The sequence below is a fragment of the Strix uralensis genome, chromosome 10 (assembly GCF_047716275.1).
Source record: "Strix uralensis isolate ZFMK-TIS-50842 chromosome 10, bStrUra1, whole genome shotgun sequence".
In the NCBI taxonomy this organism is placed as follows: domain Eukaryota; kingdom Metazoa; phylum Chordata; class Aves; order Strigiformes; family Strigidae; genus Strix; species Strix uralensis.
In genome coordinates, this window is record NC_133981.1 from 1015567 (window position 1) to 1272415 (window position 256849).

The following is a 256849-nucleotide window of genomic DNA, read 5'->3' on the forward strand; positions in this document are numbered from 1 at the left end:
ATAATGCAGTGCACCAAATAGCAGCTCGGTGGTAGCCACATTTCTGTGCTCAGCTCCCTTCCTGATACCACCTGGCAATAAAGGACTCGATCAAACACGCTCCCATCAGAGCTAAAGGGCTGAATTTTGCTCCCACTGAGGTTACAGACAGTGTAAGCCAATAGTAAATTTGCCCTGGCAAAACCCTGCCAGAGTCGGAAAGGCAGGAGTTCGCCCTCTGCATCAGGAATGAACAAACTGTTTATACCTGGATCACGTAAGGTAATGAGGTTTCCAGGGCAAAGAAGATGATGTTTTCCTGTGTGGAATCTTTCCTGTGGCCTTTACTCCCGTGAATGGAGACAGTGAAGTTGATGGGAACTAATCCTGTAAGATCAAGGTTCAGCGCTAAGTTTTCAGTATCGTTTGCACAGTTAGATTTTTTTTTTTGTTAGAAAAAAAGAAAAAATAGATAAATTACTTGCTCTAAGTGACACTGTTTTGCCTGAAAACAAGCAAATAAAAACCCCAGAAAAATAATCAAATACTTACACAGACCCCCCTCTTACACAATGGCTTTGTCAGTCCTGCCACAAGCAAACTTCATTTATTGATTGGGGCCAGTGCTGCACTTACTCTCTAACGAAGTCAGGACTGTTCCCGAGCAAAGGCTTCATTGTTTAAAGCCAACGTCATAGTTGTGAGGAATTGCACGTACTGTTTTGAACGTATAAAACATTGATACTTCACAATACAGAAGAACTTCAAACAGAATCACGTTTGCTGCTCAGCATGTATTCAATACACTGATTTTCTAAACACCGGGAAGGGCTTCCATTTATTAGAAGCTGCTGTCAAAATATAGGAAAAGCAACTACTTTCAGTTTGGGGAACAGTTCAAGCCATCATCAAAAAATAGCACAAAAAGCTTCCAGAGAACCAGCGATCAAAAATAATGTTTTCAGTGTATTAAAGAATCTGCCCATATCTAACAGCCCCGGTGCCACACACGCACGCAGCCTCTCCCGTAGATTCTTCACTTGAATTCACGGCTGTCGCGCCGTTTGAGAGCCCCCGCTGCAGGGACAAGCCATACATTCTGCTGAAATCACAAGCCCCGAAAACATAGCGATGGAAAACACTGAAGCTAGATTATAGCAGCCGTTACTCAGCCTCAGATTATGGTTGGAGGTAAAAGCTGCACCAGCAACCCGAGCAAGAGCTAATATGGAGTAATAATTAAAAAATATCAAAGTCAACAAATCAGAGCAGCAGAATGCCAGCCGCAGCTTCAAGCTGAGAGCCAGGAGGAGGATTCCTCTGTGTCGGGTGAGAATTACGAGTGTGGCTGTCCGCAAAACGAACGGCAGGAAAGGTGCAGTAAAGTGCATTTAAGATGAACAGAAAATTGTGGAAGTGAGGAGCAGCGCTCGTTTGTAACCATTTGCTGCTCCTCGCCTCGCCCAGCGTCGGCTCTGACGGCAAACTCACCGGGGCAAGCAGCTCGCCCTTGTACTTGCCTGCAAAGTTCAGAGCTGGGCTCTGATACTACTGACATCGGAGTAACAAATCCACGTGGGACCTAAAAGGTTTTTGTTTTGCTTTGTTTTTTAAAGGATCTTGTTAACAGGCAAAGAGAGTGTTGAAAAAAGTAATAACCGTGGGCTTTTAATACTGAATGTGCACGTACTGAAAACAGGAGAGTCAAAAGTGCTGAAATAACAACTAAGGGACAATCCATCATGTAATCTACCCATAGCTATATCTTGAAACAAAGATCTAAGCAGAACGTGATATATCATCTTGGGTTTCATACGCACCCACACACAAATGAAAAGCGACTTTCGCAGGAGCTCATATGTTCCATGTACACCTTCACCGGGATGTTCTTCGGGAGGTGTTTCTGTGCAAGAACTCGAGATTGTTTCTAGGTGTTTGGTGTTTTGGCTTTGGGGGTTTTTTTGGTATTTTTATTTTTTAAATTAGGGGGAAAGTTATCTAGGAAACCATGCCAGAAGCCTCCCCACTACACATCTGCAATTATCCGCACCCAAAGGGAAAAAACCAAAACCACCCCCCCACACACCCTCCTTACTGCAGCGGTCTGTTACCATGAAGGTGACCGACAAGCGGGACTTGGATTCTCTGCGAGGGGGAAAAGGGGTTTGGAGCAGCAAAACCTGTGAGCGCGTCCCCGGCGGCGGCGCGCTGCCCGCAGAGCCCTGCCCGCTCCCTGCCCGCAGAGCCCTGCCCGCTCCCTGCCCGCAGAGCCCTGCCCGCTCCCTGCCCGCAGAGCCCTGCCTGCTCCCTGCCCGCCCGCCCGCTGCCCGCTCCCTGCCCGCGCAGGCAGCGCGAGCGGCAGGAGGCTGCTGCCCTCTATCGGCGCCGGCAGCTGCCGCCTCCCTCCCCCTGCCCGCTCAGGGAGGAGGCCCCGGGCTGGCAAATCCCGCCGGGAACGGCCGATCCCGCCTCTTGGGTCCCACGCACCCCCCGAGCGCGAAGGACGCCCGAACACTCCGCCCGAGGAGAAATGCCCAAGTTCTGGCCCGTGTGTTGGCCCACCCGGCTAAAGCAGCGTGCGCAGGGCGAGCACAGCTCTGCTCACAGCATCGCCTGCCCCGAACAGCGCCGGGAAACTTTCGCTATCGGAACTGTTAAACAAAACTCCGGGCTTTATCACGGGCCCTTTGTGCTTTATCTCACTACTTTATGTGCTACAAAATGATCCCCAAAACGGATCGAGACAATCCGGGAGGAGAAGAGGGAGCACAGGAGTCCCACAAAGGCAGCTAACCAGATAATATTAAAAAAAAAAAAAAAATAATAGATGGGATTTGTGATGACCAAAGTGGTGGAAGAAAGAGCTTAGCAAGAGAAAAGGCACAAAAATGGAGCTGTAAAAGCACCGTGCTTCACCGGCGCTGGGGCCGAAAGCCGCGCGCTCACCCGGCCCCGCACAGCGGCGAACACACGAGGGTGTCTGCTCGAACGCTCACCTCCAAGGAGCACAAATGTTCCTCTCGATCCTGTCCTTGCTTCCACTGGTGATGAAAATCTGGAGAAAAGCCACAAAATTAAGTTAAACCAGCGTGAGTTTAGTCAGATTTCCAAATATAGTCATTTTAAAGGGTGAACTGTTGCTCCTCCTAGTAATGCATAAAATGTTGGGGTCAGTTCTGTTTCCACTGAAGCCCTCAAATACACATATACAGATTGGTGTCTAAATAAAAGAGAATTATATGTGTGTGTGTACATCCAGACTGTATTGAAGATAATAATATGCACGTTCTCTGCACAAACATGCGTATTGGGGTAAGGGCTGAAGCACACAAGCAAATATATTTATTTTTCAGGCATTTAAAGTAGCTGATGAGACACTGTAAACTTACAGGGAAAAATTTAAGATTATAATTTAAAGCAACTAAGGTTGGACTGATCTTTTCAGAAAAGAAGTCAGACATCAGCTCCCAGATGTCAACATATCCTGTTGCTCAGGTAATAGCTGAGAAAAATATACCAAACTGGTATATTTTTGGTGATACAAGTACTGCTATATTGGTACCAATCTGAACATGTGTGTGTGTGCTTTTCTGGCGGGGGCAGGTAACTGCCACGGTCTTAGGATAGATTAATGCTTCAGGATGAACTGTGTGGCTGGTCGGTGCTGAACAGCCACCCTCCACCTAACACTGTATTTCATAAAAACCAAACCAAGTTAATCCCTTCCTGAAGGTCTTTCAGCCTTACCTGCACCCATCTGCTAGCTCGTAACAGCTTCAAGAGTAAAGGCTGCTCTTAATTTCTGCGTCTGGTGTGAGGCAGAGGACAGAGCTGGTTTTAAAAAGCCAACTGTGGTGAGAGTGTGTGGTGTGATGAAAGCTGAACAGGGTCAGGGACGCTTCATGCTACGCTCTGCAAACTTCATCCCACCTTTTTGCCCTGTTGCTTTTAGAAACAGATTAGCTTGCAGAGAAAGTAGGCAGCAGTGGGAGGCTTGCCTAGATGGCACGGTGAAATTTCTTATGAAGTCATCCTAGTAAAGATTTCTGTCGCAGGGAGGTCAGCTTTGGTGTAAAGACACTACGTGAGCAGTTACCAGGTCCTGCGGGTCGTGTTTTATCTCCATAAACGAATGTGTCTCTACAGTAACTGTGCATTTGTCTGCCTGTATGGAGCTCATTAACAGCTGGGTCATACTTGAAATCCTAGAGTTTACGGCATATGCAGGGGAAATTATTTTTCAGATGATCTCTGGTCCTACTTCTCTGCAGCCGTTCAGAGCCACCCACATAGCTCACACCCCGCACAATGCCTATCGACCGGTGGTTTTAAACTCGCGCCTATAAGCAGCTTTCCATGAAGCAACAGGACAGTTTTTAGTCTTCACCAACCTTAAAGGGATACCAGCAACACATCTGAAGTGCATTTGTCCTTTTTTTTTTTTTCCTCCTCTGAAACAAAGCGAGGAAGAGACGCACCTCCTTTCAGAAAAAAGAAAACCAAAAACACATCCTAAACAGCAGCCTGTTAGCTGTTAACTGACTGCACGGTTCCACACCAGTTACCCAAACCTGCTCTCCAAAATATGTCCCCACCACATCTATTAATTACGCTGAAAACTCCTTCAATTATTTGAAACCTCGATTATCCAAAATTCTCCCCTTCTCCCCCATTATGTTCAGATAATTGAGGTTGTATGGAGCACACTCACAGCCAGTTAGAAGAGCAAGCATTATCTTTCAGCTGATACAACTATCAATAGCAAGTGTACAGCACATACTACAAAGGCTTTATTGTGCATATGTAGGGAGATAGAGATGAGATACGGTTCCGGGAGGCAGTTTGTCTAGTGGTTACAGTACAGAGTTGGGTGTCATGAGACCGAAGTTTTAATTACTACCTCTGCTACCGACTCTGTTACTCAGATAAACTGCTCGCTGTCTCTGCATGCCAGCATCCCACCCTGCAAGAAAAGGGCACGGTGAGAATTACCCACCTTTGTCAAGCACTTTGATATCCTTAGATAAACAGCTTTTTATGCGTAACTGCTGAGTATTACTGTCCATTTAATTGCATTTTTAAAACTCTTTGGAAAGAAAGGACTGAAAAAAATAGCCCAAAACCTTTGAGAGCCAGAACTTTGGCTGGCAGAGCCTGGCACGGAGTTCAGCAGAGTGGTGCTGATTTAAGGCAGGCCTGGCCCTTTAAGCACAGTTTGCCAACTGTAACGTGAGCGGCAGAACACGCTGTACCTGTGCTAGGTAGGAACTACCCAGTGCACATCCACACTTATTGCTGCAAAATCTTTGTGCCTTACCACAAACCCCTAGCAGTACTTGTTATCTGAACAAGAATAATATAGATTTCACTGAAATAATAATCTGTCTGTGCTCAGTATGCTTTGACCAAAGTCATTTTGTGCAGAGAGCCCCAAAACTTTCCCTATAGAAGAACTGGCACCAGCGTGCATCCTCCTCCCGGGCGAGGCCGAGCGCTGCACAGCACGCTGCACCGGGAAGGGAGCCAGAGGCAAAAAAGCACATCTTAAAACGTGGTGCCATTAATGCTCGCACCACATAAAATGCACAAAGATAATAGAAAATAAAGGTCTTTGAATAACGATAAGCCTCCTGATTGCAGGTGATGGACTACACAAGCTTGCTACAGAAAGCTGTAACTGCACGTCCAATACACCCGGATACAGTGCAGACATCTCTGTAATCGCCATCCCCAAACTCCTTAGGAGCAGGCAGAACACGACCCTGCAAGGTAAGGAGATGGCACCTGCCGCTCTGCTATCTTTCTGCTTTGTCTTATAAGTATCTGAAATTCTGTTTTAAGGCTTTTCCGTGCGGTGATTTCTGTAAATCACCCTTCTCGGCTGGAGTGCTGAGGTGAGGGGGGAAAAAAATCCTGCACTCACTTAAAGCCTTTTATTTCTCTTGTAACATGGACATCTTGGAGAGCAGATTAGCCAAAGGAGAAAAAAAATAAAAAGCAAACGGTATTACTGGTGACCTAATCCTTCCTCTCAGAAAAAGAAAGGGGAGAGAAAGCCTCTTGTGATCTCCAAGGAGGAACTTGCCTTGTAAATTGGTCTCCTGTTTGAAACGGAAACAAGAATGTGAATCCTGATACGGAGAGGCTACCAAAGGCAGGGAACAGCTTAACAGAGCAGAGATTTTCCCTTTCAGTGCAACGCAGGGTATTACACAGGCCCTGCCTACGTTAGAAAAACAGGCAGCAAAAACTTAGCAGGTTATAAGATCCTTTGGCCACAAAGGCATCCAAATGCGGTTATTTTTATACACTAGGCAGGAGCGTAATCTGTGTCCAAGTTTATAAACTGTGGGCTTGTAGTTCATTAAAAGGATTCTGTTACTGGCTCCTCTCTCTTAGGTTATTGTATCCAACCCCTGCGCTATGCATTTACAGCCCTTTCAAACCTGCCCCTCTATAAAACCAGGAATGCTGCCCCTGCCTGCTCCTCCCCTTAGGGAATGGGGGCAATCAGTGTTAGATTAACTAAATATTTGAAGAAGGGACCCATTTTTACTGGCAAACATTATTTGGAATAAAAGTTTGAACTTCCTCAAGTGCTTAGATAAAAGACCACGAGGGCAAGCATGCTGGCGGGCACTGTCCTCCTCTTTTCAGGTAAGAAAATGGAGGTCTGGGGTAAGTCCATGGCAAAATTGAGAACAACCCCCCAAACCTCTTGATTTCAAGCCCACCCGGCGCCCTTTGCTGCACCAGGGCAAACAATCGGCCCATTGAGCCCTGTCCCCCCTCCAGCTTCAACCAGCTAAATCACTCCTCATAGCCAATTTACCAGATGAATTTAACTCCCCTCCTTGCATGCAGATACCCATGACCAGCCTGCTGCTCCCTCCACTTTTCATTGTCCAGAAATCCCCAGAGAGGTGAAGGTTTTTGCACTTTCTCTGAACTTCTCGCTCTGTTCGAGGAGCACTGTGGATGTGCTCAGAGCGCCGCCGAGGCATCACACTTCTGTTCCCTTCGAGCAGAGGATCTGAGCGTCGCTGGCCCCGACACGTGGACACAACTGTCATGAAAAGCTTCCAGGAATACTCATGTGTTTACGTGCTTTTTTTTTTTTTTTTTTTTTTTTACTCTCCAGGAGCACAGACACCAATGGAAACCTGAATGTCAAGGAATATATGCACACAGAATGTCATCATGGCAACAGCTAATCCATTTTTTCACTCCAGGTAGTGTCTTCAGACTTCTTTTTTGGCATCATTCCCCAGCTCCTATCCAAGTATCCAATGTCAATGGCTTCCTAAAACATGGTGGCAGATGCCATTCTGATAGGAAACCAGAAATTCCTTCCTGACCCAGCAGATTACGTCATGCCTCTGAAATGCAAGATCAAATCCAATCCAGCTACCTGCCCATCTCCAGACTCCCTATCAATTATCATTAGACACTAATTTGATTAAATCAGTATGTTGAAATTTTATTTGATTCCACCTAAGGAGTATAATTCCCACTGCGTGTTCTCTGTAACCCACTAATTTTCCAATGGAATGGGAAACACAGGTTGGGATTTGGAGGCTATTTCTTCTACTTGTTAACATGTGAGCTTAAAACCGCAGTAAAAAATAAATCCATGCAACTTGGTAGAATGAGACTTGCCAGTTTAAGAGAAAACGGCTTTTTACAGAATAACCCAGATGGAAAAAAAAAAGTATACATTTAACTCTGAAACCTGAAGTGTTCTTTGAGGGAAAACGAATACATTTTAGCCTTAAAGGGATCACAGACTGCAATTATATAATTCTTGTCAACTGATGTTAAAGATAGGCTGGAAAGAATGTATGCTGAGGCCCTGCAATAAAACGAGCTCCTTTACTCCTTTCAAATGTTTGCAAGCCTTGGAGGTTATCCAAAGGTCGAATACAGGAAAAGTCTTGGTGAACAGAAAACATAATCATGAGCTTTTTTAATATGGGCTCTTTTTGTAATAAAATAAAATTATGGTAAGGGAAGGGAGGGCGGGCTCTGTCTCCTCAGATCTAGGGCCAGGGGGGCTGAGTTTTAATCAGACGCTGCTGTTCTCCCCTCCTCTCTCCTCCCCAGCCTGTCACTACCCAGAGAGAGAAGCCAGCGGAGGTGCACCGGGTGCGCGGCCGAGGTGCAGAGACCCAAACCTGGCACCAAGACCCTGTGACTTTGCTTCAATACAAGGATGCCTTCCCCAAGAGGATCCAGAGAGATCTTCATCACCAGCCAGCAGGGCGCAGGGCAGCAGCAGACCCCCAACGCCCTCCCCTCCTGGTGTATTGGGGTCTGTCCCAGCAGAGCCCATTTCACACAGAGAACTGCTCCACACGATGCCGTAGCTGTTACAACGTGCTGCCGCTTCTGGGGTGCACCAGAACAAATGCTGTTTCCCACAGAAACACCACTGGAAGCTGGAAGTCAGGTATACGGAGAATATCACATCCAGCTGCAGCTACACAGGAGTTTAGGGATGGGTTGTCGATACTCGTACTGATTTTGGGGCAGAATCCAGGGCTGCAATCTTTACTCTTTCCAAAAGTGCTGTGGCTTCGCCCCGTGGCACTACCTAGACACCCAACCTGGGCTGCAGCAACAAATCACACACAGGCACTCCCGCTACCACCTGCGTTTGGTTCAGAAAGTTTCTATCCAACTATGGGTTTGACCCCGTCTCCCCAGGCTGCTAAACATAAGCCTGGAGCAGCAAACCATGAAGTATTTGGAAGGAATTAATGAAGCAGATATTTGCTGAAGGCATCAGGCACTTCCGAGTTGTGATCATCCTTCACAGGAAAACCTGGGAGACATACACCAAGACCGGCTTTATTCTAATCTGTAACACTTCACCACCATTTACCTCTCATGGTGGCTGCCCCATCACCCAACTCTTACTACAACACAGACTTACCTATACCTCACAGACTAGGAAAACAATCTTACAACAAACTTACAAGTTTTGTCCTCTCAAAAATCAGAAGCCTGTTTTAAGGATCCATCTGCACTGCCCAGGGAATGTCATTCATGCTGACAAGTCCACCACTGTTCTCAAGATGTTCTTTCCCACTTCTTGAATTTCTTCTGGACTTCTTCTATCCTGCATTTCATCATTATCAATCTGGATGGAGAGACCTTTCCCATTCCCTGCTCCAGATGAATAAGCAGAATTAAAAAAAATCAACAAATTAAACAGAAAAAAGATTATACCTACCATTCCCATCTAGGCATAAACCCCACACTTCGGAGCTGGAGCAAGCTGCATAAACTGTCAAATGCACCTGCTCTGCTAGGATGTGAAACTAATTCACATTAGCTGTGCTCCCATGGACCATCTCTTGGCCTACAGGCATGAAAACATCACCCCATATTTAGAGTAATTCTTTTTTTATATAATTTCATGTCAGTAGCATTTTTTTCTAACATGAACAGCACACTTTGCTCTCCTTCATCTTTGAGCAGGAGGTGCAGAGCTGCCATTTCACAAAACCAGGACACAAGGGCCTTCAAAAGACCATGAACACTACTGTGTGCAGAATATGGCATATCTTTATTTTTAATAGTATGGGCAGACACAAAAGAGGTGCAATTGGCAGCCCTGTTGCATTCCAGGAGTGGTCACAGCGTCAGGATACCAGCCCCCCGTTAGGTATGACCCAGAACATCACCTCTCCTTCATTTCATTTCATTTCACCTTTCCCTCTTTCACCCGATCCTCCTCCTCCTGCTGAGTGGCATTCCTTGGCTTTAGCCACGTGCTCCTCCTCTTCTCTTTGAGCTGAAAAGTCAAGAGAATAAATACATGAGCACTGGAAAGTAAGCTGCTGATATTTAAAAATAAAGGTCCCTATTCACAGGCTGGATTTAGAGAATTGTTTTGGCATGTGCCTAAATCCAGCTGATCTCCCCAAGACATATAACACGCTGAAACTCAAACAGACATTGAAGAAGCCCTTCCTGAGTGAAGCTACTTGCCCAAACCAGGGGCTAAGCTAAAACAAGATATCCTGCAGAAATGCCATGTACTTAGGACAGCTCTGGGGCCCAGGAAACAGTGATAGCAGCAAGCTGACCCTACAAACCAAAATGAAATTAGAGCCTGGGGAGATGAGATCCAGATTTTCCTGAAAGCAGAGGTGGATGCTGCAGGCAGGCAGCTTTTCAAACGAGCTCCACACATGGGAACAAATATGTCCAAGGGCCTCACACCCAACGGGGAGCTGCTGGGTGCTGAACACATCTGAAAATCTGGCGCTCGGAGCGGGCACTGAGCCCTGGCAAACCCGACTCCCAGCCCTGCTGAAAATCTGTCACCACATCGTCAATGTTAAAAGACGGGTTTTTCAAATGGGAAAAGTGTGTTTATCACCCTCAGCAAACTCACGAACAACAAAAGGCATAATTGCTCAAATGTCAAATAAAAATTCTCGTCTGAGTAAACACCATGCGTGGACCTTTTTTGATCCCCAAATATGAATGCTTTCGAACAGGATGAGCATGTGGCCAGCGGGGCTGTAATGGAGAGTGCTTTGTATCCTTCACTATACCAGGCGTGATAAAGTGCCCGCTATCATGAAAAAAAGCTCATCTGAAAGACAGAGGGAAACCAGATGGGAAAAGAGCACAAACTCTCAGCAGGAATTTCAGGGATTTTTTTGATTGTTTTCAATTTTTCCAAAATAAAGATCTCTCCCCATAGCTCGAGGCTAAGCAGAAAGACGGTCCCATCCACCTGAGGCACCCAGAAGACAAGGCTGAAGGGCCGGGTTTGGGCTGGAGCTGCAGCCTCCCAGGCCATCGGGGAGCCGTGGGCCCAGCCCAGGGGTGCAGGCACCCGCAGCCCCCTCACCCCAGTGGAGCCCCAGGCTGCCGGGGTCTCTACCTCAGCTATGGCTGATTGCAACACCTTGGCTACTTCTGCCATTGCGATCCTTTCTGCTGCCCGGGCCAACGCTTCAGTAACTCTTTCTGCCTCTGGGTTTTCTGCTGCTTCCACCGCTGTGGCTGTTCCTTTAGGAGCGAGCACCCTTCCACCCGGACCTGCTCCCTCTCGGCTTTCCACCTTCCCTGCTGCCGCTGCTTTTCCTGCTCGGTCCCCCTTGGCTGGCGATGCTGCCGCGTGCTGCTCTGCCGCGGTGACAGCCAGCGGTTCCACGTCCCCTGCGAGGTCACCAGCGCCCGGTGTGGCAGGAGACAGCACAGGCCCACAGGGTCGGGGAGCTGGCCTGGATCCTGTGGGTAGAAACGGAGAGCGTGAAGCAGCACAACTATAAACAAGTGCATTTCCCAGCATCGTTGCAAGCGGACTGGTGACAGGTCCCGGAGCTGGCAGGAGCTGCTTTTCAACAGCCTGTCTTCTGTAGAGATGCAGAACAAGAGGCTGGGGGCCCGAGCAGCCATGCAGTAGCACAGCTTTGACTCTCGCACCCCAGCCCCATGTTCTCCTGTGGGTGGCAGCCGCTTTCGCAGCCTGAACTGAGGCCAAGCACACAACCGTGTACCAAAACAACTTCAGTGCCTCAAATCAGGTGGTTTGTGTAGCAGAGACAAAGGGGAGAATAAAAGGAAGGCTGGCTCTTTCCCAAGATCTGTTTGCTTAATATCCCAGGAGAAAAAAAATAGATGTTTTCTCTACAGAGAAAACAGCATGAATTCCAGGGAACAGACAAGTCAAATGTGGGTTTTTTGAACTGTCATACCCTGGTGAACCTTCTACAAAAAGAATCCAAGGGACATCCCCACGGGCAGGGAACAGGCTCGAGTCAGACAGACACAGTGTGTCTTCTCCCAGTGTTTCTGCCAACGCATCTCACTCCTGACCTGCACCATCCTCCCTGCTGCGGTCTGTGCTCGCCACACACACCTGGGCCGTTGGGCTTCAAAAATCTCTGCTGTCACACTAAGTTTTCAATTGTCTTGTTCCTCCCACTACCATGGGAGGACCAGCAGCTCGGGTGAAATTTTGACAATCAAATTATCATTTCTGGTAAATACGTGAAGGACATTGTTAGAGGAGATCCATAACTGCCTGATGTATATATTAATCAATTTTTGTATTAGAAAGATCCCCTGTCGAATGTAGCTCTGCTGTCAGGTCAAAACATAGGTTGCAGTGAATGAGTAGTTCCCATAAACTTTGAGAGAAGTCATACCATAGATGCTGCTCCTCCTTAGTAATCCCTACTCCAGCCTAGAAGTCAGAACAAGTCTGAGACGTGATACTGGATGGAGTAAATTATGTGAATTCAGAGCATGAGTTCAGGAGTCAGAAAAAGCAATTGGGTCTGCCTATACCTACTGGTTTGGGGAAAAAATAAATAAATAAAAAAAGAAATCACAATTTGATTAATTCCCCTGTGTTTTGCCCCATCTCTCCCATGGAGACCAGCGCAGGCACCGGATTAACATACAACTAACTTTTGGGCATACGACTACACAGCAATACAAAGGGATTCCTGTAGCATGGAGACATCCTCACGCTCGCTGTAACCCTGCCAGCACAACACCAGGGTTTGGCACAGCTCAGCAACCCCCTGCACACCTCCACGGGCAGTCCCAAGAAAAGGACAAGTAACACTTGTCAGATGTGCTGGAGCAACTGCGATCAGTGGGGGACCCTGCTGCAAGCACACGGAGGAGACTGGCTGTTACCAGTTCACACATGCTCCACAAACCACCAGCAGGGAACTGGGGCAGGCCTGATGAAATAGTGATGACACCAACTGTTCAATGCCATTTAGCATCAGTAATTGAAAAAGAGGAGGAAAAAATAAGGTGGGAAGCTATGAAAGGATGGGATGAAATAAACAAGAGGTGCTGGGGTGGGAAAACGGGGAAAATGGTAAAGAAAAAGGGGAAAAGGAGAGCTGAGAAGGTAGAGAGGAAAATCTGAAGAAGAGGAAGGCAGGCTGCAGATCATCACTGCTAAGAGAAGGAGAGTTGTGCCCAACTACACTTCAAGAGAAGACCAGGGGTCAAAAGCCACTGAAGCACCCCGCCACGCACACCTCCATCCTCGTGGACAGAAGGCAGTCACTCGCTCACGCCACTGAACAAGCTGCCTGCATATCTGCTTCATTAAATAGTAACCCTGTAGGTCTGCTGACAAGAACATACTTCTCTCTCCTTTGGTAATTAGCCCTGAAGGCTGGTCACGCTCACTGGCCATGAAACGCTGCAACAAGCAGCCTTTTCATGCCCCAAGCTTTACCTTTGTCCCTGTCTGTTCCCTCAGCCCGGGAACAACAGGCACGATGCCTGACACCGGCGCTCCTTGGCCCATTCGCGCTCTCCCCCTGCCGAGACAGGCACAGGTGTCTCTCAACAGGGCAGATATGAGCTCACTGGGACAGTTGGCCAGTGACCGCAGAAACCGGGAACTTTCAAGCCTTTTCCTTCTGTTTGGGAGAAAACAAGGGCAGGTTCAAGAGTGGCACTTTGCTGGCAGTCAGCTTGAGACAGCAATTCGATATGCTGGGAAGGGGAAGGGTCTTACGAGGCTCCGGAGATAGAGGAGAGGCAGCGCAGGGTTTTGTGTAAGGAGCTGGACAGGAGCTGAAGGCTCAGCCCTTCTGCAGGAGGCTGGGCACACTGTTTGCTCAGCAAACCTCACCCCAGGGTTGAGCACCTTGCTCTCGCTTCTGCCACCGAGGACAGGACTTCTCTACCCACTGCACATGCCAGTCATGACAAAACTCTGGCCCCAGTTAGTGATACAGTCATAAAAGCGATAAAAGACCCAAATCTATTTTAACAAACATAAAACGCCTCCCAAAGTTCCTGCAATGTGGGCTGAGTTAAGCTAAAGCTGACATGAACTCAGTGTAAGGGATTAAAATGCTTTTTTTTTTTTTTTAAAATTACTCTCCTTGTCAAAAAACAAAGGAGGCAAGTTAGTAACACTTACCCCTTTCAAAGATGTTAGGAGCCTGAAAAGCAGCATGCATAGCCCAAAGCTCCAGCTTTATGATCACATTTCCCCTCCAAAATGTTTTGGAGATAAATTCCAGGCACCTCAGCAAGGAGAGCAGCGCAAAGATTAAAAACAAACATATTCCCAGTAATTCTGGGCAGTCTGTTCCAGCGGTGAGACCACGGACCGTGGAATGAACCTTCAGCTGTGCTCTGACTTGAGATAAGACCTTGAGTAAGTCCCATCTGCCTCTCTGCCCTGCAGTCCCTCAACTGTAATACTCTGCAGTGGTGATGACTGAGAATTAGCAAAAGGTTATTCCTTATTTTACGGTGTCTGAGGTCTGGTCACTGCAAGTACGATTTTCCAAGCAGCTTGCTGCCTGCACAGCTTTTTGTATATGTACGTATCAGCATTTTGACCTACATTTGCATGGGGGCCAATTTAACATCATAACCTCCAGTTTAACCTCATAAATTGCCTCTAAACCACCAGAATATTACCCTTGCTGTCCCCAGGACAGCAGGCTGACGGGCTTTGGACCGAGCCACCACTCGGCTGCACCCCATTGCCGAAGTCCACCACCTCCCTGCCCAGCTGACTCCAGTGCCAGGCCTGCACACCAAGAGCACTCCCAACCTCACCTGCTTTTTCTGAGCACCCGCATACCTTGCTTAAGACTCTGCAGTTTAGGTGCCTCCCACTTGCTGTGCCAGCCCTGCTTCCCTCCAGCAGAGCCCAGGCTGAGGTCTGTTTTCTGCTCTGCAGTCATTTCATTCATTCAGGGAAGTGGTTTGCAAAGCCCCTTGTTAAAAGCTCTCCCACCACTTGGCAGTCATGTCGTTTGCCCCCAGCCCATTTGTTTATGTCTGACTAATGTTCATTGCTTCAAAATGAGTTTGAAGCTAATGCTGTGTCTCCCAATTAAATGTTTGATGGAATGACATAAAAACCAAAACAGACAGAAAAAATTATTTCCCTTTGATAGGCTGACCACATTGTACAAAACTCACTATTATAAGACTTCAGTTGCTTAGAATTTTGCCAGACTTTAATCTTTTGAATTAAAGCTTTCCATGCTGGATGTCTGCCCCAGCTAGAATTCAGGGTGAAAATTTCAGCTAATGCAGTTCATCCACTACAGGAAAATTTTTTACCCAAGTTAAAAACAAACAACTGATATGTCTTGCAAGCGTTTGGTTGAACAGTCTCAGTGCTATAGTCGGGAGCACTGCTTTAAAATTTGGCAGGAAGGTCACAATGGTGCCAGGGACTGATTTTTTCGCAGCGACAGTAACGCACCTTCAGCCAAGCTATGAGCCCCTGAAAAATCAGTTTGCACATGCTCGGTAGTGATTTCTGATAGTTTGGCAGTGAAAATATTTTTCAAAGTCGTGACTTCACAATCTGAATATTCTTTCTGTGCAGTTTTGGTTTTCTTTAATGTAATCTATAAAAATAGCCAGTGACCTTTAGTGACATCTGAACAGGCTCCGGGTTTCCTTCCATGGTCTGAAGACTCAAACAATAGCCCCAAAGAAATGACTCAATACTGCACACACATGCACTTGATTCCTGGGAAATTGCTGGTTGTTGGTCAGCAGGAACAAGAAGGAGACTCACACAGCTCCAATGTGTGGTGGGTTCAGGCAGTTTGGAGGATTGAGGCACGAAAGGCCAGAGATGCCACAAGCCACCTTCCACCCAGCGACTGCTCCACACACCACGCAGAGGGAGGATGCCCACAAGTTTTGGGTGAAAGACAACATGGGGGAAAAACTATTCTGGCTTGCCAGGGCACCTGGTAGCTCCCCTCACCGAGCTGTCAGCGTAACGCTTTCCACACACTGAGCCTCCCAACTTCTTCACACAGGCTGCTAAAATCTTTCAGCGTAGCAGAGTGGAGGATTTGTGCTCCCGAACCAGCATATTCCTCTAGGTAGGGCAGGAGCATTAAATTACCCTCTTTCTTAAAGGAGGAGGAAAATTTCAGAATCCTATTAGGCAAAGTTCACCTGACACCAGCTTTCAACATGTGTCCGTAACCTCAGCCAGAAAGAAACCTTCAACAGCTCAGCTGGTGGAACTGTTGCCTTTAGACCACAAGCAACGTGTTTGAAACCTGAGAGAAGAAATATGCAGCTTTCTGAATAAATCAGGATTCTGGAAGTGGGGTCAACCTCCTGGCTGGCAGTCACAACATGATCACCACCAGTGTCCAAGGAAAGCGGACAGCTTGTGAGTGAGTTATGTTGTCACTCTGAACCCCCTTGTCTCCTAAGAACTTCTTTTTCTATATTCCTGCCAAAGCTGCTATTTACCCAACACAGCCACAGCACTTGGGTCATTAAACAATACTGATGGTAATGCCCGGAGAACTCCAAGCACCTATTGTAGTATCACTGAATTCCTCCTTTGATCACCATGGTCAGAAATATCTGATTTTTATCACTCTTTAATAGCTCCCAATCAACTTTAAGAAGTTACCACAATGCTCATGGTAGAACCTTTGTCAGGCCAAGGTAATCATTGACAAAACCAGCATGGCAGATCTCACTAGCTCAGCATTGTCAGTCCTATGTGACCTTCTCCATGGGCTCTCTACCCCAGGGACAGGGTTTCAGCTTCCATCTCGAAGACTACTCTGCCTATATCAGAGCAGAAACGGCTGTAAATGTAAAAGCCACTTTCCAAGCTTCCTGCAAAAGCCTGCCGAGATTAAAACAGAGAAAATCTGAAGCACATCTGAGTAATTTCTGGAGGACACACTCCTAAGCATAAAACAGGATCTTTCACCTTCACATGTTGCTATTAGATCGATCATTCAGGAGAAACACATATTTCCCACACCTAAGACACAGAAAGACTCTTCCTCGTAAAATTCTGGCACCCTTCATCTGTGTCCCAGATGATGCTTACAAATAATCTAGTAATAATTTTTAGTCGCTGTCATGACCTAGAGATACCCATAGTCACTACATCCCCTCCGCGCTGAGATGGTCTAATTGACACGTATCTGACTAAACCCCAGGCAGCTGCTCACTCAGCACGCGCTTCGCATCAAAAACTGTTTCACTCTTGAAGGGCTCACATGCCTCAAAGTTTGCCTAAGCTCTCCAGCCATACTAGTCTGTCTAATAAAAGACATTATCTCTACCTACAAGCCTTGTCCAGCAGTAATCAGAGAGATGTATCTTGTCTGATTCCAAAATCTGCAGTTGAAAGGAAATGAAAACCCAGTGCTCTGATGAATGCTTCTGAAAACAAAATGATTGAAAGAAAATAATCTCAAATTAATTTTATAAAACCCAAGAAATTATAGAAATTTGTAAAATAAATGTAACTTCTGTTTTCTATATGCTGATATGTTGCTCTCAAGAGGCTTTCTTATTCTTGAAAACTAAGAAACTCTCAAGAACCAAAAACATTGGAAGCAAGCTTTAGGACCAAGACTTCTTTAGGTGAGGGAGACACACATCAACACCCATGACAGCTTTTCTCAGTGAAAACAAAGAAAAGGTTATCTTTGGGTTTGGATGCATTCTGTAAAGCCAGTGATGGTTATAATTCAGTTGCAACATATTTAAGGAATCACAGTGAGCAGCTGACAGGTCACTTCAGCAGAGGAAAGAGCAAATTTGAAGAGGGAGCATTTTTAGGTAATCATAAGTTACATAATTACATGATTAATGCCCTAGTTTGTAGGTAGTCAAAACCTAGTAATAATACATATAATAACCCATATAATCCAATTCTTTAATGTGTAGTTATAACTCCATGTGCAGAGAAGAATTTCTCTCTCTATTACCTAACTGGTGATACACACTCTGGGAGTTTTTGGACTGGCACCAAAGCCCCAGGCATTACCTAGAGGCAATACTCGAGAATTTGAGGGGCAGCTGTACAGTGTATTGGCTAACTTAGGTGACTTTCTAAATAATTGGAATTTACAAAGACTTGCATGCTCCTGAGGGGTGAGAAAAAGGGAAAAAATCACATGCCTCTAAATGAAGCACTCACGAGGAGGCAGGTTGGTATAAGCAACCTAGGAAAGATGAAGCAAAACCCAAACTGCATATTCACTTCACCTCAGATAGCAGCTGTGTGTTCTGGTGAAGTGTTGGCTTCCTACCTCTAACACGTGCACATATTTATGTCCCTCAGTTACAGATCACAGACCTATTAGTCCAGTTACTTTATCTTGTACAGTTTATAAAATCATAAGGACTTTGATTCTCTGGTGCATTTTTGGAATTTTTCAGACTTTCAGTGCTCCTACTCCAGTCAGGCACACAACCAGATGATTAAGCTAAATTCCCTTAAAAGAATATCTTTATTTAATACTTAAACAAAAACATTGAGCTCTAAAGCATTAAAGTGTTATTTAATGACCATTGTGGCAGTATGAGAGCCAGATGCAAGCTGCTCTGATCTGTCCAAGCTCAGCTTCCCTGAGTAATGCTCTGCAGGACATAAACCCTCCCAGCCACAGGTCTGACAGCACCGAGTAGCTCCACAACATTTGTCTGTTCACTGAAGGGTGAGTCCTCGGCCCAACGTACAGCCAGAGAGAACATCCATCTCCTCTTGCTCTGACTGGGACAGAGGGATGGAAATTCCCCTTCATTAACTCCTTAACAAAAGCACCTTAAGTTACACCAGCCACCAAATTGCATCAAACTGCTGTGGCTCTGAGAGCTGCTTCTGGGCTCTGTGTCTTCCCAGGGAAGCCACTGGGCATCTTGCTAAGCAGCAAATGGGAAAACGCCTTGGACCATCCACACGCTGCATGGCAGCAAAGTCCATACAGAGTATGCACAAAGAAAGAATAACTAAACCTTTTCCAGAAAACAGCTGTCTCGGGGTTAGAAAACAATGTCTGTTTTTTAGTTAGCCAATAAAATAATTCAGGAGTAATAAAGAATGAACACCCATTCTCTCAGGAAAACCTTTATGAATCAATAATATATATGGGTGTACCAAGCTTTTCATTCAGTGAGCTCTAATTACTGAAAAACCCACAGAAGCAAGTAGCCACACTGCTCTCAGACTCTCAGAGGGACACCTGAAAAGCTCTCCTCTAATCACCACACTGCATCAGAGAAGCAGAGTTAGAAAAATTCAAGCGAATCCCTATTGGATTCTTAAAGGAAGCTCTAATCCACTCCTACCGTCCACCGAGAAGTTAGGTTTTTGAAGGAAAAGGATCTGTCTCCCATCACAGAAACTTCCTCCAGCATCTGAGCTGAGCCAAGTGCACGTGAAACCTTGAACCTATGCCCAGCATGATCATGAAGAACTGAAACTTTTGAATTAGGACAATATAAAAGATGCCAATAAAAAATTCTTTACTGCAAGCCCTGTTCTGATGCATAAACCTTGCCCCACTTCCCTTCCAGCCCAGCTAAAAACCTGGGCTATGCCAAACCCCCAGGGAGACCCCACTCACAGTATTTCTGACACAAGCCAGGGAGCAGTTGAAATTACAAAAGACAGTTCTCATGAGAATCTCAGATCAAAGAAACCCACCTCCATTTGCATGAACTTTTATCTAAACACCCAAAAAAAGTTTAAAGTTCACGGAGGGACTGACCCCCTTCTGCAGCCACCCTCACACAAACCCTGTATTTGCCATTTGTCTTTATGGGTGGTAAGGTCCTTAGGGCAGGCACCAGCTCTTCCCATGCATTAGTAAAATGCCAGTACCATCAGCCTCTGGTTCCAACTGGAGCCTGTCTGTCCTGCCACTGTATAAATAAAATTTGTAACCTGCCCAGCTCTAACATAGAACTTCATGATGACACTCCCCTCATCTATCCATGCTGCTCTAGGTTACTGAGGTCAGATTTAGTGAGGTTTAACATGTGAAATTGTTACATACACGGTACATCTAAATGATCAGAGAGACTGGGAAATGAGACAGGTGATCAGGTCATATCAGAACAAAAGTGAAAAAATTATAACAGAACTCATGTAGCTAGCTCTCACTCCTCCTTTGCTTTAACCACCATGTTCTCCATTCTACTACCTGTTACCTTCTCTGAGATTTAAATGAGACTCGAGCCATGCCCAGAGGCATGATTCCAGTGCAGAAAGGTTGTAGGAGAAATATACTTTTGTATTGACATTCTATGTGTGGTAAAAGATATAAAAAGAACTAAAAATCCTGTGATGACAAGCTAGGTTTGGGCACCCTAACTAGGAGCTCAAAATCTCACTCCTTCCCCTGTATTAAAGTGAGCAGCTTCACAAAGACTCAAGCCATAGATTATCTTCAGGGTTACTGTGATGTGACTATGGAGCACTCTCGTCAGACTGCCAGTGGGGGGAAAAAAAAATAAAAGCTTTCTGAATCAGGCCCTTATCATTTATACCACATTACAATTCAAAATGAAAAATGACTTGCTCCAGATTTGATAGAATAAAGCATCTTGAGATGCCATAGAAGTACCCAATTTTCAATAAAGACATTAAACCTAAGCTTCAAAAAAAAGGAATAATTACATCGTTTTTTGCTTTGAGTTCTAATGTTAAAAGTGTCAATTTATAAAACTAGGTGAACATCCACAATTCCTAAGCAGACTGCAGCTAATTAGACCCCTTTTGATCTTTTATTTTGCCTAGAAGCTTATTTAACAACTTTACACAAAACTCAGGGTTTTGACACACTAGTGGACTGGGGGAGGGGGGGGAAGACTGCAGAAAAGAAACATTTTTTCTGCTGCTTGCTAAGGGTAGAAGGCTTGTCCCTTGCCCAGGCATACATGTTGTCAGCAAACCTGGGAAACTCCTTCTTGTGATGAGAGCGACTGCCTCTTATTTGAGCTGTCTGGATGGAGTCATGATAGAAAACAAAATATTAAAAACTAAATCAAAGCACAAATAGAATTGTTACTAATGCTCCAGCTTTACATACACAATTTGCGTGCGTGAATTATTGTTTCAGGTGAAGGATGACAACACAGAAGACTAAACAGCATGTCTCCAGAGCAATGGGATGGGCTGCCTTTAACTGCCGCTGCAAATAAACCGGGTGCTGCCTTTGTCGCATTCTCCAGAAGGACTGCACGGTGCAGAGGGAAGAGGCCACTGCAGCTTCCTACCTGAGCAGCGTCCACGCGCATGGCAGAGGGTTGTCCACAGGGTCTGCTGGGAGTGGGACAGGCAGAGATGGTCAGAGAAGTAGAGCCCATACTCTGCTCTGCTGAACCAAAACAAATCTGAGTGAGTTGACTCCATCTTGGGGCAGTGCAAGGGACTAGACAATTTCTCCAGGTCCCTTCCAGCCCTCCTTCCCACAAAGGACTGACATAAAAATAACGGTGAGGGACAGATGACAGAGCAACCACTAGGCCTTTGATGCTGGTCATTTCTATGACCACATCAAAACATCCCTCTCTTTCTTGCAATAGGAGAGACAGACCTCCACATCTCCCAGGAACTCACCACAGCAGTGAAGTCAGGACTGTTAAGGGCAAAAAGCTCCTTGTCCTGTCTTGAAATGAAACAATATTATTAGACCTGAAGGACCCAGGTTGTTGGGCTTGTGCACGCAGACCCTGAGGACCAGGGAGACAGACTGATCCAAGAATGACTAAGCACAGCCTAGGAAAGCAGTGATTTATTTCTGGACCTGGAAGATTATTTTTGTCCTATATCATTGCTTCATCCCTTGTAATAAAACATAGGGGACGTTATCAACTTTATCAACTGCTGTGCAGCAAAGAGAAGGGGGTTGTTTCGTGCAATCTGAACGGGAATGCTGCCTTTGGAATTCCTGCAACTGTGGATGGGCAGGAACAGCATGGGGTTGGGCCCTGCCCCAGCCAGTGGGAAACATCTAGAAGCTCTGGGTAAACTGGCTTTTAGATGGTTTGGCAAAGGCAGCAGTACTGTCGGATCCAGGGTTGTGGCCCATTACACTAAATAACATCTAGGGTCAAGCATAATTATGTGAAGGTCAGATGTGTGCTGCTAGATGGTTGCCTGGCCCATGGGAGACCTCGGTCTGTGTGTGAAGGCCCGTCGCCTTCCACTGGGAAGCAGCAGGAAGACTGGCACACAGGAATTTCTAAAGCTCTTAGAGCTCCTGGGACAAAGTTGTTTAGAGACAGCAGTGATGCTCTGCAGGGGCTGAAAAAGAGCCAACAGCAAACAGGAACAGCCAAGAGGCAAGTCAACCCCCTGCCTTTCTTTTTTCCAGAGCAAGAAAGCTGGTACCAACATCATCCCCCTGCAACAGGAGACCATTCCCACTGTGGATAATCCCCACCTTGCCTGGGCATCCCGGTGGGTGTCTCTGCCACTTTTGGCAGAGGATGGCAGCTTCCAGCACCCACCTATGTTGCAGTGTCCCTCCCACTCCCCTGGGGCAAGGGATGACTCTGAAAGCAGGAAGCCAGTCTAGGAAGCAGAGCGTGGAGAAGGAGGAGTGACAGAAGGAGGGGACAGGGGATGAAGGGAATGAGCTGCTTCAAACGGCATAGCTGCATCTGCCTCTGTCTGCAAGCAGTTCCCATCAAACAGGGAGCTGGTTAGATCTGAAACCACCATAATCATCTGGATTTACCGATTTAGCTGTATTAATCCCTCTAACAGTAACAAACCCGGGCCCTGGTCTAAACCTCAGTCCAATGCTAGTAACAGCCCCCCAGCCCTACCCTGTCACCACTTATTCTTAACTATCTTCAGTCTTGAGATGGGAAAGTCTGAGTTTTCCTGATAACTGAGCTTATCTAAGATTCCTTGTTCAAGCAGGAATAAACACGCTGATGACAGCTCTCAGCCCCCACTGAACTGTTACAGCCTCCCCATGTCTCTTCCAGACAACCATGTACCCACCCGGAGGACCCCAACCACAGCCCTCGGCTGTGCTCTGACTGCCCCTGCCCCCAGACTCACAACCACTAAGAAAGCTTAAACCACTGCCTTCAATTTCTTGAAAAATTGGTCTTCCTCACCCAGTTCAGAGGCCATTCTGGCTTGCGACTTCACTTCCTTTTCTTCTCGCTCTCCTCCAGGTGCATCAGCTGAACGGGGCTTCAACCGAGGAGAGGAAGGAGGAAGTGATCACAGACAGTACCTACACCACAGCAGCAGAGCTATTTCACCCTCATGCTGCGCACTGCAATATTAATGATTTCAAAGAAAACCATTTGCAAAGCTAAAAGCTTAATGTAGCAACAAAAATCAATACTGTGCTCAAGAAGATCCCCTGATGCTGGAGACCTTAAAGCATCATTCAGGTAGCACTGGGGCATTCCCTCTGGTAACGGTGGCCTGGCAGACCATTGGAGAGGGGAGACTGCTTTAATTTCTTCTCTTTGTCATTCTAATATAATCTTCCCTTTTCAAATGGTGTTCATATCTTTATGCTGCAATCTGGGTTCACAAATAGGAACAAGTCCTAAAATCTAGAATCAATGTATCCCACATTGCCTTTCAGATGGGAGGCAGAGCGAGCACAGCAAACAGAAGAGGGCCAAATGTCCTGCTGGAATAAATAGCAAGCTCCTTGACACTGCAGTTCTATCATTTAAAATATGAGTACAGTTATGGACTCAAAATTAGTTAACTAAATGAAAAAAAAAAGATTAGTCACCCTTGCATCCCCAGAGCAGCTCTCTACAAATAAATTCAAGCCTTTTCCAAATGTTAGTAATTTATCACGTATCATTACTAATAATACTGGTAAACAGTACTGCTGGGATGCAGAAACTGAGCAGGGAGGCTGAGCTACTCAAGGTGACAAGACAGAGAGAGGAGCCAGCTCACCTGCCTACTGCCCACGTTGCCTTTAGCACAGCAGCATCCCTCCTCCTTTCCCAACGCTCCATGTTTTCCAAACACCTGAGAATCGTAAGGAATTTACCTGGAACTATCCACAGGGCAAACAGCAATCATAAAGGCTCCTTTTGCCGGCAAATGCTGTTTTAAGGTACAAAAGCAGTTCTGTGAATCCATGGAAATGCTGATCCCTGGTTTCAGAAGAAAACTTCAAATGCTGTGAGTCTGGTCTGTCTCTCTTTAAGAAAGGATTATTCCCAAGGTTTACTTGGTTGTTTTTGTATGCCAGCCTCCTGCCCTCTGAGCAGAGGTGGAACATAGGAAGGCATTTCCCTGCCTTGGCCACAGCGGGCTTGAAAATATTTCTAAAGGAAGCAATAATAAACAACAGCAAACAGTCCAAGAGGCCTCCTCCTTGGCTCCCAATAAACACGGAGCAGAAGGAAGTGGATCAAAAAAGCCACCACCCTAAAAAAAATACTGAAGGGAAGATTTTGAAAAAGCAACCTGTTGGTGTTTCATTTTTCTCCTATATGTCAACAAAATTTGAAAGAATTTGCATTTTGTGGGGAAATTCCAGAATGAAAACTAGTCCATGCATGCAAATCTTGTGCAACTTTAACAGTTGAACAAGAACTAGCTATAGACAGTTTATAGACACCGGAATGATGTTCAGGTACAAAAGATGATCTCCAAGAGTTGCAAGGACAAGTGGCAGGTTAGTGCACAGGGTTATGAAGCGCATGGGCCACCCCTGGGTACTCTGAGGTGTCCCTGTACCCCAGGATCATTCATGCACCCTTAGAGTGCAGCAGGCACAGAAACTTGTCTATAATTTGTTTTTTTCTGATCTAATTGATACGGATTTCTCAAGTTAACATTGTCCTAAGGGACAGAGATACTCTCTGCTTCCATGACATACACTTGCCAGACCCACATAGTTCTATTCTGCAAGAAAGAAATCCCCAAGGATTCCAATTGTTTTAAATAAAAAGCCTAAGGAAATGAAAAACAAACCCTCTCCTGCCACCTACTCACCAAGTACGTGCAACCCTACCAAAACACAGTGCCTCATGCTTTGCAGCAACACTTGCTCAACACCAAACAAAAGCACATATAAGTCACCAAGTCAGTTGGTAAAATCAGATCTAATATGTCAAAATATTTCAGTTTCACCCAAACACTCTTAGTTAGTTAGTGCTAAATATTCGCTCCATCTCTTAGTCCTTCTGCCAGACAAGTCAGATTTCCTGCTAGAAAACAAAGTAAAGTAACATGTCAAAGATCACAGAGGAACGTTGCCTGAACCGAAATAATAACGAACATCTCATCCCTCAGTCTGTCCTCCTCCACTCCTTCCACTTCAGTACATTTCACCTTGGCTCTTATCCACTGCTTATTCCTCTTATTTCCTCTCTCCTAGAATCCAAATAAATCTGCGTGGTGCTAACTGAGCTCCTACAAAGCCAATGTGGGAGGAAAGGCATCTCATCCCCTTATTCACTGCAGAGCTCGGGCAGCCTAGGCCAGTGTGCTGCCATGTGTCCCCCCTGGGGCCACACACAGCTCTCTGGGTGACTTGCTGGGGGGAGCACCCCCTGTTTCCCCAGGGAAGCCCCGTTCTGCAGCTCACTTGCTCTCCTGGATACTTCAGAGAGCAGCTGGTTCAGCGCTGGGGCTGGAGCCTTCAATTCTGGCTCGCTGCACTTGTCTCCTGGGCTGGATCCAGGCCCTCAACCCTTCCACTCGCTCTTTGGAGCCGAGACACACCGAGGAGCATCAGGACACGTTTACAAAGCAATGCCTGAGAGTTTGTCCAGAAAGCTCTATGAGCACAAGTGCTTTTGTTTTTACAAGAGAAACATCTACAGGGCTGCGTTTAGGAAAAGGGCGAAGAAACATCTGTGTACACACAACAGCAGCACAGGCACAAGCTGCAGCTGCAAAGCCCCTCTAACTCGGCTGGTGCTGTCTGCTAACTGCTGGCGTAAATATAGTAACAGTGTTGCACATATGGCAGGCTGTTTAATTTTAGAAATCAAAACTATCAAGTGATTAAGTTAGTCATCCTTCCTCAATTTGGGACCAATACAACAGTACCAGAGGCAGTGGTCATAACCACTGTGGTTTGCGAGAGAGAAAGAGCGCGCATGCGCCTGCTCCCGCGGTGGCAGGGAACACCAGAAACCCCGTCCTGCTCTGCTCAGCCTTGTTTTTCAAGGCAGGATTGGACAAAAGGGAAAATAATAACTTAAAACAGCCTTCAAATGAAAAGCGGGTGCCTGCGGATCTGCACGCATGTACACGCACAGCCTGCAACACGCTCTGGACGCGGTGTAGCAGAACCGTTGCCCTGAACACACACTTCCAAGGGAGATGAAAATAATCTCGTGCCAATTGGCTTCTGGCCGCTGGAAGCGGAACACATTCAAATCACAGTCGGGGATTTGAATTTCCCTGGGGAAGCTAACGAAGAGGGAAATGGGAGTCCAGTTCAGCCAGCACAGCCGCCGCGGCGCGAACACGTCTGGGTCAGAGCAGGAGCGCGCCGCGCGCTCGGACATCGCCCAGATCCTCACCGCCAGCTGACCAAGTCCTGCTGCGCTCGGCAGCCCGGCCCGTGCCAACGCTCACACACCCTCCCCTGGCCAGGAGAGGCCTCGACGCGCCGCAGAAGCAGCCGCTTCCTTCGCAGAGCCCCACGGCTTATCCTCAGATGCAGCACCACTCGCGTCAGGAGGCGGCAACCCTGCAAAACCCACCGGTATCTTCCCTTCCCAGTGAAAAGCAACGAACGAAGAAAGCAAACAAGTCATGGAGGGATTTTCTGTTTCTCTAGACAAACACGCTAAGAGCAGTTCAAAAGAGGCTAATTAAATTCCAAAATCCCTGTGCAAATACATTAATAATGATTTTGAAACGAGCAGTTAACCAAGGAAGTTTTCAAGGTGGGAAGTGTTTGATACAGAAGAGCGCGTGAGGAAGAGCCGCTCAGCCTACCTTAGAGACAATCTCTCTGGCCAGCACACGTGTCTGGGGGAGTGGGCAAAAGCAAACGCTCCTGGGCCCGGAACAGCAGTGTCCCCAGGCTGCAGGGGACAGGGCAGGCAATCCCCTTCCTTCCTAAGCACTGGGAAGCCAAGCAAACACTAAATGACATGGCCGTGAGCCTGAACAATCGCTGCGTAGCCAGCCCCACTGAAGAGCTCTTCTCACCTATTTCCAGGATGGAGGAAAAGACATTTCTTCTCTCCTGCTGTCACTACAGGAAATTTCCAAACACCAGATAAATCTTTTTCCTCTTCCCACACAATCCCAGTCAAATCAAAGAGAAAAAAAAAAAAAATCAGGTGCCTGTAACAGAAGTGTAACAGTTATTTGTGAGGAAAGGGTTATCCCAACAGTCACAAAGACCTTTTGCTTTATTTTTCTTGTTTCTGCAGCTTGTGTCAATAACTGCACCAATGGAAAATGTGTATGAAATGCTACTATTCTAATAGGAACCAGCGTCTGCCCTGCTTGTGCATTAAGCATGAAATGATGAGAAATAGATAATTTCTTATAATTGCCTATATGGCAGGGTGGAAACATCTGATGTTGTTACATGGTCTCCACTCCCACAGTTTGTGGAACCTCTCAATTTTAAATGCCATCATTCCCACAAGCAAGAAGGGCAATAGTACTGTTCTTCATTTCACCACAGAAAAGTGATGTGCCCTTATGAAGTCCTTGGCAGAGCAAGGAATTTACCCCACTGGCCGAGGCCCTGAAAACCAGGGAACCCCATCTTAGTCCAATCTCCAGCCATAGTCACAAGAGTACCCCTCCTGTACTTCTCCCCCATTCCCTTTCCCTTACTCTCTGCATGTCCTTGCTCAGTCAAATACAATTACATTTTTTTCAGGCGAGATCTCATGACATACTGATTCATATGCTTGTTAAAATCCAGATCCATTATACCTCTCTTTTTGCTTTCATTCACTAATTTTATTGTCCTATAAAATAGAAGATTTTCTGATGAGATATATTCACCATGCCACCACTACTGCCAAAGGCATACTGCTGCCATCATCTTCCGGAAACATGTTTGTTTAGTTCATAAATCCTCATTTCAATATTTTGCCATATACAAAAATTATGTATACAGGATAATAAATTCCAGGATCATTCTTCCTTTGGATTTGACAAACAGAACTGCAGTTATTTACCCAGCCCTGACGTACCTCTTTTAAAGAGCAGTCAGCAGTCTGATAACTTTAGATAAACCATTTAATTTCCAGAAGGGGGCTTGTCTGTATACACATACAAGTTATAGTCCGCTGGGTGTTCTTCTGTTCTCACCGATTGCTCCCTGTTGAGCAGCAGAGGTTTTGGGTGAGTGTGTAACTGGCAGTCTCTGCTTTCTGCATCACAAAGTTGCCTCATTCAAAATTTAAGAATCACTTTCATGAGCCATAAGAAACTGTATTTGTTATTTACCTCAGCAGCAATCTGAGTATGCTGCTCTGCAGTTTCAACAGCTAGAAGAGGCCCAACAATTGTTTAACCACTGCATTATTTGTAGGAAACTAAGAGACAAAGTGGGAAGTAATGATAGAATAAAAAATGACCAAGAACTGTGAGGAACTGATTTAGGAGGGAAAACAATGGAAGTGGAAAAGCTATGCAGCTTTGACTCATGTTTAAATAGTCCAAGAAAGGAGAATTACTTAGAGGTAAATCCAACTGGTAGAACCAGAAGAGAAGGAAGAAAGTTAACTGCAAAATTCAACTAGACCATGAGGAAAAGCCTCCAAGCAGTTCAATTTGTTATGCTGTAGTGAATCCTGACTAGGAAAGGGATAGAAATCACATTTAAAAGCAGCTCAGATAGAACAAATCAGAGGTGTGCTTACCACAGGTGAGCACACATAAGTTACCTTTAATCTAGCTAAAACTTGCACGCTGGTAGCAACAAAGACATAGAATGTGTCGGTGTGAGCTGCTCATCTACATCTCTGTGGCTTCAGAGGGCCCTTGCCGATACATTTCTGTGAGAGCTCTGGGTAACAAAATGCATGAAAGACTTGAGATGCCCAGAGAGGGCAGGACTCCAGGATGTCAAAATTTATCTCCTTGTAACCACCTAATTCCCTTCCAAGCTTGCCCCAGGGCTGAGGCAGCAGAGCATGTGAATGAGCACTGCCCAGGGCACATGGGACAGCCATTCCCACCCCGACCACTCGCGTTCCCTTCTGAAATTCCACACGGTAAATCAGCCTTTTCACACAACTGCTGCAGCACGTGTGTGTCCCGCTGCTGTGGAGCTGCTGATCACAGTGGCCCCCTGCCCTGCCAGCCCAGGGCTCAGAGATCCTCCGCAGACAGCAGCCCTGGCTGCTGAGCACAGCCACTCACTGCCAGCTATGTGGGGTGGGCAGCAGAGCTTCAGAGGGCATGAATCTGCCTTCATGGCAGAGGGATGTTCTGCCCGTGCGAATGCTTCCTTTTGTCCACCTAAAGCTCTCTAGAAACAGTCAGTAGCAACAAGTGCAGAGTAAGACTCCATAAAACCTCCCCTCTTGAATCCAGGGACTGCTCCAAGAACACAAGTGCTCTTGCACAAAAACTTTGTTAGATTTTTTTTTTTGTCTGTACTTTTTTTATGCATCCTGGGGTAAGGATTTTGCCACACTGTTCCCATTGCAACTAACAGTACTGAGCTCACAAGGCAGAGTGGTCACAGACTGAGGACCCTGACTGCAGAGATTTTACAGTCTTTTTCAAATCAATGACTGCAGACATGCCAGGCTAATCCTGATTAGTAACAAACACCTTCACTGTGATTATATTGATAATAACCACTTAAGGCTTTTTATGTCAGGCGGACCTCATTTCATTTCCACAGCTGTGTCTGATATTTCAGCCACTTCCCCACCCTTTTTCTCTCCTGTCCACTCTTCGACATACTGGTACAATTGAGAAAAGAAGGAAAAAAGCTAGGATCTATCACCAAAACTGTAGACACCAACCACCACTATTTCTCCCTCTGAGGACTGCATTCCTGTTGACTCTCCCTTTTCCTAGCTGAGCTTGGAAGTGCTAAGACACCTTCAAAATCCTCCTTGTTAGCACAATTGTCTGGGATACAACAAGGTAAAAAAAACAAAAGCCAAGGCTGGGTTGCTTGGAGAAAGGTGCTACATAAAGATTTCAGGTACCTGCACCGCACAAGTATTTGAACACCTTATGGGCTGCTGTTAGAGACAACCACCCCTGGCTCAGAGGAACTACACAAGTGGTGAGATGACAGCCAGCCAGGATGATCTGACAGTATGGCAAGTATGTGTGTTCTCAGATAAATGTTGTGGGACAGCAATGGAAAGAGCTGGCACATGCAGAGCATCAGTTATTGGGGAACAGAGACACCTCCTTGGCTGTACTAAAGCATGCCATACCTTAGCCCGTTTCCAAGGTAGATTTCGTCATAAGCAAAACAGCAACGTCAAATCCCAAGAAACGTTTTGTTCATCTGCAACACCCTGTAATGTGAAAGAACACAGAGGTTACTTGCACCAGCCACTGAGCATAAATGAGTATCGGCTTTAACCAGCTGTCCCGTTTGTCAGAAGAGGTACAACGTCAGAGCTCAGAGGTTTGAAGGTCAGCCAAGTTGGTCAATGGGCCAGAGCAGGGCATCCTGGCTCCTATCCCCCACTCAGAAGGGTGTTGTCTGATAGTCAAAAGCAGGGGAACCAGGATCAAGGTTTTGTTCCTTGTTCAACGCTGACTGACTACATAACCTTGAACAAGATGCTGCACCACACCCTCTCCACATGGAAATGGTAGAATTCACCCATTTCCCTGTGCTTGTGTGCATGGTGCAATTGGTGCCTGTAAGGTACTTTCAGGTCACTGACTCAAGGGTGCCAGACAGGAGCAGAGCCTGACTGCTGTGATGTCCTGGGCTTATTCTACACGGCGTTAAGAGCCTGGGTCAATGCACGTGAGTTTTTTTCAGCACTCTGTGAATTCTTCTGTATAGCAAAGTTAAAGCAAGCGAGAGAAAGAGAGACATTCCCGTTTGATTGGCTGTGACTAGCTGCAATTAAAAACTATAATTTATTACCCTGGATTACGAGTATAATTTCAATGCAGAGAATTAAGGTTTTCTTCTGAGATGGAAATAAAGATTAATTTTTAATTTCCTTTCTCACTGCACATTTAAGAGCAATGGACTCCATAGAAAACTACAGGTCAAAACAGTTTTATGGAGGAATGACAATGTTCCGTTGGCGAATAATTTAATGCTCCTGCTGCCTTTTTAATATTTGACTGCAGCTCCCTCATGCGAAACAACGGCAGCAGATGCTGTACACGTTTGCTGCAGCACTCAGGTCAATGTGACTTTGAAACAACAAAGTTTCACTGCTCAGGACTCGGGCAGCTCTTGGAGTTCCCTGACGCAGGCAGCTGCAGGCAGGGCAGAGGCAGCCTTTCCATCAGGGCAGGCAGCTGGTCTGGGGTGGGAAGAGCAAGAATGAAATGAAAGCCTGGGGGAAGCAGCGGGCACCAGGATGGCCGGGCACCTGGGGCAAGAGGTGCATCCTTCCTCGGGCACGGACGGGTATATTCAGGTAAAGCAGGAGAAGCATTTCCACCTGGGAAATCTGCTGTAGGACAGAGGGATTTAGTGGTTTTGCTTGCAGGCAGGTGTTATTCCAGTTTCCACAGCACATCATCAGAACACGGGGAAAAACTGTGAAGCACAAGGTCACGAATTGACTTGGTCCCTGCCATCACCACTAGGTCACCGCTTGCCAAAACTGCTCCCAGCCCCTGGAGCAAGCCTGGGAAAAGCTGGGAAATCCACACCATTACACAGCACTTCTGAGTGGCCTCTAAAGGAGAATCCAAGACAACATGAGAGACATCTGTGTGCATCCGTTCCTCCCAGAAAGAACAGCTCTCAGTACAGGATTTTCTGTTGCTGTTCACAGCAGGATGGCACCAACACATGCCTTAGGCCCAAGATTTGACCCTGGGCAACTGGCAGCGAATGGAAATGTCATCGAAATTCAGAAATGCTTTAGATCACTGCTCTGGTAGTAGCAATTAACAAAAAAAACCCCCTGCCATACTAATGACGTGGATCCCAGTTAATTGAATAACGCTGTGCTGACAGACCTACATCCTAGATGGCCTAATAATAAGCTTTTCCACTGTAGGGTCTTTAAAATTTATTGGCATCTTATAACTGGTATCTTGGGTTATAAATGGGATTAGATGCCTAAGTGATGCAACTGCTGCTGACATCAGGGTTAAGCTGAGCCCTGTGCAGGGTCACAAGGAGGAACATCCCCCAGGGACACAGTGGTGACAGCACTTTCAATGGGGACCAAATCCTCTGAGTGCTGAAGAGCCCCAGCCCTCTTGGCAGCGTTTAGTTGAAATCTGTTTGAGGAGGGGAAAGAAGGTTTTTCTGTTAAATCCCTTCACACAGGGATCTCAGGAGGTTCAGACCAAACAATGAAGCCAGTTCTCAATGTTTCAGCAGTCCCTCTCCCTCCAGGACTCCTAAGAGGAATCTAAAGTACATCCGTTATCAGTGTAGAACGACAGCAAAATTAGGCACCCTGTTTAGGACAAGCCAACACCAGTCTGCTACTGTTAACCTGGTGTATGAACTGACCCTGTGTGAGACCATATTATTGTCATTCTGAAAAACAAAACCATCAAGAAGTCCCTCCCACAAAAGTCAAATGATGCCACTTTCTCCCTACAGTTCCTCCCTTCCAATATTGACATATTTTCTCATCTCCTCCAAGGTTAACTGGATCAGCCTCCCATTAGGCTGAGCACAGAGATGCAGACTAATACCATGAGTTATAAAATGGAGCTTCTATGGGGATAAGGGACCACAGAAGGTCACTCACGGTGGGTAGCACCCAGTGAGGATATGCTTCATCCCAGGCCAGGAGAACAAGACAAGCATTTTTCAGATTGCCACTGTTCAACCTGAGAATCATCCCCTTGCCGAGGAATTGAGTCTTTTCTGGGGTGTGAAGGTTTGTTAGATGTATTTACTTCCCTTGCCGGCCAGGAGAAGGCAAAAGATTGATTGTTTCTTGCCAGACTGGGAGATGCCAGAAATCATACAAGCAAAATGTATTCAGATGTATTGCAATGCCTCTGAAAGCCGCAGGTCTCTACACAAACACTATCTCAGCTGAAAACAGAAAAGATAAGAGCCCCAGACACAGCTTCCCATAACCCACGCTGCCCAGACAGCAGGACCGCTCCGAGTCTGCGTCTCTTGCTGAAGCAGGGACAGCTGTAACCATCTGATGTGCATCTGCCCATGGCAACTCCGGCAAAGACTTCTCAGAGCTCACGGGTACAAGCAAGCAGAGGAGTTATTTGGGAGCCCCCTACAGAAAGCATAGAAGCTGAAAAAATGAGGGCAACTGAACAGGCAGTGCTTCTTCCTTCTAGCCAGGACTGGTCCCCAAAGCAAATCTCTCACTTTGCATAAGATTTTAGAAACAAACTCCAGCCAACCGCTGTTACAAGATCTGCCCCCACACTTCTTGCAGCAGGGGTGCTAAGTAACACTGATTTCTACCTCAGGCATTTATCACGTCCTGACACCTTACGAAATTCTCTGCAGATTTCCAGTTGCCTACGTTATTTTCCTGCACTGTCTGTCCTAAACAATTGTGTCCAGACATTGTTCGCATTAATCAATCACGTTTCTATTCCCTTGTGGCTGCCTTTCAGCAGTGACTGAAGCACCTGCTAACTACAGGTTTTCTACTGATGGCTGAGGACTTGCAAATCCTGCGAAGGGGATACACATTGCTCTGGATGCAACCGGAGTGTGGTTGGGCCCAGCTTTGTTCAGCCCAAAGCATGCAGAATTTTGGCGAGTTTTCCAGAAGTACTTCCCCCTCTACTGCTGGGATGCTTGTGGCCACCTCTGCCAAATACCCCAGATCCTTGGACCACTTGGAAAGTCTGGACTCTGGTTTTGGAGCTCCGGGGAAGCAATGGAGACATGGAGCCACCAGCTACAGTGGAGCATCCTTCTCACAGGCATTCAACATCAGTCCTGGCTCTAGTAGCCCGCCCCTGGTATAACCATTGCCTGAGTGCAAAGACTGGTATGTGTCTCCGGAAATGGAGTTTAGATGTTTGTCTTATCTGAACAAGTTCAGTGACTGAACATGCTGCACAAAAGAGCGTGAGCAACCCTGACAAAGCAACTGCTGCCTCCTTATCACAGTCTCCAAAAGGACTGAAAAGAATCAAGCATCAGAGACTTATCTCTTGAGAGATGTTCAGCGCCCATGCCTGGCTTACCGATCAGCTCTAACTCCCCTTTTCACTAGAGTTTTTCTGCCTTGTTTTTGGCCACACAGTACAGCCTTGCCACTTCCTGAGTGTGGAGGAGTTGCGAGGGGAAGGGGGGTGTGGAGGATGGGCCCTCTTTGCCTACACTATTGTCTTATATTTCTGGACAATGGGATGTTTTTATCATTGTGATAACCGTAACAAATGGCCATCCCGGTATCACAGGAAGGTTCTGAAGTTTTGGGTGACAACAATGAAACGGAGGCTGAGGACAGGTTTCCCTGAAGCCACGTTAACCCGGGGTCCCTCTGTGTAGCCTTCCCACGCACTCAAAGCTCAGTTTGGGGTCCTGCTGTGTCAGTGAGAAGTACTCACCCCGAGACGGGAGAGGGCTCTTGGTTGTGGCCTTCTGCCAGTTCCAGAAAACACAGACCTGGCACATGTCCTGTGCATTGCCATGATTGTTCCAGTTCCTGTAGGGCTGGTGCAGCTTTAAGACTTGTAGGAACGAGTACTCAATGAAAGGGATGTTGCAGTGTTAAGAGAAGAATCAACGTATTCTGAAGGGTTAAAAGGAGTCAGGGGAATATTATAGACCAGGCAGAAGGAAACACATCAGCTCCTTTCAGGAACAAATGCTCCCATATATCCCCACTGACTCCTCCACCTCTCCCAGTCGCGATGGGCTGTGTCGCCCCTACACCTGCCACAACACTCCTAAGCAAGGTAACCCACCACATTACAGAAAAATTGCCTTTTGTGACAGTTTTCTCCATAGGCCTCCAAAATACTGCTTCTGCCATGAAACGTGCCAGGTCCCTTCCCCACCTGCTCAGTCAGCTGGCATGGGATTCCCAACAGCACCAAGCCCTGCTCTAACAGCTCCCAGTGAAGTCTGTGGAAAACCACCTTTTAGTTTCAGTAAGAGCAGAATTTGGCCAATCCTGAATGCTATTGGAAATCCTTCACTAAAGGACAAAAAGAACAAACACAGAGATACTTGATTCTGGGACATAAGAGATCAGGCCAGAGGCACCAGTGAGTAAGAAGGATGACAGCAATAGCTTAGGCAGGACAAGGCACGCAAAGCAAATCACACTTTACTCCAAGAATAGCCTCTGGAAACTAGTGTGAACCTTTTGGGTTATAGTGTTACTCACCAAGAACAGAAGCATCACAAGCGTCACTCCATGACAGTGGGACACACCTGTCAATTGGCATTTCTACATTTTTGGTGTCTGGAAATATTGGCTTCGCTCTCTAGATCGGAACCTGTCTGCAAGAAACAGGTTGGGGTTGGTCCCACAGCAGCCCCATCTGGGATGCAGTTATGATGGCTATATCCTTCAGCTGATCTCCTGAAGTTTCCCATGTTCAAGATGGTAGAAATTCAAATGCACAAAACATCAGCTCCAGTGAAGGAGGATTCTGATTCTCACTCACACCCAAATCCTCAACCAAAGTATCCTAAAACAGGTCAGAACAGCTTGTGTCTCCACTTACAATTGTATTTGATCTCCTTTCGTTGCCTCATCCCAAGATTTCTAATGCAGAGAAGCAAATATATTGATTTATGCAGACATATAAACTAATATACACGTTTCTGAGACCACTCTTTGAATGTTGATATTACTTAAACAACAAGAACTTTTTCCTTATTGTCTCTGGCACTTCAAATGCAGAAAAAGTGTAAAATTACCATCATGCTTTATTCTCGAGAAAACCAGCACCTCTCCCCTCAGAAGCTCAGGCCTTAGGGCCAGACATATCACAAGAAGGACAGTAAAAACACCACAGAGGGAGTTATAGCAATATCACTGTTTGCTTACGCAGCTACTCTTCTTTGTCATTTGCTCACATAAGTCCAGCTTTGCTCCTGCCTTCCTGCGCACAGCCCTGGGCAGGTCGCCTCACCCCTTGGGCTTGCTCTCCCTCTGCCCAACTGCCTGTCCTGCCTAGGACTGTCTCAGGTTATTTGTAGCAAGGCCTATCTCCCCATGGCATATTCTGTACTCTGCTCAGTGAAGCCCTACTATAATCTAAGGTCTCTAGGCACTGCCATAATACGTATATTCAATAATAATACGAAATGGATGCTAACCGGTTGTGCAAATATCTCCATTTCCATATTTAAAAATCCCTCCTCCAGAAAACACACGTAATCACCACAAATGTCTGTCTGTAAGCATGCAAGGCTGAATTAACAACAGATGATGTTTACAGAGAAGTCTCACCCATGGAGCTTTGCACAGCTGAAGTTCTTTTATCAGACATTCCCCAAACAGCCCCCTCTCGCGCTGTGCTCCGCTTAACAGGTACAACAGGGGTTGAAGGGGAGGTTTCAGCTGCTCAAATACTTGAAACCCTTTCCCATGCCGCAGAGTTTGGAGGTCTGGCACGCTGGTCACCACGAGCTCCGCTTAGCTCAGGGGTTCACCTCAGTTGTGTAGGCACGGGACAGAGCGGAGCTCCACAACAGTTGTTCAAATCCCTCTGGAAACAGCACCAGAGCCTGAGCTATAATAAAAAGCTTCTCAACTATTTTCATTAGGCTTTTTCTGTGGGAGGACATGGACACTAGGTGAGGCGGTGCTCCTCGCCATTGCTGCCTGTTAGGACTGCCAGTTTAAATCAGTCTGCCATTTCTCCCTCACCCCAAGAATCTGTGCCACAGGGCACGCTTCAACAAAACCAGACTATACAGCAGCCTCTGCTGCATGGCCCTGAAGTACTGTTTTGAGACTGGGGGTAACTGAGAACTCCTACCAAAAAAGGAAGGGTTCAGCAGAGCCTGTAAGTAGCCCTGGCCGGGCACTGCCCATGGGGCACCCATGTTCCTTGGCAGTCAACACGAGAAGAAACTTCATTGCAGCTCAGGCCTACTGAACAGAGCTCTGAAAAAAAAGGACATTTTGTTTTCAAATATTTTCCTCTTACAGGCATTGAATGAAGAGAGGAAAAAGAGACAACAAAAAACCCAAGTTCTGATGAGAAAGATAAATTCTCAAAAACAGCGACAGACGCCCAGAGCAGATACCAGAGGAAAAACGCCACCAAGATCCGATTAGCCCAGTGAATCAGCGCTGTGGACACTATCTCTAAACCAAAGAACTCTTCCCTTTTCCCCTCCCACACTCTTCTTCCCATCATTGCAAAGCTCTCCCAGCCCACAGCTCCTCTGCCCACCGCTCGCGCACACGAACCCTGACCAGAGGCCTGATGCTGCCACTGTTGGCTCACGCAACACCCTCCGTTGATGCTGGTGAAGTCAGCGCTGGTGTAGGCACGAGGCCCTCAGCTTTGGACAGCTTCCCTCACCACAAGCACAGTTTCTGAGCCCTGCTTCCAACGTTACTGTTATCCTTTCACCACTCCTGCATTTGGGACAATTTCTGGGCTCATGCGATTGAAAGGGACTAGGTTGGCAGGTAAGGGAAAAAAAATAATTTTTTTGTGAAAGAGGAGAAATGTCTCCTTTTTATCAAAGGAGGACACACAGTTGTCAGATGGGTGATACTCTCATGCATTTGCAGCCCTGATGCACTGTCTATACCAACACAACTGGTTTCTTCCAGGGGCCCTTTGAAGTGCCTTAAGGAGGAGGAAATAGACCTTCTAGAAGGCTTCTTGGCTTCATGATCACAGGGTCTGCAGGCTTGAGTGAAGTGTCCCATTCCCACTGCACTGATCTGGCCCTGCGCGCCGGTCAGTGACTGCAGCTCAAAAGTTCACCAAGGTACCTCTACACCATCCCATCTAGCACGGGCTGGGGACAAACACACAGTTGCTAGTTGGACAAGGAACCTGCAGCGAGCTCCGTGAAGCCAGAAGCACGCAGATTGCCTCAGGAAAAATGACATAGTTCAGGCACAGCTAGGCAGAGGTACCTCAGGTGCCTTCCATCAGTCGCAGCCAGAGAGGACAGCAGCATCCTAGCCAAGCAGCCTGGATGGGATGCCTCTGCTCTCAAAGCCAGCGTCCCTGGGGCCTTTCCCTTGGAAAAGGAAAAACTACACAAAGGATGTGAAGGGGACCGAAGGGATACAGCTCTTCCACAGCACTGAGTTATTCATTGCCTACAGAAAAAGGAGCAACAGCCACAGAGTTTCACAGTAGCAACTGGAACAGCAGCCACGAGGAAAAATTATCTCCAGAATAACTGATTGTGGTCAAAGAGTGAAGAGGCAGGAAGAGGAGTGGCAGGAGGATCCTGTCCTGAGTTGACAGAGGAATTCAGTCAGGTTTTAGCTATTTACAATCCCCCTGCTAATTAACTAGCAGACCTTTCAGTGACTCTTCCCAGCAGTGAGACTGTTCCCATACGACTGACTGTAAGCAGCGTCATATCACTCCCGTGCTGGCCAGATCGAGTCATAGTTTCCAGACCAAAGGGGTACCATTTTGGTCTCTCCAAGCTCAAGAGGCAAACCCAGTAACAAAGCCTGGAGCGGATGACTACTGCAGCCTTGCCAAACCACTGGCAGCAGCTTTACCATGCAAGCATAAAGCCAGGCTCTCTGTGCCAAGCTGCGAGGGGGCCGCACGAGCCCCCGGCCGCAGAGCCAGGCGAGCGCCACTGAGCACAGCAGCTCTCCCAGGCCTCTTTCTTCTCTGTTCTGGGGCCAGGATCAGCAATATCTCTATGGAAATAAGCTTTAATAGTTGCTCTGGATCCAGCAGGAGGAGCTGGCTAAACACACATTTTTGTCTTAATGTAGGGCCTAAATAAACAGTCAAATAAGAACTCAATTTAAAAAATCCTGTAGTTTAAAGGATTCCCTCAATTCTCAGTATTCCTTTTATTCCCATGGCAACTGATATGAGTCTAATCTGCAGCCCAAGTATTTTCTCCTGCCTACTTTTCTAGTGTAACTGGAAACATATACATATAAAAAAATACATTCAAATTTGCTGTTGGCCTGGACATTTTTTGCAAATACTGTAATGCCTCTATCCTAAGTAATTGGTGAAAACACACTGCATTCTTTAAACACACACATCAACCCCACTGATATGCAGGCAGAACATCTCCACAGCTGAGGGATCCAGAGCCACCCCAGGTTTGCTCCCCAGAGCCAGTGCCTGCAGGGCAGGGGCTCAGTTAACTCTTCGCTTCCAGCCGTGGCACAGCCCATTCACGCAGACATCCCTGCACAGATCAGCCTGCTGGTTGCCCACACTGACCCAGCAGTAGCCCAGCTACTTCTACACACCGACTGCAAAGTCAGCAGAGTTCAGCCAAATGTCCCTGACACCAGCTTTCCCAATAACCACCCTCTTTTAAGGCCTTGCTGCTACAGCCGTGTCATTTGGTGGAAACATCAGCTTCTGTTTATCCACAAATTGGGTTCTGGTCCTGTGGCTAATGAAAGCCAGGTTGAACCACAATTCACTTGCCACTTAGGAGCTGGAAACAAATGGAAAGAGCCTCACTTTATTTGATTTAAACAGAGATGCATAAAACCATCATCTCAGTCTTTGGGTCTCCACTTATGATTTTGTCATCTGCCAGCAAAACTGCCACGCTGAGCCCTCCTGAATTCCTACCTTGTGGTAACAAGGAGCTTGCAGGACTAGCTCTTTATTTGACACACCTTCTGACTTGTTTAGCAGAGATTGGATCACTTTTCAAAGGGCCCATAGCCCTGTCACTAAAATATACATTTCCTGAGACTGTTTAAAAACTTTGTAAAATATTTTGCACCTCAGCACCTCCAGCCCTTGTGCGAGTTCCACATCCATTAAATAACAATAAACCAGCTTGCTCCTGAGTTGTGAGCGTGCTTTTTCAGAGACTAGAAGGCAAGCAGCAAGGACTTTGCAAAATTGTCAGATGTATGCACCTGCTTATGAGTGAATATTTTGTCCCATATTTTTGTAGTAGGAAAAGAAACCTGAGGTTTTACCTGACAGCTTCTTACAATCCGGCCAGTGTAAGGTATAATACAGTCTTTTTTTTCCCCTTGCTTCTCAGATCTCAGGAGTGTGTGCCAAAAGACTGTCAACTTGTTAAAAGTACATTAATGCAAATTCCAGAGCTTTCAGTTATGTTTATGCTAATAGAAAGCCTCCCGCTCTGTGACAGGCCCAAGTGAAGAGTCAGTAACAGGAAAATTAATTCCAGCTGTTGAAATTGATTTAAAACTAGCTTATTCATAATAATAATAATAAGAAAGAAAAAGAATTCCTGAAATAAAAATAAAAAAGGGAAATACAGAAAGCACAAAATCATGTTTACTGCATGAAAGCAGAAAGGGTTCTCCTGTTGGGAAGAAATCTTCCAAATTTAATCAAGCCTAGTTAGAAGAAAGCTCTAGCTTGTTATCGGGTTGTAAGTGTAGATTAACATGAAAAGAATTAGCTATGTGCACAGCCTGATTTTGCAAAGGAAACACAAGGGTTTTGTGCATGTATTTTGTTTTATATTCCTTATGTCTAATCCACAGGCAAGGAGACCAAATCCAGGCTGCAATGGGACAGGTAGTATTTTAGATGATAATGGTTGTGTACTGAGAATACCAGAGCTCCTGGGTGGGAAGACCAGCTACCCATGACTGCTGCATTTATTCAGTGCCTGTACATACATTTTTGCTGACTTGAGTTCTGAGTGATTTTCATGTTTAGACAACCCCAGTCTTGGGATCATATACCCCAACTTTGCTGGGGTTTCAGAGTTCAAATCAAGATCTAGTTGTGAAATTGCTGGCTGGCCTGCCATTTCTAAAGTGATCTCAAATGTTCATACCCTTGATCTAAATATCCAATTTTTAGGTTTTTTTTAAGTTCCCCAGAGTAATCCTCCTGAAGTCCTTGACCGAGTATGTGCAGCCCTCAAAGCTGAAGGAACATAACACCTTGCAAACTTCAGTTTTGAAATGGAAGGGGAAGCAGTCTTTAAAGTTTGTTCAGAAATAGACTTTCAAGCATTCAACACCTACAACTGGAAACAGATTTGAAAATACATGGTGTTCTCATTTAACCAAACAAAGGAGCCGAGTTTCCAAAGCACACAACATCCTCTGGCCTCTGCTGTAACACCCCGGAGTATAGAGTCTGCCCCTTTCCTAATGAGCACTTCTGAAATACCTGGAGTCTTATTTAGGGTCCTGCATAGATGCTAAGCCCAGTTTTTAGCCCCATAGTATCCAGCTGCCAGTAAATGAGTAATTAGCCACAACTGTATCATCTGCTCAGGACCATACTGCTTGCTGCTTTTGAAGGGACTGACCCAGAGTTCACTGAAATCAGGACAAATCTCTCCACTGACTTTAGCAGACTCCACATCCAGCTTTGAGGGACAGTCTTGCATTTCACTATTGAAAAGCCTTCACATGCTTCCAGACTATGTCTTTGCTGCCCTCATCTCTTTGTTACGTATTGCCAGGGCTCCCCACCCTGTATATATTTGCATTTGCCTCCGTTTACAACACCGTACATTTTTCAGAGGGGTAGGTGAAGGGGCAAAGAGGGAGAGATGCCATGACTTATGTGAATCTTAACCAGCTTATGACACTGAGGAATTCATGTGTGGGGGTGGACGCGAGGATAAAGCGTTGGACCAATTTCAGCAAGAACCTTGAGAGAAGCCAAGTCAAACCCACGGTTACGCAGGAAGCTAATAAAGGACGCCAGCTCTAACCCTGTAAGAAAGAAGCAGGCTGGTGAGTTTGCAGGAGGTTGCTTCCTTTTGAGGGGGAAAAGGGGGAAGGAAGTTTCTCTAGAAATCCCACTAGAATTTCAGAAATTTGCCCCTTTGTTGTCAACTACACAGAATCAAGATAAACCTTACAGCATGCCACAGCTCAGTCAGACAATGAAATGGGCAGACTAACCGCCGAAATGGAGACACTGGCGCTTCAGAGACTGAAGCACCCCTGACTCACACCATCAGAGGAAGGAAAGAACAACAATAAAGAAAGCAGGGGCTCTTTCTCAGAGCACACCCCATGACTTCTGCTAGCACATGCCAGGAAAGAAGGACACTGCACATTTTTAACAGGAATGTGCAGCGAGACCCATCGTTTGAACTTAAAAGGGCCATTCACAGCTCTACCTACCAACTACAGTCAATTCATGTGGAGAAACCAAGCACTGCAAATTAAATGAGAAGCCGAGCAGTGAAGGAGGAGGAGGGGATATCACCCTTTGCAGGACTGATACTTCTCTCCTGAAAAATGAGTCTTTATGGGTGGAAGCAGAAGGATTTTCTCTACAGGCTGGTGTTTCCCTCCGTGGCACTCTCTGTCCTTGCTCACCTCGTTTCGCAGCCGCTCGCCCACCAGGCCTAACAGGCTCAGGCCGTTCTCAAGCAAACTGCCAGGTTCCTGCTTCTGATCTAATGCAAGTCAGGCTTCTACCTGCCTTCAGTTCCCTTGGCCCTAAATCAGCAATGCGAGCCCAGGAATTCAAATACCATCAGTTTGGGGAGGAGGTGGCAGTGTTTGTTTTTAATAACAATCAGCTTTGGATTATTTTTCTCTGCCTTCTGGATCCTAAGTCTTTCAGGCATAACCAAGTCACACTTTCAAATTACATGGGGGGGTGGAATTCATACAAACATAAGGACTAGAAACATGCCTTTGAAATGAGGCTGAAATTCTCAAGCAGTTATTTAATTCCCAAAGACGGGGTACTAAACAACCAAAAAATATCACTGTCCTCACCAGGAAACGCTGGTGCTGCAAATCCCCTCCTCCTACATATCTTATTCACATAAAGGAAGTTTGACTTGAGAGCTGAGTAAAGACAATCAGGATTTAGCCCTACAACTTACAAAAACTGTTACTATCCAAAATCTATTATAGAGAGCAAAATCATGAATCTGTTTTTCCCAAATAAACAGGGTTTGCTCGAAGCAGACAGGAATCACAGGCTGTAAAAGAAAAATCAGGATAAAGTCTGGACCAAAGTCCAGAAGGAATACGCACATAGGCAAGGTTAGGAGGACCCCTCTGCTGTGCTTTTGAGCCTACCACTCCAGTCAGAATGTTGGCAAAACACAGGGGTTTGAGAATGGAGGAAAAAAGTAACCATCACCTCAGCAGTTTCCTGGTTGGACTAGTCTGAAGCGATTCCTGCGCCTGCAGGGAAGATGAGAATACGCAGGATCCCACGCGCACAGGGCCGAGGTCAGATTCTCCATGTGCTGCCCTGTTCCAATCCTCCTGCAGAAGGCTGGGCTGGCCAAAAAAGCCAGAACATTTCAGAAAACCGTATCGCTGTCCAAGGCTAATCAGATGTTTCCTAAAAGGCTCTTTAAGCTGTGCAGCACACATACACCTCCTGCTGGATCCGGCCTTTATTTCGAAAAGCTGCAGCTATGGAAGAGAGGAGCCGAACTCTTTTACAAGGCATTAAGTTTCATTTGCAATTACTTTGGATTTTATTGCACTACTGAATAGAACAGGTTCATTAACTGGGCCAGCAACATTGTATCCATATGCCTCTTTAATAGAGCTTTTCTGTTATTGTTTCCTTATTGGTCTTTTCCCTTTTGCTACATGCAACTGGATTTTACTGGAGTCGAGCTTTTGCAATAGGTCCCAGGTGGCTCCTCCAAGAACCCGATTTGTTAATTTGATGGCTGAATTGGTGTATGAGGAATGCAAAATACTTGATGAAATGCCCAAGACACTACTTCACAGCAGCGGCAACAACCCAGCAAATGTTCCCCAGAGTAAACCCGCTGGGTGAAGCGGTACCTCCCCCAGTTCATCCCTGGAAGCAAGATACTCTTTGTTAACACACCTACTCTTCTCTGCAGCCAACCACGACTCCAGTAGGATGGAGGAAAACCATTACAAATCACCCGAGAGCCAGCGTGCTGTGCAGGGATGGAGCCACAGGGACAGAAGACAAGGCTCCTGCAAATATAAACTTCAGAGCACCTGCAAGACTTAAGTGTGCCTGGAAGACAGTCAACAAGTGAAAGAATTAGGCCCTGAATATGACAAGCCAGAGTTTCCATAGGAAACATCATTTTTTCAGGGCAAAGCCTCAAAAAAATCTGGTTCAGTCCAACAGTTTCCACTAGGAATGTGACGACCAGGTTTTCAAAACAACTGAGCACCCACCAGCATCCACTCTACTAAGGGCTTTCAAGAACTTGAGCTCCTTTGAAAACCGGGTTCCCCAAACAAGATACCACCAGCTGATGGTTAAATGTGGGGGCACACACTGTTCTCTTGCTCCTGCCTTGTTAAATAATGCATGTTTTTCCTATAGTGCATAAGCACCAAAAAGCCTCCTTGGCTGATGGTGAAGAAGGGAGTTCCACTCACAGAATTCCAAGTCAAGATATTTTTTCATGAAAAATATCCCACCCCCCATCAGCAGTGCCAATCACCACAAGGAAAACGTTCTGTGTAAGAAAGGGCTGATTCTGACAGATATTCCTGACTTGGGGGAAAATGGGGAAAAGGCTTCAGTTTTTTTTGCCATGACCGTTCACTTCAACGTTCTGTTTAATTTACACTTAGACAAGACTTGAAAATAAAAATAGTGAAAATTGAGAAGAGGTGTTTCAATTGGTCAGATCATATGTCGCCTGGGGTTTTGGTTGGTTTTGGGGTGGGGAGGGCTATTCTGTTTTAAGATTTTTAAGAGGAGACATCACTATCCTGATTTAGGAGATTACTTGATTTTAGCTATTTTTCTTGTCCTAAGAAATTCTCCTGAGATGGGAAATCATGGTGAGCTCTGTTCTAGACCCAAGTACAAGGAACAATATCAAAAGGCATCACCACCCGAGACTATTTCCTTTTGCTGAAATAGAATCCCAAAACATTTGCTTTGCCAAGAATAAGAGAAAGAATAGAAACAGGATGCTCTTGCTGGGGTTACAAACCACCATTAACAAATGCAACCTCCTCATCTCCCAAAAGAGAGCATCTCATGCCGGCTTATTGACTGCGGACCGAGTTGAGCAGAAGATGCAACCCTGACAAACCACAGCACAGATGAGAAACTTCTCCCCAGCACTTCCCCCACCTCTTACCTCCTCAAACTTTCCCTTACTTCATGTCACAGATAACAGTGAAGCACAGAAAAGGTTTGATGCAAGGAAGCCCTGCTCTGAGATATCCCTTTAGCCCTCCCCACAAAACCCCTTTGTGTAATTCCTCGCACCTCTCCCCCTTCCCAAAGCCCGGTGGAGCCCTGTCAGCAGCGTCCCCACTGGTGCTGCACTGGTACCCCGGACACTTGGAGCGCTGCAGGTATCTCCACGCGAAATTCGGCACCAACTCTGAACCCTTCAGTGCCTTCTGGAACACCCAGAGCTATCTTCAGAATCCCAAACAAATACATTAATTGCTTTCAATTTATCAGCCTCAAATCATTCTGTCTAATTACCATTCATCTAGAGTTTGTGTTTTTAATGGTTTATGGGTATTGTTGGTAATCTTTTAATTTCTCATTAAAAACAATATCTTGTACGCACTATGTGTGAAAAGCCCTAATCCGATAAATCAAGCAAGAGTAACACAGTTAAAAGGAAATCAGCGGAACAATATTTGGGTTTATATATTTCTGCCAGTCAATTTGTAATTAAAAGTTGCTACTTTAAAAAACACAGTTGTTGCTGTGAAAGCCATTATCAGTCGGCATTTTCATATGAATACTGCTTTAATTAATTAGCAAAAGTAAATACATTATATATCAAAAACCGCTTTCCCACTGAACCCATGCGTTCCAGAACAAAAGGCTTAATAAACCATACAAAAGAGGGACAAATTAGCTGATCCCACCCTCCCTTTTCAGGTTTAGAGTCTTTTAAAGTTCTCCAAGGTTTTTCCCCCCCCCACATTTGCTTTTTTTTTTAAAATACATTGTTTGTTTTTCTTTAGAAGTGTGAATGGGGGAGAAGATGCTACACAAACACAAAACATGCCATTCAAACTAAATGATTTGGAAATCAGTTTTGCTGGTTCTTAGAAGACAGGAGTGTTTATGATTATTAAAAACCAAATGTAATTACGATCACATACAACACAGTCCCTTTGGAACAAATTATTTGCTGAACATTAAGGGGTTAGAGTTTGATTCACAAAAGGAAATGATGTGTCTGAAAAATTCTTTTGTCTAGGGGCTTTCCAGAGACTGGAGACAGCAGAAGAAAATTCTCCGATTTCATCAATAAGCTGGAGAGAAAGTGTGGATGAACAGTGTCATTTCAGACTAAGGCCTACGATAAGAACACCTTGAAACATCAACAGCATCTCTTATCTCATGTGCCTTTAACAAGAAACAAGGGTCCTGCCATCTCACTAGCAAACAAATCACTCACCTCATCCTGGCTTTCTCCTGCTGAAGCGCTGCAAGCAGGATCCACCCCTGGGTGAGGAGCAGAGAGGAGGGAGCACCTCAGCTGACCGACAGCTGTGGCCAGGGCTGGGCTCCTGTAAGACAACAGGCTGCGAAAGGCAACCCAGTGGTGGGACCACACAGACAGATGCAGAACCTGACCTAAACAAAGAAACCCAGCTGAATAAGGCTCTGTCTGTTGGATAAGACAGACTAGTTCCCCCAATTTCATGAGGCTTACCTAGAGAGATGGAATTCACCGCACAGTGATGAACAGCAACCTCAGAAGGCTGAGCCTCACCACCTTTTCAACAGCGTCAACAAGTATTGGTCAACAGGTGAGGCCAAGGAGTGTGAATACCAGACTGAAAGAAGGACAGGACTCAGTGCAAAAAAGGAATTGCCCAAGGGATAATGTTTTGCATATCCTTTCCGTGACAGTACTGTAGGTTTTCTACCAAAGGATACCTCCAAAAATAAAGATCAGCACAGGGAAGATGACGATATTGGACTGGCTAATTGTATGGCTACTAACAAGCCATGCAGGCATCTGAAACTTCACTAACAGAGGGAACCCAAGGGTGCCCTCAGCCACAGGCAGTTTGCAGTCACCAACTCCAACACTCCAGCAGATTTCCCTTCTCCCCAGATACTTCATTTTCCACTCAGTCCTGACTCCTCGCCACCTTCCCACTTGCACCAGATACTCCGTGTGCTTCCTCGCAAAGTACATGGCAAGCAAGCTTCCTTCTTGAAGGAACTACTGAATCCTTCTCCTCTATTCTTGGATGCATACAAAGATCATCCCAATCCCATATGTTCTGCCTTTCTTATGCTTTCTCTTCCCTTTTCCACCTAGACTGCACTGCCTTTGGAGAAGGGACAGAGTTTCTTGCTCTAACTCATAGCTGTGCAGTGCCATGCACATCAACAGGGCTCTAAGTGATCAGAATTAATACTTCAGGATGACTTAAGAACTCAGATGCTTTTGAAGCTGTCCCCCTGCTCACTCAGTTCGTTTGCACCATCACACTGCAACAGCAAATTTCTTCAGTCTTTTCAGACAGGAAATGTTCTTCTCTACACCTTGCTTTTCATCCAAGGGCTTCCATGCAACCCGTTTGATACCCTGTGTCCCAACCTTGATCCCTCACACCAATTCAGTCTGAGCCACAAGTTGACAAGACACATCTGCTTCTTTGGAGTCCCAGCATGACCTGGACATCAGAACACTGCAGCCTTTCTGGGGAGACAAAAGTTGTACTGCCGAGCAGTTGTTGGCTTCTTGCACGGGCTGAGAGACCAGCCCTGCCAGAATCTCCCTAGAGCCGAATGACATCTCAGTGCATTTGGGTAACGACTCTCCTGTCCAGGTTTTTAGTAGGATAAGGTATTTACTCCTCACTTACTCCGTAGTTAGTGCGGAGTCTTATTAGGTAGGTACCATTAAATCCAGCCAGGACCCCTACAGCGAAGGGCACAATTCGGCAGACATGGAGCAGGTGTCTGTGCAGTGCACGGGGATGAAGCAAGGCGGGGTGGGATGCCACGAGCAGCACCGTGCTGAGGGACGTTTCAGCACAGAGGAGTGTGCGCCTCGCACAGCCCTTCAGCACAGGCATTCTTTTCCCTTCACATAACTGCATTGATTTTTATCATTGTTATATTTGGTTCAGCCGCCCATCTGGAAAGTTCTTGCCTCCCCCGGCCCCCATAAATAACCAAACCCAGCTCTAACCAAAGGCAGTTGACAGAATCAGCCCCGTTGCCCTTTGGCAGTTCTTCCAGGAATTTTTAGGGTTTTTACCAGTCAGGAAAAAGCTTTGATGCTTTGGAATCAGGATTTTATGAAGATCATTTTGTAGGGTTCAGCCAACTCATGAAGTGTCAAATGGGGGGCACTCTTTCATCTCATCGCTGGATGGGGAAAAGATCCTCCCTCTTGCCGGAATGAGGACTGGAGAGGGGGGAAACAGAGATGAAGGTTCATCCATAGAGGGGAGGGTTTCCTTTCTCTTGGTAGAGTCCACCCACCACATTCCCATCATACTGACTGCTGCAGTCCTATCTGTCTGCTCTCCAGGCTACATCAGATAAGAGGAGAAGTGCCTGTTTGCTCCGGTCCTGATCCTGCGCTGCAGGGGCCTCCCAGTCGCAGAGCCCGGCTCTTCTTCGCTCTCCTTCTCCAGCTGCCTTTTCCAACAACTGCTGCGTTGGTAGGGATGCTGCAGGAAACCCACCACGTGCAAGGAACGAGACAGTAATCGAGACCAGTCTAAAGAAATTTCATCTTCCACTTTGCACTTATAAACACCCGCTGCAAAAGAGAGCAAGGAAATCCCTGTGCTTTCTCAAAATTTACATGCAAATTCCTATCCAACCGTGCCCGGGCTGTTGAGGGCTTGGTTGCCATTTCCCCCTGAACTAGTGCCACTGTGATGGCATTCACACACACCGATGGTCTGTTTCTGAAATCGCCACCTCCGTTGCCTCAACAGCTGCAGATATCACTTGTTCAGAAGCTGCAGACACCAACTAACGTCTGTTTGGCAGAATTCAGACAGGCTTCTGCAGGGCTGTGAGCTACACAGCCCACCTTCATCCAGCAGCTGATATCATTCCGCCTGGTTCAGAGCAGCTGAGTTGCACAGCGATTGCTTCCGTGTCCTCTCATGGGTGGGCACAGCTGCCTTGTCCCAGTTCACCTCAGTGCAAAGACCAACTCCTTTGTCAGGGTACTTTGCTTGGGTCAGACTTCTAACAAACCGTTATTTTGCTGCCTGTCCTGTTTGCTGTGACCTGTCACTCGCAGTCTTTGTGCGCAGCAGGTCCACAATCACGCATGTTAGGTTTGCAAATGCCAATCTCTCTGACACCAAACCCACTGAAGACCATTTTGACCAGGAAAAACACAGATCTCCATCATTATTCTCAGATTCAGTTCACAAAATTGTTGCTCCAACTCAGACAGCCCAGATTAATCCGGAGTATCTAATAACGCCAGCAGCCAACAAAGATGTTTGTGGGAGAAAGCCTGAGCAAGACAAAAATCCAAGTTATCTTGCTGGCATACCCACCAGTGTAAGCTACCTCCCAGTCTAGTATGTTAGTATGTACAGACACCTCTTCCTGTACCCACAGGGACTATGATGATATATTAGGCAAAATACTTAAGTTGCTTTTGATTTCTTACAGAAGAGAAAGCAGTAACACCACAGTGCTCTGGCAGACGTGCAGACACATCCTACAAGAGGAGTGAAAACAGCAAGCAGGACACATCCACAGCCTCCACTCCTCTTCTGAGAAGTAGAAGCCAAAGGCAATAACAGCAGCAGTCCCAAGGAGAATCACAGCAAAAAGGCTGAGCCTGACGATGTCCTTCAACCTGCTTCTTTCATGTTCTTGCCACAGCCAAACACAAATGGAGGCCAGTCCAGGTTCATCAAAATCACGATCCACCCCGAGGCAGGCAGACAGCACGAACACACCCACACTGCTGGCACAGGAGGCTTCTGCTCTACCTGCACGGCATTGCTGAGGCTTAAGTGGGGAGACGTGGCAGGAAATGGTTTAAGACGGCCACATGCCTCCAGCACATTGCTTTCCAGGGGCGCAGCCTCCACCACACCTGAGAACATGAAACAGCTACTGAAAACAGCCAGTCTCAGCCCTTTCCCAGCTAACCAAACACCAGCGAGTTCCACTGTGAAATTGCCCCTTGGTGCTGTTACATCAAATACATTTCCACGTTATGTCTTCCAGGCCTGCTGCTAAAGGTGGAAGACTCAGGTACTTGTAGTGCTGGAGATCCGCCTCCAATTTCCAGCTCTGTCTGTATGACCTTGAAAAAGTCATTCAACTCTTCACTGGCTGAGCTGTTTAACTGCAAAACAAGGCTCTTCCAGCTTTTGGCTGTCTTGTCTGTTAGGACTGTAAGTTCTTCAGGGCAGGGACAGTCTCATATTAAACAATCATAACTCTCACTTAATTAGGGTCTTCTACCCATCCAGGACCCTCACAAAAATGTCATAAACCAAAGGCTTTCTAACAAATTCTGGGGAATTCCAGATTCTGATCCAAAATTGCTCAGTGGTTTTCCTTGCTGAATATGGTGCCGAATCCCTTGTTAGAGTGTGTGTGTGAGGGGGGAGGAGGGAGACTCCTTATAATTTAAAGAGATTGCATAAAAGACAGTTTAAGTCCTTGTGGCTGTATATTTCTTTTAATTAGTTTATGCACAGTGCATTTGCATGGGAAGACGCACAGCGTGTGGATGGACTTAATTAGGAGAACAATACGTTCCCTCTTAAGATAATGACTTGAGGATTATGAAAATTATTATTCCAGATCCATTCATGGGTCATTCGAGGTTCAGTATCAAGCGAACTTTTAAAATGCATTGAGGTCAGCAGTTTGGATACTGTCAGTAAAGTCACTTGATTTTACTGTTGCTTAAATGATTAATTACGAACAGCGGCTGTAGGCATCCCCCAAATTACACAATAGCCTGAGGACTTGCTGCATTTCGCATATGCCATCAGCTACTCTGGTGAGACAGATGCGCTAAATGGGGCTGTAAGATCCACCCTAGTCATTTGCCAGCAAAGTCTCCTTTGAGCTCTCTCCCCCCCACCGCCCTTTCACCAGTCCTTTGCCTTTTTCTTCCTGGCAGAAATTTCCATCTCTGCTAATGAATCCGTGGCTGGTCCCAGCACCTCCCTGCGTGTGGCCACCCCTGCAGGGCTCTGCTTGGGATTCCCGTCAGGACTGGCTTTCCAGAGGGGAACACGGACACTTCCATTCTAAATTGCTCAGGTATCTGCCAAGCAAAGTTACTGAAAAACAGAGGCTTTGTTGCAAAGAGCAACAAAAGGGCTCTCAGGAGCTTGTGAGAATTTTCCCTCTTTAGAAGAAAACACCTAAACCCACAGACATTCAGGTCCCTTTCTGCAATAATGTTCCTTTACAGCAAACCAGAAGCACCAGCGTGCCCAGGGACTGAGCTTGTGCTGAGGACAGCCTGCGAGGAACCGAAAGGCCAGGCCAGCAGTCTGCTGGCCTCCTCTCAGATGCAAACACTCCTCATGCTTCTGCTTGATATCGTTGCCGTTTTAAGGCTTCCCGAGGCCACAGAGGGTGCCCAAGGCCAAGCACGGATAGCGAGTACCACAGATGAGCCACAGCAGCTGAGGCTGCTCCTGTGGCAGGACCCAAGGCTGGGCAGAGCAGAGGGGCAGGGCCTGAGCAATGTCCACAGCACAGAGCCCCGGGCAACAGCAGATCCATCCCACCACCCCTACGATCAGAGAGTCCAGCAAAGCCCAGTTACTATGGAGATGAGGAGCAGGGGGAAGAAATATTAATTATAGGATGAGGAGAGAACAGTCCCTCAACTCTTCACGGTCAATAGACGCAGTTTGTGAGCACCGCTCGTTACTCAACCTCTGTTGTTGATAACATGGCACCCAAAGCATGCTAAGCACTGTACAGGGCAAACAAAGATGTCCCTGCCCCACAGAGATTACAATCTAATTCTGATTTTACAGTCATATTTCAAAAGCACAGTGAGATCAAAGCCCTGCTCTCCTCCCCCGGGCACTCATTCTCTCTGGTGGAATATATCTCGATTCATAAATCAGGGAAGCAGCACGTCTCAGTGAATACAGCCATTTAGGACACAAAAGAGAATACAGAGATGCCAAAGGTAGTCCTGACATCATGTTAGTGCTCAGGAGAGTAATCCTGGGGTGCAAGAGAAGGAGAAACATACAGTGATGATTATTTTTCCATTCCCAAAGCAGAGTTTTGTCTGGTGGCAGTACAGCCAGCACTAGCATCATGTGACAATAATCCATGACACTCTAGAACAGAAAATTTTAAGAGAGAAGCTCATTCTAGACATTAAATGAAAATTCAGTAGACATTAGGTGAGATGGTCTGAAAATACCTTAAAAATTGGGACAAACGTCAGAACAGAGTAGCACTCATTTGGGAGAGGATGCCCTGAATTAGATTATCAATCCCAAAGGCCAATCCCAGTGTTCACGGATTCATTCACAGAGAGCACCAGGGCACACCTAAGCACACAGCAGCACAGACAGCTGTCTCTCAAGCACTATCCCCACTGCAACATCTAAGGGTTTTCCCCCCCAGAAAAATCTGCAATTCAAACATTAAATTTGCCCCTGAACTGCTTAATCTGCAAGCTCCAGCGATCTCCCTGCGACGGGATGCACAGGCAGCAGATGTTCAGAAACCAAGCTGGCAGTTTGCACCACCTGAACGTGTGACTGGGAGCAAGACAGAAAGGATGCACATTGCCTGGGAACATCTGATAATGCCGTGCCCTTCAGAGTCTGCACGGCACTGATGGGGCAGGAGCAAGGCTTAGAAATCACCAGAAGCTTTCTTGTTCTTCCATGAGTCACTCCTGCTTCAAGGAGCTGCAGCTTTGATTATTAACTGGGCTAGTCAGCTAGATATTTAAATGATTCCCAAAAGTCATTAAGAGCCCAATCAGATATGCAGTGCTTGACTCTAGCACAGGAATGCAGAGAGGGAATTATTTGCATAAACTATGCTTTAGAGAAAACCTCCATGTATTTTATATTTCAGGGTACAGGGGAATCTGATTTAACTGAGTTAAAGAGAAGAAAAAGAAGGTTAAGCAATTTAAGAGACCACATTAAACATGGAAGAGAGTACAAAAATAAATAAAAACATCAGCTACCAGAAGGATTAGGGATAACAAAATGTAATGTCAAAGTGCTCTTCCTCTCTATTCTCTAAGCCACAGGCAGCTCCTTTAGATTTCCTCTGACTTTTCAGAGGGAAAATTCAGCCTTAAAATCAAAGCACTGCCAGAAGATGTATGCCTGATCAGAAGATCTCATAACCCTTCTGTCCCAGTTTGAGATCACAGGGGTGAGCTAATGCAAGAAGCGAAGGGGTAGGCAGACACAGACAGCCTACGTTTACCTAAAGGTAGCTTTACCTTCACCTGGCCTCCACTCCAGAGCCACCACACAGACTCTCCCCCATCAAAAACTCAGAAGTAAATCTTCTGTGGAATTGTTTTTATGGGAAATACGGGGTGGCAAGAAACCCACAGGGTTTGGTACATCTGAAGACAACACTAGAACAGAAAGTAATACCAGACTAGGGGCCATTTTCAAGGATAGGCAGAGGGTTACCTAACTTGGCTGCAGCTTTCCTGGGGGTTGTTACCCACCTCACAGCTGCATTACACCCAACCCAGCAGGTAGCTCCTGCCCCATCCTGAGCGGCCTGAGCTGGAACCCAGCCTTTAGGGGTTAGCTCCTGGGATGCAGGACACTGCGCCGGGGCTCATTCAGAGGAATCATACCCAGGACATTGCATCCTTCCCACTCCAGGTTAAAATCAGAGCCACAGCAAGAAAATCTCTCCTATATCTGAAAAAAAAACCCAACAAAACCAACCAAAACAAACTACCAGATTCAGGGTGACTGGAAAGCCGGACTAAGCCTAGAATTTGTAACAAAACAAAAAGGGAGGTGAAAGTGGTTCTTACGAGGCTCTGTGGGGGACTATCTCTTTAGAAGGAAAAATCAATCAGCAACTCACCCTAACTTCCTAGCCCTGCTTTATCAGGCAGAAAACTAAGTGTTCTCATATGAAATCAGTAACCAGAGTAACCTGGGCTGGTCACTGAAACTCTTTACCTGTCAGTCCCCCCATCTGTACAACGGGAGTGAAAAGATTTTACTTTCTTCTTTCCATCAAGGGATGGGAACTGACAGATTAAATGCACTCGTGCCTACAAAGCCTTCCTCAAAAAGAAACTGCCATAAGGAGGGCAAAACCAGTATTGTTATTGTGATTAGAAACCAGAGTCTTCCCATGCAGTTATTTAATTAAACCATAAATACAAACGGATAAGTGTCTAATGAGCCAGCTCTACACAGTGTATTTATATTCCTCTGAAAAAGAACAATGCTTAAACTAGTTGCAAATAATAGTCCTCTCTCCCAGCCTGGTTTTCTCTGCAATCAGGAATCAGGCCGCACAGTAGTTTGCTGACAAATTGGTTCATGTTATGAAGATAATGAAGGCATCAAATTACTTTGCACTCCTTCCCCCTGGAAGCAGTGAGGCTCTTGCAGAAAGAGATTGCCAGGGTTTTATTTGTGCGTGCATGTGTGTGTCATTTGTGAAAAGACAAGCCCCAGAGGCCTGTCAGCCAAGGCAGGATGGCTCGAACCACTGCTTCCTGGCAAACTCACACTGTTGCACTGACCTTCTGGCTGTGCACTTCTCAGTGCTGCGAGGGGGGCGAATATGGCAAAAATCCGCAGCTCCTGAAAGGTGTTTTCTTCCTCCAGTACCCACAGAGATGCCCTGGGTTGTTCTATGAGAGCTTGCCTGGGTACCAGAAACCATCTAGCCGTGTTAGGTCAGCTTTTCTTTAGGTCTAATAGACCTGCTTTCCAGCAGCAAATCCTAAAGCAGCAGATCCAGCAAAGCATTTAACCGAGGAGTTGAGTGAGGTCATCTTCAGAGCTCAAATACCTGGCTAGATCGCAGCCTTTCTGGACAATGGCTCTGGGAGTTTTTCTGCTTCTCTTTCACTTTCTGCCTAGTCAAAGGAGGTTTAACTCCTCCTTTGGCGGTGGTTCCTGAAACTCAGGGGTAGAAAGACAGTAGAGAGAAAAAATATTCCCACCCTGAGCTGTTATTAATAAATAATGTATTCTGAACAGGTCAGATTTCAGTAAACTGGATCCAAACAGCTTTTTAAAGCCCCTCCAGCCACTATGAGCATCAACAAGCCCAGCAAAGCTCTTTAGTGATCATAACAAATGTGTCAGGCTTTACCCTGTGATTGATTCACTTTCGGGAACATAAGTTAAGCTTTAAATCTATATTTCATATATAATCAAGCAGCCAAAACGGCCTTTTGATATAGAACCCAGACCAGCCGCTGTGTCTTTATCTCAGAAAGCAGGAGGGCCAACAAAGCTACAGCCAGGGAAGTGACAGTTCTTTATTATCCTCCCTGATCGTGCCCATCTTCTCATCTCCCCTATCAAATTTCTGGGCCATTTTGATAAAAAATAATTTAAGAGCGCGCTCCGCAGGAAGTGCACGAAGGTTACAGATTGAGCAATGCCTGGGAACCCCTCTTTAAAAGGTGCAACCGTAAAAAGGGCCTGTGGCAGGAGCAGGACAGTCCTGCACGCAGCCCCTCTAGCGGCACGGCAGAGGATGCCGGGTCGGACAGTACGGGAAAGCTCCTGGTGGTCACCGACATCCCTGCTGCTGCTAAAACCCCGAGGAGGAGGGAGGATTTTTAAACATCACTGACTGTGCACTTGATGCTGCTTGTTTTCTCCCCTTTCTTCCCCTTCTGCTTTGCAAGCCTCCTGAAACAGTCCCTCTCTCCATTGTGGGGTCAGGCACAGGAACACCGCTCCTGAGCTGGTTTTTGTGAAAAAGGACTTCGTTTGGGGGTTTTTGTTTTATTTTTTGAAGTACTCTCTCCATCAAAGCAGCTTTCCCTGTTAGTTTTTCTCCCTTTTTTTCTTTAAGCTGCTCGTTCTCACACGTGTTCTCTCCTCCTTTGCTGGGGTTAGGGTTTCACATTACAAATTCGGCAGCAATACCAGCTTTGGGGATTCCCTCTGCCCTGCAGTGTGCCATCCCCTCGGCGTGCTGCTGCGGCAGTGCGTGACATCAGCCTGACCGGGGAACCGATCCGCTCTGACAAGAAATACGGGACACAAAACTAGGATTTTTCCTTTCCTTCTGCAGCTGGATCAGTTCCCTGCAATGTTTCACTGCACAATCTCACAACGCTGCCTGGTCAGCAGTGTGGGGATGGCTGCTGCGGGGTGGGAACGTCTCCAGGCCGTGATGCCAAGGAGCAGTTTTGCAGATGAAAGCACAACTTGCCCTGGCTGGCTCATGCCTCGCTTCGTTCTTCTGCAAGTGAACTGCAGTGTAATGTCTTTGGGTCAGTAATTACGTCAAATCATAAAGAGCTTATAAAACACAGCCATTTTGATGAACTTAAGTTTTTACTTTAGCCCCTTGTGGGACATCTCAGATATAAGCTTCCCACAGGGATCAAGGAAATTTGAGGATTTGGTTTAGATGCATTTCATAGCCAGCGACAGGAGTGACTGAAAGTATTCCACCCATCTATGAAAGGTAAAATGGATTTACGTTCCATTCACTGTTCAGCCCTCTGTGAATGCTCCACAAATCAACGTGTTTTTCACTTGCACGAATATCCCACAAATCAACATGCAACAGGAAATTTAAAGTTGAGGCTGGCACCTCCATCCATAATTCTTGCCGTCAAGAGGGAAGAATAGGAGGAAAAGACCGAAAGGGCATATTTTGTGTATCTGGAAAAAAATGGACAGAAGGTTCTGCCAGTCATCCACAACCTTATCCCACACGGACCACGTCTCCGTTACAGACCAACACGCTACAGCACTCATATTCAATGGGCTGCATTCACAAATGCCAGTCCCTGAAAGCTAGATCAGCAGAAAGACAAGGATTCCTGAGCTTATCTATCACTTCTTGTGCCAATTTCCCACCACTGTAATTTGCTTCCAGGCCAGCACTTTGTTACTTTACAAACTTCTAACCTTAGAATAGCGACGCAGCGCTGGAGTTGGCACCTTGCCTTGAAATACCAGGTGGCAACACCATAATGCCCTTCACCTGTGCTGCAGTATCCCACCACAAAGACAATAGAAAAAAAGCAGTTTTTCCTCTGTGAGAAAAAGGGATTTAACTCCAGATAATTATGTTGCAAAGGAACTACGTTACAGTTTGAGCTTTGCCAAATTCAGCTTGAATTCTTTAGTTAAACTGTTTCTCAAGACGTGACAATTTCAGCACTTCCTATGCCCCGAGCAAAACTTCCTAACCTGATATTCACGAAAGGGTGGAGATTGCTTGGCTGTTGGAGGTTTTAGTAGGTTTTGGGGTTTGCTTTTTTTAAAGCATATTTTTAAGTTTTGCCTTGAAGTACCTTTGAAATGGGTAACCTGGCTGATGGCTAACCCCTGCGAGATGGGGTGGTGGTTCTGAGATTTTTCCAGTTCAATCTGAATCAGTTCCTAAAAGATATAAGCCATGGTCATCACAAATGTATGGAGCCAATTAGCAAGGGACAGTTTTCAGAAGTGAGCTGGGATTTGGGGAACCTCCATTTTTAGGTTACTAACTTCAAACACTTTAAAATAACCTCAGCAATTTAGAAAGGTCTATTTTATACCACCCTCTGAAAGGCACCCCATGCCGAGGACCGGGAGACAGAGTATCCAAAATCCCTCGGAGTTGCTTAGAACCTCAAAGCAATTACAGGGGAGAGTTTGTTTTCCTCTTTAAATAGTACTACTATGGCCCATGTATTTTTGTATTTCCTATGATTCTACACACTCAATGTACCTTGATCCTGTTCCTGCAGGATATTTCACTTTCCCAGCCCCATCTCACTGCACCAGCCCTGTGTCAGGTCAGGTATATTCATACAAAAGTCTGCCAAGTTCTTGGGAGCACCATGCTGAGGAGTTTTCACAACGTGCCCAATAGGGTCTATTAGCACACAAGACTATGAAATTCACTTCAGCTGAAATGGAACAAGAAAAGTTTAACCCTGAGGCTTCTGACAGTAAAACAGGCAGGGGGGGAAAAAAAAAAAACCAAAACAAAACACAAAACTAAAAGCAAAAAATACTTGCTTGGTCTTGCTGTTTACATATAACCAGCACAGGACTGCTCTGTTCACGCTTTATCCAAGACTTTCTGAAAGAGTTGAGCACTCAGGATCATTATATATTGCATTTGGTCCAGCATTAATTCCTCTCCTATGCAGATGATTAAAAGGTACAAAGGCCATTTAATTAGCACCTCAAGTCACGCATTGTAACTTGTAGTCATCATCTGGTAGCAACCAGAGGCACAAACGTGCACACACAGAGGCACACCATCGCCCCCACCACGTTCCTCCTATGCAATTATAGCTGGGTGCCCCCTAATTCTGATCTCTTGAGCATTTAATGCTTTTGCTCTGGGGTCTACACAATCCTGCTCTAATTTTGCCAGGGGCCTTTGTATCAAAGGCCTGAGCTGTGTGAAAGGTGATTTAGCAGAGATGGTGTCGGTGATTATTTTCAAAGGAACTGCTGCAGCCCCACCACGAGGGACACTGCAGCCTCCAGATAGGGGGCCCTTATCATATTTTCTATTCTCAGATAAGATTATGTTTCCTTTTTTCATCCTCCTTCCTGAATCTTCTTGATAACAATTGGGGGCCAGTTTAATCACGGAGGTTGAAATAACCAAAAGGGTTCCTAGGGTAGTGGTGGGGAGGGCAGGGAACAGGGCCAGGTGGGTGGGGAGGAGGGAGAAGCCTTACTGGTCGGAAAAGTTGGGTAAGAGCAACTAAGAAATAAAGCCAGCAGAAACAGGGTTATTTCAAAGGGAACAGCTGTTAAACTGCAACCAAACGAAAAGCACATGCAACCAATGTTCTTGTGGTTGCCCGTCAAAAACAAAAACAAAACAAGTTGTTCACGCGCCCATTCTGCGGTCTAAACAAATTAGAGTGAAAACAGGACCAGGACAGGGAGATGGATGACCTCAAAACAATAGGGACAGGCCCTTTGTGAAACAGCCTTTTCTGCTGCTGGTGGGGGGTTTCTAAACACTAATAATATCTTTGCGATAAGATGAATCACTTAGGCATGATGTGAATTGGTTCCAGGGAGCCGACCCCGACCCCTGGGGTTTGAATCTACTTGGACTGAGCATCAGAAACAGAAAGGAGCAGTGAGTGCCCTCTGTTACTGCCCCAAAAAAAAGATTCAGACCTGGAGTTGGAGGCATGCGGGGGACTCCGTAGCTCTAGCAAGGCTGCCTGTTCCAGGACAACATGGCAATGTTACAGCATGGTGAATACCCTGGCATACATTCAGGGTGGGGGTAAAAGCCCAGTTAGTACTTGAATGAGATTTTCTAAGAAATGAGATGTTTCCAAGAAACACCAGGCTGAGCTAGTCTGCAGCGACCATTCTGAACCAGGACGCTAAATGCTGTGCCAGAAGGTTCCAGGCTTTAAGAGTGGCAGTTGAGGGGCAGGAGGTGGGGTGGGAAGATAACACGTTTCAGAGGGGTAGTAAATCAGAACTGTTCATCGCCTGTTGTTAAGCACCCCCCTCCCATCTTTCTCCGCTGCAAAAACCCCTGAAAAATCCCATTCTGCTTTGGCAGCATTACCTCCAAACAACCCCTCAGTCACCACTGTGTCTGCTGTGTCAGTACCAACATTCCCACATTCCAAACCACAAGGGACTGTTGATCCATCTTTGTGTAAAGGAAATCCTTCCATCCTTCAGGACTGTTTGCAGCAAGAGGCAAAGTGTATCTAAGACACCAAAGCAACTCTAGAGGCACGTCCTGATTTTCTGAACTTGAAAACTTTCCCTAGGGGCAGCCTGGTGAAGAAGAAACCTTTGAGACATTTCAGCCCCAATAGGACTGGGCCAGCAAGAGCCATCCTGGCCGTGGTCCCCACTCAGACTTAGCAAAAAGGTCTGTGTTTCCCACTGTAACATCTGGAGACACCTAGACCTGCCTCGGGACCAGGTCACGCACGAGGCTCCCAAACACCAGCTCGGTTCACGACGTCCCTCCTGAAGTCACATGCAGCTGGGCTGCAGGTGCCCATCAGCTGGCTTTTGGCCACTCACGGTCAAAGCTCTGTTTTCTCCTGAGCCTGGCCTTTGAGGCTGGAACCAAACCAAGGACCCACCTCCTTCCAGCGACAGCCAGTCCCACCCGAGCTGCCAGAGCAGAGCACTTGTCCTCGAAGATACTCGCATGCGGAGTTCAAAGCCAGGCCTGTCTGACTGCAAGGCATCGGATGGCAGCTTACCACAGAGTTCCTGGTAATAAAGTCTATTTGAAGACTCTCAGTGAAAAGTGTGTTCCTAATAAAGGATAACATTTCATGGTCATTATGCGATACACTTAACTTTAAAAGGGACAAAAATGCTGAGAAAGTCATTTTCTGAAAAGGGCTCTCGGATTTCATTACTATGGGTCAAGTGCCTGGGGAGAAGAATTAAAGAAAAACACGAACTTGTGCACAAATTAATTAAAGATATTTCCACTAATAAATTGTCCCCGTATCCCAAGGCAGAGCCTTCAGTTTGCAAAATGTGGTAATATTCAAGTTGTGGTTTTCTCCACCAGGCAAGCAGTTCAGCAACATTTAAAATCAAATGGACAGAGTTGGGGATGGGGAGTTTGGGAGTAGAGGGGGTCGCTTCCTTCTTCAGCCCATAGAAAATTTCCGGTATTTTAAAGCATTTCTAAGAAAAAGAAAAAATGCCTTGTTACCCCGCAAGAGACCAAAACGGTGATGACCTTTATTTTTCCTTGATGCAGCCAATTTCTCCAAACAAGGTCCCCTCCTCCACATTCTTCCACCAAAATTGTGAAGGACTCTGTTCCTTTTGATGCAAAGACAGTGCCAGTTGCTGTAATATGAGGAAATTGCACCGCAAGGGGAAAGAAAACAAAACAAAAATCCCAGAAGGAAAGACAGAATTCACTGTCAGCAGCTTTCCGAGTAGTGGGCCTGACACAGCCCGATGGTAATGACCCCCTTCCAACCACAGGAGCAGCTACCACGAGAGGGGCTAAGAGCAACGCTGGGATGGCAGCTGAGGGCCCTGGGTCTAAGCTGTTTTCAATACATGGCTGAAGTTTTCTAGTCCTCTTGAGAGGCTTCATAGTCTACAGGTCCGCTGCCAGGGCAAGGCACCTCCAGCTCCCAGGCCCTGGGTTGTGTTGAAGCCACCATGCATCGCTGCATGAAAACTGTTGCTTTGTAAGGTGGTTTGCCCAAGGGGTAACGGCTGCATGCTCAGGCCTGTCCTCTCATTGTTTCCTGCTACCACCAAAGAAAACTGAAGCTGAACTTAATTTTCTTTTACTGCTTGGATATTCCCCCATTTTATTGTCTGCCTGCTTGCAGGCATTGGAAAGCACTCGTGGTGTTTTTCATTTGAAGGAAAGGGAGGTGGGAAGATCTGCAATCCTTTCGCAGCCCATCTTTGCAAAGACCCCCATGGTCTTAGGATCACTATTGATCTACTCACAGATGGAAAGAATTCACTCGCCAAAGGAGGTAACCAACAAATCAAAACAATGAACCTCCCAGAGACACAAATACAGCTAAATAGTCCTGTCCTAAGAGCTAGGATAGTTTGTTTGGTTTGTATTGACCTGATCCCATTTGAACATCCCTGTTCTCACACTGATCAGGGGCTGAAACGGAAGGAAACTGCTTCAAGCTTCTCTTTTCCTTTATTTTTTTTCCCCTCTCCCCCCCTACCACTTAAATTTCACAGGCACCTGAATCTGATCACAACTTCCTCTGTCCAGTGTAAAGTTTAGTCTGAGAGCGCACACATACCACAATACGTTGGGATAATATTAATGTATAGTATTTGAAGCCCCAGGGCCTGTATGTTTCATTAATTTCCTCCCCATTAAAGTAAAATGAGGATATCCTGTAGAGAATTGCAGTGAACCATTCGGACTGTGAAACTCGTCCTGACCCTGCTAAGAAAAACAGACACAAGAGGAAAGAGCAGCTGATCGCAATATACAGCCACCCAAACGAAACACAGGGGTTCCTTGCTCAGCCCCCTTTGCACTACTACCGTGCAAATATTTAGCTTAACAGGATGTGAAGAGCTGGTCAGCAAGCATTAAAAAAATACGCACTGATTTTTATTTGTTTAAAATGCGAAACATTTCCCGTACATTCTTTGCAGTGCATTAACCTCAGGCGCAATTTCCACTCTGGGATTGAGCAAGCCAGGGACCTGGGTTGCACACGAATAATTCAGATTACTGCATCTGTTTGTGTGTGGTTGGGGCACACATACCAATCCCTGCTCCTTAACTCAGCGCATCCAAGCTCTGCCAAACCCTCGAGGGCTGGCATCCAAAAGAAACCAGCTCTTCCAACACAACTGGCCCTTGTGGCAGTCAATGCCAGCCCATGGATGGCTCTGTCAGGCTTAGGACAGATCCAGCAGAGCCCAAGGCCTTTGAAAGCACAACGATAAATCCCTTCCTCTCTGTCCGAGCATCTTGCCTTTGGTTTTGCTCCTCACCTAGACCCCTCTGACCTCCTCTTTCCAGTGACCCTGGTACTCACACCCCGTCACAGCTCACTTTTCCCCTTGACTCACTCGGGAATGACTAGAGGAGGAAATTTTCCACTTTGGGCTTGACAGCACAGGTGGAAGCACAAGGATTTGACCAGCAGGAATGGTTTCTTTGTGGAGGATGAGGGCAGCCATTCGGCCAAGGTTCAGGTTCCACCAGTTCCCCCGTTTCGGCTGTTTCAACCAGCTCTGCCCAAATGCCGGAGCTCCGCTGCTCCGTGGCAGCTGCTGTGACAGGCCGGGTGGGAGGCAGAGGTGTAACCCCTCTGAATATCACCAAGAAGCTCAAACGGAGCTTGCTTCCTTAGTTTTTTTGGCAGGCACCTACCTTGCTTTGCAGGTTTTCCCATTTGTCCCACAATCTTCAATTCGTGCCTGAAGCGACCCCCAGGAAGGCAGGGTGACACACGGGGAGCCGGGGGACCAGTCCTGCTCAGGAAACCTGCCCCAGACTGCACAGCTAAGGTAACATGCACATAAACTTGCAGTTGTTCTGGGAAATCCTGCACCCAGATTGGCCTAAATTACCTTCTGCTGACACGAGACATGCTTCAAAAACACAGCTGGGAAATGAATTTCCTCTTCTATAGCCCCCTCCAACACCAACCCTTTGAAGACCTAATTTCATTCCCAAGTAATGGCTCTGCCCTGGTCTCAAGACTGCAGGTTAAAAAGCACATTTTGGAGGCAGTGGGTCGCCTGCCCCGGCGGGGGGCGGGGGGAAGAGGCAGTTTGAATGACCCTGCAGCAGCCCCTCTGGATTGTTAACAGACCTGCAGAGGATGACCTGCCCACACCTGGGAGCACAGGGGCTTTGTGATGCAAGGTACGGGGTGAAACCAGGTAAGGGCAAATCTCAGCAGGACAGGGAAGGTGTCCCCTGTCCTCCATACAAAGGATGAGAAAAAATCCTCCCTGTGCTCCTTCCCCGACTGCTGCCTTTGCGCTGTGGTACAGCCCCAGAGAACTTGACCTCTGTATGACTGTTGCAAATGGTGGTGGGAGTCAGAAGCAGAGAGATGGCAGAACTGCAGGGTAACATCTCCCTCCAAGACAACAGCCAGCCAAAATAATCCCCAGCACGCAACACACACCCCACCCTAAGATAAAAATCAAGAGACTCACCTGGACCAGATGACTAGAGAATTTGGTTAACTACCCCCCAAAATCTTTAGCTCAGCCCCTCATACCCTACCCACAAAGTCCTAACTCTAATTCACCGTCTTCACTTTCAACACCCATTGCCAGTGCACCTCCCATTACCGAGGTTCGTAAGAAATATCCATTTGTATTTGCCTGAACTTTAAAAGTAAAGCTCATTCCAGATAATGCCTCATTCCCCTGTTTTCCAAGCTCCATGTCAGTAGCTGCCATTTACTTCTCTCCTCAGCTTCCTACCAGCTCCTTCCAACAAACCCCAGCATGTTCTTCTCCCACTTCACGTTTCCCCTTTGCCAGCAACTTTCTTCCTCCTCCTACCTTAGAAGCACCTTCTCTTACCCATTTCCCATCACACACCTCTAATGCTTCCTTAAATGAGAGGTGGGTCTGAATAAAGAAGGTTAAATCCAGATTTTGCAACGTTTCTGTGGTGTTTGGCTCTTTGGCAGTCATTTGGGCCTGTCTCTGCTTCCAATGCCCTAAATTGCATGAAGAATTCGGCCTCTGGGCATTACAGGAATGCATATAATAATTAATCACAAAAGGCTCCAAGCACTATATATATGCCAGTGATCACATTTGCACCATTTAGATTTGAAACAAGGACTTTTATGCTTGTATTTTCTTGTAAAGTGCCAAGCCCCCATGTGAGACCACGCACATATCGTTTTCCCATTCTGCACAGACCCACGCCTTCAGCCAGCTCTCAGCAGGGGGGGAGCAGGGGGGAGGACATACTCATGATATAATATGCAACAGCCTGATGATTACTAATATTTCTTAATAAAAAAACATATATAAAAAACGCTAAAAAAACCCACAGCCCCCAGCTCATTATTTGAATAAGGGGGAGGGAAAAAGGTGTGGGGGGGAAATTGTCTTAATTAAAATTCTCCCTTTCATCCTGGTAATTACATTCAAACAGGCGACAGCAGCAGCATCGCTGCTTGTCACCGTGCCAAAAAAAGAAATTGATTTGATCACCGGGACATCGTGTTGCATTAAATAAAATTCTTAAAAATCTGCCAACATTTTTTTTTAAACTGTAATTACTTCTAGAACAGTGCAAAGAAGGGTGAAAACAGAGAGAAAAGAGAAGAGGAGGAGGAGGAAGAAGGAGACCCAGTGGCAGATAATACGCCAGTAATGATGGAAACACCTGTAAGCCAGTGGAGATCTAGCAGCTATCAGCTCTGGCTGCAGTCCATATCCATTAGCTACAAGAGGCTGCTTGGGCTCCAGGAAAGGAGGGTGTTAGCTCTGACAACTGGTGAAAAGCTGATGAAAACGTACCAAAGGGGCAGTCACGGCGCTGCCATTCGATAAAGAGAAAAAAAAAAAAATAAAAGAGAGAGGGGAAAGGGAGAAGGGAAAAAAAAAGCCAGGAGTAAATCAGTCTAATTAATGGCTTTGCTCATTTATCGGGGGCAAATGCTAATTATTCTTTTTAATCACTTTTCTGCCGCAGTTGCTCATTCTTTTTTTTTTTTTTTTTTCCCTGCCAGCTCTGCTTAGTGAGAGAGGCTGGTAGAAAAGCAATCCAAACCTCAGGCTTACAAATAAGGAAAGCACAAGAGAAAAATGAAAGAAAGGATGAAATCATTCCATGAAATCCTAGCAGGCTTCTCTCCATGTACAAACTCCCAGCACCCTTGCTGGTGTCCCACCTCCCTTCATGACCTACAGGCTAAAAAACAAAATGAAGAGCAGCCCTTGACAGAGAGGCTGAAATATCCTGCAAGACAGCTTTCAAAACCATCCCTTCAAACTTGGAACTGCTGCTCCCACAAACCATGTTTCTGTCCCTTATTATTCACCAACACTTGCCTGAATGGCTTTTGTTCATGCCAGTCTATGGGAAACCACTCTCTGCTGGTAAACCAAGAGCTCCTGTGTGTGAATACCAGCGTTTAACTTTCCTGTCTGTTGTTTTATTCACAGTGTGCAGGGCAGGAGCATCAAAAGCAGCCAGCAATGTTGGTTGCCCATCTCCAACACCTCAAGAGCTTGGCTTTGAGAAGGCAGCGAATGCATCACTTTCTCAAGCCTCTTCAAGCTGGTTACCCAAAAAAGCCACTAATTACCACCATAAATCTTGTTCTCATTCATCAAGTGGTGAGCAGAAACTTGGGTTTTGGTGACCAAAGAGACCATAAACACAGGGACTAAATCTGCAAACAAACCCACAGATTCAAAACAATTCAACAAAACCACCCAGCAAATCGTCAAAAAAAGCAAAACCAAAAACCTACATGCAGAAGCAAAAGCCAGTTTGCAAACAAATTTCAACAGAAAAAGGCTCCACCGGAGTAAGACATGTGATGAGCATCAGCAAGCAAAGATGAAACCTGACTGCCACACCAGACAGTATTTGGGAGCTTATGTGAGCAGAGGTGCTCCACCAACACAGCCAAGACCCCAGATCCTGGTTTTCCTTACCTTGAAGTTGCAGCAGGAAACCAGTCACTCATCCCCGTGAACCAGGAGGATCCACGTATCCTCCTCTCCCTCAGGAACAACACTACCCCGGCAGCAGATCCAGGAGGACACAGGCAAGCTGTTAGAGGAAACTCCAGCTGCAGAGCAGCTTTCTTTGGTCACAGTTTAAAGGTCTCCAATAACAATTTAATTCAACAATCCAGTTACTGCATAGTAATCCCCTGAGTACTAGATGTGTGTCTTGATAGCTGCTAAACCTCAGTAAACAAGTCTTTAATCATCCATTGGTAATTAATTAGCAAACAAGAACTAATTGCAACTAGATAGCTTCTTAAATTCAAGACAGTTGTTTTACCTTAATTAAACATAGAGGTCCATGAGTTACACAAATACATTCTAACCAACGTACACGCAGGTTTCTAAAAGGCATTTGGTTCCTAATGGCATACCAGGGAAAACTGTTCAAGGGAAACTAATTTCAGGGTGGTGCAAATACTGGCACCCGTGACAGGTGCTCACAAGCACCGATACACTCACAGCCAGCTAAGAGCAGAAACACCACCAGTGTGACCGCAACCAGGGATGGGCAAGCTCAGGAAGTCGGAGCGAAGAGCCCGACACTCAGCGAAAAGTTGAAATAAACTTAAATGGTGACTATGAGAGGAGTTTGTACTCTGCTACATTTGTAGTCTGTTCCATGAAAAATTACTCCTTGAAAAATTATTTGTCTGGCTTTGACGCCAGTCCTAATGGCGTTAAGTCAGACTTCTGCCACCAGTTTTGAAAAGAACCAACGCTTTTGCTCCATGAGGCTCATTTTCAGAGCTGACTTATAACCTCTTAAAAAACAAGCGAAACCACAAACCAAGCTGAAGAGATCTTATTACAGTAAGAGAAATCCAAGCCCTAATTTGGTATAGCCACACTAAAGATTTGGTGAAATCAAATGAAAATTTGTGTCTCTTCCTCTCCCAGGTTGATCTGAATTATGGTTTTTTTTAGGCCCACTAATCCTTTTGTCTGTCTCCAAAGCTCCTGGAACCTTCCCCTCCCAGCTGTGCCATTCACTTGCCAAGCAACATTTACCAGCACTTAAACACGATGCTCTAGCAGCAATTTACAGTAATGTTTTGTAAGATCTGGTAAGATGCTGGGGGGACGCCAGTGCATCCTGAGAGGAAGAGATCATTTTGAGTCCAGGCGGGTTACAGACAAAACAAACAGCTTGGACACTTGCAGAGGTTGCAATTCTATAAGTACAGGACCAGGTCCCATCAGTCTTCCAGACTATATGGATTTGGGCCTAATTAATGACTAGCTTTCCACTGGCTTTTCTTTCTCTATGATGGAAATTACTGATTGCAGCCTCTTAGGTCATTGTTTGGGTGATGGGAACAGCAGATATTGCCTCTGACACCATAGCCCAGCCCTTCGTGCAGTTCCCTGTACTATGTTCACCAGGGTGGATGTGTATGCATGCATACCCACCCACAGCTGAATGTTCTTTGCCTTTCTAGAGCCGCACCTCCTCCCTCACCTCTCACCCCCACTCTACACATCACCACTAAATCCACCAGGCTTTCTCTTATGCCTTGCCCTAAAGCTCAATGGCAAACTTGCCTCCCTGCCTGGAAGCTCAGGTGAACTTTGCACGTCACCACAGAGTTGTCCTGCAGTATTACAGGTCCCCCCTCTGCTTTCTTCCCTAGATTAGCATTGCAGCATGATGAGGCTTCATCTTCCTTCCTCCATCTCCCTATCCTTTCTGCTGGCATAGCTCAGATGGCTGGGGCTGCAGCATAGGAGTTCATAGGCAGGGAGAGAAAAGAAAGGAAAGATGACTCCTCACTGAAGAGGTATAAAAGAGAGGGAGAAGGCTGGGTAGATAAAATTCAACAGTTGTGATTTACATACACAACTGAAACACAGCAACCAAATGGTCCGTGATCCAAGCCACAGATGCTGCAGCTCTTCACTGCAAGGAGGCTACATCCCTTTGGCATGGCCTTCCCAGACACTGTACTACGCACGGTTGCGAGATAATTCCATCCAAATGTACAAATATGCAAAACAGACCATACAATGGGCTTGAGCTGAAATGCATTAATGACTACGACATTCCAAACTCCCCCTGTGCAGCTCAACCAACAGAACTTTGCTGCCCAAACTCCTCCAAGGGGCCAGCACGCAACTCCTTTTCCATGACAGAGGAGGGGGAGGCAAAATCTATGCTACACTGCAACCTCTTATCTGCTCACATTTACCCACCTGACAATAGCTGGACTTGAACGGAAGCGGAGGGAGAGAGGGTGAGATTTTTCATCTCAACTGGCAGGCAGCAGCAGATTTCATCTCACTCAGCTGCCTCTTACACAAGTAACACTCCTTGTAGGCCCCCACGTCCCCCCCAAAACACATGCACTGAGTGTGTGTTTACAAACACAACATTTATATATGCATGTCAAGCACTCACACACAGATAGCATGCAAGGAGATTTAAAAGAAAAATATGTCTTTCTCCATATACTGTACGTTCCCCTAGTCTTTCCATTTCATTCTGCTTTATCTATCAAAAATATATTAACCCAAAAGCCTGTTTCCATCAAAGTCTCGATTCCACGAACATTTAAAGATAAGCCTTATCTTATTACCAGTGCATTAACAACAGAAATCTAAAGGGCTACTGTCAATCATCTCCTTTTCTCTGTTTCTTTTTCCCCTCTTCTCAAAACAGCTTTGCAGAGAGCACGACTGGGACCTCGCAGGGCCCCTCGCGGACACAAACGTGCACAAACACCAACAAGCACAAAAACGTCCCCCCAACCCCGGTGAGAAGTACCATGGAAAGATCTGAGGTTTGGCCAGGGCCAAGCACGCACCCACAGAAAAGGAAAAAGAGCAGCATCAAGCAGCACCCACTCGAACCAGGAAGGAGCCTGTATGAATTTCTACAAATATCTACCTTCTCCCCTATAGCGCAGAGCCCGCCAGCAGAAGATCTCAAAGCAATTTTCGAGAAGTTTGCACAGGGGAAACAAACCACTTGAAAAACCCAGAGTCATAGAGGTCATCTGCATTTCTATTTCCATTGCGTCTATTTTTTATTACAAGCTTTCCCTTGCCATCCTTAACTACTACTTTCTCCTGGTATCTCAGCCTCCCCACATCATGTGTGTAAATTTTAAATGGTTCTTATTAGCACATTTGCATCAACTGAGGCAACATCCAAGTATCCTGGCAGAGATGCTTCTTTGAGGTTTTAGAATGAAAAGGTTCTAGGTTACTTATGGAAAGCAGTGTTCATTTTCAGCAGTGATCTTCAGGGGCAGAGCAGACTCCGCAATGGACCTGAACTCCACGCTTCTGAGGCAATTAAAATATCCACCTTAATTTTGCAGCAATGTGTTTTCCTTCTCTTGCATGGTTTTTTTTTTGCTTTCTAATTAGAAGTTTTAATCCTGCAATGAGTGTCACTAAAAGCCCAAGCCAAAAATAACACAGCCTGTTCCAAAGGCTCTTTGAAAAGCTTTTATTTTTAAAAGCCAGAACAAGACAGACGATCCAAGAGTGATAAATCTAAGGTTTCTGAAAAGAGCTGAGGATAGCAGGAGGGCAAAGAGACAGCTAGGGATGAACAGCACGCACAATGTGGCTTGTAGTAAAAACAAACGTCTTCTCACAGACAAAACTGTCAACTGCACATGTAAGTCTCTACCAGAGATTCTACCAAGCCTTTCTACATGTTAAAATGGTTGTCACCAAGGACCTTCAGGCTCAAAGCCTGACACCCTCTAACATCAGCAGCCCCTGAACTGGGCTTGCCATGTATTTTCCAAGACGTAAGAGAAAGCACAAACTTTGAAGGTCTTTGCAATAACGTCTGTCCCTTGAGTAATATGGGAAAGCACGTACCCTTTTGTTGTGAAAGAGAGTGCTCCTCTGGAAACACGACTCTGGGATGCTCTGTCACACCCCTCCACCAAGATTGGACAAGCGCAGCAAAACCACCACGTATGGTCAGGAACTTCCAGCCGTGGAAGCTGCGGAACCAGACCACAGATACTCCAAGTGACGCCTCTAGAAGAGTTCCACTGCACCTTTCGGATATGTGTTTTCCAACAATTTATCTGTTAGTCTTCCCTCAGTTCCTGAAAACATCTGGTCTTCAGGTCAAAAATCTTACTGCAGGAGCCTACCCCAGAGAAGCTGGCAATGAAAAGGACGGTGCTAGATCACACTTTTGGCCTTCCACATTAGTGCAGTGCACACACCTATTATTTATGCCCATGTAATCTTTTTCCCCAAGGACTTCACATTTGTTCTTTTCCAGAGCCTGAGAGTTGCACAGTTGGATCCCCATCACAGGGAATCAGCTTCCAAACACCCCTAACAAGAGGTGTGATGTGTTGGGAAGGTCATCACACTTCAGCTGTTCTTTGGCAGAATAAGAGACCAACTCCAAAACTGAAGAGCTCCCAGGGGACAAACTGGCAGCTGCTGCCACTTTTGTTTTAGGCTACAGGAATTTCAGCATGAACACACCTGATCTGAGCTGTGCCTGCACATAATCTAACACAGATTCATGGAACCACTGAGATTGGAAAAGAGATTGAGAGACCACCTAGCACCAACCTCTGCTGAAAGCAACGTTAGTTCAGACTGAGTTGCTCAGGGCTTTATCCAGTTGGGTCCTGGAAAACTTGCAAGAATAGAGAATCTAAAATTTGAAGTGATAGCCTAGTCCTACCTACGTGGCTTTCTAGACTGAAACACTGTCTTTTACCTCACATGTATTGAGGGGGAGAGACAAGGTTAAATTGTGTCAAATGGTTTAACAGGTCACTGCAAGAAAGAGAAAAGCATTCAAATATTTCCCTGAAGTACTGTTTGTTGTATCACATAAACTTGCATTCAGGTAAACTTGTCTACATCAGAAGTCAAGTCACAGCCAGCAGCTCAAAGCAGAATTAAAACCAGGTTACAACTTAAGGATGGTGGGAAAATGGAAGAATAAACTGTAGGTCTCAAAAAAGTACAGCACAGAGACACAAAATTTTAACCAGAAAAACACATCAGATGTTTATGCATGTTAGGTGTTTATTTTTCATCAAGTACACGTGCCCAGATCGTGACAGGATGTTTGAACTCTGCACATCAGGTCTTTTACCCACTGTTTATATGAATGTCATTCACTATCAGGCCTCTGTGAAAGATAAACAGATGGAAGAGAGATGGAGACATATCAGAGTTTTGCATTGCTTCCGCCTCTGACTCTGCTCTTGGTGCTGTAAGAAACGAAACCTCTTGACCAGAAGAATGTCAGAAAAAACAGGGAAGGGAGAAAAAGAATTGGTCACAAACCAGGAGGCAGAGAACAGTGCAACCAAAGGCATCTACCAAAATGCTTAGAGATGGGCATTCTTGAGACCATGAGACACCCAGGGCAATTTTTCTGAAGATGACAGACATGAAGCAGCTGAAACCAAGACAAAAAGACATGCTCCGCTTCCCTAGCAGGCCATAGTCAACATGTTTGCCAGAGACTTGCTGGGGGGCTGCGGGACTGCCAGATCCTTGCTGACATTCAGGTTATTTGGCTTCTTTCATGCTCCAACAGCTCCAAAGTCTCAGAAGACATGAAGCCAAGCAGTAGGTTTGGACCTACACACAGTGTAGGAAGAGGGGCTTAAAAGCTAATCAAAGCTAATCAACCAGAAGTGCCTATATAGTTTTGCTGCCCCCCATTCCTACCACCCTCTTCACCACAAACCTTCACACCAATTTGAGAAACACCTACGAAAAGACCTTAAGCAGCCACTGCTATCTCAGGCTAGCTGGAACGCCCAGGAAAGACTCTGAAATCTTCAAGACTTCTGTGTTAAGTGATACATATCATTAAAGCAGATCCACAGATCCCTTCCAGCAAGATCCTGTACTGCTTCATTCAACACGCAACTGCTTCGGATTATTCCTTGATACAGTACACCATGGTCAAATTGACAGAAAACATGGGCACAACCTCTAAGCCAGAAGTATTTTTTTGTGGAGCCATCCTTACCCTGTTTTTGCAGTGGGTTATCCTTTCACGCAGTTATAACTAAAAGACAATATCCAAAAGCATTCAGTGGTCTGTGCTCATGTGTCACCTCCCCCAGATGTCTTCCCTTCTTTTTCCTTCTCTGCAGGGATCCCAGAGTTTACTGTGATGTGAGGAGAGGTTTAGAGACTATCATACAGGCGTTAGAGTATGTCCTATAAATAGGAAGTTAAATCCCTGTAATTTGGGGAAAAAAATGCCCTAATTCTGCTAGAGATCACCAAGGTCACTGGTGCAGCCGTACCGTGGAGCGGTTTGCTCTGGGCCCTCCGCTGCAGTCTGTGGGCACACCCATCCCACTGAAGTTAGCCACGGGCTGTTAGAAGAGTAGGTTTAGGGCTACTGCTTCTGACAATGCCATTCATGCGATGCCATCTTTCCCTTCCAAAGGTACTTAGAATAATGGTTCAACCTATGTACCCAGCACAGAGTGGAAAACTAAGAGCAAAAGGGTATTTGCAGTGTTCATTTCTATGTTCAAGCTTTTAGAGCACAAACTACTATCTGGATTTTTATCGAAAGGTCACTCACACCAACTAGAGATTAAGATGAACAAAAGGCAGCTGGTTAGGGGAACTCTCCCTTTACACACTCTGTTACACTGTCTGATTGAAATAACTATTAAAAGGACAGCAGGATTATGCACAAAACCCCAACAACCCCAAAACTCCAGTGTTACTACCAAATAGCTCACATACCCAAACTCCAAAAGAAAGTGGCAAGTGACAAAACAACAGCATTTAGTAACAAAACATGGCCTTTAAGCCTATGAGAAACAGCAACTCGCTGGCTGTACCAAAGAGCTCTGTTAATGAAAACAGTAAGTGGAACAAAGGGAGAGAGAAGCAGCAAGGATGGGGTAAAGGTACAGTCCTCTGCAGAGGACAGCTGATAAATTTACCATTCAAGTATCTGCAGACTCAGAGTGGAAAGGCCCCTTCCCATGCATTCGGAGCACTATCATGCATTTCCCTTGAGGCCACGATACCATCAAAGCCCAGTGTGCTTCCTGTGTGGCACACTGTCCCTTGGCTGAAGTGTTGTCTTTTAAAAAGACAAAACCATGCAATTCACGTATTTTCATGTGAATCATCCCGAACCCCATGTGTTTGAGGTGCAATGTAATACTGTTGCACCATGGGGACACAGGCACACACACCCCTACTTTGTGAGCAGCCAGAGCATCAAGGCATCAACTGAGCAGTCACGTTTTCTGCACAATAAAGCTCTAGGACAGCATAGGTTTGAGCTTCCTTGGGGTGGGGGTGAGAGGGTGGTTAACTGTTGCTTAAAGCATTAATCCATGGGAACAGCCGAAAGAGTGGACACTATAACAGATTATTGTCCCCATTGTCTTTGTGAGTGGTAATTTACCCAGGCAGTCCCTGAGGTTTTAGAATGAAGATTTTTCAGATGTGCACACCGCTGGTCAGTCTCTGGGGCCCACACCAGCACCATGGATTATTCCCCATTCCTACCAGCACCCCCAGATGAGCCCCAATCCTCACTTAATGTGTTGCACTCAGTGTATTTCCCACATGGCCCTGAAAGGCAACCTTGTGCTGCTACTCCTTGGTACAACAGCTGCAGGGCAGGAGTAGCGAGTCCTAGTTTCAAGCTTTTTGTTTGAGTCTCATCATTTCCCATCACGAGCTGGGTGGGGGGAGATAAAGCCGTCAGTCTGTCTGCAGAACAGGCTGGCTCTGTTTGCCCCGTGCCCCAGCGAACAGAGGTTGTCGACTTTTAATGGAGCACTCAGGTTTCCACCGATGCCAGCTGCAGATAGAACGGCCCAGTGGCAAACAAATTCAGGTCCCCGGGGGCTGCTCAGATTCTCCTCTTATTTGTTAGTTTACCTGTAAAATACAGTTGGGCTAATTCCTGCTTGCGTGGTTGCAAAGATACGTTCCCCTCCTCTTTTGAGTTAGCAGGGGAGAAAAACGAGCAAGTGCAGCAAGGCTCGTGGAGTAAGAGAGCATTTCCCATGGCTTAGGCAATAGCAAACGTTTTCTGCTGGGGATTGTTTGCCTAACACCCTGAACAGAGGTGAAGTTGTGCAGCACTTTATAATAACTAAGACCCTTTCGTTACACACAAAGGTGCAGGAGGCGTCCTAATATCTACATGTTCAGATGGGCTTAAATCCAACAGCTCCTCACAACATCAGCTGTTGAATTTATTATATGCTTCTTACAAGGCCAAGAAAGGAGAAGGAATTATCAGCAAATGTCTTATTTGATTTTTAAATATTAACAAAGGCATTTTAATCACACCTGAAAGCATTGTGTTACTGAAATGGACCTGCAATACTCACCTGCAATTCAAATCTCCACTTATTTCACACATGAAAAGGAGCCTGCATGTCTCTTCAGAATCTTTCTAGGATTCACCCTTGTCAAGAAACTGTTTAGCTGCAAAATTTGCTGCTTCTTAGCCCCGAAAGACATACATGCTGGGATTTAGACACGAGCCACAGGAGAGAAATGCTGCAGTGCTGAAACAGGATTCAGTCGGGGTTTGGATGCGTGGCACCTGAGCGTTTGATGACAGCTCGTACTCAGGGCTGTGACTACAGCATACTTTGACAAGAAAGCCAAGGCTGTGAAGACAGAGTCTTGCAGGTCAAGATTAAAATGCACCTACAGAACCAGGAAAACTTGCATTCACCTGCGTACAGCATATTTTACAAAGTAGTCCACGTTCCTGAGCTTCCTCTCGCACATTAAAGAAATCTGACTTTGCTCAGAAAAATGAATCCTAGTAAAAACCAAAAACAAACACCTGCCTTGTGGACAGCAGGCTCCACACGGGTCCAGTTTTGCAGCTGAAGCCAAATGAAAGCAGAGTGAAAAAGTCATAAAAAAGTTACCTAGAACAGAGGTGTACATAGCTTGATTTAGAAAAAACTTTAGACAGTTTTCTGTGTAGGTACAGAATGGAAAATGAAAGCCCATATAACAGACCTATAAGTGGCATCGTGATACTCAGCTCCAACATTAAACTTAAGGCAATAAACTCCTGATTCCACAAAGCGCGCAGACGGGGAAGAATAAAATTAGGAAGATAAGTGGCCTGAGACACACACAAAGTTAAAATCCTGCTTTATTCAGTCAGTACTCGTGAGGCCTTAGAGAACTGCCTACTGGAGACAAATGCACTTAAGGAAAAACACTGACCGTTTGGAGAAACTCAGGAAGACAGAAACAACTCCAGATTTAGGAAACAGCCCCCAAGGGGGAGAGACTGTACAAACTAAGAACATTTAGTCCACAGGAAAGAAGACTGAGCATGGATGTGATCATTCTTCAAGCACATAAAAGAGCACTGCAAGGAGAAAAGGAATATTCTTGTTCTCTGCGCCACAGTGGATTGAAAAAAAAAAAAAAGGCTTACACTGTAACACAAAAGATTCCAATAAGAAACTGGGAAGAAAGAACCTGTTCCCTCTCTCTCCCAAACAACCCTAATGATAGTGAAGTCCTGTGACAGCTAGTGACAAAAATCTCTAAAAACAAGTCAGCTGGACACCTGAAAACAATATACAGACAGCTGATCCTTCCTTTGGGTAGGGAGAGGGACAAGATGACCTTAGGATTCCCTTCGAGAAGCAACAGCCCCTGTCATTCTATATACATCTAACATATGACAACTCCTTACTGAAAAGGCACAGAGATGCTTATCAGTGACAGATTCAGAAGAGAACTTGCTAACGGATAGGACAAAAGAGGGTTTGCTTTCTTAGTATCTTTATATTGATCCTAAACTGGACACGGTTGCTCCAAGACTCACTGAGAAGTTCGAAAACAACAAGCGCTTCTCTTCTGAACACGGCTGCTAAATTCATGTGACAAAGCAAGCCAGAGGGTTCCGATGAGAAAAGAGATGTCAGGAACAGACTGGAAGCTCAATAAACACTACTTTCCATCTGAGCTGGTGCAATCTTAGAGTGAGACACTACCACATCATGCATGTAACAGAGCTCCTTCTCTTAACACACAAACACCAGAAGCTGGAACACGGCACTGCTGCACTCTAACTTGTGCTGCTGCTGACCACCCCTCCAAGAAAGGTTAAGTGAGGTCCTCCTGCCTCATACAGTGCACAGTCACCTACCTGGATTCAGTATTTTGAGCTCAGAGTGACAGAAGCTCTGGTACTGCAGGCACAAACAGCTAGATTAGCCACAGAGAAAGACATGTAATTTGCAAGCCAGGAGCCACAGGCTGTTTACACCAGAACATCCCAGCCATAAACATTTAATTAAATCAGCCTTTTTTTCAATCATGGCATATTTTCTACATCACTGCTCATTTCTGACTTGTTGCAAAGCCTCTCCTGATGTTCCTTTTTTAAGGCAATGAAATGCCAGACTTGGCCGTTACTGCAACGGGCAGAAGCCAGGAGCAGCCAAGTGCAGAATGGTAACGCTGGCTTTGCTCAGCCACTCCACGAGGGCTGCCTGGGTCAGGACACACCATACCTGCAAAAGTCCTTCCAGCAAACACTCATTCCACAGCGCTTTCTGACAGTGCTGGCTTAAAGTTCAGATGAATAATGAAAACTTCAGTTTTACTAATTTAAAACAGAAGCTGCTTTCACAATCAGGTAAAGAACACAAGAACTTGTGTTGATGCCCAAGCCAATTTTGTGACCAACTTTGAACTAGAACTGCTCAGCAAAAAGAGGAGCAGCTCGATAGCATTCAGTAATTATCAACTGTTGATTCAGGTTATTCTACTACTATATGGCAAAAAAACCCCAAACCAACCAGGAAAGTGCTTCTGAACTACATTAAGTACATTAAGACTCTTTCTTCTTTAGCTTTTTTTTTTTTTAGAGTAGCCAGGGTACCCTTACTCATTTCTATTGACTGGCATAAAAACTGCCAAGTCTACCAAGTAAGTGAACAATCAGCAGAAAATCACCGTTAAAACACTTTGCTGCACTACTGACATCATTATTCACACACTAACAGAAATACACATCCTAACTGCAGTCAATTACCAATGTTAACACTTTCTTTAAAACAGAAGTTAAAAATTCTCCTGGGAATTACAGACCAGTGTGAATGTACTTCAGTGCCAGGTAAAACCACAAGGCAACCATCAACACCAGGCTGCCTCATCATCCTGATAAATGTGATTTATTAAGCACCAAAAAAGCAAAGGAAAATTGGACATCTCCACTATACTGTAATTATCCACACACATTCATAAACCATTTGCTTATCAAAGACCTTCTGGAAAAAAAGCAAAGAAAGAAAAGGACAGAAGTAAAGTAAGAGTCTGGCTTTAACTGAATGAAAGATTAAGAGAGCGCTAAAAAACTCCATACTAACGTCAGTGTTGCTTAACTTTAATGACCTTCCAGAAAGGGAAGAACTGTAACTGGGTGAGATTTGCAAACAGTCCAAAGTTAATTTAGCTGGCAGGAAGAGGAGGAGGAACTTAAGTACCACCAAAGCTAGGCTGAAATTGAGTATTGACAAGTGAAAGGCAACCACAAAGAATGTATAAATTGAACTACACTGATACATTAACAGAAGCCTCCAAGATAAAAAGATTTGGGCATCACTGTGAACAGCTCAATAGAACACGGACCCTGCACAGCAGGGCTCTGGGGGATAGATGCTTAAGAAAGGGACAGATTACCGAAATTATTAAAATGCCACTGATCAATCTTCATTTTGAAGACCATATTGATTTAATAAAACCATCAGAAGCATGGATAGTTTTCTACACCAGCAGAGGTTGCAAAGATTTGCACTTCCAAAGACAGATGACATCTGATAAAGGTAAACTAACAGCAAGAGTGAAGGGGAATCATGACTTCTGTTCCAACAGAACATGAAATCAACTGAGAACAGCAAATTAAAACTGCAGTCTCATAATTAGCTTGTGGGTTAGAGCGCCACAAGATATCTTGGAAAATGCGTTTCAGCGATTTTTAAATGATTGGGTATTTGTCTGGAGAACAGAAAAACCCACACTTACACTAGACAGAACAAAAATACGAATCTTCAGGCTCAAAGGACACAAGATACCCACCAAGTGTGAGGAGTCTGGGGAAACAGCTCCTCTACAAGTAGGTTATTCCATAATTATCCATGGCAGAAGTTTTTGTACTTTCCAAGAGTGTGATGCTGGAAACATTAAATGTTAATGTTTTAGAATCTAGCCCTATCTTCCCACGGATCTGCTTTAAAGTAGGAGAGAAGAAAAATGAGGTAAGGAGCTTGAGCAACCAAAAATACATCAGCCCGCAAGGCTCCCTCACACCCAGCAACATGGTGTGTTACAGACAGCTGACATCAGCAGATCAAAGATGGTGGAAACTCTTCAGGCAGCTCTCTTCTACATTACTAGGCAGGACTGAAAATTGGAGCTGCAGAAGTGCCAACAGTAACTGATCTCCAAAGATAGGGACAGGGAATCCTCCCTGCACTGGCAGCATCACAACGGGAGCAAGCAGACAAAGGGGCAAGGCTGATCCAACGCCGTGGTGAAATAGTCCAACAATTCACCTGTTTGTTATGCAGGTTTGAGACTTTGTCTCTTCACATGATTATGACCAGTTAATCTGTCGATCTCCCCTAAACTCAGGTCCCTCGAACAGACAAGCTCTGATCAGAAAGGCGAATGCTACCTTGAAGAACATTTTCTGATGATCCAACTCAAGAAGCAAAATACACCTGCAGGCAGAAGGGTGCGAGCTAATCCCTGTCGTGCTACAGCCCTACAGAGACAGCTGATCCTTCTGCAATTCCAAACTGCCAGTCAAAGCTTTAACATCTTAATACACAGCATGCTCTAATTAAAATTTCTAATTAAGGGGGGAAAAAACCACTAACCAGCAAAACTAATGTTGCAAATTAGCAAGCCTTATGTACAAATTGAAGGTGGTCTTTGTTGCTCTTCCATAAATCACATTAATGTTAGTATTTAAGCAAATAATTCTGGACAAAGTTACCATGAGTTCACGCGTGCTCATTTGAGTAGTGGGAGACAAATAACATTTCCCAGACAAGCCTCCTTTGTTAAGCTGCATGGCACACAACAGACAATCCATCTTCTCGTCTACCTTTGGAAGACAGAACAAATCAAAACCCTTCAAGGAACAAATAGACAAATTCTGTCTGCATTGCCTCAGTGAAAGGTAAAGTTCTCTCGGACTTTCTCTTACTTTTGTCCCAGGAAAGAAAGGAAGTGTTCTGAGGAGTCTGGACTACCTACCCTCAAGGCTAGTACCAGCAGCCTCAGCAGTGGCCTTCACAGGGCAGGCGAGTGAAATGTGGGAAGCCAAGCAGCAGGAGCTACAGTCTGAAGATTCAGCTCCACCCCTGCAACACTCCACACGTGACAGTGGACAACTCAAACATCCTTCCAATTCTGTACCCATCAACCAGGCATGGATTTACTGCAACAAACACATCAGTGAGAGTGAATTGTACATAACGCTTTTGAAATACATCATACACTGAGGGCAAGAATTGTCAAATACTGTCAGCGCTTTGAACCAATAAATCACGGTGCTTTGCAGAGAGCTTTCCTCAACACTGATCTTACAACAACTTCAACTTTAAAAGAAGTTATGTTAAAAAACTGTGATGCTTAAACCTTTATACACCTGTTCCAACAGAATTAAATTACTAAATAAACGTGCACTCAGATACTGTTATTACAGCAGTTCTAGGCCTCTACAAATACATCTCAGCCTAAACCCACGCCTCTTGTCCAGTTGCATTTTCCCGACAGCTCTATTTTCATTCCAAACTGGCAAACATCTTCACTTTTCCACTGTTCTAAACCCAGATGACCCCCTGAAACTGCCCAGCCATGTCATGCTTTGCCAGATGGCAAACAAGATCTACAACTCAGAATGGATGGAGACAAAATTGTCCGCTTAGTGGGGCTGTAAGCACAGATCAGTCTTTGGAGTTAAAAACAAAACAGAACACCCCACGCTGAGGTATAAAGGGATTTGTATTTCTCTCCAAACAAAACGCTTCTCTTCCAAGAGCTCCCCAACTATGTTTTTAAGAAGGTAAGATGACATAACATCATTCCTTCCTTTTCCCTTCTACATTAACAATTGAAACCTACCTTAGTGCATCTAAAAACCAAAACACATCTCATGCACTCTCACACTCGAGCTACGCGACTTTCTGCCCTCACGCCAAAACGCCCCGTTTATGCCATCCCACCTTTCCCTTCAGCTCCAACAGGGTACATTCGGCAAGGAAATCAGCCAACAGCCTGACACCTCTCACCCTTCTTGTATCTTAAGATGCAAAATAAAGAAAAAAAGCTTCCCAGTGAGACCTCCCGATTAGGCCAACATTGCAAATCTTTTCCATAGGTATGATACTCTACAATAATCTTTGCCAAGAAGCACCTGAGGAGGAGACTTAACACAGGTTTTGATACACTGAGCAACACTCAATGGAACTCAATTACGATCTCACTCTTAAAACGATGTCATACACAGAACATCGATGCTCTCTCCAGATCCCAAGGTATGAAGAAAATCAGTTGAAGAAAACAGAATCATGCTTGCTTACCCTCCTGCATGAGCTGCATTCTGCTTTCGGTGCACGTGCACTCCCTGTGCAAAAACCACTTCTGAAGGTAAGTCTCCTCCTAAGCCATGCGTACACTACAGGACACTCGAGCACCCTCTCCCTCCTTGCCCAATACCTCAGCCCAAGGGTTTAAACGCACAGACAGGACCAACCCTCAGCTTCTTACACTACAAAGAACACACAAGTCACTCTACATGGCAGGGAATTCCAGAAGGACCAGACAAAACCAAGTCAGTGGGTAACAGAGCCAAACAAGCTTCAAAATAAATACAAATTAGTGCATGTCGTCAAAAGTTACATGACGCTAAGCTTAGAATTGGCAGTTACAACTCAGGAAAGAGATTCTGGAGTAATCACTCGATTCTCTATGATTATTGGCTCAGCATGTGGCGACAACAAAGAAGTCAATCACCAGAAAGGACATTGTTGGCAAGACAGAAATCATCCCTATGCTACAATATAAAAATGGATACTTCATATGTTCTGCAGCAATAAGAAAGGATGGGAAATTACGGAATACATGCAGGCAACAAAAACATCTTGGATGCCTAATTTTTTTGAGGGAGTAATTTTGGTTATTTCCGATTCCTGCACAGTAAGCAACTTTTCTTTCTTTCACCTATTATCTCTAGATGCCCTGTTTCCATTTCTAATGTCCTCACAGACAGTGTAACCCACATTCTGCAGAAAAGAATCACATACACATTAATGCAGGCAGGCACCAATGTAGATATTTCAGTAACTTGACAGTGTCCAGAAGAGCTTCTGAAAGACCTTTATCTTTCCAGGTAATAAAACAGTATTCTCACAGAGGGTGCAGAGTTCAACACAGCTTTGGTTGAAGTGAAGCTTAAGAAAACTAGACGATGGATTGCTTACTTTAGCAAAACCGAAGAAATTTGGGCAAAACCACTGTGTGAGGTCTAAGTTTCAGCTTGTCCTTATGGAATGCTGTTTGGGGAATGAATTCACCATGAGGGCATGGATTACTCCTAACTGTCAGACTGAAGTTATAGGCACTAAAATATCAGTTTTCACAGAAAATAGTATAAAAGAACTGGTTCCTACACGTCTGAATAGGGGCCATATACAGCCTAATAAAAGTAATTTTGCGGTCCAAGAAGGATGGAGTCTCTCTGATTGACATGACTGAGGCCCTTGAGAAATCTAAGCGCATGATCAACCAAAACACAAAAAGACTGCATGACTTCCAATCAAAGGAGAAGAAACTGATCTAAACAGAACCTTCTAGAGCTAATGAACAGCCTAGATTTCTTACAGGATCATAAGTAATCAGATCAGTTTAGCCAAAATGCCAACAGAGTGGTGCTAGCAGGCACCTCAGTCACTACCAGGGTTGTCAGTTTAGCAGCTCTTAATCCAGGCCTCAGATTACCTTTCGGTTAAGAAACGTGAACTAGCCCAGGCAGGAGTGGCAAGGACTCAACAGTCACGAGACATCAGGTGTTAGGAATGAGTATTGTAGGGGAGGGTAGGCCTGAGATTTACCAAAGATCTTGCAGGGTGTTTCTGTTTGATGAGTTCCTTTCACAGCCGATCTTGTGCATGAGCTCTAAAAAGAAAATAATTAGACAGGATTCCCTCTCCTGTCATTTATTAGGAAAAGCATGCAAATGCGTATCAGAACCGTGTGGCTCTGAGACAAAGAGGTGCCTCAGAGCATTCACCTCTGACAAACAACAGTCACCTTGAAGGGGGGGAAAAGAAGATATGAGTCTTGCAGACTGATTATACCATCTAGGAAAAGCACGCATATCAGACACAAATAGAAATAAAGAACTGTAATACTTACTGAGGAATGGAAAACCTATTCTATCCTAAACTCTTAAGTCCACTAACAACTGGACCTAAAGAGAGTGCTGCACGCACAGCAACAGATGTGGGAAAGCCTCTATATTCAAGCATTGACAACGGGAAATAATCAGACTCCACTGTACTTTCTCCTCTTACATATTGTCTGCAGTGGAGCTCCAACTGTATCGAATGATATTTTTAACCTATTTTTACACAGAATTTGTGGGGAATCCCAGAAGACTACTCCCCTTTCTCCAATATCTTGCTTAAACACAACCTCCCCTAGCCCTTGAATTCCTTCTGGATGCCCATCATCCAGCAAGACTGGCCTCACCACAGACTGAAGTCATACAGTTCTCTCCCTTCTCCCAGGCTTGGCAGGTTAGGTCCCTTTGCTAGGCTCTATCTTAGAATTATTCTATTTATATCCTCCGTAGGTTCATGTGTTTGTAAATAAAGAGCTTTCCAGCTCACTGCAGATATTAAACTAAAAGGAAAACACAAAGAGTTTTTGAAACTGCTAATAAGGTAGCATTCCTCTGCTGTCTTTCATCCTTCATTTCCCAAGATCCCAGAGCACTTTACACATGTAACTACAGAGCTGCTCTGCCAGCAGCGTGACACAGACAGTCCTGAGTGGAACATGGCTGCTCTAGGCCATGACTGCATCTTTCCAACTCCTCAGCGCGCTGGGCTCTCACTTTTGCTCTGCCACCCTGTGGCTGTTCACCTGCAGAGCTCCAACATGCCAGTGAAGTGCCTACTGCCCAGAAAGAGACGTCTTGTACATGCCAAGAACCCCGCCAGGGAGGATGGCTCATTTTCCCACAGTCAGGTACTTGCAACCAATTAACACAATTGGTAGGATTTGAGGAAAAGAGCTATTTTCAACTGAGCCAGAAACCCACCCAGAAAGGACACTGGTACTTCAGGGTTTGGTCAAGAGATCGGAGTTAGCAGTTCTGCCCCAGTCATGAAACGCACTGCAGCTTTTAACAGAGACTATTCTTTAGGAGATGGGTCACAAGCCTGATTCAAAATCTTCATGACCAATGCCAGAGCACACCCCATTTTTAGGTGGGGAGATTTAGTTCTGATTCCAAGCAAAGGTTGCCACCTACTGAATCCCTGCTACCATGACTGCATGCTCTGACCCCCACAGCTCACGACCTCTGGCAGGATCACAAGCCAGGCTGGAGTCCCAAAATAAGTTCCAAGGAAAAGCAGAAAACAGGCTTGTAAAAACAAAGCTTTTCTCACTGCTACTCTCCCCACAACCCAAAGATGTATTACTCACTGAACATCTGCACAGCCATAGTAATTTCTAGTTTTGCAACACTGACAACCTTAGAAGTATTAAAAGAATCTCCTTACATCTTTATTCCACTTTGGATTCATTATAATACAGCCTGACAATATATGCTAGTACGGTACATTCTGCAACATTTAACCCCTGTTCCCAGTTGCCATTCTTAACTTCACGGCTTAATGACACGGAGTCAGTAGATCACAATATGACCCTGTTAATATTTTTTTAATGCCATTTTTACAAATTACAGCATAATGCACTGATTACGAGGATGAAAGGAAAGTCTCTACGTCTGTCTGGAAACCAAATAAAAGAATGTTTGAACATCTGTTCATCCTACAAATGTCTTTAAAAGCTTTGATTTTCCCATAATCATTTTGTTCCACCATTTCACCCTTTTTCAAATGTGTATCCAACAGCCTCAGGACAGCAGCCAGAGATCTGCGGTAATAGCACATTATAATCAAAGTTCTTGGGCACACTTCAGTTCTCCTTTTGGAATTAAAAATGGGGAAAAACAAAAAACCAAACCCCAGTCTTCAGCAGATACCTCTCCAGCTGCCTGTCCTACACAAACCTCTGCTAGGGGAGCAAAATGCAAGGATGAGGCTCTGCGACAGGGGCTTTCCACAGACGATTACAAAGGATGAGGACAGGGTACAGTGGTAGGTGAAGGGACTTGCCCGGAGCACAGCACACGTACCTCTGCACAGCCTGCTCCTCCGGGCCCAGGAGTAGCTGTCCAGAGACTCTGCCCAAGTCAGAGCCTCAGTGCCTGAAGGCAGGCAGTTCCTCCCCACACACAGGAGCTGGTGTAAGCTGCAGGACAAGAGCCCTCCCCACCACGCTGGGCTCCCCACACCTGGCCAGCACCCACATTTACATCTCCTCCTCGAGAGGCAAGAGCAGAGTCAGAAGGAGAAACAATGAGCAAAGATGGGAAACAGGAGCACTGAGGAGGGTAGGTTTTGGGACTGAGAGGGTGGAAGAAAGGTGCTGAGTTAGTATGTTAGTCTGGAAATGAGACAGAAGATGGGTGGGAAAGATTTTAAGAAGTGTATTACAGGAAACTGGATGAGAAAGAGATGGGGGTCCAACTCTGGAAGCTGTTGCTGCTCCCTCCCTTGGAGTACACCCCAAGCAAATAAACTGTGGGACCCTCAGCACTAGAAGACCTTTCAGCCAAGCGGAGGGCTGCACAACTAAGTATTCCGGACTAATGACTTCAAATGGATCAAGTCCAGTCCCATAACAACTGACTCGCTGATCCTGCTATGGGCAATCCATAGCGTAGAGGGGAAAACATTAATCATAGTGCTTTGTAAAAATACATACCACCATTTACACCGACAGCCTCCTCTCCAGAGCTATTCAAAAATGCCTTAGAAATGAGAAAGAGAAAAACCTCTAAGTGCAAGGCTGACAACTCTGGAAGAGCCAACAACATCCTGCAGCAGGACATCTCTCCTGATGACCACCCTCTTCTTTCCAAAACTCCAAGCACAGTCAGCAGAATTTAGTCACCCATTTAAAATCTGGCAAAGACATTAGAACTATACAAAGAAAAATGTAAGTTCCTTAATAATTCACTTCTGGTTTTTTGTGTGGGTTTTTTTGGTTTGTTTTTTTTTTTTTTTTTTTAATACCAATAATTGTTAGACTAACCTGGGATGGTAATAACAGCATGCCTTCTATGTCATCTGTTTCTCTAGTTTCCATCGCAGCAGTATCTTAAGCAGAGGTAACAGTGAAGGGTACAAAACAGGATTTGATAAAGGCTTAAAAGAAAGATAACATCATAAATATTCCTTGCAAAGACTGCCTTTGGGGGTGTCTGGGAAGAGGAAAGAAATGGGGAAGGAGAGGTGACAGGGGTGTGAAATGCATTTTTTTTCATTATAGAAGGATACAATTTCCAGCAAGGCTGGCAGCACAAGTCACATTAAGCCACAGCTGAAGTTGCCTGCCTAATTCCTCTGGGATCACACTGAAAGCATACCCCATAATCTTAAGGGATGTGCTAAAGCTTTGCTGGGACTCACTCAGCAGAAACTGTTTGGGATTATTCCACAAAGCACTAATTCTGTTCTGATTTAAAGGGGCACCATCAACCTGGTTTAAACACCAGACTTAGCCTGTCTCACAACTGTCCAGCTGTAAATAACCTCTCAGTAGCTGGTATTTTTGCCATCTGTATCCACTTTGGTTACCTGGAAATTAAGAGGAAAAGACAGACTGAAAAAGCCAGGATCATGTTAGCATGATGGACTCAAGCCCATCAATGGGTATTTGATTAGTAACACTGAGTGTTATTAATAATATAATTATGATTAATAAGAATGAGTGTAGCAATCTATTACAGTTATTTGCTTTCACACGCAACTAATGCACTTACATGTGGCCATCTTCTATGGCTGGCTTCTGCAAACATGTCGTTGGCTGCTATTTAACATCAACAAGCAGAAGTACTCTTTTTGTTCAAAAGGCAGCAACTAACACTTTCCATCCCGCCAAGCCTGAGTTCAATTTCTGTTCCAGACTGCAGCTTTCGTACCTATAGAATTATTGTTAGTTTTCATGCTAAGGTGTCCTATGCTTTGTAAATAACAAAGAAAGGATATTACCAGGGCTTTCCTTTTTATGAACCTAGGACATGAAACAGAGGAAGAACTAAAGCAGCCATGAAATCCCTATTAAACAACTAATGGTTTCTAAAGCATCTTGGAGATATTCATTTTACAAGGCTTATGCTGCAATCTTCTATCATTATTTTAATGAAATAAAGCCCTTGACTATTTCCAGAGGCAACTTTTTCTTTCACACACAAAGACATTTTGGTTACCAAAAAAGAAAATAATTCTGCAGTAGGATTCACCACAAGAGGCAGGAAATTCAGAAAAGCTATATAAAATGTCACTGACAATAGGTTCTGAACCTTTGGAACAGCAAACAGAACAATTAAGACTCTCAGTTACACGCATCATTATGTTTAATATGAAAAACATTTCTAGATATAAATCCTATTTATAAAAAAGATCCATACCATCTCTCAGATAGCATCTTACATGGTTGCAGCTGAAGGAATGTGAAACATCCATTTTAGGTTTCACCTATTATATGCTGTGCTTTCTGTCCCCCGCTTTGCTCGGGGAGGTAAACCTAGACTAATCAGCTTCACTTTGTGGGTCACATGAAATTCACATCTTGACTAGATTTAGATTAATATTGGTGGCAAACTTCTAGATCAAGAGAAACTTCAAAACAATTCTTCAGAAAAACACTGCTATTAGAATGCACACCCGAATGTGCTCATCTGGCAGGTGACGCTCTCTGAGAGGCTGTAATGATTCACACCACAAAGATGACAAAATAAGCAGATTCTAACAGAACGAAACCAGATTGCAGAGATTTTTGGAAGGGGGCACAGAGTCAGCAGGAGCTTCCAGGCTTTGTTTGTGAGGAAGGAACAGGTCTAATGTGTTCAGACAAGAAACACATTCCACTCAAATTCATTTCAGAGTCTGGTTTTCAGGTGAGATCAGAGGCCTCTCTTGCTTTCTCAGGATTGAATCATTTTCTTCTGCATGTCAAAGACATATCTTTTAAAGAGAAGAGAGATGGTAACAGGTTGGGCTGAATCATTCTTGCTGCTTTCGTCCTCTTTGGCTGTATCCCCCTTCCCTGCCTTAGATTTCTTCTTGGAGGCAACATTAAGAAGCATCTTGGTATCTGGCTTCAGCCCATCTGTAAAAAACAAGAACATGGTGTGACAAACACCCTCAACATCACATTTCAGTGTAACTGGAAAAAACAAACGGGCAAGTTTACTTCTGAAAACAACCAAAGAAAATCAGAAAGTAACTCAGATGAATTAGGAAAGTCACATTTCTGCATCACACTTCTGGAATATGGCAACTCACCTGAAAAAATAAGAGAAGCCTTCAAACACAGTTCACAAAAGTGATACCCCAAATCCAGTGCAGTATCCTGGCTGTATCCTTCTACAGCTTTTACGGTATTAGATACAGGCAAAAATCTAAACAAGTCAGACCAACTTGCTAGGTCTAAGCCTTTTAGCTCAGCAGACCTATTATTTACACACATCTCCCAAAGTTTTTTTTTTCATCATTAGGACTATTTATTAACATATAAGTCATGAATCAAAACCAACAACTGGTAAAATAGTAAAATTATAGTCCTAAGGGCAGAAGATTCTTGAACATCTTTAGTCTATTTCCCAGACCTGACAGAAGCACACTGCTTAGGTTTTAACAAATTATACAGCTCTCTGTGTGTTTGGGTTTTTTTTGGCTAAAACACAGTATTTGTTAAGGGTTTCCACTGTCACTTTTTAGGGGAACTAGAATTAACCTGTATAGGATTCTGGGGATCTAACTTAAGTCTTTCTCCAGACATTTGTGCCCAACAAAAATATTTGTCCTGTTCTTCCTAAATGGCTAGGGTTTATTACACTTTTATATTTTCTTTTAACTCGACACATTGGTGACATTGTAGATAAGAAATGCAAGATAGCAAAGTCCAGAGAAACGCTGTAAAACAAGAGAGATGCGGCTCCTAAGAGACCACTCCTGAAGAATTGCTTTCTTAAAGCAGAAGACAGCAAAATCCTTAGAAGCTTATTCTGCACCACCCGAATACACTGCAATGTGGTTCTTGGGCACGTGGCCAAATTCAGTTCAGGTATTTTTAACCTGTGGTGTCACATAACCTTATCTCAAACACTTAATCAGCTTCTCTCCACTCATATTGAAATTCAGATGTGGATTCTCATATCACAGCCTGACAAAAAGATTGAGATGCTTATGATTTCCTGGAGACAGGAGGTCTACAGGCACAGGTGATCTGCTCCGGCACAGACACACCGAGAGGCACTCACAGCTGATTGCGGGGACACGGCCACGGCACCGGAGCCGCCTCCCCATCTCGCTGGGGCAGGTAGTGAAGGGCTCCGCAGAGGGCAGGGAGGAAACGAGGAAGTGCTGAAGCAAGACCAGGAAACTGCCCATTTGCCATTTCATACAAGAGGTTGTAAACTGGCCCTAACACCCCACAGCGCAGCCATGAGACAGAGGGGTCTTGCTTTTTTAAAAAAATGCAAGAGCACAAGAAAAAGAGAAAAACAACACGTTATGTTTATAACTGCAGAACCTACAAATTACACTGAGGCTGCAGAAGTCCAGCATCAAGCAGGATCAACTTTGCATAGTTCTGCAAGATCTTGTATTTCTCAGCTGAGGCTGCAGCCATTTTCTCTTTTCAGATGGCAGAATACAAAAACAAAGTCACGATTATTTCATTGTGAAAATAATTGAGAGTGTTTTTCCTTGACGGGTGAGAAGTCTGATAATGACTATCTTCGCATGTATAAGGTTCAATTAATCAAACTACATACTATGGTGTGGCCTGACCACATATTTATTACATGGTTTTATTACATTGTATAGTCATGTTCGATGCAGCTGTTTCAATTTAATTGGATGCTTTCATATAAATCCCATTAATGTCATTAGCCTTACAATCACTCCATCTTCACTACAAAAAATAATTTATCATTACATGAAAAGCAACTTATTTCCTACTTGGAAAGCTCTGAGAGCATCTTGGGTGTTGCTAGAAAAAAAAAAAATAGCCAACAATCAAAAAAGAGGAAAACAAAATAAAACCAGCAAAAAGAGTGATCTCATGCAGTCCCACTCTCTACCTTTGCAGGATTTATTTTACATTGTATGTTTTCTACTGTTTTGACCAACCTAATTGTAAGTGTCCCTGAACAGGGTTTCCTACACTTTTCTGGGAAGACCATTTATTTTTTGGACAAAGAAACATTTCGTTTTGCTTTCTAGCTGGTTTCCCTTTCTGGGTCTTATCACTATTACTAATGTTGCTGTTACTGGCACATTACTGTTTAAGAAAGATGTTTAACTAAATCCCGTCAGAAAGACACACTTTAAATTAATTAAAGCAAACAAATCCTAAAACACTTCTATTTATGTTAGCAGGCTTCGCAAGACTCTAATTTCCAAAAAATGCTAATTGGCAGAGAGAGTAACGGAGAAGATGTGGAATTAAAACTGCAGCCAAGATTTCCCCTCATATGAGAAGCAAGGCACCGGGGCTGCTACCGATGCCCCCCGGGCAGGTCAGCCCCCCGCCCCGCAGCAACGCACAGCCCCAGCCGCAAGCGGGGGAACTCCCAGGCACGAGGGCGAAACAACCGCCTTGGATAAACTGAGCTTCAGACACTGCCAGTGACATCAGCGAGCGCCCAACACATCTGAAACCTGGCACAGCAGTTCAGGTGTTCAAACAAAGAATCTCATGTTTGAAAAATTTCACAAAAAAAGGCTACGTTGTATGTGGGACTGTACTGGAGAAAATGTATTTAAAACTGAGCAGTGTCACCTCCTCCACCCTATCGCTCACTTCCCTGTATGGAGGAGTAAAGATATACCTCACCTGCAGCCCTTAACACCTATTTGGACTCAAATAAGCTATTACAGGTAAGAAGTTTACAGAAGAAATGGAAGAACGTGGTAGTTCTTACCAGTGAAGTGACGGGCTGACAGCCAAAGGCAGCTCAGGTATTATTAAATTCACAAGGTATCTAAATTACCTAATCGGATCCCATGGCCCTCATTCTGCAAACAGATTAGGTGGCTGGCATCGTACCCTAACAAATGGCATTTTCTGTTTTTCTGCTCTGGTGCCAGGAGGTCTAAGGGCTGAAGAGGCTCTGTGATAGGGAGCAGCACAAAGGAGCAGGCAGGGAGAGACAGGCGGGGAGGCACAATCGGGGTTTCATCTACCTCCACGGATTTCTCGCGTTACACACAATGCATACTTTACATTTTACAAAACCAAGGAAATGAAGGGAAATATATCTGTCACCGAAGAAGACATCAGACCTTTAATAGCTGAAATGACGGATATTTTTAGATGGAGGTCTAGTTTAACTTACTTACATTAAGGGTCTAATCTCTCCTGAACAATAGCTATGTTAGCTTGAATACATAGTGAGAAATCTGTTCCATTAATTAAGTGCTGCCTGTACTACTCGGATTTGTAGCAAATGTTAATAGATTTTTTTTTTTCTTCCTCTGTTGGACAATTACTTTATTTTGCCAAGTTGCTAATGGATTAAATTGAAAAGGTCCGTGTGTTAAAAAAAGACTTTAGCTTCAAAGTTCTAAGAAATGGCTTGCATACAACAGTGGAAAATACCTATATATTAATATTATTAATGGGCAGTCCTCAGAGGCACATAAGATATCTGAAAGCTTAGTAAATTCATTCCCACCCATCATAACCACGTCTGTAACAAGTGCCCAGACAGGTCTTATGTAAAATGTACTTGTAGCATCAACTAACCCAGGTTAGATATAAAAATCTACTTGTAAAATAGTCTAATCCATTCTTTTAGTTTCAACTACTGTTAATAATCAACAAATAAGAATACAGACTCTGAATAGAACATCCTTTGTCTCAGCATGGCCTCAAGGATTTAGTCCAAACTGAGTCATTTATAAATGCAAAAAAATAACAGTGAATTTTCAAATTCAAATGAAAAGGGACCTCATTGGGAAATGTATTTTCAAGTCTAAGAGCATTTTCACATGCACAAAATAATGGATAAATGTAATATTTTACACAGTTTTCACGAATAAAAACTAGTGTCTTAGTGATTTGCAGTATCTTACATAGTTAAATGCATTGCAGCCTCGAGTTTTACAATTACCCATGCAAGAAATTTGCATAGAAACACACCGATTTCAATAACTTCATATGGAAATTTCACACTACAGAATTCTGAACCCCTTCTTGTGTATAAATATAGGGAATAGATCTTGCTCCCCCCTCGCAAAGATACGTCTCCACAGGAGTTGTAGGGTGTCTCCAGCACTCGGTGTGACAGAGGCTGCCCGCAGCAGGGCCAAACCCCACAGCCAGCCCCAGGGACAGGCCCCACGCCGGGCTGCGGGGAGCGCGGCCACTGCCCAAACCCCAACGGCCACGTACAGCACAGCGATGTCCACACCAGCAGGGTTTACTTTTGCTTTGCTTTCACTACTACTTCTTCAGCTGGAAGGAGGACGAAAGCTGATAGAGTATCTCCTCTGCTAATTCCTCTTGCTAATCCAGTGGCAGGGTGAGGGAGCACTGCTAGGCTTTTCCCCCATACATGTTTTTATTTCAGCTGTTACCTGTAAGCTTGGATCCTACTTTACCTCTTACATAACTTCCCCACTTCACATCCTCCTTCCCTTAATACTGTCGTTCCTTATCACCATCCTCTGTCATCTTTGTTGTCTTTTTTTTTTTCTTATTAGTCTTCTGCTCCTTGAAAAGGTCCCCAAAGATGGTCTCTGCTCTCCCTCCTAAAGTCCAGTTCCTTCTTCCTTGACTCCCAGTTCTACTCACTATTCTGCCCTTTGGGAGTTTTATCTCTCTCTTTCCTTTTCCAACTTTATTTTTCAGATTTCCCATCTCTACATTTCTATTTCTTATTTCCACAAATCTCTTCAATACTTAGGAACAGACCTGCCTTCTTCAAAGCTAATGAAACACTGTGTTTGAATGGAAGATTTTAAAGACTGAATGCTAGACACATTGTAGATGAGAAGCAAGATAATACAGTATCTCCTTGTAGCCCAGCCAGAGACAGGAGTAATTTTTAAGCAACTGATAAAACACATCATTGAAAACAGGTGTAATAATACAGGTGCACAGCCAAGAGTAATTTATTTTGCTGAACTACAATTCCTTTCTCATATGCACACTTGTAAAAAAAGCCTACTGCTAGTTATCCTCGCCAGCACTGATGAACATGAAGGTATTAGCATGGATGATTACACGGTTTTCTTATGACACTGAAAATCATATCGGGGAAAAAAGAAAAATTATATTAAAAGACTTCAAGTCTCCTCATTCATCAGAACTTGGCTTTCAGGTCAAAATTGCAAGTTCATTCTACCAACTGAAAAATCAGCAAACATTACACCAGCTACCTGCAATGGTACTTGCCACAGTTTGCTGGGAAAGTGCTGACTCAGGATTCTTACCACTGCATTAAGAAAAAGCACATTGAGGCTACCCTGGTAGCTACCACAGGAATAGAAAATATTCCTTTTTGTTCTCAATATTTAGAAATTCCTAGACTATTCTTGACCTGCTGATATTATCTCCAAACCTCCTATTCCATTCAGGAATTTGTGAGCAGAGTTTCAGCGGGAAACTGAACTTAGTTTTTGCATTCTGTACACAAAATACCCTATTCACTTCCTTTGAACACTGCAGGTAGAAGACTCAACCACATGCAATTTCTTGTTTCCTGTCAACCTTCAAATGTTAAAAATTGACTGAACATCAGAGAACAAGTTAACATAGCACGTTTGGTGTCAGAAACAATTTTTAGTGGAGGCAAACATAACCTTTTAATGACAGGCAGACATTTTTCTTTCTTCCTGAGGCAAGGAAAAAAAAGAGCAAAACTTGAGAGAGGCAAAGGGTTGGGGATAATCCTCACTCACAATGGATTATTCGTAACAGCTGGTTTTCACAATTTCAGGATTTCCTTAAATTGAACCCTCAGAGCCTGAACCCTAATTACACAGTTAAGGAGTGTTGTGCCTACATCAACTCTCCTGCTAACAGTACAAAAGCCCGTTGACCTGAAAATCAGAAATAATTAAGAGCCCTGGATGGAGACATCCATGCCACAGTCTGATGCAGAGGGGCCGCACCTGAGGGTGCATGAAGACTGGTCTCTCCCCCTGCTTACTGCAGTGACAGACCATTGAAAGGAAATAGAAACTTCTTTGCCAGTACTGTGGGACTCGAGAATCCAGTAATTCAGCACAACACAATTATAAATTAATTTGTTGGGGTTTTTTTTCCTCTTGCAACAACTGTGTATATTCATCCAAGACTTAAAAACTGTGTTTACCTATGTTCAAAAAGGGGCACAAGGTTCAAATACAGCACTCTTATCTGTTTCAGATTCTGATCAACTTTAGAACAAGTAGTATAAATCTATTGCTGGTTTCCAGCAAAATTAAGAGAAATACCAGTGGTACAAGTGTTGGCTCTCAGAGTCCCACAATACACTAGCCAGCACACACTTGTTCTCCACCTAGTCCCAAAACATGTCAGCCATTCTATGAAAAAGTTATCATTAATTTCTGTCTGAAAAACATGAAAAGCTCATGCAATTATCCCTAAAGTTTTGATTCAAACAAAAACCAGAAGCATCCCAAAATCAGGTGAATTTGCCCAACGCCTCGTGTTACAGTCATCTCTACAGTCAGACAGAAAGGACAAGAACAACAGAAAATGCAGCACCCTGTTGCTTGAACTCTTTACATTAAGCTATTAGATAGCAACTCTGCTTCTCATCTCCTCTGCTAAAGATACCCAAAATCCTGCCTTTTGATTTTATTCAAGCTAAGGTGGCAGTTTTTCTCCTTCAATATCCCAGCAAAAAAACCCCTGAACTGATCAAGAAAAAAAAGACATTTTTGTAAGCCTTCCAAGAACAAAAGTGCTATGGTACTGTAAGAGTACATACATACACTGTAAGAGGAACATCAGATACACCACACCACATCCTGCAGGTTCTATCTAACTTGGCATCACATCTGCCTCTCATTAATACATGGTGCTCCAGAGAGAGCAGGGATGGAAACTGTGTCCTGAGCTAACCAGAGCCCGGGATCAGGCAGGAATTCTCTACCTGACATCAGGGTCAGTATGTCGACACCTACGAACCCTTCTAGCCAAAAGATTTAAGTACAGTGCTCCTACAGGAGCCAGTCTACTCTGCTCCGACATGTTCAGCACCACGATAACAAGCGTAATATGATTACCCAGGCAATTTCAATGTAATAGTTGACCAGAGACTCACTCAAGAAACAAGGGATACTCCTTTCCTTGCTACCCTCAGGAGCTCAGGATTTGAGCTTCAATTACTTTCACAGATCAGGCAATGAATTTTACTTATGTAAATCCCTTGACAATTCTCCAGTAATTCTATTTTGAATTCACACCACCGTTTCCCACATCTCTTGTCAGTTCTCTCAAATATTCTGCTAGAGTTTCAAACTCCAGAGTAGATTCAGTTTTCTCTTCTGGCTGGTACAAGACCTGCTATTATCACCTGGCCTAGTTTGTGACTATTAATAGGGCTACAGGGTGAAGGTGGCCAGGGAGAGCAATCAACCTCCAAGGAGACCAGAAGGTAGACTCCTTCCTTCCAAACGGGAATTACCCTAATGCCTCAGGGTGGTACTCGGGATCTGTGCAGAATATCCATAATTCATTGTTTGATGACAGAGACAAGAAAAAAAAAACATCTTACAGCCAACTTTGAGCAGAAGTAGACTGCCCCATGTCCTGACCAAACACTGTTGTGACAGCCAGCCTGCATCAGCAGAGCTATTCCCACAGTCTCAGCTTGGTAGACTGTTTGGAAATCCTTAACTAAAACATTTTCCCATAAATTTGGGAACAGCTGCCCTGTACCACATCAGAGAAGGCTGCTGTTCAGTGGTGAACTGAATTGAGTCTTGTGTATCAATTTAAGTTTATACAGGCTTTTGGGCTGAAGGACATTATTATAAAAGGTGGTACTACTGGAAATAACATGGATTTCATTATGGGCTCCTACATAGCAGGGAAAGAGCTAATCTTCCTTAATGAGGAAGACAGAAGCTGTTTTAATTCAAGGGCTGACCTAGGTGAAGTTCAGGCCGAAGCTGTATTTGGAACACTCTCACATCAGGCTGGACACAATCCTTTCAAGCCCAGTGCCAATTCTACACAATGGCTTGAACTGCACTCTCCGGCAGTCCTTAAAGGCACATTTTGTATCTTGGCTTTTGCTGCAAGCAATCAAGAAAGAATGCAAGAAAACAAAACTGTTTCCCAAGCACTGTTTGCTGGTGCCATAATTAATATAATCAAACAATTCCACAAATTGCTTCCAATTGCTGGCGTCACTTTCATGTGCAGAGCCAGACTTTCAAAGAAGGGCCCTTCTTGTCCTACATCCTTACGCTGGTAACCCTCACTTCACACAATAGTAAACAAGACCTCACTAAATAGTATAGGGTAATTTGTACTGTAATAGGTCCCCAAGGCACCATGGACACAATTTGAAATGCCATCTAATTTTTCTTTTTAATTAAAAAAGCAGTTACTATATTTAAACAACAACACAAAAAAGTTCAGAGGGGACAGACTGGAGTTTCCCACAGCTCTCTGGGAGTTTTCTCAAGGTCAGGAAGAGTTTTATAGGCTCAATTGGTACACATTTTTTTTCTTTAATTAGTCTACCATACCCTCTGCATGAAGTCAGCGTCTTGATTTTCAGCCTGATATTTTTCATATTGCTAAATGGAGCACAGACTCCAGTACCACACCATATCTATCAGCTGCTGAACGGTTATTGATGCCATACTTCCCTACACATTGCCTGCCCCTCCCCTCTCCTCTCTTGGTCCTAGACTTGTCATCTACACTGAGGACACCCAGCACACCACAATGCATCAAGAGGTTTTTTTCATTCATGGTTTTATACTTCTCAATTTCCAGCAAGGTGATCAGGGTGTATTACCCTATTTCTCAAATTACCATAACCACATTTTAACATTTTGGGGTTTTTTTCTGGCAAAAATAAAGTGTAATAATCAGTGACCAGATACAAATGGACATATCTCATTCCAAAACACCCCCTAACCCAACACACCTTCCAGCACCAAATAACAGCTGTGAAATGACCTACTTGAGATCATCATTCCTTGGCTAGTTGGCCACACTCCAGCATGGATAGGTTGGGAGTACCAAGCCTGACCTCGTCTTATACGCCAACACATATTTCAGCTGCCATTATGTTGCATGACACAACCATTTGTTGGCCAATTCTCCTAAAGAGAAGATGATTTTATACTTTGCACCCCTGAAACCTAACTGTGATTTGCATGCTCTACACAATTTTTTGTTCCTGCATGCCAAAGACCAGCTTTAATACAAGTTACATGGGAGACTCCAGTGCACCATGATTACTAGGTCTAGGCTACACAAATTAAGTGTACACACGATACAACGGATGGATTTGCAGAGCTACAACACAACCACTGCGGTAATCTTTTTGGCCTCGAATCCAACAGTGTCCCACTAGCCTAAAATAAAGGATTTTCAAATTAATTTCTGCACGGGCTATATACGAGCTTTCAGTACATTAACAAGGTTGCAGTTATGCCAGCTGGTATCATACCAGCAATTATTTGTAAACTCTGTTTGCAGTTGATGGCCACTCGAGGTCCATGCAGTCACTGAGATGATGTTTTTACGCATTCTCCCAGCACACCTACAGGGAAAGGCAACTCTCATACTGACACTGTGCTTTTAGTCTGCATGTTCTTCAGGTTCCCTGAAGCAAAAACAGTGCATGGAAAATGTCCAGTGCACAACAGGAGCAACTGTGAAAAAATAATGGAATGAATAAGGACATCAAATTATTAATACAAATATATGCAGTGTAGTTGGAAGCCTGGAAATGTAGACAGGCTCTTGTTACAATTCAACAATAGAAGAGTTACAGGCAGGTCAGCATGAAATATCCAAGACCATTCAGAACAAAGACAGAACAGTGTCTTAAAATCACACTTATTGTCACTGGACCTCTCAGTAGTACTCTCCCAGGAAGGGAGAGAAAGAAAGAAACATGCAGACATCAACATGATGAGTAAAATTTGGGAGAGTCTGCGACAACTGTTGTACAGGACAGATTTTCACAGGTTTTATTGTTGAGGTGGTCCTTGCTGATTAAATCCTCAAATCAAGAGGTACAACAGCACAAGAACGTCCCAAAGAGAACAGTTAGGTATGTAAAAATACATCAAGGAACCATTAACCGTAGGAGCTTTCATAATTTTAAAACCCATAGAGTATCTCATTGGGACTAAATGAATAGCCAGTGAGGGAGTTCTCTGCCCAGAGCCACTCAGCAGTGGGACAGAAGATATTTGATTGCGTTTTTGTCAGCACCCTAGTACCTGTAAAATAGTAAATAAACAAAACACCAACAATGCTCACGCTCTGTGCCCTGAGGTGAGCAGAAACAACTGAAAATGTTCTGAATTCAACACAAGGGACTAAAATTTCACCAGCCTAGTGAAAAGGCAGCAACCACAAAACCAGTACCAGTACACCACCTCTCCCACAGCAGCCCTTCAGAAACACATACAGTGCGGAAAAAGTTCAGGTTAGCAGATCTGACAGAGAATCAAAGGCAATTCATTACAAAGCAGCTTCAAATCAAAGTGCTAGATCCGCAGGCCTGTCTGTAATCCTCCCATCTTGCCTGCAACTCTTGATGTGCAGTAGACACCACAGAAGCCAGTTAAGCTGGACCAACTCCGCTGACGTGTCCCAGGCATCTGCTGCTCAGCGCTGGTCCAGAGTTTAAGTTTGGCGATATTCATCTTCCCCTGGGCTGCCTTTATAAAGCAATCCTGAACAATGGGACTTCAGAATAAAGAATAAAACATTTAAATTTTTTTTAAATTTCTAGGCAAGGGCCTTTAATGCGATTAGAAGGGGAGGGGGATTGGATAGCAGCTTTTTCTTTTTTATGTTATGTATATTGTGTGTAAACAAATATGCAATTTGCTTTAAAAAGATAAGGTGATTAAATTTTTATCGGGCTTGTACTCTGTTGTCACCACAACAAAGAGAATTAGGAGGAGGAAAGAAAGGCCTTTTTATTTGAATTATGCTCTTACCAGAGGTTCTCTACAGCACAGCTGTAAAGCCACTCAATGTTCTCCAAACAGGCCCTTTGATTGCATTTTATTCAACTTGTTTGCATTTGGAGCAATCGAAAGGAAAGGAACGCTCCACATTTTGATGTCTTAATGTTCCTTAATACCTTCTTTAATTTATATTAAGCTTCTTAACTAGGGTGATGAATTCTTCAAAAACAATAAAGACCTACTGCAGAAATCTTTCACACACCATGAAAATTGAAATTATAATGTATTCATTGCGCTTTGTTATGAAAAAAATTATTTAGAAGAAAGATTTAAAGCATATAAAAAAATCCTGAAGTTGTATGAAAATTACTTGATCCACAGAAATAGATGAAAGTTCAAACTAATTATTACAAGGGAAATAAAATGTTGTTGGAGGAAGAGGAGAATAAACAGTATGAGAATTGGGCTACTATGAAGTTTTCAGTCTTTTCATAACCTTTAAATTCCTTCTATATGGCTTTCTACAAAAAAGGATGCTGGAAATTTGTATAATTTTGTTTACCAAGACAAATTCAAATGTTTTCAGTTCTTCCTCCTTTATTATTCATGTCCTTCTTTCCTAAAGTGGGTCTTCAGGTTCGTGGTTCCTCAGTGTATTGCCCTCCCAACATCTCTCAGTCTGCTACGACCAACAGCACAGGCTGAAATCGGTGAAGACCGTAAGGGAGCACCCCCCCTCCCCGACGCAGCAGCTCGGTGGGCACGTGTTCCTGGGCGAGGCTCCCCGATCGAAACCCCGCTCAGCGGAGGATAGCAGTCAAACGGGAGGCAGGCAAGGGTCATGTCATGAAAAGTACAGAAGAGGCCACCCAAGGGACAAGACTGGATGGGTTTGTTTTTGCAGGCACTGCATGTTTTCCAGTTATAGTTACAGGATGCTCAGTCTGGTTGAGCTTCAAACACTAATTATCTGGCCCACATGACAAAATGCACTCTCAACTACTGCAGTGTTCTTAAAAATCCCCTCTGCAAAAAACCAACACAGCTTTCAGTGAAAGTCCAATTAAGGTACAATTCAGCCTTAGCAAGGAACATCCAAAAGAGCATATTCTTGCTTTGCTTCCCAATTTGTCTGCTATTTTACTTTTTTTTTTTAAACTTAGTAATTTTACATTTCAATGCAACTTCTTGCAACATGTGTATGTGTATAGCTACAAACACATCACCTTGCTCTACCTCTGCCCCTGCAAAGCAACTCCAGAGAAGATACAAGCAGCCACGGCTGGCACAGCTGTCCTGAACCCCGACACAGTGCCCAGAGCTGTGCTGCAGCGCCCAGGTGCGGTGGAGAAATGAGCTTCCTAAACGAATCCTCCACTACATCAAATCGTTTGAAATATCCTTGAAATAATGCACTTGAAGAAGAATGTACATTTTCATCTGGAATGACTGTTATTTCTTGTTGACACCCACTGACTGCTTACCTACCTTCCCGAGTCACATCTTCAAGAAAATTGCAGGAAAGCTCAGATTAAAACCTCATGATAAAGCCTGCCACATTTACAAAATGCTTGTGAAAAAAGCTCGCTTAGCTGTACCAGCAATCAACTGGCCACAATAATTAAAACAATTAAAAAAATTCACATGCTGCATTTACCATAGAGTAAAACAATGCTGATCTTAATCTAATACGCATGCAGCCTGGGTGAAGTGACACCTCCCCCTCCTGACCAGGGTCACACCATACAAACACAGAAGCATCAAAAGCTGAAGAGTTTAACAGCGTGTATGGATCACTACAGGAAAACTGAAAAAAAAAAAATCTCTCAAGCACCAAGAAATTGCAGACTGTGGTCAAAGGCAGCACAAAACAGTTTTACAAACCATGTTGTCACCCTCTGCCACGTTATCATCATCTTTTCCTCACATCTGTCCTACAAACTCATCACTGCTTTTGCTAGAGAGAGTGCAGAGAGACAGAGCAATGCTAAAAGGGACAGTTATTCAAAAGCATCATAATTATCTTATAACAGGTAATGCCTACTGTATCCCACCTATTAAAACTTTCATCTGCATTTTAAGGGAGCATGTACAAAATTTACATATCCAGAACAGTATTTATGTATGTAACCACTTAGAAGTCTTAACTGTTGTATCTACGAAAGCTTGTGCCTTTAAGCAGAAATGATTCAAGAATTTTAATTTGTTTTAAATGTTGAAAAATTCCATCCAAGTAAATTGAGTCAACAAGCCAGCAAAGTATGAAGACATGTATCTGTTTTTTATTTAAAAAATAAAAACCTCAAGTCTATACACTTCTTAGTCACCCACAAATCCTCTAGTAGTGAAAAAATACTTTGCAATAACTAAGTTTCCTGCATTTCTTTTAATTAAGACACTATGCTTTTCCCCATTCAGCACATGCTGGTTGAGCACTGCTGAGCCTTAACTGATTCTCTTTGTATTATTTAACTAACTACTATTTTAAAGTGTTCTTATAGAAATAAATTAGCCAGTGATTTTGGAAACTGGGAAAGGGAGCAAAGATTTGCAGAATGGGACTCTTCCTCTAAGCTGCTTCAATATCATTAATTTCAAAAATGCAAAGTCATCAGCCCACCCTCCAAATAAAAACAAATATAACCATTATTTTTAAAGGCATAAATTATATTCCACTTCTGAATACCAAGACTTTCACTTCAATCTTCTCACGGTTTTTCTCAGTAATCACAAAGACCAGAAATAAACCTTTGAGTCCAAAGTTAATGTTTTCTAATAATTACTTTACAGCACTTGGGCTCCAAATAAACAGCAACACTGACAAAGTCAAACACAGTCAAACAGTGATATGTTTACAAAGGGGCTGGCACACTAGGTCAGACTTTAAATGAGATAGCATGAGTTGCAGAGATACAGCAGCACAGACCTAGCACATATTAATAACTTAATACCTCTATCCATGCCACAGCAGTACTTCCATTTTTCCAGGCAAGCACCCAAGGGCTGGGTTTCCTTCCTCACTACACTATTCCTGGGGCACAGACTGTTCTAAAACCTCGTCAAGTAAAATATTGGAAAATACAGGAACAGCCTCTGTCCAGTCCATGCAAAGCAGATCGTATTTAAGGCTGAGGGAGATTAGCTTTCCTGAGCCATCCCCCAAAAACCCCACCTTTCTGAAATTTCCAGGTGCTGATACTGTTTAGAAAGGAGATGTAGGCAATTCACAAGGCTCAGATGCAGAAATCAGTAACAAGTGTCCCGATGCCAGGTGGCTGGCTGGAAGTGAACAAATTCCAGCAACCTAATTTACAAGATTCCCACTACCCCTGCCAATCTGTTTGAGTGTCTGGGTCCAAACCCAGCAGTGCGAGGGAAAAGGTTCACAGCTTGTGTTTCAGGGTGTTACAACAGGCAGCCAAGCTCTGTGGACTGATGACCTGCATTGAAGAGTCACTGCACATTTCCAACACACCAACTCACTCTGCCTTGCACTGCAAAAAATCCAACCCCCACAAACAAATTCGGTGTTTCTAGGGAGCGCAGTAAGAGGCAGCATTGAAGGAGAGGAAAATTAGATTACAGAAGATGTAATATGACCAGCCAAAACACACAAGTTAAAAATCAATTAGCCCCATTACCAAAACCACAAAGGCAGCATCTTGTGTGATGACTTGATTTCATTAAGCTTGGGTTCTAGTACAGTCCATTTCAGGAGCAGGAGTTCTCACATCTCAAGATTTATTTTTCTTGACAAATAATTGTTAAACATTTGCCTTGTACTAACATCTCAAGGTTTATACCCTAACTTACTCAAAGACAACACAGGAACATAGTTTAGCCTACCAACATAAATGACTTGTGAGTGACCCTACCAAAGCCCAGAGTATCTTTTGCCCACTGAGTTTTGCTAGAATACTGGATTTTGGGGGATGAGGAAAGAAAAGATAAGACAAATTCACAGTCAAATTAAATTTTCTCTGAAACCTCTTCTACATCTTCCTCCTAGCTCCCATTATGACACTGCTCCAGTCAACTCTGCACTTCACAGCATCTAAAAAGACATCCAATAAAAGGAAAGAGAGTGTCCCTTCTAATACCTATCTGTGCCTGTGTTCCCTATTTAGAGCCCTGCCTCAGGGTTTTCATTCCCTCCACCCTTACTCTCTAGTTAGCATCAGTGGTCCTGATGTCTCCACTTACTGCTCAGGGCAGAGCTGATCAACTGCAGGTTCTGTGACGGCAACCAAGAAGCCATTTACAATTCCAACAGCTGTTGCTGATTTTGCAGCAGAATCATGGCAAATCTGCAGTTCAAACCCTCCCTCCTTACAAGAAGGAGAAAACAAGAACAATCAAAAACAACCCAAGAAAAGGGAAGGACTGGGAAAGTGTCATGGATAAAGGCACAGCCCCAGCTGATAACGTGGTGTAACAGTCTCTACACTGCTGCCCTTGCACAGGCAAAATGGTTAAGTCAACCGTGAGGTCCTACCTTAGCAGGTTCTTTCCTCACCAGCAGACACCGGAGGAAGTCTGCAGCACACCACAACATTACACATTGTCCTTTTAAAGAGACACGTGCCTGCAGCCAGCAGCACGAGGCAGAGCTCTCTCGGGTACCGCAGGAGGAAGCAGTGCCGAGGAAGCCCACCTCAGCACAGGTGAACATGCCAAACCCACCCCTCCGCTTCACTAAGCTACTTCAGCCTTCACGGATCAAAACGGAAGCAGCAGCATTCCCTCATCCTGCATGCTGATGATGAGGGGACTCATAAAGGTGCTTGTTTCACAGGCAGTTCATCCAGACTCTGCATCTACAGTTAAGTTTGCATTAATACTTACACTGCTAAAATTCAAGTTCTAGTAAAAGCTCTGAGGAGAAAGAAAAATTTGAGTCTTTACAAAATATACCAGGTGCACATCCTTCCAAATAGGTTTAAACAATAAATCCTAACAAGATTTTCCTCAGGACAGCTATCCTTTTATCTTTTGGAAGAAATACGGGATACTGTGGGGGAGATAACAACCTAACTTTTTGGAAGGAAAGCAGGTAGTTTGCACAAGAGCCCATGCAGGTGGTTAGAACGAAGCAGCATCTTCCAACTCCCTCCCTCTCAAACCAGATCAGCCTCCATGTCTTAAATGCACATACTTAAGACAACCTGTGTGGTACCTGAGTTCTGCCCCAGGTGCAAGAAAAAAATCATCAGTTCGCAGACAGGAATGACCCAGTCTTATTTCCTGTATTAGCCAAAAAGATACTGAGCAAGGAGTTCACCAAGATAATTTCTGCAGCAGGTCAGAACTGAGAGGTATGTAGCAATTTGGGTTTTGTTTCATGTTTACATGCATCAACTTTGACCTAACAACTTTTTAGTAAAAGAAGAAGCAGAAATAAAACACTCAGATGCCACCTGCTCAACTTGCAACTCTAAAGTATACTTTTAGTGAATTTCATTGAACAACAACAATAAAAAAACCTACAACAAAAAAATCACCCCAAAAGTCTCAACATTAGAAGAACCTCTCAGTCGGTTATGCTGACTTCTAACGAAGGTTAGTTTGTGCTCTGCAATCTAAAATTATAATGGACAGGCCACTCTATTCCCACCTTTTATTCAGTTCTATTTTACTACTCCCAAATATGTACTACCTAAATTTGTATACTCTTTAGCAGTAGTTAATCTTCAATTAAAATACCTAGAGCAGAAACGAAGATAACTGGTTTAAAAGGTAGAAGCTTATTGACAAAAACGTATGCTTCATATTGCCTTTTTTTAATTCTGCATATTAAAAATGTCATTTTTATGACTTGAAAAAAATCTTCAGGAATAATGAAGGCTAACAAAAGACTGAAGAGCAGTAATTTAAAAAGCTCCATATGTAGCATCCTGATTACTGTATCAGTCCCATTTCCATAACGAAGGGAGAAGTCACCAAACTGCTGCCTGTCCTTTCTGGTGACAAGGAAAGGGCAAAGAGGACAGCGTGTTTTCAAGGCATCATCCTTCAGGCTCCAAGGGAAGAACAAGAAGTCTCCTGCAGCACAATATGTGGGTGTCAGTGTCCGGCACTCTTCTGGAATACGGTAACCCCAGCTTTGGTGGTCCCTGCACATGTACTTAATTTGGAAGCAGCTGGGTTCAAAAGTTTATCCTCGCTTTTTGACCTGCAAAGGTTTAATGTGTGGGCGTGCACATGAGTGTGTACATCGTACCACACAAGCTGAAGATGTGCAGCCACAATAGACACTGTCTGAGTGTTTACGTGTACGGTTCTGCATGCAGAACACACTGCGTATTTTTAAATACCAGAATCTTCTCCAGTATACACTGGAGTGACTTGCACTGCGTGCGTGTTCAGCCTTCCCGAGCCAAACATGGCCAGTCAGCATTTCAAAATTCAGTAAGCTTCTGCAATTTTGGGGCATAATTTCAAAAAGGACAGATTAACAAAGTAATTTCTTAATTGCAATACTACCTATTTAGATAGATTCAACATGCTTCATAGAAAGTACAACCGCCCAATCTGCAAGCTCGGCCAGATTAACGTCTCTAACATGCCTACCACAGGTACGCCTAAGTAACGGATTCAACAGCCAGAGAATTATCTTCACGTTTATAGTGTTTTTCATGAGAGACGCAGCGAGCTAAAAATGTAAGTGAAGCAGGGGTTAAGTAAGAGAGGCAGGAAGACTAGAAAGCACGAGGAGGCTGGGAACCTCTGAGCACAGTAAGTTTATGAGTATCAGCGACAAAAGTATAGTCACAGTCTGGTGGAATAGTCACAGCTCAGAAGAACTAATGTATTCTCCAGCCAAAATCTGAATATTTTCTTGAATTGCTCTAAAGCACTCTACAATTGCAGGCAGAAATCCCCAACATTGGCACAAAGGATATATTTTTCAACCATTTGTCATTTTACAGCTCAGACACAGAAGCAAGTTAGTGCCTATCAGCTGAGCTTCGGTAACTGCAAATATGCTCCTCAGCACATCATATGCATGACAGAACATCTTCACTGGGATTTAAAGAGAGATCTAAGGTTATGAATTTATAGCACATTTGTGATGGGATTTGAGCATTCAGACAGTCACTATCACCGAGATAACAAACAGCAACTCATTAATCCACAGAAATGTGACAGTATAGTTGAGTGCAATAGTTTTCTCAGCACTTGTGTTATTTTGAAATCTTGAATCAATTGTTTACAGAAGCTCTTCACTTGTGTTCACAGCAGTAAGTGCTCTACATACCAGCAAATCTTTAATAATTCCTAATGTGCAGCATGTATGAAATAGAGGTTTGTTTTATTTGAACGATAAAACCCAGCACACATAATGGATAAATAGTTCATGATGAGTGGAAAACACCAATTTTCAAATGGAACAAGCACTTTGTGTTTGTTGATAAAGTTGTAGCTTTCAGTCAGAATTATACAACAGTAACTCTATTACAAACCAGTTCCAAACACAACAGGGGGAAAACACTTTGTATGCAACACAAATCAAGTAAAGTATGTAGGCATAATGGCATAGAAAATAGAAGTTATTTAACAGAAGAGCCCATACATCAGCAACTGAAACTGCGAATTAAAACATAAGATGGTGCCCCAGGGGGAACACTCAGCACAAAGACACTACAGACAGCAAGTCTATGAAGACCAGACTACTTGACCAATGCCAAGAAATGCAAGTCTCTCTTCAAAAGTTCCAGGGACATAAAATGAAAAGTTAATGTTCAGAGCCATTGTGCATTTCAAACTTTCTTGTGACCTAAAAACCTATCCAGCTTTCCAGGGAAATTTCCAGTTTTCAATGAAAATGTTTTATACATTGCTTTAGCATCAAATTGGATCCCCTAAAAGGTGAAAAATAAGGGTGAAAACCCTCCAAGAAAACAAAAATTGTAATTCCATTGTTATACAGTAATCATGACATCTAGTGCAACAGTCAAAGCAAATGCTTCCTATTTTTGTTTCAGCACATTAGTACCCAGCTACTTAAAAAAACCACAACAAAATAATAAATAACTACAATGTATTACTAAAGCAGACAAATAATACAAAACTCACTGAGCAATAAAAGGCAGAAGAATAGGCTCTCCGATGCCATGCAAACCCCCAGGCTGACAGGGATACCAGCGCTGGCTGCTGCGTGTAGCAGGGCCAACACTTTTATTCTCTCATAAGAAAACTGGATTCTACCTGTTTTGTAAGTATAAATTGGGAATAACTCTAGACATTCAATGGTTGAAATGAGAATACAATTGAAACAATAACTGTGGCTCATACCAAGGAAAACAGAGGAGTAAGTACTGCCTCACAGAAGCCCAGAACTCTAATACAACTTGTTTTCAAGTTATTACAGCTCTAATGGATAGACATTGCTTTGGAAGTTAAGAAATCCAGCCCTAGGCAGCTTTGCTTGTTTGGCTTCTGTCAGTTCACAGTATTATTTCATCTCTGTCATCACTTAAAAAACAGGGTTAATAATGCTACAATTCTTTACACAATACCTTGAAATACACAGCCCTTTTTTAATCTGAAGAAAAGCTACACATTAAGTTTACAAAGCGTCGTCATTGATGAAACAGCCTGTTCCTTTAAATTTCATGTTTAAACAACTCCACTGAGGTTTGAAGATCTTGATTTATTTCTGATTTTACAAATTTTAAAAAAGACTTTTCGTGGAGATGCAATTCATGAGTTTAACATTTCATCAAATATGCTTTTGTTAAGTGCAGTTGAGCAGGCACATTACTCATGGTCATAAACTTTAAGTCAAATCACAGGCAACTAAGCAGTTCCTGTCCTTTTTCTATGGTCTCCGTGCCTACCAGAGGCTAATTATTTTACAACAAAACTTGAGAAGTGTATTTTTTCCCCTAAAGCTATATTTGTTCATTGTTTCACTAGTTCTGCTTTCAGAGCATGATTTCATGTCTGCAGTTCATATTTTCCCAGCAGAACCACAGTGCTTGATCCATCCATACACCAGCAAGAACAATCATGTTGAAGGTAAATTACATCCTTAAGCAGCATTAACTTTTGATTGATGTGAAATTCAAACCACACAAAAGACAGAGATACAGAGTTCAGAAGTCAAATAAGAATGAGAAGTATCTCTCAGCTTGCCTAGGCTGTGGGTCTTCCAAGGCTGCTAGTAAAAGAAAAAAGCTCTCTAAATTCTTTGTGCTTTCTAGAAAATTAAGAACAATGTCTACTACCAATTTCTGTACCTGCACCCTCACTACAGCTATTTATTGGCCCACAGTATACTGAGAAAGTAATTAATAGCTATCTGTACCCATTTCTTCTATAATGTAGATTGAGAGTAAAATTTTCTAGCCTTTGTCTGTTATTTTGGGAAAGAGTCTGTAAGAATCTCTGGAATATGTATATTCACTATTTGATATTTTCTCTAAAATTGTTCACAAGGAGAATAAAATCTTGCCACTAGCTTTTCTTCTTCCTTTCAACTTTAACTGAAAAAAAGGATTAATATAAAATGGCACATGACATGAGCCAACAGCTACTACTGCCATTGCGTTAAAAGTTATAAAGACAGGACATCCTCTACAGAGTATCTTCCCTTGTACAGTTCTGTAAGGTACCTTCACCTTACACAGCCACACATCAACTGTCACTAAGGCCAGTGGAGAACAGCTTGTGGAGCTTTGCCAGTTACATTATCTCACTGTGGCAGGAACACTGATGTGTATCAAGTGCCTTGAAATGGGGAAAGTCTTGTCACAACGTGATGTTCAGAAGGTACCAGAAGGAGAGAAAAAAGAAAAGATGTATTTGCTAAAGACTCAATCTTTTTCTGTCCTTACAACTATAAGATGCTAGAAATTAAGAATTATTTGATCATCCAGGGAACATCTCAATCCGAGGTATTTCATGAAAGTATATTTTCAGTTACCTTTCCAAACTGTGTTAGAAGTCTTAGAAATCAGGTAACCACACCTTTCTTCTGAAGATTAATCCCCATTCGAGAATGAATGCAATGGACCAAAACACACCATGATGAGCAGCAATTAAAAAAAAAAGTTATCAACAGTCAATAACAACAGGCTACTGGCTGACAGGGTAACTAACCCCAAACCAACCACACTGCAAAAGCTCCAGGAGATGGTCTTATTCCAGTGGTAAACAAAACCACTACAGTCCTCTTCACTGCACTGCCATAAACATGGTGGCAATTTATTTAATCTTTCTAGATCTCTGCTGCATGTCTTTGGAACAGGTGATACCCTCCTTCACTGGGGTAGAAAAAGATGAACTCCATCTGCCTGTGAAGCAGGAGGACTACCCCTAGAAAGTGTCAGGGAAAAGGACTTGAAACGGTTGCCATCCATTACACCCGTATTTACATCATAAATACAGCAATAAAATTCACGTATGAATGTACAAAAATTCAAGCTGTCCAACTTTGCCCAGAATCATGCCAGACAAGAACTCTGCCTGTAATGTGTACCTTGCCAGAGCTCAACAGTGTTCTGCAAACCCCAGGCCTTAACCTCTGTGCCTTGTACTGAGCGAGGCAGATTGCGGGCAGTTACTTGAGCATCTAAGCTGTTTGAATTCATTCTTACATTGAATATATTACTTTTGTCACTCTGTATTTTTTTTCTTTAATTATCAGCGTAACATTTGCAGAAAAACAGTCCTACAAAAGCACAGAGTTTCCTCATCTAAGCAACAAATCAGACAGTTATGAGGAGTGAGGATCTAGATGTCCAGAAAGCCATGACTATTGCATCAGCTCCATTTTTAGGAGTCCCAAGATGTGCTGACATAAAAAACAGAAGTCATGGAAATAGCGAAACAAAAGTCTCAGAGCATTGTTTTGTACCAAAATAGATAGTTCTATTTTTAGGAAAAGACAAACAAACCAGCAAATGTATTGCTGAACTGTCACTGGTCTGGAAAAGGGAGTTCCCTGACTCTATAGGATTTGTCAGCCTCACCCAAAATAAAGCAAGTAGGGTTGGTTGTTTTCAAGATCTGTTCAGAGCAGGTGACCCTGTTAAGGGAATTAGAGTTTATTCTAGTCTCTTCTGTTGTCCTGAAGCTCCTATTTTATCTTAGTCACTTCTACAGTCTAGACTTTCACAAGAACCACTGCATCCAACCTTTAAGTCGTTTCCTACCCCACGCTCTTTCCTGAGTATGTCTGAGGGACCAGCACTCAACACATACTGGAAAAGGGGTTCCTGCACTGCGCAGAAAAAGCCTCACCGCCCCCGAAACACTTGGGATGAGACAAAGGATGCCATATACAGTCCCACAGGTCAGAAGTTGGCTCTTCAGGAAATCAGTGATTGAAAGTAGGGTCATAATATACAGCTGAGCACATGGAAAAAAAAAAAAAGAAATAGTGCACTTTCCTTCTAGCTATTAACAACTGTGTCTGATGAGAAAAGAGGGGAGATCAGCAACTGCACTGGGGTACAAAGAGCCAGTAACACAGTGTAGTGTTCCAGGTGTGAGAAACATTCACTTTTCAGGACCTGGACCAGGCAGGGGTCATGCACAGCACACCCCAGGGCAGCCAAAACACACACGTTGTCTTGGGTCAGTGCTGAGCAAAAGCCCACGCTGAAATTCATGAAACCTCTTTGGACAGCACACAGTGAGATCGAAAGGCACGGATGTTCAGACTGCAGCTCCATCTCCCTCCAAGCGCTACATACAGCATTCCTTTGTACAGCCTTGGCTGCAAGCCCACTGGTTTTACCACGGAACGCTGTGATGCACTGTAAAGCTTTTATATTTGTGGACGCACATTGAGAAAGTGCCTGAAAAGTGCCAGTACGCGTCTGAAATGCCACCAGCCTGTACCATCTTAAAATCACATGCAGCATTAAGAGAGAGATCGACAATTAACACACAAATAAAACAGGTCTAAGAAACCCAATTTAATAAAGAAAATAAATTTATAACTACTGCAATCTTTCTCCTTTCATGATGACCAAATACGGTACACTGGATCAGCTTTCAGCTCTCAGCAAGGCTGGGGGAAGGGGAAAGACTCGTTTAACAGTTGGTCCCATTTAGTCATACAAAGCTGGAAGGAGGCAAAAGGGTAATAATTTAGCAATGAAGAAACTCCAAAGACCTAGAAAAGCATGGCAGCCTCCAGAGATGGGGCTTGCCAAAAAGCTATTTTGGGGACGGATAGGGCTACAAAGCTCCTATTAAGCTTCAATCCTTAAAATAAGCCCATAAACTCAGAAAATATTTATCTGGAAGGGTGGCAGCCCAATAAAAGTTTTATGAATGTTTTAAAACTGCCCTGTCAAGGGGCTAGCCGCTCAGTCACCTCCCTCCCTCCTAAAGAACAACACATGCAAGAAAGCGGGCCCATGTGTCAGGTTCCCAAGCAGGAATGACAGAGCAGCCTGAAAAATGGCTCCGTGGCTCCCGCACCCCCCCACGAAGCCAGCAGAGCACACAGCCCTCCCCAGCTCTCCCGCTGCCGCCGGGGAACGGGGCCCTGTCGCAGCCTTCCCTCTGCTACTGCAGGAGTCGGGCATTTCTAAGCCATCACCTGCCTCTGTTTTCTACAAGATCTTTTTCTCCTCCCTGTCATCTATCACCTGTTAGGGAAGGGAAAAAAAAAGCCAAACAAACAGTATATACAAATAAGGGATACCATGAGGAAATACAAAACCAAGCTGGTTTTAAAGTTATTTCTAAAAGCTTCTCTGATCCAGAGGCTGTAAGAACGTATGGTTCATGCTCCTCAAATGAGCCAGTCGCTGCTTATTTGGCAGTGGCTTACAGAGAAGGACAGCAGGCCGAGTGCAAGGGGACAAGTAAAGTCCACGTTGGACTTCCAGGCGTCCCATTTTTGTTAACACTTAAGAGGAAAATCAAGCTGAAGCAAAGCAAAGACAGTGAATTTAAGTAAAAGAATAAGAATTCCTTTATGAAACTGTGCGAAGCCTGGAAATGCCAGACAGAAGAGGGATGCTGCTTTTCCCTTCTGCCACACAGCTTTTCCTTTCCTATCTCCCCACCATCACCAAATCTAAAACTCCACCCAAAGCGCAGCCAAAGGAAGCTTGGCACCTTTCTCAACATCGAAGGTTCAAAGGGGGGGGTGGGGGGGGGGGAGATAATCGCAGGCAGAAAAATCAAAATGGGATGGAAGGTAAGAGTCACTGACCAACAAAAAACTGTTTGCAGGCAACCAGGCTCTCACAGCTCACATGTGGAATTGTCTCCACCGTAATCAGGTCCAATTATTAAGATCAACTTTCAGAAAAACAAACTTCAGTTTGTTCACAGTCATTCCACTCTTCCTAGGCAGCGCCATCCTCCATGGCTTCTTTAATTTCTTTTCCAAGTAAAATGTATATAGACTTAAAAGCAACACAACACCCCCCAGCCTCTTGGCAGAACAGAGCCACGCACCCTCCCGTGGGCAGGGGAGGCCGCGTGACTGCCCAGGCGGGTGGTGGAGAGGGGAGCCTGCAGCCCGTCCAGGGACCGTGGGCTAGGCAGATGTTTCCTGTCACCAGCATCATGTTTGCGCTGTCACAGATTTTTTTTTTTTTTTTTAAATGTATTGTGTTACTCCATCTATCTTTGTGAATTGTCCATCTTGTAAAAGTCTTTTAATTGTGTTATTTTCTTCTTGTTATCTGCATTATCTAAAAATTATTTATACTATTATAACCTTGGTTTCAAACATGGCCTATAAACATTGTTGCAACAGTTATTAGATAGGCATTCGTACATACACACACACACAGAGATTAATAATTTACTTTACAACTGCTCTGAAATGCTGTAACACGATTTTGTTTCCCCACACTTCTCTACCAAAAAGGAAAAAGAAGACTAGAGCAACAAGATCCAATCTGCCTTCCCCTGGGATCTCAAAGCAGCAGTCTTCCTGAAGATGGCACAACACTGTCCTGTATTTGAAGCCTCGTTGGACACCTCTGGGGGAGCAGAGCAGTTGCTGAGCCAGAGTTTGGCAGGAGTAAGTGCTCTGTTAGATTAAGTTTCAGCATAATGTTCTCGATAGGAATCGGAGCACCATCCCTAAAGTGCAACGGGAGGGTAAAACGCCAGCCATCAAGATGGATGGTTTGTTTTTATTTTTATAGAGATTTTCTAAACCTCAACTTTCACCTCATAGCCCCCTCCCCCTCCTGTTCTCAGTCACCTCCAATGGCCCATCTGTCTGCTTCATTTAATAGAAACCTATATTTCCCAGCTAATGGATGCATTTGGCTAAGGAGATAATCTCTTTGTGTTCGCTTCAGTTATCACGTTCCTGTTATCATATTCATACTGATTAAATACGAAACCCAACATTTAAGTCAGACCCCCCACATTATTTAAAAGCGACAAGATGTTCATATTTTGGCACTCTGAAACCCCAGCCAGCATGGAAGTGGCCTCCCCCTCCCATTCTGAACACCTCACCTTTCAGCTGGGATGCCACCCATATGGATTTTTACAAGGACAGGATTCTTTAACAGCACCATCCTATCTGAGACCGCCGGACAAAGTTCAGGTTTCCTGAAAAGCTCCAGGACTGGTACAAACCTATCTCAAGGAAACAATGACACTGCAGGTCAAGGAGCATGGTGCTGGGGGTTACAAAACCAGAAGGGTCAGTACAGATTTTAGCTCTCAGAAGCGTCCAGTGGCAATTCACAACCCACATTTGTGCCTCAGTTTCCCCCGTCTGTATGCAAGGACATTTCACAAGCTGTGACTGTAGGTGTGCAGCTAGTTTATTAACGTCTGTTTGGGTCTGCATGGCTACAGACTGGAGGTGCTGCAGAAAAATGAAGTATGAATCACCAGACATCAAATCAGCAAAAACTAATTCAACAAATTCTGGGATTTAAGCCAACTTCATAACATGTCACATTTTAAAAGCAGCCAGTCATACGCGTGATAAAGCACACTTTTAACCCTGAGCAAAATCGTCCTCAAATTCCAGAACAACTCCACTCATTGGAGCTGTATTGCAACAAGACCCAGATGAGTTTGCACCATTCCTTTCTCACTTCTCATGCAACCATCACCAGCCTCTGTGGAGGAGGAAGGCTGCGATATGACAGCCATGGAAACGAACCTCAGGAGACACACGCTTTAACTCACCCTATTGTTCAACACGTAATCATCACTAACTTTTTATTTAAAAGTTATTAATATGGCTACTTATTTATGCAGGGTTTATCCTATTCAATTTAATGGACTACCCCTGGCAAGTCAATACAAGCACAAATTAGTAAGACTTAACCTCAAAGTTCTGGTGAAATTAGTCATGTATGTCACTGATTTTTCAAAACTGCAATTCAGTAAGAGCCTAAGTTATATGTTCTAGTTATCTTTGTGTGCAAATATCAAATCTGAGAATGGAAGCACAGTAGTCACATACACTACACGTGCAAATTATTTATGAGTTACTGAAGACAGACTCAGTGCTCCAACCACTCTGATTACATCCACCTTTCCTAGAGACCAGGTACGAGCTGCAGACACCCCACTTGGCCGGTACCTCTCCTAAAAAGGGATGCGACACCTCCTGAGCAACTTTGGAGCAGATGAGGTTATACCATGGTCAGGAAAGCTCCCCTGGGATGTCAAGAAGGCTAACCTAACCTTCTGAGATCCGTATAAACAAACAACCGAACATGGAGAGCCTTGAACCGAGGGACTGCTGTTTACCTAACCCCTGAACTGCACAAGACATCAATCCCTGCCTTATTAAAGAAATGCATACGCTAGCCAGGCATGCCTGCTTGATCAGCTCTCTCCTGTTCACAGCTTCTCCGGGGTCGGAGGAAGTTCTAACAGGCCCCATTCCATAAATAAAATCCTTCTGGCTGGCGATAACTAAATTGTATTAAGACTGGCTCAGACAGCTTCAATTAGAAATAATCAGCAGGGGTGGACTGAAATACCCTCCATCAATTTGCTTACAGCTGGTCTTTTCCTCCTTTTCAATCCCAAACCAATTCTAACTACCTGGTTCAATGAAAGTAGCAGGGAATCCATAACACGCTTCCTCCTATTATATGCATAATCCATGTGTATGTGTGTCTGAAATCAAAACACATCTAATAAGGGTAAAAGCTTTAAGTACAGAGAGAATCAACAGGTCTTTAAGAGGAGATTCCCAACCACCAGCAAGCAAAACCTGCAAACTTCTGATAAAAATAAATATATAAATAAATATAAGCTTTGAATAAAAATAAAGAAGACCCTTCCCCCAAGTTTACAGGATTTCTCTCTCCTTAACCATCCTAAAAGCAACCATTTGCATATGTTACAAATCCATCGTTTCTTTATGAAAATTAGCAAAAGTAAGGTTATTCAACCAAACTTATACACAAAAGTCTACAGCAGTCTCCTTACAAGTATCAGTATTTTTTCTGTAAGATTTTGAGCTTTAGTAAAGACATTTAAAATCTGTTGTTAATCTACCTATAATTTTTCCCAAATGCCAAATAATTTTTTTTGTGTGTTTATAAGAAACAAGTTCTGAATGAGAATCACTCATACTTTTGCTCCAACACACATTTACTCTGAAACCTAATCATATATTTAAGAGAAAACACTAGTGAAATGCACGATAATCAACTGGACAGAAATAGTCAAGTTACTCTATTTTCACAGGTGTAAGAAATTAATTTTCCATAGGAATAAATTGGCAAATAATAAGATATACATATTTTAGGATTTTCTCCAAAAGTTTTCATTTTCTATTTGGCCTTCATATGGCTTAGTCAATACAACAAGGAAAATATGAAGAAAAAACAGGGGAAAAAAAGTCAGGGATTGGGGAATTGGGCATCAATTTCCACATGAACTCCAGGGGGACTATAATCTTCGTACATCTTCTGAGGAGGTACTTGTGAGAACAGTCGACTGTAATGAGCCATGAAAAGAAAATCCTCAGTTCATGATATACAGCCTGCTCCTGTCAGCAGGAACTTGCATTCTTTAGCACATTTTCAGTCCTTGAAAACATCTTTTTTCGCTCATGCCTGTAGTGTTACCTGGCACATGCTGCTTGGCACAGCCCATGTTACCATTGTGCTAGCTTGAAAAGATAATTCATTGCAATCATAAAGAAAACAAACGCATATTCTTCATGTTGTATTCATATTATAATACCAGTTCTGATAAGCTGATACTTTAGGTAACATGCAGGCAAACAGTCCCTTGCCTAACACATCCACACGTTAACTGGTCAAATTAGAAAGAGGGAATTTCTTTCACAGATGGAAAACTGAGAAGGTAAACAAATGCATTCAGAAGTAAATACGTACCTGGCAGCAAAACCATGTACTGAATTAGAAATCCTCAGGTGCACAGCAAAGGCTGTACCATACAAACGATGTTCTTCATTTAGATACAAAGAGACACTTTAGGATGAACAACAAAGTAATTGAAGGGATGGCACAGGTCCATTTTCTTGGTTCAGGGTTCTGCAGCTGTCAATATATTTACTTTATAAAAAAAAAAAAAGCAGCTGAGGCTGCTCAGGGTTGCATGGGCAAGGATGGTTGGCAGAGGAAGGAGTTGTAGGAGTAAGAAAAGGTAAATGGCCAAAAAGAAAGGAAAATGAGTGGGGAGAGAAGAGTAGAGAGAGGCTGGGGTAAGACATTAGAGAAATGAAACTGGGTAGCTCATCAGTTGTAACAGGGTAGAACAGGTTCTCCTAATTAGGAAATCAAGACAATTTGGTAATCTGGAACAGCTGGAGGGGGTGGTATGAGGGGGAAAGGGCTGGGGGCAATTGAGGGCTCAGAGGTTTAAAAAAGTTTCATGATAAAACCCACAGCATAAAAAGCACACAATATGGAATTTTTGTGATTGAAGTTACAACCTCAAACATAAGACGAAAGACTTCTCTATGCAGGATGATAGTTTTCTGTACTTTACCTATAACTTTTATTCCAGGTATTAAGCACTTCTAAAGTATATTCTGCAGCTTTTTTTAAAAAAATGCAATAATACTGTAGTTACAGGCAGGAAATGCTTTTGTTGCTTATGTGTAATATTGTACAAAATCATGTTACAGCAGGCTCCCTCTATCAAAACAGGTCTATTGAAGCTCCAGTTATTTCCTATTCTTTATTAAACACTGAAATCCCTTTGTGAAAACACAAACCAAAGACTGCTTTACACAGACTTCCTTGAAATCAATGCACACTATTAAGAACGACTATTTTTTTGTCCCCAGACTCAAAACATGGATCAGCCTCTCAAGGTTAACGTCCTCGTCACACGACAGTTCTCATCCCCTAAGCACTGGCCACTGTTGCGAGTCAATACTTCAAATAGCCTACAATTTGCAAACCACAAAGCTCTATGCCTCCAGGAAGCCCCCATAGTGTATGTTTTTACTCAGACTTCAAAAAGATATCAGAACAAACACTGGTGGAAAGGGAAGGTGAAAGGCCCAAGGGATGGACGATCAAAATCAAGTAAATAAGCACAGTTTACAGAAAAGGAGAGAAATTTCATTGCAAGAGGGCAATCTGAATGCTTGTGGAGACATTTAGTAAGATCAAAGATAAAAGAAGGCTTGGAACATAAGTATTTTCCACCCAAATATTGCAAAGCCATGAGTGAGGACTAACATCCAAAGACAGTAGGACCCCATTTTGTGCACAAGAAGAAATAAAGATGAAGGAAATAATTCCTTCTCTGGTCTTGTATAAACTGCAGACCCGAGAACACAATCTAGAGCTCATGGCTTCCACCTCCTTGTTCTACATAAACAAGAGGGCTCTTGGAGAAGCTGCCCACTAGAAGGACAGAGCGAGCTCCTCGTGAACTGCTCACCTGAAAGGCCACGCTCCACCTCTGCAAGGATGCCGTCAGGCATCTCTCACCGAAACAAGTAATGCTTCAAAATAAAATTCCACCTTGAACATCTAAAGAGTCAATTATAAAACAAGCAAGTCCTCAGCACATTTTTTTGGAGCATTTCACCATCTCTTTAAAAAAGTACCATTTTTTGGCAGTTCAGTCCCATAACTGAATCCACAGGGATCCTCCGAATCCCTCACATTTAGCTGTACTGACATCAACTAAGTCCTTAGCAAGAAAAAGGGCCTTTCCCTCCAAGCAGCACAACACTCAACTGAGCAGCAGTGAACTGATGCAAATTTTTGTCAGACATATGTATTTTGTTACTCTTCAAAAAAAAAACCAAAAAGAACAACTGTACTTTGTCCCTTCAGTATTTTTTCACAGCACGCTCTGAAGCATCCCAAACCTGTAGAGGAAAGTGTAAGGATTCTTATGTTGAACTAGATGAGAATTAAATTAAAAAAATGGATATTCCCATTTGCTCTAAGAGATATAAGGTATTACAAGATTATTATTTTTTTTTTGGTGCTCTAAGGCTGCTCAGCCAAACTGTATAGACACATAATAAAAAACAGTTAGCTATATTCTTTCTCAAGAAAAAAAATGTTTTCACACTTGGAATTACAGCAAGAGGGTATTGAATTTGCAAAATGAAACACCTAAAAAGGACAACAACAACAACAAAAAAAATCAAACAGAAGGTAGCACATGCATCCTGCTCTTGTGTGCAGGATGTGTAGTACACTAAATTCTGTAGTATTTCATGAAAGTAAGAGTGATCGTGCTGTTCCGTGCCATGTTCTAATCCAAATTGTTTGCAATTTCAGCAGCATAAACCCAATGAAGTCAAAATTAAATGCAGAATTTGGTCTGTAAGAAACAGGATATTTGGTCTGTAGTGACTATAGCAAGGCATCTCCACTTAAAGCGAAAAATATTCAAAATGACAATGCAGCAAAAATTATAAAGCTTGAATATAGTTCTGTTCTGCAGTTGCATCTTAACAGAACTTTGTAACTATCACATATGCGAAACAGGGTGAGATTACTTTTGTTGGGGAAATAAGCTTGTTCATTTCCTCATTTTGAATATTTAATTTTGCCCCCACCGACATGGTTCTTTTTCCCCCTCCTTTTTCCTTTAAAGAGGTAACCTTCGGTAAAAGAACCCCATTTAACACAGGATTTCCTAAGCGCATTAGGCCAGGCTCATGAAGGCCAGTTTACACAACAGCAGTACAAAGTCAAAAGGTATCTGATAAGTTGGAAAAAGTCACTAGGTAAGTTAGTGGGGACGTGATGGTAAATATGAGCTCAGAACACAGCAGCCTGCTCAGCTGCATCAGTTATAGACCTGTCCTGCTGGCGATTCCAACCGTGCAAAGGGTCAAGTAGCTTACAGTTGCTGTGCTAATTACTCAAAATTCTGCAAAGTAGCAGCCCCAACTATGAAAGATACTTCTTTTCTCCCAGGGAATGCAACTTTCCACAATAACTACATTCCCCCAAAATAACAAAGCCTGGATTAACTGGAAAGACTTATGACCACAAATGAGCCTGCACAGAAGTATGGCTGTAATACACAGCAGCACGACCAGCTCTCAGTTTTACCACAAATCTCAAGATAAGTGCAATTCTTTTGAAATCCTAGATTCTAAAAACATACAACTAAGTGCAAATCTCAGTTTTTTAATTCACATATCTAGCTCTTGTGGCTTAGGAGAGAATCTTACATATATGACCTGAATTTATCTAAGAAAAGAAACAATCTTTACAGATTTTTTTTTTTTAAGTAGAAGAAAAACCATTCTTTGGGACTTACCATTGTGCGTACTTTGGACAGCTGACTACCAACATCACTGCCAACTGAAATACTTGTGAAAACCCACGGTTGTCTCCCAAGCTCTCCCCACACTATCAGATCCACATTTTACTCTCAAATCAAGATAAACAAATTCTAACTACAGCATGTTTCTATTTTGCAAGAGGGATTTGAAACTTAACTTTAAGATACTAGTAGAGCAATTGCTGTTCTTGGAGGCAAAAAGGAAAACTTAGAGTGCACTTGGAAAAGACTATCTTGGCAGCTAAATTCTCAACAGCCTCCATCTACAGAGGGCAATCTTGAGCACAGAGCTACACTGGACTTACCCTTCAGCTCTTCCTTTCAAGAGCTCACAATATAACACCACCAGAGCATCCACAGGTCAGAAACAAATCCCCTCTACCCTGCACACCCCTACAGCAGCCTGAAACTGCTGGCAGAAATATTTGAGGGCAAAATAAACTGTTACTAGCGTAAGACTTCAGAGACCAAGAATGATGGGCAAGGGGGACAGCAGCAGACTGGAATAAGGAACAGAAGCAAATGAGAGAGAGATAAGAGCATTAGCAAAAGCTAGTCAAAGTGAAGGGGGGAAATTGGAAGCTACTATTAAAAGAAAATGTGATTGTCAGGTGGGGATTTTTTTTTGGTTGTGGGGTTTCATTGGTTTTTTTCCTTTCCCAAGTGGTAGAGGTTCTGTAAAAGTAAAGATACCCAATGCTATGGTCAAACAAATCCCATCTGTTGCAATTATTTTTCTTTTCTTAATAGGATTTTTTTTCCTTAAATTGCACAAATAATTAATTTCATATTTACAGCGGGACTCCAGTGAAGTGTAAAAAAATAAAGGAGTTGATTACTCACTGAGGAGAAAAAACACAGTACAGGTCAATAGCTCAATTACAAAGCATCACTCCAAACCAGCAATGTTCTCCTGTGTGTGTCAGCGTGGGGAGTGCAACCACCTCACTGGACCTGGTATCAGAACGCATCTCACACTGGAGAGCTAATTAAGATACTTTTTTTCTTTTTAAGCATTCTGAAGTTTTACATTCTTAACTTCACCACCTTAATACTCCTGTCTTTTAAAAGTAATTTTCTTTACATTGAGGTACCATCCACATCTTTACTGCTTTCAAAATACAAACAAAAACATGTCCTGCAGAGTAGTAATAGAAATAAAAACCTAAGCATGAACACAAAAGCCAGCAAAGCCTGGAGTTAAAGCTGGGTTTGTTCTGAGGCTAAGCTCACACCAGTGCAAGCATAAGATGCTTTGCCATTCAGGGAAGGGAAAAGGGTTCAGTACACTTTGCTCTTTACCACCACTGAGCGATTGTTCAGAGAGCGATAGGAACGGCTTTTCCCTGAAGACCACCCATAGCCCTAGCTGCAAGGGGAGTGCAACAGTCACTGGTGTTTGTGATGAGCAGGGAAGAAACACTGAGATTACACCATACATTGTAAAAGGAAAAAATGGTCCTTCCACTGTGTTAATGACACTTTCCTGCATCTCCCCTCTTGCACAGAAATAAAAAGGGTGTGTGGGTGGGAGATAAAAAAAGGCTCCATCTCATTCTTTTCAACTACCCAGAAGACCACTGTGTAGCCTATACTGCACCCAACACAAGGGCTTACACAGGAGCTGGACCTTTTTCTTCCACAGCAGCACTCAAACACTGCTAACATCACCTGGTAATTCTATAATCCATCTCTGCTTGAGCCCAGAAGAGCAACCTCCTGAACAGACACTCCAACAAACAACTTGAAATCCAAAGAAGTGTCTTAACCTCCTCTTGGGCACAGCATCTACTCTAGTGTGCAATGACCGGCTGTCTCTGAAACCAATCTTACCATCAACACATCACCCTTCAAAGCTTTAAGCTTAGAGACTTAGTCCTGCAATTCTGTCATTACAGGCAAGACCAGATTCTACTCATACTAACATGAACAAGACCGCCAGCCACTTAATAAGTTAACCCTTCCTTGACTTCTGTTTTCATTCAGAAGGCACATGCACAAATCTTAACTTTGCTTCCTCAAAAAAACCACACTAAGGTCAATAAATCTGGATATTCAGCTCCAAAGGTCAATATAGGCTTATAGGATGTCACCACTTAAAAGGTAGGCTTGATTCCTTCAGGCCAACCTTGTGGTATAAATGCAGTACAAACTCCTAGTTCCTATGTGGTCACTAGGACTTGCACATCGCTTCAGCTTAATCCGCTCAAGAGGGGATCATCCAGGGAAGCAATGCTTCTCTGGCAACAATCCTCTCCCAGCCTCTGTCCATGCTGCACTAGCCAACTTGCACAAAAAGGAGAGAAGGAGATTTATGCTTGAAGTACCCCTTAAGGATTTTAGGTTTTGTTTGTTTTAGAGGGTAGGGGAAGAGAGACTGTGAAAGAACAAGCAGAGCTAATCTCCAGCTTTTAAATAAAACGCAGCTACACAGATTTCTTTGCCCTTGGGCTTTTGTTTTTCCTCTTGACTGAAATCCTGCTCAGCCTCACCTGATACCGACAGGGATGGCAACCCACCAGACCCTTGCAGCCAACCATTTTTTATTTTCTTTTATTAAAAGAGAAGCCAGGCTGGGCAAACATGGACATTAAATGTGCCTAAATTTCATTTGGCCTAAGAGAAGATTATCCTATTTTAATGCAACACAAGCAAAGAATTCCAAGTGTCAAGATCTCCCGCGAAAAAAGTATGCTGCTTAGTGACAGGATGTTTAATTATTCTCAGTGCTACGAAAAGGTTTAGACTGCCCCATTCCTGCTGATGTCAGGAAGGAATGCCCTCCAAATTACAGAATTGGGAATGTCACATTTATCTACAGTCAACTATTTAAAGCTTGTCTCCTACAGTTGTTTAAAAAACCCCTGTAACTAATATTCCACAAATGCCAGCTACGTTGGTGTGCTGAGAACTACCTGAAGAAAGTGAGACACTCCTTGAATAATTTAAAGAAATATTTTAAAAAGAACACAAGATATTACTGAAGGGGGAATTTCTAGAAAATAATGTGAGACACAAACTATTTTACTGTTGCATTTTTCCATCTTTGCATAACTAATTTCACTCATACAACTTAACCTCTATTTGACTTCCTTGCTTAAGCAGAGTGCTAAAAAATAACTGATTTGAATCCCACTTTTAAACCCAAAATTTTTAACTGGAATTAAAATTACGCAGAGTAAACCTACAGCTTCTTATACCAAAGCTTTCCCACTATGTCATTAACCACTCTCCAAGCCAGTGTGGGATCCCATCCAATGAAAAAATTACGTGTCAAAATATGAAAACACCAAAGACACACCATCTCCACGATACACTAAGGTGGGAACACATATTCAGCATTTCTACCCTTAATTCCACACATAAGAATACAGGGGATTCTCAAAAATAAGGCACATTTGTTAATTCTTACCACTTTGTGTCATCTTACACCAACACTGTAGGATCCCAGAGGCACTGTGTCCCCTGAACTAGGGAACACATCCCTGCTATTACTTTAGAACAGACTTTTATGGCACATTCAACCCCTCCACTATGACAAGCAGTGGAAACAGTGAGAACAGACTTGCTCTCTCATATGCAAGAAACACAAATGCAAGGCAAAAAGTTACTGACAACAAAAGACAAGGTCACAAACAGGTTTGTCTTCACCTGTTGTAAGAAACTTAAAACTACTGTTATCCTGTATAGGTAAAAAGAACAGCAAAGTAAAAAAGCTTGTATTCTAATATTCTCATTTGTGTCTCTTCTTATGAAAAGAGTGCTTTTTATTAAATTTACCCAATTCAGAAATGTGTTCAGCTGTTATGAGGGTTACATATGCACTGCTTTTGCATTAAGAAATAAGGTAGCTTTTAACTCATCTCACATACAGTGATTTTTACTGTATCAAGTCAAAAAGAAGAACGGAATTGCAGTCAAACACACAGTGGTGCCTCAGAAAGGACCAACACTTTTCTAGCAACTAGACAGCAAAGACAGACAGAAAGGTAAGTGAACTGTGCCTGAGGTATCACATATGCTCCAATTAGATTTAATAAGTTACTACATTTTACAGTAATTAAGCACAAGACAAATGCAACATGCCAAAACCTATGAAATAGGCATATCTAAAGGCAATCTTTTAAAAGATGTCATGAGACACATCAACAGATCATGATTTTGCAAACCAAGCAGAGTTTTACAGGGTCAATTCTTGGGTGAGAGACAGTTAAACAAAATCCACAATTAGCACTAAGTTATTCAAACGATTCACTGAACTTTCCTCTGAATTTCTTATCAACTGGCATGACATTCCTAGGTGCAACGTATGTTGAAATAAGCATTTTCCAGAGACAGTTGTTGTTAGCTTTTGTCTTCTTTAGAATGAGACACTTAAATATACAGTTGCTGCCTCCCCAAACTTGTTCTTGATTTCAAAGGCGAACAATACTTTTCACTCATTTACCTTGACTACATAAAGCAGTGTTCCCATTTCCAACTGAAACAGCTGCCACATATCACCCACCTCAGCAAGAAGCACTTCATCAGTAGCTCGCTCCCTCATACACACACACACGCGCGCAGCTTACAAAGCACTGTAGTTTAAATTGCCTTTCAAATCCTGTTTGTTTTTTAAGCAGCTTGTTAAACTAAGCAAAACTCTCCTGTGAGTTTAGAGATTATGTCCCCCTTTTTATGTACTTGATCATATAACCAGTCTGGAAAGTAAGCGTCATCCTGTCAGTTAACATGCCTTGAAACTTTTTCCTCAGTTCAAACAGAAACAGCTCCACAACCTAGCCCTACAGAACAGCAGATCTGACAGCAAGTACTTTTAAATTTTTTTTTAAACTAGATGCTGCTGCAAACAGTCTAGAAAGTAGGTTATACCTTATCATTCAAGCAATAAAAGCATGCCTGAACACAGAAACAGAAATGCGATGAAAAATACATTGGCCGCCTACTTCCCACCGCCCTGTTGTCCATTTTACCCTGACACTGGCACTAGCCATCATCCAGACAAACTACACAAGTATTCTCAAAATGGAACTACATCTTCTTCCTCTGCAAAGATGATCTGGCAGCGCAAGAAATCTCTGCTAAATAACATCTCTCAATAGTCAAGTTACACTTCACTTTATTTCATGTTATTAGCTTTGCTTCTACCTCCTTGGACCACCCTGAGGGATTCTTCTCCATTATGTTCTTCAAATACTTGCAGATAATCATATCTCCCACTTAGACATCATTTAGCCAACTTTCATGCATTTCTTTTCATCTTCTTTCCCTCATAAATCAATCCCTTCAGCCTCTCCAGCATTCTTGCTGCTCTTCCCTGAATTTCTTCCAAACTGCTGACATCTTTCAGCGACTGAGGAACTTCCAATTGCATGCTGTACTCTAGATGTGTTTTTTGTACTCTAAAGAAAGATAATTAAGCCTTTTCAAGAAATATTAATGCTCCAAGCCTGGAATAAATCTAAATCAGAGATGATTTTTTTTTTATTTCCCCTTTCCAGAATGGATAGTAATTACCCCCATTTCACAGAGCAGAACTGCAGAGAGAAGTATCTGACTTATTGCTGCACACAAGCAGCGCCAGAATAAGAAACAGATCTGTGTTCTGCCATTCCCAGCCCTGAGGTCTGCCAAGTTTCAGCCCACAGACGACGTAAGACAACGTTCCCAGGCTGTGATCTGCAGGCAAACACAAGCCATTTCCAAGTGACTACAGAACCACTCTTGGGGAACCCAAGACTTGCCCACAGGAGCGGCCATGGTGCTGGAGGCCGCTGGCACCAGTGGGGCCAATAACCACCCTACAACAGGCCATGGTCTGCTATTACCTTCACTACTCAGGGCACAAGTCTCTGATCCATCTACCCGATTTTTATTGCTATAGAGAGGTTTGTTTCTAAAACCTGTCCCCAGCTATCATCAGGTTAACTACCTGAACAAGATATTCAATTCCAGACGTAAAAACTGTTTTTAAATGAGAGGACTGACTGCCAGGCTGAGGCAGTCCAAGGCCATTTTCAATTTGCATGTTTCCTTCCGTTCCCTCCCACTCCCTGAAACTTTTGTGATGGAATCACTGTGAAATAACTTTAGAAAAATTAAAAAGAGCTCTTCACAAAAGAAAACTGTAAGACAGGCTATATGAGGGGAGGCAAGGCTGAAGAATGGGGGGTGGGGGAAAAGTCTGATCAGTTAAATTTAATAAAAAAACCCCACAAACAGGATGCAGACACATTAAAAAAGCAACACTGACCTAACAAAGGAATGTGAACTGCAGTTGACTTAAACAGCATCACAGCAATAGCCCTCCCCCTACACACAAATCTCTGCAACTCTTAAAGACACAGGTTTTTAGGCCCTTCTAAACTCTGTGGTTCTTTCCCCTGCTAGCCACACATTTGATACTCTTAGCTTGAGCTAATTTAGCTTATTGCCGCCTCTTTCCAGACAACAAGAATACCCGAGGTTTGACTCAGGCTAAAGCAAAGCAAACCGAGTTGTATTACTCTGCCTACCTTAGATAGATATTAAATTTTAGTATTCTGCTACATATTCTTCTCATTGAAAGAACAAACTATAAAGGGTCCTCCGTTTCATGGACTGATGTTAAATATCATAAGAGTATAACCAAGATTAGATAATGAACACCTTGGTGAAATATATTGTTTCTTCCCACTAACTCAATATACAGAGCAAAAAGCAATTTTCTAAATCTGTGTACAATTTTCTTAATGTGACTGCTGGTTCACAATTATAGTTCCTGCTTACATCCACAACGGTGACGAAGACTCTTTACCAGGCTTCTCCCCATCCCATGAAGAACCCTTTCCTCCATCCAAAATGTGGAAATGGCAACATGAATGTCATCCTCCTGTTGTTGGTCTCCATCATATTTTTTGCCTCCAGGAGACAGAAGCTACTCAAACCACTACATTTTTAAGCAAGATATTATCTTGATTTTCAGTCTGAACCCTTTCCATCATTAAGGTCATTTACACATCATTTCACCGCCTACAGAAAGGTAGCTATCTCAGTGAACGCTTAAAAGCTTTTCTATACTAGCAAATGCAAAGCATTCATACATCTTGTGCAACTTCTTTCTTTAAATACGCACTGTGCTTGCTAATTAGGCTTTCAGACCTATTTGCAAAGTCTAGCATTTGGTGACAACACTGGAATCACAGCTAGAATAGAATATGGGAGGTTTTTTGTCTAGTCCTAAATTCCTATCTTGTGATAGGAAGAAGAAAAAAGAAAATTTGCTGAGGGTCAAAATTAGTGCAGTTGCATCAAGCCTTAAATTAAGTGGAAAGCAGTCCATCTTCAGCAAGAAATCAGGAAACTTCAGTGTTCTCTGTAGATCAATTGCTACGTGATTGTTTGCTGTCACAGAATTTCTTTTCGCCCCTTGTACAACAGAAATAATCTCACTCATCTCCCTAAAGAGGGCAGAGGATTACCTAGTGACAAATGGGCTGAAGACACTACAGAAATACAAAAGTACTCCGGTATTGTTAAAATCTTATCCCACAATCTGAGTTAAATGCAGCACCTATTATTGCCTCTTCAAAAGGCTCAGACAACTTTCCTACCTTAAAAGAAGGAGGAAAAAAAACCCTAGTAATGACACTTATAAACTCTAGCACCTATCATTCCCCGTGCTCTAACCTAAGGAGGCATAAATCCTTGCTGTAATTCACCAAGGATGAAAAATACAGTGGTAATATATAATATCATAAAACCAGGAGACACAAGCATTAAAAAACATTCTCAAGATCTCCAAAAACTCATTTATCAAGCAGTTTTTGCTTGAAGGCAAGTCAGGTAATAACATGCAGAATAGAGCCAGTTTAAGGAATTTGCATCCACTATACTATATTTAATAAGTAGCTAGGTAAAAATGATTGCAGGTTTGCTTTCCTTTATTTGTGCAGAAGGGCTCTGGCACAAGTCGTATGTGTATTAACAGAGGAGAGATTTCCAAACCTTTCTGCGCAGAGCATCATTCCTGCATTACTGACACTTAACAAGAATTCATTTGGAGACCTGAGTCTGTTGACACAGGAGAGGTGGCTTCAGGCCATTCAGTCTTACAACGTATGTCAGTCACCATCATTTAATTACAACCCACCACACGGTCAGCAGTCCAACTGGGTATGAGCTGATTTCAGAACTTCAGGAGACTACTGGTAACGTTCAGACGTGCAGTGTGGAAGGATCCTCTACGTTTGACATAGATTAGTATTTGTTAGCTGAAAAGCACCTACCTGGAATTCGGATTTTAAATTTGCCACTTTGTCCAAAACCTCCATCTATTATCCCATCTTCTCCCGTAGATAGTTTGACTTTTAGACCCACGAAGATCTGGATGTTTGTTTCCTTTTTAAACAACGAACGACCAATCACACTGTAATCATCCATCACCTGCAAAAGAAATAGGGCTTCATGAGTTCACAACCTAAAGTGACAAGAAAAATTATATCTATGATACACACTAAGTACAGTGACTTCTATCACCCTGCCCTTGGAAGACTACTTACCCCCAAATGAACAAAACTCTGAGTCATCCAAAGTGCTGAGTTTAAGGCAATTTGTGTCTAAAACCTTAGAAGACTTTGTGAACGAATATATTTCTGCCTTCACGTCTTTTCTTACAATAGAGAAAGAACAAAACCTGCATCAGAACATGCTGTAAAGATCAGTTAATTAAAATCTCCCTTCTGCTTTGAAACCTTTCCATGCAAGTCACTTAAGTACCTATACTCACAAAAAGTTTTTACTTATCCTACAGCTAAGTACATTATCACTTACATAAATATCCTCTGTCTCTTTGCTCCAGACCTGCACTCCAGCAGCTACACTTCCAAAGAAATGACAGAATGACTCAGAGTTTCTAGATAGAGCCATTTAAATATTCAACTTTACATAGACATTGATTTGTTAAACTAAAAGCCTTATGACTATTGTATCCAATTTTAATTTCAAGGTTTGTAACCCAGTGGGAAGAACCATTCCAAGTTGAATTCTTAATTAAGCTATCAGGAACAAGAGGCAGCAAGGTTGGTGGGTACGGTGAGATAAACAACCCTCCCTTAGGCATTACGAAGTATAAGGTGCAGTCAAGTGAGCCTAATCCTGTAGGTGTGAATATCCTTGTACACCTAATGCCTGGAGTTACTCTACCTCGTAGCCGTGAAAAGAACATTTATTTACTTATCAGAAGAAATAAGGGGATATTACTTAAATCTTTCCAAGATCTATTTCTTTTTGTGGCAATCATATCTTCATATCTTAGGAGCAATTTTTAGATAAACCTAAGGATTTCAAAGACCAAAGTGACTTAGAACAGTAAAGATTTATAATCGATTTTGAACATTCCCCTTTATTCAGTTTAAATGCTAACTCAAAGTATTGCTGGTTTATTAAGCCATTCTCCTTACCTGAAGCCTCCTCCATAAACAGTAGTGCATATACCAACTCAAATCCCTAGCACTGTTATTATTTATTACATATATATACTATTTTGATATCAATCTCAGTATGGCAGTAAATCTAACATCAGAAATTTCATTTTTGTTTTATTTTAAATGGGGTTTACTTGCTCAGCTATAAACAGCCTCGAAAAGGCTGTGCAATATTAGAGCACTGGCAGGACCTCACCCTGTCCCAGAGCACTGGCAGGATGACAAATGTCTACAGCTCTTCTCCCCTCTTTCCCGTGCAGATGACAACGGCACAGGCAGCTCCGCTCCCAGCTGGGTGCAGAGTCAAGGCTGTAGGCAGAAGCATTCGGATGTCTCAACATTTGCTGCCTGAACATCCACCCCTCACCATTTCCCAAAAGGTCATGTTTCTGGGGTTTTTTTGGTGTGTCTGTCCTCTCTCATTCCCTCCCCTCAACAAGCACCGCTTCAAAACAGCTTGTGAACCATTAATGGTCGTATCACTGCTTGGCAACCTTTGGCTTAAATTTAAAACTGAATAATGTCTTTTCTAGAGCCACTGATAACAGGTGGTGGTAGAGGGGGGAAGATAAGCTTTCAGGCACACTTGCTTTTCTTCAGGTCTGAAATAGAAGACTAGCAGAAAAAGCAGCTGTTAATTCCAACCTGAAGAAGCTCATACATTCTCAAAACCTTCTTCATTTTTCCAGTTGCTTTAGCTGGTGCAATAAAAATATTACTTCTTCCTATAAGTCTTTTATTTCTAAAACAAGAATTTCAAAACGGAACATCCCTCTCCTCCACCACTGGCTACGTGCTTCTTCCCCTGTGTTTGAAATACAGTCTCTTACACTCCAGTGAGGATCTTCCATATAGCTATTATTTTTGTAGTTATTCCCCCAAAACAGCACAGGAAGACAACTTTAAAGACAATGTAAACATCTTTTATTTTCCCAAGAGCACTTCAAAGTTATCTTTAACTTAATTAAAAATGGAATTAGAGGGTAAGCAATCACAGTAGGCCAGCACGGTTCAGTTCAGAGCCTCCCTGGCAAGGCTGTCAGAAAAAACTCAGAATAATTGCTGTGAACAAGTGTTACAGCTATCATGTACCTGAGTAAAGTGGTAATGATAATCTACAACTGATGATTATAAAGCAATAAAACCTATCACCATTTCAGGTATGCCATACTCACATAGTATCTTTTGATTTTAAAACCCCTCATCTTTTATCAGTAAATGTGCTTTTTAGGATCTTGCTCTTGTACACACGGTTTAGGAAAGTAACTGAGGGCTCCAGCCACACTGTTCCTTTCATTCCAGTGGTCAGCTTGTTAAAAGAAATCCCTCCTTTAGCTGATGGATATGTTCTGTCCACATCACCATTATTCCTTGGGCATCTCCACAGGCCATTAGAAAAACAACTGCTTTAGCAGTGCTGAGATAATAAGCAATAGGTGACTTACCCGAGTGGCTGTTTGGAATAAAACCCTTATGACCCAGTGTCGAAGTCTCATGCATGAAATACTATACATCCCAACCTGCGTTGCCTGTTCCCCCTAGCCTATCACCAATTTATCCCTGAAGACGACTAAATAATAAGAGAATGCCTGACATAACAAGAACTAAAATAACTGATCAGTCCTTGCAGTAAAACAAATGGGTGATAATTGCTACAAAGGAAACCTCATTTTCTCAACTTTAAAACCATGTTAGAAAAATTAATTTTTTGTTTTAGTCTGGCTTTGTGAAAAGGCACAGAAATGCATGTTGTTCTCTCCAACTGAAACTCAACACTTCCAATTACTTTACCAGCAATTTACCTCCAATCGCTGGATTTTAAGTTAATCCCCTTTGAGTTCTCAGAACATCTACAATGGCAATCACTTTGCCTATTAGCTGAACAGCCTTTTGGGAGATCTTTCTGATTTTCTCTCAAACACTCTTTTTTTTTTGGTTATAAAATATTATTAACTTAAAAAGCCAAATGCCACAAAGACAGTAAGGGATACGCAGTCTGCTCTGAAGCAGCAGCAAGGGGCCTAGCAATGAGGGCAGACTAATTTTATTAACTTCAGGGAAACTTCAAAAAGCTTTAGGGCTTTAATGCCAGACAGAGACGACCCCAAAAGTCAGTTTAAGTGCTGCATAAACAAAGGATTAGGGTAAGAAAAAGCTGAAGGCTCCTTGCATTTCTTGTTTATATTGTCATATGACCTAGTAGGAGTGGGAGAGGGCTGCCTCTCTGACTTTAATCCCCCATGGTGTACAGTGGCGTTTCAGTTCACTGACCTACATTACGATAATATTTTTTTAAATTTATGGGCAGAGGTGCAGCATCAAACTCACTTAAGGACTTTAAAAAAAGAAGGGGGGGGGGGGGGCAAGGGGGAGAAATAGCCAGAAGAGAAAAATTTTCTGGCTGGAATAGTCTCCCCCTCTCACTTAGGTTAGATCAGCAGCTTAGAAAGGGATTTCAAGTTCAAAGGGAACATCTCTGTTACTCTTGTTTTATGGCTTAGACCAGAGGACACAATAGCACTGAGTTTATGAAATATCCCTTCCCAATTGGCTTTTGTGCTTGCAGGAAAAAATTAAACAGCACTTCATAGCCATAGGTGAAGTATGTGCATCTCTGGCGCATAACGCTTTTGCTAATACCAAGAAGTTCACAGATAAAATGAACCACCTCACACTCCCCCATCTAAGCAGTACTTATGCTACCGTGTATTGTTTGCAAAATCACAGTTAATGTTGCATGTGTTGGCATTCAGTGCAAACCACAGTGTAACTCCAAGGAGAAACAACTCTGCAGTTTCCCTTTGAGCAGGGATAGCAAGCTATACTGTCCAGCCGGTTAAACCACCCTCATTTTTAAGGTAACAGAAATTACTGTCATCTGAAAACCCTCTCAAACAATCCATCACACACATTTTGAGAGCAAATAACTCAGTGTCTTAACATATCTGCAGAAAAAAAATAAGGGGATCAGAACAGAAACACACAGAAGGAAACAAAGCAGTGCCAGAATGAGATGGGAAATAAGAAAAGGTTTGATACAGAAAGTAAAAGCACTGAATATTAAATACTAGAGACACAGAAAGAATAACATTTTCTGATTTAATCTAAAATTATATGGTTTTAAACAGAAGTAAAACAATTTTTTAAAAAAGGATAAAAACAGCTCTGAGGATTATTCTCAGCAAACTGATAAATGGCCCATTGAAACCAAAGCAGAAAACAGCAAGGGGAGAAAAAAGAACAAAAAGAACCCATGACTAACACCGAAAATACAAAGTATTTTTATTACATTTTTGTACTTTAGAAAAAGTACACTTGAGACACCTTCATCACCATCAGTGACAGCTCATTTCTAGAAAACAGTTGCGAGCACTTCCCATTTCTGTATCAGAAATGGGAATAATTTGGAGGCTGCAAATTCCTGTTCTTTTTTAAAACATGGCTTCATGCACTGAGAATATGACAGTACATGAGGCCGCAAAAAGGGTGGAGAACAGAACCGAAAGGATTCCACTGACGATTGGGTTTGCAGCTTTTCTGATTCTCCAAAGATTGTTCCAGCTTATAGTTTGTTACTGAGAACTAGAACGACTTGGTACAAAGAAAGAACAACTTGGTCAGCCACACTGTTTCCTCAAGAACTTGTATCAGCATAAAAGTATAAAAGGCTTTTGTTCTGCAGTTCCCTCCAGCACTAGAAGCTTTTGGTTGTGCGCTGGGCTCTGAAGACCTTTCTCACCATCCTCCAAGCAAACTAAACATCTGCCTTTGAACACCTATCCCAGAGAAAGGAGCAGATGAACAGTTCATCTTCTTCAGTACTTCATGTCTCATTACTGCTGTCGTAATAGAGCAAGAAGCCATCACAGACATTTCTGCATATCCACTAACATTGGTTTTCGGATGTTTGTCCCATCTCTTCCCTGCCTACATTTCTTGTATCCAAGAAACATCTTCCTTTCTCTGCCCTTCTCTTCCTTTCTCAATACAGGGACAATTGCATTTGAGAATATCTTTCTTTGTTGAGCATTTTGCCATCACTATAGCCTAGTTAAAACCAGTAGTGTAGTAGAAAAGAGATCTTGAGTATTGAGTCAGAACAGGGAGTAAGAACTGCATAACCAGAGTAGTTTCGATTTTAAAAGTTCTACAGATATCAGCTGGCATTCTCCAGGCACACACAGGGCACTAACTTCATTATGCACCTTTATGCTGCAAGTTTCCTTCACCTCTATTTAAAGTTTAGACGGGCCAAATCCCAAAAAACCACAGGCACTGAATTCCTGACACAGCCTAGTTAAGAACACATTTATTTTACCAAGTGAGAAGAAACTGTTTGATGTCATGTTTTTATTAATCTTTACACCAAACTATGCCGTGTTCCCTTTCTGTAAGAAAAACAACATCAGAGAGGGAAAAGAGGCGGCTACAGACTGTTCCTACATACTCTACTGCTCAGGACCTCCATCTCCAGACCTGTCAGTCCTGGCTTGAAATGCTAGAAAGATTAAAAACCCTGTACTGCTTACTATCCAAGCACAAATCAAGAAAGAGGCTGTTCTGTAAAGTAGATCTGTAGATGCAGAGTCCTGACCTGGCCTTGCAAGAAGGATGCACAGAGGATTGCCGAGCTCAAGACAGCTCCTCCCAGGCTGTGGTTCTGAGCAGCCAGCAGCACTCTGGTGGTATCTCCATGACTTAAGAACACTCAGGCACTTTTAAAAAGTGTTTTAACTGTGGCAATCTCAGGTTCTGAGATCTTAAACATCTGAAAGAAAACATCAGTGAGACCTGGCAAGTTTCATTTGGAACAGCACACAGATCTGGCACATAGCAGTAGGTCAGGTATAGTGTCAGTAAGTTAGTTTGTGTCTAAAAGGAAACTACCCACAAATAGCTTGGGAAGATGTCATGGTCACAGAGAGGAATGAAGAACAGATACTTATAAAATCCTCACTGGAAATTAAGCAGGCAATGAGGACAGGCCTGCAAAGAGCTGCCTGAAGCAACTGATGCTGAGGGAGAGGAGAGAGCTGGCTCTTGCACAGACCTGCAGCCCCTTCTGAAGGCACCACGTGGCCATACAGCCATCCCAGGTCTGTCCCCTTCCCTAACAATCTCAAACTCCAGCGTGTGGATCCTCTGCCCAAAGCCATCTCTCCACCAACTCTCTTGGGTAAGAGTTTCCTTCTGCCCTTTGGTTAACAGCGTCCGTGGTATCAAGCAATACAGCTCTATACTACACTGCTGAGTAAACTCAAATCCTAGTGCACAGTCCAGGTGTACAGTAACTCAACCCCTAGTGAAGGTGTACAGTAGAGGGATGCTTACAGTTCAATAATACACAGGTTTAGTTTTACTTTACCTTTTTACTTTAAAAATGCCTAGGAAATTACATTTATATAAAACTTATTTAAGTTGCAGAATTGGGCACTTAAGAAGTGCCAGATGTCCATACAACCTTATTCCTGTCCCTCTTTGATATGCCCCATGATACAGTCTTTACATGACCACATCCAAAAATATTTCTCAGGAACCCTGCCTTATTAAGTGCATAGGGTAGAGGCACAGGGGAACAGAATTAATGTTGCATAGGCAACTGTAAATCTGGTATTTCCTAACTTTCAAGTACTTGATTTTGCAACCTAAGTAACATTCTTAATTTATTTTTGTATCCAATAAATAAAATGCTGTATTGGTTGCCTTGCTGACAAACCGATTCCCCCACAGGTGACTCTTGCACAACCTCAGAAAAATCAAGACCAGCTGTCCATACACTTGTAAGACCCAAAAGCATGTCTGCATTTTCAATTTAATAATATAAATAATAACCATAGGTGTTACTCAGACCTTGCAAAATTCTACTACCCAGTCATGTGGAGCAAGCCATTCTTTTGTTGGGGAGCGAACAAAATACCAATATTTTCATATGAGTAAGCAAGCAGATTCTGTGACTTCGCTGGCGCTTTCATGACAAATTTATTCTACTGTGTTAATCCATATATTATGTCAGTCAGTAAACATCACCATTCTTTTCTCAGTACTGTTTAAGAGAAATGGTATTTCTGTTTAATGAGCATACAGCCCTCCCTTCCCCTTCCCCCACTAAGCTTCTCAAACCCTTTTACTCAAAAACTAAACAAAAGCCAGTAAATAAATGCATCTTTTATATTCCTATTTTACAGTGCATTTTAACTAGTGAATGTGCTGTGCACTTTTATTCACCTGATTGCCTTCATCTCTGTATTATTACTGTATTTAGCATACCATCAGCAGCCAAGCAGAACCAAACAAACTCCTGTTCAGACTTCAAAGCAGGAAAAATATTAATTGTGGCGTCTGCATGTTTACAGTAGATGGAGTGACATCCACCACTTCTCCAGCCAGAGCCACAGAAGGTTCTGCAGGCAGCCCAGGTCACTGCCTGTGCCCATAGGCAGCCCTCAATCAGTTTTTACTGTACAGTTTGGCCTTGTTAGTCACTTTGTGCCCGTATTAGTCTGCACACCATATCAGTCACCCCGAAAGTCTCATTGCCTGGCTGATGCAGTGTTTTTCTTGCTATCCTGCTGGAACTACAGTGCCACTGTAAGAAAATAGCAGATGAAACATTAGCCCTAGTAAGCCAGTGAAACATCCTTTAGAAGTAAGTTAGATGGAAGAATCTAAATGAGCAGGTAAAATCTACTTCTCTTCATTCCTAGCAGCACTGCAACCATGCAACAGAAAATTCAAGGAACAGTACTTTCTGTGACAAATATTTTAAGTACAGCACACAGGCACAACTCTGAAAAATTCTGGTATTACTGATATCTGGAAAGGATTCAGTGAAAAAAGTACCAGTGTTACTCACACATGGTACTCTTCCCCACTACTCAGGAATCTTTCCAGACAGGAATACTCTGGCACTCCCATATTAACTTACTGCCTCCCCAGTCAAAGCCAACCTCCCAGAAGGCTGGTCTCACCCCCTAAGTGAACCACACCAATTATTCCCATTCACTGGTAGGTGAGTTAATTTCTCCTCCTTCAGCAGTTTGGTTAAGTGTATGACTGAGGTACTATAAACTTGACATAAACTCTGTAAACTAAATGCTGTTTTCACCCATAAAAAGACATAAGGAATTGGAAGACAAAATATGGCTGATAACTGTTAAAACACACCATTTCCACAGCCACTGCTTTTCAAAACATCTAGCTCCTTAAAGGGTAGTCTGGGTCATTGCTGGTCATCAACAAATTTCACTACTATTTTCTCAAACTTCCTGCAGTTGCTTACTACTACTCATCTCCACAATATCTCATCCTTCTTCTGAAGGGACAGAAAGATCTGCTAAGGAATGGTGACAAAGACCTTCCATTTGACCACTCAGCCAGCGCACTTGCTCTGACACGGCTCTTGTTACCATACCCTAAGACGACAGAAAACCCAACACTTAAAAGATGCTGAAAGCTAAGCTTTTTCCTCTTCCATTCAGGCTTCAAAAGAGATGTTCTGATAAAAATCTTGATAGCTTACCTTGCTTTCACATCTTGCTCCTGCAGCAATACTTTTCTCCTTGGGGACACTTAGATCACACCAATATTCAAACAATTAGTATCATGTTGTTATTAAGCAGTAAATTATTCTTCCATGCACCAGAATCTAAGCATGCTAGCTACACGATGGCCTCGGTCCCTATGACAACGAGTTCAATAAGAAAACTCAATATCCAGCAACCCACCAAACTTGGGAGCAGAGTGACTACGGATACTGGGACATCCGGTAGCTGTGACACATGAAAGGAAAGAAGAGGTGCAACATGATTGCCATCAAATAAGTGAAGCCTAAGAGCAAGGCAAGTAATGAGAAAAATACATTAAAAGACTTTGAAATACACAGAGAATTAACTCTTTTTAATGTCAGAGGAACACAGAGAAAGCATCTGTAGGAAGGACAAGCCCATTCTCATAGGAAAACATTCTGCTATGCTTAAAATGGGAAACAATCGCAGCCGAGACAGGCATATATTTTGCACTACACAAGCTTGAAAGTGCAGAAGGTGCAGCTTGTGCTATACAAGGCAGAGACTTTTCCTTCTTTTGTTTCTGCCACAGAGCTACTGATTTACGAGCATCCTCGACAACAGGACCCTGTGGCACCCATCCTAAGATAAATCCTGCTTGTGCAAACACTTTCAAAACAGGGAGAATATCTGAGTCATGCAGGAAAGCATGATACACCGCTACAGTTCACCTTCCAGCTGAAACTCTCTGCACTCAACCTGTGCGACCATGGAAGCTAAAGAGCAAATAATGTGACAAATATAAAGGATTTATCCCAGGAACTGAGTAACTACTTCATGAGTCAGACTGGAATTAATCTGCAGTGCTGCACAGAGGTAAAATTCAGAGAGGAAGATATTTCAGAGATGGCATTAGGATTAATGCAATTCTCAGAGCCCAGAGAACTGCGAGGAGCTGACTGGTAAGCAGCCTGTCTCCAGAAGTACAAGACCAAGGACAACAGTTGCTGTTTATCTTCATCATTTGCTTGTCTCCAATTCCAGGGGCTGCTGACCTGCTATGGTTTAGCAAGCCCACATTCACAGCCACCACCTATGCAAATTCAGAGGAAAGAACTTTCTCCACAGCATCTCATTTGCCCTTTTTTCACCAAGATTCCCACGTCACTCTCCTTAAAGCAACACTGGTGTTCACAATAGCACTCTCAGCCTTGCTTTTACTTTTTTATCAGTACAAGCCACTTGTGGCCAGCCTAGCTCTTTTTTCTATGAAAAGTACATTTGTCAGGCAGCCAAGGTTTTGCAAAAATAAAGTGTCCAGAGGGTGACAGTCTCTGCCTCCACATAACCACACCAGAAAGATGCTCTTGACAGAAACTTCCTTCCACTGAACTTCTCCCCTCTCTCAAGTCCTCTTTGCAAGAGAAAGTTGGACTAGTATTCGCATCATGGTAAAGTCATCAAGATAAGCAAACACAAACCTTTGCCAGTGCCCTCTTAGGTCTGAGGGAATGGCAGGTTTTGATTTTCCTTAAAGCTAACTCCTAAAGACTTACTGTAAACCCAAAATAAATCTGGTCTAAAGCAAAACAGGAGCATTCACACACTTCTACAACAGTTCAAAACCATCAGATATAAATCATAACGGCAGTTTGAAGCATGCAACTTTTTCATGACCAGGATGCAATCCCAAAATGGTTAGAAGCAAATTTCCTGCACTATCCTGCATCTCAGACAACACTAACTTAACCAAAAAGGCAGATGATAAATGTTTTGCAGCCAAATTTCCTCAGATGCCACAGTAATACATACATACCTAAAAAAATTTAAGTAAATTAACAGATAAATAAGCAAGGATGTACAAAAAAAAGAGACTCAAGGATAAGCTGCAGACAGGTAAATTCAAAGATCCCGGCGAAGAGCAGCAGTCAGGCTTTGATTCTTTCTCTGCCAGTGCTCCATTCAGTCTTAGCATTAAAGAGGCAAAATACCAAAAGGAAACAGGGAGCAGTACAAAGAAAAGTGCAAGGGCACTCGAATTTTTGTAGAACATTTACTACCACTTAAGCAGATGAGAAAAACCGGGAAGCTTAGGCACAAATTTTCACTAAAATGCACTAATTCAAGACCATTTGCTAGTTTAGGTATGATTTTTTTACTTTTTAAAAATATAGTGTTTACCCAGTTCATGGATCTGATTTCTGTGTGAAACAGCAGAAGTGTCCCACTTGCTCTTAGAGAGACAAAAAAAATATCGTTGAGAATAAATGTTGTTCTTTTATTAAAAACAACTTAAAATCCAGGAGGGTGCCATGCACAAGGGGCACAAAAGTACTGTGATACTGAAACTTAATGAATTTACAATTCTTACTATTCCATCAGTGCTCTGAAATTAATCAGAACAAGAACAAAAAGCCAAACTATAAATGCCTGATTTCTCCTGGGTAAACTGGTAGTTAAACTGCAGGGAATTTATTTTAATTCTAGCAACAAAAGCCAGGATGGAGAGCTTGGGAGAGCCCACATCAGATTAACAGCAACGTTTTACAAATGGGCACTACAGAACTGCACCACAACCCACTTGTGGGAGCTGCCTCCACCCCATGCTGAACCCAGGAAGGTGGCCATCACATGCCCCTGCCTCCCTCTCTCCCAGCCTTTCAGGAAGCTATGAAACTAATTTTCCCCAGTAGTATACTCTGGAGGAAAAGTTCACTTCTCGTGAAGGTAACATGTATTTTTTAATTATTATTATTTTTTATGCCTCCCCAGGGAAGGTGAATAGGGGGGAGCTTCCTTGCTCAGAGAAAGAAATTTTCCTGTATCAGCGCCAAGAATAGACACCCTAAATTCAGCGATCCTAATCTCCAGCCATCCATCAGCAGCAGGGTGGGACCAGCTGATTCAGATTTTCTATTAGCTAGTGACTTTGTGTACTAAAATAAGTCACTGTACCACCCAATTGTTCCTGCTGCTCTCTGCTCTGCAAAGCACAGACTTAATAGTAGCTACCCCAACTACAGCTCTGAGTACTTCCCCAGCAGGCTCTTTGTAACTGGCACAACCCTCTTCCCACCAACTCTCCCAAGTCCCTGCGTGCCCCCGTGACTTTGTACCCTGAGTGTTTATCACATTTGCTCCACTATCCTTTTGGCAAGCATCAGGGAAAATGCCAACTCTGAGTACCTACAGTACCACAGCACGCAGAATCCAAGAACAAACCTAACCTGCAGACAGACTATTCGATGGCAACTCTTCATTTATAGGGCTAATTAGTATTCATACAGACAGTGATCAAGGCCCACATATAGGGCACAGTGTGTGACAGATGAAGACAGGATAAAATAATAAAAACCCCAGCTCTATATTTTCAAAGGCATGGGAGGATGTCAAAACAGTTCACTAATATATCAGCCTAATAAATTATGTTGTTGGTCAAATATTAAATAATCCACATTCACTAGTTATTTTCTGGACCAGAAAATAAAATATGCGTAATTTGATTAATGTTATTCCATTATTTACACTGTAAAAGCAACAGCAGAATACATAAACTGGCAAATGATTTGAAAACAACACTAAACAATTAAAAATGCATGAGCAAGGCTACAAGCAAACTCCATTAACCCAGTCAGACAACCCACACAGTTGCTACTCTGCAAGTTTTCAACTCCCATGGACTAGTGCCATGCATTGGGAGCAAAAATGAAGAATCTGAGACCAGTTCATTTCAGTTAAACAAAATGCAAGCAGCATGGGTCTCCACGGGTCACACAAACTTCTGTTCTCATTCATATTCCTACAGCCACAGAGAAACAAAAGGAGCTGGTTAAGCCAGGTCTCGCTGGATATGAGCAGCATGGGACACGCACAAGTGAGTGAATTTTTAGCAGAGATAAAGGCAAATGTTTCAGGAGTTCAGACAGCTCTAGAGCATCAGAAGGAATGGTATCCAGACAGACACATCTGGCCTAGATCTCCTCTGCACTTAGGGGACAGAATACTTTGGACCCGTTGTTCTAGTTCAACATCACCATCAGCCAAAGAGGAAGGTAGCCAGCCATTTCAGACAAAGGAAACAATATACCTGCTACCAAAATTTTGCAGAACGACTGCTGATTTGGAGTGTCCCATATAACCCATATTGAGAGAGACAAAATTTTCAGAGAACTACAGATATCCTCTCCTCCTAACTACCCTCCTTCCTAGTGACAAAATCATCATCCAAAAAACCAACACCACACCACAGGTCTGTAGTTCCTTTGAAAAGAATGGCCTCCAAAATCAGTAATGGAAATTCAAAGGCAAATTTCTTTTTCTTTTTTTTTAAAAGCTAAACCAGCAACACAGAAACCTCAGAGAAAAGGGGGAAACACAAATTGCCTGTTTGATCAACTCCTGTAGTGAGGTGTTTAGAAAAGAACATCACTAACTCAAAATCATGCCCTGACAGAGATCGTGGCTTATTTTTTACTATTATTTTGCTTTACTAAGCAAACCAACAAAAAAGTATTCAAGAAGTCTGCATTATAAGTTGTAGCCATGGTAAGGTATGCTAAGCGTTTAGTCTCCGATAGTAAAACTTTAGAGGAGACACTGTGCAGTACTCGACACAGCTTTATGGAATTCTGAAAAGAAATAAGGACTCTAGATGTTTTGTTCAAGCAAACAGGTTTGGCATTAGGAAAATAAAAATTAACAGTTCTTTACCCAAAAGTTAATAAAATACTTACCACACTAATACACCAAGCAAGCATTTGCTGAAGTTTACATCAGTTCTGCTCGTTTAGGGGTAAGCAATTAAATTATTTATATATTGCACATCTCCACCTAAACTATTCATCATGAAACATTCCACTATGGGATGTATAAACAAATGGTTCTGCCCTGATGACTGAAAGGTACCCACCACGAAGATCAAACTTATGACAGCAACATAGGAACACCAACCGCCACAGACAGTGCATCTATCCATACTGAAGGGACAGTAAAAAAAATCCCAACTGATTTTTACTGTAGATGCCAACTCCTCCAGAAAGCACCTCTATTTTCTGCCACAGTGAGGAGGGGTCAGGTATATATGCTGTAGCAGATTCACGCTGTGCAACACGGAAACAACGTGCATTAATCAAGGCTCCAAGTTCTCCATGTCACAAGCTTGATCCCAACTTTAGCATGCTATAGCTCTGTAAGGCATCTTGTGGGAGATTTTTTGCCTACTGAAATAAATGTTAATAATTGAGGTTCTTATTTAATAAAACGTGAAAATGCATCTAAAAATTAGTGGTGTTCTTTGTGTTAATATAACGCTACTTTCTATTTCTTTTACACTGTCTTTACATTTTCAATGTACTGCAGAATAACTGTGTAAAATATGTCAATGGAAAGCTGGAAGTTTTGTCAACTTGGAAGAGACCAGATGAGCCACTTAAGAAGGTACACAAACAAAGCAGGTTTGCAGTAACAACAGAGGGGCTAGACATCAAAAGGATCAGTGAAAAACCAGCATCAAATTACTCAATACTGCATTGAACTGAATAAACTAGGCACTTTTAAGCAGCGGTTTCTGTCTGTTTGCAAGCAGCCAAGATGTAATACACTAGGCATACAAACATAAGCAAAATGTGTATAAAGACTCTGGAACACAACAGTGAAAAATTCTGTAGCCCACCAATATCTGTACTTACACAGAACAAATATTTCCCCTTCCCATGTATGGCTTTAAAGAGACAGCTCACCCTTTCCACTTGTCCTTCTTTGTGCTTCAGTTTGTACACTTTCAGCTTTGGAAGGAAAGTCTCCATGTAGTTCTTGTCTTCCATGCCTTGGAGCAGCACCCCATGGAACGCCAACCTGCAGGTATTTGCATGAATATCTGTGTCCAGCTTGGAGCCAATCACAAGGCACAGTTTAGGACAAGTGACTGGTTTTTCAAATTCTAGCAAAGCCCACTGTTGTCTTGGGAGCTGGACTTCTGCCTGGTCATTTTCTTTGTTCTCCTCTGAAGAATTTGAGTCCTTGGACAAATATTCCTCTTGATAAAGATAATCTTTTTCAAAATCAAAAACATTTTCTTCAATTTCTTCAGTGAAGTCAGCAGGAGCTGGACTGAAAAACATCACTCTTCCCATAACTGTTTCATGACCAACTGTGATATGGAACTTGGCCTTGGTCTGAAGAGGTCCTCGAAAATACTGGATTTTCTTCAGGGAAATTATTGCAGCATGGATGGTGTGAAGTGATTCTGGGGTGCAAATTAGCCCTCGTTCCAGCAGTTTGGGATCAAACTGGGTTACACAGATACCTACTCTGTCACCCTGCATAGCGTAAGTGACAGGAGTATGGAACATCTGCATGGACTTGACTTTCTTTGTCACCTGTTGATGGAAAAGCAAGAAAAAAAAAATCAAGCAATTAATTGCACATGGGTGCATCACAAGAACAAAGGCACATATCATATCCCACTCTCTTGTAAAATGACCTGAAGATTCCACGTTTCAAAAGTAGCAAGGGAACAGACTGAGAACATACCCCATCATTTCAAATTACCACAGGTTTGAACCTCTTAGCTTATTCTACCTCTGCTCATGAGCCTGTAAGAGTATCATGGCCACAATTATGTTGATATTTGCATCATCTGTTCTGCAACAGCTACATACTATCTGCAAATCAACAGATAAACCCACACCATGGAACAGCTTAACGTACTCCCCCCTAAAGACCTGCAGCATCAAATGCACAGCACTGCAGACTCATTCACGCACTTGTGTGACTGTTCTCCCACCCTTCTTTGACTTGAATTCAATTGTAAAATGTTCAGAACATAAAACCTTTCCTTATAATGTATTTGTACAACACCAAGTGCAATGAATCTTGTAAACCATCACTGCAAAGTAATTAATACAAAAATCTACCATCTCCTAGTCTATGACATTCCATATATTAAAAAAAGGTCCTTAAAGCTTTGTTGCAAAGATTTGAATGTTCATAAATATATGGCTGGCATCACTGTCACTAAAATGTGGGGTTCCACCTGTTAGGATTATCACGGGAAAAGTGCAGCACTGGACACCACTTAGAATTTATTTAGCTCTTCCGAGATGCTATAAAAGTTTAACCTTAATGAGCTCGCTATTGTATTACTTATTTCAAGGAGTTCTCAAGGAGAAGAGTGAAATAAGCTTTTAAAAATCAGTCTAGGCTCAGCTTGATCAGACTAAAACAGTTTAGTTTAACAAGGCTTGATTTTGGCTTTTCTTTTAGTTCTGCAAACCATCCTTCAATAAGATTCCCCCCTCCCCAGTTTGCATGTAACCAAATGTTTTTTCTGATACGTTTACGTTGCCGCCTGTTGCATTCACACTAATGCTGGATGCTTCGATAGGTCACCACTTTGCTTGAAGTCCCCATATTAGATAGCTTCTAATACTGAAATTATACTTTTGGCAATTAAAAAAATCTCCTAAATAAATATTAAATACTTGAACAAGTGTCCTTAGCACAGAAAAGTTATAAACAACATACTTCTGAAGGGCTGAAACCTCAAAATTCAGACCCAAGAACGGAACTCTCCATGGGAATGCTCCATACCAGAGATCATTTCTTTAGTATGTCTTTATCAATAGACAATAGATTATCCTGTGAATGTGTACAGAACAACACTGCTAGAATAGATCTCAATTCTCAGTATAATTTCTTCTCCTCTCTCCCTTTTCTTAGTACCAATTCTACAGCTATCAAAAAGGTTCATGTCAAATGCTACTGTGCAATTCTCAGCATTTAAGCCAATAGATCTCTCTTATTCAGCCGGAACTGTTCCCAAACCAATCTCCAACCACTGCATGTCCGTCAGTAGCCCATCTTCTAATCCTGGCCCACCCCATTTATCTTCAGCTCCTGAAAGTAAGAAACCAAAATACGCAAACACCGATGAGGTGAATCCCAAACCAAAGGGCTGGACTCAGCAGATCTGGGCCGCATCCTCAGCACGTCACACAGCTTAGAGAACATCATTTAGGTTAGACAGCTCAGAACAGTCTAGAGAAGTTAACCTTAATAATTTTAATCACAGAATTGTTTACTCATAAGATAATACTGAAGATACCAGCTTTTTCTTCTGCATCTTGGATGCAACGCTTAAGTGGAAAGAAAACTAATGTGTTTCACCTTTTCCACAAAGCCTGCTGCCCTATATGAAGGGCATAGTACTTGGCTTCAGATGAATCTTTGCCTATTCCCAACGTCAAACTAAGCAATACTACAAGAAGACTGTAGGGGGAAAAAAAAAAAAAAAAAAAGGAAGAAACACTCAGGGGAACAAATTGCAGAAACTTAGATCAAAATAGAGGAGTAAATGAAAAGTCTCTTGGCTGAACTAAAACCTTCAGTAACTGGAATATAAAGAGCTCTCCAAATAAATCAGCAAAAAATGGTCACAGGCAATGTACAGAAAGATGATATAAAAAGAGAAAAAAAAATCTAGCAGCTACATGGCTTCTGGAAAACACAAAAATCCTGTATTCGTTCTAAAATCGTAATTACACAAGTAACAATGGCCATGAGCTTCACCACCACAAATATTGTTTGGGTTCCCTGTATCTCTGGCTGCTAACCAAAACCAAAAGAAACACCCTTTTACAGATTATAATGTTATTACTGCAACATTTTTCAAATCAAATGCCACATCAACGCCTGTGGATTCTTGGAGAATCCATAGAATATTGTGGGAAAGGAGATCAAGAGGTATGTTCATGTAAGAGAAAAACCCCTGAAGTAAAAAGTCTGGACCAAAATAGTTTGGTATGATCTTAACTAATGTCAGAACAGACTGTAAAGGCCATTCTAAATACTCAGTGGGATTTCAGTTTCAAGAATTTTTGTGCTCCAATATATATTTGTTATCCTGTTAGCCAAACCTCCTAGACAGTACTACCTTTTTAGATGAATTGGAGAGAAACAACTTAGCATTTACCTCCACCCCTCTATTTACTTCCAAGATTGTACTTTTGAAAACTAGAAGTACAGGGGCTTGAACCAAACCCTTCCCTCTTTCATTCACTATAACATACCCCTCTCTCCCCAGTTTCAGTCATTGTGACAGTTGCAACACTGGTGATACAAGCAATGTTTAAGGACTTAAAAAATACTATAGAAGGTTTTCTAAACATATGTTTCAAAGAAATAAACAAGCACTCCAAGATTGAAATTGCCATATGAAAAGTACCAGCCCAAGCTATTTAGAAGACTTCTGTGATTTCATATGCGACCATACTGGCAGTAAATCCTTCATCTTCTACAACCATAGACAAGGTGAATAAACTCACAAGAACTAAGGGATCTTCCAGCACTGTCATGCCTCAGCACAGAACTGGAACAGGAAGATGCACAGGAGCTCTATGCAGTTTTCCATCCTAAACAGAGCCACAGTACTGATTTTCTTCATTTTATTATTAATATTCTAGTTTATAACACTACTTTTTAGAAACTACCCACCTAAACAATTGAGTGAAACTATTACAGAAAATACTTGTCTCTAAAATAGTCTACATCTATTAATTCCAAATGTCTTTCACAGAAGTCAGATAACATTAAAGACTAAAAATTGTGTTTAAAAATACTTATTCTTGTGTGCATATACTCAGAATACATCTTAGCATTTAATTAGGCATCCATGGAACATTCCTCAAAAGCATTATGTGTACTCTCTCCCCTTAAATTTACTCAAATGAATAGGCTTGATGCATCTGACATACAGCCCATAAGCGACAATCAGGAGAATTAACAAGTACTTTTAAAATATTCACTTCACATGATTAAAGTTTTTCAGAGAGATTTGCAGTTCTCAAACGTGGCATATGGGACTGATTTGTATCAGAATACTAGCCGTGTTCTTCCACATTTCTCAGTATCAAACTATATTAAAAAGAGTAAACAATTATGAAGTGTTACTTTCCATAACAAAAAGCTTGCTGTAATTCCTACGTGTACGAGAAATTTGCAGTGTGGTACTGATAGATGAGTACGTCCAGTGTTGTGTGAGGCTTTAACAGGATGGCTCCTGTTAATATATTTGCCGATGGTCCTCACAGTCTCCAACCCAAGTTCAAGAAAAATTCTGGATCCCGACTAATTCTCTTTCAGGCTGCTCTTTCTGAAAACAGTTTCAGTGGTTTTTTAATCAGGACCATTTGCACAATCGTGTAAAGTCTTTTCCCCCAAGCAAAGCATATTATCTACGCTGCCCCCAGCTCTCTCACAGGAGAGAAGTCCCCCCACATCCTGGCTGTGCTCACCCAGAGCTTTAAGAGTCACCTGATTTCTTTGTAGCTGGGTCTGGCTTTCAGGCAGGTCTGCCTGTCCTCAGACACGTGAGGGAAAGATACTGCACTACTCAACCCACCGAAAATCCGCACTTCATGCTGGCCTAGTACCTTGAAGATGATTTAATCACAGCCCACCTATATTTGTTCTAAATGTAAACAATTTTTCCACTTATATTCATGGTATCTATTCTTGTATCTGAAGTTCCCAGACATATCAGAGGACAGAAGTAAATAAGAAGATCACATTCAAGCCAATTCCTTTTTTTTCCCTACACATTCCCAGTACCAGAATCATCTGTCAAAGAATTACACAGCACAGTATCCTAACTGACCATAAACTCTGTTCCAAGAGCATAACGTACGTGGGAATTGGAATCTGACCAGAACAACGCTGCAGCGCACTTAGGTGATCGGGGCAGCGGGTGGATTAGATCACACAAGAACTGAGTTGGAATTGCATCTCCTTCAAAAGGTCAGACGTGGGACCAGCAGAGAAGTGAATCAGCGAGTTGATCTGCACCCACTGGATCAAATAACAAGAGCCAGAGCAGCTTTAAATCACCAACTTCCTGTTTTCTGAGCAGACCATGAACATCAGTACAGTATTTCATTCCATTTCACTCTGACCCCAACTGACAGAGACATTAGTCCGTGGTTTAAAATACTCCAAATGTAGGGTTTTCCTTCAAGAGATTGAAGTACATAACTAAAATTCATCTTAGTTTTGTCTGGCCTTTAAAATACAAACCTGGAAGCACTGAAAAGGATGCAACTGGCCCTCAGTATTAATTTGTTTCTCTTATGCATATCTAGTTTCCCTATGTAAGGGATCCCCACAAGTTATAGCAGAGTTTTAAACTTTCACTTATTTTCTTTAGCTTTACAGCAATAGAAATTTCAAGTAGGGATTTGGGGCTGGATCACTCAGTCCACCCATCTACCAACAGAATGACATTAAACACTTCAGAGCGTTCTGTCCTGAGCAACAGGAATTCATAACTGAGAGCAGCTGTGACCAGTATCTTTGGCATTTCTTTGCATTTATTTCAAGCACCCAATTTTTGTCCTCAAAATGCTGCCTGTAAAACAATCTCTCATCGTGCCCATGAAAATAGCACAAGGCCCATTTTAGCAATCCTCAGAGACGTATTTTACTCTTCTGTTGGGGAATTAGACATTCAGACACAGGAAGTGAATGACATTGAGTGCATTTTTAAAGAGACAGACTGTGTTGTATGCAAACAATGTAGGTAAACATGAAAAACTTGGATATTGTTATAAAACCTTCTACAAACTTTCCTAAGAAATTCACCCACGTTTTGCTTTCTAATAATGGTACAAGGGAATTGATTACATCTCATCATATAAATCAAGAGCCACACGTTGAAATCTTACATCATTTGCAAAGGCATTTGCTTCACTTTTTAAATTTTATTTGTGTAATTACATTAATGTTGCTAAAGCATTATGTGAAGGTCTATAAAAAGGGTGAGAAAGAAGAAGTTTGTGCATTCAAATGCAGATTAAAAAAATGCAAAACAGAAATCAAAAGCATCCAAACAGTTCAGCCCTTGAGATAAACAAATGTATTTAATATAAGAGAACCCGTTATTTGAAGACCAAAGGAAAAGCCCACTAAGATTTTCAAAGCAGTTTAGAACAGACTAATAGAAAACAGGATACAGAAAAAGTCCACTAATGACTTTCCCCCCGATATGTCAGAACTTCTTTTCCTTTATTTATCCAACTTCCATTAAGTTATCAACCATATGCCATTGCTCATAGCTTCTTTAGATAAGAACCTAGCCATCCTGCTGCCTCCCAATGCTGAGTGCAACTTTCTGCTATGTAAAACTGATGAGAAACTGCAGAGTTAAAATAATTAGTCTCAATAATCTATTGGAGAAAATACTGATTATAAATGCAATATTTATAAAAAGAGTATTACATATGTATTACAAAGAGAGACCTCACTTCAAATGCAGAGGACTCCAACTAGTTTAAAATAAAGATCACATCTCAGAGCCCAACTGCTAAGATCTGCACCTTTAAACTTACATCCAAAAAGGAAGAGGAACTGATCAATGAAGAAAGCACCATTTCAGCCCTGAGGTTTAGAAACACACCGAGAGCAAGCCTGCCTGCATCAGCACCCAAACAAGAAAAACAACCCTTGAGAAGCATAAAGTGACCATGGATTGCAACAAAGTGCCAAATACAGCACAAAACACCTTAACATCATCCAGTAGAAGTGTCTCCTTACAGCTGAAAAGCAGCAAACTAAGGCCCAACTGCACAACCAAAATGCATCTCGTATCTGCTGCTTTTGAAAGCAAGGTCTGCCTTCTTCCCTATTGCTCTACACCAAATCCAAACAAAGAGGCATCTCATCTTCCTGCTTCTGGTATCATCTCTTGGTGGTCAGAGGGTATCAAGCTACACTATCAAAAAAATGCAGCCACTTGTCTGAAAGGCTATCACAATTTTTAGTTTTCAGTCAACCCTTGTCTAAGCAGATATACTGAAACTAAGCAAAGCTCTAATTCAGACATAAGACTGTTCTTACATGTAAGCAGATATTTTCATAAATTCTCTTCTAAACATGAAGAATGCTGAATTCTTTGCTTTATGAGGGATGACCATTCACAAGCAAAGCTAAGTCCTATACACAACACCACGTTTAGCTAATGCAGCAAACCACTCCTGCTTGAAAGCGTCAAAAGGACACTCGGGCTATGAAAGCACGAGACAGCAACGAGCATTCAGAAATCATGAGTCAAGGCCTCTGCCTTACTCCATCCACATCCTCCGCTCAAATAAACAAGAAAAATTTTAAAAATTAAGATATAGAATATTTTCTTAATTCTCTGAGATGCCTTTGCCATTCATGTCACATCTCAAGGAACTTTGAGAAACATTAGTTCCAAATCTTCAACCAAGATTTCAGAACAGCATAAAAGGGAGATAAAACAGGAGCTGTTACGAGTACATTGTTGAACAGCAATCACACAGTGTCAACTTTGCCCACTGCTCAGGCTGTGGAAAGCCATCTCTTCTGAGTCAACATAACAGCAGCTAGGACCAACTACAGAGAGTAGAAACCTCAAGAAGTCAGAAATAATTCAAAGTTTGCAGATGCCACCAAGATGATGTGATGTGTAGTAACAATTTTCTGAAAGATCTTGAATATTTGTAGAACCCATTATTCATCCATGGCCTCGCTGTGCCTCCAGATGGGAAAGGCATATAGCATCTGGACGAAAAACTATTTCACATAGACTGATTCTTTTAACTTAATTTTTTAAAGTGAAGTTTATAAGGGCTTTCACCATATGACCACTGTGGTGCTTATGTAATGCCACACACATGCTATTGGATTTTATTTAATATATGCCTCCCCCTGATAAAATAACACCATAGCCTGAAGAGCCTGCACTGCAACTCTGGAATAAAGCAATATAAAAGGGAATACTAAAATCCCTTTAGCTTATTTCCTTTCACAGCATCTAAAATATGGCTATGCACCCAGTAAATAAAGCAGCAGGTCAACGACCTTATTCTCATGCTGCTCTGCTTTAATACAGTAATTTTAATTACACATATGCTATACTCATGCACAAAATCACAAATCAAAAATTAGCAAGTATTAAGATTTTGCACATAAAGTTAAGTGACCTCCTATGCCCATGCATTTTCCTTTAGTCTTTAAGTATGTAATCTCAAATTTTTTCAACAGAAATTAATCCATCCCATGCACAGGCTGGACCAAGCTCACTGAATAGGAAAACTATCCTCTGTTTATTTTCTTCTTGTGACTGAACTGCCCTGAACTCATTATTTACTGTAAACTATCAAATTCACACTGTATTGCATGTATGCTATCTTACTAGAGTATTTATTTGGTCAACTTGAGTAATCTTTTCACCCTTATAATATAACATGGCATTACACCTCACTGCAGATAGGAAACTCAACTGCATAATTTGTCACAATCCAAATTCTTAAGAAAAACCCAATATCCAGTTTTTCAAAGCAAAAGGCTGATTTTTCAGAATATTTATCACTTCACAGCAAAGCTTCCAGCAGCCTCAACCACTTCAACCAATTTTCAACTCACACTGAAACCCCAAAATCCAACTTCCACGTAAGAATGCTGTGAGAGATGTTACCCAAGGGGAACACCAAGAAGCCCCACCACACCTTTATTTTCTCTCTGCATTTCCTCTTCTAGATTTGGGTGAATCTATTCACATAGGGGAGGACCACATCCTCTTTTAGTCCAAAAGCACCTGACAGCCATACACGTGGAACACCTGGGGCTGCGGGTAGGGAAGAGATCCCCACACTCGGAGGATGTGTGGAAGGAGCAGAAGCCAGACACCTACTATATATCCTTTCGCCTCCAAATGACTGAAATCTCTCATCTTTTTTTGTAATCAAAAAAGGAATCCTAAGATGGCGAGTATCCTTATTAAGCAGTACTGCTTGTGCCATCTATCACTACAGATGGTAAAAATGCATTTTAAAAGCATAATATAATGCCAATGAGCTTAGCCAGCAAGTATCTGGACAGAGAATGTCAGACCCATAGTAAAACTATGACACAGAATAAGCTTAACATTTACATACCAATTAAAATTTCTGTAACTTATCAAAAAATATTTCTATAAAACATTTTTCAAAGAAAAAAAATCCAAAAAAGTCAAAACCAATGCAAAAGTGATAGGTTAAAGAAAGGCTCTCTGGAACTTTCTTCTTCCAACAGAACGAACCGAATTCTTTTTTCCAAATAGATTTAGGTTTAGAACAATAATAATACCTTTATCTGAAGACTTCAAAGTCACATGCAAAAGAATATATCACAGTAAACACAGGGTTGAAGGTTTTATAGAAGAACTTCTACTGGGATTTTTTTCTTCTTTAAAAGAAATTTGTTTACTACCAGTCTTTGAAAAGCATAAAAGGGAGGAAGCTGTAGGGTAAAGAAGTAAAACTTTTACGTGTAAGGAACATTTGGAGCTTTGTGAGAAGGCTGGTTTTGGTAGAATGTGCGACATGTAGCCCAATGTGAGTAATATTATATCTCAAATAAAAATCAGCCCATGAATATACATAATCCAAAAGGTAATTCTCCCAATCTCTGAAATGTAATGGAGCCACTCTAGATCACTGAGGCATGAATATTTACCGTATTCAGGCTTTACTGCTCTCGATCTGGGTTCAATTTTGCAAATTAAAATGAAGGCTCTGTGGATAGAGAGATTAAAGAAGAGCATCCCAAAGCCTGCCTGTTTCCTTGGTGTGGTAGCAGTGATCTGGCTACCCTTCTGTTAGGTTATTTCTTTTTACTTAATGGAGTAGGTCAAAAGCAATTGAGAGTGGAAAGAGGAGGTCATTATTGGGTCACAACCTTGGAGTTAAAGGCTCACTAAGGAAAACAAACACAGAGTGAACATAGAACTGCATTTAAAAATAAAACCTGTAATGAAAAATAATATTTTCAGCTCTTTTCACTTCTATTTTGACAGGTTAAGGGGAAAAATAAGAACAAAGTTCTTTTGCTCATTTCTTTCTCATGAACAAAATTCTCCTGTTCCTTCTCTAAAATAAGCTCGTTAACAGAAGCCATGATTTATACAAAATGAAACAAAGGTGATGAATAATTACGGAGAGATCTGGTAGGCTTCATTAGCTGTGGCAAACGTTAACATTAATCGTGATGATTTGTACATTTTCTAGGAAATACTTGGAATATAAACACAACAGCACTAGTGCAATGCAGCAAGCAAGCAAACACAAGTATGCACATCGGTACAAATCAAATGATACGGTACTACTCCTAGTGAATTCCTTGTACTAATTACAATCAAAACAAAGGCTACCTCTGCTATGAGAGGAGAAGAAAAAAGGAATTAATTGCTATCAGACAAGTATTTTTCGCAATACTACTTTTTAGTTTATGAAATAAACAACTGGTAAACAAAATCTTTATAGCTTTTCCTTGAGGTAGGATTTTTTTAGTGGCATATTTTAAAGAATTCAACTGGTAAACAATTTCCAATACAAGTCAGTAACAGTGATTAAGATTAGATGAGTTAATTTACATCCTCTGCATTGTATGATATTTTCAAAATCTAAGCAGTTAAGTCTAGGGTAAAGAACAACTGGATTTATCCTTACCACCTTGGCACATCATACTAAGCCATTAAAGGAACAAAGCAGTATGGTGCAAAGTTTGATACAGCAAAAGCAAATTCTAATGCATGGATACATGGTAAAAAAAGTTCCAGGTTTACAGTATTCTGATTAATCCATTCACATGCAGCTGGGGGAAAAAAGGGGGTGGAAGGGCAGAAAAGCAGAGGAGAAAAATTGGGGAAAGAACGAAGAGACTGCATCTTATGTAACTGGAAATAAAGCCAAAATGTAGTGGTCATCAGCTAGCAAAACCAGCATTTACCATATAGAGGTGCCATGTGATATCCTATGAAATAAGAAATTCACACTTTTTTGCTCTGAGCTACATCCTGGTACCAAAGGGTTACTGTGCTTTGAAACCTTCACCAACGGCCTTACTAAACATTTAATATTTTTCTTTCTGCTTTCTTAAAGGCCCCAGATGTGTTCTTGCAGATCAAAAGAGACCAACTTATAAAGTTAAACGAAATCAAGGGCTTTTGTTCCGAGGCATCGTTGCTGAACTAATTATTCCTGGATGTTGTTTAATGAAATAGCGGTGCCATATATTAAAACAGTTAACAGGATGAGTTGTGTGAGTTATAGGAAAGGTCTGATCCAGGATTATAAATTTAAGGTTTTCTTCAAAGGAGATGAAACAAACTGCTCAGAACTCCCCAGTCCTTTCTGTCACTCGAAGACTGAAATAAAGGAACCCAAAAATGTATGAAAGCTGAAATATCATTCTACATATTTACCCTTCCCTGAATGATAGAGAACTAAAGATGGGGGAGTTCAAAAAACTCCCGAGACACTTTGAGATGGGGAAATGAAGATCTAAGTTATCCTGTCTATTCCCTGAATGCTACAAAGCACAAGTTAAAAAACATATTGGTAAAGTCTTAGGAGAAGCTTCATTTTAGATGTACATACACCAAACAAGGACTCCATCTTAACCCACTGCAAATAGTTACCAGAACATGCGGGGCAGGGGGGGAAGGTAGGCAGAAGAGCTATTCCAACATCACATTACTAGCAGAATTGGAGCTTTTACATTATTCTGCAGCCTCCAACCCCACCAATATTGTGGCTAAAAAGCTTATTTAACTATACATTTACCTTAAGGAGAGAAACAAAAGACTCTTGAGATCCCTAAGGATCTCAGAGGAGGAAGGCAACTTTTCAGAACCAACAGCTCTTATACATTCAGACAATAAACACTTCACTTCCCTACTGATAGTCTCTTCTGTGTTTGTATTTTACAGCCTGACACCGGCCATCGCAACACTTGACACCTAATTAACAGACCTAGGAGCTGGAGGTCCATATATTGATCACACTAAATGGGATTAGTGTGAAATAAAAAGTTCAAAGGGTCTTGACCAAACTTCACCACAGCCCAGCTGTGACAGCTGCTACGAATTTGTGTATTCAGTGCCCCAGATTTTTATTAAGAGGGGTCTGGCGCGCTGGAGTATGCAGTAGCCTATGAGATCACAAAGGTTCACCTAACAATGTCAGGCTCTGTAACTGTAGTGACTGAGGAAAAAAAATCCTCTTGCTTGTTTGCATAGGTCTTTTTGATTAACTCATGAAAAGGGTCCCTCACCTCTGATACAACAAGCATTTACAATAGGCATAGAGTTGTGACTTCTTTGCCTCTCAAGGATTTGTTAACTTGCTGTGGAAGAGCTGTCCAATTTGAAAAAACCCTAGGTTTGATTATAAAAGAAATAATTCCCGATACATGCTGCAAGCATACCTAGTATATTCTGACAATGACAGCCAGGAGCTGTATTCAAATGATAGAACTCGAAACTATTATCTTCTAGAGACACTTTCTATTTGCTTAAACCTCTCAGCTATCATCAGGTGAATAAATATTTCTACATTTTTACACACACCCTTTTTAGAGGCAGTCCTACTGACGTGATTTTTTTAAACCTTCATCAAGATCCAAAGACATTACAACTCTCACCAACATATTTCAGTATTTCTGAGTACCTGTGCAGATTCTTTTCTTATTTAAAACAAGTCACCTCATTTTCCAATATCAACTCTCACAGACACCTGTAACAGAAATGTAGGAAACCTACAACAACCCAGGGAAGGGAACAAGCTCATCACACAGAGATGTCCAAGTGCCACTGAGGCACAGTGAATGCTCCACAGCATTCTCTTGGCTAATCTGATGTTTACCAGAATATTTGAGGTAAACTGTGAACAAAATGCAATTTTGTTTTCATTGGTGCTTTTATTTATTGATTTTTTTTTTTTTTTTTAGGATTTACTCTGTCAGAATATTTTCAAAACAATTTGAGGATGATCTGCTCTGGGAGTTTATGTATCAGCGATAAGGAAGTGGTCATCAGTCAGGAGGAAGAGACGGAAAACAGCTGTCAATTTATAAATCACTTTTAATCCAATATGGATCTTTTAAGAGGAAGCTAAATGTGGCCCATGAAGGAACCTTAGAAATAGGCTCACTGGGGTTGCAACGCACACGGGTAACAGACACGACGGCACTAGAGCCATCACACAAACAACCCAACAGCAGATCACCAGCAATGGAAGCTTGGTAAAAGTAAGGAGAGGCAACCTGAAGCCTAGGAAAGAGTGGACTGTTAATGCTGGCACGTAAGGGTATTTCATATAGCAAAAAATAATCTTTGAATACTTTATACAGTCTTGCAGCACACCAAAACCAGCTTTTCTTGCCTTTCATTTTGCTTTCTTTCTATCTATGTATATCTCTTCTGCTAGATTTCTTTCCTCGCAGTATCTTCCCCTTCCCATCCTTTGAGCCTCACAGCTGTTGCATGCCCAGTCACACCTGCTGTCACGACCTTCACTGAAATGGCCAATGACATTTCGAAGTACCACAATTAGACTTCAAAATTAACATTCCAAGGCTGGAAGAAGATTTCACGTGTCTGTGCTCTGTCTGCAGTCAGGACAGGAAAACTGCAACTGTCACTCCTTCAGTCTTGAAAGCTAGAACCTTTTCTTTTTAAATTAAAGTTGAAATTACTTGTAATCCAAAGTGCGCAGGCTACAAGAAATTCTGAGATGACTGGATCCAGTCCAAAGGAAGCTTATCTAGCCTATCCACCAATGCAAAATTTTCTCTTATTCATTATATTATTTAGGATTTTTTTTTTTGCCAGTGTAGTTTTAAAAGTCCCATCGGATTTTGCAGAAGTACTTCATGACCATGTTTCCTCATCTGCAGATTTTTCACAGTAGTCACTAGCTCTCACAGCTCCCTTCCCCCCAAAATATTGGGGGATTATACACTTCCTCAATAGCGCGAAACTGCATCATGACTTTTTCTCTTGATAAACTATACATGTTGTAATTGTATGCACCTTCTTGATTTAAGATTAAGAAATGCCCAAGGACAACCCACACACACTACAGAAGGTAAACATCTCTGGAAAAAAACCACACAAAATTAAGAACCACCCAGTTAGGTTTGCTCATTACTAAAATCTCGGAGAGGTACCAAGTATCAGAAGAGCATTTTAAAGGGAGACAAAGACAACAAAACTTGTAATTGAAAACTGTGATACCAGGAAGTTACCACTGCTTTTTGTGCAGTGTCTCTGCTAAGGAGACCCCACCGCACCGGTCACCACATCTACTGACTGTTCTTCATTAGCCAAAACGTTCTTCTCTCAAAACCCAAAACAGCATTTTTTCCTCATCTTTAAGAGTAACGTTACACAGAGACTATCAGCATTTACCTCAGTGCACACTGATGCTGAACTTGGACTGTATATCCAGAAGCCTCTTAAATGTAGCAATAAGCACTGTGTCTTCTTATGTTACAAGCTTATATTCTCTTTATTCTAAAAGTGGCATTAATATTCTTCTACAGTAAATATAAATAGAGAAGATACTCATCACAGTGAGACTGCAAGATTTGGTTACTTGCAATTTTAGGAGAGTGGACTCAGATAGAATTCAGGATGCACCCTCCAGTTCTGTATTTTATGAGTTTTGTGGCACAATTCAAATGGCTTGCAAAGGAAATATGATTTTATTCGAAGAGACTGGGTACCTTTATTTAGGAAGAAAAATATCTAACTAGAAAAGCCTACAGTAAGTCAGGAGTGAAGCTGAAACCAAGAACTGATCATATCGTTCGAAAGAAAAATGTCAATGTTAGAAACTCTTGCTACTACAGCCAGTGTCAATTAGAGGAAATTAAGTTAGCAAGCTGGTACAACTGGTTGAAGTTTTATCACTGTCTTTCAACAGAAGGAGTGGGGGAAAAATAATTTAAACACAGATGAGGCCAAAGATAAACAGAAAAACAAGAAAAGCTTTTAACTTGGCCAGTAAGACAAGTTTCCAGAGTCACTCTAAGTAGATGCTTGCTTCAAACTGAAGAGACCTAGCTTCAAGATTCAATAAAATGAGAAAAAAAAAATACATGCAATACTTCCTCATACATTTATATACCACTTACTCTATATTCTATGTGTAGCATATGTACATTTCATAATCCTTCAGAAGATTAGATTTAGGGGAGAAAGCATTTTAAAAATGAAGTTTAATAGTCAGACAAAACGGCTGCTGTTAGTCACTCAACATTTTCATTTGTCTGTCTTTACTAAAAGGCAAAACAATACTGTACTACTAGAATATTCTCTGTTCTGTCAGCATCATTTCTTGCATCCCCTTTTATACATTTTACAACTGTGACAGTTTTTTCTCCCTCTTCCTGCAAAAGGTAGGTACCACTTATTGCCTTTTTTATTTTATTAAAATGGGATAAATTGCACAGTTTGGAAAACATTCTACCCCCTTATTTTTCTAAAGATATTATTTTAAATCCCAAAAGGATGTTAATATTTAACAAAAGCACAGGGTTAGCCTATTAGAATACCAAGTCTGACATGTTATTTAAGGCAAAGGCTTATTTCAGTTGCTTCAGAAGAAAAACATGAAACCCCACTACCTTACCAACTGTGCAATAATGAAAATGAGGTTGTAATGAATTCCAATCTAACCCTCAATAGTGGATTCCAATTACTGTGCTCATAGGAGAAGTAAAAACATTGACAAAATATAACACCATTTTTTCTGAGAAAGTGGTGAACAATGCTGCAAAAAACCATCCACAGATGTAAATCTACAAAGAAAATCAAATTTCCACTCAAACTTCACTCTTTTTAGCCTTGTTACACTCCCCAGTATATGAAGGGGTGAGCTCTCACTCTGCACAGAGACAAGGGAATGAAAAGGGATGTATGAGGTTTAGCAGCAAATAAATAGCTTTGCTGTTATAAATTTCAGTAGAAACACCACTAGTTAAACTTAGTGGGCTTTGTGGTTTAATATACATTCAGCACAAGTAATTTTTCTACAAGCCTTTGGCTCCATCTGCTGACTTTTAATATTAAAAATAATTGATGAGGCTGAAAACATTCATGCTTTTGGAACACTTAAGTCTTCTACATTTTTGTAAGTGTGGTTCAAAAGATATAACTAAATACCCCAGGTGTGTGGTCTAGTGATTTTGTCAGTTAAAATTATCTCAAAGCAACAATATATCACCTCTGAGGAGAAAGTACCTGAGTGAGCCTGGGATGTGCCAGGGGTAAACAAATCTTACTTGGAAGACTGGCTGGAATCAAATTTAAGCAACAGGTATACATCTGGATGTTTATATCACAGAATCACCCAGCAATTAAGTTCAAATCTGAGAAGTGAGATTCTGACCAGACTAATAAAAAGAATTGAAAATCTATAACACACCCCTTGTGAGAGCTCATTGGAGACATTTGCTCAACACCTGCCTGTACTGGTTTCAGCTTCTCCCACATTCACCGAGATGTCTGCTTCACAGAAACTAAAGCTTGTTGCATTTATGAACAATAACGTGATAAAAAAATGACTCTGAAGGCTCAAAAGCCCCAATATTTGCCTGTTCCAGCTCTGATTTGTTTTTCATTACTGCAGAATTCTGATCATCATCAGTGCTATAATCTCAAACTAGATAGAATTTCCACACAAAAATATTGCATGTGAGAAACGCATCTAATACGATCTTTAAATATAGCAAGTGAAAGTCTCAGACCCAAAAATAAAAAACAGTTACAGTACTTCATTGACCATTTTTTACAGTTAACAATGAAATCCATCATTAAATAAAAGCAGCCTGATTTACCTGGAACACTGAGCTCTCATTGCTGCAAATTATCTGAGTGGTAACTGGGATAATCAGCATCTGACAATCTGTTTTCCTTTATAACTCTAATTTTCAGTACTCTATTAGAAAAAACTAACAAAACCACTCACAGACAAAAAACCCAACACACTCAGCTTTCAAACGTCTTTGTGCCATCTCCATGTCCCCCGAAAAAGTACTTTTCTCTTATGATCAGTGTAGGAGACATGGTCAGCCTCGCAAACCCAGTCCCACTTTTTACAGTTGTTATGTATGGGGAGGATTTGTTTTAACATGCCATTCATAGCTTCTCTATCAACCTACCAAGTCTTAATATTTGACTTAAAACACAGGTAAAAACAACAATAGATGGAATCAATTATTTTTGCGAGGGGATTTAAACACAGAATGTCTCAACTGTGTTAAAGCTAAGATTAAACAAAAGCTGAACCAGATCCTAAAGATCACTCTATCACAAGGATGTAAAAAAGCTCATCTTCATAGCTTTAGAGGGAAAAAAAATCTTTTCTGAAATGAAAATATAAGAAACCCTCTTACATACAGCACACACCACAGACACTGTACTTTCCAAAAAGCTTCTTTTAAAGCTATTAAATGTTTCTAATGCCTCTTTCAGAGGTGAGACTGAAGCTAAGGAATCCATTACTTTCAAAAACTGAAAACAAAACGTGTCAAATTCTGAACAGATTTCCAAGAAATTTTAATAGTATATGAAGAAGATGCAAGACTCATTTCTACATGGTCATGCTCAGATATAGGTACAGGTCCAGTAGGTTCAAAACTATACTTATGCAAGAGTTCACATCTGGGAAGATTATCTGCACACAATTTGAGATTTAGAGACATATTGAGGAAAACTTAAAAATATAACAACATTTAAACATAAATCTGAAAATTCGATTTTCCATATACAGGAAAACAGCAAGAAAACAAGCATGCATATTGTAAAGCACTGTGCATAATTATAAACATGTTAATCACAGCAACATATTCTCTCTGTCAAAGTCTATCTAAATCCTGACTCAAGTAGAAGCCCGGGTTGGTGTCAATGCAGCTAGATGACACTGAACAAACGAAAGGCAGGATTAAAACTTCACTTCTGAGCTGATCAGAAGGAACCTTGTCCATCAGGGACAGTAATGTAACGTAAAGCAAAAAGCAATAAATACAGCGTTTGATTTGTGGAGTTACACTCACTGTGCCAGAAAACTTTAGCATTATGGATTCAAAATAACATTAACTCAGCCCACTACACATTGTGGGTATCTAATGGTATGTTTTTACAACTGTTTGTAATGTACATGTCAGATGGCCTAAGTCTTTCTTGTGAGTCACACCATAACCACAAAACTATGCCTAAATGTTAACTTTTCTTTCTCCCCCACTCAAGTCTGACGTAAGGATTTCTTTGCCCATCTCCCTTCCCATACACATGAACCTTCAAAACAGCTTGCCAATATTAACTTCATGCTACCCTCAGACAAGAATTAGAATCACCCTTATTAAAAAAAAAAGACCCCAAACAAGAAACAACCCACAAACATAAGTTTATCATGCTTTTGCTTCTCACCAAAATTGAAACAGAAAGCTTGTGTAAAAAAAAAAAAGAGACCAAAAAAGCCCCCAAACTTTTTAAAAAAGTGAATAGAACCCTTACCTTCGCATTCTCATTTGTGTGTTTTTACTAGAAAATTAGTGTCATTTTAAAGAAATACTGCTTAGCTTCCTGCCAAAAACATCCCTTTAAAAAGAAAAGAAAGAAAACATCCACAATATTCCTGGTAATCCACCAAATCAGTTCAGCATATACATGTCTTAAAGAGACAGAGGCTACTAAAGCCACAATTACCTTCCCTAAACATGTTCTTGTTACTCTTATTACCTCTATTATCTCTATTCCTAACACCTGAAATTTACAAAGAATTTTTTTCCCCCCATAAATTTTAAAATCTTTAAGTGGCTCTCTAAAAGCAGGGATAGAGCCCGTGATCTCAGAGACCATTTATGTGCTGTCTGCATGACATCTGGAAAGCGGATCTAAAAACGGGAGTTCAACAACGTGCACAGATACGATGGGTGGGTGGTAAAAGTGAAGATGAAAAAGGACACAAGGAAGTACTTGAAAAAATGTTGAACTTTTTCTACTACAAAAACTGTTTGACTATGAATGTATCTTAAAACTTTTGACTAATCTGTTCGCATTTGCTGCAAGAAGGAAAAGCAGACACATCACGATTTGTACCAACTTGGAGATTTCCACCATTTTCACGCTATTTTGGGAACTGCATGCCTGAGAAATACTAACACATCAGCATAAATTATGTTGAACTTCAATCTTATGTAGCATCTCAGGCTCACGGGAGGGCTCAGAGCAAGTTAGGACCCCACCCTGTATCACCGATCTGGAGAACTTCCTCCACCCATAAAAGATTAAAGTCCTACCCTGGGGCAAACATACTTAATAACCTCCTCTAAAGCCCAAGCAGTCAAGTAGCCTTTGACACGACTAGAACAAAACATTAATTTGAGTGCACTTGCCACCTTAATACATTTTGTACAAATAACTGTTTCTCCCCAAACAAAAGCATCATGTCAACAACAGAAAAGAAACATCTGAAATAGAAACACTTCTCATACAAAACTTTATTTTTATTCAATGATCACCTGACTCCAATTCTCTCCTAAAACTTGATGCAAAATAGTCCAGGAGGGGATTTTGCTTTTTATTTTATATTTATAAAAATTTGTACACTTCTTTGCATTTAGACTAAACTAACTGGTGTTGCTTTGTGTTGACTCCAGGCCAAACTGGGCACGTATTTTAGTCTTACTGGGCATTTACTTCAGTCCTTTACTAAAAATCGTATTTTCAAGTTTCCCCTTATAATCCCCTCTTCTGTGGTTTTGAGTGTTTGTGGTATACCTGCATATTCCTCACTCCCCGAAGACTTCAAATTATTGTCAACTAATCTCCACAAGCAGGATCAATGTCTTCAACCAGGCAAAAAAAATACCACATGAATAATACCCGTATTTCATATTATAATAGCACTTTTTTTTCCTAAGCCACCACTTAACTTGTTGCAGTCCTACGTACCAGGTGTTGCACATCAGACAAAAGCCTCTTCTAGGGATGGTTAGCCTAGAAGTCTATTGAAATTCATTATGAGTATTAAGTAAAAGCAACAACACAGTAACCAAAATGAAGAAAATAAAACCAAAATGGTTAGATGAACACTGAGAGGGCAGAAAAACTTCAAGAGGTTCTGAAACCTCTCACAAAACTTAAGTGACAAACTTCTGAATCATTTTCAGTACCTCCATCTCTTTTCTGTTGAAGAAAAAAAATTGTATCTGTATATATAAACAGGGTCATTGCTTCCAATTAGTTATTCTGTTCTCACGGCTGATTTCTGCCACCTAAACTGAAGAGGTAGTAAGGCCATCTCTGCCGTTCTTTGCAGACTCTATTACACACCCTACATAGTATGTATCTTATGAACAGATTGCCTAGACAGAAGACAGGTCAACTACTAAAGCTTTCACAAAGGTCCAATAGTTTTTAAGTCTACAATTTAAGCATGTATTAGCTACAGTGACTCTTTAAAAAGGCTATTTGACCTTTCCTTTTTATTTCTAAAGTTATTCTTGATTATTTATTCATTAGAGGAGAAAGAAAGAGAAGCCAACTGCATTTTATGGCATATTCTTTCAAGCTAATCTTTACAGCTGTGAAGAGCTAGGGAGTTTGTAGCTTTCATTTCAGAGAGTTGCAAATGAAAATCTGTGTCCAGGCATTCATATCATGTTCATCACAGCACTATCTGGGCAGCTTACATAATTTTATTATTCCAGCTGATACTGTAAATATTGGTTTTCCTTAGTATTACTTTTTCTTTCATTTCAAACTGCAACAGCTATATAAAGTTGTAGGAATACTCTCATGAAGAGATGTCTCTTACATTTAGTTTCAACAATACATGTTACCGCCACAGGCATATGACAACAGATTCAGGTGATGAGCTGAACAAACATTTAAAGAGAAAAGTCAATTCTTCTGTAATTTTCATAGTAGCAACAAAGAATAAAATTGAGAGTTTTATAAATGGTGTCACCTCAGGAACAGACAGTACAAGGCATGAAATTCAGACAACTTTCTATAGTGTTACAGTAATACTTCAAGAAAATACTCTGCTAACAGATTAATCATAGATTCCTGGGCATTTATGCACTACTCTATTTTCTTCTGACTTTCGTTCAAATTTAGAAGTGTATCTTGAACAGTCCTGGTTAAATAACATTTTCAATATTCAGATCCTTTTTTGCCAATGCCCAGATCTGAGCAGAGCTTTATAATATACAGACCATGGCTTCGTTAATGCAGTGCTTGCTGACTTGTTCTGTGCTCTTAAAAGCCTGATCGAATGAGGAATTGTGCTGTATATGGATGACCAAGGAAGAACAAAAAGTGACATTCCCTTCCTTCATTCTGGTTACTGAAATTTTGCCAAAGCCTCTAGCACTTGAACTTAAATATTTAAAACATGATAGTCACTCACTGCTCTAACTAAGCCTACTCATACTAAAGTTACATTCACAGCAGGAATGCAATGTGAAAGCTCTGTTTACCATGGAGGAGGCTACCTTTCCAATTACCATTCAAGCGTTCCACTAAGATTCCTGCTCAAACGGTATGTGTACGTGCATGTGGGTCTGTTTTCAATTGATTTGAGAACAATTCTACCTGATAAATTAAAAGAAATAAAAATAAAGTTAATGACCTGGCAGCAGCAATGCTTAAGCAAACAAGTTATGCAAACACAAACCAGCCATCCTTTGCTTTAAAAAGTTACCATAAAGCTTAAACAAAAAGGCATTTGGATGAAATTTTGTGATTACTATAGCAATGCCTGTTAACTTAAGTTGCAAACTAATCTTGAACCCCAGGGTACACAAACCCCAAACCACAACACTCGATCACTGAAGCAGTAACTGTTCAACAGGACAGTTACCTGCTAAGTCCCAGGATAACATGCGCGGTTTTGTTCAGTTGCATCCCAGTCTTGGCTCAAGTCATCTCAAAATCTTTCTCCTCCTGTATGCAGCTTACAGGACCATTGCTTAGAGTACCCACTCTAGATGGCTTCAGGACTCATTTTCAAACTATAGGTGCGAGAAATTTAGCCCTAGGAAAACAATAGCTGGCAAATCCTGTAGAGGAGGTATCGGAACCTGCTTACTCATCTTCAGAAGCTGACTGGGGTGGCTTAGTCCCTGCCAGGGTCTGAGACCACACAGCCACTGCCCCTCCCCCACAAAGGGAGTGAAACACAAAGCCCCGGGCTGAGATAAGGACAGGTTTAATACAGCAGTGCAACAGCAACACAACAAACAAACAAACAAACAACAACAGTAATAACAATGAACAGAGCATAATATATACTGATACAGCAGTGAGAGGAGCGGTTGCACAAACCCCACGCGCTCACCGATTCTTCCCGCGCTAAAGCGCCCAGATGTGACGTCAGCATGGTATCTGAATAACCCGGCTAGAGCACCCCCCCACTGCTGGGGAAACTTAACCCTGTCCTGGCTAAACCAGGACAAAAGAAGTATCCACAACTGCCTTGTGACTCAAGATTGCAACAGCAGCTGAGAAACAGGAGGGAGCAAAAAGTTTCTTCAATCCATGGTGTGAGTGGAAAACCTCAGTCACTTTGAAGAGCAAACTTTGAGAGTGGAAAAGAAGCTAGAGATGGAGAAATATGGAAATAGGCAGGAGAAAAAGTAGAACAAGCAGATAAGGGAAGTTAAAGCAAGGAGAAATACATCTAAATGTCAGCTGTCATCTTAATAGCTTTATTAGATGTCTGGTTTTCAACTTCATTTTGTTGCAAAACTACATGTTTATTTATCCTTAAATATGTTGCCACACTGAAGCCAAATTACTCACTAACATAACATACAAGAATATACTCCATTTCTCCAACTGTGGCACTCTTTTGTACTGTGGCACTGAGCTCGTCCATCAGATCCAGCAACCCAGTACACTGGTAAGTCCCAAAGAGCCACAGAATACCGAGCATCATAGACTATGCATGGAAGTTACATCTGCCAGCAGTCTACATTAGCCAGGAGAGCACACGAAGGTGGCACACTAGCGGGGAGACCACCCATGTACCTGAGAGGGTGCACAAAGTGTCTAGAGAAACCATTACATTTCAGGGCCAAGATCAACCTCAGAATTATACAAGTAGAGTCATTTTCTTGTTAGTCCACTGGTTCTCTCTTCTTCAGCTCAGTTTCTTTCCCACTTTGTATTTCTGTAACAACTTTCTTCAGTTTTTCTAACAGTTCTCATGAGACAAATGATTTACTGAAGTCTGGACAGAAAAAATGTAATTTGATTTATCTAAGAAAATCAGTCATTGTATCAAAAATATGATGTTCACCTCAGTATTTTCACCTGCTCAGAGTTGAGATGATCCTATATTTCTTTTTCATTTTGAACCCCATTAAACAGCGTACCAATTCTTAGGCAATAATAACGCTGCACTTCCTAACTATCAAGGCAAAATTATCTGCATGGCAATGGCACAAAATACACACTTTAAATTATCTCATGCATTAACCACCACCAGCCAGCACTGCAGATAACTCTGAACAAGCAATCAGTATCACAGAAATACTGCAGAAGTTAAAGTCTACCTTGGAGAACAGTACTGGTCCCAGCAATGCTGCACTTCCACGTGGAGCCTGGATCCCAAACAGCCATTTGAAGGTGGTTTAAGTGGATAGAAGCAATGCAGGAATGACACACAAATCTCTTCCTTTTCAGATCCACTGTAGGTAATTACTTTGGTAATGTTTCTAATCCATTAGAAGGTAATCTGTATCCAACTGTCTCTAGCTGGCAGGGAGCACAGGGTACATCTAGACCTCCAAGAAAAGCTGCAGATGAATTTTAGTATTTGAAGAGTTAATTGGCCAGCACTGACTAGGCCACTTTTCTGCCTACAGAGATCACATTAGACACACAAGCTCCAAAAATACAGTGTATGGTTTGGATTAGCACTGCTCAGGCTGGCTGCTCTCCCCTGGCTTTCTTCCCTTCTGCTCTGACCAAGTAGAAAAAAAAAAAATTAAAAAACCCACGATATATATCCAGCTCCCTTTCTACTATGTCTTATCCCTGGTCCTGAATAAAACAAACCTTAACACAAAGTCCTTGATCTTGCTCCCTCTTTTTACTATCCCTGCATGATACTTAATAAATTGCAAGCAATATTAACTAAGCCACTGTGCTTCAGTAACAGGTAGTGAAAGAATAGCAACATACAAATCTCACTTTTATTCCTGAGCCTTTTTAAAGTCTAAAGTTAACTAGATTTTTTTTTTTTTAAAATACAAAATTAAAGTGGATTCTGTTCTTTGGGGTCTTGAGGTTTGGGTTTGTTTGGAGGTGGGGGGCAGGTTTGAAGGCTTGGTGTTGGTTTGTTTTTTTAAAGTGTGAACTAAAACAGAAAAAACAAAACCAAAAAACCACACACAGTAAAGAGTTACAAAACCATACATTGAAAATGGGGGAACGGATCTTTAGAAAGAGTTCAGCATCTGCTACTCTTATTCTCTCAAGAGATCAAGCCAAAAAGATTTGAGAAGTTTTTATTGCCAGATCTAAATTTCATTCCACAGGCACTGGATCAAGTCTTTAATCCTTTACTTAACCACAAAGAACTGTGCTGAGGAGTTTAATTCTTCCAAAACAACTGATAACATCCTAAATGTTGAAAGCAGAGCACTTTCCAGTATAAGCCAAATCCTGCATGTTTTGCTTTTAAGTAAATGCCACAGCAGATGCAAAACCAGTAGGATTCACACTGATGTTTTCTAGGAAAGGAGAAAATCTCCAAAAAACACAACCCATGCTTTAGAAGTGGCAGACAATTAAAGAAACAGTTTAATACTTGTACTGAACTAAACCGCATGTATAACATTATTGTGTATATGTTTAATTTATTGATTTAGGATTTAAGATTCTTGTATTTTATCATCCACGTATTTTAATATGTACTATGAACTGCTTTTTCACAATTTTATCAGTCACATTCACTTGATTGTCCCTCCAACCCAATTTTCTGAACTGCCCTTCACAGCATTTCAATGGTAAGAAAGTGTTCAAGGTGAGCTGGACTTCTTCCCCAGCAGATGAACTGTAGCATTTTAAAGGCTGTTTGTATCAGCACTGGACAAGAAAAATCCAAGAAGCACTGGAAAAAACAGATGTAGAAAGAGCATTCAGATGTACTCTTAGAAAATTTAGCAAGGGTTCTATCTATTTACAGTTCAAAAAACAGTCAAGATACCTTGAAATTTGGAAAGGATATATTATGAGGTCCAAAGGACTTGAAATGGTAGTGGTAAAAACTTATTTAAGATTTCACCACGGAAGTCCACATACAAGTGTCTTCATGATCCTATTCAGTGGGATTTCATGCAACTTCACTTTCTGAGATTTAAATAGTCTCTGACAAGACTTAGCTGTGCAACTCTGATCGTGCAAAAAGTCCCTAAATACACTAAAATCAGTTCTTACTACATTTATATACAAAAGCTCACTAGTCAGAGCTCTTGGGACATCAGATACACTGAAGTCCTCATGTGGGCAAAAGCAGATATATCTGTTAGGATTTCAACAGCTACAGCGGTTTGAAGGAAATAGTCTCGCAAATGCTATTTGGGTTATTGTATCAGACACTGGAGAATTTTTTTGTTGGATGAGGCATAAAAACTACAGAATGTTTGCCAAAAAACAGACCAAGGTTATCTAGCCAACAAAGCTTTAAAAAAAAAAAAATAATCTTTTCATATGCTGGAAGTACATGAAGCTTCTCAGTATCACACTTACAAAATGATGTTTCTTAAAAGTTCATAAAGTCAATATAATTTGACAGCAAATAGTCCCTTGCCAAGGCAGAATCCACTACTGATTTAAACTGACACTCATTTACTAGAAGACTTGACTAGATAACAGAAGCAAGTTTCTCACATTTTTCATATTTGATGTCCCAGGTGACCTCTTGAAAATATATCAGAGTACTGAAACACCTGGATGACTACTCTCCAACTACAAGAGAAGCATTTCATAAACACGCTTGTAACTTTTGAGATTGAAATGCTCAACATTGATAAACAGTAATTGTCTACTGCAAACCTCAGGGATCGTGAAGGCTGGACCCGGTATGAATATTCATCATCATCTTCTCCTTTAATGATAACAGCTCAACCACACCTAGCAGATCAAAAATCTGACAATATCAAAGGAGGCACCTCCCAAGGTCAGTCCAATGATTGGGTGTCCACGTGATTTATTACATAAGAAATAACTTCACACTGTATTACACCAGATACATTATTCAGCTTCAGGACACAAAAATCCCCACATGATCCCCTACCAAAAAACATCAGCATAACCATTTACCAGTAACAGCTACTCAGCCTTCAAGGTCCTCCTGAACTTCTGACAAAATGCCATACAAAATGGCAGCGTACTGCACTTTTGCCTAGGCTCAATGAGGCTGTTAACCTCCACCAGCCGTTCAGCTTGAGTCAACTTGCTCTAACATTTGTCAGTAATTACATTAAACAGAACAGATCGGAACTCGAATAGGAAGCAGGAAGAAAAGTTTCTACTTCTTACAAGTCCTGAAAAAAACAGTAGTGGTCTTCGTACTTGGCTGCCACGTACATGCTTTGGGGCTGCTATATACCTGTGGCACTGGGTCACAGGTGAGTCAGTGCTGAGTCAACACTTTCAGGATGAGCAGATTTATACCCATTAACTGTGTACATCTATTTCTGCCTCCTCACTCAATTCAGATTTGACCTCTTCTATGATCTTTCACAACTGTTCAGACAGAGAAAGTGATTTTTATTAATCAACCTGGAACATCTGCTGTATCCTAAAACATCTTTAAAGGAATATTAACGTATTATCATCTGTTTTAACCAATCTTCCAGTATTTCTAATGTGCTTACAGCTGTGCAATCCAAAACTAGAATCACTAACACTGGCCAGAAGGAAGACCACATACTATATATTTTGCATTACTTTTCACACAAGGATTATGGTTTTTGTTTTGAGACAATGATAAGAAACAAAAGTCCTGGTTCATGCCTGGTTTTCTGTCTTCTAAGTAGCTGCTGTTTTTAAGCTACTATGATTTTTTTTTCACCTGGATAAGGAAAGCAAAGATACTTCTCCCCATTAAAAAAACCACTTTCTCAGTGAAAGCATGCTATAAAAAGACACAGCAGCACTAGAATTTGACATTCATGCTCACTTAAACTAAATTCACTAAACAAAATATACTTAGATAAATATTTTGAAGTTATTATAGCCAAACCTATCAGTAAAATAAAATGAATCTATACTGAAAAACTCCTTACTATTCAAACTCCAAGAACTTTTATAAAGCAGAAATAAAAATGTCACAAGTTGTTACAATTTATAAACTGGAAGACTATAGAGATTGAAAGACCACTGAAATAATCTTAAAGGACATTCAGAATTCTGCCAACACTACATTTTTGCTGCAGAAATCCTAGGTTCATGCTCTTCAAGGTGGATTTCAAGTGCTAGTGAGCAAACAGTACTAACTCAATTGGATGGTGAACTGTTTGCTGTGTCAAAGCTTTTTGCCAAACACATATAATTTTTCTTTTCGCTATATGGATAATCAACCCCAGATGGCAATTTACATAGGCAACAGCATAAAGGAATCCATGCACTGCTGGTGCTCTCAGCCTCAATCAGAGCAAGCACAGGCGTTTGAGAATGTCACTGTTTATTTTTAATTGCTGTGTCCCTCCTTTGTGCAGGTTCAAGCGGTCAAAGATGTCGAAGTCCATTAGTAGAACTGGAAGGTGATGCCACTTCATTTGGTGAGAGGGTTCTTCAAATCCAAAAAGCAGCTGGTTTGTAATGTCCCTAAATGCCCAGTGGGCACCAGCTGTCAATCTCAGTTACCATAGGGTCAGGGCAAAAAAAGGTCAGAGAGAGTCATAAACCGCAATGTGTTGTGAAATGTGCTTCCTCCATTACCTTGTAGGCCTGAGAAAGGTTTGACCTTTTATAGGTATCCTAACCCGACTCTGCACGATGCTAGCAGGGGTAAGTACAACACACAACTCAAACGTACAAAAGTTGCTTCCTTTTACTGTGCCTTGGTTTCCATACCTGGACAATACAAACATGAATACGCATAAGCTGCTAGCGGCAAAAAACAAAACACAAAACACATCTGCCCACCACTACTACCGCTCAGAGGTAAGGACACACCTTCTATTTCACATAAGGCAGTGGAAGGATTAATTCATTAACAGCAACTGAAAATAACTAAAACCTAGAGGAAAGATGTTAATGCCATAAAAGCCAAGTGATCTGGCTTCTCTTTGTCAATGACCTATTTGTCTGTTAACCTGCCTTTCACTTAACTGCTCCCCCTGTCACTTGGGAAGGAATTATCTTTTAAAGTCCCACTTAAAGCCCTTCCTATTGAACCTTTTAAAAACCCATTTGCAACAGACAAGTTATTCGCTATATTTTTGCCATTTTTCCCTTCATAAGGATTCTCAAAGAACAGACTAACTCCTAAACATCCTTCTCCAAAACATTCTTCGACTATACATGAAGAGCTAAACGGTCATTTCCAGATATAATCTAGTTATGCATTCTTTCTTTGCAAGAAACAATTACTCTGCTCCATCTCAACCCCATCTCCCAGAGCACAAAGCAACAGGAAGTTCTGCCAGTGCTGTGCCAAAAGAAAAGTAGCTAACAAGCTGTGCCAGGCCTCTGCTGTGCAGGAGCCATTGCTCAGCAGCCTCGGACTCCCAACTACTTATCTTTCCTTGGAGCCCTTCTACAGGCAGGCCCAGGACAGCGAGCCAGACACAAGAGAAAAGGGAAGGAACACCGGCAGGAGAAAGCAGGAGAGGCTGAAACCAGAGCTACAACCCCAGCAAAGCATATTCCCTGCCGGAATTACAAGCATGGCTCCCAGAATGGGCTGCATGCCACAAACAAGAATATGTAACTCCACTGGGAAAACAGACATGATTGGGTACATATGCAAATCACTTTTATGCAAAGGACAATATGATATAAGCTAGATGGCCACAGGCATCACAGAAGACACTGAACAAAAATTAGTTGTCAGCTATCAGCAAAATATTTCAGGTGAAATCAGAATGCCTCACTTAGTCCTTCACTTGCCCACAAAGTACTGGCAAAGATAAGAATGCAGAATGTTCAACTCCATGAAAGAGTAAGGTCCTTATAGTAATACAACTTGAGGATAATAGAGCACCAAAAGGGTCCTATCCAGGCTTGCTCAGCCAAAAGCTGCCTACTCTCAGAATGTAGCCAGCTGGGTCCACTTTAAGTGGCAGCTGCAAAATGCTCCACAACCTTGACTCATTTTGGGCAATTAATAAAAAGGGAAAGCCAGAACAGTCCAAATCAGTGTCTGTGAAATAGGCTTCACCTGTTCCAAGTGTAAAGTCACCTTGTTTTCTTTTAAAGGATAATATAAAAATATATTTTTATTATATAATAATATAAATATAAAAATATATTTTAAGGAAATTAAATAGTAACAACAGTTAAGCAGTTCAAAGGCCACTGAAAGACCTCTTGACTTTCTACAGGCTCAGATGCCCAAGAGCAGCAAGCCACCTCTGCATGCCAGCTGTGGGTGCTCCCAGAACATGCTGACATCAGTTAAAGCCCCGGCAAAGACAATGTGCATCAAGCATTTCAATGCCCTCTTCTTGTCATTTCCTTCACTTCAACACTTCAGAAGCCTACATGCTCAGATTCTTTTGCAAGCCTTCTCATTGCAGCATGTCTCAAATGAAAGTAACCTCACTCAAGCCTTGTTCAGTCCTTGTGCACATCCTATCTTGGAAACATGCCCACCTTGCTTTTCTGAATTTAAAAGTCTAACATACTAATCTAGGTCAGTCTTCTCTCCTCTTTATTCAGCTGAAATTCATCAGGTAACTTTACTGGCTTATTTAAAAATCTCTACATCTCTTCCTACTATAAACTGGCTTATGGTAGTGTACTAAAAAAAAAGACATTGAAAATAATTGAATAATTTCAGATTGGAAGAGAACACTCTCTTCTTTGTTGAGTGTCTCCTTCTATCAGGAAAAGTGGGGGGAGTGAAAACGAGAGACTCACCTTCAGGGCAGGAATCTCCACATTGTCACCAAGGCTAACAGAACCAGAAAGAATAGTGCCTGTCATCACCGTGCCTTGACCCTTGATAGAGAAACAGTGGTCGACTGCCATAAGGAAGTGTCCTGAGGGGTCTCTTGATGGCAGGTAAACCTGAGACTTGAGGACCTGGAAAAAAAAAAAAAGAAAGATAAAAGCAGCACCATGCCTGGGTGAAAAGTCATGACAGCCATACAGCAAAAGGAAGGCAAGCGGATGATTGATTGAACAAGCTTGCAGTTTTACTGATTTCAGGCATCTCCCAATGAGCTTAGAATGCACCAATGTCAAATTAACTGTGTGGGCCATAGAGGAGACACACACTTAACAGCAGGAACAGTTCGATTTTCTGCCTTAGAAAGATTTGGTGCTGCACATTTAGCTTGGTTAGCAAAACTGCACCGGCGATAAAGTTGCTGCCAAACTCAATATAAACACTGCAGCAAAGCAAAGAGAAAAAAACCTGTACGTGTTCCCCCACCCCCTTTTTTTCCTCTCTCAAAAGTACAATTTTACAGTGCGTTTTGCTACTTCAGCTTTTTTGGATTTTGTGAAAATGAACTTATATACAGATATTAGTGCTCCACAAAGCCCATCCCTGCCTCCCTCCCAGGAAAACTATTATACTGGGTTAAGTTTTCAAAGACAACTTCCCCTTCAGATATCTGTTAACACTTCTTGGAGGATCAAACCACTAAGAAAAATAGCTACCTAAGTACCATTTTCTAGAGAAATTCTCCAAGTTCAGGATTTCTGTCTTGCTGACAAATACTCTGTTTCTTAAAATGTATCACTGTGTACAGAAGACCTTAATTATAGAAACGCAGCCATGGACCCAACAGTGCTTCAGAGGAACTGGTTCACTCCTGTTTCAAATCACTTTTGATCTCTGCCTCTGTTAGAACATCAGCATATAAACTTGGCACTGCCTCTAATGTCTGCTTTTAAGGTCAGAAACGGCAGGTTAAGCCTGCAGTTGTAATGGCAGAACAATGGAGAGGGTCTCTTATCAAGGACAGAAAGGATAAACCCTTGAAGCTCAGTGCAGGGCTCACACAGCACGTGCCAGCTCTTCTAATCTTCAGTCTCAGAGTTGACAGAAACAGCTGCAACATGGGTATTTCCTTCAAAGTTTTTAACCCTGTGGAACATCCCAGTAAATCTGCCCAGAACCAGATGAAGGCAGAGCTAAGGACTTGCCTATCTCCACCTCTCTAGACACTGCAGTGGGCATCCTGGTTCTTGCCAAGTCTCTTCTGAGGCCACACCACATCACACGTCCATCTCGGGCCACACATGCCCGGGGAGGTGGTAGGACACTCAGTGCTCAGCAGCTACCTTGAACATCCTGCCTTTGTACGGGCCAGACACCCCTAGATTTTTGATGACTGGTGCTGCACCCTAACTTCAGCAATTTACAAGTATTTTAAACCTGGCGGCATCCAAAGCATCCAAATCAGACCTTGACAAGTCTACAAGGAGTGCTGCCTTTATTTTAGGACTACTTTCTGCCGTCTGCAAGTAACAGTGGCACCCCTCCAGAGCAAAGGTGCTACTTTTCCCTAAAGTTTATTCACAGAACAGGTGACAAGTCTACTACAAGCTACAAACTGCTTTCAAACAGCTATTTTAAGTATCCTGCCCTTCACAGTATAAGCTTCATGCCATATAACTTATCATATAACACAGTTTCTTGAAAACCTGAGAATTTTTTCTCTCTCTCTCTTCCCCCCCCCCCCCCCCCAAAAAAAAAAAACCAACCACCAAACCAAAAGAACCCAAAACAAACCAACAGCAATGAACACAACCCACATTGCTGGGACTAAGGATACCTGTGAAGCATCAGTTTGCTTAAGGTCTTCTCTTGTTCATATGTGTCTGACAATGTTAGTTATACAATCATATAGTTTTTTCAAGGTCCTACCTCATTCAGGGCACAGGGTAAATCCAGGCCATGCTCTTCTTTTGCAGATGCATAAGGCATGCAGTAAGCAAGGCATAGTATCACAGAGAAAGATGGTTTCATCATGAAGGCAGGTGCTGCTCCTCTAGAGAATAGATCCTACACTTGCTTATGCCAGAAATCCCACGTATTCCCATTCTCTTAAAAATGAAACTTTCCGCAGGTAATCACTGACTATACACCTCAGACTGTCCAAACAGAAACCCCAAAGCCTAACAGAAGTGCTAAGCACTCACAATTGCAATCAAAATTCGCAGGTACTATGATCAGAACACAAGCATGTCCCAAAAGAGTTCCTAGTTTCCTTCAATTTGGCAACCAAAATTAGTAAACTCAATGGACTTAACTCCTTTGTGCCTCAGCTTCCCAATCTAAATGTGGATTAAAGTCACCTCTACACTTCCTATAGGTCTTTTGGAAGTAAATGTTTGCCAAGTGCTCAAACCACAGTCATGTGTGCCAAAGAAAAGTCCAGGAGGAAATTAATCATTCTGAATAAAGAGCAGTATTTGAATGGAGTCATGAGGCCACACAGAGAATAATGAGAATTAAAACAAAATACGGACTACCTGCTCACCAGTTAAGCACTGCCTATCCTGTGCAAGGAATGAGGTAAGGGTTGTTTAAAATAAAGAATCATGCACTTAAACACTGGATCATAATACACACAGTAAGGAAGGAGGCAATTCCCAACATGTCACTTTTGAGTGCCTGACTTCACTTTACTATTTTCTTAACTGTGATACAATTATAAAACAACACCTACCAAGGATTTAGCAGAATTTTAAAACTCTTTTTATTCATTACATCTCATAACATAACTCTTTACAACTTTAAAACCAATTTCACCACACGTATGATAGCTATTTCTTAAGGCACAGCTATTCAAAGGCATTGAAGCCTAGTAGTTGAAAAAGGAGATTCACTTTTGGGGCATGCAACCTCGACTTCTCTGTTCACTGGAAGGAATCCCTAAAGAATCAGGTTCCTTAAAACTGACATTAGTGCAGGAGTTCCTCAGCTCTAAATACTAATACAGCGTACTCCAAAAGACTTAAAGAAAAGTTTGAGCATATTTTATGTTATTATTACGTTCTTCAGCAGGTACCTCAATTAATTCAGAAACACCTATCGGGTTCTCAGACTCTGGGGCTTCCGGTCCACCAGGCTTTGCTGCAACAGCAACAATAGGGCACCCACAGAACCTGAAAGAGAGAAAGACTCCCACCATTAGACCACAGATCTCCTACACATGTCAGTGTAAAGTAGTTGCAGGCTCAGCTGACAATGAAGGCAAAGAAACTTCCTCAAATTCCGATTTATCTGCTAATATCTTTATTAGTGAATAACTGACAAGTTTTCCCTGAATTACTAGCACCTGTGCTACTAGACTTCACTATGAAATCCTCAGTCCCATTAGCATTGATCTACTGATTCAGCTCTGCAGCGGTCAAAAGCAAAACTTCAGTTTATTTCAGAAGCAGAGGTCTGTTACCCGGTCTTACTGCAGTGGCTTTTCATTCAAGCTCTTTACCTGGAGACTAGCACTGTTTTCATTAAAACAATTACAACCCTTGCTGCAGAATCATAACCTTCAAAACAGGAGCCAAATACAAGATGGCACATGATGTCTAACCCCGAGTCTGTAGGCAGACTGCAGGATCTGCCAACAACAGAAAGATCTAAATTTGTTGAAATCAAAGTTCATGAAACTCACAAATCTCAAACATGCAAAGGCTCAGAGAAAAGCACCACTTCCACAGTTGACCTCATTTTAGCTTTTCTCTTACAATGAATTTTACTCTTCAAATCCTTAATAATCAGCAGCTTTTTTTTACAAATTCAGTCAGCAGACTTAACTTTTGCTCCCTAAAACACAACTTGGTGTTTGAATCATCTGATAGCTTGTTTTACCTACATTTTGGAAAGTGAAGTTAGACTGTAAGTCAAATTATTACTGTATTTTTCAAAAGTCAGGATTAACCATATAAAAATATATATTAAAGCAATGGAATAATAATCAGCAATAATACAAAAAATGATTGGTTCTCAAATACTTGATTCTTATGCAACAGATTCAGACCAAAACCAATTGTTATGGTCATCCTTTTGGCACCCACTCCCCATAGATTTTATCTCAAAAAGGGAGTGAACTGGAGGAAAAAGACAGTGCCTTGATAAAGAAAAAAATGTTAAGCTCTACAGAGGGAGCGCATTTAGTGACCAAACTGTAATCAAGCATATAAGGTATTTTCTTTGTTTATATGCCATAAATCTGAGGCATGTAAGGACAAAGGGTAATAAAAATGCGCACTGAAAATTCCTGTGATAAATTTTTGAAGTTTATCTTCCTACAAATACAAGGGCATTGTATTGCAATAAATAGAAATTTATGCTGAATCAGGTGCTTTACTCCTTTTCCTGCATATCAGAACAAACTCGAGTAATTATACACTGCCTTTGGAAGCACTTCCAAAAATGATTCAACCCTACTAAAACTCTTACTCCATCACACTGATCTATTGACAGCAGAGTTTAGACCCTGCTGGACAAAGATAAACCTGGCATGTGCAAAAAACTATGACAAAATAGAAATTCCATTCATGGGGACAGTTTGCTTTTACTTCTGGTATCACTCCATGGAACAAGCAAGTTTTGGTTAGGTTAAGTTTTACAAGTGTCAAACTATTCAAATGTACAAGTTACTTTCCTCTGCCCGCTTTTTTTTTTACCTCCCACGGAATCTCCTGACAACACCAGAGTAACTTCCCCAGCATCAAGGGCAACACCTACTCTACAGCTGCAACAGCCTTCACATTTGATTATTGCTATGGAATTGTGTGTGCATGCCTCTGTGTGTAGAACAATAATAATCAATGAGTAAACCATTCCTAGAAAAACAATCATTGCCAAGGGTTTGGGGTCAGAGGCAACTGTCAAATGGTCTCAGCCTACGTCCTGCTAATAAGAGTAGTTCAGAAGTACAAAATTAGTTAAAAGCCATGCATTTGGAAATTCAAAGTGGGAAAGAGGCTATTGAGAAACACCACATGCCTGAGATACAACAGGACAAGCACTTTACAATCAAGCCCAGGTCAGCAGTGCTTTCAAAGCACCATAAAGCACAGACTGCACATGCAAAAATGAATTTTTGTTATGAGAACAATACACAGACACATCCAATAAAACAGCATTTCTAGGATCCAGAGTTCCAATGAGTAATTAAAACATTATGATGGGATCATTTCTCTCCAGGTGGAATCACAGCTGTTGTGATCAGCTGATACACATCCTTGTATTAAAAGGGCACCAGAGGTAAGGACCTCACAGCTAGCATGTCAACTGTTTCATAAACTCACTTCCCCTTCAAGTTTGACAGTCTGCTAATTTTCAAGACATGCTGTAAAGGCCCATCTGTACTCCAGGATATAAAGAGAAGATTTAATTCAAACAATGTACATAAGAAGTGTTTCTGAACACCAGTTTCCTTACAAAGAATTGTCTTCCTTTTATGAATGTGACTAGAAAGGTCTTTTTTTCCAATCACTTGCAATATGATCTTGAACTAAACCAAGAATGAAGTACCACCTGCAGCAGCAATTACTGCCATTCAAGAAGAATAAACAAATTTTAAAAGAAGGACAAAACAGAACTGAGCAGTATAGTAGGATAAACTCTCTTAAAAAAAATCATTAAACTTCTTCGCATAGACGGGAAACAGATAAAAAAGTAACTATTAATCATAATACTGATTAATTCACATTCTTATATATCAATCTTTCAAACCACCAAATAAAATCTTAAGTCATTAGATAATAATCTCTAAAGTTCTCCTAACTTTATTATCTCAATGCTCTCCCCACTGGGATTACCTGAGAATCCGATCAACAAACTCACAGCTATAAAAAACTGTTGATCCCAAATGCTTTGATATATTGCAGGTGTCTCCTTTCTCTACCTCCCCCTAAAATAAGAGGCAGCAACCTACAGAGAAAGCCAACCCACTCTGCTACCAGAGAGAATTGAAAGCTGTAGGATTCTAAGTTCACGAGAGAGAATATGACTTTCTTGGTGACCTCCGTACCGTTCCCAGCACAATGAACGGACCCAAGAACACCACAGGAGCTGGAAAGGCACCAAGATCTTCACAGTCACTATTGTGACAGTTGCATAGTTGAAAAGGGACGCTGCCCTGCCATCACAAACACACTGAACAGGAGCAACCATATCCAACCAAGCTGTGCTTTTTTCATCCTGGTGAAGTTCACTCCTCTGTACGCTGAAACATGTTTCTTTGGTTCTTCAAACCAAAATGTGACCTAACAGCTATAAACGTGGAGTCAATGTCCCCTTACAACCCTGGGCAAAGCAAGCTGTGCTTCAGTTTGTGTAACCACTACATAAATATTGTGCCTGTATTGTTATTTTCCCACTCATCTCACTGCACTTCACTCATTCTGTACCTCAATTAATTTACCTAAACAGGACTGACAAACATCACCCCAGCCAGAGCCACATTACGTTGTATAAGCTTCCATCATTCTGTTCTCCCTAGTTGGGGCAATCACATCTTTCATCCTCAGTTAAGCAAAAGCGCCAACATTTTCTTTTCTTTGGAGTAAAAAAGACCTGCAGATCACAACAAAAGTTGCAAGCCCATAAGCTGAAAAAAACCAAACACCCAAAACATGAAACAAACACATATCCAACAGTTCTTCACCTGGATATTCTGGCTTTTTTTAATCCAATCTGACCTCCACACAGCCCTTTAAACTGAAAAGCTTCATTATAGGAAAATATTTCTGTACACATGACACTTGCAGATGCAAATTCAGGACTGCACTTGAGTTTCTGGTTATCTTTCCACTCTCATCATCTTTGCTAGATATATCAGCATGTTCAGAAGCATGTTGGAAGGGAAATGCAGGTGAAGTATTTTTGTTAAACCTTTTGTTACTAGTTAGCTGTTAATATTACTGTTAACTTACTTAGTATTTTCCAAAGTCTTCTGCATTTTCTTAGTCATCTTCTCAATGGCACTTTGTCTCTTCCCTTCTGGAAGGAGATCTATTTTGTTCAGAACTACCACCATCTTCTGGCAGGCAATTTGCCCAATTACCAAGCACTCTGCTGACTGCGTCTGCATCCCTTTTGTCACATCTATTACAAGCATCATCAGATCAATAATCTGGGCACCTGGAGGAGAATTCAGAGTCAGTATTGCAGCAGCATGAAAAGATTAAGGATCATTTTCTCAAATAGTTTCCATAAAAACTGTACAAATATATGTACAAACGCCCAGAAATATGAACAAATCACAAGTCAAAGTAAGCATTGAATGCATACCTGTGTTTGAAAATAAGACCCCAGGAGCTTAAGATATTTCGTGCTACCATTGCATCATAAAAAATATGGAAGCATGTGACAGTTTACATATTCCTCCATATTAACAGTTCAAGTTTAAGGATGTTACCACTGTATTTAAAAAAAAAAAAAGAGAATTACCCTTGCAGCAACACAAGTATGACATTTGCCTCAATTAAAAGAGATAATCTAAGAAGCTAAGCAAGAATATGATACAGCCAAAGAAACACAACAACATTGCAGACAGTTGTACACTCAGAGGAGCCCCAGTAAGAGTCAACTACGTGCCCCATAACTATGTTTGCAATCCTCAGTCCCTACCTGCTTCCCACCATTTCTTTCAGAGTCCAAAATTTGGTAAAAGTGAAAACAAAGTGACCACCAGAAGCAGGTTTACCCCAAGTATAAATCAATTCCTACAATCCCTCAAATGGGAGGAAGAGATGATTTAAACCCTGTAATATATTGTCATTCACTCTCAATTCAGATCTACAGAACTTGAACATGCACTTCATACACAGCCACAAACAGATCCAATTCTTAGATCTCTTCAAGAAAACGTTCCTAAATTTTAGGCTGAAGTTACCCATCATGCTGCTGGATTATTTTTATTTTATTTTTCAAAGTATTGTTGGCATGAACCCTTAAAGCCTTTGATTGAAGCAACATGAATTTCATGGATTTAAATTTTCAAGGAAGCTTTTGATGAATGTTGGGCCTTCCACTAATTACATTCAGAATTTTCCTGTCTCATTCCAGGTAACTGAAATACTCTGAATACCAAAAAAGTGAAGTGCAGACCTTAATGTTGAGAAAATTTAAACGTAAAAAACTAGAACAAAAATCTAAAGCTGAACTACCAGGAAATGATATGTCAAAAAACACATTTTGAAAGAAGATAAAAGCTAGAAGTCATGCAAAATTGCAGCATTCTGAATTTAAGCACTTTTAATATTTGCCTTAAGCTTTTGATCAGAAGAACAAGAAATCAATACAACTGTTCCTTGTTCCTTCGCCTTCCCCAGCATTCCCCTCCCCACTTTTTTGGGGTTTTTTAAGCTTTTACAATGGCAATGACAACAGCTAGCCTTGTTCATAATTCCCATGAACTCAGGCTAGGAAATCATTCTGAGGTTGAAGTGCATGGGTGAATGAGTGGGTGGGAGCTACAACAAGGAAAAAAAAATGGTTACAAATGACTATTTTCAACCTACCAAAGCTTTCATCTTGTAATAATGAATGCTAAACCCTTCAGAGCACTAGTTGGATAATTATGACATTTCCAAAGCTCCTGCAGAATTTTCACCAATCCTTTCAAATATCTCTCCTTGACAAGTTGAGGACAGAATTTATACCTTCAGAAGTATTTTTAATTTTTATTGTTTCGAGAATTGTATTCATTTAGAACTTGCTTGAATCATAACACAAGCATCACCAAGGCTGTACAAAAGGCTCAGAAGAGCATAAAGAAGAGCAGATCTGAAGGACGAGAAGCAAGGGGACTGAACAGCATGGAAATAGTTTAAGTGGGACAAAACACCTAACAATCAGAACGCATGCACTCTTGTGAGTAGAGAGCGGGGGGGGTTTAAACTTAATACAATACCCATATTTTATATTAAACTATACTGCACAGTAATTCTTACTACACAGGTGACATCCTTAAAATGAATGGGCATTAATAATTAAAAACAACCCACCAAGCCAAATTCTTTATTAATACTATAAAAAGTGCATCTAGTAAAATAACAATGCTGCAGCTTAAGGTTTAGCTAACGCTGTTATGACTACTAGAGCACGGCAATCCTTATGCTCCAGAATTAAGCCAAAGTAACCAGATCCAAATCAGGCCTTGAAAAGGTGGGCTGATAAGATGCATTATATATGGTGTAGTATCTCTTCCCTCCAACAGGAGACAAAATCTGCACTGAAACTGTTATATGCAGTTTCAGTACAAGAGCCACTTTATCTTGAAACACTAAATCAACTGCTTTGAATACATTTGTTATAAAGCAAATACTTGTAATTGCTGTATTTATGAATTTATTAGCAACACTCTAAAAGAGCCATAAAAATCATCAGCCCAGTTGCTAGAAGGTCAAGAATGTCTACCTCAGGGCATTTCATAGCAAAGAGAAGATGAACAAAGGAAAAACAACTCTACAGTCCACGGAAAAACTCCAGTAGCACCAGAAACTATATCACAACGCTCCAGACAAAAGTACATTACAAGTCAAGGAAACAGCAGCGTACTCAAGTCTGCAAATATGCGCCTCAGTACAACTATTGTGCCTCCTCCAAAGTCTTAACGTGCTAACTGGCCACAGTTGGTGAGTGATGTTGCAAGATGGAACAGAAAGCCTGGCAGGGGGAGAGCTGGCACCCAAGCAGGGTGGGAAGCTGCTGCCCTTCAGAGTCATGGAACCAAGGGGAAGATCAGGACAGCACTGACAGAAATACTTTAACTGCATTTTTCCCGAGGCATGAAGATGCTTTGTACATGTCTACTCATGCATATCAAGACACGAATGCTCAAGTTTACAGGACCCTTGGGTAACAAGGCAAAAAAATAAGGCTGAGATTTAGTTCAACTTTCCTCTTTGAGCTGTTTAATAAACCATTTCTGACAACTCACCTTCTTCCCAACCCCTCAAATCTTCTCCTAGACAGTTTTACATGTTGATTATTCTAGAATCCATTGCCTTAGTTGCCCTTCATACATGCATAATAGTTCATCAAATACTAAAATGAGATAATCTAATCTAGAGAAGTCAAAATGAAGTGCACAGGGATTCACAAATGTAACATCTCTAATCAGGAAAGCTGGCAGGTCACTTGTAACAAGGTGACAAAACTATAATCCCCTCCCACTACTGAATATGGAACGTCTCATTCAGTACACTTTTGTCTCGTAGCATGTAAATAGAAATAGCAGACTTACAATATGTTTAACTTCATATTCACTATTTAAATAATCTTTATCACACTAGTAATCGATCAACTTGCTACCATGTTGGATCTCAGTCAACAAAAGGAACAACATTCCTGAAAAATTTTCTACAGTAGAGCAAGATTTAACTAGGAAAGTTGAAGTGAGGATGGATTGTAAGAGTATTCTCATGTATATCATCTGACTTGGAAACACCTTTTAATTGAGGCATAAAAATATTACGGCCATACCAAACAAACTCCAAAAACAACAAGAACAAAACAAAGTGGCAATATCACTCAACAAACCTGCACTATCTGACCACAGAATGACTGCCATGGGCTCTTGTGTGAAATAGCACAAAAAAGAACTAAAACACTTTGCTTTAGCTTAAAAAAGGAGACAGGATATGGTCCCACACAGTTAAGAAGAGTGATATAGAAGAAATAAGTGTTCCTCAAGCCCTCAAAGCAGGCAAGTGGCTTCAAATTACTCTGCACAAGGCAGAGACACATGCAAAGGACGGGTCTGCATATAGGGAAACACAGCAGTCAATAAGAATATTTTATCTGTATTGAAGCAGGTCATATAGAATCAATGATAAAGTTAAACTAAGGTATTCAAACGATTTCCTCTACAGAAAACACAGGGGTGTAACCTTTTATTTGCTGTCTCATCCAGGAAAGAGGTGTTCAAGAACATTCAGAAAGATAAAGAGTCCTCCTGACATGTGATTTCTCACTTAGCTTGAAAATGAAAGATCAGCTATCAGAGTATCCTTCATGTGATGACATACAGCTCAGATGTAGCCCTGTAAAAAGCAAATGAAACAAACCAGTTGTCATCAGAAAACACAAGGGGGTAGGGAAAGATGGGAATTATATTGCAAGATAAGCAGCTAAACCACAGCAAAAACACAAAGTAAAGTAGATAGTCTGAGTGAAGAAAAACAAACAAGGAAGATAACACGTGAACAGAGAGAATCTGGATGACAGCCAGATACAGGAAAAACGCAACAAGGCCAGCATCACAGAGAAAAGACTGCAAGGAACACCAGCTAAACCTGGAGGCAGCAGCACTCATTTGTACACAAAAGCAACAGGGAACACAGAATTCTTAGATATTATGAAAAATAACTTCACAAAGAAAGAAAAAGTCTAGCTCCTGCTTTGAACAATCACATCCAACCCACTCTTGCTTCTGAATTTTGGGGAGTATCTGATTATGAACAGTCATCAGGGAAGTAATTTATTACTCTTTACTCATGGGACTAATTAAATCAGAGATGTCATAGATTATGGCAAGTTTCAGAAATGCAGAAGGCAGCAACTCTGTTTCCCTGAACTGGCCATCGGCTCAGTTTCTTTAAGGGAAGAGCAAAACGCTACCACTGGCATGACATCACTCATAGCTGGCTCTCACTGCCGATCCTGAAAGAACTTGCCAGCTGCTGACTACACTGAAAAAGGCAAATGACCCAGAAGAATAGTATGCATTAAAAAGGGTATGTATTGATGAACTTTTAATCTTTAGGAGAAAATTCACTGCATTCTCTGCATTTATGTTATTTAGTATATTACATATTCAAACCTTTACTGAAATGGGAAGAAAGGCCAACCCAGAGACCTAAGCCACAAGGCTGCAGATCTTCGTCCCCTGCATTAGATGCATTTCTCATCAGTTTCTTTAACATCACACCTACCTTTGATTTGAACCGTAAAGCACACTTGATTCTGCTCACTGAAGCTAAAGCAGACAAACTCTGCCATGTTTACACACTGCTGTCTCACATCCTTACGCAAAAGCATACAATTAGCAAACCCAGATCTGTTATACTGGCATTCGCAGGGAAACACCATGTGGGTACCAACCTACAGGCTGCATTTTTAAAAACTGTAAAGTGCTATAATTGCCGTGTTTATTTTGGAACAGAGCATTATGTGTTAAATGACAAATCTCCTTCAGCCTGGATCACAGAAGCTGTTGCAGTTCTGCATGTACATGAATGCAAAACACCTTCTGTTTGTGCAGCCTGTCACATGCTTGTAAATTATAAACCCAAACTCCCCGACTGAGCTGGGTGTAGATGGAGCCAGAGAGCAAAGCGCAGCATTTAAAGTTAGAGGGCATTATTAGGTCTAGGGGAAAAAACCCCAAAACATTTCAGCCTCTCATATTACTTTATCAGTGCCAAAAGCCTATTACTGTTTTGTGGCCACTTTCAGAACCATTCAGTTTTACGCTCCAAGCACTAGACTAGCTAGCAATTTCATCCTTACTGAAAAGGAGAATGAAAAGGTGTTTTCAATGAACAGGCAGAATCTTAATTGTTTTCTCTTCAACAGATGTAGACCAAGAATACAGAGCATTTACAAGTAGTACTATTTTGGCAAGCGTAAGTTTAGTATCGCATTAGATCCCCCCATAATACATCAAAATAAAGCTCACTTGGCTCCAAACAGTAAAACCTGGGCTAGTGGAGGGAAGAAGAGGGGGTCAAGCCCCTGTGTGAATGAGGAGGTTTTGCATGCCACGCGAGCACACAACATTTGGTGCAGATTCTCACTCGTGGCTTCTTTAAGCTACCATGTCCTGTCCTGTTTGTGGTAATCTTTTTAGCTGACTTTGCACAAACAGCACCACTCCTGCTCACAGGCACCAAAAGGAAGCAGAAAGTGGAATCTGAAATGTAGAAATAAAATAATTATGGGCCATGGGCTATAATTTGATTTCATGCTTTACAAGGAAATGAAAGAAGACTTCCTTAAACATACTTTTTTTTTTTCTAAATATGCTTTTTACCATGTTAGGATTTCCTCTAGTGCAGAAGAGAAAATAGGATTGTAGAAAATGTACCGTTCTCAAGTATCATTGCTACTCAGGGGCAAAGCTCTGTTTTAATGTGCACTTCCCATTCTGGGGAAGAGGAAATTCTTCAATTAATAAACCGGGTGGACTGAGGCGAGTTTTTAAGGTTTAATCAATTTCATCTGCACATCGGATAAAAAGACCAACTATTCTACCATTTTTGCCTCCCCTATTCCCCTTTCAAAAAAATAATAAAATCAATGTTTTATTTTAAATTCTTTGAGGTTAGTATCTCCTGTCTCAGGAAATATTGTCTATATCATGCAGTGAGTATGAAACTTCCCCCTTCCCAGCCGCCCCCTTTTTTTTTTGTTAAGAATCTTTATTCGGGAACAACTGAATTATTCTCTGCTTTCATATACAGTAACACCTTGGGAGATGCTACAAGTCCCAGAGGATTTTGCTAGCTACCATAGGGGAGGCGTTGTGATGAATAAGGAAGATGTTTTACATGATAAGAAATCTCCCAAAATTTAAACAGAAATAGGAGGTACGAGGGGGGAAGAGAGACGTGGACACAACTGGAGCGCATGAATTACACATGAAGAAACCCTCTGTAAAGCAATGCAAATCATGGATCAAAACTGATACCACAACTTTCGTTAGGAAACACTTTGAAAAGAACAGGAACTCGTGGAGTTCAAGCATGCCACCACTGTTTCCCAGGCATGCCATTCCTAAAGATTTCAAGCAGCTGTAAGCACGAACAGGGAGCTGTGCAGATTCAAACTCTGGATAGCTTGGAATATGTCCGATAGCGAGGGTCAGACAGACAACCCACAAGACTTCTTTCTGGATGCACAGTAAAGCTTAGAATTATAAGCATTATATTTGATTTCTGAACAATAAAGAAACCACTCGTTGCACAAATTCCCTTTAAATGAAAACCAGCCTCTAAGGTCTTTCCTAAACCAAGAGTTACAAAGAGAAAGCAGGATGACCATAAGGGCAGACTTCGAAGAAGTCCATTTTTTATATATCAAATAACCTTTTATAGTTATTTATTTGTACCCCTGAGTGCAACTCTAACTAAAATAGGGGGTGATGGAAAGAGATAATTGCTAATAAGGAATAAAAAAGTTCTTTTGCAGAAGACCTCAAACAATCCACTTGGAATATACTTTATACTTCACCTTCCAGATGAAACAGTGTGCAATATTGGCCTGAAGAGGATAAAGGCAGTGAAGGCCTCTACCTTCTCCTTTGGCAAATCATCCAAGGATCTTGTTTGATTATGTTCCATCCACGTGTCAGAAATAAGTCTGTGTTCTTCAAAGGGAGGAAATGCCTATAATGATTACAAGTATGTCAATAAGCTTGATTGGCCATGCTGAGGCAGCACAAACAAGACCGATAAGGCCTCCATGAAGGTCATGCTAAGAAAGACTGAGGCATATCTTCCAATAATTTATTATTATATGTTGATCTGGCCACTACAATATTGCACATGGGAATAAGCTTAAACTGATGACTTACTGAGAAAAAAACCCAAACCAACCTTAAAGTGAAAACTCTCTCAAAAAAAGCGTTGTAACACAGGAAGGTTGGTCATCAAGAGACCTTTTGCAAGACTTTACAGAATGTAAGGAGTCCTGTGTTGCCTTTATCCTCTTCAGAGAAGTGTTATATACTGGGCCATCCATGAAGCCCTAAATGATCTTGGGAAACTTGATCTAGCTTAAAAGGTGGCCCATTTAGAGATGGCTGGCCCACCTTTAAGGGGTAAAACCAGATGACTTCCAGAGGCTGCTTCCAACCTGAACTATTTCATGAGGAGACAAGGCTGTAAGAGGGAAAACACTTTAAAAAAAAAAAGTAAGAATGTAGAATGAGACTTGCCCATATGCATCTTCTAGGGACACCTGGAGATCCCTGGCCTAAGTAATTTATTATGGGAAGGTAAGCTTCAGGCAGAACAACTATGCACGTAGACCGATTATTTTAAAGTCTATTTTTCCCCCCCTTTCCAAGTGTTTTATTCTTACTACAAAGTATATAATACTTTGAATAGGTTTTCTCACTGCATTATTTCAGTTACAGTCTCTGAAATGTGTGAACTCTGACAGATTTCTGAGTCAGGAGCTTCAGTGCAAGGGGAGCAGCGGGGCATTCCAGCCCACAACAGGCAAGCGCAGGAAGCCTGGGAGTTGAGGTGGGGTATTCTGAAAACGAGAGAAAAAAGGATACGCTTGACCTTGCGACACAGACAGAAATTTAGCACTGAGCTGTTGACTTGACATCTCTCAAGGTATTATTTTCCAATGACTCCCCGATTTACTGTTTTGAAGAACAGTAAGGGCTTGCACTGCTCAGTCAGCAGCAGTGGTTACAGAGAAGATGTCTTCTGAGGTCTTTACTCTTCTTTGGCTGAGAAATGTCTGAACACCTCTAGAGTTTCCAGCACTGCAGAAGGAGGGACCATTCCAAAACAAGGCAAGAACAGGAAGCCCTCGTTACAATCTGACTAAATTCACTGATAAAACACATTAAAGTTACATGTAGTTTTGTAAAAAATACACACAATAAACAAAATCCTTCCTCCAAAGTGTCTCCCAAGCAGAAATCACTACCAAAAAGAGATTGCTATGAATCTTTTTAATTTAGGTAACAGAATAGTTTCCTACTCTTTTCCTCCCCTCTCCCCAACAGAAACAGAAGTGAAGCACACCTAACCTTCTCTCACCCTGCATGTAGGCAAGAGCAGCACAAGTAAGAGCCACAGCTAACGATACTGCTTCTACAGACAAGGCAAGGCTCAACTGCACTTTAAACATACTTTTAGAAGCACAAGAGTAGATTTTTTTACTTCACTTCCATTGTAAAGATAAAACATGCAAATCAAAATGGCATTTCTACCCATGTAGTTTGAAGCCAGGGCAGTCACACACTTCACTTTGTTACTGCATTAATCTACACAGCTATTTGTATATAGTCAGCTACCTAGAAGCAGTCACCAGCGGAGTGGAGGCGTTCACTCTGCACACCCTGGGTGATGGAGGCTGCAGCTCTGGGAGCTGGAAGTTCTGCTCCCAGCCACGCTTCCCCTGCACCATGCTTATTCAGGTCCCCCACAGCTCACAGAGGGTCCGATGAAGGGCAAAGCTGAAGCTCAGCCCAGTCAGTTCAACTCAGCAGCACCAGGCAGCTCTCCTCTGGATTAGCGAGGTACCTGGCCAGCACAGGGCTCCAGGGAGAGCCAGAGTCGGCCCAAGGGAGGCAGCTGGACCAAACAGCCAGGAGCTGCCAAGGGGAGAAAAGGAAAGAGCAAAGCAAACCTCTGCCTTCGAGGGACAGGATGCTGCTGCGGGCCAAGATGTATATGAAACACCAGCCTGATGAATTTCAGAGAAACTTAAAGCTGAGTAAGTGGTCAATGTATTGTCAGGAAGTGTTGGAAGAAACTTACTAAGTACACATGTATTTACACAAAACTAGTGCTATTACTTTATAAAACTACGAAAGAGACAGTCATTATATGCTGTTCTATGCAAAATTGTTTTATGTTTAGAAGGAGTCAAAAAAGGTAAAGTATTAGACTGCATATGCAATGTAATATTGAAATAAAATAACTGCATTTAGATCTAATCACTTTCTGAAAAAGGAACCTGAAAGATAAAGTGACTTCAAAAAAAGAAAACGAGACAAATGCAGTTAAGTTCTTCACATACAACTTCATTTACAAAGAAAAATCCATGTTAACAGCATGCAATGACAAAGCACATGAAGCTGAGCAAGAGAAGGGAAACAAAACACCTCTAAAAGAGCACAATCAATTATATAATAGTAAATCACACAAGAGTCCCCAAATCAGTACTGCTAGATACATCTGACTTCAGACAAGTGAAAATACAGATTTGATATTTACACAACTAATATTTTCAAAGTTACATCCAAGCTGGAAGAAGTTTCATTGTTTACAAAACATTTATGTTTTTATCCTGTGTAAGATACATCAGGATGAAACTTTAAGCAAGGGACACTTCATTCCATCACTGACTTCTTGCTTTGACCCTCTGAAACATTCACTTTCACTGTTTCCAAAGAAAATGTAGCAAATTAGATCTAGGGTCTGGCATTTCAATTCCTGTTCTTCAAAATATTTCTGAAGAAAACCAGAAAATCCCCACAAATAAGAACGTTCTCCCCTCATTGTCTATAGGAAAGTAAACAACCCTTGCCTTGTAACAAGAAATGCCATGTAATACATAGCATGTGTAAAAATGGAGGTAAAGCACCATATGAGAGAAGACATCATCCTTCTTACAAAAGAAGCAATTGCCTATTACTAAATCTGAATTTCTATATTGACAAGGCACAAAGTGGACAGAGTCCAAAAGAGACCTCTCCTTATTTTAAGGCTGAAAATACTAACTGTGGTAGGTTTTTAAAAAGCCCATGTATCTTGAAAAAACAACAATCATTCTGAGTAGACACAGATGACTGCTACAAAAAAAGTTAGCATTTGCTGAATTACACAACACCATGGTATTTCAGCTGCATTAATTTCTTTCTTGGCTTGAATCTGAAAGTGCATAAATCGTGAATTAGTTAGCAAACATTAACTTTTTAAAGTGTCATTCATATATATATGTATATGCAAATACAGATATCAGTAAAGCTAGAAAGTAAAACGTTTAGGATACTGCATAAAACTAGAGTAAAAGTTACCTAACGTTTTAGACTGAACATCATTATACAGCTCATCATTCTTGGAGTACAATCCATGACATATAGTAAGAAAAATGGTTATTTCATACACTTCAAAGCAAAACAAAACATGGAAGAAAACAACTGGGTTGTTACCATTTGGGCTGTAACCTCTTTTTTTTGTGCTACATGCCTGTGTTATACCTAGCACAAAAAGCTTCAGTTCCATAATCTGGCATCCAGACTATAAAACCTCAACAAGAAAAAAGTCACATCAAACTTCTGGGTTCCCCGATGACACACAAAAATGGCACCTATAATTCCATTGATTCGTATCAGACTCAAAGAGTTTCGCAGTGAAGAGCCCTGTTCCTTCCACCTAGAGTTGCTGAGTTCATAAAACAAGGTTTCTGGAATAACGTGGCAATAAATTGCACAGTAAATCAACACTATATGTTCATTCTTCAGGAAAATAAAGGTGCAAGGTAAAAAAATGGGTACTTGTAGAACTCCACTTTGACTTCCTCAGACCACACTGTGCACTCAAGATCCTAGTAAGCTTTCCTAAGGGCTGATGAGTGATTAGTTCAAGTTTTAGACTTCTTATTCAGAGGTATTTTGCTTTGGTATCAAGGTCACATGCATTTTTGCACTGCTCTGAAGAACTAAACATAATGTAATGTTACACTTGGGCCTTACATAGTGACCATAAATGGTCCCTGAAGGTCCATAAAGTCTTTACAGTGAACACTGTAAACACTGAAAAGCAAACCAGCTAGAGGAAACAAGATATAAAAAAAATAAAAATAGAAAATACCCTTTTTATAGTCTTGAATGGTATCAGCTTTACATTTGCTCTCTACAAGATCTCCCACCAAGTTTCAAAGAAAAAGAAATATATTTGCATATGATAATGCTAAATATGTTGCAAAAAATATGACTACAAGGTATGACCATTCTGCCCACTCTATCTCTCAAAGAGTACAGTCAGTCATAGTCTTTGAAGCTATCTCCAAGACCAGAAAGAGAAAATAGTGGCTAACAGTGTACAGGCATCAAGCATCCAGAAGAATTATGAAGGCACTGAACCTGCATGAATGAGGACATGAGCCCATTCCCAGCTCTGCAAGACTTCCACACATCTGGAGTCTTCTGCTCCATCTCTAACAACTGACCCAGTTCACACCAGACAGACTGACTACTGCCAGCTTCAGGAATGTCTACAAAATGAAAACCCAGTTTCCATGTAAAGCTGGAAATAAATTAATGGGATACTACTCTTAAAGCATTTCAAGTCCTAAGCTACCTTGTCTCCATCTTTGAAATAAAGTAACCAAAGGTCATGGACCCCACAACAAGGAGCTTGGTTTGTACTAAAATCCAGTACTGTTACGCTTTTTTCAACACTGCACGCAACACACTGGCCCAACAGAAGAGTTATGATAAGCTATGGGAAGATTCATGCACAGCTCTCAGATATCTTCCATCTGAGGATGCTGAACAAGATTTTTTTCTAAAGAAAATAAATTAAGAATTTATTTTTTAATATTTTTTTTTGAGGGGTGGAGGGAAAAGAAAAAAAGAAGAGACTGTTGGGGCAAAGAAAAAAGTGTTGTTTAATTTTCTCTTCACCCTCCACAATACTGAAATAACATCAGTCAAGGTTATAAACATCTGTAATTGCCAGGGGAATGTACAATACATTCAGAAACTCCAGGCCCACATATCCTGTAGCTCTGCACTTCACAAACAAAAGGTTGGGGAAAGAAAGAGGGGGTGGGGTACAGGGAATAAAGGCTTAAAGATTAAAGTCACAGGCAGAGACAGACGGCTCCGTTTTTTAATAACTGAAAACACGAGTTGTGCCTGAATGTGCTCATTGTTTTATGGTGGGGGGGAGAGTCTACACATACTGGACTGGCTGGCGACAGAACTGCCTTTGCATCAAAAATAAGATTTACAAAAAAGGAAAGGGGAAAAAAAAAGACACTAAACCCATGCCCTAATTTCCCCTCTTGTAAAGGTTAATGATGCATTCAGGTAGAAAGCAAAAAATTATCCCACCTTGTCTTTAATAAATTGGGGAAAAATTCATGTCTAGAAGTACCTGGTTATAACAGCCTGACAGACACAACTGAAGAGATGTCTGAAGGCTTTACACCGTGAAGGAATACAGACTGCAACAGTCCTACATAAAACAGGCACATCTATGTAACAACCAGCTTAGAAATCAATTTCTGATCGTTTATTTGCACAATAAAACCAGTGCTGCAAGGCTAAGTTATGTGATCTAAGCAATTCTTATATGGATTTGAGAAGTTCAGCTGTCATGAGGAAGTTCTGAAATCCATTTTAAAAAAAGTATCTTCTGTAGTTTTAGTAAATGAGGAGGTTCACGAATTGCATTCATTTCAGTCACTACAAAAAGTCATTGGCTTAAAATACTGCACTAAAGTATTAAAAATTGAAAGTGTTTGGGTTAATTTTAAAAACAATTTTTCTCTCAAAAATTTAAGAGTACAAGGTACTTACGGCTATTCACTATCCATTATTACATGTGTATTATTTTAAAGTTCCAAAATACACAATTTGAGGAGGACAATTTTTAATTTAAAAGGGGAAATATTTATCATGATTTATTGTGGGTTAGATCCCACCAGTGCCCAGGAACCCATCTAAAGTTGAATGCAATGAGTCCTGTTCCATTGCCAGGTGCCAATGGACTACAGGTCTAAACAAACACATAAAACCAAAAAAAATTAGATCATTCTTTCAGTTTTATTCTAATCTAACCTAAGACCTTAGTATAACAGAGCTTTTGTTTTACTGTATCTTTTTTTTTTTTTACCTGCCAACTTTGCTTTAAATATAGACAGAAAGGAGATAATTCAACAAGACAACAGGCTCTTTCATCTAAAACCATGAGACTCCCTGTCATAACTTCTTGGAGAAGCCTAGAATAAGGAGCAGGGAGGCACACAACAGGAGTCAATGAAATATAGCCTCCTGCCTGAAGCAAGCATGCTGTGCAGGGAGGAATCAGTGGCCACAATACACTGCTCCTTGGCCAAAAATGTCAGACCTGGAATGCTCCAACTATCATCCCCTCTTTGTTGATGCAACACTTTTGCATCATCAGCCACTGGACGTCTTGTTGAGATTAAAAATACTGTGGAGAGTTACTGTCTGTTTAGCAAAGAAAAAGAGGACAGAGTCCATGTCAGAAAGGGAGGGGAAAGGAAAAGCCGAAACATGAGCTCATAAGCCTGTTATGGAGGATAAAGGCAGGCTTTGTTTTACTTTATTCGTACCAAGTACGAACAAGAGGCTCATCACTGTTTTGAGCCTGAACTGCAAAATTTGTTTTGTATGCAGTACTGCCAACTTTTTTTTCTTCACTTAACTACCCCTCTTTCTCAAAAAGAGCTTGCTGATACTCCAATCAAGTATTTAAGCCTAGATGAAATCTGTACAATAGCAGAGACTGTCATTCTGCCCATGCTATAAATTCTGACACTTCAGAAGCACAGGCAAACCTTGGTTATATGGCTGATCCTGGCCTGAAGTTCCCACATGCACAAACAAGTAAGTTAAAATATATGAATTGTTTTGGAAAAAAATATCACTTGGAGGACACACACTGGATATCTAGCCACACGAAGAGTAAGGCAACAGTTATTAAATTGGAGATACTTCTTTAGACAAGAAGGATTAATTCTTTTTAAACTTTCAAATGTAGAAGTCAGTCCAAAAATACAACACAATGTTTAAGAAGTAGTCTTTGGGAGATTAGAGAAAAAAACACTAGTAAAAAAAAAAACCTCTGTCCTCTGACAGAAACACTACCCACCAGTGCTGTCTCTAAAAGAGCTCAAGGGCATTAGTAAAAGGCAGCAATGGAAAGCACAGACTGGATTCTAGTTTCTTGCTCTTAGGAAAAGGCGAAGAGGGTGGTAATTTACCGTGTACAACCAAATTGTACATGAAAGTTTAAAAACAGCCAATTAAAGCTAACATTATGGCATGGAACTGAGGGTCCGAGTGGAACGCATTAGACACGCATTCCAGACAATGGCTCCAGAGTCCGCCTGCGCGGCGGATGCTGTACAAAGTACAAAGGGTCAAGAAGTTCTTCTCGAAGGGAACCCCAGCTTTAACCGGGAGACACGACAGCTTGCCCAAAAGATGAATGCGGTGCCCAGCTGCAGAGTGACATCAAGGCTGTAGAGCTTGGTCATCACCCGCACTGACAGAATGCTACGGACAGAGTGTGAAAATCATGTCAATCAAGGAAGGGCAGATCTCACTATGATTAAGAATCAAATGGAGGGGGGAAACAAGGAACAAAGAGACCCACTACAACTAACAGTAATAAACATGCCTATTTCGGTGTAAACCTCCTACACATCTCTCATACATCCAACTAGAGCTTTGCTTCTCTGTCAAGCCGTTCAATCTAGAATGACTGAAAGAGCTACCAATATCCAGTGAGAAGTTAGAAAAGAAAGAAGACTACCACAAGTTACTAGGACTATATTATATTCAGCCTTCAGAGTCTTCTGTACTTTGGAGCACAGTGTACCCCGATTTTGATGCAAGCTTCTTGATTTCTGTGACAGTAATGCAGAAAACTGTTGTGCTGGTATTCCTGCTGCACCATGTAACCAAGCAGAAAAATAAAGATAGAACAATCATATTGCTCCTTGTGTCATGTACTTCAACATACAACTCCATCCAGCTTGAAACCGGGAAATCCATTAGACTTCACAATACACAATTCTACGAGACTTCTAACACTAACACTTCAACTTCCAAACCTTTACCACCTCCAAAAGCCAATAAGAATTATAATCCTGACAAGAACAGCAGTGTTGGACCGAGGATGAAAAATGCATCCATATAAAAAAAAGTAAGGCTGTCCTCGAGAAAGACACTCTGCAAACAAACGATCTCAGTTTTTATGCCAAGTTTTACTTCAAGCACCTGCATTACTACACAGCTATAGCAGTACAGCACATGGAAAGAAAGAAATCTCTAAAACAGATCAGTCCCAAACAATTAAATTAAGGATGCCAGCTCTGGGAAATAGGATACTTTCATTCTCTGCACTGTGCACAGATAATCAGAGCCAAAGCAAACAGAAATATTTTGGAAGACAAATTCTTCTGGACACAGTCTAGGCAGCAGTCAGTTAACCTGCCTTGCTGCAATGCTGAATATTAGGTGCTTTGTTAACTTACAAATTTCAGTTGAAGAGATGAGTAGTTGAAGAGTTAATGTTGCCATTAAATTGTTCTTGCTAAAGTTTTAAGAGTTGGGGGTTTTTTTTGCACTACCACGGAAAGTTTTTATACGTAAAACCACCGCAAACTTATCACTTGAAGCCAAACTCAAAGCGGTGATCTATTAGTTTATTCTCATTTTAATAGAGTTTTCAGCATTCAAAGGCTGTAACTTCTGTTTGTTACAAAAGATAAATTTGACTCACCACTCAAATTCTGAAAAAGAGATTTATTTTGTACTCAGTTCTCTGGCCTTCAGTCCATGGCAGACATCAGGCCCTGCCTAACAATTCAGTATCAAATCATGACAATAACAAGCATTCTGCATAGCCTGTCGTTCCACTAAGTCACATCACATTGTGCCAGAGAATCTTCTCCGAGGAAGCCGTTATCGAGCATATGGTACTATTTCATACTTCCTGCCAGGCCAACAGAAGGGCTTTTGACAGTGTATTTATTTTTATTTAAATTTTTGCTGACTAGGATTGCACAAGATACACACCTCATTTCAGAGCAGTCCCAAGGGGTCAACAGTCATGTAAATCTCACATCCCAGTACTTCAGGACAAAACGAACTATATCACACTGGATTCGCTATCTAAATTGCCAATGTTACAAAGCACACAGATATTGCAGGTTGTATGGGATTTGTTTCACATTTATTAATTATATGGAGAGTGTCTTAAAGTCCACTGTAACATAAAAGGTGATGCACACTGTAAAGGAGGAAGGCAGTGCAGAGTTTAATTACTAAATAAAACTAGACACAACACTTGCCAAGATCAGAATTTATACTGTATTAAGAGGGGCTGGAATTTAATGATCTGTAACCACACAGAGATAAGAGACAGTAGCAATGCTTGAGTAAATGTTTTCACCAGTACTAATAGGAGGGAACGTGAAAAAGCTAAGGCATTACAATTTAAACAGGTGACTTTTTAAAAAATTTGACAGCAGAGTAAGTGCCATAAAGAGATTCAAAATTTCACTGGTAGAGTATTAGTTTAAAAAAATACTTAAAATGCTTTGAATTATTTACTTAATTGTTCAAAAAGAGATAGTTGTGTGAATGAAGTTTTGCAGCCAACTAAGGAGCAAGATACAGAGCTGGTTTGAGTTTGTACTGGTTTGGACCTTAATCCTGCAAGCTCCCTTACAGAGTTCACTCCTACAAGGCTGCAGGGATGCAGATCGCCGCCCAACAGGGCTCCAAATTGTTACTTCTAAAAAGCTGCAAGCATGAACGGCACTTCACAGATAAACTCAGAACAAGGTTCCAGCTTTAGAAAGCTCACAGGCTAAATTTAGACCAGTTGCTCCCTACAATAATGAAAACATTTTAATCTTGGACACAGCCAGGTTCTTTTATTACTTCAAGTTTTATACTTAGAAAGGCACAGATCTTGTGAGGTGAACATACAGAAGCCATCAACATACAATATCACTCCTTTTATCTCTAAAAATCCTCATAATTAAAAAAGTTTTCTATTAGATATTTTGAAGAATCTCAAAAGGTGAAGTTGCTCAACACAACCCTGCACAGTACTTTCACAGTACAGCTCGAATACTATATAAACCAGACCAAGCTTAGATTATCAGATATTTCTGAATAATTCGGAGCAAGTCCTCCAGCATTTTCTCTAGGATGAATAAACAATTGAATAAAATACAAGTGTTGACTCAAAGGTACAGGCATTTTACAAGTAGTAGTGGCAGTTTCTGTAAACTAAGTTTGAGAGCAGCAACATCTGTTAGTTACATAAAACATTACTCAAGATCCAAACCCTCATCAAGACCAGAGCTCTGGTTCTGTGACCAAGAAGGGTCATCAGAAGCAAAAGTACAACAGGTCTCCCAGCTCTGCAACCCCCACACTCACCATCCTTTGTTTCATTTGCTAATTAAGAACCACTTCCCTCCCAAATCTAAACCTAAATTTTCAGGCTAAAGCAGAGGCTGACAACATCCCCAGGGAAGTGGGAAGAAAGCCTACAAAAAACAAAGTCTGCTCAGAATAGACACTGCTTTGCCAAGCTCATGTGACCAGCTCTCAGGAATGCTGGCATTGCTCAAGTTCTTCAATAGAAATACAGAAACAGACTAAAAATCCTAGATAAACAACAAAATAACATGGAGAGCAAAGCAGTAATGCTCCTACTGCAAAGTATGCTGTACCTGTAAATTTGCATTTCACTGTTTAAAAGTGGAACAATGCAACCAGCCATTTCAAGAGACCAGTAATCACAGCAAAAATTCAAAGAGCAGCAACTACAGACACTGAGCCATCCCTACCTAGCTTGGAGGGGATTCCAGAAATTAAGTGCCCAGAAGTCCAGCAAAATCATCTGCACTTGCTAATGTGACCTCCATGATACAATTTCTCAGGTGACTAAGAGAAGAAATTCCTAGGCAAGAATACAAAACAGTATCAAAAGTACACCAAGAATATCTAAAGATTACACACCCCCCTCTTCACAGAAAACCATTCTTAAATGCTTTTGCCTTGTACGAGATTTCTTTTATGTTCTTAACTATTACTTTTTACATTTTGTTAGGTATTGTTTCCCATTCACATCTTCTAGACTCAGAGAGAACAATAGATTCTAAATTAAACCTTCTGACAGTGAGAACTAGAATTACAGAACAAGGGATGGAAAAATTCAGAATAAGAATTTAATTTCAAATGAACTTAAGTAAATATGCTTCATTTGTTATCTAGCCACTTCAGTCTTCACATCAAACGATGGAGACAACTGCTATTGAACAACCATATAATAGTAACAGAAGAGAAATACAAAGGAACTTTATTAAGTATATCCTTACAGACAATTTACTATATACACTTAGATTAAATCATTAGAAGAGTTCCCTTAAAGCACTTCCAATAAATTATTTTTTATTAATTATATTTAAAATGTCACAGTTAATCTTCTTTTGAGAAAAAAATTATCTTGCCATTTTGTAAAAATATAACCTTGAAATAAAGTGTATGAAGAGGAAAAAAGGTAAGTAATGTAGATCCTGAAAATTAAATACTCTTTAATCACTGGTCTACATGGAGGTAAAAATAGATAAAAATCACATAAATCGTTATTTAATTTTCTTCCTCCCTTAATAAAGTAATACTAGTATCCATTCACATGATTTTTACCTCTAGAGTGTCCTGTTAAGCAAGGTACACATTGGGGGTGGGGGAGGGAGACCCGAGAGACCACAAGTGGAAAATTTTTTTTTTTTTAATAAATGTGCTCATTTGTAGTCACCACGTTTTAAACACACATAATGTTCTCTGTCACTCAAAAATAAATTCTGTGTACAATGAGAAGATTTGCCTCTCTCGAACAGCTAGATTCTGTTGGTCCAAAGAAAATTAAATCACAACATCTCAAGAGTATACAAGTTTTAGGAAGGGCTTTACCAGCAAAATGAAAGCTTTGAAGTTTTCAGTATCAAGAGATAGCTGCAACAATCTATTCCCTCTGCAGCAGCACTGGGCAGGCAAAGAAGCCTATTTCATTTCAGTTCTTTTAATAAACTGGACCTCAAGCTTGCATACTGTTGAATCTGGAAGCAAACTAAATACATAATTTTTAAAAATGCAAACAAAAACCATGAAACAAATAGGAGCAAAGCAAAGCTGAGTTATCAGCAACCTTACTCCCCCTGCCACAAACTATTCTACCTCACAGTCCACCAGTGCCTACCTAAATTTAATCCTTATCCAGTTACGACAGAAAACAAACAAGGGCAGCTTTTAACAGTATTGAGATCCTCTTCTTTTCCTCTCCCTCTTACTCATACAGGAAAGGGCAACATATAGGTATCAAGAAACTGCGCTTCTACCCCATTTCCCACTGCACTGTCCCTGCTCTTTTCCTTCTCCCCCCACCCCCCCTTAAGGCAAAAAGATCTGTTCATTCACTTGTGGAACTAACAGTTTATGAACATGGAGAAAAATCCATCCAACTACAAGCTTCAAGGTCAGCCTGCTACACTGCTCACTCCCCTGCACCTCAGAGAGGCACACCACCAACCACTGATGGCAGAGGCAAACCCTGGAGGTGGACTTCAGAACAGAAATTCTAAAAGTTCGGGGGGGATACAAACACCCTCATATTTTCCACTTTTCTGCCAAAAAAAAAAAAAGGTAAGATTATCATTAAAAAAATGCCAAGTCTATAAACCCCTCTCTACTGCTTTCTTGCATGTTCTTACATAGCAAGAAAAAAAAAAAATCTGCTGAAATTTCTAGGCATCAGCCAAATTCAATAAACCAACACTATCTCCAACTGTAAATGCATCACTAAGATAAACGAATGCATAATTAAAGAGTACTAATCACTGCTTAATGAAATGCCGTAATCACTAAGAAAGAATACAGCCTTGGTGATTAAAGCTCCATTTTTTTGGTTGCTCAGAGCTAAGAGAAGTAGAGAGATTACAACTCAGGCATTTAAAATATTTTGCAGTGATCATTATCACTTAGCAACAAACCATATTTTCCAGAATATATTTAATTTTGGAAAACTAGCTTGATAGGCTATTTTGCTGACCTATGACAAAGTCATGTTTGCCACCTATAAGCTAGTGCCTGAGCATCCTGTATTTCAATCACAACCGTTAGCCTCACAGCTCTCTGCTGCTTACAAGTTCTCATAAATGTACTGTTTCAGCTGAGCTGATCTTGGCTGCTTTTATTGCATCTATACTGTACCATGCTTCTGACCCCTAAATGAATATTTAATTTTTTTAGGGAACATCGGACCGCACTTCCACTTCTGGTCAAACAGTGCATAAACGGGAACTTACACAGACTGAGACAAAAGTACAAGTCTTGCACAGAAAGCATAACAGCTTCCAAAAAGAACAACAACATCCCCCAAATGTGTGCATTTTGAGGATTTCATCCTGGTGTCCTGAAAGTTTTCAGCATCCAATAAAAATAGTAAATACAGGTGGCATTTGAGATGCTACGAAGCTGTTAGCTCTCCAATACAAAGTGGAAATGCTGCTAAAATAAATGAGACAGCTTAACCTCAAACATTCTTGTAACTATTTTGTCCCAGCTGTTCTTGTATGAGCCCATTAGTTACTGCAAAAAAAGTTTAAAACAGTATGCATAAGCTTTGAAAGGATACCATCAACTGATTTAAGTTTCACATTAGTCAATTCTGGTTTCACCTAGAATTGACCCAATTATAGGCAGGAACACACACAAAAAAAAAATCCATAAACCTGACATCCTTTTACATGTGGCCTACAGTTTTCCTAGCTACAGTCTACCATTTTCTTAATGGGACAAAAATAAAGATTTTTAAAATTAAAAGTGAGAAGAAACAAGTACAGTAACTAAAATAACTTTCAACCACTGCCTCAATTTGACTACATTTCAAAAAAAGCCAAACCAGTGTTCTTTTAAAATAAGGACTTGCTGGTTTCTTGGTGCAGGGTGGGTAAAGAAATGGACAGCAGGGCTTCCATTTCAAAAAAGTTAAATTTATCTTCACATTTGATTTCCTTGGTTTTAAATCACAACAATGAAAACATTAAACCCCACAAAAGCAGTGCAGGCTATTACCAGAATAATGAACTATTTCATACAGTAAATAAAGCTTCAAAACAAAACACATTTAGGGACACATAATGAAAAAACACCCAAACATGCACCCACACAGAATTTGTTAGTGAACAGAGTTCAGTGATGAAAACACATCTGGAGATGAACTTTCTGTAAAGAGTGGATTTTCAGCCACTGTTTTTTGGGGTTTTTTTTCCACAGAATTTAGCTTCAGTTCAAAACTCCTTCCCTTAACCAAAAGAGTATTTCCTCCATGCAAAGTGCAGCACAGTTCAATTTAACAATTCTGTATTTCTTTTTCTATATTGTCCTTTTTTTATATTGCCCCTAGATGTACTATACAGCACCACAGACAAGCACATCTCTTCCCACAAGAGATTCCAGTTAAATAGCAACTTTGGACAGAAAAAACTAGCACTACTGGGTATCGTAATACACACCAGAGACAGTAAGAGGAGAGCTCAATTACAAACACATGGGTAAACATCCCCAGCCACCACAACTGTATCACAGCACTGGAAATAATGGGAGGATCTCAGCTGTTAGTCAGGTGAAAAGTCTACTCAGGGGAAGCAATACACATGCTGGTCCCTACCACAGGGTGAAAACCTATCACACAGCAAGCAAACTGAAAGAAAAGGGAATATTTCCCTAACTTCCTTAAGGATGCCCGACTTGTGGCTTCTGAATGTTCAGCAATACAATTATTATGCCATACACAAGGATAAATATTATCAACAATTATTTCAAGGGGTTTTATTACAGATTTTATTTCTATGTATATAAACACATGCATATAATTTTGGTGTAAAAACTTGGCTTTTCAGGCTTCAAGGAATTTTTAAAATGAGGCATATTATCAAATTATTTGAAGTTATAATATTGCCAGACCGCAGCCAAAGTTTCAGTGTTAAACACCAAAGCTGGTCCCTCAGGTGAACAGCAATGTGGACACTTGGAATTTTTTTTGTTATTGTACTTCTCAATGCTCTAAACAGAATACTCATTGTCCCGCCGAGATCAAGAGTGGATTCTGATGACTGCTTCCATGAATGACAATGGTTTGAGGTTTTGTTAGTCTCTAAATGCAGCCTAGACACTTAAAAATTAAGTACCATTTGAACCATTTTCCTCATTCTCTGATGAAATGCCTCTTGGTCAGTTCTGATATCTTTAAAGGATACTTCATACATTAGAGCACAAACTCCAAAAATCTTGGACTTAAAAGCACAATACATGACTTTTTCATAAATCTTCAAAGAAGTTAAGGGAGAGTAGGGCTCCAAAGTTGCATACATATAGAACTGCATAATAAAGTCAAATAACACAAAATACTTATCTGAGTTTTTCCACCACACAACAACACTGATGCACACATATATTCCAGTTTTGTAGCACTGGGTAAGCTGCCTCCATAAAATTGTGTGTAATTTTTTTTTCATATCTAGATTCAGACACACTTACGTTCAGTTCCTCCACAGCCAGCACTACCATACTGGTGCAATCTTTCAAGATTCTGAACACCTTCAATAACCACTGAAGTGTGGGGGTTAACAGTAACACTGGCTGATAGACCCTCAGCCCCCTGTGATTTGGGGGAAGCAAGTCCCGCACTATTTCACTGCTGCACTAGGTGAGGAGCTTACCCATGAAACGGATCACACAGAAACCTACTGCGAGCCACATGTACTACTTTTCCTTCTCTCCTATTTCAACAGATGACCAGAGCACAAGAGCTGGGAACACTCCCCTGATTGAGTGGTAGCAGTCATCCGACAGCGGGTGACAGCCAAACGAGAGCAGCACAAGCCCCAGAGAGGACGGAGGCACGCCACTAGTGCTTTACATATATACTCTAAGCCACACTTTAAATCATTTCACATACTAGAATGTCAGCGTGGATAACCACTGCCAGAACACAACACAGAATCCCCCGAAGTCAGCCACAGGTTCAGGTAATCATGACCTCCCTTTTTACAACATAAATGCATGATTTCCGCACCACTCTTTGATGAAGGGACCACAGACTTTAAAAGAGGAAACAATTACAGTCATTAGAATTTCACCCAAGCATGAGATTTAATCTCAGGCCATGGTCTTGCCAATGGCTGTGGGGGTCTCAATGGAGACAAAATTGCTCTGTGGGAGAAAAAAAATGCCTCGATGATGACATTAGTCAGCAAGAGAGACTGAGCTTTGTCTTCCATCCAACAGCACAGTCAAATACAAGGAAACCATTTTCCCTCCCCCTCTTCTTATCGTAAAAAAGACGACTACAATAATTTTGTTTCTTTTTCTGAAATGCAGTTTTTGCGTGCTTTGGAAACTTTCTTCTCCAAAGCACTACTGCTGGAAGGGAAGCCTTTAATATAAGAAAAGTAGATTTAAGCATGAATAAACATCTGTGACAAAAGACATTTCCCCTTACCTATCCTGGTTAACATAACTGCATAGTTCTATCAACAATTCTACAACACTTTTATAGCTTTTCCTTACCCAACAGGTTCTCAAATACCATTTCAATTCTTACATACACAGGAGTCATCTCTAAAATATGCTTACCTGCTCTACAATACATTGAAAGGAATTAAGACAGGTAAAATTTCGCCAAACAAATCTAGGCGAAGTTCCACAATTAAAAAAAGCACCAGAGATCTGAGAGTACCAGCTACTCTCATAGGACAACCATATGTTGCATCCCAAATAAGACACAAAAGGAAAACTTTGGCACAGAAGGCAAGAAAGTGCTAGAGGGGATTGGGATAAATTCACTTTTCTAGCACTGCAGAAAAAGCAGATCTGCAGTGGACAGAACAACCTTCATGATCCTTCTACAGCATGAAGAAAAAAACACAGTTTTTAAATAAAACCATAAGCCCAAATGAATAGTCTCTTCTCTGGAACCTGGGGCGATGAGCCTGCATTCTTACCCAGTTCAACTTCTCCTCTAAATGTCGAAATTCAAACTTTGATTTTTACTCCCCCTTATCATTCTTTACCCCCAAGATGCTCCTGAACACAATTTATCCGGTTTTGTCTAAGCTATCCTCTCTATTCCATTTCCTTTTCTTCCACTATTCACCAACTCATATATATATATGTTGAATGTAACAGCAGAATATTTGTCTCGTCACAACCAGCCCTAGTGCTGGTAATGCTGATAATTAGAGTCTAATGTAGAATTAATCAGCTTAAGTTTGAAACAGAGATCATAATTCAAATTAGAAGCCAACACTAACCATTTCATGCTCACTTGTAGAGATTAGATAGGCTGTGCAAGAACATTTTGGTAGAATAACTGATAAGGAGATGGGAAATAAGAATTATTGGTATTTACTTGGCCTGTAATGCTTTTTGGAAGCAAACAGTTTAAAGGAAGCACTTCAGAATGGCTATTTAATCTGAATTTTACAGATAGCACAGAGAATATTTTCTCACAGAATGCATGGTATCTTTGCAATCATAGCTATCGTACGAGCTGTTCAAGTCTTTCTTTGCTGGAGCTCTCACTCAATTTTGCTCTGTTATGAGCTGTGACCCACAGAACACAATGCATTCAAGAATCCAGCTGGAAATTACCACCGCAGAACATCTGACCTTGCTCTTCAGCTTGCCAGGCCAACCTTAGGGTTCTCAGAGAGAAAACAACTAGCTGCTACACAGAGAAATAACTTTTTATTCCACTTAACGGACTTTAACAATGACAACGTAGGGGTTTGGTTTGCTCGCTTAGCTAGAAGATCTGTTGCGTGTCTGCTTTACAATTATTATAACCTAGATTTTTCCATCTGCATTTTCTTTTTCTAGGGGTTTGGATAAACAGTACTTTATAACAGAACATACTTTATTACTTCTAGTACGAACAAACAAACAGAGAAGCATTAAGGGAACCAAGTTCATGGCTCCAGCAAGCTGAACTAGCTATTAAAAGTAGGTCCCATACATAAGCAACATATCATTCAGTTCATATCTAGCATCTACTAATTGAAGACAACTTCTAAATCAAGCTGTAGAACAAATACAGAGGAACCTTATTAAGCCAGTTTGTTCATCAGTAGACCACTGAATTGCTAAATTGGAATATTTAGCAAGCAAACATATCCACCATCAGTAAAAAGATACTACTTCAAAAAAATGTGCTTTAAATTTATTTTGACAAGGCTGATTTTAACTGTAAACATGCTTCATATTTTACAGTAAGTTGTTCTAGATTTTATGCAGGTACTTGTAAGACTTCACTACATTAGCTGATATTTAAAAACATCTAAAAATGGATTCATAAAGCTTGACCACTCTCTCAAACAGCCTACAAAATAATTCCAAGCAAGGAGAAACATGAAGTAAAAGTGAAATGAAAGGGCATGTGGTTATTTGATGAATGCTTGCACACAGTATGATGGAACAAAGAAATTCTGTTTTTAAATCAATAGGGAAGAATGATCAAACAGACTTAGTCAGCACAATTACAGCCCTTGGTTATGTTTTCCTGAGAAGCTGTCAAGTTTTTGTGTCAAATAATAAGTGTGAATTAGCACGATTTTGTTGTATACAAGCAAGTATGCACACAACCACTCAAAAACTTTGTAGAAAAATCGTCCTATATTAGCAAGAGACAATTTAACATTCAAACAAGGTTCAATAAAGCCACTCCTGTTTACAGTCTACATTTAAGATTGAAAATTCAATTATAAATCACATCTTCAGAACAAGATATGCACAATTAGTTTTTTTTAACTGAACACAGGAAACAGTACATTTCTGACAGGATTCTAACAAGTAGAGAATGTGATTATTCACTATAACTTCTGAGATCAGAAAACAATGAGTCTCCTGCTCCTTTTAAACTTTTCAGTCCATAAAAGGAAAGGAAGATTCTTCCTGCTTTGCTCTCTAACATTACTTAAGAGTTGTTGTATAGTTTAGGAGCTTGCTGAACCTGTGTCACTTCCATAGGGAAATCAGCTTCAAGTGAAAAAAGCAGAAGCAGGCATAGAAGAGAAATTGTAGCAGCCAAGTAGACTAATCTCACTGTCATATCACTCAAAACACATTAATATGCACAGAAATTAAATAATAAATGGAAAGTTGGAACCATTAAAGCTATGATACCGATAGATAAAAATTCCACATGAAGAGCGCTATTTTAAAGTGCCCTGGTAAACACACAAAAATAAATTTCATTCTACTCTTAATCTCACACAACAAACCCTTCCTTGCTTTTGCTCAGTTATTAATGACATTGGGAAATGGGGAAAGAAATAACAATTGTGTGCACTAAATTCCATGGTACCCACATCACCAATTGCTTTAGAGGTTAAACTAGATAAACTTTCCATATGTGTAAAATCAAAAACCAGTGCTTTCTACGAGGCCAGAGTCACACCACTCACACGCAACTTCAGTGAAACCCAGTTGTTTTGTCTCTCATTCGCATCTCCTGTAAGATAACACCCCATACGTTTTTACTGTTTAAGGTATAAAAAGCACTATCCAAACTGTAGCTCAAATAAGACTAACCTTCCTTAAAACACAGAGGATATTTTCTTTAGGGGTGGGAAGAGCAAGCCACAGTTGTGTTGCAAATCTCCACTGTTTGGATTCAGTGTCCGGTCCCTCCATCCAGGCTGACCTGTTACCCCAGTACTAACCACCACAATCCCCCACTGTAATCAAACACTGCCCTCTTGTGCACTGCAACATCGGCAGAAAAACCTGCACTTCGGGGCTTCGGGGGGATTTTAAAGCAGCAATATTTTTATACCAGCCGCCTTTCCTTTATGCATAGTTCCTTAATTTAAAAAGGGGCTTTCATTTTAAAAAGTCAATAAAATACTCTTTTCAGTTGTCAGGCAGGTATCAGGCAGCAGCCAAACTACTTAAGGTGAATTTAAAAAGACACTGTTACAATTTCAAAAGAAAACTGTTTTCATGTACAGAAATAAAGTTTATTTGTTTGCATTTTCAATACAAAACAACACCAGCAATTTACAAGTACGATGAACCCAACAAGTTTAATAGGGTTTAGCAAACATTCACATTAGTGCTAGTTGAACCCTCCTGGCCCAGGAGTACTTCCATAACATCAACCACTACATAAAGGCTTGTGAATATGAATTACATTATATAAGTTGTATTTTTAACATTTTTTTCACCAGAGCAAGGTTCATTATTAATCCCACTTCAAGGTGGCAGCCAAAGTCCTCAAGACTCGCCCGTGACTTCTCTCTGACCAGAATGGCATCCGCCCAGCGACACAAGGCACTCTTACCTCCAGAGAAGAACATGGTTCCCTTCAACATGCGTACTCAACAGCAAGAGGCCTCCACATAAAAATTTAAGTCATCTCTATATACACTCTACAGCTATAAAACTCTACTTGTTCACTTGCCAGGAATGGAAAAAATAAGAACTGTCATATCTTCACAAAGGTGTCAACAAGCAGAAGTTGACACTGACGGAAGCATATTTTCATGACAGTAATGCAAAGGTAACCCTGAGTTTACAAATCCTCTTAAAAGCTTACAACAAACTCAGCGAAACAACTAGTCTGTGATAAAAATACTTTTCTTTTTGTGCTATGTTAATCTTACAAATCTGCATCTGACTGAATTTGAATGCTGGTAGCAAGACATTTCCCTTGATCTCCCAAGACTGTTTTCATTGTACTCATTTGCATCAGCAAGACATGCTTTTGCTATGCTCATTTCCCCCTCCCCAAGATCTTGTGTAAGTTCAAAAGTCTTGGCCCCTCCAATGTATCAGGTATGAATTAATACCCTTCCTTAACAGAACACAGCAGCAAAGTGGAAACAGACACTTGCAAGGCAGTTTTCTTTGAAAGGAACTGCAGGGACAAATGGTGACAATGAAGCTCTAGTTATAAAGTAAAGAGGTCAAAGGTTCAGACAGGCATAAGGATTACAAAACTACAAGTTTGTCAGAATTTGCCCCCCCCCCAGGTTTAGACAACCAGGGTCAAGCAGTAGCTTTCCAATTAAAACCCTATAAGGCTACTCTGTCCTTTGAACTTTGTAGGGGGAAAAAAAAAAGACAACTTTCTTTTTCAGAAGTTCTTTTGAGGATGCATCTCAAAAATCAAACAGATAAAGGGCATCTGACAACAGCTCACCTAAACCAAACCCTGCAGTATCCCTTCAGTGCCTTCGTGTGGGGGGGAGCGAGGATGAGGTAATCATGTTCTCCTGTATTAGTGTGCTGACCCTTTGTAGGGCATGAAATTAACCATCAGCAAGTAAAAAAATCTGCTACTGGTTAAACTACTTTGCTACGCAAAGTGGTCTTAAAATGAAATATGGGGATTGAATTTCTTCTGGCAGATTAACTCTTATAACCTCTCAGCAGGCATCCCTTACTGCTGAACTCGTTTGAGAAACCATTCCAGACCCTACTGGATGCACGGGTCTGCGGCACTCATGTAAAAGCAACTCTTATTTTATTTGGATGACGTTAACATCAGTTTTGTGGAAGAACAGAGCGCTGAAATTTAACAGGAGAACGGAAGCTTAAGACGACCCCCATAGGACTGTGACAGAAACTGCCCAGCTCAGTGTGAAATTTTAACAAGACACCACTTTAAATCTCCACAGCAGTAGAAGAAAGCAGTAACGATAAAATAGCAGTATTGCATTTTGCAGTCATTCCTTCAGTGCAGAAAGCAAGTGTAAGGCCGATGTGAGCGCTTCTTACTGCTTGTGACAAGCTGAAGAACTGACCCTTAAAATTCAGTTATTCAGGTTTGTTTTCTCCGTTTAGCAAGTCAACTACGAACAATTACAAATAGAGTATTTGTTGTGCTGCTTGATACATGATAGTTAGACAAGATCCTGCTAGAGCACAGGAGAAGTCTTGAAATTATTGTAAAATAAAATGAGCTCTGTTCTTGCTGTTCAAAAGAGTAAGTCAAAAAGAAATAGAGGACACAGTCCAAGCCATACAGCCATCCACAACAACTTAATACCTTCCTGCTACATCAGACACACAAGAGTCCACCGCTGAAGGATAAACCAGTACAGTTTAAATACAAATGAAAACCATGATCTAGTAAGCCAAGTGCCTATCATTTATTCCATTCCAACCTTGACTATCACCTTCCAGCTCAAACTTTAAGAAAGCATCTTGGGTGGAACTGTCTGCAACATTTCCAATTCCCAGCATGTAGGTAAAAAAAAAAATCTTTTGATTTAACATTTGATATGTTCTGTTTTCAAGGACAGGACAAGCTTTGCAAGAAAAATGTAGCCACACAAAATGAAATACGACTTCCATTTTCCATTCCATTTGGTTCCTGCTCAAATATTCTGCATTCATTTAATCTTATGGTATTGTCTCTAAGCAAGTATCTTGTGAGTGAGAAGTATTTGCAAGGTCAAGCACTACCTGGCATAGCATGACAAAAACACAATACTAAATTCAGCCATGAAAAACTCCACTTCAGGAATTAGCCAGATACAGAAATATGGTAAAGAACAGTAAAGAATGGTATCATTTAATATGTAAGTAGATTTATCAGCTTTGTACAGCAAAGGAATTAACCCTTAGAGCACTCTGGGAGCACAGAAAAGATGACAGAGGATGGAATTGCATTAGAAGATAGCCTGGACACCACTGATGAAAATGTCACCCTGGAAGAGCTGAGATGATTGAAAAAAATACTGACTTCCCTTGTGAAGCCACTAAGTAGCTCCTCAGAAGGCACTCCTGGAGCTAATCGCCTCATGGGAGACCTGACTGAATAATGCTGGTGCTACCCAGCCACAGCAGACAGTGTTCCCCTAAGATGGGGTGACTCAGGGGGGAGCCCACCAGTTTACACCATCGTCAACAAAAAGAAGAGAGAGCTTCAAATAGTAAGAGCATACAATGACATTTTCACACCTGTAGCTTCTACTGCAAAAGCTGCATACACGACTAATGTACATGAGAAGGCTGCTTCGGAGCCCTCTATTGTCATTCCACCCTTCAATTCCTCACATCCAGCTCCTTTTCCCAAACCCCTCCTGCCTCTACTTTTTCTGTAGGTTACCTCACATCTACAGCTATCATAGAACTTAACTTCAGAAGAGCAGTATTTTAAAGAGGTGTGAGAAATCTGAGATGCAGAATAGACACAGGAAAATAAAGTCCTTTGCACTTACATTTTATTTAAAAACCTTATATATAGAAAATCTGGCGTAACAGAGAAATCAGATTCCATCAAAAAGAAAAAAGAAGTAGAATTCTTGGTTGCAAAGAAAGTGCTTGGAATGGTGAGCAGCCCTCAACACTCAAGATTAGGAAGCAGATTAAAACAATCTAAATATCATTATCTGAGAGGCCTGGCTACCCATTTCTGAAGAGCTGGCAATATTGAAATATTGACACCTAAACACTGAAGGATGTATCCTGTTACACAAGATACACTATACTGCAGTTTGAGTTTCACCAAACCATACCAAAACTGTAAGCACTTAAGTAGTCCCACAGGCACAGATCAGGTTTTATCATCAAGGTTTCACCTTTTAAACTTGGTAGTTAAAAAAAAAATAAACATCCACTATCAAGATACATCTATGCCATCAAGCAGAAAACTGAAAATTCTAAGTATTAATACTGCATTTTGTCTACAACTCTTTCTTAATACACAGTATTGCAGTAAGTTATGCTAATCAAATGTTTTCACTAAGATACATAACCTGGTAGAAGTGAGTCTGACATGCTTCTGTGTCCGAATCACTACTTGTAAAGAATCATTTCTGTTGGAAAGAAAACTCTGTCATGCTGTCTAGTCCACCGTCCCCATCTTTCTCCTCTCAGCGTGGCCTATCAATAAGGAAACCTGAGTAACTTACCCAGCCAATGTGGATAGCTGTGACCAAATGCTTTAAAGTTCTTCCTAATGATGATAGGAAGCAACAAGAAGTCTATGTATTAATCGCCTCAGAGAAGCGTTGAAGTGATCAAAAAATATGTTTTTGCCAAGTTTTCCCATGTCCCCTTCATGAGAAAGTTTACCCCACTCAGATTAGTTGTTTCTGGCAGAAAGAAATGTCTAATTACAGGTCACTCTTCAGTACATCCAAGAAAAGTTACCATTTGCCAAAGTAAACTTTGTTCTTTAGAAGATAATCAGGTGCTTACAATTACTTAAGAATGACAGCTTGATTGTAAAGTACAAAAGAGGACTAAAAGACCACAGGTTTCTGGAATTGAGCACACAGCCACTCCTCCCTTGCAGCTGTGAAGCACACATTAATGGTACAGAGCACTTTACTGCTGGTGAAATCGAGAAATAAGTAAGTGTTTATTATCCTATCCAAAAGAAATACAAACAATACAATGCAGCTACTGCTAACACCATGTACAAATACTACATCTGCTCAAAACGGGGTTAATCATACATCATCAAAAGTAACTTGGTCTGAACCTCAGTCTAGCTGAGAAGAAACCTACTGCATTACAAAACTACCACCTAGTTGACATGAAAGTAGCAGAGGAAATGTATAGGAACTGACTCCCAGGTCCCTGTAGTTGCAGTTTAATCAGCCTGTGACTGCTTTCACCGCCTGCAGCTGTGGCTCTGCAATATCCTTAGTCAAGCACCAACCACCTCTTAACTCTGTTTACAAGACATGGAAGGGAGTTGTGCTATTTCTCATAGAACAAGGTGAACTAATTAAAACAAGCTCTAACACAAACCAGATCAACCTTCAGATATCATCTGCCAAGACTAAAATGCAGAGTTACTAAAACCCACAAAACTATTTCTAAACATAAGATTATCATGTCAGAACTCCCCAGTCTCTCCAAGACAAAAGTCCAGCAGCACAAGCGTGCCCAGCAAGTCCACCACGGCTCTCAAGCACAGGGAGTATCAAACTGACAGCTTTAACGAGCAAGAGAATAGATGTTAATACTGCCCTGAAATACCACAAACAAGGTCTCTGTACACAATGAAGAAAACCTTTTTTCCAGGTAAGTGTAAGAAAGCTGAGCAGGCCTGTCTGTCCAGAGAGCACCCAAAGAGCTCCCGTTCACACGCAGCTCTTCTACGGGGTATTTTATTTTGCGGGGCCATGACGAAGAAGCGTAACGCCGTCACCAGGCCCGTGAAAAGCTGGGACACCCCACACAGGCCTCCCCCTCCCCAGGCCCGGCCCGGCGGCCACTAAGCCCGCGGCCCTGAGGGACCTGCGTGCTCCCCGCCCGGAGAGGCCCCGGCGGGCAGGAACAGCCGGGCCCTCCCCGGGGGCCGGGGCTCTGCGAGGCACCGGGACGGCCCCGCCCCGGGGGGTTTCTCCGCCACCGGGGCGGGCAGGGGCGGCCCCCCCGGCCCCCCCCCCCCGCCCTTACCGCCGATGATGGTGCGGATGAGGGAGGCGTGCCCCGGGCAGTCGACCAGCGTGAACTGCAGCTCGCCGGGCCCCGGGCCCAGCCGCGGCGGCAGCGCGGTGCGCAGGCAGGAGAAGCCCAGGTCCAGCGTGATGCCCCGCGCCCGGCTCTGCGGCGCCCGGTCGAAGGCGGCGGTGGAGCCGGTGGTGCTCAGCGCCCGCGCCAGCGCCGTCTTCCCGCTGTCGATGTGGCCCAGGACGCCGACGTTCACGTTGAGGGCGCGGGGCGCGGCGGGCCCGGCGGCCATCACGGCGCTGCCCCCGGCCGGTCCGTCCCAACAGCGCCCCGGCGGCAGCGCGGGCCCCGCCGCCACCGTTCCGCCGCCGCCTCAGCCCCGGGCGGCGGGAAAGCCCGGCCCGTCCCCCCTCCCCGGGCCGGGTGGCAGCGCGGGGCCAGGGCGTGAGGGCGCGCTAAAGGGTGACCCAGAAAGGCAAGAGACTGGGCAAACTCATCGCTATCCCCGGAGCCGGCAGCCGCGCCCGCGGGGATGAAAACCCCGCCATCCAGCCCGGCCTCCTCCCCAAGGCTGCCTCGTCTAGGAGAGGCAATTAGAGCAGTTTTAGGAGAGGCAATTAGAGCAGGTTGATGCCACACACCTGACAGCGGGTGCCCCTGCCCAGGTGTGGGCCTGGGGCTCATCAGGTCTAACTGCAGGAGGCTGCGGAGAGCCCCCTAGCGCAGGGGTTATCGGTTATTGTAACTGCCCCGGGGCGCCGGCACTTGGCCCTCACCCTGCCCCTCACAGCACACCGCCACTCTGCAGCTGGGGCACCCCCGCCCTGCTGCGGCTGGAAGCATGGGGCTGATTTGATTTCAAAGTCACAAGGACACTGCAAATTCACCTGAAAAAGCAGGTCAAGATTTGGATCATCTGCTCTTCTGCTTAATCACTAATTTTAGGTTTGCATAATTCATCTTCCTGTAAAAGCATATTTATGCTTTGTAGGATCCTTCCTAAAAATCTTACCTTTAAAGAATTAAGAATATTTTGAGTATTAACAGCTCTCCTGACAACCAGCAAAAAACCCCCAACAAACCCACCAAAAACAACAGGTAGATGAGCACTGGAGAGGCCTGAGAGCATCTGAGATGCTAAAGGCAGGAGCACACTTCACCAGTTTAAGTCACTTGGCTTTACTGATAACCCAGGAGCACACAGGGCCGAACACGTTACACAGTGAAGCTTAACACGCACACTCTGCATTTTCAATAGTGACTGCTAAGCAGCCCTAAGTACCATTTCAATTACAACAGCTGTTTATAAGCCAAGAAAGCGATACTGTGTTATGGACCTCCCATAGGTGTCCAACTAGACTAGACTTGCACTATATCCTACAGATTTTTTTCTTTTAGAACAGTGCTGTTGCTTTTTTGCTCTCCCTATACAGTAATATATATTGCTAATAGTACTTAGTATTCATATCTCAATAACTAATGAATGAGCCAGAAGTGGAAGATGACTCGCCTAAGGTTCTCAGCATCATGGATTTAGGCTTTAGGCTTTGACTCCAAGCTTCAGGCTTTCTCTTACAAATAAAGTTGCTTCATATAACAATGGTTTCTATATGAGTTTGCAGAGCTTTAAAGCTAGGTACCAGTTACCCCTCCTTCCAAACACCCAGAAGTCAAGATGACAGAATGAATGACTCGGTGATAAGGGAAGAAAAAATAGCAGATATTCCTAGCACTCAGTGCTATTTAAGAGACACCTACCTCCCTAAAGGGAAGAAATGAACTCACAAGGAGTACTGCCCATGTTAATCAGCTAATGAGTTAATCAGCTGCTTAAGCAGAATAGTTCTGTTTGATGGGAGCTCTGTCATGGGAGCCAAATTAAGCATAACGTCACTTTTCAGACCAAGTTCCCAGGCTTTGAATAGTTTCCTGTTAAATCATAAGGCTCATGTACACTTCATTGCCCCAAACGTCTCAATCTGTTATATCAATACATACTTGCAAAGGGAAGGGAAAGTATACATCTATTCCCATAAGAAAAGGCCCTACACAATTATAATCCACACAGATATCACTGTATCGTGTTACCTACCATTTAATTTTTTAGCATTAATTATTAGATGAGTTCAGAAGAAAAAGGTCGGATTCCAGATCTGCATTCTGAATCCAGAATTGCATTATCCAGCAGTCCTCCCAAAACATCTAAAATACCTGCCATTTTCAACAAGATTTGTCAAAGTATAGAGGTCTAAAAGCTTCTCTCTTGTGAAAATCAACAACGAAGTAAAGGAGATGCCCATTGCAATGGCCCACACAGTGCAAGAGCTGCAGCAGGAGCTCAGGTGTGACTCGTTTTGCTTGGACTGCCAATTTACCAACAAAACAAAGAATTTTGCTCAGACAATAACTAGAGGGATACTGGATAGAACTTATGGGACAAAAAAAAAAAATTTTTTTTTTATAAGGAGATATAAGGAAAATAAAAAACTATAGGAAAATGGATTTAATTCCACTGCTCACATAAAAATGGTGACATTTCTTTTATAACCCTATACTCATAAATGGCCTACAAGAAGGACAGGTATCAGGTAGAAATATGGGTTTGTTCTTAATTTTCTTCCTTTAGACACAGCAAAGACTTGCAACTCTCTAGGTAGGAAAGGCAGTTGTCCTTGTGTAGTGGAAAGAAAAAAAAATCCACACATAAATTCGCTACAATGCCTACAGTTTTGTTGTTATCACTGAGAACATACCTCTGTCTCCAGGATTCTGCAGTCTGTGGATCTGGTTTTGGAACACAGCACATTAAGGCACAGCTCTTTTTAAGATCAGGGTGCACAAGGTACCTGTGAAATGAATACGCTTACATCACCAATATGAAGGAAGAGAAATTTGATAAATACAGATATAATCACTTTTATTCAGTGTTTAGAGAGGTCCATTCTGTTAGCTTACAAAGCTTTAAAATTAATGACAAATTTGGAAATTAAGAGATGCCATTCATTAAGATTCATCACTCCTATTGCTTTGATGATGAGTAGGAAAAATCAGTTTCTTTTGCAGGAAACAAAACAGAACACACACACCACCACCACCACCACCCCCCTCAGCCCTGCTCTTGATATTACTAGGATGGAGAGGGGAACATGGCACAATGAAAGAATCACAACTTCTCCAGATTTTTCTATAGCCCTCATGAAGCAATCAGTTTATAACATCTAGCTGTTCTCATTGTTTCCCCATTAATAGACCATTCCCCTTCCCAGTTTTCTCTCCTATACTGAGTTTCTTCCTTAAAAAGTGTTCACTTTAATTACTAAAGTTTATGGACTCATGGGAGAAAGGGCAGGAAGTCAGACTTTTGGGATAGGGTAAAAATGTAAAGGTCATTCACACACTCACGCACACGTACTCTCTCTCTCTCCAAAAATAATACACTATTTGACAGTTTCAGGATTCAGCATGTCCCACTGAAATTTGAAAGCTTATGTGAAACTAGGCCACGTCCTGTAACCTCAAACATTTAGTCTAGGAAAACAGCTCTCAAGTCTCCAGCTCCCACCTCGGGTATCGCATGACGTCTGTGCCAAATACGAGACCTCAAACAGGGGGGCAAAAGAAACGTTGGTAAAATGAGTTGATTAAACCTGGGGAATAACAGTTCAGACTGTTAGTCACAGGTATTGTTTTTTCTGGTTAACTGGCTAGTGAAATATTAAATTATACTCGAAGCATCTATAACATGAGATGGGCAGAATGGTCAAACAACTTACGTTCCATCTGGTGGCATGGACAAAGGAGAAAGATGACTCATGCTTTGCAACAAAATCATTTTACCCTCCCCCTCGAATGTGTTAACTATTCAAAAGTCACAAAAATCATGTTAAGGTTGAGGTTCCTCATACTGATGCATCATAACACATCAGACATCAATTATAAAAGATCATTTAAGCTATTTAAGTTCAGTTCTAAACTTTCCAGTAGTTCCAGTTGTAGCCTGCTCTTTCTGGGGAATAAGCAATTAATCCTGTGTGGTCTAAAGGATTATTGCTTATTTTCCCTCACCCAAATGGACTCTTCGCTCCCTCTTTAGCTGCAATTTCAGTGCAATGCTCAAACAACATATGGAATGAGTAAAACAATCAATACAATGAGCTATGCCAAACCATGCATAGCTTATGGATGATTATAAACCCTGTTAAGTAATACCAACTTGAGCAAATAAGAGGGAGAAGCCAGCCTCACATCTATCAAGCAAATAAGTGTTTACTGATTCTTTTTTCTATTGAAATATCCTACTGCAAATACAAACCCAAACCATTTTCATAACATTTTCTGCAGGTCCATACTGAAAGTGTACCTTCATCGTGGCAGTAGATTTTATTTACTGCACAGCAAAGATCACTAGCAGACTGAAGTTTTAGGCTCCACTCCAATTCTACTTTTGAGACATCATATTGGTGTAGACAAGCAATTAACACTTCTGTTTGTTACCCACTTTTATCAGGAAAAAAATCTCTGATTGAGTTAGCATTTCTAAAGTTAAAGAACTTTATGTAGCATATCTGATTTTTACCTAAATGGAATATTTTTATCCATCCTCTAAATTATGACGAACTGCAATTCTCTATTCCTGCTATCTACATTCCTATATATTGAATTTCACCAAAAAGAAATAAGCAAATATTATTAGTCTTTGAAATACCATAATCTCAAAAATAGGCCTAGCTGCAGCATCAAACAAGATAACATGGAACATATGCACAAATTTCAGTCTAAGTTAACAAATTACTATTTATTCACCCATCGCTAGCCCTTCTTAAAGGAGGGCCGTACCTAGCCTGGACCTCTTGTTAACAGTATCAGTGCCTTCAGAGCTCTTAAGAGACTTGCTAATTATTCTTCCAGAACTGGCAGAAACTTGAACCCTGACCAGACTTACCCACAACACTTGCGGCAGTTTAATGCACTAGAGAAATCAAAGTTGTATATTTGTTCTTTTACAAAGAAAAAAAGTCTGCAGTTCAGTATGTATTAGGCATTTGCGTTCTGTGACTAATACGACCCTGAGAGGATGAATAGAGTCCAATAGTATACATGCTTTTTTAATTATTTAAAGGATAGCTCCTATTTGTTAGATTCAAAAATTCTTAGCTAAACAGTTGTATAATAGGATACCCTTACAAAGGTGTCGAACTACATATGTGTGCAATTATACTGTAATTGCAATTTTAAACTAGATTATGTAAATATAAACTGACAGAACAATTAACAGAAAAAGAAAGCAACAAATAGCAAAGTTGTTGCTGAATGACATTTGTAACAAAACTAATGGAAGCTCTTAGATAAAAAGGGAATGAATAGCATATATATTGTTCACCGGGCTTCTGCAAACTGAACCATAACTCCCATCCTTCCTAAAAGCCCCTCTCCTAGCTTGGACCATCACAGGACTGCCTTTGCAGTTCTCCCTGGCAGCGCATGGGAAGGCCCAGGTGGCACCATTCCTTTGCAATCCTGCATCATACCATGTTAATCCATTGGCCTTGAATGTTGAAGACAGCCATAGTTTTATAATCAAATACAGAAAACACGATATATCCATGGGAAGAGAGTCTCTTCTTTTTTGGGGAGAGATCTCAGTATCTACAAATAAGAAGTCACTGGAACTGCTCATTCCCAAATCCCTAAAATGTCGCCGTAAGTGACCTCCATCTCAAACACTTAACCATGACGTAAAACGGTGCAGCAGAATGACAGCTACCACAGTTAGGGGCTAGAACAGCCTAAAAGCTTTAGTGTCACAGGCCTGAGGAAACAAGGGTGAGGCCTGCGAGGCCATGAAACTACCTGTTGAGCAGGGGGAGTGTTTTTCCTCATTTCAGTAGGTCAAAGCTCAGGAGAAACATATGCTCTAAGTACAGCTTATGTCAAAGCCTCAGATGCTTACATAAAAGCTTTGGGCACATGGAATATAATTATTTTGCAGTTACACTGAAAGCTAGAAGTTAGCAAGCGATGCCAAGCAGGTAAGAGATCACCCATCTTTCTTTGACAAAGATTTAGAAGACACCCCTGGAAAGCCTCAACTTACTTCTGTAGGCTAGACCCAGCAGAGGCTTTCACAAAGCGTTGCTGACGGTTCCTGGCCCACAGCCAGCCGGCCGCGGGCAGCCGGGGTGCCCAGGACAGGGAGAGGGGCTCCCAGCACCACACCCGGCCAGGACACACCTGGGGCTCCCTCCACGCTGGCAACGGGGAGCAACACCGGCTCCAGCCCCACAGCAGGTTCCACCAAGGCAGAAGGTGTTCACGTAGATGTGGCGCCAAGAGACCTGCCGAGTAAGAACAAGGCTCCTTTTCCCTCAGCAGACCCCTGTGCTCGCCGGGCCCTGTACTCCGCAGCGTCCGCACCCAGCCGGACCCTTCGGGGGCGCCGCACACGGAAGCGGGTGGCCGGACCCTAAAAAGATGGACCCCGGCCAGTGACAGGCATGCGCCGCACCCAATAACGATCGAGAGCGCCGCCACAGGGGCCAATGGCGTGTCGGGGCGGGCGGAGGCGGCCGCGGGCTGGGAGCCTTGGTAACGCGCGGGCCGCGTGTGGCGAGCGCGGGCGGTTGGGGCCGGTTCTGCCCCGCCATGAAGATCGAGGAGGTGAAGAGCACCTCGAAGACGCAGCGCATCGCCGCCCACAGCCATGTCAAGGGGCTGGGGCTGGACGAGAGCGGCACCGCCAAGCCGGCGGGGGCCGGGCTCGTGGGGCAGGAGAATGCGCGGGAGGTGAGTGGGGGAGGGCGGCGGGGCCCGGCCGGGGCTCCCCCGGGGCTCTGCAGCCTCTGGCCCGTTGAGGTGGAAGCCTCGGGGGCCCGGTCCAGTCTGTGCTGGGGGCTCCTACAAGTCCCGTTAGTGAGTGAAAGTCTTTACCTGAGCTCCTCCGCGTGTTCCGCTGCTGTGAGAAGCCGTGGCAATAGTCACGGCTGTTCCTTGCCCCGCTACTTCTTCGCACTAGAGAGCGTAAAGGGCAGGTGACTGCCTCGGGGATTTTAGGCGTAGAAATTGGGGTATTGAAGGCAACGAAACCTACCAAAAGTCCAGAGATTTGGCGTAAGTGGGGATTGGAGCTCCTGTTTCCGTCCGGTGGCTGGCCCTGGGCTGGTGCTTTAGCTGATCTGTCGTTCTGAAAGTCAAAGATTAATTTTCTGCTTTATTTTTAAGCGTTTATATATGCATGCAACTCCAGGAGGGGGAAGGTAGTCTGTAGTCTTACGCTGAGCTTTGTCGTCTGTGATTTTTATCTTTTTTTAGTGTCTGTCAGGTAAAATGATTGTAGGAAGTAAGTTTTTCTGATTTTGCCTCCCTTTTTGTGTGCATGAAATTAAAATCCTCTTTATTTTTAGCGGGCTCACAAAACCTAATATTCCTAAACACTATTAGTGATATGGGAACAAAACATATTACAGCAATACTTGTGTTAAGAGTGTAAATACTGATTTAACTTACAGGCTTGTGGGGTTATAGTGGAACTAATCAAAAGCAAGAAAATGGCTGGCAGAGCTGTGCTGTTGGCAGGACCTCCTGGCACTGGCAAGGTATTTTTCTCTTTGATATGAAATAAAGTAATTCCAAATCTATTTTATTTTAATTTGTTGTCAAAACCATTTTAGGGTAGTGGTTACATAATGTTGTCATCTACTGGAACTTTTTTCATCAATGCATTGACATGGTTTCCTGCTTTATATTTTGATTTTGCCATGTCATCAACGTTGGCAGTATCCAGTGGTGTGTTCAGGCATCGTTAGCATGGAACCACCTCTGGTAGCTTACAGAACACATAGGTAACATGGTCTCTGAAGAAGAGTCTTAGAAGTTAATTTTATATTAAAAGCCTAAATAGTTTTTGTTTTCTTTAAAGCCTAATAGTTTTTGCTTTGTTTACTTTTTTTCCCATGATATTTAAGGCTTTTTGTATTTGTATCAGATGTCAAATTCAAATGCCCAGTATTGTTTCTTTAAGGTGTTTTATAAGTCTTTGATATATGATTTATATATGTCTACCTTGTTTTGGGGAGAGGAGGGTTGTTATATGGGAGAAATATATATCAAACAGAATAGTCTTAATATTAAATTGATGGTTGATATATGGAAGGTAATAATAACTTTGTGCAGAAAGAATCCTTTATTAATTCTCATAAAAATTAATGTGTGGATTTTGTTTTTTTAAGACTGCTTTGGCTTTAGCTATTGCTCAGGAACTGGGAAGTAAAGTTCCCTTTTGTCCTATGGTTGGAAGTGAGGTCTATTCCACTGAGATCAAGAAAACAGAAGTTCTGATGGAGAACTTCCGACGTGCAATTGGTAAGTTTCAGAAAAATGGAAGGATTAAGTATTTGCATGATACTTACTCTGCTTTTTCCCAGTCATCTGAAAAGGAAAAACTTTTCAGTGATCGTGGTGGTTTTCAGAATATTGTATGTTCTTTTGTTCAGTGCTGATCTTAACTTAGTGAATCTCTTCCATACTTAGTGGAGTCAGGTTTTCGGTTTACAACAATTAAATATGGTTTATATTATGGTTTATTCTACTTCTCCAGATTCTCCTCTCATCCTCCAGGTTCTTCTCCTGGTTTTGCCTGGGACTCTGAATAAAGCTGAAATAAAAAAATTATTTTTAGTTTCTTACATTAGCAGAAATACTTGTAGACAGAGAAATGGGCTCACCTTTTTTATTTCAGTGATTTTGCCCTACTAAGCAAACAGTCTTAATCAAGGACTCCCAAGTAGTAGTGTTAGGCTGACTTAGTATTCCAGCAAGCACAAAGAAAGTTCCATGCCAACAAAATAAATAACTTAATGTCTTCCTCAGTTCTTGAGTGCTTTTACAAGCTTGATGTAAATTTGCAACACAGCCTCAGTGAGTATCTAAAATCTCTTATGTGATTGCTGCTGACAGCTGATAAATGCAGTTAGAAGTGGCCCGTGTTTGTATGAGGATTGGCTAAAGATAGCCTAACTGATTTCAGTACTGAACGTATTAACAGTTAATTTTCCTGGTTTCTGTACCACGTTTCCCCTTGGACTTCATCGCAGTATTCGGTGGCAGTAAGGTGAAGAAGTCTCTCAGTTCTGCAATGAAACAAAAGTATTCCATTGACTTTTATAAGAAAGCAGCTCTCAGTAGTCTCTGCTCTTCTAGTTACCATGGATCTGGCAGGGCCTGCGGGAGGGAAGCCAGAGACTGACTAGTCTGCAAAATTTCCTTGATGTGATGAAATTCCCTGTCAGAGATTTGGAAACCTGAACCAAGAGGTGAAACTCACGCCATCCATGTTGTCATTTCCAGAGATAGCAGTATTTTAACTCTCGGAGGTTTAACAGCCAGCTACATTGTTAGTTCCCTGCATTCCCTGGATGTCAGCAGAGAGACACTTCTAAACAAATATTAGTGTTAATGAAAGATGGAATTTCTTTTATTCCTTTCTGTTGAATTCCATGTCACATTTTCATAACACAACCTTTATTGAATATTGTTATCAGTGTAAAAAAGAAAAAATCTGAAATATTTTAAAGGACTAGTAACCACCTTTAAATCTCGGGTATGTTTTAGCTTCCCTGCTTGGCAAATAAATAATGTACAAGGGTGCATTTTTAAAAAAAGGGTTCTGTGTGCACAGTGCAGTGTCAGCTGTGACTGGGTGCAAGAGAAGCTTCAGCTCACGTGTCAACCAGCACCTGAAGTATTCATTTAGGTTTTTTTGTGTGATTTCTTGTTAGCAGGTTCTGTATATTATGCATTTTACTTTGAGGGGGTTTAGCCACCTCCATTTATAAAAATGATCAGAGATCTTAACATCCATTTTCTACTGAATTTTTTTTTTTTTCTTGGAAACAACAGATTCTGACTGGTTTGGACCCATCACCATATAAGAAAACGAGAGTGACTGAGTTTACAGAATTTTTATTGTTGAGAGTCTTTTAATAACAGACTCGATGCCGTCTCCTGGCCACGTACTATTTGGGGTATAGTAGAGAGTTTATAATATGTAGGAAATGAGAAGATGGAATGGTTGTACAGGTTAAAAAAACTTCAGCTGAGAGCGATTAATCCTGTATAGAGCTTATTAGCAGCTGGCAAGGATGATGACAGTAGCTAATGTTAGAGCTCAGTTGCAGTAAAAAATGACTGCTGGAATAGCCACTTAAATAGCATATCTGTTCCCTCTGTCTCCAAATTGTAACTGCCAGTATATCAAACAGGCACTATTTAACTCCATGCAGTGCTATTGAACCAAAATGGGAAGTAGCCCACAATTACCAGCTTAGACTCCTGGGTCTGATTTGTAAGTAATGTCTCTGTTTAAGAACTCTTGAGAATGAAGTTCATAGTTGATACGTGCAGATTCATTGGAAAACAGGATAATCAGCAGCAAGTTCAAAGCATCAATTACCTTTGTTCAGATCACGTTCATCTCGATGTTTTCTGTGGATGCGTCTGTAGGAGCACATCGTTTTGGTTGGAGGCTTTTGAAGCAGATCTCGAGGTTGTCCTTTGTGTTGTGGAACAAACTCTGAGCATGTGAATTGGATTCTTTTCAGATGAAATGAGACTGGAAGATGTGCTTTAGCAGCATACAAAATATACCCCAAACACAAATGGCCTTCCAGTTTTTCAGAGCAGCATAGAGCTTGTGGTGAAGGTTTCAGAACAAAACAAAAAGGAAAAGCAAACTCGTTAACATCCTGTTCTTGACACCAGCAGTTCTACTGCACAGATTCCCACATTGCTCCACATTCCTTGCATAGGTAGCCTGTGTGATGTAGCCTTGTCTAGGTCAGTTTTATAACTGAAAGGTTCATGAATTTTTTGTCTGATCTTTTGGCATACCTGAAAAATATTCTTTTTAAATTACTGAAATTAACTTTATATCTTACTTTTAATGTAGTACTAGTAGTTCTTACCAAGAAATGATCATGTTAACCACAATTAACCTATTTGCCACATTTCAAATCCTGGCCTTAATTTGGGCCCAGTAGAGGGAGACAGACCTGTACTTGTCAGTTCTTTATATTCCCCTATCAGCAACTCAAGATTACTGGTGAAGTGTCTGATCTATTTCAAAGCAAAATGAAAAGTTATGGAACAAGGAAAGTTTTATAAAGTCCTAATAGCCTCAGACTGGGCAGGATGACTTCCTTATATCTTGTTACAGCCCATTCATTATTTTTGGTATGGCATGTGTGTCTCATAAAATACTTTATAGAGTCTCTTCAGATGTGGGTTCTTTGAACTTTTATGTAGTTAGAATGTATGCATAATTGTAGTGGTGGTGGTGATAGTGGTTTTTCTTTGGAACAGTCTAACCGTAAAACTCTTCGGCTCTGTATTACTCATCAATTTGAAATAACTTAGTTAATGACAATAGTTGTGACTAGAACAGAAGATACTCAGATACTATGATGATTGCTCAGCTGTCTGAAAAGCAACAAAGTAAGGATGTCATTGTCAGCTATTTTGAAATACAAATTTCAAATGTACATTATAGCAGTTTCTGCTAAATTTTATCTAGCTCATCTTCTGCTATTAAGTTGAAAAACATTTTAAATGGTTCATTAACCTTTTCTTAATTTTATGAGGTTCTAACACTATACCTGTTAATTTATGTTATTTTTAACTCGGTTGCTAAAATGTAAAGTTTTTTATGGGGCTACATTTTTCTCATGTCTTTCTTTACTTTGCATGGCTCTTCTAATGGCCCAAAAATTGTGTAAAACTTGCAGTCATATTCGTGTCACTAATTTCAGAATATGATCTGTTTCTCTGACTTCGGTGTAGGGGAACAAATCAAGCAAATCCCCTCTTTGGGGGAGGGAAAAGAGAGAGGATACTGACATTTGCTTCAAGAACTAATAATAACAAACAGAAGAAATTCTTAGACTTTAATAAACTGCTTTGCAGGTCAGAACTTGGGCTGAACTTTCATTCTGATGACACAGGATGAATATTCTCACTTAATATTGAAGAAAAGAACAATAATTCCTCTTTCTACTTTTAAAAGTAAAAAATTACCATTAAATGTAATGTAGCCTAATAATAAGTTACATTCTGCTGGCAGCAATGCAGCAGACTCCCAAGTGTATACGGCCACTGATTTGTGTACTGAAACTCTTCTAAACCATTTCTTGCAGGGCTGAGGATTAAAGAGACCAAGGAGGTTTATGAAGGAGAGGTCACAGAGCTAACTCCATGTGAGACTGAAAATCCTATGGGAGGGTATGGCAAGACCATCAGCCACGTAATTATAGGACTCAAAACTGCCAAGGGAACCAAACAGTTGAAGGTATGTATGGTGGAGTCTCAGAAATTTCCTTAAGTATTTCAGGTCCACATCTTCTATTTTTAGCACCTCTTATTTCCATTTCAAGCTCTTGATCCCCATCTCTGTAAAGTGAGGATGCCAGAAGTGTGTTTTCTTTTGTTGACAACTTTATTCTACCTCTGAGCATGTATGTTTATCTGCTTGATGGAGAATATTCAGCTGCTAGTCTTGAAACTGGGGATAATCCCATCGCTCAGTGAGCAGCTCCTCTTATTTTCCTGTTTGGCAGCACACACTTGTATGTCTTCAACGAGTTAAAGGCGAGTTTAAGCAGGAACAGATCCTGATGCAGTTTTACAGCATTACTGGTACCACAGAAAAAGAGGCTGAGTTGGGAATCTGAACTATGATCTAGCTCAGCCTGTGATATGCTCACGCTGACCCTGGCTATAAATTCATGTTCATGATAACAAACATGCAAGAAAGGTCTTGTTTGGTTTTGTTTTCCTGAGTCTCAACCAAATTTTTGAGGATGGTTTTGGGAAATCTTGCCAGCTTCTGTATAAATTGTCCTTTCTGTCACAGCCCTTCTTTCTACATGGGGAGGAATGCTCTAGTGAGTATTTGACAGAGAACTGGAAATTGAGCTGGTACGTTGCCAGCTCAGACCCACTTTCCCTTTTGTTTTCTTGTACAAGTCTCTGTCCATGTTGTCCAATTTCCCTGTCAGTTAGAGTACAAGAGAACTGAAAGCTGTCTCTGTTGTTAAGTATCATCTTGCATTTGTTCACTCTGAAAACAAGAAAATACAGAGCAAAGTGAATAAACATGTACTGAGGGAAACAAAAGCATCTAATGTATTCTGCACCCACTCTCCTTCACACAGCTCCATGGAGGATAAAGACTCAAGAAATCAAGTAACCTAATTCAATGCTATAGCCAGATTTTTTTATAAAAGTTTTGCTAGAAAGCAAACGAGTGCTGCTCCCTAGGTATAAACATACTGTCACATTACACAAAGGCATATTTTGTGATGGTGACTATCATGTTTCTGGCACTTACTATCACTTCCTTCAGACAGCAGATTTTTTTTTGGTAAGAAAGTAAGTTCTGTGCATCATCTTTCAGATTTATTCTCTATCACTACTCCAAGTGTTACAGCTTTATAAAATCCTAGAGGTTTTGTGAGGGGAGATGCAGTTGAATTTTGTCTGGTGGGAGTGGGCTTCAGGCTAAATTTCTTTTCCTTGATTACCATAACCATATGGAACTGCTTTGACCACCTGTGATGTTTGCTTGTCTCCAGCTGGACCCAAGCATATTTGAAAGCTTGCAGAAGGAGCGAGTGGAAACTGGTGACGTTATTTATATTGAAGCAAACAGTGGAGCCGTGAAGGTAAGAGAAAAGTTCTGCACTTTTATGCAGGTGTATGTATTCTTGCAGACCTTTCTCTGCCTTTGTCAGAAGGCTCTCTGATTTACTAACCTTAACTGACATGAAATGGTTACATGGAAGTTTTAAGAAGAGCCAATGTTTTCCTTATCTGGAGAGAAAATTCTCTCTTGCACTGAAAGAACATGGTCATCTGGTTCACAATTAAGGTCATCTGGCAAGGAAGCTATCACTGATGCTGTCTGGATGAGTTTTCTTTTCTGTAAGAGTGAGACATCTTTAAGGCAAAGGGGGAAAAAGCAAGCAACTTTAGTCATTTTCAGGCTGACATGTGCAGTGTATTTAATCTTTCTTTTATCTCTCTGGTATTTTCTCCACAAGATATATACATGTAGAAGGGAATACTGCATTAGTTAGCATTCTTTTCATATCTGATTTAGAAAGTAGCGTACAGCGATACTTGGTGTTTAATGGATGAGCATAATATTTTGTATCATATAATAAATCACCCACCTACAAAGGAGTCTTGAACAGTTCTCCCAATCTCTAGTTAATCTGCTGGATTTGTCCTTTAGCAAGAATTGCATACGGTTAAAAGAAGGGGAGAGAGGAGTGGAATATTCTTACCACTGGAAATATCAGGTGTTTTTCAACAGAGTTTTTGAGCTTTGATCAGTAGATAGGGTATGCCTGTTGCTAAGCAGGGAGTGGGATGTCTGAATTGTCAGCTGAAGCTTGTCAGGGCTGGAATTGTGAACTAAGCCCTTTATCTTTATCAAGTTCATGTCACTCAAGGTTTTGGCACTGAAACTAATTCTATACCTGGGTTTCTCTTCTTTGCTTTTCCTCAGAGGCAAGGCAGGTGTGATATCTATGCTACGGAATTTGACCTTGAAGCTGAAGAGTATGTTCCCTTGCCGAAGGGCGATGTGCACAAGAAGAAGGAAATTATTCAGGATGTCACCCTGCACGACTTGGATGTGGCCAATGCTCGACCTCAGGTATCTGACTCCACAGATGGAGTCTTTACAGAAAAAACATTTGACATATGATGTGATGCTTACTAGAATAATCAGGGAGATGTAGAAAGTTGAGCTGTCCTAAACCACCCTCAAAGATTCCACTGTAGGAGAAGCAGTAGGTGTTACGCCCTGAAGGCCCGTCCCTCTCTCCCCTCCTCAGGGAGGTGGTGCTGCACTTGGCTGCCTCAGTGCCCCTGCCGTAAAGGGGCAGTTGCTGGGTTAGGATTCATGCACCTGCTCATGGAATATTTGTCAGAGTGTATTTCCTAACGCTACAGAGAACAGCCTTCTAGCCTTAGCAGAGCTTCCACATGGGATCCGCTACCTTCACAGTTAATGCCTAAGCCAGGCCTAGCTCTCTCCTTCCCTCCACTGCTGTGCCCCAGCCCCTGCAGAAAGAGAGCAGTGTGGGCTGCTCCTCGTGACCAGGGAAGGAGACTATTACTTTCTCTTCCAAAGGAGAGTTGCATACAGATGAGAGGTAGCAGCAGCCTGATCTGCATCATTTTATTTATTGAAAGTTCTGAATGCAGATTAGCATACTCTGCTTTGTGTTTCTGGTTTTGTGGCCATGAAATGGAAACTGCAAGCACTGTGATAAAAGGTGACTGACTTTTTGAGTGCTATGGATTCTGTTGATGCCCCTGCTTCCCTCAAATGTTTCATCACCTCTTGTTAAATTTCCTCATGACTTTCAGTAGAGCTCTGAACATACTGCAGAAAAAATAGTGAGAATAGAGGAGAATTACTCCTTGCTGTATCTTAACATAAACCCAGTATTGAGGGAATTCCATCTATGTCATGAACAAAAGCCACTAACAGTAGAGTATCTTTGTTTAAAGGCTGGCATCCCTACAGTGTGATAATGGAACCTCTTAACCTACTCAATTTCAAAATAAACATCACTTTTTTTTTCCAACAAAATCATTTATCTGATAAAAATCATCGTATTCAGAAGTATTAAAACTCAGAATAATCATTCCTGTGTTGACAGGTTGAACACCTACCGTGCATACAGGCAATCTCAGTCTCTGTGTTCCCTGACGATTTCAGTCCATATGAGCTTCTTGGAGATAATTTTTTGAGAAGAGGATATCTCATTTTGGTTGTTCTATGTTCTCTGAATGAACAAGGCTAAAGAAGGGGGGAGGAGGTAGCAAAATGATTAAGTTTAGGATACTGCTGCCCTGAAGTGACCTAACCTTTGACAGATGATCATGCCAATACAAAGTATCAAGTTAACTGCAAGAAACAACTTCTTTAACCAATTCCTGATTTATAAAATTCTGAAGATAGGTGTTCAGTGCAAGACCTCATAGCTGATCTGTAACTTTCTTTTCCTAGGGTGGGCAAGACATCCTTTCTATGATGGGACAATTGATGAAACCTAAGAAAACTGAAATCACTGGTATGAATCCTGGTATTTTTAGACCAACATAACCTATATGTTTGCCAGTTAGAAAAGGATTAAAAATAGGGTTACTCATGCAGCATCTCTAAAGGAATACCGATGTAATATTTATTCATAAATATTCAGATTTTCAGAAGCAGTGATCAACTGCTAGAATTGCAATGGCTGAAAACAATACAACATGTTACTGGTTCACACATACAGTCATAAAATACATCCTGTACTCTGCACCCCTCTTCCTGAGGAGGAGGAGGAGTCAGAACACCAGTGCCATCCCCCTTTTCAAAACATTCCTGCCAGAGAGTGTGAGGTTCACCCTTTCGACAAAGAGCCAAACTGAACAGCAGCAACAAAAAAAAATCTAAAAAAATGTTAGGATGCATTCTTAGGTGAAGCCACCGTACTGAATTTCTGTGGAGTACAAAAATGGCTTCTAAAGACTCTAACCTTGGTTTGGTTTAGGCACCTCTATAGCAGCTGCCTGTTGAGTTGATGCTCTAAGTGCACTGCTGCTTTTCCTACCTACAGATCATTGGAGAAAAAAATACCTACAGAAAGATCTGTTCTCCTTTTTGCTTTGAAAGAAACAGTGTTTCAGTAAGTGACTATCTAAATTTAGATCAAGGTCTGTTTCAGTACCTAACTGGAATGGTGGTCTTTTGAAGTATTTTGTCTGTTCCAGAGGTCACTTTGCTTATTCTGATGTCAGATTTATTGATGTAACATCTTGCATAGCTTTGAGATCCATATGTTCACAGAAATTTATATAGCCCTATCTTTTTTGTTGTTGTTAAACACAACTTCTTTTTTGAAATACAGTAGCAATATTTCATTCTTTCAGTGATGTTCTTTTCAGCCATGCTTGGAAACTAAATTTCATGTTTTAAACTGAAGTTTGACTGACTTGCCCCCTGCCAAACTCCCCAAACCAACAAAAATCATAGTTTTTTACAAGCAATGAGAGGGAACAGACTACCCCAATTAAATGCGAGGAGTTCAGTTTAGAAATATTTTCTTGCACAGATGTCTCCCCGATACAGGGCTGAATGCCACAGAATTTTAGTGTCACAGAGATTTTCCTCGTGGCAGTAAGATACCAAACCATAAAAAAAATCAAGGAGAATTTATTTGCTTTAAGGCTTTTGTACAGACCTGTAGTTCACTAGCAGAACAACTAACAGTTTCGTTTTGTTTTCAGACAAACTTCGAGGAGAGATAAATAAGGTGGTAAATAAATACATCGATCAAGGCATCGCAGAGCTAGTCCCGGGTGTGCTCTTTGTAGATGAGGTTCACATGCTGGATATTGAGTGTTTCACATACCTGCACCGAGCGCTGGAATCTTCCATCTCTCCCATTGTCATCTTTGCTTCCAATCGAGGAAACTGCGTTATCAGGTACGATGCCTGAACTTGAATTTTCCAGTTTGCATTGGTCCATAAACGTTGGAATTAGCTGCATCAGTAGAGTTACCATCTTTGAAGGCTTTTGTCTGTGACACCTGTGATAACACCCTGCATGGGTTGCAAGCTGCATCAGTGCTCAAGAACTGCTTGGGATCTTCGTGATGGGATAAGCATTTAATGCCAGGCTGGCTGAGCGACAGCAGGATGGAATTCCTCCTCTTATTTCCCCTGACACATCCCTCTAACAGCTTCTGAGCTGGCTTGCTTCCTGCGTGACCCGTGACAATTACCCCTCTCATTGGATACCTCCACACCTCTGTCGCTTGCACACTAGGGGCATCAGAAGCACCAGGGCTACAAACCTCTGATATCACAGTTTCCTGCTTTTTCTGGATTATTCTGCTGTTTGCTATCCTCACTGCATCAGACTTCAGCTTCCTGGTCTTACTGCTAAAGCATGTCACAGTTCAGCCTCTCCCTGCTCTTCATTCTTTCCTACTATGCTGGTTTGGCTTTCTGTGATTCTTCAGTCTTGCCAACTAACTTGTTTTTCATCTCCAGGCCAGTTCGTGCCTCCACTTCAGTATCTTGCACCCACACAACACATTCTTTGCATGTTCAGTAAAATGCTCTCCTCTTTCAGACTTCTGTAAGGTCTACTGCTAATTTGTGGTCTAGGTCTAATTATGTCTAAACAAGCTGTCATTAGCAATGATTGCTACTCCTTAAATTGATTTAATTCAGCTGTGTAACCAGCTATTCCTTTCCCTCTTAGAGGCTCATCTGGTATTAATCTTTCTCTGTTTGCATTGCTTAGAAGTGAAGGTGATAAGCCCTTCAGAAATGTTTAAGGTGGACATTGCAGCACTCTCTTTGCAAGGGCATAAAGAGGCTGTCTTGTGAAAGTAGAGCAAATAGACATCTTGAAAAAACTGTGATTTAAGAAAGAAAGTTTTCCATATAATAGTTTTATCTAATATTGCTAAATTAAGCACTTAAAAGCAAGCTCTTAACTCTATACCACTGCCTCAGGTAGTTAGTGATGCTCTGATTTGCCTGCTGATGGTTCTTAAAAGGATTGGGGAAAATATGAATTGTATAGATAGAATAGTTGATTCTGTAACCCTGTACCAGAAGGGATCATTTCAGAGGAGAGGACACCATCTACTCAAGAGTGCAGCAGGTGATCGCAGGGTGTTCTGATTCATTTCCCAAGGAGGACCATGGCCAAAGCTGTAGTGCCTGAGCACTAGCACTGAACTCAGAAATGGAGTTCTCTACCAGCACTTCACTGTTTTTACCTGCAGTCTCTGTAGATCTCATGAAATCTGGATATATATTGCTCTCTACAGACCTCCACTTCTCAATCTGCTGGGTGGCAAGCGTGAAATGTCAACCACTGCAGTACTCACTGGAGGGACTGGGGGAAGGATTGAGCAGGGTAATGGCTTGCTCAGCAAGAGGGGATGTTCTCCAAAGGGATGATAGTGTATATAATTTCTACTGATACTACTAAACAACCTAGAATGATTTGTTCCTTCCTGGAAGATACCTTGGAACATTAGATAAGACTGTACTGTAAGATACAATGCAGGGAGGCGTGAAGGAAAGCACCACCTCTGACGATTTTTGAGTGGCATGTTTAAGAGCTCCAGAAATAGTATCCATTTCCCTGAGGCTGCCCAGTACGAACTTCAGACTCAAATGTTTCCTGTCTCTATCTGGGGGATGTGTCTCTGAGGGGAGACACAAGAATTGTAAACTAGTGGGTGTGTAGTCACAACTGATTTTAGTCAAATCAGTGTACTGAACTCGGAATAGTATCTGATCTCTTTCTGTTTCCCCTTTAGAGGCACAGAGGATGTCGTGTCTCCTCACGGAATACCGCTGGACCTGCTGGACAGAGTGATGATTATCCGAACCATGCTGTATACACCCCAAGAAATGAAGCAGGTATGTGCGGCATTCGGAGAGAAATCATGAAAAGTCCCTGGAGCTCTAGTCTCTCGGGATGACTGCTCTGTCTGGGTATGCTGTTACTGTCCAGCTGTTAGGCACGTGGTGGTCACCAGGGTTTGTTCTAGGAAGTTTACCACTTCCTGAAGGCATGCTGCTTTAGTAACCATTTACAGTAAGCTGGTTACAACTGTGCATCCAATTTCTCTGATTTCCACCCACTGAGCTGTACGGGTGAGTGTTATCTAGAGCTAAAAGTGACATCTCACTTGTGTGAAGTGTTCGCTGACCTCTCTTGCAGATGTGCTTTCCGTGGAGTTTGCAGGTTCCAGCAGGCTGTGCTTTTTCAGTTAGTATGAGATGAAATGACACATTTTGGGACCTTTGGTCCCAGACCTCAGGCTGTTCCTCCACGTAAGAGATGAGAGGGGTTGAGGAATGCAACTTCACACACTACACTTCTGCCTTTACACCCTGTACTACAGCTTTAACCTCCTGTCTCCTGAAACTGGGAGGATTTTCATGCTCCCAGTCAGGTTTGGAAGCGTAAGCACAGTACGTGTGGCGGAGATACGCTTCTGAATGCTTGAAACTTGTCCTGTGGGGCCACCACAATGTATCGTGTATCGATTATAACGCTCGGGTGCCATTATGATGCACCGTGTCAAAGATCCCCCTCATTAGCGTCTCAATGCTGCGAAGTGACACGATGCAGAAGACATTACGGTTTATCATGTCAATTCTTTGTATTATTTAAGAGATAGTGTCAATGGAGGAGAGCGTTGTCACAAGATAATAGTCTCCTGCTGCTGGGGAAGTGCCAAGGTGAAGCCGAGGCATTTATCGAATATAAACGTTGAGGCAAAGCTTCATTTCACTCTGTTTGAGGAGCTTTTCACATACGGCTGTTAGGAGCCATTCTCAGGATGATTTTTTCATACCTAAAAGGGCACTTCAAAGCATTATGGTACAGGTTACAGTAGAAGCAGCCCACTGATTTAATAACATGATTATGTTTTGTCTGTATACAAAACAGACTTTGAAGTGTGACTTTTACTCAGTCAGGAGAAGTTAAAGACTGTTGTCTGGACTCCCCTGTACCGCAGGTGAATTTTGTGTAGTTTGGGTATTAGGAGTAGTTACTTTTTGTTACAGTTGCTGCATATAATACCTGCCTGATGTGCTGTGTTACTATGCAGATAAAACACTGTTACAGAGCTCCTTTCTGAACTGTTCGTTTTCAGAAGAGCTGGGTAAGTGCTGTGATTTCCACTCTCCCAGGGGTGAGGGAAAGGAAGTGTTTACAGTAGCGTTTCCTAAAGCTAAAAATAGAGTCCAGACGTTATGTCCCATAAATCATGTTCCCACAGTCAGATAATCTCATATTCCCTTAAATTAAGGTTTTTGAATGGCCTCTCCTCTTGGGAGAAGAGGAGGAGCTATTACACTTAACTTTGGTTTCTAACTAAGTGCAGTTGAGAGGGTTTAAAAAGAAAATGTCCATAAATTTATTTCTCTATTTTTGCTCCCATTTTTCTGTCATGCTAGGAAGAAGTTTTCACTGTTGACATTTCTGTGTGAGACTCTGCCTTGGCCTTTCACAGTTCATTTGTTTATCAGCACAAGAATTGTCCATTTGTCTACTGAAAGTTTGTTCATAACCAGTTCAAAATATTTCTCTTTGTGTTGATAAAGTAGAAATCCCATTGTGTAGCTCTGCTCAGAGAGCGAGACCCCCTGTGCCTTAGGGCAAACAGAACAGGAAGAAAATTCTCTTTCATGCATGTGCTAGTCGGGTATTGTTGTAATCAACCTTCTTTGCATATGTGCCTGCTGTTAGATAGAGTTAGAAAACTGGGGCTTTTTGTTCCTAATGTATTTTACCTGATAAACACTTCTTTTCCTGTTTCATAGCAACTTACTTATCTATGTATTTGCTGGGTTAATGGCTTGGGCCTCGATCCTTCAGTCAGGTTCTACCAAGTCACTAGATAAAAAGTTCTTTTTAAAAGTTGTTAAAGACGTGGCGTTCAACGTGCCATGTTTCTAGAAGGGGAAGAGCAAAGTAGCAGCATTTGAATGGATGGAAAGTCATATTGGAGTGATCTCAAAGATAGAAAACAAATCTTGAATTTGAAATTGCAATTTGCAGCAGCATTGCCAATGGTATTAATATCTTAGCCCGACTCCCTGCCGTCTCAAGCCCCTCTCTTTCCTCTGTTCCCTACCCTGACTCCCCTAGCGCATTTTTATGGCTTTAATTTAAACGAGTGCTTCTTGATATCTTGTTTACAAAGCTGCCAAAGTGAAAAATACCTGTATTATATGAGGCTTGCAGTTCCAGAGTTATCTCAGCACCACAACACAACATCATTATCCAGTCTGCCCCTTATCACTCAGCTGGTAATACGGACTATCGAGAGACTTGTGCCACTTTTGTTACAGCTTTATATGCTCAGGCTTATTGGTGATATCTTGCTCTCCAACTTTGTAAAGATCTTCAAACTGGTACAAGCCTGAGACTGTTCTTGAAAGATTAGATTCTTCTTAGTGATTTTTTTTTTCTTCTTCTTCTTGCAGGAATAGGTGAATCATAGAAAGTAACTTTTCGATTTATTTTACTATCTTCCTGTCAATTGAATAAAAAGTGTGTTGTGAGCTGCTAAGGAAAGGGCACAGCTTTCTGTAGGGCTTTTCGGCGCGGCAGCGATACTAAATTTTGCAGTGGAACTGGCGCAGCTGTCCGCAGGACTCCGGCTGTCACGTACTTCCTGCGTACCTCTTCTGTTTTCTTGTATAAGTTCTCATATTCTGCTCCTTGTTAGCAGATACACTTTGCTAACCACGCAGAGTTATCATGAAGAGTTAGGACTCCAGACATGTTACTCCACCTGCCTTTTGTGATAATTGGTTTTTGAACATTATATTTGCCTATTCAATAACTTAGAATTATACAAATTCTAGTTTAGTGGTAAGTTGCACTGGGATAACTCTTCACGCCATCTTGTTTTTTCGTATGTCTCATCTAAGCTGACAGTTTTCGGATACTAAATGGAGCAGTTTAACATGCTGATTTTGTTTGGGCTGGTACCTCACTTACTCATTCATCCCAACAGATCATAAAACTTCGTGCTCAGACAGAAGGAATTAATATTAGTGAAGAAGCTCTAAACCATTTAGGGGAAATCGGTACCAAGACAACCTTAAGGTAAGTCGAGCGCAGTCAGCTTTTCTCTGAAGTGTGACTGTTCTACAAACCCTGTAGGATAACTCACTCGGAAGTGAGACAGCCCTCTGCCATAAAGAACAGCGCTAACATTAAAGAGGAGTGGTAATCCTCCTCTTTCCTCCTTTAAGGAATGCAGACTTGTGCTGCTGCCGGTGGAGCTGTGTGTTCCGAACAGATCTCCCACCCCTACACTCACGCAGTCCCGTGGGACTGAGCTGTAATTACTCCTCTGCCTCTGTTTGATCGCAGGTACGCTGTGCAGTTACTGACCCCGGCTAACCTGCTTGCCAAGATTAATGGGAAAGACAGCATTGAGAAGGAGCATATTGAAGAAATAAATGAACTTTTCTATGATGCCAAATCCTCAGCAAAAATCTTGGCTGACCAACAGGAGAAGTACATGAAATGAAGAGCTTATGTTAGATGCTTTGAAGTGGCTTTAACCCTTACCCAGGACTGGCTTGATTGAATGAGAAATGTTAATGGTTTGTCTCTTTTGGGACTGGAAAATATTTAAATGTTGGACTGCTTTGTCAGGCCAGAATTAACTATCAAGTGTTCCCATTTCATTATCAACAATACGATGCTCCATGATGTCTGTGTAACATCTTAGTCTCCCTTTCATGAGTATATATAAAACGAGTAGCTCTTGACCCATCACTTTTGTCTTCAGATTTCATTACAGAAGAGCTCTAACTGAAGGTGATGCTTAAGAACAGTCTATTTTCTTTATGAATGTTGTTTTAAAATAGTTTCCTTTTACAGATGAGAACTTTTTTTTTTTTGAATCAAAGTTTGTCTGAAGTGCTTTATAATAAAATATTTCAAGAATATTGGAAGCCTGCACGTGTTTGCCTGGGTGTTGACCTGCCTAAGGAAACAGTCAAAATAAGTTGGAATTAACAAAGCCAAATGTGAGTTAAATGGATCTAACACAAAAACAGATCTACAGCAAAGGAAAGAAATAGTAATGGGACCTTTTTAAAGTGTTTACTTTTTTTAGGTCTTATTATTATTTTCTGAAGACATGCAAAAATATGTAATAGTAATTATCTTGGCCCTGTTTAAAGCCTTTCTTCCAGAGTAACTGAACCTTTCTTTGGGTTTTCTTAAAGGAGATAAAAATTGCTTTCCATCATGGTTAGCTATTTTTTCACTATGTTCTTACCCCACTTTCTTGATCACCCGGGATCAGGAAAAATTTGCAAACTAAAACTCAAATCCTGCTCTGCATGGACGTTGTATGAACCGAGGCGTAGTCTCCTGTTCACAAAGGATGCTTCCTTGGTTTGTAAAGCCTGGGTACTTGATTGCTTCACGGCACTCTGAGGATAAATGATTTAAAGATTAAGATCCGTGTAACACTGAAATACAAATCTATGTAACCATGTAAACGGATGAACTAGGAAAAAAATGTAGAAGCTTTTATAAAGTGACTAACCTCACGTTTTTTTATTAGAACCTTTAGTGACTTAAAACACTTTATGTACAGTTACTTAAGTAAGTGTAGTTCTTAGGGCAGGGTGGGAAGGCAAGAAGTAGTAACTTGTCACAGGAGCCCAATTTTAAATACCCTTTTTAGTTTTATCAGCTGCAAAATGGAGAAGATACATTTTCAATTAATAATCAAAAATTTTAATCCACGTTCCTAAACGAGCAGCTTTCTGACAAGAGCCGGACATGAGCCTTCCCCAAACCCTTCACTGAAGTCATCGGGTCCTCATGCTGGGGACAGTCTCAGTACTGTTACAGTAGGCAGACACTGGCAATCGCCTTTTTTTTTTTTTAAAAGGGTAAAAAGCATTTCTGTTACTCATTTTGCTTTCCTAAAATGTTTTCTTTTAGGAGGTCCTGGTAGTTAGAGAATCTAGAACGATCACAGAGCCATAGCATGCACATTTATATAAAATACATTTACATGCCTTAATTGCTACGTAACAAAGCTTCCTTGTGAAATTGGAGAATTCTGATTTCTAAAACTAATGCTGCTAAAAATCTCTGTCCTCACCCCCATGTGCTCTAGAGGCTTGTCTCTGCCTTGTGCTGAAGGGCTGTTTGTGGAAATTGCTGATGATTTTTCAGCTCTAAAAAAGTGGCCTGGACAGCAGAGCCTGCTGGGGAAACAAACGTGGAGCTGGAAGGAAGCTGGATGCTTTGGATTTAATAATGTTTTGATCACATTCTACCATCTCAGTCATGTAAAAACCTGTCCCATTCTTCAAAGTGAAATTCAGTGCTCTGTCAGCCAACCCTAATTAGCTTTTTTACTTTAAATAATCTATCTACTCCTTTCTCTACATCTGCAACTAAACCGTAGTGACAGAGATATTTAATGAATGATTTTTGGTTTATCTCTGAATATTTTTGGCCAAGGAGCAATACTGCTTTCAGACCCTGAAATCCTCTCTCTTACTGACTCCAAATGACTAAAGATTGCAATTACACCATCGGACTAATTTTCCCAGCGCTTCTACACTCCTCTTGCTGCGGCAGGGTGGTGTGTTCTGGTTTAGTGCTGGGGCACAGTGGAAGGAGACCCGGGGAATTAAGCTGCCACATGGTAAAAATGGAACCTTTTTTTTCCGTTGCAGTTTGAAAGTCCTTGGCAATGATGAATGTAGTCATTTAAGAATATAAGTACCATCTTTCTTTGAGTTTTCTGAAGTACCTAACTGATCAATTCAGAAAGAAGTTTGAATAAGCCCTAAATAATTCTGAATGCTAGAGCTGTTTAAAGCCCTAATCAGCGTTTGATGGCATTGGCTTTTTACTGATAAATTCAGCTCTGTTCACACAGCAGCCAGAGACCTGCTGGGGCCTCCTAGAATACCAACATCTTAAGACCCCTGTGCCCACTGCCTGGCACTGGCAGGAGAGGGCAGAAACTCTTGTTTCTCCTTTGGCAAACCAATTATTTCTTTGCTTACAAAATGTTCTTTATAAAAATTCAAGCTCTGTGAAACTGGAAATAAATATCTGTTCTCACAAGGACTAAAAACAAGTGCCCCTCTGTAAAACTGAGGCTGGAGAGCCTGCCAGCCCTCAGACACCAAGCAAAGGCCGAGGACACACGAAATAAGCACATCCAGCCGACCCGGTGTCGTAGCTGACTTCATGACTGATGGTGCCTGTCACTTGAGACTGACTGCAGGTACGGGAGCGTACTTGGGGAAGAAAACAAGATCTCACAATACACATGGGGGGAAAGCAGCAGCAATCAATCTAAATTGGCATTTTTCCCAAACCTTGAGCATTTAAAAAAAAAAAAAAAACCCCAAGCCCCAAAAATCATTACTTCATTGTGTAAGAGCATCCTTATGTCGGCCAAGTTCTGCAGCTGCTGCTCTGCAGCGCCAAACAATCCCTGGAGAGGAGCAGGAGCCTTTCTCAGGGACAGGGTGTGCTCAGGGGCGTCGTCCTCACCCATGGACATGCCGCTCCTCCTAAACCCGCCGTTCTGCTGCTGCAGGACTCGACTGGGCACAGTGAGAAGGGCCTTGCTTCTCCCTGCTGCCCCTCAATGCTCCTCCAGCAGCAGACCAGCCCCTGCCTCCGAGGGTGCCGTCTCTAACGGCCATTAAGTGTCCGCGGAAGACGTAAAGCCATGATCTAAAGGGAAAATCCTTCTGCGCTAAATGGTGAGAGAATGTTTATCTAGCCTATTAAGTGACGTCCAGCAGACTTATTGGTGTCAAAGCTTTGCCCATGAAAATAGTCTTTCATATTACCGATAAAAATAGTTCTGTTGAAAGAATCACTGCACCATACACAACAGCTACTGATGAAGGATCTTTAAAAAAAAATAGAAGTACTCACTTGACACAAAGCTGCCCCTTGAAGTGGGAAGGCACATGCAGCAAGGAACATTCCCACCCAATAAGTTTGGTTATTAATATTAAATGTGAAAGAACAAACTATTATTTTAATTCTTTTCTTTCTATTTTCCACAAAGGTTGTGCTTAATGCATTAATCTTCTAAGCGAAGTTTTTACGACCGATTGCCTGCACACTATGAGAAGTTTCTCCATCCATTACTCGCAGGGAAACGGGCCCTGCTGTGTAGGAAAATATTTGTTACATCTTATCAGGGTGACACATAATCTAACAACAATTACAGCAAGCCCATATTTTGTACTATTTCGGTTTCAACGTGAAAAATAGTTCTAATATTAAACCTGCGGTGGGTGGGGGTTATAGTAACCAGTTGAATATTATAAGCTGTGATTTCCTTTTGACATGGAGCGGTGCTGCACTCGGATCCTGCTCCAAGACAGTGGACACACATAAATCCAGCGGACGTGCCTCCTGTGCAGATGCCACAGTGTGGCAGCAACTGAAAGTTGATTCCCCCTCTTCATACATCCCCAGGGCAGAACCTGCCACGTCTTTAGTTTTCATGTGGCCAAAAGCATCTCAAATGCAATTAACCTTTATGAGAAAAATGGGAGATACTCTGAAAACTGACCCAGCGAGGAGAGCGCCGATGTCGAGAAACCAAACTTGGGACTACCCACATCCTAAAAACTTTCCATCCCAAAAATCAGTCTAGATGCCCTCAGTGGAGAAACGCTGTGATTGCCTTGGAAAATCAAAGAAAAGCCGTTGAAGCTCCTCCAGTCCAACCATGAACCTCACCCTGACCGTTCCCAACTCCACCAGATCCCTCAGCGCTGGGTCAACCCGACTCTTCAACCCCTCCAGGGATGGGGACTCCCCCCCTGCCCTGGGCAGCCCATTCCAACGCCCAACAACCCCTTCTGCAAAGAAATACTTCCTGATATCCAGTCTAAAATACCTTTAAAAGGAACAAATGCAAGTGCCCAGCTCTGTGTCAGTTCTGCCGGCCGGGTAAAAATCCACTTTGGGCTCTCAGTTCATCACCTGTATCTCCTCTGCTGATTAACAGCTTTGGAGCCTGGGCATCAATGTACATATTTTAATTGTGCACGTCCAAGCAAGTCATTAACACCAGGCAAAGAGACAGCACTGATGGCAAAGAGACAGCACTGATATCGTGGGAGTGGGCAAGGTTACAACAGCAGAATTTATTTAGCGGGAAGATTTTGATAAAATGAGCAGGCCAGGGAAAGAGCAGACTTTTTTTACTTTAAACAGGGTTAAGAACCAATTTATTTTTATTACAACATTTGCAACAACCTTCACTTGGGGCTGTTTCGAGAGTGCCTATCAAAGAGTTTCAAAGAGGAGAGGACCTAATGCTGCTCACTTGACCCTGTAACTGTGCAGCCTGCAGGGCTCTGCTGGGGTCCCAGCCCTGATTTCCAACCCAGGCGCCAGCCCCCAGCTCTGCCACTGCTCCTCTCCCCCGGCTGACAGTGCCGCAGCTCTGCCGGCAGCCAGCGGGGCCTGGGACGTTTTTCTGGTGTAAAACCAGGCAAACAAGGAGAAAGGAGAAACTTGAGCATGTTTCAGATCGGAAATCAGGCATAGGAAGGGGTGCAGGGACAGCAAGGGAGCAAAGAGCACGCTCACATCTGCATTAACAGCTGCAGCTGACACTTTTTCTTTCTTTCCTGAAGAAAGAAAACACATTTCTGAGACTGCAATGAAAAGGGGGAAACTGCACGACCTGAGCTCTAACCACTCACTCACCGTGGCCCTGATCCCCCAGCCCCGTGTGGATCCGCCTCCCGTGGGCAGGTGGAAGCCACCAGGGCTGTTGGAGGCAGCTGCGATGATACAAACACATCAGTGCCTCAACTTCCAGCCCAAGCTCGTGCAGCGCTGGAGCTGGTCAGTGAGGGCGGCTCCGGGGCGCTACGCTGTGGGATAACGGGGTGCAGAGCGAGGCCAGAGGTCTGCCCTCGTCCAGCCACAGGCTGGGGCTGCTGCCGGGCAAGCAGGGAGAAGAGGGGGGCTCTGTGCTCTCTGCAGCAAAGGCCATTTGCCCGTTAAGGACCTTTGTCAAGCAAGTGTCAGCACGGACAGAAGCGGCGCTCCCAGCACCCCCCCCCCCGATCCCCTAGACCTGGAACTCCCTCCCTGCAACTGCCACTTCCCCGGTGCTCTGAACTCCCCTGGCCACGACAAGCTCTGCCTGATGGGGTGCTCCACGCGCTCCTGACTGTAACAGTTGTGTTCTGGGTCAATTATTCATCCCCGTGATGCCTGGCTTGCTGTTTTCTGTCCTGGGCTATTATTCCCCCTCAAAAACAATGGTGATAACTGGCAGGTATTGAGCACGGCAGTGGAGCAGACGACCAAATGGATTTTACTTCCCGGGAAATCTGCGACTTCCCAGGGAGCCCAACTGAATCCACTGCTGCGGTCAAGGACAGCGAGACCAGCGTCACCAGATCCCAAAGCATTTCAGACTCGCTTGCAAAAGTGGAGGCGTTGCCCGAGGACAGCAGCAACCACCTGTGAAACCACACCGTGCCACTGCCGGTGCTGCTCCGTGCGGCGTAGCTGCAGATGCTGCGGAGGCCCAGCAGCACGTGCCTCACCTCAAGGCCTACGTTTGGGCAACAGAACTGAGCCCCAGCACATTGCAATAAAGATGAAGTATATGAGAAAAGATTTTTAAAACTGTCTAGTAACCTTACGTCTGGCCTGAACTAGACACCTGCCAAGCACATGCTATTTCCTTGATTTGTTTCCTGGTTACGGCTGGAGGTCCCAGCTGGGGCCACGGCTCCGTTGCCCACACAGCAAGGGATGATTTCTGTCCTGCAAAGCTTCCAATCTTTACAGTGAAGATGGGCAGTATATTGGTGTCAAATGCAGCTTGTAGCAGGGGACATTCCTGGGGACTGGCTATCCCAGCTCCTGAAAAGGACCTTCTGAAACTAGAAAATACATTGCACTCTTTGTGAGAAGAAAAAAAAAATAAAATACTTTGTACGTTTAAGTATCTTGTTAAAAACCCCCTGTGGTTTCCATGGTCTGGTGTCATGCTGACTTTTGCAACAGGCTCCTAGTTCTGACCTCCACCAGCCCTCCCACACAGACTGCCAGGAGGTGTGGGAGGTGCTGCTGAAAGAATTCCAGCGAAAGCTTGGAAGGGCCTGTGTCAGCCTTTGCTGGCGAGGGAAAGCAGGCAAGAACTCTGGCCAGCTGAAGTATTTCAGATTGGGCCAGGAAAAATTCACCCATAGTGAAATTATTTCCCATTGTCTCACGGGGAATTCCTGCTGCTCTCCAGCAGGGCAGGAGCAAGAGCAGGATCAGGATGAGGAACACCCCCTTGCACAGCGGTGAACACAGCAGTCGTAGCAACACCCTGCACACAGTTCAGCTCCGGCTACACCAAGAGCCAGAGAGGAGCAGAGACAATCACTGTGGGGTCTCTCAGCCCTACCAATGCCCAGGAGATGTGAAAGGCTTCAAGGGCTCTGCTTGCTGCTGGGGAGCAGAGGAAGAGCACTAGCCAGCACATGGGGAGGGGGGAGGTGGGCTTGCTGTCCTCCCCCTTCAGTTCTTTAAGAAGTTATAAGAGCCAGAAGATTGGTATTGTCTAGTGGTAGGAGCAGAAAACAAAAGATGCAGTCATTTCTACACTGCAAATTCAACTACGTTGAGTATTTTCCCCACTTCATTAAGATGTTTGCAGACAGGACCAAATTGTTCATAATCATCTTAGTGGAATGGTGCTACAGCAGCCAGCTCGTAACCTGATTTCTTTAATGTGATTAAGGGACAATTTGATCCCATCTCCAAAAGCAATCACAATACCACAACAAATCTGTGCTCTGCCATAACCATAAATATGATGCAAACATGACCTCATCTCGCCTTTAAATGCATCTTGCCCAAGGTGACAACCGCTCTGGTTAGACTTCACGCAGTGCAATATTCTTTGGTGCAATACTTCAGAGTTAGAGTTAGCAAGAGATTAACCACATGCCAGGAAAGCACTTTGAAAGCTGCTTTGTTTCATAATTCACCAAATTTATGTTATGAATGGAGCCCTGGCTCCACTTAGCCGTTACAAACCTGCCCTGATTGCCGGGAGGTTGCTGGGGAGCTCAGGTGAGGATGCACTTTGTGTAATGTCATTTTGTCTGGTTTTAGCTGAGGTCATTGGGCCTGGCTCTGTCTCCCACACTCTGTACCCGCCCGAGCAGCGTGATACACTGTGAAATAACAGCTTCTCAGCACGCAGGCTGCAGCATGCCACACATCAGCACCATCATACAGCCTAGGGCTGTAGTTTTGAGGTTCATTCATAAAGGGGATGGGGCACTGCTTCCCCAGCAGCATGCAGGAGGTTGGTGCAGGATTCCCTAACAGACCTGGGGTTTTAGCACCAAAAGGTTGGTATTCAGGCCAAGGCTAGAGAGTAACATCAGCACAGTAACTGTTTGCACTGGAAAAGGACTGGCTTCCCAGGTTCCCGCAGATTTGGATGCAGTCACCTGGCAGAGGTTTGTTGCCAGCTCCGCATTTCCCCGCACGCAAGCCCCTGTACATGCAGTAACTCTAGAGATACAGCCAAGTACTCGTGAGAAGCTCTGAAAGCCTGAAGCCAGGTCTGTGTTGCACTAGAGCACGTCCTTCCACTGCAGAAGCAATGGCTGAAATGAATTCAGGAGTCATGTCCTGATATCTCAAGACCCAGCTCTATTCCTGATGTAACTCTTCAGCGAGTCATTCTCTTAGGCAACAGTTTCTCAGCATCCTTTACTCTGGGCACTTAAGTCTTAGCAATCATAGGCACATTAGAATTAAAAATGTGCAGTACCTCTGCAAAACCCAGGCTTCAGACATACAGATGCTCTCATGCTGAGGTTGACAAGATTAGTGAAAATTCAGGAACATAGATATTGGGTTCACATTTTCCCAAAGCACCTCAGTGTCTACAAGGAGCCCAAGTCCCAGTTAAGCTCAGGCTTTGGTTGTTTAATTTTCAAAATATGTCGGTTTTTCAAGTTACAGAGGTCCCTTTTCTTACAGCTTCAAGCCATGGAGACACTGGCCTACAGACTACAGAAAATGTTACCAGACAAAAGCATGATTTCCTTATTTTAGCACCAGCAAACTGCACCTGTATCATCTTTGCAAAGGATACGTGAAGGGTTCATCCTTTAAGCCCACGGCTCTGAAGCTCCTGTATGGACAGTCTGCCCAAGCCAGCTGCCCAGGACCCATTTCCTTCTCTGTGTGTTCTTACCAAGGAGGTCTGCATGGAGACCAGAGCTCTGCTTCCCCGCCTGAGCTGGGCTTATCCATTCTGCGTTCAACATTTCCGTATGGATGAGGGAAACATTCCTCAAGGAATGTTTTCACCACTGCTTGCTACCAACATTTATCCCAGCCACATGGTTCACACACCCACCAACTACTGTCTGCAGAAGTTACCTGCTTTCATGGAGAAGGCAGAAACTAATCACCACTCAATTTTTAGAAACCATGCAGAACAAACTACTTCTGTGGGAGATGCTGCCTAACCCTCCCTGCTTTCCTTCTGATCCTCTGGGATTGGAGATGACAGGCTGCAGAGACAGGCACCCCCAGCTTTTACAGACAAACCTGTTTGATCCAGATCTGCTTATAATCCCCACTTTTATTAGGATAAAAACAAAACCAGATGCAGATTAGCAAATCTGTTGTAGGTACAAGAGAGTGAATATGCTGAATGAGAGAACTGACTGCCAAATGCTAATGCTAAAGAATTCAAGCCCAAGGGCTTCGTCCCAGGGAGGGACTGACAACCGCAGAGCGGAGCCGGGCAGCCTGGAAAGCTGCTAAAAACCACAGGAGATAACCACATTTGAGGACACTGCTGCTTATCCCTTAAATTAAAATAGATGTGTTTCTTAAATACAACAAACACGAGCCCCTCCGTGCCTCCTGTGGATGTACGTGCCTACTGCTCTCCCCAGCCTGCCAGTGTGGGGCTGCCGGTGTCTTTTTTACACCCAGGGTGGTATATTCTGCCCCAAACTTCGGGCCCTGGAAGGCAAAACTCCTTGGGAAAATAGGGCAGTTTCCGCACAGTGCCGCTACGGAGTGGAATGGGGATTGAGCCTGGCTGGGTGGAGAGGATGGAGCCCTGACTACAGAGAGCGGGATGCAGGTAGCTCTCCGCTGCAAGGAAACTCTCAGGACTTGTAACCACATTATTTCTTTCTCCAGGCTGAGGAAGCAGAAAGAGACCTCTGTCCCTTCGCACCAACTCCGATATAAACCCACTGCACACAAGCGAGTGGTGCTGGTTCACACCGAGGACTCCCCACGCAAGGGGCTACTCCCCGCTCCCTCCCGCCACAGCCAGCTCTGCCGTGCAGGAGGGTGCTGGTTCTCCAAGTTGCTCCTCTCTGAGGGTGGGCAAAGGATCCCTCTCCCCCCGCTGGGGGCACCCCGAAGCGCTGCGGGCTGGGGAACATGACAGGAGCTTCCAACACGACGCTGGCTCCCTGCTGGAGGCACGGGCACGTCGAGCAGCCGGCATCACCTCCAGCTTCACTTTTTGATTAATGTTCTTCCAAACTTTCCCTGGCTCCCCGCGCTCCCACTTTCTGTCACCCTTCTCATTACAGATGTATCTTTGCATCGAGGAAAGCGGGAGGAAAAATTGTTCTTTCAGGGTGACAGCTGAGCGAGGGCTATATTATTAAAGGTACCAATCATAGGTGCCGAGCTATCATCGCACGATGAATGCACTTGTCAGGAGCCCGCGGCGGCCGGGGGAGAGAGGGAGGGAGAGAGGTGGCGGGACGGCGGCACTCGCTTCCTCGCTCCTCTCCTCCCGCCTCCCGCTCTCCCTCTCCTTTAATGTTGGCCACCTCCGCTCGCCTGAACTTGGACCTTCAGCGGCGACAATTTCTCTGGCCTCGACAGCACGATTAATTTCTCCTGCCCTCGGCGGGGCCTCCGAGTGCGGTGGAAGTCCAGCTGGCCTGCTGCTGATAAGATGTACCTTTTGATTTGTTTTGTCTTTGATTGCCTTTTCTGTCACCTACAATGGCTGGCCGCCTGGAGACCTCCACAGCGCCTGACTGACGGATCTATTTATCTATAGGCTGCTCCCCGGCTTCTCCTCCCCCTCGCTCCCCTCCTCCCCCAAACCACCACCTTGTACCACTGAAGTCCCAGTCTAATAGAAGCCATGAAGGCTCATCCACCATAAAATACATCTGCCATCCTCCTTCTCTCCAAGATAAAAGCCTGTCAGTGTTACTTTCCAATTCCAGGCAGCTTGATTAATGGTGAAAAGCCACTGCAAGATCGACTTCTGGTTTTTACAAGCGCTGTCAGCCGGCCCAGGGTTATGCGAAACACACACTCATAGAAAACAAAACAAAATGAGAAAAGGTTGGGTGGGGAGGGAGGAGAGGGATGGGAAGGAGGGGGTGAGGGTAACCAAATCATATTAGGCTCAAGACTAAATAAAATAGGAACCTGGAGCCATCAAATCCCTGTCAGACGAGTGCAGAAATACGCTCCGCAGCTCATTGTACCAAGGCAAATTATGGCAATAATAAATCATTGTTGAAGGAAGATTGTTGATAAATTTTTTTTTTGGATGGTGGCATTCAATAGGGGCGCTGGGACACCTGCCACTGGGCTTGGAGCGAGAGCCGGAGCAGGTTATTAGCCTGTCACTCAGCCCTCCTCCCCTCACCCCGCAGGGATCGCAGGCAGCGGGCCTGGAATAAAAAGTCTGGGAACAGAGATATTAAAAAAAAAAAAAAAATAATTAAATAGCAGAAATATTCCTGCAGGAAAAAAAAAAAAGAAGGGGAGGGGGTCAAAAGAATTATAGCACTCTTTGCAATGCTCATTTTTGATAAAGAATATTTTACAGTGGCCCAGCCTAGCAGTGCTTCAACTCCTGCGCTCCATCTGCCACCAAGAGGCAGCCATCTCTGGGACGAGACACGACTGTCCCACAAAGCAGAGCAACACTGCGCACTCTGGAAAAGTCTGGAAAAAGATACAGCCCGAAAAAGAAAGTAGGGAATATTCCTGAGCCATGGAGACTGGGCTTGAACGGTCAGGAATGAGGTTTCCTCACTGTCCACTTCCAACAAGAACAGCCTGCAGCTAAATCGCTCCCTGCAGCGTCTCTGCCTCTGTGGCAAGTTTCCCACCCGAGCTGATTAATCCCGTTTGCTGGGTGACAAGGTCTGACTGGAGCACAGGAGGAGGTGCAGGCTGCCTAACAAAATAAACCCCTGTCCCCGCCTTCACCACACTGGCGTGGGCAGGGCTCAACATCGCTTCTTCCAAACTGATCTTACCTCTACCAGTGTGAAGAGAAAGCTGGCAAGGTAGATGCAATTTCCAATGACCTCACACAGGTAACTCTGTTCATTTGTAGAGATGGTGTGAAGACCAACACATCCTATTTGGCCATTTGGAGCACATGAAGTTGCCAGCCCAGTTCTCGGAGCCCAGCACCAGGCTGTTTGCCCATCATGCTGGGCAGCACCTCTGGCCCAGCCACGGCGCTTCAGTCCACCTCTGCTGCCTATTGAGTGACCACCCACACGGACTTGTCTGAGCATCATCCGAATCCTTTGATCCACACCTGCAATCCAATCACCCAGTATCTCACGAGATAGCAGCAGCCAAACCCTATCTTACACCTCGGCCGGATGAGCTCAGCAGGATGATGCTATTTAAATGAATAAAGGAGGGATATCTCACATGCCCAAACACCAGCTGTCAGCAGTTGTGCGAGGGGAGATTTGCCCTGCAAAGAAATCAACACCCAATTTCTCCAGCCTCTGGTAAGGACTCCAGGAGGCACCATCACACTCTTGCGGTGCGGGCAGGTCGCTGAGCCATCGAGCAGAGAGCCTGGTGCTCTACTGCTGCCCAAGCAGAGAAGGTCTACAATGGAGCAAAACGGGAAATCTGTTCGCAGCTTGGTGTCCCCTGAGCTGGACCATCTCACTTCAGAGGTACAGCACTGGAGGGATAAGGAGGTGGCAGAAGGGACTGAAGGGGGTGACAAGCAAGGAGCAGATGTTGCAAGGGAGGATGGCAAGCCAGCGAGGGAAGAGGAAGTAGGGAATGGAAAAGAAAATTCCCCAAAACAGGAGAAGAAAGCATGAGGAAGAAGAAAAAAACCCTAGAAAATGGGGAGGAAAAGAGAAAGGTGGAAATATGCTAACAAAAGGCAAGAGAAAGCACAACCAGAGAGGAGGAATAAACCTCAGTACAGTGGATGCAAGCCCAGAGAAAGCAAGAGAAACAGAAGAGAGCCGGGGTGTTTGAGAGAAGGCTGTGTGTCACAAGAGACCAGAAAGGAAAGGAGACAGAGGAAGAGGGGAGAGGTGAAATGGAGAAGGCAAAAGAAAGGAAAGGACCCCCAAGAAGACACAGCAGGCTCCCTGGCAATGCTCTTCCCGGGAAGCTGATGCCAGTAAAAGAAAAGAAGGAATTAAAAAAGAACGTTGAGTCTAGAAGCAAACCCACCAGAACCCCAGGCAGAGGTTTTACTTCAAGTTATGAATTAAATCATGTATTCCATTTGTATTAGAGACACCTCCATGGCCACACACTTTCCAAATCAGCGTGCAGAGTGGACCTCAAATCCTGCACCACCTTTTAGTTTGCTCAAACAACTTCGCTCCCCTCAATTATCTCACTAGTCAAAAGCCGACACAACTCACTCCCACCAAAGCCTCTCTCCACCACCTCATCCGCACGCCTGCAGCATCAGACCCACGTCATCCGGCCGGCCCGGTAGCGGGGGTGCGGGGCTCTCGCTACGGGGGGGCAGGCTGCACTCCCCAGCCAGGGCGCACAAACCCGGGTACAATGTCCCCATTGTCAGCGCTGTCCTTGATCTTCCCGACGCGCAGATCAACGATGAGAGAGCCTCGGCAAGAGCCGTCAGCGGGGCCCGCGCCCGCGCCGCGCAGATGTGAGGGATCGCAAATGAGAGATGACAGAAGAGACCGGCAGAGCAGGGCAGAGCGGAGACAGGACGAAGGAGCCGGAAGGTCGGCGAGCGGCAGCAGGTAGGGCCACCACCGCCTGCGTTCATCACGCGGAGGAAGCCATCGCAGACTCCCTTTGGAGCGGGAGCACAAGACAATTTTTCCATCTGGGTGAAGTTAATGACTTCCACACTGAACGGACGAGCTGGCCAGGCCAGCTTAAGCAGACACAGCCAAGAGATCTCCTGTTCCCACGCCAGCCCTCCCTGGAACCAGGCAGCAGCTCTTCCCAGTGCCCAGGTCGGGAGCTCTGCCGTGGCATCGCCCCCAGCTCCAGCAACTCCTGCCTGCCCAAACTCAGACACTCACACCCCAGTGTCCAAAGCATCCGGGAGCTGCTGCTGAGCGCGGGGCTGAGGCCCTGGACCCGGCCAGACGACCCCCATGCTGGTCACCCCCATCAGCAGGATTGGGAACAGGAGGTATCAGAAACAGGGAAGGCCCAATAAAAAAAAAAAAAAAAATTAAGGAAACATGATAGCATCTTTTTACACATTAATTTTAACATTAATGTTACTTCTGTTTTCCATTACTTGAAAAAAAAGCTTTCTATAAAATGAATAAGTATTTCAATTTGAGTTATTTTAAGTTAAAACAGTAGGTAACTGTAATTCCCATTTATTGCTGGCCAATTTTATTGTCAGTCCTTAATACTGCACTCTGTTAACCACATTATAATGAATCTATATTGAAATCTCGCATCCTTTTTCCCCCAGCTAGTTCTTTAAAACAGAAGTTTCTTGTGTATCTGCATTATTATGTCTGGATTTAAGTTCTACTTCAGAGCCACAAGATACAACCTCTTTTTCTGTATGCAGTAGCATGCAATAGCAATATTGATGCTTTTTATTTCCAATATCTTCTTCCCTCCTATTTTAGGGATAAAAGTATTTAATTTCTCTGTCAGCACAAGAATCTTTGCATGCAATGCAATTTCATTTCTAATGTGGGCTGTAGTTTGGATATGACACAGTAAAAGAAATAACAAGTCTTTAATAAATATTACTATTTTCCATATGCTATCTAATTGTACCAAACACCATTTTTCATCGTTAGAAAAGCAGACAGTTTAGCTCAAACAACAACCACAGGAGTTATTTCACTTTTCCTAAGAAACTCAGGGGCTTTCTTCCAGAAACAAGATTCTCTCCACTCTTTAGTTGCCTTCATTTTTTAATTTCTACAAAATTCAGCATCCTTCTCTGCAATAATCTCCATGCAGGACTTAAATGCCACGTGCATTCAAACCTGGTCGACTGTTCCCTGCTAAACTAGAACATGGGAGCAAGTTCCCCATCGGCTTTGAACGTGGCGTAGAGCGAGTTGGCCGAGTCCATCACACCTCGCACCATATTCACGCAGACACTTGCATATTCATGTGGTGAGAAAGGAAAAAGGATCTGCAAGTCTGTACTTGCTGCTATTGTAGCTTTCTTCCTCCCAGCCAGCACAACTCGCTGTGCCAGCCTGATGCAGCGCAGCGGCTTCACAGTGTCACTACAACTGCAAGCTCGCTGCGAGAGGCAGACAGAGATGGATAGCAAGAACCGCCTGATCAATGGACCTTTTGTCCAACCCTTTATCACAAACAATAGGAGCTGCAACAATCTAAAATATATTTAGGTAAATACTGGGAACTAGCAAGCCAACTGCTGCCACAGAGGCCAAAGACAATTCCCCAACACCTGAGAAACATCTTTTCTGGGTCCCAAGTGGTGACTGCCAGGACCCCCAGCCCTGTTTCAGCCTGTCCCTTCTTTTATTACCCCAAACGCTCTCTGGGTCTGAGAGCTGCATGTAGTTTTCCAGACCACTGACCGCAGGAGTGATGTGCTCAAGCTCAGTATTAATGTAAAGAACTATAGCAGCAACTTTATTGAATGGCTCCGGCCCCTCTGGACATCTATATCGTACAAGTTGGATACAGGTGATAGGCACCTCAGATTAGAGAGACTGATAACTGTATATTCCTAAAGGGTCCTGTCCTTCCAGATAGATTTTTTCAGAGGATGAATTTGCTTTGTCCAATCCAGAAGGCAGGATCTTGCCAGGAGTATCTACACATATCATCACTTGTCTTCAGAAACACCAGCCACCCTCCCTCACCCAGAGTCAGAGCAGGGTAACCCCATCCCACCCAGGCTGGGACAGGAAGTAAGCACTTGTCAAATGGCAATTAAAGGCCTGTAGAACATGTCCATAGGAGAAAGTGAGGAAATTAAAAACGTACATCCAGGAATTTCTAAGCCTTTTGGACAGAAATAAAGCAGATCAGTTTTACATAAAGTCAAGTGCTCCTGCTGTTGTGGTAAGATGAAAACAAATTGTGTGAAGCTCATCTCAGCCTTTAAAAGGTCAACGCTGGACAAGCTCACAAAGCTCCTGTGCCCCATCTGACTCGGGAGCAAAGGGCATCAGGCTCTTGTGCCTTCCAGCAGACATCTGTGTGAGCACAGAGCTCTGACACACAGTGAAGAAAGGCCATCTCTGACCTTCGCTGCCCACCTCTCCGGGCATTCATCCTGCTCCTGAAGCCCTTGGGTCTTCCTACCACTTACAGAGGTATTTGAGAAGAATCACATCAGGCTCCTGCCAGAGGGTTTACAAGAGAAAGGCAAAGCCGCCCTGTCAGATCTGCACTTTATTGCTGCAGTAACAGCTCTGCTGGGTAAGGGAACAAAGTAGAGTCTTTCCGGATGACAGAGGTACCCGCTGGGAGGGCTCCAGGCTGGGCAATGATGACTTGGAGCACCTGCATGTGCAGGAAAGCACCAGTGTCGTGGGTGAATGCCAGTGGGCAGGGAGAAGAGATGACTTTTTGAGGTCTTCAACCTTTAGCATGCTTGTGCTCCGCTCTTACAGACTTACAGGCTGTACAATACCCACATACCTTCTGAAAACAGGGTGGTAGGCTGCACGCTCTAGCTTAAGCTTAGCCTCCCGTACAGGCTTCAGGGCTGTGCCTAGCACAGGCAGTTTTGATCTGGTTGGGTCTTCTCAGGCATTTGTGAGACTGATTACACAGGAAACCCAGGGCCAGCAGGATGCTCTCCACCACTCAAGGTAGCAGGTAACTTCAGGAGTGTTACTAGTAACAGAAACACTCAATAGAAGGAGGAGCAAAATCCACAGAAATGATTCATTATAGACTGCACCGCTCTTCTGTGAATGTCCTTCCCCATACAAACGATTCAGAGCATTTAACAAATCCCGATCTGAGAAAGATGAAATCCAACAGGCAGCCAGAGGGAGATAAACCAGTCCCCAACCATAAGCTGACACAGCAGCCCCGGGGCAGGGACAGAGCGCATTCTTGCACACACTGTCCTGTGCCAATCCCCTCACAACAGCATCTTCCTGTATGTTACTGTAGAAACACCAAACTAGTTCCTTTTCCAGCTATCAGGGAACATCGGGCGCAAGTGGAAATTGCCAAGGCACAAACAGATCTCCAGTCAGGTACTGAAATTCCATCAGTACCTGTCACCCAGAGCCCCGCTCTCCCCCCACCCAAGCAGAAACCAGAGCACGGCCGAGCTCTCCAGGAGCTGAGAGATGCACCCATCGTTGGGCTGCATGTAGATGAGAGGGCTTCCCTTCCTACCTCTTCTCCACCTCTGTCTCACATTTAAACACTGGAAGATGCTAGATACACCTCAGCTCACATCAGAGCTGTCCTGGTAAACTACAACCACAGGAACAAATTCAGTTCTGTCCTATTTAATCCTTCCTTCCTCCCCTACTGCCCCATCCTCATGGACACAGAGTGCCTTCAACGCTGCTGCAGCACATTATCAGGGGAAAATGTGAGGTGTGGATAGTCTAAGGGTCGCTTCTGCAGAAGGACTGAAGCTCTGACACGAGCATGCTAGAACCTCCCACCACAGACCTACCTGTGGAACACATGAAAGTAGGGCGCAGGCTTTTACTCAGGTCTTTCAAGTTGTGGGCTGGAGCCTGCACTAAATGATGATCCCTTCTCCTGAGTTCCAGAGGGTGTTTCTACTTCAGTATACTCCTACAAAGCTCCCTGGGCTGTAGCAATGGAACAGCCTTGAGGCAATTTCATTATTTCTCCAATAACACCTTCTAGAACCCCAACAGCATCAGTCTGTCACCTCTGCTTAGGGAGATGATCCAGATTTGTGTTGATTTTATAGCAATTACTTTTAACAACCAAAAACATAGAGAAATGGTTTTGTCTTCTAGTAAACGTAAAGTGTTAAACTTGATGAATTGCAGGTACTCAAAGCTCTGATCATCACTTAGTAGTCTATGCATAAAGAAAACACTCTCTGGAGAAGTAGAGATATTCTACAAGGATGAACTAACATCAAGGCTGTGATCTCTCAGCAATTCTGCGAGAACAAAGAAAAACATGACCACGCTGGCACAGAGACCACTCAATTCTCTGACCCTCTTTTTGCTACAGGCACGAGCTCACTGCTGACACACTGATTTTGGGATTAAGGACAGAATGAAATGCATTACTTCATTAATTAGCTTCTCATAGTTATGTTTCAAAGACACCTACTTTATACACATAGACATGCAATTTGGATCTGCATTTCAACTTCTACAGAGTTAACATTTCCTTCTGGTGCTTCAAGAACAGGCAACAGCAATGGAAGAGGTAGGTACAGAGATGGCATGGTACAGACACCGTACCTGAGCCAGGTCTCTTGCAGTGACCAGCTGTATGATCAGGGACAAGCCCTGTCCTTCTCCACAGCATTTCTTTTGGATTTTTTTTAAAGTCAGACTGTACAATCTTTGGAGCCAAAAATCTCTCTCATGTTGTAATTACAGCCAGTATCCACCAAAATGGGCGCTCTCATACAAACCAAGCAAATCCTGCAATACAAGTAACAGCTGAGAATCCACTTCATAAAAATGGGAACCCTTCTAGCTTATTTGCTCTACAACTAAGACTCTTCTCTTTTCACACAAGATACCCCTGTCACCATTCCAATTTGAAGGATCATGCAAGCTTCCAGCTATCCACTACAAAAGGCAGATACAAGTGTTTAAAGCTAAATAAAAATGACAGCAATGTACCTCAATTGGAGAAAGTTGTGTTAGACCCCCTGGCTTGTGTTACTGTGTTCCATCATTAAATTAGATAAGCCTTATCCCAAATGTTGGCTTGCTTCCACTAGCCTGTACTGTGTAAGAAATAGGAGGCACTGAGATAAAAGGCAGCTCTTTCCTACCTTCCTAAAGAAGTTAAACCTCTCCCCCCCACCTCATAAATCTCTCCTCCTTTCAAGAGTTACTCAAAGCAAAAAGGGCCAGGTTAAAAGAAACGCTCTTCTTATAACTTAAAGATCACCAGTTCAAGCTCCATCTTCAAATGTCTGAGATAAATTAATTCCTTTTCTAAGCACTTTTAATAAATACACTTCCCTATCCTACAAGTTTCTACATCTGCAGAACACGAAGAAAACTTTGTGGAAAGGGAACACCAGGTCAGGCTGGGATACCAAGGTTAAACAAAACATCGATTGCGATAGAACACAGGTATTCTGGGCTTCCTCTTCCTGGGGAGATCTAGCAGGCAACTACCCCTTTGCAATTTTAATCCCTATCCCCATCAGCACAATGTACTCACGATTTGTGGTCAGCAGTCATCAAAATCCTGGAGCTCAGGAGCATTCTTAGATGCACCCGCCTTAAGCACATCACGTCATACCACCACATCCTGGCTTCCTAAGGATGCAGCTCCTCACTGCCCTCCCTGCTGCGGTATTTCTTCCCACCACTCCTCCATGGAGCTGTGGCTCCTCACCACTGGCCCACCAGTTACGCTGGTGTACGGTTATACCAGCTCATTGCAGAAATGACTGCATTTGTGGTCCCGGGGAGCCCTTGCTCTAGATGCATCAGGCACAGTTCTGCAGCCCTTGGGAATCAAGCAGCAGCAGCAATTCCTCATTCTTGCATTGCCAAAAGATAAAGCTATTTAAACAAAAATAAAATTCACACTTACATAGTGAAGTTAATCATGCAAAATGTTCTCCTCGCTGTTTCCCACTCCCGTATGTCTGGAGCTGCCTTTTTCTTTCATAAAGCTTCACCCCACAGGTATACAGAAGAGACACATCAGAGCTGTAAGAACATCAAATGGCTAAAGACATGCTGAAGATTAAAGTGAATAATACTCATCTCGGATTTCAGATAGCTAATATCCCCCAACAGTGCTCACACCGTTTTTGGAACCGTCCACTTCAGCCCCAATACATAAAAAGGGGAATCTGGGATTTTATATGTGCCATGTATCCTGCTTTTCTCTAAAGCAATACAAAATTGTCTGAAAGAGCTTTTTAAGAATTTATATCCTAACTGTTCTTCTGTTTTATTTGTTCTCTCTATTTTAAGCTCTCGGGTATTCATATTGCTGGAAAATTGACTGGCCCAGTCTTCTTGTTCTCCCAAGAAGTATCTCAGAGCAGGCATCCCATCTCTGACCTTGACAGCCCATTCGGTGATGACAAAGTATATCATGGCTGTGCTCATTCAGTCTCTAGCCCCTCTGATACAGCTGCCAAAGGAGGTGCCAATTGTCAGGGTATTTCCTTTCTGCCAAGCGCTGCCAGCTTGGCTAGCGTCACATCAGCAATAGCCAGAGGATTGCTAGAACCTGGCCCACAGAAGAGTTTCAATTTTAGCAGATCCATCCAGTCGCGTATTATAAAACAGCAGCTTAAAGTCTAGCTGACTAATTAGGTCCCCAGCTTAGAATATTGATTTTGGTTTCACATGCTTCTTTTTTTGTCTTCTTTCCAATCTCACAGACTGTCTCGGTCTAGGCTTGGATTGTGTAGCAATATTCAGCAGACTAAGTGGCTGCAACAGCAACTGCCCCTTGACACCTAGCATGCTTGAAAAATATTAGAAAATACTATGCTCTCTAAAAGCAGAAGATGACCATTTTCAGCATTCCAGCTTAGAACAACCTCAATCCTGGCCCCGATTCTAGGAAGTACAAATAAATATTGGCAAACTCTGTTCCCAACTTTTTACGTTGTACAACACCCACCAGCGCAGCAGCAAAAGAAAAGAAAGAACAGGCATTTGGAACAGATTTAATACGCATTTCACTGATCCAAACTGCCTTGAATCGCAGTGTAACATTGCCACCAGGCGGGCAAACGCTCCCCTTTGGTGTGCCAGCACGTGGCCTTCGGGGAGGTTTGGGGAGGCTGGCGGGGCCCAGACCCCCCTCCACAAGCAGGCATTGTTTGAACACCTGCACATCTCCCCGTACAGCTGGGAGGGTGCCAGCACCATCGCTCGCCGCTGGCCACAGTTCAAACCGTGACCTTTTTCGGCAGGAAGCCGGCGAAGGCTGGGGTTTCATGTCAGAAAGCTGGCAGAGGGAGCAGCAAGAGAAAGGGAGACGGCAGGCCGCCCAAGCCGTGTACCAAGGAAAACAGAGTTTCAGAAATGTCACTGGTCTCCCTTCCCTGCACGCTCTGTCTGGCAGCGCTCTTCGTTACTGGCGATAACACCCTGCAGCCATCATGTATGTGGAAAGACGCACTCGCGGGGGGAGAGACTCGAACGCCCGTTCAGCACAGAGCGATACATCAGGAAGCAGTTTCCGTGCTCCAGGCAGCAGGGCCTGATTGAGAACCCGGCAGTGCTGTCACACCACAGCAGCAGGCAAACAACAGCTTGCAAAAACCTGCGTGAAACTCCCCAAAGCTGGGATAAAAGGGAAGGCCACCTAAAGCTTATTCTTCCTTGCTGCACGAGGACAATTAGGAAAAGCAGGTACCAGGCCCCTCAGCCTCCTCCTTTACCGAC

General features: G+C 42.4%; 2 protein-coding genes and 1 long non-coding RNA gene across 4 annotated transcripts; 2 read left to right on the plus strand and 1 right to left on the minus strand.

The window, feature by feature from the left end:
- The first annotated feature begins 5626 nt into the window (after positions 1-5626).
- On the plus strand, positions 5627-10440 carry LOC141947575 (uncharacterized). Its single transcript, XR_012630203.1, has 3 exons — positions 5627-5748; positions 7121-7211; positions 8083-10440. It is a non-coding gene; the product is annotated as an uncharacterized LOC141947575 (long non-coding RNA).
- Positions 10441-86953: 76513 nt separating this feature from the next.
- On the minus strand, positions 86954-218565 carry EEFSEC (eukaryotic elongation factor, selenocysteine-tRNA specific). Of its 2 annotated transcripts, XM_074878770.1 has the most exons (8): positions 218486-218565; positions 215145-215237; positions 179369-179576; positions 175489-175585; positions 172382-172546; positions 142173-142811; positions 127733-127889; positions 86954-87726 (listed from the first exon to the last, which is right to left on the minus strand). In XM_074878770.1, the coding sequence occupies exons 3-8, from the start codon at positions 179554-179556 to the stop codon at positions 87542-87544; spliced, it is 1431 nt and encodes a 476-aa protein (XP_074734871.1). In that variant the 5' UTR covers positions 179557-179576; positions 215145-215237; positions 218486-218565; the 3' UTR covers positions 86954-87541. The 2 variants fall into 2 exon arrangements, with proteins under 2 accessions (XP_074734871.1, XP_074734870.1); XM_074878769.1 differs by lacking the exons at positions 215145-215237; positions 218486-218565 and adding an exon at positions 212398-212702.
- A 397-nt stretch (positions 218566-218962) lies between these two features.
- On the plus strand, positions 218963-235957 carry RUVBL1 (RuvB like AAA ATPase 1). The gene is made up of 11 exons (XM_074878771.1): positions 218963-219174; positions 219897-219983; positions 220617-220749; positions 224577-224728; positions 226014-226103; positions 226952-227101; positions 228467-228530; positions 229732-229930; positions 231790-231892; positions 235012-235103; positions 235374-235957. Exons 1-11 carry the CDS (start codon positions 219034-219036, stop codon positions 235531-235533), a joined length of 1371 nt encoding a protein of 456 aa, XP_074734872.1. The 5' UTR covers positions 218963-219033; the 3' UTR covers positions 235534-235957.
- Positions 235958-256849: the final 20892 nt, after the last annotated feature.

What these genes read in the sequence shown, in the direction of transcription:
- EEFSEC (XM_074878769.1), bottom strand. Translation starts at nt 212,683, where the DNA reads ATGGCCGCCGGGCCCGCCGCGCCCCGCGCCCTCAACGTGAACGTCGGC. An exon ending in TGGAGATTCCTGCCCTGAAG is followed by an intron (nt 142,812 to 172,381) that starts GTGAGTCTCTCG and finishes TTCCATCAACAG; the next exon opens with GTGACAAAGAAAGTCAAGTC. An exon ending in AAGAAGGACAAGTGGAAAGG is followed by an intron (nt 127,890 to 142,172) that starts GTGAGCTGTCTC and finishes TTTCTTTTGCAG; the next exon opens with GTGATGGATGATTACAGTGT.
- RUVBL1 (XM_074878771.1), top strand. Translation starts at nt 219,034, where the DNA reads ATGAAGATCGAGGAGGTGAAGAGCACCTCGAAGACGCAGCGCATCGCC. An exon ending in TGGCCAATGCTCGACCTCAG is followed by an intron (nt 227,102 to 228,466) that starts GTATCTGACTCC and finishes TTCTTTTCCTAG; the next exon opens with GGTGGGCAAGACATCCTTTC. An exon ending in GGTACCAAGACAACCTTAAG is followed by an intron (nt 235,104 to 235,373) that starts GTAAGTCGAGCG and finishes GTTTGATCGCAG; the next exon opens with GTACGCTGTGCAGTTACTGA.